The sequence below is a fragment of the Acromyrmex echinatior genome, chromosome 5, assembly GCF_024713525.1.
Source record: "Acromyrmex echinatior isolate Ae372 chromosome 5, ASM2471352v2, whole genome shotgun sequence".
NCBI classification, from domain to species: Eukaryota; Metazoa; Arthropoda; class Insecta; order Hymenoptera; family Formicidae; genus Acromyrmex; species Acromyrmex echinatior.
Genome location: NC_141856.1, coordinates 8,253,509 through 8,541,866, shown reverse-complemented (window position 1 = coordinate 8,541,866; position 288,358 = coordinate 8,253,509). Strand labels below are relative to the sequence as shown.

The window sequence follows — 288,358 nt, the reverse complement described above, 5'->3', positions numbered from 1 at the left end:
TGATGTTATGATTTATTGTTATTTACTACAAATATCAATGTACATTAAATATTTGTGATGAAATATCTACTATACGCCTAGTGGCTAGTACTATATACAAATAATTTATAAATAATAATTTATAAATCATTTATGATGCTAAATAATGGATTAATCCGCCATAAATGACAATTATGTAAAAAGGAATACTGTGAGAGATAAATTTGATCTAAAGCAATGACCTAAATTGTTATGTATTAAACACCACAATAATTATGATAAAAGAGCAACATTTGAACTGTTGGTAAATTATGTGTAATCAAATTATGGTAGAGATAAGCTGTCATTAACATTCATATTTAATATTCGTGATCGTCATTGATTATAGCAGATTGGTCGGTATTAATAATTAACAGCATACAATTTGTAGGGGCACATTAATATTCACACTAAAGTTACATAATCACCATTCTGGTATCGATTTCGGCAGATTATATTCGAGAACCTGTTTGGAATATTGCTAACATATTACTAACGAAATTATTTATAATGTGTCAATAATATATACTATATTATTGCATTAAAATATAGAAATAAATAGAATGAATTTTTCTCATGGATAATTAAAACTACTAATATTGTATAATTCAATCATTAAATGCAAAGACTTTTGTATGTTAATATATATATTCTTAAGATAAACTAGATTATATTAAAAATTTTGAATGTAAGGGAAAAGATATGCTAATAACAATGCTTTTAATATAAACTTTGCTTTAAATTAAATTTGATAGAAATATTACTGTTAAGAGAGAAAAAAATCAGTCTTCCTCAATGAATTAAAATTTTCAGTAACAAACAAAAGAATATTCCAAACTTTTTTAAATGTTCTGAATTTAAAATTGATCTTCCATCGTTTTTCAAAATAATCACATACATATATGTATATCTTGTGTTTAGTCAAGCTTAGCATAGATATTTTTAATATAATCTGCACATCGCAATATTTTATACGCTTGAAAAAAACCTGATAAATGTTGAACGTACGAATTCGTACTTCGACATTTCAATATTACACAACGTATCGGCTGTGTGACTTCGATTCGGTCATTCGCACTACATTATGTGATTTTTATAACCGTGGTACGTTGCAGAAATACTAACACCTCTGACTTCATTGGCAGTTCTTTACGATCGTTACGAATTCCCTCTCGGTATTTCGCCGCATCGCTGCGACCATTAAAGTGCAAAGGTGGTCTCGGCCATCACACATTGTACATGTGCCATCTCCATATTTACAGCATCCTTAATAATACAACATATTATATAACACAATACAACGCATTCTTCTTTGCAATAATAAATAATCACAAAATCGAACTGTGATAGGAAATCATAGAATGTCTACGAGGTTCTATTTTTGATTCTCAAAATTTCTTATTGGCATAATTAGGATGCATAATACATGTTTACTGAGAGACTGGGTTATCCACTTGGAATTCTTGAGAACGACAACGCAATTATTATGAAACATATATACATAGCAGCTATACTTCTGCAAAATATATATGAGGTGCAACTTTCGGTGCATCTTGTATATTTTGATAATTCGCCAGGTTATTAAGTTAGACAAAATTTCGCAATAATGGTATTATAATAATAAATTCAAACTTATCGGATGTGACATGCAAATATTTTTTTCATTATTATTTTCATTAAAGGATTTTTTAAATATGCATTTCATAAATATTATAGTATATATTAAAGTAAAGAAAATTTATAAAAATCGCACAAATCTAAGCATATATTGCTTTTACATAAGCAGAGTATTTAAGAAAAGTGATTATCGCAACTGAGAGAGAATTTTGCATATTCTACTTGTTTCGTAGAACTTAATGAATCTTTTCGGATCTTAAACGCTACGCTAATTAAAGTTTGTTCAAATTAACATTGCCGGTAATTAACACCGTTGGTAGCTAATGTTTATGTAAATTATTTGTCTTAACTGCAAAATGATCTCCATGTTAATGTAATAGACACTAAACTCAGAGTTATATATGAATACACATAAATTAAATTTTAATTAATTTATTTTAATTAATAATTTCAATTAATGTTTAATGACTAATTAAGAAATTAAAAACTATAAGATAATTCTCAAAAAAAAAATTTTTAATTCTTTTTAAAAATAGTATCCTAATGTTTATAAGAGCCATTTTTTTCATTTTCATTTCACCATCATAATTATAACATACTTTTGGGTCCGCTATAAACTTATTATTATTTATATTTATTTTTACAACGTTATTACTGCAATAATTTTTTTTTTTTAAGCAATTCACTTTATTATTATTATTTGTTGTTCCAATATCTGCGTATGGCATATATGTCGTATACATCTTTCACTTACATATTTAGCTGTTTATAAAATATTTATTCAAGAGCATGATAAATATTGACTTTCACTCCGTCAATGTCAACGCTACCAAATTTCGTCGCTGTTCTCTCGTTGCTCTTTCGCCGATCCGTCTGGTGTGTACGATGAGGCAAGGTGGAACGCGAAGGACGCGAAAAATCGAGTGTAACCTGCTGGGAATGCAAATAAAGCGCAATAAATAGAGCGCCGTCGCGATTGCACGGGAGCGGCCCGACACGACGGAGTTGCATTACCGCTGCATTCCCTTTCCGCTCGAACCTCGCAGCGTATACGCTCTCCTGTGCCACGAAACGTTGGCACGAACTCGTCGTTACTCGTGCACGATGGCTTCGCTTAAGCTCGGTCTATCCTCCCTAAACGAAACAGCAATCGTACGTGACGATCAGTGGCACGCTATTGGCTTTTCGGTTCCGAATACTGTTTCAGGACATACCGCGTAACGAAAGAAAATAAAGATTAAAGAGAAAGTAATTAAAAAATAGAAACATTTCTCTAAATGGGCACACATTTATTTTTTTCTGACAAGATAAATAAGGAAGATTGGGCACTGATGTTAAGCTTGTAAAAGTAATAATTATATGATTATATTAAAAATATATAGATTGCAAAAAAGCAGCGTTTATTGAATGTTCTCGTTTATTAAATAAAGGTGACCTTATATGGTCAATAATAGTGTCAGTATCAACAAACATTGACAATATTATTGATGCGCGGTTAATATTGATGGATTGACGTAGAATACTGACGACGATCTGAATTTTGATTTTCGAGTATTGGTATCGCTTTACTAGGATTCATGTCAGAGTATGTCACAATAGATAACGTACATAAAACTAAAATAAAATATATTGTCAATAATACCATGTAAAGTTATAGAAATACTAAAAATATTGATGCATACTGTCAGTATTACTAATTCAATATTATAGTGTTATTGACCGTGTAGGGTCACCTTAAGAATCACTATTATATTAGGTGTTGGAATTAATTCGTAGCGTTTTTTAATGAAAGAATGTTATTTATTTCACATGAGCATTAAAAAATACATTAATGAAAGTACTTCCCATCACTTGTAAAACGCTACGAATTAATTCCAACACCTAATATATTTAAAAAAAAGTAGTAGAACCACTCTAATTCTTTATTATAAAAATAGAAGACATTATTAAATGTAAAATATTTTATCATTTAAAATCGTTTAGAATTCAAAAATTAGTGGAGATATTAACATATAGAATCACAAATAAATATAGAATCCCTTTAATGGATCAATTAATGACCCATTTATAATTCAGTAGGATCGATACACTTTAGTCCATCAAAGACATGCATGAAGGATACTTATCTCGCCACAAGTCAAACAGACGGATTAATTGGAGCAGCAAGAGAACAAGTGGTATGTTTGCAATCTAGAACTTGACTTTCACCCCCAACCGTCTCCTTTCCTAACTTAAATAAGTTCTTCACTGAAGAGAGAGGCAAACATTCTCTGTCATCAGGAGAACCACAAAATTTAGTCGAAAAGTCGGTCATTGCCCGGCAATGAGCAAAGTTGTTTTGCAAGGTCTCGATTAATGGAGCACCGTTCATTATTTGCTTGCGAAACAAAGAGGACTCGTCTTTGATGATCCGATTAAAGGAAGGATCAAAAGAGAAGGAGCGAATTTCCACTTCTTTCCTCTTCACGCTTTTGTTGCGAAAAGCCCGATTAAACGAACGCCTTTACGTCACTACCATCCATCTCTAGCGAGGTCGCTCCGGCCGGATCCGCAGCAGCGATGGAATTACGAAATCCATGTTAATAGCACGTGAGTCAATAAAAGCGCCTAGACTATCCGGGAAGCCGTAATAAGGGCGTCTCTAATCGATACGATTGTGTTCGCGTGCGGACACGCGTTTACACACGTCAGAACCAGGAATGGCGCTCTCGAAAGACCCGCATTAGATCAGCACTACCTGCAAAATTCTCGAGATAGAAAATACGCATTCAACTTCAAATTGTCATAAATTTCATAAAAGAATCTATTTCATAAAAGAATATTATTTTTGACGAATTTATCGTAGAAAATAGTTCTCTCTCTCTTGTATTTGATATTTATATAAATAATTAATTAAAATGGATACATACAATATGTTATTTCTTTCTCTCTTGTGTTAGTATCATTTAACATTTGTAATTAAAACAAACAAGAACTTTGCGTTAAATATCAGATGAAATTTTAATAAGAAAACGTCGCTATTATTTAAACATATCGATATATATATAGATATAATTAGAAAATTTTGATTTTTTGCTCATATAATTTACATTATTTATAATAATAAATTTAATATTTACAATTTGAAATCACTTTTGCTTGGAACTCTTTCAATTTTCCTTTACGTGCCAAATGTTTCGTTTCTTTTCTATGTGTTTCACTTCTTTCATCACGCGAGATTCTCTGCTGCAACCAATACAGGGTCACTGTTATCCGAAAAGACCCTTATTACTATCCTGGTTCCCGGCATTCGATGCACCGTAAAACCGTCCGTGACAGCAAAGCCGGAAAGTTACGAGCTCGGAAATAATTTGATAAAGTCCAAGACCCGAGTCGGGTCGACGGTTCGGTCAGATAAATCAGCGTAACTGGCAGGAACGATACCTTGAAGAAGATCCCCAGGTAGTATCTCTTCTCGCCCAGCTTCAGTAAAGGCATCGTCCATCTTGAAGCCGCCAAGCTGCTACTATGTTCGTCCACGCAGTTTGGACAGTCGTCTGCAAAGAAAATGGAAAGGCTATTAATATCGATATTTAAGTCGAATAGATGATAAAAGAAATAAAGTACACAAATTTTCTCTTGCAATTTTAATAAAGAAAGCAATTGAAATAAAGATTTAAAGGAAAATTTGTAAAAAAGTATATATGTACATCTTCTTATCAAATAAACAATGGTTTCATTTAACGACGAATGACTTAAGAAAGCTATTCGCAAATTCGAAATTAGTTAAAAAAATATCAAAATGTAACAGTAATTTAACTTTAGTAATAATCAATTAATAATACCTTCACATATATATAATCCTTTATAAATTTTTAAGCTTTCAAAATTTTTCAAAATAATACATTACATTTTTCAGTAATAACATTTAATAATCTAGATAACATTTGTGTTGTATAAGATGTTTAAAAGACGTCTTTAGATATTTTATGCAATGTGTATGTTATTTGGAAAATTAAATGACATATTTTGTCTTAATATTTACATAACTTCTAGCATTAATTTATGAATTAAAATCATTACAATGCATGATTTTGATTCATAATGCAGCTTCCTGAAAAAAAGCTGATGCGCTATGAATTGCTGAGTTCTTATTGCATAATAATTAATTGCGTAAAAATTAATTATTAATAATCTTGATTTATTATTACAGTAGTCTTCTTTAAAAAATTTCTCTAAATATACTTTATCTTTCTCACAAATATTCACTACCAACAAAGTATATTGACGAGATATCTTTCTCTTTGAAAGAAACATTTATTATCTTATGTTATGTCAACTGCTATGACTTCTCAAAAGAAACTATACAAAGAAATTATACAAAAAAGTATTATATAAAGAAATTTAACAAATCAAATAAATCAATAATGCAAATCGAATATATTACCAAAGATGAATAGTACTAATAATAAAATTATATAGTTAATAGTAAAATCATATAATTTTTAATTTTATTTATTAATATTATTAATATTATTTAATTAAATTATTAAATTTTTAAAATATATTAAAAATAGCAAGAGAACGTAATTATTTTTCATTTACATTTAAAAAGCATTTTAAAAACATAAATTTTAATTATGAAATTTTGAAACTCTATACATATATATATAATATATATATAATATATATATATATATATATATATATATATATATTATATATATACATTTACAAAAATGTATTTTATAAAAATAAAAGCGTTTCTGTGTGTGTGCGTGTATGTGCGAGTAATATATAAATTTCCGTAGTATTTTCATAATCTGTTACAGAGTTAAATATTCACAATAAATTTATTTTAAAAATCATATTAAGCATTCTACCACAATGTAAATCGAATTAATTCGCGTCAATCTAACTTACGTCTAATTAGAGAGGAACAGATGGTAAAGTAAAATTTCATAACGGCTTTTCCTTCGACTGCCGTTAACATCTTTTTAATCAACAATGCATTCGATTTCTCCTACTATTCGACTATATTAGGAGAATGCAGCAATTGAAGACTTCAGCAATTGAGGACTTCAGCACTTGCAATTATGTAACACGGAAGAGATTACACATATACGTATACGCACGTATTGTGTGGTTGTCTCGTTTACGTCTTTACGCACATCAAATGTTAAAGTTAAATATTATTTTTAAGCTATTGGATAGAAGTATAAAAACGAAAATCTACTGGAACAAAGTATGATTTATTTATCTTCAGTGGTATGATGATTATGTTGCCATGCGAGAATAATTGCACTATCTTTTCTGGGAAAGTATAAATCACGTAAATGTCGTGGATATGAATAATGACAATAAGATTGTTGCAATATCGTAACGTTAAAAAAAATTTAATGCTATCTATATAAATAAATATTTAATTCTTATCACTTAATTAGCAAAATAATGTGCATATAAATTATAATCAGAAGTATTTTGAAATAATATTTAAAATATATAAAGTTCGGCAATTTTTAAAGACTTAAATATTTTTACATAAATATCGTTGTAAATATATAATATATGTATACGCTGTGTAACAGTGTGTAACAGTACATAACGCTGCATTTTTTCTAATTTGCTATTGCAATATTGGCAGATGCCATGAATAAATGTATAAAAAATATAAAAGAATAATTCATGGAAACAAGAGATAAGCTGTCTACTTCGATAAAGTTACAGTTGAATAAATTATGTGAAATAACAAAATCCCACAGTTGCAGTATTGAATTTCAAGCATTCCTGTACTTAACCTTGATCAAACAAATGCGAATTATGAAGATACAAACCATGCTTTGTGTCGCCCACATGACGCTTTCACCGGCTCACGCACTTCTCGGTCTGATGCGATCTCATTCGAAAGTTGTCTTGCAAGTTGCCAAGAGATGGGTCGATATAAAATGCAAAATGGCATTTTTGCAACGACAGCGGGCGATGATCAAAAATGATTAATAATGTTCGCGCAGCGAACGTAGCTGCCACGTCGGAGAATAATGCGCGCGGCGCGACACGGCGATATCGCGTTTTACGAGAATCACGGAAGTCTGTCGCCGGAGGTTGTGTGCGACGCATAAGTGTGCGTCTACTTTATCGCGTTCTATGCAGTAAGGCTGAATTACAATGGTTACACCAACGATTGCGTAAACTGCGAATTTCGCTGTACGTCTCGTCGACGAGATGTGGCGCGACGTGAAATTTTGGTAACGATTCAGTCTGTTCTGCTTACGGCACGACGACAGAATTTCTCTGACGAGGCTCATTCGTTATAACGAGCGTGTCATGCGTGCATGCGTGCCTACGTCGACGCTCCGTTAATTGTCGCGACAAATAAAGCGCATAAGTAGCCGGGAATAGCTTTTTTCGCACTTTCGCGCGTGCGAGTCACTTTTTCTCATTCACTCTTTTAACTCGCTGCATTAATCTCACTGTTGTTAACAAAAATTCGTTGCTATTCTTCCCATTGCACTTCATGCGTTATACATAAAACGTGAGATTATTGTAGCATTACCGCTACGTTATAAGGCAAAATAGATTAGCAGTTACGTTTTTTATCATTTATGTTATCGACAAGTTGATAAAATGAAAAAAAACTAACAGCTTTTTTTTTATGTAATAGATGGTTGTAAAATATTGTAAGACTGGAAAACAGAGATTACTTATAAGTAAGCTATATTGATTAATAATATAATAAAATACGTAACAACTACATGCATTGTTAATAATGCAACAAATCGTCTCTCTCTCTCTCTCTCTCTCTCTCTCTTCCCTTCCCTCTCTCTCTATGACTGAGAAAATTTTATAGTATACTAATTTTTTTTGTAATACGTATCTAAGACATAAATCTTGAGATTTGAATTCTCTTTTCTGGCACCTCATAAAATTTTTTAATTCCCTATATTTCCTGGAATGTTTTATTCTCACTAAAATTTTATATTCTGAATACAAAATGATCTCTTAAATTCTTGTCGTTAAGTCTTTTAATGTAAAAAATATTATCATAAAAGTAAATCTATGAAAAACAACCATAAAACAGCACTTGAGTTAGCTTGACTTGTCACGTAAATTGAGCAAGGTAATACGGCAAAATTGCGTCGTGCTAAAGTTCGCGACCTTTGTAAAACTAAAGAAGATAGCAAGCAGAGTAGATGACTTCTTGGTTTCATTGGCGGGCTAATTAGGCCGGCGTACTGCATATTTTAATAATCGCCTCGTTAATCTCCGCGCCGCGGCGTCAGAAAACATTTCATCGCGTTAATATTCAGCGGACTTCTTAATAGACACCTCCGACTTTTGCTTCCTGTTCCACTTTTTGGTTCCACAACATCGCTTCTCGTCACACAGATTACAAGATGGAAAAAGGATAAATTGCTTCCATTAAAGGAGCCATTAACGGATCTTGAGCTACCGCAACTTTTATTATTCAAGTTTTGGTATGATTATAGCTTAAATTCTCCGATATCATTGATCAGATGATGGTATTTATATTTATTATTCTTAGTTATATGTATATATATTATGCAGAATTATTGTAATAACAGAAAAAATTGTTGATTTTAATTGTCGTAAATAACATTAAAAACTAATCGTTAAAAAGCAGTAAAAACTATTTTTAATTTTTCAACTGTTACAAAATTCTCGGCAAAAACATTATAATATTAATTTATAAAATTCGTATAAATTTAAATAATATTAAAAGAAAGTATTATATGCATCGCAAAATATAATAATGGGTAATCCACTGTAACACAACAATATATATATATAAGAACTGTTTTTTTAATAATGTGAGAGAAAGCATAATTGTGGCGTAATTAAGTGTGCCCTGCGGTACTATAAAAAATTCGCAAAATTCGGATTTAGGTGACACTGTCCACGCCATTGTTTATTCTACAATGTGCGCATTCTGCTAAATCCGTTGCTCGAATTTACAAATCCACCAGCGGCCATTACTGAACTTAATATATATCACAATGTACAAACTGTTATACTTGTGAAAGAATAAAATATTGTAAATTCCGACAAATAAACTTTAAAATAGTGGATTTATTTATTGTAAAAGTAAAACAAATTAATCTTTTTAAATGTCAAGTTTTTATATTTTGTTAAATAATTGACAGAAAACATAAATTTTTAATACTTATTATGAGCAATCAATAATTAGTACAAATCTCAATATTTCACGCAATAAAATTGTTAAAGAGTTAGTCAACCCTATAAATGCATTATCAGCATTTTCAATAAATTATTAATCATTTATATTGTAAATTAGTCAAATAATTAATATAAAGAATAATATTGAAGAATATTGAACGTTTAAGCGCAATACAATGATTCAATAGCGCATAGATCAATCAATTAAAATTTGTTGAAAATGTAACATCCGATTATGATTATTTTGAGCTCACTATCAAGAAAATAAATGGTCCTTCGACTTTTAAAATGTCAGATTTTACCGATGGGCAAAGCCCGCACTCGTGTAGAAGAAATGACATCGTAAAATTGAATTTTACGAGTGCGATCTTATTCGCGTACAATCTCGAAAATCGCGTGAATTAAGACGACGCTATCTGCAAATTTAATTATCGTCCACAAGCTCGCAAAATCGTTCGATAGTCCATTGAATTATAATCAAGGGACAAATTCTAAAAAGGTACGATAATAAAATTGCTGACAGAAACGATGACAGAATTTCGCTGATGCACAGAAAGAACGATTTTGCTGAAGTAAAAATTTAGGTAGCTACAAATCTAAAAATAATTTTGTTAGACCATCAAAATAATTATATAGAAAACTCAAGCAAAAGACATTCTAATTTGAGTATTCTACATAATTATCTTAATAGTCCAACAAATTATTTTCAGATTTGTGCCTAGCTAAATTTTTAAATACTTCAGCAAAATCGTTCTTTCTGTGTAGATAAACTGTACGTAGATATACAAACATGAATGTTATTTTTGTATTTCTATATTAGCAATAACTTAAAACATAAAACATTATATAAGACTTGATGCTCATCTTTAAGAAAATATGATAATATGATCTTGATTAGTTTTCACGTTGTTAATTCTGTAGATCAAGGAAAGAATATCAGAAAACCGCTTTTCAATAAATGCGATTGCGCTTAATTAATTGCATCCAATCGATCCGAGTTATGCGCAGTTTTTAACTAATGATTAATGTGCTCTGAAGCAACAATACGCATGTACTAAAACGATTGGAGTTCTTTCGAACATCGCTCAACGGTTATTTTATTATGCTCAGTCATTTCAAATCATATTAAAGTGACTAATGAATGAGTACTTTAATTAAGGAAACGATATCTTAAGTACATTCTAAATGAATATCAAGCATAAATCAATTTCTCCTCAGAAAATGAAATTAATTATTTATCGGAGTATATGAGTTTAATTACGTTTAATTACGTTTTATCTTCTGTCTATTCGACATTGAGTATCATGTCTTGAAAATAGACATTTTAAGCGTCTTCAGATCTTGAAACGCTTAAAGAGACGAGCATCATTCACAGTTCTAAGTATGAATAAAAGCCATTATAAAGCTTTGAATACATATACATAATCATTGAGTACATACACATCTTAAGTGTTTATATAATTATAAAGCAAAACTATTCTTGCAATTTTTTATTCAACAACGTATATTCGAGTATTAAAAATTAAAATATTGAGATCAATAAAAAGTCAAAAAAAATGAAACAGGTAATAAACAGTTTATTAACATAAAAAATTATTTTATGTTAAAATAATTTTTTCCTGTAAGTCTAGAATTGCTAAATGTATGTCTCTAAAAAAGAGCTAATAAGAAATGGCTATTGCAATAAAAAAAAGATGATTGTCTTCAATAAAATGATCCCGCCGAACGGATCAAACATTAAGAATAACGGTGTCTTTGATCGAACTGTCACTTTTAATCGGACGTTAAGAGGACGCTTAATAGTCAGCCAATCAGATGACCGACTAAACTTCATGAGAGCGACCGACCTTCGTTCAGCGTATCCTTGACACGCTTTCGAAAAGGCAGCCGTCGCCGCCAACGCGAATCACGTTTGGCGTTTGTATTCGCCGAGGAAGATTTTGTCGAGGATGACAGACATGCCGCATGTGGGCAAAATCACGGGGGCCACGTTACGTAAATGTCCGTTATGGCGCAATGCATACTGATGGGGTGATCAAAGCGAGCAGTCACGGCCCACCGACATGCAACTGCACCCTAGAGCTGTCAATGCACAGCGGCAATACATAGTGACGCACGAGCTAAATGGCAACATATAGTGTCCAGAAAGACTATGACAGTGCGTATGATGACAATCTTCTCTACTCTTTCCACGCAAAATATTAAACGAACAATGCACACACATATGATTCGACAATTATTAATTACATCTTTTATATTTTTATCATGTCGTGATTAAATTTTAGAAAACATCTTTTACTATCAATCATGGATAGAATAAAAAGAAGAAAAGATATTCACAATATATTTTAGTGAGAAATTCTTTGATAAAATTCGAGTTTGTTCCTTCATAGGAAAAACGGACGCTTTATCCTAAACAGGGATAGTGTTACGCAAAGTATCGGCTTCGATAGTAGAAATATCTTTGAGACTATCGAAGTGGGTTGTCCTTTCAGTGCACTCGCGTGACTCCCAGTTCTATTATGGATCGCATACTGGTATTGCACACCGTCGAAATGGTCGTGTAGGTAGATCCAATACGATACGATCCTCCAGAATTGGTGGCCACGTTGGGAGTGACGGAGAGGACAGAAAGAAAAAGCGATGGTTTGGGTATCGTTTTCGGCAAATGGAAGAGGCAGGTTCCCACATTCGGCGATGGAAAACGGCTGCCATCGGCTGAAATTGACTCGCGAATCGTGATGTGGAAAAGCGGATGCGGTCTCGACGCGCGTCGTGATCTCGTCAAGCGTACAATTGGTATGGACAAACGTTTCGGATTTAAAAGAATCTACGTTTTTCTCTCTATATCTTACAAGTGTAATTCCCTCCGGCAAATCCTTCGAAGGAGACGGACATGTCCCTCTGGCACAACGTGAATAAATTTGAATAAATTCTGAATTTATTCGTGTTTTGAAATTTGCAATTTGTTTTAAAATTTCATGATATTCTCTCGTGTCTTTCTATTATTGTTTTTATTTTTTGCGAACGATTTCTTATTTAATTGTAATTTAATAAAAGATTAGTTAATTAAACATATTTATATCAGTATTATATAATAATTAAAAGCATTACAGTATTTAATGTAAACATAATTAATAAAAAATATAATATTAACATTAAACGTATAAAATTATATAATTTAATATTTATAATAAATATATTTCTTAATTATACATTTTTCTCATTTTTATTATGTTATATTTCATTATATTATGTTATAAAAAATGATATAAATTTTATAAATTTTGTTTACTATTAATATTAATATCTAGTAATTTAAAAATATAAGAAATCATTAATAAGAGTTAGAATTAAGTAAACTATTTTCCCTTATAATTAGAGAATAAAATATACAATAATTTTTTATTGAATATATATTATTCATATATAACAATACAACACTTTAATATCTTCTATAATTTTCTAATATTGGATGAGAGAGAGAGAGAGAGAGAGAAAGAGAGAGAAAGAGAGAGGGAGGGAGGGAGAGAGAGAGGGAGAGAGAGAGAGATTAACAGAATTCTTGTTAAAACTCATTATCAGTTAACAAAATTTAAATAAATGGTCAAATCAATTGTTCATCTCAATTTTTGTCTAAATTAGAACATAATGTACAATATTAATAAAAAAATCACAGAAATACATAATGTACAATATTAATAAAAAAATCATAGAAATAAAAAATTAATTTAATAATCTGACTGCAAAGTTTCCAATGAAGATATATAAATACAATGAAAGAACGAAACATTTTCATAAATCGTAATAGCTTCTGCTAATATAATAATTAGATTTAAGAAATATGTTTTCACGTAATTTAAAATCAATATATATATAATACTTAATTTAACTTTGTAACATAATCGTTTATTAGTAATAACAATAATATGATTTAAAATCATATGTTTAATATTTGAAGAGTTCTTTTAACTATTCAAGTAAACCATTTCTGTACAACAAATAATTTAATAGTTTTCGACCTTTAGATAGATTCAAAAAATTGCATTAAGACTAAAAGAATAGCATGCAAAAGATATTTTAAATTTAAAGTCAAAATTATATTATAAAACTTTTTAGAATATTTTTAACTCAAAAATTTTCATTAGTAATGATCATAAATCAGATCTTAGAACTCAACGCATCAAGTGTCATAAAATCATAAGAAATAGAAGAAGAAAAAGTATCATCAGTGTGTAATGACGACTTAAAAACGCCACCATTGGAAAGGTACTCTCCAAGTACTTCACCCCAAATAGCGAGCTCCGTTATTACTGCTCCCGCCCATCGCCATATTTCCTTACAAGCCTTCTCTCTCAAGAGAACGGGCATCCTGGCGCTCGCGCGCCCGGAAAATGGAGTTTACGTAATTTCATCAACGACCGAGGTGAGAGGGAAGTCGGGTGAATGCGGGGTAGAAGAAAATGCGGCGGGGAGAGAAATGCACATTGTCCCGGGAGGCGGTCGCTGGCGGTGTAGTCAGAGAAAGAGAGAAAGAGAGAAAGAGGCAACTTCGGTTCCTTTTATTACTTCGCTCGATGGAGAATCATCGCGTCAACGGAGAAATGAAGCCAATCAGCTTCATCGAAACTTTCTCTCCGGTATGTTTGCGTGGAAGTGGCACTTACGTGTTCTTTCGTCCGTCGCGCGCGGCGGAAAAGCTGACCTTTCGCGGACGCCACGCCAGGCTAATTAAACTCCATCGGAGAAAAAGCACGCGCGCGGTGGAAAAGCTCGACCCAGCTTCGTCGTCACCATCGAGCTTTGTCGACGAATTCTTTTTGTACAGGGCGCGATAATAAATGATGCGAGAAGAGAAGCCGCACGTCCGGCGTAACCTCGGTGACGTGAGTGGTGCAATGAGAAATTGCATCGCCAACTTGGCATCGTTCGGTTACACCTCCAGTTAACGATCTCAATGACTCTCGAGCGTCGAGCGAGAATAACATGAATCTCCGGTGTTGCAAAAAAAGATAAAGGATCATATTACGTATTTCGAAGGTAGATGATGACAAAATATTTGAACTTTTCTTCAAAGTTCTTTTTATAATTGTGTTTAATTTGCACCATACAAAATTTCGTAAGTGTCTTGTGCTAATAACTTTTAAATTAAAGCTAATAACCATTATGTCATAAATAGCGATAAGCATTTTATAAAGAAGAAAATAGCCGGTACTTAACATAGAAAGAATAATCGAGAATATTATGTCTAAAATAAACCTCCAATATTTGTTCTATAAATTAACATTTATATATATATATATATATATATATATATATATAATAGAACAATAAATATAATGAATAATATAAATACAATGAATAATAAATTTCTGCAACCTATTTTCAAGTTTATTTTTCTTTTTTCTTCGTGCAGGTTATTTCTGAAAATTTATTTTTTGAAAATATATTTTTCAACTGTTCTTTAGCATAGCTACAAAGTTAAAAAATGTGAATAGGGTATTGTTACCTTCCATATCATACACCATGTTAAAACATTACATTCTACATTTCTTTGTGGATATGTTTTTCAGCACAAGTATAGTTAGTTTAAAGTTTTGTATATATATTCAATCCATCAGAAATTCATTCTTGCAAACCGAGTTATTTCCGACTAGTTCTCGATAACGATTGCAACGCAGTTACTTCATCTTCCATCTTTCTCCCGGTTATGTCACAAATTCGATATCATTTTACGGTCGTCGCCCACGTCCCACGGGACTTTAATGTTTCATTTTGCTCAAGGCTGCCTTTATGTGCGGCTATTCAGACGTTTCGTCTTTATAGATTTTAAATAAGAATTATAAATAAAATGAATAATTATTTATAAAATTAAAATTATCTACACGGAAAGAATGTTCTGGTTTTACGAAAGTATCTAAAAATTAGCTATAAATATAGATATGAAAATAATTCTGATCATAAAAATAATTATGTATCTTCAAACTGATTGTTAAAATGTTAAAATTTTTTTTAGCACTTTATTATATTTAAGATTCTTACTCAGTTATTTTAATGCTCAACAAAATTATTTTCAAATCTGTATCTAGCTAAATTTTTAAATACACTAGCAAAATCATTCTTTCCGTATACAAACATATTATTACGCAAATAAGCGATGACTTTGAAAAAAATAATAGTTTATTTAACTACATGTTATTTAAATTTGTTTGCATAAAGTAAATTTTCTTTACAACTTTATCCATTTTCAAGACTTAGTAATATATATTTTATAAAATATCGTTAGAATATCAAGATATTTAATTAGATACCTAATTTTTTGGAAATAATTTATTTCTTTTATTCATTTTGTTAAATTTGATTGAAAACATTTTCTTTTTCTAAACGAAGAGCCACAATGTGACAACCCTATTCTTGCTGCAATACAGCAATATTTTGTCATGTACTTTTTTCAGACGTACATCTATGTGTATTTATGTTAGAATAACGCGATCGCGAGATGTGTTCGAAATAGCATCTGAACGTGATGAGAACACGTGGATAGCCACGTGAAATCGATGCAGAATGTCAAGCAGATCGATAAGAGGCGCGGTGAAACGTGAGTAGACGTTCTTCACTGCATTCTCTTTCCATTTGAACTTTTTTCTCGCGCAATTCTACGCGATATAACCTTTCCTTTTTATTGCTCATCTTAAGTAAAAAGGTCACAATAACAATTTCATAAGTACTCAATAATAAAAAAAAACTATCTTATTAATATATGACCATATAACATAAGCCATGTTCATTAAAATACAATAAATTATTTCTTGCTATTCGTGTCATAAGAATTATCAGATAATAAATAATAATAGTTAATTAATTTATCTAAAAGCAGAATTTATTTAAATTATTATCTATATTATTGCGTGGTTAGTTTAAATTAAATAATAAATATGTTAATTTAAATTACATTGTATATGTAAAAATATATCTGCCACTTGGGTAAAATAGAGTTTATAATTAAACCATTGCATTTGCGCAATTTTTTCCAAGCTTTTAAATTTATTAAATAATACATAGTTTCTGTTCCAATAAAATATGTAAGTATTTACTAAATACACAAGTTGAAATATTTCTTTCAACATTTCTTTTCAAATTAATAGTACGAATATAATAATGAATAATGATTACGAGATGCATATAGTAGCATCAACAAAATGCAGCACATTCTGGCGCACATAAAATAACACATGACTAGGATGACGCTCGCACAACGCCATTAAGAGCATATTTCGGCTGTTGTAAGCGGTCGGAAGCAGATTATGTTATCCTATTGTCAGATGTATAATCATATTTCACGTGGCAAAGCGCACACTGTTGACGGCGTAATTAAACTGTGATAAATTCAACGTACGCCATTAGATAATGAGTGCGCCAGCTGGACGTAACGTGGGGCCGTTTAGGCACGTTCGTTTCGTAATTAATCCAGTAAACGCAATAACGCGTTCCGCGGTGAATTTTCCCATAATGGATCCACCACTGCAAGATTATCTGCCGGAGCAAATAATGTTATTGCAAAACGATTGCTAGTAATTGATAGATGCGAAGTACCTGCTTTGATATACGCGCCGCGCGTCTCTCGATTACGAAAAATGAGAGGATGGCCAATCGCTAATAATTCAACTGGAATAGATGCATATGAATCGATTCTGATTAGCATGAAAACAATACACATATATAAACTGAGAAACTATGACATTATATTTTACTTCTAATCTTAATTTCTCGCAAGATGACATCTATGAGAAACAATTTCAGACTAGCAATATTTCGAAACCTTCAGTATTTATATATATTTAATCAATTTAATATTTAATATTATAATTAACAGAATTAAAGTTTAGAAGAAATATTTTAATTTTAATAGATATATTGTAACACATATTTAGTGAGGTACAAATTTAATTTTACCAATTATTTTATTTTCAATCATTTGTAAGTCAAAAATTATTTAACAATAATGTAATTAGAAAAAATGATCTAAAAATTTCGTTCGTAATGCTTTATTTAGAAAACCAAAATTCATTAAAACATCAGTAAAGATTGTCATTGAAGGTACATAACGTTGCTAAAATTACGCCTCATTTGCATCTGCATTTTAATGCACGCTACAATTTGCATTTTCGCAAGCGGCAAGGTGCGACGATTTCACAGTGGTCTGTTCAATACGGTCGGGCGACGTTATCTAATTTCGGTTTTGTTTTATCGTGGCCGACCGCAGACCGATGCGTCCGGCGGCATTGCAGCAAAGATCGAGCTTTCCTCTTGAAACCGCAATCAGGAGCACGTACACTTGTGCAAGTGCCCCGTAATACTCTCACCATCTGGAATTCCATGCGATAAAACAAAAAGCATCGTTTGAACATCTAACGGCACTGGCTCCGTTAACAGCGTCGCAAGTTAATGCAATTGACAGATAAAGCTATGAGCTTATTTGGAATTTAGTTTTTAAGATAGGTAGTGAGTTCTGTTATATTGATTTCTGTTATATTGATTTCTCTTCTTGATAAAAAAATAGCTATTCATTTTGATATTACTTTTGTATTGTATACCTAATGTTTAATAACATTCTTTATTTATGCAAATAGTTGCAGTATAAATCTCTTTAAAATCAATATTTGATGTAATTATTTTAAAACTTTGAAAAACAACTAAAGTGAAGAAATGTCAGCTGTAAAGAATTTTAATTGTTCAGTCATAAGAAATGTTAAGTCATACATAGATAGATTGCAATATGTCATATGTATTAGATCGTAAACTGCTAAGTAAACATAATTGCATTGATATAAGATTTCTTGCTATTTCAATAATTTTTTTTAAATACAAATAGAATGTTGCTTTCAGTCGCAATAATTTAATGCTCGTTAAAAAATTGAATTCCTTTAAGCGTGACGATGTAGTAGTAAAGAGTAAGAGTATTTGAGATAATGTGCCGGAATATAAGTCATTAGTTTAAATTCCAGTAAAGAAATATTGTTAAGAGATAACGTATGAGAAACAGGAGGGTTGAGTGAATCTTCTTTATGAGCATAATAATTAGAAATTCCTTTCGCATTACGGTATAAAGCGCAGTATAAAACTTCATATACCTAACTTCTTGATGATAAAAGTGAAATTTAAAACATTTATTTAAATAAACATAATTTTTTTTTAGAACTAAATTAAATAAAGTATCCGTATAAAAATATCTTTTTAAGCTTTGTAACGCACTCATTTTTCATTTTACTTGCAAAAACATGATCTTATTTTTTCACATTTGACTAAAAAAGTTACGTCCTCAATCGAGTATATAAATAATGTGAAGAAATATAAGATTCTCATCATATTACTGACTTTTAATCAAACTCATTGGGAAATTAGTCTTTTCAAGCGTGACGCGGACGTGTGGCAACTCTCGAGCCTTTCGTGAGATAAGGCTCCAGGATATGCGTCGTTAGCCCGGGAGCCAGTAGAGGAAGAAATATTCGCAGGAAGAATATTGCGGTATAGAGGTGAGGGAGACAGAAAGAACGGCATACCGAGCTCCGCACAAGTGCAACGCCTCGCACAGAGCGAGCGGAGAGAGTATCTCGTGTCGTGCTGCACTTCCGCTCCGTGAAGTAAATCGTGTGCATTGCAGTGCAACGGACCAACGGCGGCTGAGCGTAACGCGAGGCGAACCACCGGCACGTAAGATTATGAAATTCGATAGAATAACGTCATTGTGTTAGCTTCTTAATTGCCGCAGCGTAAATTTCGCAGCGAGAACATTTGTAATGGGAAATGGGCATTCCCATGACACGAATAGTCTCGATAAAACACGTCAACGGTCCACAAAAAAGCAAGATTAATTTGTATTAGTAATAGTAATAATGTTATTAAAGGAACAATGGCCTAATCCTTTGAGTTAAATTACATTTTGTTATTTTTAACTTTCGTATGTGTCACAATATAAATTAATCATTTATTTCATGTAATTTTATATATATATATATATATATATATAAATATAATTACTTTCAAAGTAAATAACATTCATATCAACGTATGCATTTAGTAAATAATATTAGGTGTTGGAATTAATTCGTAGCGTTTTACAAGTGATGGGAAGTACTTTCATTAATGTATTTTTTAATGCTCATGTGAAATAAATAACATTCTTTCATTAAAAAACGCTACGAATTAATTCCAACACCTAATAAATTAAATTTTAGTTGAATTTAATACATTGAATTTTTTAAATTAAATCATTTAACTCCATTATTTTACTTAAATTAACGATATATTGAGTAAGAACAGTGGCGATCTATAGAAATGATAAAAAATAACTCAAATTGGATGTTATTTGATATTATTAATGTAGTAATATGATAATAGAGCAAAGTACATGCTTTGTTAAGAATTTAAAAGTTTTAAGGTAATTGTTAAAATAGCTGTTAGGTAAAAGATGGTGTATATTTGTATATTGCTACAGTTGTACGTTGCTATCGTAGCATTGATCTACAAGATACTGAAAGAAAATGAGACTGAAGAAAAAGAATGATCATACCGTCTTGAAGCGATATTGATCATTGACTACGTTTTCAAGAATAGTAAACTAATTGTGATCACGGTCAGCAGAAAGATGGAACAAGTTTATGAAAGTGAAGAGGTCACTTTCGAAATTCAAGCGGAAATTCAATAAAGAGAGTGGGCGACCTACATATACATTTCCGAATTCCTATTTACTAACCAAGACATTTCATCAACTCTGAATTAAATCTGCTTTTTATCGTAATATCAATCATAAATCAAACGAATATATAAATAGTATATAAAATTTTATAAAATTATAACTAAAACATATGTTACAAAAAATACGAATATTAAAATTATTATCCAATTTTAAAATATATTAATGTTATTTATATTGTGCACTATCTGAAGCTACATAATGAATATTTAAGAGTTTTTAGTTAAAGTTTTAAAAAAATTATTTTAGATCATTAAAATATTAGATGGTTTAACTTTTTTTCTATGCGCTTATATATTACGTATGTTATATATCTCATATTTTATTGCTATTCTTCTACACAATCACGGATAGCTTATTATTCATATTTTGCCTAAAATATATAAAAATATAATTAATATGTTCCATACAAATACAGTCGATATTTGAGAGAAAACAAGTTTTATGAAATTAAAAGTAAATTATTCGAGATTAAGCGAAAGTGCTACGGAAATGACAGAAGAAACGAGTTCTAGAATCGGTGAAAGTGAACCGAAGAAAAAGTTAAGAGTTAAAAAGGAGTTAATTGAGAGACCGGATGTGAGCATAGTTTAGTCTGACGAAATATATCATACATATGCGTAACGATAATGTAATAGCTTCATTGATCGGGCTAGAGTTTGATAGTACGTTGTAATTATACGAAAAAGACTGACTAATATCATTACAATAACAACATCATTGTAGCATGTACATAATTTACACTGTTATTATAAACAAACGAGTGCTTCATGAAGACGTAAGTATATGTATTTAATTCTAAAGAGATTGCATTAAATAATTCTTTAAAAAGTATAAAAAATACTATAAATATATTACTGTTTTATTTGCAACAAGCAAAAAGCATGTGTCTATTTTTAAATCATTCTAAATTCATATTTTGTAAATATAGAGATTATGTGTTACAATATTATGTAAAATTATGCAAAACTTTGCAGTATTCAATCTTTATTTTTTGCATATACTATAGTAGTAACATAATGAATCTTGATCGGACAGCAGCAGTACATAATGAATGCATGACGTAAAAACATTTTGCCATACCCCTGTTTTGACATTTCAAAAAGCGCGAGGTAAAACATGAATTCTCATCGTTGAATCACAGAGAGATCGATTCATTCCCAGGATTACAATTACGGCGCAGAACCACTCGCCGAAATCATCGACAAGCCGTCGAAACCAGATCACACCGCGTCATATCCACCACACACTACTCCATCCTCCACTCGGCGAAGCCGTAACAACACCGGATGCCAATCGAGAAAAACAAGTAGTCCACATACCGCTGAGTCTGCCAGGAATGGCGTGCAACGATCCCACGAAGAGGATCGACGATAAGAGTAACCATATCCTCGTGGCCATGTCGTCTTGGATGTTGTCACCGCAAAATTGTTCTAACAGTTGTGTCCGATCCGTAGAATCTTCTCTCGTCTGAGGACAAGACCTCATGTAATCCTGGTCGATCAATCGACGTCCTTGACGCGCGCGTCGAAATCGAGAGATCAACGATGTTGGACCTCCAGCAGCTAGCAGGAGAATGTCGTCTGACCACGTGTACTCGCGAATTTCTCGAGGATCGCGAAAAAGAGTTACGGCACATCGGTTATATCGGTAGAATGTCACGCAGATCGACTCCTGACCGAGAAGCCAAGTTCTCTTTTACTGTAAATCCTGTCCTTGTGTAGTGCGGTCGCGTATTGGTATACGAGTTTGATGAAATCTCGCTAGGGTCGCCATCGAGAATTCGGGTCGAGATCAAATACCACCTGATACTCATTGTGTCAGTGAAAGGTAAAGATATATAGATTTTAGACGCAAAGTTCTTAACAGTAACTCCTTTGCGACAGAGAAAACAATTTAAATTTGAACTATTTATTTTACAATTCTATTAATTCTAATAATTTATTTGCATAATCAAACGTTGCCTAGCTACAATAGTTTTTGATATTCAAAGTACTTTGAGAAAAGAGAAATACTTTGAGAAGTCTGCAGCAATATTGCATGCATAATTTGAAATTAGTTATTAAATCTACTTTCGAAAAATAATTAAGCAAAATATTTATAAAATTGCAAACACGAGTATTCATTATTTACGTAATTAGATTATGAAGTCACTCTTTTATAAATAGATTATAAAAAATCAAGAAATTTAAAATGTTTCTGAAGCCTATATAAATATAAAATTAAATAATAAAATAATAATAAAATTAAAATGTCTAGAATACATTTCTTTCTATTATTCTTCGCGAACTTTTAATTGAATTTGTACAATCTGATGGAAATTTATGCTGTGTCAAAGAACGAAGAATAGAATTTATCCTACATTTTCTATCAACAAGCAAATTTTCTTACAAATTATTAATTTGCTTTATCAGACACGAACTGACATAGCGTGGGTTCATTGCAAGGTAGCCAAGTGCATCGTCAATTATGTATTGTGTAAAATGTATATCTAAGTTCAACCTTCCCCTACTTTCCACATATCAACACTGATGCGTCGTCCTTCTTCCGGTATGCACTCATACATATACAATATATAGCGCGTGTCTAGGGGTGTGTCTATGCTTAATAGAGTATGTCGACTAGAGAGTTGCAAACAAAAGTTGCATACACACGCAAATAGATCAGTGTGCTTTCTCGTAAAATGATGAAAGTTAAGCGAAGCTAAATTTTGTAAAATATTTCTACGCGCACGTGTAAATATTTTTCTTAATGTTTTGTCTTATTAATTTTAACATACTTTTAACATCACGTTTTAAACCAAATTATTTCAATAGTCAATTAAAAACAATTAATAACAATAACATTTTTATAAATATAAATTTTAGTATGCGGCAAAAAAGAATAAAACTTGTTTTATTCCTGTTAATTACATTCAGTATTTGTTTTATTAATAATTTTCTTTCTTTTTCTTATCTATTGTGTTATATTACGTACAGATTTACACGTACATGTATTCATTAGTAAATTCCTATCAACTACGACGTGCTCTAATTTCTATTCTCTGCTATTCTCAAAGATGAGCGAAGCTATAAGATTAAGAGATTAATTATCGTAATTTAACGTTTATTTTATTTTTTCGACTACTTTGACCAGTGTAGGAAGGAATTTCCCTGAAAAATCTTCCGAAGCAAATAACGATAGATTGATAGACCCTAACATTCGCTTTTTCAATTAAATTCCATACTGGCCGACCTTCATCGGTTACTCATACTCCATTCGATCGCGAGATGAATATCCTCGATCGGTATATTTTGTCTGCATGCTCGAGAAAGGTACGTGTCGCCAACAAAGGTCGCCAGAACTTGTCGACTGAAATTTTAATACCAGTAAACATTCGCGAGAAGATTTGTTTCGTGATGCATTGATTTAGAAAATATCATAATATTCTGATAAATTTATATACGATTATCTATAGCTTGAGATAATTCAATGATTTTGTCATATCTGTTGTTATAAATTTTCAATTACAATATGTTTAGAGTTAGCATCCTTCGACAACAAATATACTCGTATATTTCAATAATATTTAATTGTAGCTAAAAAAAATTTTTATTCTTTTGAATTCGTGAATTATTTAACATACACAATTAAAAAATTTTAATAAATTAAGTATCGATGATATCTATCTATAAAAAAATAATAAAACTTTAATGTTATTTTACTTTAATAGAGTAATAAGTGTCTTTTAAGTCTCTAATTCAATAGAGTAATAAATCTTTTAAGTCTCATTGAAAGTCATGAATTTGAAAAATACATTTTAAGTTTATTATAAAACCTATTAACGAAAGAAGAGTAGATAGCCATTCAGATAGTCATTTGAATTTATCATATATAGACAGAGTTTATAGAATTTCACGAAATAGATATTTGTTTATGAATATAACTTTTTAATATTTATTATATTACACGAATGAATAATCTCAGATAATTAAAAAGATGTAACTATGTGAATTGATTAGAATTTGAGAAATGTTGCAAATTGATTCTTTTAAAAGAAGATTCGTCGATTTAATTTTCTTTTCACAAACGAGTCGCCTTTCACTAAATTATACATCAAATTTCTCAACTTGTCCAACCAATACACGATGCATGATGTCGCTTTCAATTTCTTAATCTCTAAAAAATTTCTTCCTTTTTCTTTCTTGTTTTCCAGATTTTCGAAAGTACTTTACTCGAGTAAAAGTGTTTAAAATGTTTCAAGAAAGTGTTTAAGGGAATCCCAATCTAAAGTATATTTTTCCGGCCATTTAGGAAAGAGAATTTTATACTATATACGTTGTATACTATATATACATAACTAACTATAAGTTTTGTATATATTCAAATATATACAACTAAATATACAAAAAACTAATTTTTTTTTAAATCAAACGATCAAAAATATTTTCTTGTTTAAATATAGATTCAGATGTAATACTTTGGTTTTTTCTGGTGGACGTGACAGCATTAATCTGTACATATCGGAGCACGTATACGTTGCTGTACAATCTCAATCCTCAATATAATACGTGACCAATTTCCTATTCTGAATAAAAATTCACATTGTAAATCTTTGAATTTCAAATTCCTCTGATAAATTGCAACTTATTTTACATTTTCTAAAAAAAATATAAAAATAAAAATAATTAATTTCGAAGAATGAATATTAATTCATAAGAAAATATCTACTCTATTTTTCTAATTTCTCAAGAGAAACTTTATTTTAAGCCATTATCATCTTCTCTACAAATACTTCTATTCATCATACGCATAGTTAACTCTTAATCAAACGTTAGACGCAAAATTGCTAGAGTACAGTATTATCTTTTAACGCAGAACGCCGTGAAATGTGTGCTTTATGAGTCTTCAGTACACGAGAGTGTCGACGATATTTTCAACCCGATTATTGCAAAGACTGTAACGGCGACATTGTCATTGGGTGTGGCGTTGCGAATTTCTTCCAGCTGAAATGACGGAAAGCGGAGATCCTGTCGGACTGAATTCTTGTCACAGAGGGGCCATAATTTCTTCGTCATAAAAGAGATGGCAGGCAGTTTTTTGCGAGGAAAACTTACAGAAATACGGAAATATTCCTTCGACGCAATTCTTCTCTTTCCGAGTTTTATTTCTTCTCTCACTTTCTCTCGTTTATTTCATGTTATATAAAGTTTTTTATTCTTGCAAATTTAAAAATAAGATTTGTGTGTGTGTGTGTGTGTGTGTATGTATTAACGGTGGAGTATCAACATAGTGTTCTAAACTAAAAAGGATGTCAATTTAATGGTTGAATAGTTAAAGTGCAAGTTCAGAACATCAATTTACAATAGAAAATTAAAGAACATTTACAAGTAAATTGTAATCAAAATGTCGACTGTCATTTCTACATTATTCTATTAAATAGTTTTTTCCTTAGAAAAGAATTATTTTATCTTTTGAAAATTCAGTTATCCAAATAATTATCTATCAGTTTCAATAATCATATCAGACATAAAATAGCGTTAAATCGTACTTATGATAACGATTTAGACTGAAGATCTCCAAGTTGCAATAAATCTAGCGTAAAATCAAGTGCTTCGATCTCTAATCCGTGAAGTGCAATTCACTATCCTTCGGGAGCTCATCGTAGCCGCAATCAGGACATCGCATTGCCCCGATCGAAAAACGACATCACTGAGCGACATTTACACATGTGATCGGTGCCGATCACGTTTCGTATCACATATACGAACAGATATAACATCATCGAAATCTACGAGGATTGACAGGAAATATACGCGGGGATCGACGCTTCGACGAATTATTCATGAGAAGAGATTTGTACTGAGATTATTCCACGACATCTGCGCGACACCGTGCTATTGAGAATCCTATTTCTGTACTTTCGATCGAGAAAGGGGCATCAGTCGAGGAATAAATCACGCCTGCGGGAATAACGGTAAATCATTCGTGTAAGGTGTACCTAGCAAAAGAAGTCATTGATTGAATGAGTCAACTGGAGAGAAGCTATTTAATGATGACGATTTAATGATAACGATTTAATAATTTCAGTGAAAATGTGAATGTTAAAGTTATAAGTCGTTGACGCGTTAAGAAGATCATATTAACTATCGGCATGCAAAGCTATAAACATGCTAATAACTATGTTGCAACCGCAGGGATTATCCGACTTGGACATAAATTGCGGAGCAAATCTAGCTTCTAGTATTAAATTTACATTTATTATTATTATTATGTACTATTACGTACTAATACGTACTAGGGTAACTTCGACAAATACGCCGCGCTGGGATTTACGCTGCAGAAGTCAGAAAAAAAAATAGAAAAAATAGAAGGAGTGGGGTAATTTTCTCGCAACTACTCTCTCTATTACATGCCTTTATGTTATATTAGCATAACGTTACAATTTCAGTTTCTTACTGTTAATATTAATAAAATTATTGTGAGTTGAATCGATTTGTCACTGTGTTAAGTAGCACCATCATAAATTATCATCTACATAAAATGATTACTGTAGAAATTACGTGCAAAAGACTTAGTGATTATTTAGTAATACATGAGTACAGAGAACTAGTAAAGCATGTTGTATAACAAAATATAAGTACTTTGTTCTTGTATTCTTTGTTTTGTATATCCTATTTGTTTAGAATATACGACATTTTTAGCGGGCGGGATTTATGCTCAAAGCATACAAAGTGCGCAGATTCAATTCAGTGCACTAAATGCATTACATAAAATATATACCTCATGTCATAACATTTGCAATACTTGTAGGAAGATTGTAATTATTATTTATTACTTTATATACATATTTATTCATTCTTATTCCTTAATGAAACTTTATAAACGCATTTTATAAGTTATTGTGTCATTTTACGTCTTATTTATATGCATTATTTGTAAATTTTTCATGAGCCGTACATATCTCCCTTCCCCTATGAATAGCCATATATCCCATCTTTATGGGATATGCGGCAAAAATGCAAGGGTTTAAAAAAGTTCATTTTTTAATACGAAATATAAATATTTCAGATTTCTAATATTTTTTTCATAATAGTAGACAATACAAAGTTTTTACTGATATAATTCGTTTACTTTAAATATAGTAAATAATACTTAATAAATTAAATTTTCGATAGACATGGTGTATATACCGAAGTTACCCTATGTTGTCTACATTTGAACGTTATTATTACTATATATTTGCGAATATTATATTGTATATATATATGAAATACAAGTTTAACATTTTTTTATTTTTTTAGACATATATATATGTATATATATTAGGTGTTGGAATTAATTCGTAGCGTTTTACAAGTGATGGGAAGTACTTTCATTAATGTATTTTTTAATGCTCATGTGAAATAAATAACATTCTTTCATTAAAAAACGCTACGAATTAATTCCAACACCTAATATATATATATATATATATTGCTTTGTTATCTCTATTTTCAAAAATATGTTTTATGTCATAGTTGGGAAACCAAAATTAATTGATTTATTATAAATTTACATTAATAATTAAAAATTTTAATTAAAAATTTTTTTGCAGCACTGCTGATTAAAAAGATTTAAGTTGTGCAAATTTAGAATCTCTGAAGTTACCCATTACAAATTATTTTTAATTATATATTTGAATAAAACTTGACACTAATTGTTCTTGACACCAATGTTCTTTCATAATAAATGGCTCTCTACATCATCCTTTCTATACAGTAGTTTTAGTAACGTCATTATCCTAAAAAAAAATTAAGAAAAGTGTTTCTTAAAGCCTCGAACAAAGTTTGCGAAATGGTAGGATACTTTAACGATCTGCTGTTTCTTGAATTTTCACTATTCAATACTTTAATGCCGTCACGTAATCAATCGTTTACAGTGCGAGACGAAAGAGCCCGCGGGATACTTTCGCAATGTGTTTTGAGTGAACATATGTAGAAATGTAGGCCTCGGTCACGTTATCAGAATCAGATCAACAAGATCTGAAATAAATTTTAAGGATGGCAAACTCGTAGGACTTTTTTTATTTTTCTCTTAGATAGAATAAACACATTTGATTTTTTAAATCTAGATCGTGATAACTTTTTATAACTTTTAATCTACGTTATTTTCGAAATATATTCGATACATAAAGGTGCATCAAGCTCCTTAAATAATTTACATTTAAGACATTAGATCATTAAAGTATTTTCTCGACACTTCAATTAAAAAAGTCACTTATTAATTGATAAAATATCGTTTATCATAATAACAGTAAATAAAACACAAATATACCCTTAGTATAAATGACGTAATATTTCAAGCAAAAAAATAAAAGTGATAGTTTAACCAAAACGTACGTATTAATAATATCTATATAAATAAATCTGCGAAGAAACTTGTAAGTACAGTAAGACAAAGTACTATTTATTTTATTAGAAAATTTACACATGAAGAATTCAAGATTACTTTTCCGGTGCATTGTCAGCTTTAAATGCAAATTTGTCGCGTAACAGACTCTCGTTACACGCCAGCCGCAACGATTGCAATGCGGGCTTTATGCACTTGCTGGACCACGCGCGCACACACGTGCAACCGCATGCACACGCAGCGTCACGTGCAGAAGCATGCGCGAGGCATGTCCGTCTGTACATGAGGCAAAGAGGTACGACTGCAGAAAATGAAAGTTGAGATTCCACGGCGTGTTGTTTCGTAACCAGGGTCACGCTTAGAAAGGCGACGCTTAGTATTTAAGCTCCTAATATTATATGTTTGTGTGTGTGTGTGTGTGTGTCGCGACTTCGAACAAATCTGTATTAGACGCAAACAACCCCTTATTATAGAATCTTCAAGGCAAATACTTTTCGAAAATTTTTCTGTTCATCGCGTCTGTTCATCGTTTGTGCATTAATAATTATTGAAAAAAAATTACGATTTGAAGTTTAGCGACAGTGATAATATTGAAGCGAATAATTTTAAAAGCGTGACATTTCCAACAAACTTTAAATGTTAAAGCGAAGTTTACGTGACATTAATTAATATATTTTTGTACATATTTATTCTTATCTTAAAATATTGACTTTACTTCACACTATTCTATACAGAATATAAATTTCTAAAGTGCTCTTTTTCTAATTGAAAATCAATAACTTAAAATTATTACAGATAAATGTGATAGAAAGAAGTTATTAATAATATTAAAAAATTTATAATAAAGTTTATATTTTATGAAGTAAAGTAAAGTATTAATGTTCAAGGTATATATGTATTCGAAAATTTTTACTCAAATTAAATTTATTTAAATTAAACTTGAAAATAATTCATTAAAATAAACGATTTTTACAAGGTTGAAAGAAAAAGTGTGAAAAAGGAAAGAGACGTTTCTCAATTTAAAACTCACATATTGTACGTTTATCCGTTCAAGGTTGACTAAGTCGATTGGACAATTTTATTGGATATCGTAGAAATTTTATTGCTTAAATCAATATTAAAAAGTGTTTCAAAGTTCAAGGTTATCATATGAGCGTACATTCGTATTATATAGAGCATATATTCGTATTATATAGCGTGATAACGATCAGAAAAAACAGAACGACTACATCATGCTAACTTGGGAATGATATTCGGCAGATATAAATAATTTACTTTTTCTGACTTATTTAACAGAGACCGCTTTTTAGAAATTTTAAGAGACAATCAAAATTCCTTATTCCGTATTTAAATTTACATTAAAAGTATTCACTATGATAATTAATTTTCCAGAATTTACAATTAAGAATGAAAAAAGTATTATTTATTTTAAATATATCTGATCAAAAAATATACATATATAAAAGTTAAAGATAGCATTTTTTTAGAGTAATATTATTCCAATATATTAGGTGTTGGAATTAATTCGTAGCGTTTTACAAGTGATGGGAAGTACTTTCATTAATGTATTTTTTAATGCTCATGTGAAATAAATAACATTCTTTCATTAAAAACGCTACGAATTAATTCCAACACCTAATATTTCAGTTCTTTAATGTAGAAATTTAGCATTCCTCCAATCTTATAATTAATTGAAGCGTATCTCATAATTTAAATATATTTAAGTAGGATTTTTAAGAAGTATTACGTCTGTTTCGAAAATTTGAATAAGAAAATTTTTATCGCTTTTCTTGTTATTTCTTCATCGGAAATCTGCTTAATTAGCGCATAATAATATTCGAGATTAGTTTGAGGAGGCAGTAATCTGTCAGTCCGAACGCCAACCTGTCATCCGCAAGCTGCCCTCTTGCACTCAAAGCACCGGTTTCCTAACGACCGCTTCGAATGATATAAAATCGGAGATCAATCCCCGTGCCGTTTCCAGCATAGGAACGATGGTGTTCTCAACATTATCGGCATTTTCGAGAGAGAAACCGCACGCTATTGGACCAGCTAATTACCTGTCGTCTATCGTGAACGCCTTTGAGAGACTTTATGTGCCTTATTTCACTTAATAAACCAAAAATTGATACATGTTGCATGAAATTATATGGATATATGTATATATTTTCTATTGATATCAGCAGCTGCTTGTAATTTATTTCAGAGAAGTTATTCTTTCTTTTTTTGTAACGTTACAATATCAAAAAGTATGACACTGATTCGTACTTTCATGTTTTTTAAATAATTTATTATTTAAAAAATATAAAAATTGCAAAGCTGAAATTTTGAAAAATTTAAAATTGGACACGTTTCTAACATAAGTTTAAAAGTTAATTAAAAATAAATTAAAAGAAATTAAAAGAATTTAAAAAACCTTAGATATTATTTTGTATACCGAAAGGACAAAACTGATGATAAGTATTGTATAAATAAAAAAAAAGATATTCTTATAAATAAATAACTTAATTATGTTTCGATATTAAAATTCAATTATTAATTCATGTATCAAGAAATCAAGAAATACTAACAGCAATTTCTCATTTAATAAAATGATATTATACTACTTTCTCCAGAGCGGCCTTGGCAAAGTAAACTGGATTCGTTTCACGATACATTTCTCTCGTCTTACTCTCGCTTTATCACGGCCGGTGATCAGTCAGTTATAGAATTAAGTCCTACTTTATATATACTGTCGACATTATACGATCACGCGTATTTGGCAGACATAGAGAGAATTTAATGTTAAAACGTTCTAATGATGTTCATTAAATCTAAACTTTATTTCACATAATATAAATATGCCATTTAAGCATATAAAAACGAAAATCAAGTGTATTAATAATTCGTGCATTAATTCGTGCATATTAATTGCCTGTATGGACACTATTTGCATAACAAAATCTGTTGCTGAAACGATACTTTTGCAAAGCTTAATTTTTCCCAATATTAAAATATTTCCAATATACCTTCAATGAATATTACAAATAGTTAGAAAAGAGAAATTTAAATGCTCTACACAAGACTTATTCATTCAATTATAACGTGCAAATTTATCAAAGCTAAATTAATCTGTTTGATTAAGCAAAATTTACTTCGTGATAAAATGTGTAATCAACTTAACGGATTTAACCACAAATAAATTGGTTGAATAGTTGATAAAATTTTCTTTAAATTAAATCGATTACATGGTTTACCGCATCGCACTGCTCCGCAACTACAATTTAATTCCGATCCTTTACTGCTCTATCGATCGTTTGTTTAGTCAGAATTGATTTACAAACATACAAAAAAATCATAACAGGCGTGATACTTCTATGAATAAAAAAAATTTGCTATTTTTTGAATTGTCATATAAATATCGTTTGCAATATTTATTCAATTATCGCTTACAATTGTAAAAAATTTAATAGTTATTTTTATAAATAACTGATTTTTATAAATCACATGTGATGGAATAATCAAATAGTAATTTCTTATTTATTATTTTCCCACAATAAATAATTGCAAAAGCGCGTTCTATCGGATTTGGCAATACTTTCAAACGACGTGGCATTTACAATCTGTTTTATAATTTCTCAGTGAAACATTTAATTTTACACGTACATTCGTGTAATTAACAGCCGTAATCGATTTACGATCATGTGTTTTAATGCAATCCAATCTATTTTTGGGGCAATTTTAATTTACCAAGCGCGTTGGCGCGCGAAATCATTTCCAATAAATCACGTAACCGATTTACACTTTAAAATTCCACGCGAATCGGTGAATCGATCGAATTTCGGTGGTGGTATTAAATTGATTACATGCTCTGCAGCAGCACCATGGCTGTTTCATAGGGGCGGACAGGTGCGAAGTATCCCCCGGCATCTTCCTCGCACAAAGCGAGGATAATTCTGGCCTTTCCAGCGCGTACATACAGCGTACAGACTGAATGGGAAAACGAGCCGACTGAATCTTCGGTCGGTGAGTCGGGAAGACTTGATCGCACTTAGGCGGGCCTTCGAGTCGCACAGCCGGAAACGATCGCGTAATAATGCCCGTTTTGTCTCCAAGTGCTTATCAGCCTCGGCCAGATCTCCAACTTGGAATTCATTCTGAAAGCACTCACGGTGCATTGCCTTGACGAGTATGTAATAACGACTCAACTGCCGTTAACTGCGACGTATGAGCGATTTCTCTCCAACAAAGAGAAAGAAGAGGAAGCAAACAAGCACATTTCTCATTTAGATAAAAGAGGTAAAAAGAAACTAACAAAATATTGATTAAAACATGTATGTTATACGAAAACAGTTTTGTAAAATACGTCAATTTGTTAAGACACAATCGATCTCTATGAATGACGATCATTAGGTATAATTAGGTATAATTTAAATATTTTGTGTAATTACATTATATGTATATATTTTGTATTATATATCATTTTCATCAATTTTTAACGTAAGTTTTTTTTGTGATTTTTCAATAAAACTTGAATCAATTTTAATTATTTGGTAGAATCACTATTAATTATTTCCTTGTGTCGAGACAATTTACAGGAAGGGCTTCTGGTAAAGACGGTCGGCCTGAGATCAGAATGCTAATGCGAGTCCCGCGAGCCCTACGTGTGCCGACATTCACGCTAGATTATCGTCTACGAGCACTCCTCGCCTCTGTCGAGTAGACTGTATAACAGTCGCATTATGTTGTGCAGGAGACGGCCAGTGAGAGTGTATGCGGTAGATACTTGGCGTATTCGCGCAAGAAGCGTAATTAAGACCAGGCCCGAGTTCTCCTGTCTCCATTTTGCTGTCTGTCTCGACGGCGAAATCGGACTCGAGGCTGAAGGCATGCTAGTTAATGCGACAAGTTGTAAGTTACATCGTCTAATACGCTGTTGGATCTACTCGTAAATCCTGTCTGCGCTTGCTTAATTAAGTTGGATGCTCCGATTATCCATTACCAATGTCTCGAAGCAAACCGCGTAAAATTATTTCGTATGCCTCTATCTATCTGAAATTCATATATATATATTGCAAGAATATCTTATTATAATAATAATTAATAAAATAAACAAATCGTTTTTTAAATATTTAATTAGTACTTTAGTTATTCTCGAATAAGTAAAATATTTTACTTATCATGCTTTAAATTTATAAGAAGAGTTGTTAAATAGTATAAATCATTTTAAAAAATAATGCACATATCAAACTTGGAAAAATTTATTTTATAAATATGATTTTTTGTGTCTTAAGTAACAAAAGAGTTTAAATGACGAGATTCGCGCGAACATTCGTACCGTTACTTGCATCTTCAGCTACTCGATTACGCAAATGCATATTCTGTTACAAACTGCGCATCATGCAAAACCGCACAGCTGCCTAACTTGATTAATTAGTGTTTATACGAACGAACTTCTATTTCAGGAAATTGTATAAACTGATTAAAAGTTTGAAATAGCTACAGTCAGGAAACAAACGAATGCCTCGTTGAAGCATCGAAAAAACGAATCATCTGTTTTTTATTTAATTCTTATATTTTAAAATCAATTTTTTTAGTACAGTTTAATATTACAATTTTTCCTTACTGATTTCTTTCACATTAATTTAATCTGACTTTTATTGCACCTTTTTAATTAACGTTATTGTATGATAACAAAAATCCTATTTTTGTTTATTTATAAATTGTTAAGTTTGTATTACAAAAATTTCAGGATGAGTTGATATTCACAGAAGAGAAATAGAAAGGATAAATAGAAGTGAAAGTCAATTTAACTTGATACCATCTGATTGCAGCTTCGGCTGCTCGTCGAAGTGTAAATGTAGAGTGATAGAAGATGTTTGCAGAATCGAAATTCTATTTGCGAAGTGAAATGGTCTGATTACAAATCTATTCTACTGCACGCAACATGTAACGCAAGACACTATCGTATTTACTGTCACTAAACTTCCGGAAGAGAATGCACGCAATTCAATTTCACTTTGACTCTTCTTCGTCATTTAATATACACACATGTCAACAATAATTCATTTATCTGCACTACAATTTATTACTGTTGATATAAAAATTCTATTGAAAAGCAAGCGTTTTAGAATTGCTATATTCAAAAATTATTATCATATTTTTTTAAGTTAAAAACTGAAATAATAACATGTTATTATTTTCGAATATAATGCAATATTTTTCTTCCATTCATTCATACTATTATTATTGTATCTATTTTGATTTTCCAATATTTTGATTCATTTCTCTCTACATTTCATGTTTTAAGCACGGATCTATAATCAACCAAAAATAAACAGCATTAGAGAAACAGTTTGGAAGCAATGCTCTCTACAGGATTTTAAATATTTGCTGGTCAAATTTATACGAAATGTGCAATGCTTGCCATCACAAAATTGAATGCAAATTGCATCGCTGTAAAATGAAGTACAGTAATTGCGCAAAGTGCTTCGTCGATTCACACAAACTTCTCGATATATAGTCAAGTAATTTCTAATATGCTAATAACTGTATAAATGCTTTGCAAATTAACTAAAAATAAGCAACTGATATGCACAAGCAAATGCGACTACAAATGAACCAAGTTAAACAGAAAGCTTGAATAAGGAAAGCAAGCAGTTGTCAGATAGAAATGTGTAGCGTTTACAGAATTAAAGTTTGTTTAAATATTAGATAAATATTAGACAAATTATAGATAAAAGAAAACTAGGTCATATTTCTATAAACTATGTGGAATTATGGTGAATAGTGCTAAACTTAAACATTTTTAGACTTTAGCATTTCTCAAAAACTTTTTATATATAATCTATCTTTTGTAAAAAATTGTAAATAAACAAAAATTTTATATATTATATAAATATAATTTTTATATAACAATTTAAATAGTAAAGGTAAAACATAATTTAACATAAAAAGTTTTAAATCTAAAAATTTACATGATTATTTTTAATGAACAAAAAAGATAGAATGTCTATTTTCAAAGTATGCGTAAAATTTTTGTGAATAACATTAAGCAAATAATTTAAATATAATTTTATGTAAATGTAATTTCTACAAAGATTTGCTAATAAACTTAAAAATATCTAAAAAATTTTTGATTATTTTTCAAGAAATATTTCCAAAATTTTAATTAAATAATGTAAAATACATAAGTTAAAGTAAAAACGTGCTTCCTATTGCAAAATCTTAAAATTTGTATCAATATTAAGTATTAAGTGTTTAAAATATTAGAGATGATTAAAATATGTTGACTGTCAATATTCTTTAATAAATTAGCATCAACACGTAATGTTATACAAAAGATATCTAGTTTTAAACTTCTTACGAAGATCAAGATTAAAGGACTTGCAACCTTTGAAAATAATGCAGTTTAATAATATAAAGTTACAGAGAAAATTGCATGTTGAATTAAAAAATATTCACCCGGTTATATTCAAGTTACAATATCTACAGGACCATCTTTACACGCTAACACATCTCACGTTATTTTTTACGCATGACGTGACTAATGCGCTCTTCCTACGATCAAAAGAACTCACAAAGAGCAATGTAAAAGATATAAAAAATTAAAGTGATGCATATATTATATCATGAGAATGTTATACATTGCTGTTAAGATGAAAGATTATTTAACCCTTTTCCTGTTTCATTTTTATTCTTGATAAATAAGAAAGAGATAAAGCTCTTATGTACTTATACACATAACGATATTATAAGAATTAAACAGAGATCCAAGATACAAAATACCCTCTTTTTCCAAATTATCTTTGATATGTCCGTAAAACGTTGCAAGTCTCATTCTCTCTACAGCGTATGAAATAAATATTGAATCTAAATGCGCGCGTATGTAAAATGAATATTGAAACGACGTACTTTGAGCAAACAGTTATTTGCAGTGCGGACTGGAAAAAACACCATCACGTTTTAACGGTTAAATTAATTTTCCTCTCTTTTTTATTGAAATTTATTCAATATTGATTTCTTCCACAATTTTAATACAGCATTCGTAAAAGAAAACTTATAAGATTTATTTCTACTATAAAAGAAAATTATTTTTATTGCTTGATTTATAAAAAAAGGTTAAGATATTCAATTTTAAATAGTTTATGCTTGTTAAAATATTCATGAAGCAAAATAATGGAGAAATAATTTTATTATTTATCCGCCTTTGTGATTTAATTTGCTAAATAATTTGCATAAGCGTTCTGCACGATAATTAATGATATCGATAATTAATAATATCAGTAAAATATTTATTCTCTAAAACAGGATAATCAACCTTTTTTATCTAGCGTGTTATTATAAAGATTTAAAATCTTTAATGTGCCACTCTGTTATAATTAAACAGAAAAAGAGACCATAATTTTATTTATATTATACTTTCTTCTCTTGCATTGAAAGCAAAAAACTTTCTACAGTTTAACAAAGTTTATTTCTTTCACTGTGTTGTGTTTTACATTCGTTTAAAAAAAAAATTATATTACAAATGAAAGACATACAGAGTAAGTAAAAAATTAAAATATTAACTCTTAAGTACTAAAATAAAAAATAATAACACTTTTACTGAGATTGGTTCCTGGGACATAGATTTAAAAAAATTGGAATAAAAACACAGAAGTTTGATAAATCTATTTTTTTAATCATACTGTTATAATCAGTCTTTACGAAAGTACTTTATGAAAATACAGATTTAGCGTGTTTTTTACATGGTCCCACTTGAGGGTTAATCAAAGGTTATATGTGTTTTATATATTCGTTTTCGAGCTTAACATATTATTCTATTTTTGTTATTTGATTAGCTATCGAATAAAATTTCTGAGAAAGTTATCCTACAGGCAATCAATGACAAAATCTTTATCATATGACAAAAACGTAGCAATAAAATATCAGTCTAAAGCTTTTAGCACGAAAATAGAACAAACGTATCCGCAAGTATAAAAAATAGATTTTAGAGTACGGTTGTTATCATTTTTAAAAAAATTTTTCTCTAACAGCAAATGCTTCTTTAAGCGTGCCACTGGTGGCACGCGCTTATCGTAAGTTGGATATCTCTGTTCTAAAAACATAAAATAAATCGTGTGTATGAAATACATTGAACATCGTAAAATTGAAAATGTAATTTTTGAAATAAGGTTTTATTAAAATATTGGGTCATCTAAAAAGTATCCGCGGTTTTTTGTCACTAGATGTGTGTTGATGGTCATATATCTAGTGACAAAGTACCGCGGATACTTTTTAGATGACCCAATATATTTTCATTTGTTTTACGATTCCTGGTACTCAGCGATGTAATTAAAGACCGAATATTATCATTTACAATTTATAAAAATAAGAAAAAAATTACTTTAGTGCATATAAAAAAATTATTAAAACAATTCCAAATTTAGAAGAGTTTTAATTTATAATTTTATACAATACTATATATACTTTCTATAATATTTTTATTTATCCTTCTTTATTTATCTTTCATTGAAGAGCTAAATCTTTTTAAGCGCTATTATAAGCGCTAAAATAACAAAGAAGTAATTAACTAAATTGCATCGTTATTACACCGCACTTTTAGATATATTCCATAAGCTAAAAAAACCGCAAATCCATCACTGTATACAATAACGTATAGTTTTAATTTAATGCGTGGTGATTGCTCTCGCGATTGCGATAAAAGCGTGCACACGATGGAGATATTGATCGCTATATGTTACGCGAAAGACTCGATAATTTTTGTCGACTGTCAACGTTGCTGGTGAACAATAACGCAAGGGTAGACAATCGTCGGACAGATATCGGAACGCGCACGTTTGCAATTTCACCGCGATTTCTCGCAATCGTACGCGCGTTTGTTCGGCGCGCAAATGCAGTACAACGCTTACGCCCTCGTTTTATATGGGCGACGAATTGACCTGTCTGGACTTCTGGAAAAATCTAGACAACTCGAAAAGCGCTGGCAATGCGGCTGACGAGATTGTTCGCACGCACAACAATAGAGTGATGAATTGCTCACTTTTGCAATTGGAAGATGTTCTCTCTGTCGAGTTGAAGACAGATATATAATTTATTTTGAATGCTGTTTGGATGACTTGAGTAATTTTTCAACCATGGAGAATGAACAAAACACTTATTAAGTAAAAAAAAGAGAGATTATACTTAAAATTTTTTAAACAATTAAAAAAAAATCAATTAATAGGGAAAAAATTAAATTCAATTTTTAAATAATGTTTGTAAGTAATGATAGAAGTTTTTAAGTAATGATAGAAGATTAAGCACACATACCACGTGCCTCTTCTAATAAATATTTAACAATTTCTCATGTTTTGCATCTTTTCTCTGAAAAAAAAACTCATCTTTTATTTCTTAAAAACATAATTAAAAGGAGAAGAAAAAAATAAATCAAACGCTTTGATAAAAAAATCAGATCTCAATTAAAAAATCGAGGATTCGAGGATATTTGTGATTCTTTATTTTTCATTCTTAATAAAAGAATGAGAAACTTGCAGTTGATATTTTTCTATTGAAAGTGCAACGTTTCGAATCAGTCCATATATTCCGTTCCTCCATTCTTTATTTAACTGCAAAATGTACCGAATAAATCATCAATCTTAATTATTGCAGTATATGCATGCGAATATTCATGACAACAAACATGCATCTGTACTCTCTTTGATGTAAAATTCCACTCGAAAAATGGAATAATTACATAATCATTCAAATTAGACTTTTTGTTCATATGCAGTGAATTTTTCCACTCGATGTTATGGAGAGTAAATATTTTCGCTTCTAATTAAAGAGTGAACTAAAAACAGTATATAGCAAGCAAGAAGAAATTCGATAAATGAGCTATATTAATCGTCATATTAATGATATATTTTGTTGAGTCGATATTACATAGAAACGTCGACTTATTTAAAAGATAAAATGCTAATAAGATAAAATGCTACTTACACAGAATTAAATTTTTTTTTTCTTAGGTTCAGACCTAATTTTATATTAAAGTCATCTTGACTGATGTTTCACTTCAAACGAATAAAATATTAACTATGATTGATCACTGCATCTCGAGTGACAGTATTTTCACTATCGATTGAGAAGTGAATTTTCATTCATTTTAAGTGAGATTTTATTTTGAAAAATTTAAAAAGTCTATGCACATGCACAGTAAACTTATGACGGAGACAAATGGTGTTTTCGAAAATGTTTCAGGTGGTGTTTGTGACTACGCATAATCGTTTAAGCGGCATCGGATTAGTGTAGCATATCGGTACTTCAAGGGCAAATCCTGCTTAAACTTCGCGCGTATAGTATATCGCGCCCACCTCATGAAAATTTCATAAAAATTTGCATGAATGGGACGTACCTGCGAAAACCGTGCATTATTTGTCTTTGTCAAGCCGTTCTACAGCGACTTCGGGAGTACTCGTTTGTGCGGCCCACGCGCAAATGCATTTCCCTCTGAGAGACAGCCGGTCCATTGCAGTGATATCTTAAGTACCGTCGACAATTCTTTTCATCTCGACCATATCTGTCTCTGCTCTTACGCCCGTTTCCTAAGTATCGTCGGAAAATCTCTCGAACTAAAAATTCAGTGAGAAAAAAATGCGAGAAAAAAATTAATGAAAATTACACAAAGCAGATTTTTCCACATTTCTGACATTCCGTATATCAAGAAAAAAATTACAATATTTGTAATTATGTGCATTAATTGAAGCAGTAATGAATTGTGAAAAATGAATGCAATCTTAAATTAACAATGTATAATAATACGCTTGGATAATCATATAACTGACTATATAATTGTTCATGTTATATAATCTTTTTTACTGTTTTTATATAATTTGAGTATTGTATCATTTCTTATTTAGTTCTATATATTTCATGTAATTTAAATAAGTAATATGTAAAAAGACTGATTCTCAGTATATGATTTGTAATCCGCCAATTAAACTAAACATTAATTTTGATAATGTTATATTAAATAATTATTCATTTTTATTAATCCATAATTGGAACATATGAATTCTAGTAACTAGAACTTTTTCTAATTTTTAAATAGTAACCATTTAGTATGATTTTATGTTTCACGATCTTATTTTTTACAATTTTGTTCTTGAATAGTTCTTTAAAAAATTAAAACTATTAACGAAACTTTTGTCAATCCTAAGAACTTCCTCTAGCATCCTTTAGTATCGAAAAATGTTTTCCCGTTATGAGTAAAATTTATATAATTTGTAGAAATTTTGGAAAATATTTACGAAAACATTTATCTTAGACAAGATTAAATAATACTGTATAAAACTCAAGTACAAAATTCAAGATTTACGATGCAATATTAAATTTAAGAGCATACGATAATGCGAAAAAACTCACAATGCAAGAATGAAGGAGCAGCGAGTAAAACTTATCAGAGTCTGTCGCCGGACATCGGAGTGCAGCCGACAGCGTACGAGGATTTGATTGGATAGGTCGCTCGATTGCATATTGCATTCGACGAATATCGAAACCCCTTGTGCTCAATTAAATCCACGACAGCGCGGCCGATGGAATATCGAATTCGTAGAGTTAAATCGCTGGGCGGTAAAAAAGGAATTGCGTTTGCAAAATCATTTCACTAAAAAAAAAGTATGGATAAAGAACAAGGGAAAGGAGAAGAAAAATATTGACACTATGCAGAGTGTATCGATAATTTCGGCTTCTTTCTACAGTGTTCCCATTATGTCGCACATCTTTTGAACTATTGTAAATGATTCTTTGTCAACACCCATTATAACAAATACTATATTTTGCCCGTCATTCTATCAGCATTTTTCGATAAACGAACAAAAATAACATTATACATGTTGATTAGAATGTAGTATTAAATTCATATTGATATATCGATATTATCAATTATATATATTACTTTTATCGGAATCATAATAAAATTATATATGCTCTTATAGGATATTCCTTGGAAAAGTTGATTCTATTCAGAAACCTTTCTACCACCATATACGTTCCATTGAATTTTAAAGTTTCCATGACTATGTAACAAAGTTTCTCTTGCAGAAATTCAATGTACGCTCGTAAACTAAAGAAAATGTTTTAATAGTAAAAAAGGTAAATCTCTTTTTATTCTCAAGTTATTAAATCGAATCATATTATTTTTTTCGCTGAATAAAAATGGAGTTGAATTAAATGTTTTTTAATATTATTAATTGCGCTTACAAATATGAGTCGCACTTTCATTAAATTCATTCGATCATAATACAAATATATATAAAGCTTTTATTGTATCTATTTTCTCAAAATATATACTATTCCTAAATAAATGTGAAGTTTAATTATTATATAAATAACAATAAACAATGTAAATTATACAAGAACGTTAAATTGATAACAATACAGAAATAATATTACATTTTCATACAATATAACGCTTCAATTTGGTAATGCTCGAAATAAAATTTGTAAAATTTATCGAAACATGCATTATAGTTCGACGTTAATGTAACGTCAAAAATATATAAATCATTGTTTGTTGATTTCGTCGATTTCTATATAATATCGACCAACCGCGTCATAGAAATTTGAAAGTGTGGGAATTATTTGATATGTGCGAAATGCCAGACTTTTACTAGGAACAAAGAGAAATTAAATTATCGCCCAATTCTGTGCAAAACGAATCGCTAGAACAGGTATTACTCAGGTTGAAAAATCCATCCGTGCGTCACGACTGTAAAAGCCGCGTCAAAGCTTTGAAACAGAAAACCGATAGGAACAACGTGAAACTATCCTATGTTGATCCCGTTCGATTTTACGTACTTGCCCAACTTTCATCACCATTTTCTCTGTATTGCTTATTTCTCGTCGAATCTCACCCGGATTTTCCAGTACTGTATTCTTTTATCTAACAATTCCCGACATACATCAAAGTAAATGTTGTTTCGAGTTCCTTTAAACGTTCCGTTTCGTAATATCTTTTTTTTGTGTTAAAAATATATTTTAATATTTCACATGAAAGATTCATCAAAATAGATTTTCCATGTATTTAGAATGTTATTTTTATCAAGATGAGAGATAACAAATTTAATACATGTTTTTAATTGTTTTTTATTTATCTTTTAATTACCATCTAATTTTTAATCGCGATTTCATCTTATATTATTTCACGATATTCACATTATTCTTATAATTATTGATTATATATAAGAGTTACGCTAATTCATTAAAAAGTCAAAATCGACGGTATTAAGTTAATGTTGACAATCATAAAACCATGTGTCGTGATAACACGTACTATTTAGAGCGTGTTGTTGATGTAGTCCCATGTATGTCCGATCCTGAACGATTCACTACGGTTCAGTGCAACTCAAGCTCGGAACAGAAGCAGGGCATCGTGACGTCAATGCATGCTTCCCTAAACCTTTGTCATCGCATTACAGACGATCAATGATAATTTTGTTGCTGTTGAGAAAACAAAATCTACGTGAATGTGATTTTTGATGTGTCTTTTTCCATCTGCACCATTTGCATAAAATATTGCAAAATTTATGTTTGTTTTTCGCAAAGAAAAGTATTAATTTTTTATAAATTTTTATAAGCTATTATAATTAAATTATTAAGCTGAATGCGTTTTAAATAATTATGTTAATTTTTAATAATAAGAAGCAATATATTTTATTATTCAGAGAATTTTTTTCAATATTAACTTTACTTCTAAAAAAAAATTAGTACCGTTTATCCTAGAAATTATGCATAAGTATTGCATAATTTCTCCCCTATTTTTCTATTCTGATCGCAATCTATAAAAAACAACTTATCACCGATATTACGATATACGACCATTTTAGCATAAAAGCATTCTTTCTTTCTCGTTTTTTTTTCTCTGTACTCGCATTCCATCACATACGCATACGAATAAAATCTATTTTTCCTATTCGAGAAAGAAAACGAGATAATGGACGCCACAGAAAAACGTTGATTTCCAATTAAAGAATCTCATAAACGACAAGCCTTTCCCTACCGGTTACAGATATTGTTCAAGGTGAATCGCGATTTACCCGCCAAGAGATCGAATCTGGTTCTGCTTTTCTCGCTGTCCTCGTAGCCTTCGAGGTCATCCTCATAATCTTCGTAATCCTCAAGGACAAGACGGTGGTCCCCATCATTGCCACTGACATTTCGCGAGACAAGATTGTTGCTGGGTGGACCTCTCTGAGTGGCCTGTCGGATGTGGGCCCGATGATTGTTACTGAAGAGGACCGACGGAGGTGGTGGTGTTGACAGCTGAGAGCCTTGAAGACGACGCTGAAGGTAACGGGCCAAAAGTGCTTGTACCGCGTCTGTCTCCGCCGTGCCTGGAAGACAGAAAGAGAGACTCGCTCTCGTGATCAGTCGACAACATCTTCCCGATTTTACGATATCCCGCTGAGTCCTTACATCCGCATTCTTACATTTCATTCTTCTCCTCTCGTCTTATCTCGATTTTTCGCCATCCATTTTTCTTTTCTTTTCTTTTATTCTTTTTTTTTTCTTATCGTCAGCTTTCTCTCAGTTTTCTGCGACGTAACAGTGCTCGCATTTCGCGAGATTGGAGATAAAAGAATTCGAGGCTCAATTCGAGGTCGTTGCCTGTCGAGGAGTCCTTCTTCTTGTACCATGTACGAAATGCATCGCGTGTGCATCCTCGTGCAAGCGTTAAGATATGTGCGATCCACGTTTTGATGAGAAAAGTTCGACGATGGGTATAATCCCTCCTGCACGGTGGTGGATCAATAGAGAGATGCGGACTCGTTAGTTATTTTTTCAGAAAAATAATTGTGCGAGCAGAAAGACAGAAAAAGATATTCGCAGCCACCAGAAAGATCAAAATAACATAGAAAGGCACAAGACTTTCTAGTAGAGATAAATAATTTAAATTATTTTAAATGTCATTGCGAATAATAATCATGATGTGTCAAGAGTATTTCAGCACATGAAGCAAATGTCATTATCATTATTAAATTGTACAAAATATATGATCAATGATAGCAATGATAGATGACACTAAATGATACAGTGATTAAAGATGTATGGGAGAAATGATTAAAGATGATCCTTGCTTTCAAAGTGTATGAACCAACGTAAACACAAGCGAGCGTGCTTATAATGCGGAGACAATATGCGGTAGAATACTCGAGTCTGCAGGATGCTTCATTAGGATCCCTGCCTCGTTTGCGTTTGATGTTCCAAGAGCTTTCAGGAATCATTGTTTAGCTTCAATGTATATACCATTTGTAGTTACATCAAGGAGATAGAACAAGATGAATGGAATTACAAATCATTCGACATTGCGAATCGAAGATGTGACACTGATTAGTCAACATCATAATACTATATGTTACGCACAAGAAAATGAGGAAATCGCTAATTTAACTTCATTATTACATTTATTACTATAATTCAATTACGCAAACCATTACCACACACTCATAAAGTTTTTTAAAGAAATATCTATCAAAATCTGTATCGAATTCTGTATAGTATAAATTATTTATTAGGATAAACTAATTGTTTACATCGTATCATAAGTGTAATTTCAATTTGAAGATGTTTACAACGTTTTTGACAGTGAAATGTAAATAATAATCGGTATAAAATGTTAAATATTTACATTTTACATAGTCCAAAGTGTTATAAGCACCTTTAAAAAAAATCACAGCCATAATATGATTTAAATACAAGGTTTTTTAAACAAATTTACTTTACCATTTTTTAAACAAAAATTTTTTTAGTTTAAAGGATACTTATATAATAACTTTTATTATGTTTCTATTAAGATACAAATATAAACAGATTGTTATTACCTATATAACTTCTGCTAAATTTAATTTTGTTGAATTAAAATTATAAATAGTTAATATAATTCTGCTAAATTTTATTTATGTGCAAACGTGTTGCTAATTATAAATGTTACAGAAGTTCAAAGAAGTAACGGATAATTATAGATGCGGTGGACTAAACGACGATGTCGTGAGAGTTGTTGGAGGATTTGCGGCGACAAGAAATCCAATTTTCGGTAAAGTCCAGCACGAAGGACGAGTGCAATTACATCGATTTCTACCAGTAAGCTTGTGCGCCAACACTGCCGTAATTGAATTGGATCAATTGTATCGCACGAATCCTATCATTTCTTCCCTCGATCCCGTTTCTACTTTTTTATCTGAATTCTTTTTTGTTGAATGAAGACGTCCGTCAAATTGTTATTCTGAGCAGCAGCTTCATATAATTAAATCCTACAAGTAAACGTTGATCCCATTATGAAAAAGCATCTGACAAACTGGCGGAAAACGAGCGATGCCGTGCATTCTGTTTTCTTGTTATATTTCGCGCAAGTTGGAAAATGCACGCTCGGATTGACCGCAAAGGATCAACCTTCCGGCATGGAGGTGATGCCCCGACAAGGATTTTCAGAGTCACCTCCGGAAACCTTTTGCTTGGTGCGAATCTTGTTAGCCTTGCTTTCGCGCGTGGACTAATTTGACAAACGTACATTAAAGTAATTGACAATTTACTTGTACCACGCAGTTTATATTTATCTATCAAGTTCTCAATAATATTATTTTTAACTTTAATGTTACATGTTTCATTCTAACTGATTGATAAAATATTTTGATTAATCTGAATTCATAAAATATATCATATATATTTTTATTTGTCAAAAGCGCATGATTTTATGCAAAATAACAAATTTTTAATGTAAATGGTATTAACGAATGTAAAGTAAATTAATAAAAATACTGATTGAATGCTGAAACGAACATTCAAAAAATATTAAACAAAACCACATGAGATAATAACATACTCGTACTATCCAAATTTTTCATGTTCTCGCGGTTTGACGTGTGTGAAAAGTAAATACAACCAAAACTAATATTTGGCGGAGTTACGGCAATTAGAAAAATTCTCGTACATGTTTCCGCAAGACAACACGTAAAGCGTTACTCGATATCGGAAAAATAATAAAACGTCACATCCCGAAATATTCCACGACTGTTCCTATCTATTTTTTTGTGGGGAAAAAATCCAGAAGTAATCGCGCGAATAGTTGGAAAAACGTTCAGCCAGACGAATATTTGTTCTTTATGACAAAAATTCTTCAGTTTTGCTTCATTTGGAACTTTATCGACTTCTTCAACTTTATCAAATAATTACACATCTAAGGTCTATTAAAAATTATTGCAACTTAAGAATTGTTTCTTGAACAACAAGTTAACCGAAGAAATTGGAGCAAGTGAAACGTAAAATAATTTAAAGACATAAGACACAGACTTTCATCGAGTTATACGAGACAGACACGAGAGGGAAGAAAATCTTGATTTTGCTTGTGAGAAAGAGTATAAAATAAATCGTGGAAAGTCATAGGTTACGCCATGCAACAGATTGAATGGATTTCTTCGCGGATTCAACGCGAGATTCGTCCTAAGAGGAATTTAGCGTTCTCGACCGAAAGATGCAAATCCGTAGAAAACCGCCGCCAATGTGAAAATTTCTCTAAACCGGAATCCGAGATATCTTCTCGAACAAGGCAAATTCATGCCAAAGAAATCACAGAAGATTGGTGTCAAAGAATTTGCAAAAATGCAGTCAAATGCTGCTCCTCCTCTTCGAGAAGAAATTTCTGCCAATCTGCTGTGAATAAATGAAGCATTTCCAAAAGAAGATTTCTTACTTTCTTTTAGCTAAGAACAAAAATCGAAGTGATTTCGAAAAAAAATAAAGTAATACAAAACGGACAGAAAATCTGACATATTTTCTTTGAAAATGGAAAATTATTTTGATCGAATATCGTAATATTGCAAGAAGTAAAACATTCAAAAAGAAAAATTCGCTATATCTTTGCACATGAACAAAAGCGCAAAAGTGTACAAAATTTGGAAGCGTTACAAGCGGAAACATAGTACACTCCATTCGTTTTCTTTTAAAAGTTTGTAAACTTTAAATTATATAAGATTCTTGCATTAATTAAATAAACTGCATTAATTAAATAAAAACAATTACGCATCTATGCAATAAGTTGATAATTAAAATATCAATATTTATTACTTGCATTATTTGCAATAAATTTATTTAATATTATTTTTAACAATCCTTTTTTTTTGAAAATATGTAGATATTTGCACTTTTTTAAAGCAAATTGCTTTTCCTGGAGTACTTTAAAATCATAAAAACTGCGGAAACTGCGCATCCCAAAATGACCAACGTGATTAAATTCAGGATCAACCACGCGATTCGACGGGGAAAAATCTCAAAGTTCGAGTGAAACTTTTCTGAAATTGGACGGAGAATTGCTCGTGAGGACTTCTCAGGCTGGAATCCTAATTTGGACTGAAAATTCGATAGAATTCCGCTGTGTTGAGTATTCTGCTCGGATGCAAGATCGACTCATTATCATTGTCTACAATGTCTACTGACGTTTCGCGGTTGAAGAAATCATTTCGGTTGACTGGAGAAACGTAAGTGTCCTTTGGAGTGATTTAAGCTTCGCTCGCGCGTTCTCGAGTGCATGAGAGAAGGTACGCATTAAAACGGAATGTCCCGCCTGAACTGATTTGCAAGTTTCGCGTCTCTCATCCGGCCCGCAGCCGGCGCGGAAACCAACCTTCTCCTGTAATCCATTGTCCCCACTTCATAATTCAATGACTTTCGGAACTACGTTTCCTGGACTATTTCCTCGACAGGTCTTCTGAATGTTTTATGCGATTTTAAGATTACCATGGTGGTAGCGGCTGACGATAGTGCGCGATACGCTTTTACCATAATTGGATCTAAATTCTGGAACGGACGAACAAAGTCTAATAATAGCTTCATTTCTCGAACGCAGGCTATTATTATATTGGAGTCAATGTTATCCTATTATAGAGAGAGTTATAAAGGCACTATCGACAGGAACGCCAGCAATGGTACGAAATAATTTATAACGTCATAACACACGATAATATATCCTCTGAAATGGTATTATAATAATATGAAAAGATAATATTTATAATAAAGGTAATTGTAATAAAGATATTTGTTAGGAAAAAGAATTATTTATAAAAATGTAATACAAGTACAAAAATTACGGGATTCAGTTAAATAGAATATTCAATATATAATATCATGATTATCAATTCCTTTTTTGAGATGACACAATTTATTAAATACAAAACATTCATTCGTGACTAAAAGAAGTAATATGAGCAGTTCGTGCGAAGCAAAGGCGACGCTTGACTTGCAAAGAAGGAAATCAAGCAGTTCGATTACTTACGTCAACGAACCATGTTTGTATGAATTTCGTTTCAACTGCCAGTGCGAACTTCAGAACAATCGACTTTGCGAGACTTTTGATATTAAAAAGGCATAAAATTTAATACGTGAAAGATATTATCCAATAGAGATACTTTTACACATTATATTAATTCTGCAATATTTATTAATAATTGTTTGATTAATTTTTATTATAGAATTTTTACCACAATTATCATAATTTTTGTATAATCACAATTATTTGTATTATAATTTTACGCATAATTTGAGATAAAAGTATATTTTATATACTACGAAATACACTGCAAAATAAATAAAGCTCATTTAAACGAATTATTTATAATAGTTATTGGGTTGGCAAGGAAGTAATTGTGTTTTTTTAGCTCAAAGTTGTATATACAATATCTTCATCAATAATGAATGAAATTTAAATTAAAACAAAAAGTTTTAAAGCTTGAAATCTCTATTTTTAAAAGCCACATTTTTTAAGTTTATATGAATTTGATAATTTTTACATATCAAAATCTACAAGCTGAAAAAGACGGAAAAATTTTCTTCTCACTTTGTGGGCTTGTAACGTGCCCAAAACAAATTTGAGAAAATTTTCGACTACCTATCATGAAAGCTTGATTGAAACTTTCCCTACAAAATCGTTTTTTTTTTATTAATATTCCTATGATTTTTGATTACTGAGTTATGGCATATTAAATAAAAGGATCATTTTTACTTTAATTGCTCATAACTCCGTTAAAAATTGTCGCACCGCAATTTAAAAAAGAGATTCTTAAAGCTGAAACTTTACTCTATCAAGATATAATTATATTGGTTGGTAAGAAAACAAATTGCGATTTTTACTGATAGATGCCTTTTAAAAAAACGCAATTACTTTCTTGCCAACCTAATAATATAATGAATTAATTTACATTCTGATAAAACAATTAAAATAAAATGTGAAATAAAATGTATATTAAAAATATTTCTTTCTCTTCTTGTAATTTAATTATTAATATTATATCTCTCTGTGTAAATTAAATTAATTGATGGAGGTTAATGGGATATAATTTTACTTACACTGAAAAAAAATATCTTAAATTTCAACAAATATTTATTTTAATAGTACCAATTAAATATTTATTAAATATAAAAATATATTTATTTGATACAAAAAAACATTAATTTTATTTAACAATCACTTCTTCTTATTAAGTAAATATTTATTTATTGTAAGTAAATGTTTAATTGGCAGTATTCAAATAAATATATATTCATAGTTAGGATATTTTTTTCTAAGTATAGATTATTTAGGAATCTTCGCAAATTTTTTTCGAATAAAATAAATTTAAATGCACTCTAGAACCAAATGAAGCACGCCATTTGATTTCGGAAACAAGGAGAAGTCAAACGTATCCAAACGCTGATGGCATGTTTGGATACTTTCGGTTCCCAGCCAAGAAAAGCACAATGTTTCGAGATTTATATGGCGTAAATAGCGAAAGATCCTGTGTAAACGCCGATGTTTCGTATATACGCGAGTTTTCGTACGTGACAAGTGCCTTAAGTAATAGTAAACAGAGACGGTGGGCATTGTACGCGGGGTTCGGCTTGAAGGCACGTTTTCACCATCAATAGCGACGCTGCTCATAAATGTCTTTTTAAATCTTCTGCGTGAAAGAGCGACAAGCTAATCCACTCGTGTTAACTGATATAATGAGGACTACAAAATAATTATATTTTGTGTCACTAATTTTTGATTGATTAGTTTTATGATTTCATCATCACCGCGTTGATAAATGTCTGACACAATATTTAATTTCTAATATTTTACTTTGACGAAAGTTAGAGAGAGAAAGGGAAAAATTGTGTAAAATATTATATAAATTTAACAAGCACAGAATGTTAAAAGTCAAAGCATATATAAATAAGATTTACTATATCGGTGAAAAAAAATAAATATTATTTATACGATTCTTTGTAACGGTTGTAGCGTTTATCACCTACTGTATTTCTCTCTCTAATCTTCGTCAAAGTAAATTATTAGAAATTAAATATTAATTATTAAATATTAATATTAAATTTGCGATTTTAGCATTGCGAAATTGATAACGATATGAACATATACGCAATAACATTCACACTTCAAGTGGCCCGTTTTATATTTTTTATATTTGTTTTGCAAATTTAAAATTATTATCCTATTCTTAATTATATACGCTTTTATAATATATAACGCACGCCATATAAATACTTATCCTATATTAAATATAAGCTGCATACTTATCTGAATTACACATATGAACACGCTGTATATTATTTAATTCACCTCTTCCTTAAATCTCTTCATTATTTTTCTTATTTGATATTATTTGATGATCACCTATTATATTTTGAGATCTAGCAGCGCCAAGTTTTTTTACATAAAAAATTTTATTTTAATAAAATTTTCTTATTTTGTGATGCTTTGTCTTTAATTTTTTGAGATTAAATGTTGTATTCCATTGCAAATATAAAAGACTCTTGAACAGAAAGATAAAGATACTTATCACTTTTTCTCGTAATTCTCTTAATTAAATGTTATATGTTGCAATAAAATATATATTCTTTTCACAATTTACAAAGTATATGTAATAATATATGTTGCAAGAAAATATATATTCTTTTTGCATTTGGCGCAATTTAAAGATTTTATTTCATTTTTTTTAAACATATGCATACTGAGGAGTAATTTATAACAAAAAAATTAATAATATTACCATTTAAATTATATTATTTATGTAACGATTTTTTTTTGAGTTTATGTAACAATTTTTTATGGGTTTATGGGAGGCACACGCATACTTGGCGCCTTTTTTTACCTTTTTTTAAAAAGATAACTTTGTTGTATAAATAATGAGATAAAACGTGTTTTGCTTGTTACTTCATTGCATTACTTGACAAGTTAAACGATAGGTTATATAAATAATTTATTAAACAGGATTGCTACAGAAATAATTAGTTGGCTTATATACTGCATTATTTGTCAATGAAAATTTCATATCGCGAACTTCCGTAGACGAAAGACCGAAGCATCATAACTGCTAAAATGGCAAGTTCGCCAATATTTCAGTACGATGGCGTTTCCGAGAGAAAGTGTCTGTCTGCTAGTGCGCCCGTTCTTCTGATATACGTCCCCATTTCGCAGTTTGACGGGAAAGAAGCGGCAGAGTGGCTCGAATGCGACTGACAATAATTTGTCAAGTCGGCCACTCACGACTTCTTACATCGTTCCTTCGGACAAAGGGAATTTCGTTGGAAGAGCAGAGATTTCCCGTCTGAGCTTCTTGCTCGTCGCGTTTCCGCACAAGACTCGAGATTTCATAATTGCGCGAGTGCATTAGAGGAGCATTTCCGTCTCGCAAAATTGCGCGCCACTTGGAGAACATCGAGAAAAATCCGCATAAAATATATCAAGGGATTTCATGACGATTTTTTTAACACAGTGCATTTGGCAACGAACAACACATGCATTTAGACTTGTTATTTATAATATCTTCATAAATTTATTGGAAAAGCATTATCATTATTGTTAAATACGAAATAATATACGTATAAATGGTCATATCAGTTAAAACAGATATTATTATTATCATATTATTTATAATAAATTAAAAAAAAAAGATAATTAGTCATGTAAATATATTTGAAACTTCAAACGTTGTTTATGTTACATTATATCTAATATTCTTATGCACAAAATTTATCACTTTTACAGATTATCCTGTTTTTATCAGCAAAGATATTTATAATATATTATATATAATTGTATATTCAATCAAACTTCTTATGTAATGGATTTATTTAAAATGCAATATTAATCAATCACATTAAATATATTTTCAATTATTAAACGGTTGCAATTGATGTACATGTTTTTTTTTAATTCCACACAAAGTATCTTTCTATTCTAGACAATTGGAAGTTATAATGATGACATGATGTATGATATGACATATATTATTGACATGTATTATTGAATTGTAATAATCGACTTTTAATGGATGACGACTCAAGAAGCTCAACGGAATTTTTTTAGTTTAATTAATAGAATTTAAACGAGGTTACACAAGCGGAAGGCGTCACTGCGAGAACTTAAGTTTCGTCCCTTTCTTATACGTATTCATGTTCTCGGAAGAACGGCTTATAACTCTGATGTATAATACAAAAGATCAAAGTTGAAACTCGAGAGGAAATCTCGATCTCAATTTACAAAAATTAAAAAATATATACTTTTCTTCTATTATTGTAGATAATATTTTAAATTCATCCATGCCTTCTAAGAAATTTTCGTTAATAGAGATATAATGATAATTGACAAATAATTAAAATCTTTGTTAAAAATTTAAAGAAGCTCTCTAAATTTATAAATTATATTAAAAAGCTTTGTAATTTATACCAAATTAATTTTAAGATATTTTATTAGCAAGATAGCTATAATCTAAAAACGTTATATTCATAAATACGGGGATTTATATGTAATTATATCTATATAATTATGAAAGATAACATATGTAAACAGATATTATATATTAATTGTGTTATTGCATTAATCACATAATTGGAAAATAGAAATCATATTGAAACAGAATCTCTGTAAAATCTAACTGTTTGTTTTGTTGTATACACTAAATGGAGACTCGATAAGTTTTTAACGTTTTACATTTTCCCATCAATCGGAAGGCAACATTTTACTCATCGTATTCTTTGACTATAAATATGGAACACCATTTTGTTTCCATTTTGCTTTTATCATCACGCTTTATGTCGTTCGTGCGATGCTTTATTTCAAATATCAGATAGTCATTTTATTTCTTTCAGCGCGAAGCCGATTTTCAGCGTAAAATCGAGACGGATGTAGCGGATATAAAATGCGTCATCGAGATACAGAAATTTTCCATTGTACGATAAATAATTTCTCAATAATTGATGCCGTAAATGTCACGTTTATAGCACATCAATATTCATTTATCACCAATTGTCAAGTAATATTACGCGTCGCACAATAAAGTGAACGTTATGGTAGGAAAAATCTATCAATAATTTTACTTTTTCAATAATATTATTAACTTTTTAATAATATTAAAAATTTTTGAAATGTTGTTTCAAATATTATTAAATTTGTGTAATTTAAAATAAAAAAATAAAAACATGATTATCTAACGACAAATATTTAGACAAAATAAGAATATATTTCATTTTACATTATTCTTTCAAACACGATCTTTATAAATAATCAAGAATCATCATAGTCAATTAATTAATTTCTATAACTTCCGAGCTATTAACGATTTAATAAGCAATAAATATTACAGTGCAAAAGTATTTGTACGGAGAAAATATTTTTTAAAAAAACTTTATTTTTTAAATATAGATATTATATATTTTTAAATATAAATATATTTTTTAAATATAAATATAGATATTATCCAGCGAGAAATTAGTCATCGAATTGATGTCAAATCGATATCGATACGATGATTTCAACACCAATTCGACGTCGATTCGACGTTTAATTTACGATCATTTCTTGCTGGGTAGTTACAACAATTTATTTATAGATAATAAAATAGACTGTATGTTTCTTAACATTATAAAAATATATCATCTGAAAAATAAGCGAAAATTAAAAATTCCATTGTGTTTGGATGCTCAAAAAATATTCGTACAGTCGAGAAATTTAGCTTCTAAAATCAGAAACATGCGAAGCTCGTTTGTTTATGTTAGGACAGAATATATATTATGAAACAGATATTTCATGTAATTTTTTTGTTTAAAATAGAAGAGATATAACAAATGGGAATTGCGAAAACTATTCTTTCATATTCAAGCGATAATTATCTTTTTAGCAACAAATAATGACAAATAAATTACTCACCTATGATATTCCATGCCTTTCAAGCTTTCTGCTCCTGACAGATTCCTTCATTATGCGCACACGTGTAGATATTCACACACATTCACAGCACTCGCGAAACTCGATTATCATTACGATTAGACGTGAAACTAATTAATTATCAGAACATGACAATTACACGATATTCTCATTAATCGCAAATTACAATGATCTTATTACATGTATCACATTTACGTATCACATTTCGAATAATAAAGTAAAATAACACAAAAGAATTCAAATCACACGAAGTTAAAACTTGTTAAACATTTGCTATTGTAAATTATTGTAAATTATTGTGAACAGCAAATCTTAATAAATATTCAAATATATCTTGCTTGAGTCTTTCTCTTATATTTTAATCCTTTTATCAATTATGAGTATTCAATTTTGAACAATAAAAATTTTTATCTTTTTGTACAAATTTTATTATTATGTTTCAAAAGCCTCATTTCGAATAATAAAAGATAATTTTGCACGATTTTGATCTCATTTTTACTTTTACACTTTTAAAACTCAAATCATATAAAAACACAGTAATGAAAAGGTGAATTACGTATTGACAATAAAATTAAATTCTTCCGTTTTATGCTTTCATAAAATAACATACAGATCACTGGAGTGAATTGCAATAATGAGCAATGCGCGGAATCTCATGGTAAATTGCACATTTGTCAACGATTATTTTGAAAAGTAAAAAACAGATGCTTGCTTACAATGGGTGCATTCAGAACGACAATCGCTTACTGAGCGCTCAGTGAGTTTTTCCATCTGGCTGGAATATTTCATTATATCCTAAAATATAGACTAATCAGATAAAAGAGCTCACTGAGTGCTCAGTGAGCGATTGTCGTATTCTGAATGCACCCAATCAGTGTTATCAGAAAAATTTTGATTATCTCTTTCATTAATTTGCTTGCTGTCTTTGTACGATACTAGGATACGCTAATATAATATGTAGTTTATAGAAATGGATCCATTAGTTACAAACGTAGGTACAAATCTGTTTACAATTGACGCGCCGACCGTTAACTTGTGACGCGTACGGCGCCGCGGGCGCGCTATTGTTTATAGTTTACGTCACTGCTACGTCACTGCGTGCGACGAAGTTCGAGTGAGCAAGCAGCGGCGCGAGCTGTTGTGTGTATTATGTCTCAAGACACGACCGCGACAGTTATTAGAACACGTCAAGTGAGATTGTTAGTTTAGTACTTACTGATAACTACACGTCTCACACGGTTAGTTAAAGACTTGTATAAGCGACTGTTATTTATCGAAGCATTTGAAAAATTGTGAAACGAATTCATTTATCGTTCCTTACAATTTAACCCTAATTATACACATTTCTTTTCTCTCTCGATATACTCTCGGATCTCATCTATATATTTGTACCGTAACTTCCATAAAAATAGACATATTTCAATTAATTTTTGTTTCAATTGATGAAAAAATGATTAAGGAACAAGTCCATAATGTGTAAAGTCGATAGAATTAAGGAGCTTCGAAATATATATAATAGGCTCAAAGAAAAAGGAAAGTTCCAAAACGCAAAAAAAATCTTAATTTAGCAAATTACTCTGAGACCTGTATGTATAGCTAGAGTTAATATTAAAGGTATTAATTTACTTTAAACATTGTTAATTAATTGTAAAAGCAGCAGTCGATCGCTCTTATCTTGGCTACGTTCGGAAGCTTCACTCGAATATCCGAATGTATCAATTTATCTTTATTTTACGTCTAATGAATGATAAAGATAGAATGATGATTAGGGCATTCGGGTAACGTTTTCAAATGTAGCTCTTCGGATCCAATCACATTCAACTATTAATTAAAACACTCAGGAAATATACAATGTAATACTGAACGCACTGTCTTTTCGTGAGATTTACGGGCAATAATTCTATTAATGGTATTTCTATTAATTCGATACGCGAATATGTCTATTACTAAACTTTATCCCGTGTTCGCTGTGAAGCATAGAGTAATATACAAACTGTTAGACCTGATTCAAGTAATGTGAAACTTGCGCATAATATATCAAGCGTACCGATAACGATTTATAATAGATTTTTAAGCTTTAAGCCATAAGGAATGGAAAAATCACAATCAATTATTCTCTTCGCATTCGACTGTAGTTGACAGTAGTCAATTTCTTCCTGCTTAAGGTTTAAAACATCTATTGTAGATCCGAACTAATCAACTTCAAGTCACTTCAAGCGTAAGGAACATTCGGTCTATATAGTTACCTTGTATTTGCGGCGGAATTTTCTCGCACGTATCGTGACGTACAACGCGCGTTATTGTTTACATCAAAAGTTTTTTTCCTGTTATTCACATGTCGACATTTAAACAAAGTAGGTAGTATTACGCTTCATATTATTATTCGAAATACGCACGATCGGATAGTGGAAGACGAATCTATGAGACATACTTAATCTCTCGCGTACGATTTTCCTGAATTGACGAAGCAAATGAATAATTTATAAGCGCGGCAAAACAAACATTCATTATTTAGCGAGAAAATCTGTTATTATTTGGAACAGTTTATTGCTCTAAAATAAGGATAGACGGAAATTATATAAATTATTACAATATGGATCTCGTATTTTACTCGATAACGCGTGGAGTATTTTTATAATTCAATAAAACTTTCTGTTGTTTAACATTTGTCCATTACGTTAATTTGCGAGATACGTCGAGCGAATTACAGCTTCGTATGATCAATGTAATTTTTGTTGCGTTATTTCGTTGTAATATAATAAAATAGCATCGCTTTCGCGGGAGTGTCATAAAAAGTCGCACGATGGTTATAATTAATACCGTGATATTAATATCGCACGTAATCGTAATTAATCGTGTTTTCGCGAGTGTTTTATATGTATATGTGCGTGCAACGAAGATCTTCTGAGAGGAGAACACCTGATAGGCACGTGTGACGACGAAGCAACCATGACGTGAGTAATTTATTTATTACATTCTTTATTGCAAAATTAATTGCTCATATTCAATTACTTTACGTGCGCGCAGTAACTATTTTATGAAAGTATTAATTATTTTAGAGACGTTGCTACTAATAGAATATACTTACTTGATATATTTTACAGATCGTCATATTTCAATGTAGTTTAATTCCACCGATGTGCATCGTATCGGTGAATAAATCGTATCGGTGATAAATCATACTTTATTTTAATTTTAAGTAATGGATCCGTGAAAATTGTATGTGATATACAAAATATAATACATTATCTGTAAAATATATGTTTACATACAAAGTATATATATTGTATGTACGCACGTATCCAATTTTAATAATAGCATAAAGATAATACATGTAACATTTCATAGATTTATCACTTTAAAGTGAACGTGTAGACAGATTAAAGTTAATATATAATTTCAGAATGGATTTGCAATATTCAATACATAGAATATCAGGCTGTACACAACGGTTGAAATGTTCATAAAATATTTAGTATGATTTAGCAAGTAAAGCAAACTCGATGATAAGTATTTCATTGAAACATCTATCAAAATTAATATTTTTTGAGATCTGTGTTAGGGTTTTTTTATCATATTTAAATTGCAGAAAAGCGAATCTTAAATATTTTTAATATATTTGTGTAATTATTATAAAAAGACATTTTAAATAGCTTATTCCAATTTAATTTTTAATTAATTTATTTATTTAATGAAAAAGAGAAATGAATTAATTAAATTATTTATTTTATTTTATTCTTGTAATGTGCTAACTTCACTCTAATGCTTCATAGTTTATCATTTATATTTGTTGATAAATAATTTGTTGTTAATAATTTTATTTATTTAAATTTACGTGCGACATCAAAATTTTTTTATTTCCTAATCAACTAATTACAATATCAGCTTATCGCTAAAATATAATGTATAAAAAATTAAATAAAATTAATGTTATAATAAATATAATGATATTATAATAAAGTTAGTAGCTTCAAAAATTGAAGAAGGATCACAAATTGACATAAATATAACTTCGAAGTGCATAAACTCTATGCAATGATATTATTCAATTTTTATCGTTATAATTATTGCAATCCCGATATCCGATTGTATTTAATTTCGGAATAACGCGAATTTTTTCGTGTTTCCCATATTTATATAGATTTAGCTCGACAAATGAATCGTTCGAACAACACAAAATACTCGATTCTATTATTAATGTTATTTTGCCCAATAATTTCTACATTTTGTACTTTAATTTTATCTTTTAGTTTATCTTTTAAAAGCAAAGCGTTCCCAATAAATAAGAAACAATTAATAAAAGAATGAGAAGAAGCCACAAAGAAATTTATACGAGTTCTGATTATTCTGTCAACCGATCGGCTTTGTAGAAAAAGTATAGTTGGTGAAAAGGTAGAACGAAATGTCAGACATGAATAGAGAAAATGAATAAGGCATATTAAAGGCGGTCATTCAAACGCAAATTACTCCCGCCTTCATTTTCATTTTGCAAATAAAGCGTAGCGAATCTTACCGGAAATAAGAATTTTCGTGCGCTTGCGAGTGTGTATATATTCTCTCTTGCTTTATTTAACCACGTGCATAAAATTGACTTTTTCTATCGGATTTTCCGCTCTTACGTTACCTTTCATTTTTATATTTCTTAAAAACTTAATAAATGAAAAGAATTTATATGTGCAAAGTATTAAAAGACCTAAATCGTATTAATAGATAAAATTTTGTAATAAGCAATAGCTTGTTAATTATTTTTAGAGACATAATTAAGCAAAATTTTCAAAATCTCAAATATCAAAATAATGATTCATTTTTTAATGTCTTTACATAAAAATAGGCACTTAAAAAGGAAATTGATTGAAATTTATTTTTTCAAAATTACAAATTTTTGTTCTTCTCAATTCTTTTAAATAGAAGAAATTAATTTTCTATTATTATTTCTTTTGTTCCTTCATCTTCTTATAAAATTTTACTGATAATTATTTGTTTTATAAGATTTTGCTTGAGAAGTGAAGACAAAAATTATATTATAGAATGGTTTATTAGTGTTCTATTAAATTGATTTCTTTACTGAATATCCAATATTGTTGCGTAATGTGATACTCGATAGACGCAACCATTCGAACACGTTTCCTAATTGACAGCTTTTTTCCACAGTAATTAGAAACGGTTGAGGAGCTTCTCCGTGAAGAGATTTCAAATTGGAAAGACACGGAACGAGGAATAAAAAGAAAACGATAACGAAACGGAAATTATCCCTATATAGTTAGAAGCGAAATGAAAAAAATTGAACTTTACGAAATATATATGCGGCATAAGTTATTATCGTATACGAGGTAGTTTATCACTTTTGACAGATGAAATTGCGTTGTTTGGCAAAAAAGCGTTTTCGCAACTTCTAGTGCCAACTATACTTTATTTTTTGTCGATTAAAATGTATAGAATTTACTTTTTAATTTTATATAGCACATAATTTTTATCTTATATATCACATATACGATCCTATTATATTGTTTATTTCTGTCGCCTAAAGAAACGTTGTTCCTTCATATGTCAATTATTACGAAGAATATTATTAAGGCCTCAGTAGTCTAAAGATTTAGAACGCTCGCACGGAATGCAAGAGATCTGAATTCGAGGTAATATTTTTTGCAATAAGAATTAATTATTTACAGATTTTAATATGTTATTCAACATTATTAAGATTGTTTCAAAGATGCGAATAAGCATCAAAAATTTGTTAAATTGCTAATCAATTTAACTCGTGATATTACTGCGGTAGTTTAGTAGAATTAACGTTTTCAAGACCGAAAAAGCATTTCGGCGCGCGTTTCTAGGGATTACATAGGAACCATGTAGTATATAAATTTACATAAGAATCATAGAAGCATTTTAGCTAGACTGTTTAAGGCTTTGATTTCTATAGTTTATGTTATTACATATATACGGTTCTATAATATATTATATTGTCTTATAATTATGTATAAATGAACTTACTTTACATATTTTGCATATATTCTTATAAACAATTTGTATTTGTTTATACTACGTGTACACACTTAAATAAATGAAAATAATATAATTTAAATAAATAGATAATAATATTATAAATTGATATTTGTAGGAAATTTCAATGCTTGTGATTTGATAAAAAACTATATAAACATTTTGTCTAAAACAACGTGTAAAATGCAAAAGAAAAGTATAGTGAGAAAGCAAAGAAGTAAAAATAAAGATATCTCTGCAGAATTTTATTCTACAATCTCGATATATGTATACAGCTTGTCTTTTCATTTTAGAACTATCAGATTTGAAAGAATAATAAATTTTTATTAATTAACAAGGAAGCAATATTTCTTTTTTTATTTATTTCTTTTATCTTGGATTTAATTTTAATAGCCATTAGGAAATAATCAGTTACATAGATATTAATTTTTTGTAACAAAATTGAAATAAATGTTTTAAATTATCCTAACATTACTATTAACTAAATAGTATCTATTTTAAAAGGAACGAAGCAATATATCATTCCTTTTTTTTACATAATTTTTAATTATGTTTTTAAATAAATTATTCATTTCACAACAAATTAGGTAAAAGTTTTTAAGAATTTTATTATTTGTTAACATTAGAAGAATCAATATTTTATTAGAAATGTCAAAGGTGCCAATTAAATAATTTTCTTTGTTTTTGATTAAGAAAGAGTTATTTTGATACTTATTTGTATTATTTGAATTATTTATATTTACATATTTTTAATCCTGTACTGTATTTCCTATATTGTTTAATACAAGATTTAATACAAGAAAGAAAAAAGTTGAAATGATTAGTGGAATCAATAAAACGGCACTATCAGTCGTTTTAATGTTCATATCATTGTAAACATTTTTGCAAGAAAATAAAAGAAATAAAAGAGTATTATGCAGTATTTTCACTAGGAATAAAAATTCATGATATTCGAAATTAACTGACCATATATCGCGTTATATCTGCCAAATGATTACAAAGAGTATTACAAGAGTATTAACGACACACCAGAGATATTTTTATACGCATTTGGATGCTATCTTCTATTCGTAAAGCTCGACATAAAGAAAAAAAATTTTGGTCCAAGTTATATTAGCATCGGGTCTACTTTTGCGTCTGTAAATTTATGTATATGTATAAACGCTTATGTAATGGAAGTCGTTTCCATTTAACAAGCCATTTTTGAAATGTTGTGGAGTGAAGTAGCGAGGCTTTCTTCGTATTTATATCGAGTTTCGCTTGAATTTAATGAGCTCGACAGTCATGAAAAGTTCATTCCCTGCATCGTATGTTCAATTTTAAAGACATGTATGATAATAGACAAACTATACCTCCGAAACTTTATTATAATAATTCAATGAAAACTACTGTTTTCGCAGTGCGCGCGCGGCAATTAGGAAACTAAGTTTTATCAAATGTATTATGTAATTAGAATGAAGATAATATGTATACGTCCTTACGATTATTACTAATTATTATAAATAGAAGAGAATATTAATTTAAATAACCCAATAATTTTTAAACTAAGTAAGTATCAAACGGTTTAAGAGTAATAATTTATTTATATAATTTTATTTTTATATTTAAACACTGCTAAATAATATATTTGTATAAAATTGTTGTAAAATTTTTGAACCCATGCATCAGAAATTATTTGTCTTTTAAGCCGTTTAAACTATTATTTCAAAATTTTCAATTTTAATATAAATAAAAATGAAAAATGTTTATAATCGTTGCAACGTTTTATCAACGAGTAACGTTTTTAACTAGTAAGCTTGTAATCCGAGATATTTTTAGTACGGTTAAATAAATCTCTTGATGGTGCAATATCGCATATGAATGCACGAGATCAAATAAAACATGCATCACATTCGACGACGTGTTTGATGATTTCAGAAATATTCACTTTCATAAAATCTCCATGAAACATTAATGGCGATCACGAGTCCGGTAGATGATTTATTCATGTGAGATGTTGGCGCGTTCCGGGCACGTCAAATGTTTAGCTTCCTGTAAAAATTCCATTTTCAATCTTCAAGGAAGTAACGCGATACCACATGACTGCAACCGTCGGTCGCCATTCTTAAAGTCTGCAAACCTCGCAGCGAATTACGATAGTGTTCGCAATGTAAATGTTTGAACTGTGGGCGGAGTACATGCTATGCGTGTGCACTCGTGAGATGTGAGACGTTGTTCTAATGGCTCCGAAATTGTATAGAAAGTTATGGCGCCTTGCAGAGATCTCTTGAAAGTTTCACAAGATGAAGCTCACGTCTCCGAAAGTTCCATCAAACAAGTTTATAAATGCCCGTAATTATTTTATAACTTGCATTACTAAATAAGATATAGAAATAGAACAAAATAAATCAATAACATTTAATATTTAATTTAATTTATTCGCAGAATATCAAATAAGTAATAGTCTATTAAAACACAGTTAAATTTGAGTTTATTTTATCAATAATAAATTTATCATATTTATTTTTATCGAATGTGAAAATATTGATTAAATTAAAAAATGAGGAACATGAAAAAATTAATTAAAAATTAATTCTTAATTTGTTATATGAGATGTTAAAATGGCACAATAAAATAAGGAATTAGAGTATAGTAATTGCTATATTAATTACTGAATTGATCTTTAATTAATATGACATGATGTTCACTGCTCGATAAATATGAATAAAGAACTTGACAAAAATAATATCGAAACACAGAAGTCACATAATTTTGTTTGAAAGCTTCGTGACGAGATAATCCTCACGGGTAACTTCGTGGTTTCAAACTAAAATACGAAGCGTCTCCCAAGACTATGTGTAATCCACGTCACTTCATGTAATGTAGCGTCATATTATGCGCGAAATATGTTACCACACGGGACGAAGCTATGACTATCATGGAACGTTTCAAAGGACTGCTTGTCAGTAACGCTAGATTGCAACATGAATATTATCACACTGTAATGCAAAACACACATTCACACATCTGAATATTTTTATTATTCTTCGAAAATTGTTCTATTTTAGTGAATTTTATTTGATACATTAAAAATATTCTATAAATTTCTACTATTGTTTTGCAAAACATATTTTTGTGACATTTCATGATAAAATCTATTAATTAAACCGTTAAAATCTATTAATTACGCGCAGTGATATTAAAAAAAAGTAATATTACGTATCGCTATGTATTTTAGTCTAGTAATAATAACACATATTTCCAATATTTTCTATTTACCATGTAGAAAATATGGGAATATTTTATAAAATTCTGATTATCGCTTTTACGCAGTACATCTCGATATGCTTGACGCGTACATCGAATTTACAGACAATACGGTATCTTAGTAGTAATAAAGCTACTGCAATGCGCTGTATTGTGAAGGTAGGTTATAGTTGAGCAGAAAGAATTGCAAAAACGTGCGCTCCATATTTCGATATTACCCCCTATATCCAACTAGTTAAATAATTAAATGCAGTGCGAAGATTGTAAAAGAGAGATCTCTATATAGTCAAAAAGCATTTTGTATTTGTGTTAAAATCAGTTCTTGTTAAAATTTTTGTATTAAATTCTTAACATATTTAAGTGTGATTATGATTGCTACTTACATATTTTGTATTAAATTAATGTTTCACATTTTTTAATATTAATAATTTATAAATAAATGAATATGAACAATAAAAACAATATATTTAAAAACATAAATTCTAATATAAATGTACATTAATAAATGTACATTAATAATAAAATATACATATTAATTTAACATATTAAATGTTAATTTTACTGAAGAAAAATATATTTTCTGAATTCGCTTCTCCAAATTGTCGCTTCCAAATTTTATGGTTTTTATGTTAATTTTTTATTTAATATTTATGTTGCTTTTTAATATCTTTAGCTGATTTTAAATTAACAGAAAAATTTTGGTGGACGATTTAGGATATGAAATATGTTAAGTTTAACACAAATTTTTTAACGAGAAAAATACTTCACACAAGCGATTAAATTAACGCTTTTATTAAGTGCAACAGACAATGTCTAAATATTAGAAAACAGATGAATGGTGAGCGGAACATTGATTAATAATCTGAAAAAGAATAAAGTCACTTCGAAAAATCACGCGTTATTTCCGGCTTACAATAATAAATATAAATCAATATGCTGATCGTAAATCAACTACTCCTGTTTTTATATCTACCTGCTTTTGCTTTTTATATATCGTATCACATTGCGAACATCGTTCTGTTATGGCGGATGTAGCTTGTACGGCAATAATTTTTCGTTAATGCACACCGATGTGTTGATGCGGATTGCTATGAAAAAATACGCTATTGTGTAATGTATGATAGTGTTGTTACGTTTCGCTAACTCAAATGTAGCTGAATTGTATACATTATTCGGATTTTTTAAAAATAGATAAAAACTACAAGGATTTTGTTATCCAAATATGATAACAGTGTTTAACAATACTTTGAAATTAAATATTTTTGAAATAAATTATAAATTTTTATATCTCAATATTTTGCTGTATTAATGAATATTAAAAAGTTTTTAATTATGAGGTAAAATTGCTAAAGCCAAAACTAAAGTAGTTTCCTATATTGATTTCCCTGTATTAACTATTGCTACTCTTGCATCACAAACAAAGCACATAATACGAACCACAAAGATCGCGTAGATCACGGGAAATGAACATGTCTAATCATTTCGAGAAAATCAGCAAACTTTCCTTCAACCCCAATACCGACGCAATTATCCGAAGTTCCGGTTTCCAATTGGCCCGTTTGGCTCCCGGATATTTCGTAGGTTGAACTTTTCCGCGTAGACCGATCCGGGTGACCTCCTTCCGCTTTTATTGCCCGCATTGCAAATTGGTGGTGTACAGAAAAAGTATACATATGCGAAAGTTTCATTTAAATCGCTGTGCTCGTTCAAATAAACCCATCATGATCTATGTAAAGGTTTGTGCGTCGCTCATTGTGATTTCCTGCAACTCGCCGCTCTGGAAATTGTTAGTTATCTGAATAGCATGCAATTTCAATATTATATTATGAGAGTAATGAGTTCTCTCTTGGTTCGGTTCGCCTTTCATTCATACATTACTATTATTATCAAATTGTATAAGAAAAATACTGCGAAGCCTTATTAATTTCAGCAATAGAAACTTATTGTTAATTGCACATTGGTTGCTTCATTCTAATGTATAATATATATTACCTGTGTGTGAATCATTTTATGCAACATTTAAAATGTAATACGTATTTATCACAATTTTGAACTGAAGGTGGGATGAATATCTCCAATAATTTATCTTTTCATTTCAAAATATCTTCTAAAATTATTAATTGAAAGAATCATTCTTTACCAAATCGAAATATTTGTGTTTAATTTAAGAGAATATCCGCTCCCCCTCCCCCCCCCCTTTCTCTCTCTCTCTCTCTCTCTCTCTCTCTCTTATTTCAATTGTAAGTTTGTCATTTTTAGCCATGATTTTTTATGATTTCTTTCTCGTTAAAATATAAAGTCAAGGATCTTTGAAAACGCGAATAGTGACAATCTAACCGACAGACAATGCGGAACGAATACAGGCGAGGTTCGGCGACTAAAGCGCGGAGTGCAAAATCGAGGTATCGCGGCTACGCGATATTCGCATACAATACAGCAGGCACTGCATCGGGAGGACAATGGTCCTTTTTTCGTTCAAATGGGAACAAGGGTGAAGGGAGAGCAACGTGGCGTGCGGCGTTAAAGGGAGGACGGACGGCGCGCGTGTACGAGGTACGTGGTAACGTAAATCATACCTCGAAATAGATTCGAACGGTCGATCGTGGATTGCGATGTTGGCGTGCCATAAACGCTCGAGCACAAATCCGATTCGCTCTGAAATCTTATCTAAAGCTGAGCGTTATGCTAAGCCTGGCTCACGATTACGTGCGGATTAGTACTTTCAGCGTTGTTAACGGCAACAGCAACGTTTACGAACAATCTTCACAAATACTACAATAATCTGCAGCTTTTCACATAATAAGTAATCTAAAATCTCTCATATACATTTACACATACTTTACAACAGAAGAAATTTGATATTAATTTTTTCGGAAATCGGAGATTTTAAGTATATTTATTAATTTAATCTTCCACGTGATTGTATTCCGAAAATGTTTTATTATATATTTCCGCAGATATAAATCAAACGCAGTGATTTTATTTCATTTTATTTTATTGTTATTGCACGTACAAGGTGACCAACAACGATGGCGATTTTCCAGATGATACGACCTTCGTTTAAACAAAACGCTTAATCGACGAGCGAGAACGGCGCGATGAAATCGTGATCAGTACGCGCAATGCACCAACAATCATTGCGCTCGCGATTCGTTTACTAAACGAATTTGGAAAGAGGACAGACATGAGTATTGTCCGACGTTGCTCACGTTAAATACGTCGGTTTAATTACCTATTGAACGCTGTAAACGAAGTTTGGTCGTACATATGTTGACAATGGATTCGTTTACTCGAGCGCGTACATAAATCACAGCGATGTCCGGATTATATCCATTACGATTATGAAATTTTATCACTTTTACGTTATTAACGGACCTTATTAACGGGGCGGAAACTATAGTTCAATGATATTACCATCACATGTTAGTAGATAAAATTTCGATTTTCATTAAGTGTCACTGGTTTCAATTAAAATAGGATTTTCAATTTCCTGATGGAATATCAATTAGGTACCAATTTTCCAACGACAACGTCCTACTCCCGTTTCGCTAAGGGAAAATCCTGATTTCGATTCCGCTTTAATTACATCTGCCCAACACTGATTGCCTATTATGTGCTTCTAGACGAGTCTAACAAGCTTCGAAGCTCTCTTCGCGAAGAAAGCTTTTTAGCTGCAGTATTCTCGATCTCCAATCACTATATTTAGCATCACTGTATGTTTTACAATATCTTGCAATTTAATAAGTTACAGTACAGAAACTATAATTTCAATTATAATTTTTTAAGATTCAATATTTATTTATTTATTTTTAATTTGGTTTTTTAAATTAAAATTTATTAGCAAAATTATGAGAATATTCTTTGCAATTTAAGCTTTTTCCAAAATAATATTATTAATATTTATTCTAAAATCATATAATTGAAACTTGTTAAATCAATTCATGAAAATCAATTTTTTTAGTTTAGAGAAAGAGAATTATTTTAACTTTAAAGGTCAAAAAATTTTTAATGGAAATCTATGAATATAAAATAATATATTCCTAACTTGATAAGGAAACGTTTTACTTTTTAATCGTTAATGTTAAAGCAAGTCAGGTATCTTATAAGAGATTTCCATAATTCGATGAATGAATAAAATATTGGCCGCGAGGAATCTTCCAAGGATTTTTCACAGTAAAGATATTCATCCTAAAATCTCTTGCGCGCGATATTCTCATTTAATTCGATCTTTTAACCATCTTCTTCGTCAGATCTAACGGATTAGTAACGACCCGAAATTCCTTATATCACGGCTGTTATATCTCGGATCTCGGTTTCCAATCTGCTTCCCAATCTCGCGGAACATCATTCGTTGGTACTCACTCGAATTCCAAGGCTTCTCGATTTCGTTGCCTTTGAGTTTATCGAGCAGATAGAATGTCTGTGTATGCGCTGTATCTATTTCGCAATCGCTCGAGCTGCAAAAATTTTATGTGGAAACCACCCACGAGACATGATATTCTAGTCTCTATAATAGGAATCCCGTTTTGGAGATGAACTTTGCAGCTGGTGAGAGGCGAACAAGTCTAAGAATCGATCGCGTCTCAATGCCAATAGTGATTTTCTCGTCTTACATATCTTGATAATTATATTTAACGTACACATAGTTTTTATTGCAATAATATTATATTTAATTTTATAATATTATTACTGCAATAATATTATAAAATTTTAATTAATGCTGTAGTACAATAATCAATAAAATTAAGATGAAAAATGACAATTGTTAAAATAAAATATTTAAAGAAATTCAATTCACATTTTATTCATAACTTACTTGTAATTTATTTCTTTTATATTATTTCTCAGAGATTGCTTTTCTAATAATATGTTATGAAACTATTATTATTTTTTAACGAATAATTACTTTTTTAAAAATTTGTTATTTGCTTTTAAAAATATTTTAAAAATATCCTTAGTTTACATTTTATACAATTAGCTGTTATAATTAATTCTTTTATATAAATAAACTACTTGATAAATATATAATCATATATAAGTACATTCTAAAAATTGGATAAAAAATTAGAATATAATTTTAGAGACTTATCTTTCATTTTGGTCATAGATATAAATCGCAAAGGAGGCAAAGAGAAAGACAAAAGGAAGTGAGTAAGAGAAGAAGAGAATGTTGCAGTCCTTATCAGTGAGGGGCAACACGTAGGTCTAATTAACTTCGCGTCGGTTCCAAGGATTTAATCCTGTGGAAAACTGTGCGCACCGGAAAGAGAAAACGTTAAGACTCTGCATCTTTCGCAATTCCGTGAAATCGTTCCCAGACAAATTGAAGATTTTCAAAGAACAGGCGAAGTGAAGATGTAGATTTGATTTTTCCGCTATCATCGTTACTCTGTCGCAATAAACAGTAAATTTTTCTAGTTAGGAAATAAGATTAGATATCATGAAACACAATCGAGATTTTCAACAAAGATGCGCTCTGTCTATTTATAGCTTCTGCGCAAAGTGCAGGAAAACAAGATTAAATTAACTGCAAGATTAAAATTAGACTAATTACCAAGACGTTGATATCTTATTCTACATAATTTAAAAAGAGAATTGGAGTATAATTAATCGTGAAAAACGAATCTCTTTATTAGAAACAGACTACGTTTTACTATAATTATACTGTTTATTCTATTTAATTATCGAAAAATAGATAAAAAGAATCTAATTATAAAGTTGGTGTAGTAATGTCTCATGTAATTTTGATAAATACAATACTTTCAAAAATGAGAGAAATGTATTGCAAAATTTATATTCATGATGGCTGAAAAATTTTTGTATATTTTAACAATTCCGCTAAATTTAGATCGAGTATTACAACGATAACAGAAAGTTATCGTTGTAATATTATCTTCTTCTGCTATTGCAAGTACCTATTTTATTTTGTAGAATGGGATATCAAAAATATTTTATAAAATGAATTACTTTTATATATTGAATTATAGTTGGAACTTAATTAGTTTGAAATAGTAAATTGTCTCGAGAGTAATTGGCCTTTCAACATGCGTGTTTGGCGCAACAACTTTGGCGTCAACAACTGCGAAATGCGACTAAATCATGAAACGACACTTGCTATTCGTTGACAAGTTGTTGAATCAAAGTTCAAAAAATAATTACGCGATACATACGTGGATTTCACGAATTTAATATTCACAGATTTGTCCAATGTCGGTTTAAACGCAAACGTGTTATTTTCGGGTGGTATGCGTTTATCAAGCCGCATAATTGCCGTTCTCATCGCTCTTCTCTACAATTAACCATTTAATTTATTGCGACAACGAGTGAAACGTTTGAGCATGGCTATTCCGATGATGGTTACGTAAAACGGATGGACATGTTAAAGCCCGAGCAAAGGTAATTTATCGAGCACTTAGTCCCTACAGTGACGTCATTTCTCGGAGCGTGAAAGATAATCTATCATTGTGTAGCCAGACAATCGTGGATCAGGATTTGCTTTCACGATTAAAACAGTTCATTAAGGTTGAAGTAAGACGAATTACTAGTCTATAGCACATGATCAATATATTCGTCTAAAAAGATACGATGTGACGATTAATTGGATCACGGAATATTTTTTCTGCAGATTTTCCACAGATTTTTTGTGAGAATATTATAAAATATGTAAAGAGTTTCCAACATTTCAAGAAATGTAAGCTTTAACATTAAAAAACTTTTTTTCAATATTTTAAGAATAGCGTTTACGATATTGCAATATTTCGAAAAATAGACTTCAAATATTTCGATGTGAATACTTACTTATATTTTTGTCCCTGTATTGCGGCCGTGCATCTCCGATAAAACAGACGAACAGCATCCACACTATGAACCAGCACGTTCCCATTTGGACCTGAAATAAGAAGCGATTCTGAATAGATTTAATTAAGAATTCAATGGTGCAGCATACAGCGCTTTAGTTTCTTTACGACTGCAATGTTACCACAGCTTTGTTCGCGATCTTTTATTCTTAAGTAAGGCTATTCCGATGCTACGCAGTAATAACATAAAATAAATATTATAATGAAACAAATTTAATTATGTATATGAAATTAACAGTTTTTGAATCCTTTTTTACTTAATATAAAATTCTTTAATTAGTTGCATCAAGGTCTTGGAAATATCTACTTTAATTTTCAATTAAAGTAGAATAAAATAGAACAGATCGATATATATGTGTATATATATATATATATATATATAAAGCATGAATGTATATAAAGCAAGTTTGTGTTCACAATAAATTTTGGTCGCTTTTGCTTGCTCGGAAGGAGTGTCGTCGTTTCCTTATACGAAAACTTATCGTTTCCTCATTGCATTTCTTCCGATTCATTATTGTTCTTGCAGCGAAGTTCTTCCGTCCAAAAGGATAACCATTTTAATTTATAAAAGTTCTATTACAATTTGAAGTAATTGAAATATACGAGATGTCTTTGACGCAACAATATCGCTCAATTGTTTCGCTACTTTTAACACAATAAATCTTTGGTAATTGTATATCTTTGACAATTTTTCTATACGATTGTCATTGTGCAATTTCATGCAATTTTAATTTTACCATTACCTACAGCAAATATATTCGTTTGCGTTCTGTAGTTCGAGGAGAAGATCGATGGTTGCATTCGCACGTTTCTATAACTACGTCGGATCATCGATCCACCTCGTAATCGCTGAAGGGATAATGCTCCTCAACCGTCGAGACCGGAGACGATCCTTTGTGGCAATTGCGCGGATAATCGAAAACCGAGAGAAAGAGACACGAAGTATAGGATTCGCTGCGGTGGAGCACGGTTGAATATTTCCGGGTTTCCGGCGGGCGTGCACGGAGATGTTATAAAATATTTCTTTGAGGATTTCGACTGTGAAGATATATATTTTATTCGACAAGCGTTTCTGCGCAGCACGTATTCGGATCTCTACGTCAATTTCCGCGAATATTATTCGCGAACCGAGCATGAAAAAGTTCCCTCCGCGTGAAATGACGACAACGACGACGATTGCCATGAAATTAACGAGATTTCGTTGTCACGATAATACCAGCGTGCCTCTGCGTGTGCATTTTATTGTTATTTTCGAAAGAATGCGCGCTGAACGTTCTCTTCTCATTTCGCGACGTAATACCGGAACGTCAACTCGAAAATGTCAATCGTTTCCAGACGGCTAAAATCGCTCAGCAAATTGCTGAGATAAAGATCCGAAGATATAAAAACTATCACTGACATTGGATCACGTTGGATTTAATAAAAATTTTCTCTATGTCTTGCCTCTCATTTATATTAAGATATTTGTCAGAACATATTTTCATTTATGAAGAAGTACGTTCGATTAATTAAAAAATGTATAACGTTAACTTTTTATTTAAATTTATCTGCATTCTGTATATTTAATTTGAATAAGGATTAGCGTATAACTTTCTTTAAAAATACAATAAGATCAAAGACATACGTATTGTTATTGGCGTTTTCGGAAAACGTGCAGTCATTCTCGCGTTTCATCCACTCACATACATTTCATGAAGGAGCGAGCCAGAGTGTGTCCGAAGGCTAGACATCTCCTTGCTCGAACAGTGGTGGGTATGTATCCTTTCCGAAGGCTTATCTATGGAAAGAGATGCCCTTTCCGGGGAAATCCCCGGAGGAACATAAAAGTTCCTATATTCCCTCGAAAAGAAAACATCGTCTAGTACTCGGGGAGTGCAGGTCCTCTTCTCGACCCCAGGATCATCTCGACCAAGAGAGTACACGAATACACGTGATCTCGCGTACGCACGTACAGTCACACGCACCCAACGACAAAATGACACTTACGCGCGAAGTGGTAACTTCCACCTTCGAGGACCCATCCTTCGAACCTTCATCGATCACTATATACCTGCCGGGGTCAACTTCTTCACGTATCTCGTTTCATGGTTAGCCAGCTCGAAAATATTTCCCATCCCTTTTCATTACGACGGAAAAGAGTGATTTTAGTGCCGTCGCCAGGACGCGAAATTTAGAATCCGTTCTACGGAGATAAATAAAACGTATTCTCGGGTTGCTGCGGTCGCAAAAATCGAAGATATAATTTGCATAATTAATAACATAATTTTGCAATTTTAAATGCTTCAGGAATGAAAAATTTATTTGCTCCAAGGGAAATGCCATAAGTTGAAATGCAAAAATCGAAATTGCTTGGAAATAGTAGCGCATAAATCAAAGGTATATTTTGCAAAATTAAATAGCATAATTTTGCTATTTTAAACAATCAAGGGATGAATATGTTTGTTTATACCAAGAGGAAAATCCTTCAAGGGTTGCATCGCAACCGGTCTCACGCTTAAATCATCATAAATAAATTATACAATAATGCGCTATTTATGCGCTCTTAAAATCCGAAAAAAAAATTTATGTGTTCATTTTGTTTAGCTGAAAAAAATTTTTTTGTGGGGAGAAGGTGTGTGGGATGTCAAATCAGTACTTCCTCCCCCACGTTAAGGAAAATCCGACTTCGGATCCTACCTCAGACCTAACCCCGGCCTAACCGTCAACACTTCCCTCTTGGAGCAAACAGTCATATTCATCCCTATATCGTTTAATACAAATTCGATTTATGTCCTACCGTTTCCAAGCAATTTCAATTTTTGCGCTGGAAAATACGCTTATGACACTTCCCTCTTGGAATAAATAGACCTATTTATTTCTGAGTCGCTCAAAATTGCAAAATTATGCTACCTAATTATACAAAATATATCTTCGATTTATGCGCTACTATTTCCAAGCAATTTTTGCGCTGCAATTCTTATCGTTCTTCCCTCTTGAAGCAAGCAGATCTAGGGTAAGATCGCCCAAGAGTGCGCATTGCTCAAAAGTCCGTATTAAGCTTTACGATGAAACTATTAGATTGTAAGAGCTGTAATTTACACAGAATATTTAGTTTGCCAATAGTCTGTGTATAAAAAATCGTTGTGATCGTTACAGTAATAAAAAGGGTATTTCAAATTTTATGATTTTGACTATTTTCTTTCCATATTTTTTATGGATAAATCTATATTAAATTGCTTTGTGAATCTGTACTATTTATATTGTGTACATGCATGTCTCTGCTTCATATTTAATGATATATTTATTTAAGATCTATAATAATTTTTATATAGTTATATTAAATAAAAAATGACACGTTGACTCAAGAGTTTGCACTTGAAAACAGTTCAAAAGTTTACACATGAGCAGCATTGGCAAACATCGATCGTGAGTAACAATATCTTGTAATGGTCTCGATTCAAGTTCTAATTTCGGGGAAAATTGGATCCAGTGCCAGAGCTTTACAATGATCATTTAAGAATAAAAAAGCATCTTGATAATAGAAAAGCATTAAATAATAATAATAATATTTCTTCGTATAGATAATTAAACATTTTCTGACCAATTTTTTAATTAGAAGTTCTATATATACATATATATAATTTTAAAAATATTTGGTGTTAATTAAAAATAATAAGCTTAATTGCAAACAATAAAAGTCTTCAGAGAATAAAAACTCAAAGGTGCTTGAATCATATAAGTCTCGAATAAAAACAATTGACAAAGTATAAAGAAACTGAAGCGCTGCCAATAAAATCGACGAAAGTATAATAGAAAGATTTGCGAAACGAATTTAGCGATCTTATTATGTCCAACTGAGTAATAATTAGAATTCTTCATCGCTGAGGATGACAATAAGTCTTCCAATCAGTACTTCCACAAGAAGATCTTTCGATCGAATAATTCCTTCGCTAAGCAACTCTCTAGAGATTAAACCAGATCCACACATTTCAAAGAAATATACTTTCTTGAGGAGTCAGAAATGATGATATACACAACGTATACATACATATTTATATTTATCCTTCGCCAGTTAAAAGCAATATTATATTAAGTTTAAGCATATTATATTAAGTTTATCTAAATACTATATAGACAGTGTTTCGCATCATGTCTTAACGCAGCATGTCTTAACAAACACACTACCGCGTCTCCAGTAAAGATATTTATCTATAAATACGATTGAAATATGTACATATATACGATATATTAGGTGTTGGAATTAATTCGTAGCGTTTTTTAATGAAAGAATGTTATTTATTTCACATGAGCATTAAAAAATACATTAATGAAAGTACTTCCCATCACTTGTAAAACGCTACGAATTAATTCCAACACCTAATATATTTAAAATATTAAAAAATAATTATGAAAATTTGAAATAGAAATATTTAAAATCCTATTTTAATAACAATATTGATGTATTAATACTTTCGATTCATTAAAATCTTAACACAACGTTAATCGTAAAATATAGATTACTTAACCCGATTTTAATTCAATTATGAATATCGATTTTTTAATGTGAAATTACTAAAAAGTCTATAATTAATATAACATTTGATATTAATTATTCTTAAATCCAAATCACAATGAAAATGAAAATTTTGCAAAGCTTAGTAACTTTGGTTAATTTGGATAAGACTAGAGTAAATGCGATACGTGTGAAACAATAGCTGCGAAATAAGTAGAAAGATAAGAAACAAAGCAAAACAAGAATACGATAAGACACATCTGGTACGTTTTTAAGCTGGGCAATATTTCACAAAGGAAATAAAATTATGAGAATTATGATTTTTTTACAATTATTAAAACAATTTTATTTGCCTAATATAATATATCAAATATTAACAGTGAATAGATCTTAATTTATTTTTATAATTTTACTAAAATTAATAAAATTAATAAAATTGTTCATACCCATTTATTTTCATTTTGCTACTCTCTAAAATTTAACTTGAAATTTCGCAATGTAGCGAAACGCGACGAGATGTTATTTTGCGAAATAAACCGTAAAGTAAACAATTTGCTCGTTAATCGTAGGATTAGAAGATTATTAACAATAGCATGGCAGCAATAATCATAATAAATAGCGCTAGCTAACCCAGTGATAGTAGAACAAATATCCGGGAATGACTTTCCCAAGCTGCAAACGATATTAAAAGTTATTAATGATGGTCACGGCAACCTTCATTTCGCCTTATTCCTGAGGAGAGGCGAGAATTAAAGGAGGTGTGAACAGACGGAAGGATAAAACTAGAAAAAGAAAAGACCATACCAAGAAAAAGTTCAGTTTTCTTCTCTCGTAAAAAGTTCTTGCGTCTTCTCTCTCGCGGTAGCATTTCTTTGAGAACATCCGTATACTTACTACGCTACACTATACTGCAGTTCTCGTTATTATCTCACTGCTGCCATAACGTCATTCTTAAGCTTCGCTATCGTCTGCTTTGTCGTTATTGCGCGCCGGAAGCAACGTTAAGCGCAGAGTATAAATATAAACGATTGTCGGAAAGAAAGAGAAAAAAAGGCGAAAATAGCCAGCTACATTTTTGCACCGTAATCGTTGCGAACTAGAAAGCTTGCAGGACGACAATGAACGCGAAACTGTTTATGAACGATGGCATCGTTACCCTTCACTTTCTAACGGAAAATTGTGTAGAGGAAGGCAAACAGAAGAGGTTCTCAAGGGATCGATATGTGATGAAACATTAAGATTAGCTCTTATGACATAGAAGTACATTAGTTACGGACAGTCTGGTATCTTTACATAGATACACTATATGGCAGTGACGAGATAGTCATTTTTTTCAGCTCTTTAGATATACATATATCAAATAATACATAAAAAATTTACTAAATTTTAATAAATATTTGTTTAAATAGTACTAATTAAACATTTACTTATAGTAAACAAATATTTACTTAACAAAAAATGATACTTGAATCAAATTAATAGTTATTGTATCAAATAAATATTTACATTCAGTAAGTATTTAATCAAAAAAATATTTCGTAAAATTTAATAACTTTCTTTCAGTATATACAATTATAATGATTATAGAGCGTATAAATATTGAAACGCGTTTAATTTTAAGAAATTCTGATTTTAATGTATATAGCTATGCAATCTTCATTTATTACGTTTGACATTGAATATATAATAGTGACAAAGTTTAAGTACACTTTAAAATTATATTGTATATAATTATATTAAAATTATACTTCTCTATTCTAAAGATGCATTAGAACTAAGTCAAGTTTCATTTTCAATTCTATCGCAAGTGCTACTTCAATGCACAGCTTCCCTATCACTGACCAAAGGTTATTGTGAAAAATTGGTTGGGGTCGTTCAGACATTGGGATTCGGGTTAGGGATCAAATCGTAACGAACCTTCGATCCCGACCTCGCTGGGTAGTTACCAGAAATAAGTCTAAGAAATGGGATGGGAACAGAAGCGAATAATCCGTCCTGGCACAAATGATGGCAAAATCGATCCACAAGCGACACAAAGCCGTTTTATGCCCGACCAATATCGGGACGTAAACCAGAGCCGTTCTCTTCGCGATGTTCCAGGGAAAAAGCTTTAGCGACGATACGCCCGGATATCTGTGGTCGCGCTTCTTCTCTCCCTATTTATTCGCACGAAGGGGAGAGATTTTCTTCTGTAGATGGAGATGGCAGGAGGAAATAGAAAATACGAGGCGCCGAGTAGAAGAATGCCGTAACCACCCTCAAGCAAACTCCATCGAATCGATTCTATGCTTGCCTCACATATATGATCGTTCTTTAGGCCACGTCTTTTCAGACAATATTCCTTATTTGTACCAGATGCCTTTCAAACTTGATCTCCTATCTGCCCACGCGCTTGTATGTCGGCATATACTTAAGACTGGCGAAGCAAAGTAATCAAAGAGGGATGGAAAAGAACGAGGTCAAAAGGAAAATAAATAGCAGTTTGAATAATATGAAATGAAAAACTTGATCGCTGAGATCTTGGCTACGATGTAATATATACTATAATATTGCGCGCAATAATCGTATATTAGTTACCGATGAGCTATGCCAAATATTCTCTGAGTTTATAACGGTACAACAAATTATATAGAAATTTTTTAACAAGAGCCGATATACATATTTAAAACAAATGAAACGAATCTTTTTCTTATATAATAATTATATAAAAAAAACCATAAAATATAATAAACAATTTTTACTAAAAATTGAATTTTTTTTATTAAAAAAATGATACAACAATTTCACGTAATAATGTTACGTTACATAAATTGTTGAAAAGATAATAATGCTATTTGATTGTCTGTTATTTATTTATTAGCTAGAATATATACAGCTCAAGAAACACACGAGAGATATTTTTAGCACCCATTTCGAAGGAGGATAGGATCGAAACAAGCAATAAAGAAATACGACAAATATTTCGTCCTCTGTTTCCTTTTGTCACGATCGCGATGGACTATCTCGAGACGCGCCCTACGTAGCACCAGTTTATTTCCGGTCGAAGTGGAGAACGTATTATAGTGAGTCGCGGTGTAGAGAAGTACAGGAGAGTGATAAAATAGTGCACCTAGTCAGACACATTGAAGGATTCGTCTTATTCCTTTTTTTGTTATTTTGTTCTGCACCCTATCTCAGGAACCGCCCTTTTTCCATTACATCACTCTACCACCGCACTGATTTTAGATACATGTCGATACAAGTTTGAGAGAGAATGATTTCGAAGACAACATTTCGTACAACAAAGAATACCACTAGAGAAGATACTGTAACAATGAAAACTTTTCGATGTAATTTAAGAAAAACAGATTCTGCAAAATCATTTAGCTACGACAATTGTCTCGATTTAGTCAAGAGAATTAGATGTATCTCATCGCATGCAAAAAAATATTTTGCTGCTCCAGCTAGAATTATTGCTGTTTTTTTGTATCTGATAGAAAATTATGTATCATACTATAATTTATAGCACAAATCTAAATTCTATCTTCGTCATCTACATGATTAGATGCAATACATATCCAATATCATAATACTTAGAAATTTGTCTATTTTAGCTAATTTTTCATACTTACTTAGATCATTTTCGCTAACTGCAAGATCACTTTTTTGAGTGCGTAATTACTTAAATTGACAATTTTATCAGTTGAAAATATGTTAACGTTTGATTTGGTATTATTGCAAAGATATATTCAATATAATTTAATAATAGAATAATAATTTGATGTGTGAAAACATTATTGAAGATATTATTATATTATTAAGTTTACTATTTGACATATGAAGAACAAGAAAGATGTGCTGTTGCCACAAGGTACCATAATTTTTCGCGCATCACAGTAACATCCTGACGCGTGTTGACGTGCGCGTTTCTCTCGCACGAGCTCACTGAGACGCGTGTAATAATCCGGAATAACCGAGAAAGTGGAAAATGCATTTACAGGCGCTGCTCTTTGGTCCCATGGGAGCCGTTTCCAAGAGTTCGCATTTTCCTTTGATCTACTTCAAAGTGTATACGCCTTTAACCCTTCCCTCTCTTTCCTTTTGCCCATGGGTTATCGTGGCGGTTTAAGAGTATCTTGGGCCTAAAAGTAGATTCAGTGTACAATGCCCCAAAGGTATCGTTTATGCCAGAATGGCGAGCGAAAATCCAACTTTAATCCAATTATAACGCACCTTCCCTCGAGCGTCTGATAGTGCGCTGAATACAGTTTAACCATTTAGTCTGTCTTTCTGCCCTACTTAATGAAAATTATTTCCCGACATATTAACAAAGTTAAATAGCAATTTACATGCAATTGTTGTCTAATAATAACATGATTAAGATAACTCGTGGAATTTATTAAAGAAAGAGTAAACTCACTAACTGCAAGAAAAACAGATGTATAAAAATAAAAAATAAAATTCTTAGAAATGAATTGCTTAGAAAAGTGCACTCTCAGGATCAATATAACATTTAACTTAACTTAAGAATTACTCGGTTATCAACAGTTTAAAATGAGCATGAGGGAAAACGCACTGCGAGCAGACGTAATAATTATAAATAAATGACTATTTTGAAATGTAAATTAATAAGTCTACCGCAAAGCGTCTACGTGAACGGATTATGTTTTCCACACGACACATGCATGTCGTTGACAATTAATTGTATGTTAGGTACGCAATTCTCACAAACAACAAACCGAGAAACAATTAACCGATTTCACGAATGAATTTTCGCTTAGTGTAAAGCGGTCTTCGATAAAAAATAATGCAAGATGCACGTTTGTAATGTGAAAATGTTTACAAGTTGGATATGTCAAGCAGTTACAATTAATTGCATCTTTATTCTGAAAAGGAAAAGTATGGTGTTATTTAATATTTTATGCAGATATCTTAATATTATTTCATATTTTTTGCAGATATCTATTTTATTGTGCTTTCAAAATTTGTGTTAAATTTATTTTTTAAAAATCTAGTAAGAGAAAATCTAATAAAATCTAGTAAATTTTTTTTAATATATATGACAGGAATTTGTATCTTAAAAATAGTAATTAATTAGATTTTGAACAACTTGTCAAAATGCCATTGTCGCAGTGAGATTAATAATATCCATCACAGATTGCAATTAGCTCTTAACTCTGATAACAAGAAAATCATATTATCTCTAACAATTATTATCGACAGGTGAGTTTGATATCCCCGTAGCCTTATAGCATCTTTTTCATAAATTGATAACTTCGCAAAATCCTGCATTCTAATTATCGCTCGTAATCCAAAGGCGATCGAATACTTTCATGATGTAAAATTAACTATCGAGAAGTGCCGTACTCGGCCTCACGATAATAACCGATCAGCGTCACACACCAGCGAGTGGAGTTCGAATTTAATTTTCAGAAGCTCACAATCAGAAAGATCCTTCGTTACAGATTCTCCTCCCCCCCCCCCTCCTCCTTCTTGCTACCCGCGGATGTAAAGCGATGAAAAGCCACCTGTTGATTGGCGGAAATACCGATTCTCTTCTCTTCGTTCGGCGACAGGTTTTAGTTTGCTTTGAGAACTGTAAGCAGCCGCGCGTTTTCAGAAGTAGCAGGACTGCAGAACCTGAGATTGGAAGTCGCATGAATGGAGAAGGAGAGATATACGGCGTTTAATTAACTACCTGATCGATACACCTGTCCCGGGAGCTCACCTGAGCCTGGATTTCTCCAGGGGCAGCTTTATGGTGCCTACCAGCGAGTCACAGTGCGATTGCTCGAGATTGCTGACGTCATCTCTTTCAAACTTTTCTAATTAATCCGTTACCTGCCACAATCTTCTAGATTCTAGAACCAATAATTCTTATATTTATCTATATATAAATAATCGTTTTATTTAACGCGTTTATTTCTTTTTTTCTTTAAAAATAATAACATAGTCTAATTTTCTTATCAGTTACATCCAATGAATTTTGATATCAAGTTCGCAATAATTGTTGCAATAATTTACTTAAAAATATTTGTGTATATATATATATATATATATATAATTATAAAAAGAATATAGAATATAGAATATTGTAAGTACAAAAAAATATACGAGAGTACAGTATAATTATAGATAGATTATACATTGAATTTCTAGACAGTCTTTATTAATAAATCAAAATCTTTGATTATTGATTTCATCAAGATTAAATCAATAAAAGAATTTTTACACTATCCGATTAAAATATCCAACAATTTTAAATAAAAAAAAGCTACAATATTGTTATTACTAGTAAGCACTGCAAAATAAGAGAAGAAATCGAATATAAATAAAAATATTATTTTTTTTTATAGAACGTGGAAAGATATAAAATGCATTTAACATATATGTGACGCATGTATAGTTTTAGTATTCATACATTCATTTTTATTCCACCTTTGAATGCGTGTCTGTGCATATACATCGCGTTACGTCGAGAATTTTAGCAACAAGTAATAAATGATAAATGTTATTCTTTGAGTTTAATAAAGCAAATAGAAATATCAATGGCTATTTTAATACTAATATATTCTATAGATAGTTTAATTAAATTACGTTATGCAGTTTTCTTTTTTATCTTCGTATTTTTTAAATCCGTGAAGTTCTATCCAAGCGTTCTTAGATGAGGTACTGGTATTCGCTTAGCACACTAAAGTTTCGAAGTTACTCAACATGGTCTTATTTTGTTGTATCGCCGAGTTGTGCTGGATTGCTGAACAGAACATTGCTTTAGTTCCACTGAGATGTACAAAAAAGATCCGCCCGTCGTAACTTTGAAACGCGATACAAGTACGAACAGCCATAATCTCGAAAATCATCTTTCTACATCACTTTCATTATTCACATCTCCTTTGCATTGCAAAGAAGAATTAATAGAAAAATTAGGCCGAGCTTAAAATAAATTTTTATTTAAATAATATTATGAACATGTTTTAATAATTACATCAAATTTAATTTAATGTTAAATATATATTTTAAGTAAAAATCAGATATTTTATCGTTTATTTGTATGTTAACTGATAAAAATTGGCATTCTTCTTAATTATTAATTTGATGAGTAATTAAAATTTTATATTAAGTAATAAAAGATTTTATTACTTAATTTACAGCCAACAGATTTAAAATCATATAACAAGAATATAAGACTCTCAATTTAAAAATTGTTGCTTTTACCAGAATATCAAAAAATTCCTAATCGGTCGTTAAACTGTTTGTAAGCAATTTTCAATTCTCTGCAAAGCATTTATCTGGTCAATATAATCCATGTACGCTTTTCATTTGTGTTACTATATTATACTATGCTCTACTTAGGTAATAACTTTACTGTTTTATTCGATTATCTGAAGATAGCTTAATCGGGAAACCGAAACATGTAATAATTGTTATTTATTTTCGAATCTATATATAATAATATAATATTTTATCTTGACTTTTTACATTCATGATTGTTTAAATTGACTCTTATATGCCCTTTACTATCGTTATTATTTATTACTTGATATAAAATTTTAATTATTCATCGAATTATTATAATTATACCGACATCTGTTAGCTGCGTTTTACACACTATTTATCCATTGAAGTAATGCTATTTGCTTACAATAGATATTAAATATTAAAATAATTATAATGCACAAGATGCACAAATAAAAGCAATGACTGATAGCAATATAATTAAATAGCTATCTGTCTCTCTCTCTCTCACACATACACGCACGCACACACACACGCACACACACACGCACACACACACGCACACACAAAAAAGTTTTTTTAAAAATAATTATTACTAAATATTTTAAAAATATCCTTTCTTTGTCATATTTATGATGTTTATTGCATCATGGTGAAGATACTATGTAGATACTCGGTACGAATACAATGGGCAGGGCATCTTTTGTATAAGGAACGATGGCTTTCTCGAGTAACAGTTCTCGCGACAGTCGCGACAATGCGAAAGCAGGACTCATCGGGCACAAGAGTATACCTACAAGTGTTTCCTGACCTCCTGATACATCGATACCAATAACCAGCGACTCTGCGCATCGGTCGTGTGGATAACGTGCCGCATTTTGCACCTGCATGCATACGCGTGATGCGAGAGCGAAGATCGACTTGTAAGATGCAGACTTTCAATGATATGAATGAATTTAAAATAACGAGTAGCGATAAGAATTCCGAGAAAGCTTTAAAATTATACAGGAGAATATTTCACACTTATTCTTGTTTTGAGATAAAAAAATGCTTAACTGATTAAGCGTTCCTTAAATAATTTCTTTTTCTTGCATAATAATTTATAAAAACTTTTCTTTCCATGAAATTATAAATAATAAATCATAAATTACATTGTTTTATCGCTAGTTAAAACTGTATTATCACATAAGATTTTAATTTCAAGAAATATCTTATAATAAATGTCTGATTTCTTTTTCCTCAAATAACTTAGATATTTTTTATAGTAAAGCATAACAATAAAGTTTCGTCCTTCTTGTCAACAAGTATAAATTTTTCATTTTGTACTATTTAAACGAAAATGATGAAAATCAAGTGATAAAGTCAACATTTATTTCTCTCGAGCTGACAGTAATATTCTTATAATTATTCACGAAATGAAGATACTCAATATTTCGAATTTCATGCAACGGTAACCAAGGCATAGCAACTTTGTATGGTTCTCTCAAGAACAAAAGTTATTATCCTACAACGTCTAATTACTCAGGGTAGTGACTAATGAGGGACACCGGAAACTAGTCTCGTGTTTCCTTACGGCGATTCAAAATTCACTCAGGCATCGATACATGCACAACCTGCGCCTGCCTTCGAGCTGATTCCTCGATCGCCTGTTTGCCTGGGACTCAGAGGTGCAGCATTTTACCTGACTCAACGCCCACACCTCCCATCTTTATAGATATCTGCAGTCTACCCACTGTTTTCCTCTCTCCTATCGTTATTCAAAGATCAAATTGATTGCTTTCCTTTCTTTTTTTTCTTTGTTCGATTTTTACTTTCCATCGAGCTCTTGGCGTAAAGGAAGTTTTAATTAAGATTCGCGAACGCGCCAATAGGAACAGTCAGGTATCTTGCGTTTGAGTAAACTTCGTAATAAGCGTCAATTGATTTTGCAGTGCGCAAAGTTAGCGACTGCCTTAAGAAATATTTGCTGAAGAAATTATTGTTTGTCTTCGAGCGAAATATTGCAGGAAATTTATGTTTAACACGGACAAAACGATGTATGGAAGTATCGCGGATTATCCTAAAATTTCGATAATTCATAATCATGGAATTATAAGGCTTGATTAATATGCATTAATAAGAAAGCGTGCACATAATATATGTTCCAATATTTAAAGTCTTTGATCTATGTGTTTGGATTATAATAGAATTTTATAAATTTTTAATGTTATTAAATTTAATTAAATTTATATTTTAATACGTAAAAAATATATTATAAAATATATTATAAAAATAATTCATATATATAGAGAAAAAAAAGAGAGAGAGAGAGAGAGTTTTTTTCTGAAATATTTTATAATATAAAATAAATTATTATAAAAGGGAACAATTTTGTAAATATTAAATATTATTTAAATTACCAATTATAAATAAATTACATAAACAAAGATAACAAATATTAAACCAAAAAAGCTTAATATAATTACATAAATAAAATACAAAAACATTTTGTAAATTTTCTAATTGTTAGAACGTTAACATTACATATTCATTCGATTTTAATAAAAAATATTAAACTAAGTTACGATAAAAATTTTTATATGAAGCTTCATTTTTTAAATATAATTTCAATTTCGTAATTACCCGAAAATAATAAAATAATAAAAGTTTATAACAATTTACTATTTAATTAAAAGAAATATACATTATAATTTTTTATATTTTTAACATTTATTTCTGTACAATTATTTATAAAATATGTAATTAAGAAATTTAATTTTTTTAAATTCAGTTTTATATTAATATAAATTTGTTTTTCTTTAATTATATTGTAACGTAATCGTAATATTATAAATTTTTTTCTACTATCTTTATACTTAAAAATATTGCAATAACAGAAATAAATTAGAGATAATTGGAAGTAATAATAGTTTAGAGTTATAAGAATATATTTTTGTAACACATGTACTATAGTTATCCATATATTTTAAATAATATCAATTTAGCTATGTAATTATGTTGTGTAACGTATCGTAGTATACAAAAGAACTGTGATAGCAATTATAATTAGTATAATACAATTTTATTTTTGACAAACTACGTCGCATATCATCTGACTGATGACTGACGTACGTGGAAGTAGAAAATTGTCTGTATACCTATATACTACACTACGTTGTGCAAAATAGTCTGAATGATTTCGACGGCTAACTGGTATCAGGAAAGCAGGCAAGCGACTGTAGCTGCCAAAGGAAGACCGCTACAAGGTGACGCTCAAGCCACGCTATTGCACTGACATTGTCGTCGTCGGCAATAGCGAGACGACGATAACGACTCGTCTCGCGCGCATTACGAACAGGTGGAACGCGCGACGGCTCGCCATCGAGGGAGATTTCCTTTTCAGGTGAATTCCGCGAGCGTGGGCGAGCAGGGTAGCAGAGACGGCAGGATGTTTCACCTGCACGAAGGTGGAAGGTCACAGTTTACCATCTATCCCCACCTTCCACCTGCGTTCTCCTTCCTCTACATTACCTTCCCCGTTTCTCTTCGTTTAATCGCGCCTCGCGTTTCGCAGCTAGAGTAACATATGTTCACGGTAGGGATAAGGCGATCGTGAAGGTAACAGGTAAACAACAAAGCATAAGCGAATCCATCTGCTGAATTCGCTTACACTTTACTTTCAACAAAATAAATCAATCGAGATTACTGTCAGAGTGCGGAAGACTCGTCGATTATATTCACATACTATTGTAGATATTAATAATATCTACAATATTGTAGATATTATCGATTTTTTATGAACGAAATATCGCAAGGAAATTATTTGCAGCGGCAATATTTGCAGCGAAATTCAAGACAAAATTTTGTTTATACGTCATATTTAATTTTGATTTTTAAAAATATTTTTTGTATTACACAAAAGTATAGATAGAATCTTGTTCTGAATTCTGTGGCAAATTATAGATTGTTTAATATCAGTTTGAAATTGAAAGTTCTAAGACATCTTGCATAAAATATTTTACACGAATCCTTGAACTGATTGAAACTAGATGTCCTAGATCGAGATTATAGATAACATTGCAAGATTGGAAACAGCGGCAACAGTTACTACATTATCATTTGATAGATTTAAATTTAAATGTTAATATATGTATGAGCTATATATTGAAGAATAAATTTTGTCTAATTGGCCACTTGTTGTGGCTTGCAACACTTAAATGCTAATAATAAACAGTTATTATTTTATTATTATAACATGTTTATCAAGTATCAAGGCTTGGAAATTTACAACAAAACGAAACTAATTATACTACTAAAACACGCGAGAAACCGAAATATTTTACATATTAGATATAAAATTGAGATGTCCTTTTAATGATTTATTTAAAATCAGTTTTAAATAGACAAAAATGTGCTTCCACTATGTTTGTTGCGTATCAGGCTTTACAATATATCTAAATTGAGAATTGGAAATTTTAAAATTAAATGGGCTTAATAATTCTGATGATATTATTCTGATGAATATCAGCAGCATTTTTTAAATTAATTCAAGATTAAAGTATCTATTCGATGAAATCAGTTTTTTTTTTCGATGAAAATTAATACATATAAAAAGAAAAGCATAAGAAACCACAGTTATTCATCGTTAATTTTTTTGCTGTAAAACAGAATCTGGAAATTCTTGTTTTATACTTTTCATGATATGACATTTGGTGTAACATTATTGTATGAAGCATCTTCACATAGAAAAGAACACGTTTATATAATTATAACACATGACGGTTGAATTTAATGTCAACTAGATATAACTCTGCGTTTTAAGAATATTATTGAATTACTGAAGATGGTCAGATTGTGCCTGAAACGTTTTATGTTTTAATTAATGTAATATTATAATAATTAAATATCACAAACTATAACTTGTTATTTTCATAACAACACATAATGTCACGACAAATTTCTAATTGTGCAAAGAATGTAGAGATTCATCGTTAATTTTTTTGCTGTAAAACAGAATCTGGAAATTCTTGTTTTACTTTTCATGATATGCCATTTGGCGTTGTAACATTATTGTATGAAACATTCTTCATATAGAAAAGAACACGTTTATATAATTACAACACACGACGGTTAAATTTAATGTCAACTAGATGTAACTCTGCGTTTTAAGAATATTATTGAATTACTGAAGATGTGGCCGAAACGTTTAATGTTTTAATTAATGTAATAATAATTAAATATCACAAACTATAACTTGTGCTGTGGTTTCTTATGCTCTTCTTTTTATACGTTTTAAAATTATAACCACGTTCGTTTTTATGATGTAAAATTAATACATCTTAGATGTGTACTGAATGACATCGAACGATGAATCGTTGACGCATATGTTGCCCTACTACATGCTCTCACTACCACACCATTGACGTTATCAGTTATACGAAGACGCAATACAGCGACATATTCCTCAGTGCATTCACCTTAGAACTGCATTGACCTATCGCGCTTACGCTCGTGCTGTTCTCCTGACCTGGGGAAATGTTCGATTTGCTTCAACTCCGTTGTTCGCTCGAAGATATTGTATAGTTTGATACGAAAGTTTTAGTATTATGGTACATTACATAACAGATTAGTAAAGTATCGAGATAGAGAGAGAGAGAGAGAGAGAGAGAGAGAGAGAGAGAAACAAAAAGGAAAAGAAAAGAAATATGAGAACAAAGCATATACTTGAATATCAATTTTTTTTTATTCTTATGCTTTGACTTTTTACATTTATTAATTTATATAATGTAATTAAACGGACTATAGAGAAAATATCAGAGAGTAAGTTACTAAGAAGTTGATATTCTTGTGAATAGATAACGGCACGAACTTCACATTTAATTTAATAATAAATTTTCTAACAAACCACGTGAGTTCTGACGTGCGTCAATTAATAATTTACTTAGCATTCAGGTTGGTAAAAAATACGGTTTTCTTAATTACGTCATAAATTAAGAAGTATTCCAAAAACATATTTTCCAGAGTCTCGTTGAGAATATGTGATGGGATTAATTTGATCACTTTTCAAAGGAATAGTCGTAAAATCTTTAGGAATTCTCATAAAATTCATCCGCGAGCAAGATTTCTCGATTAGGGAAAGTCGTTGTGCAAGCAAACTTAAAACGGACAAACTTAAAACTTACAAAAGATTCATGCCTTTTTATTGCATTTTACTTATAAACATAGAATTCTATGTGCTTTAGGAAATACTATTAAAAAAGATTAAAATAGTGATGATAGAAATTAATCGATAATCCTCAACAGAATTACTCAATGAGACAACGTTATTCCATTTCAATAAAACTTATAATTTGTAAAAATATGTAATACAGTTTAGAATATGTAAATTCTATTTTCTTTTAGAAATCTGTAATCTTATTTTGTAACATTTACTTATTAATGTTTTGATAAGAAAATATTACCCGAATAGTTTACGACAGATTGAGAAAGTTAAAGTCGAAAGAGCAATCCGATATACGTTCATTATGCTCGGATCTTGATCTCATATGCTTAGAAAGGGAAGACATAGGTTTAGGAAGCGTTAAAATAAAACGAATCTCCTTCTATCAGAGCGGTAAAGACTATAAGGAGGACTCACAGTCTCCATGCGCAGATAAATTTAAGATTCAGGTGCGCGACCAGATACTCACTACCAGGATATCAGATGACAAGAAAGTTATGTAGTCATTTCCAACACTTTTCCACAGTCATTAATGACTTGGATTTAATACGCTAAACATAAATGATCCGAGTTAATAATCCGAGGTAATTCGAAAAATATATCAATTAATTATACGTAGATACATTAGATATAATTTATATGATACCTTAACACGTGAATACTTAATTTTATTTAACTCATAAATAAATGTAAATATAGATAAATAATCCGATTTAATAAAAAAAATCGTATTAGTTTGCGTACAAATCTGACATTGTGTACATTTTTCTTCAATCTATTCTGCAACTAGTTCACTTGTAAAACGTTCATCAAAGCGAGCGAGCACGAGCGGCCATTGTCCACCTGAGTTCCCTGAGCGTGAAACCGGTTGGTAATGCTAGCTAACCGATCTCTCGCGCAACCTGATCCCCTGGTCGAATGCACCTGTTTGCTCACCTGAAGTCAGGACTTGCTTTTCTAGAATGCGATGCCATTTGGAAAATCCGATCGCGCTATCTATTGGAAATAAAGAATAAAGATTTTCGAAAACACGTGCATCGGGATAATCGTTACATAATGTCATTCCCTGATATTACTGGAAACCTAATTGGTTCAAAAATTGCCAGCTTAATTTTTCAAACGATCAATCATTCCATGTCTTAAATGTAAAATCGCTGATTGATATTCGTTGCATCGAATAGAAATGACGTGTGAACAAATCATAAAATTCTTGCATGATGTGTAATAATTGCTGTTTTTACATTTACGTTATATTGATTTAAATACGTAGAGTGTTTAAATAGAAAACACATAAAACATATTTTTAATTACTTTAAACTTAAGAACAAAATGTGTCCAGTGAACTTTTCGTTACTTCTTGTTAACAAAATTTACTGCTGTTAATAATTTCTAAATATAATTTTCTGTATTTAAATACTTTGGCGAAATAATATTATTCGTCCAATGTAACAGGACAATAGGATTAGACAATGAGATGAAACTGTTTAATTAATTATTCAGAAAATGTGGTGACCTATAGATATTTAATTTCTCCGATAATCCCTTCGTCGCACGTCGTTCAAGCGAATTTCCTGTCATTCCATTCAACGTAACATAAATTTGTTACGCTAATGTCCTCGCTGCAAATTAGCTGCATTAATTTTGATCTCCAGAGAGTGCGCAATCGGATCACCCCTGATGTTATTAGTGTAATAAATCGTGCTGCTACCGAATGCAAAGTAGATGCAAACAAAACAATTAATGAGCGCCTCAGTTATGCATAAAAACCGCGAGTTTCATCGGGGAAGCTACCGTAAAATTTGTTTATCATTCATGTGGATCTATTTGTTTTTCTATCCGAATCCACTGGATTCATCTCGATCCTTTTATCTTCTGTGCAACGAAATTGTGAAATTAAAAATTTTTGTGTCTTTTACGTACGATAATTCACCACTGTGTAGCGAATGGTGATTTAAAAAACAGAAGCTTTCTACGTAAAAATTTCATAAATTTTCATTTGCTCAATGTTTTTCTCCAACGAACAAATTTTAAAGTCAGATTCGCAATCAACGGTGAAAAAAAATAGGTAAAGCGGAAATATGTTCATCAGGAAACAAAGTTCTTTCCCAACCGTTGGTAGTTTATGCAAAATTTGAACGATGAAAACATTACTTTCTTCAACTACAAAAAAGAAATTCAGCAAATGTAGGCGGCGTTTAAATTCTGCTGTTTTTCCAAAAGACTTATGTATGATATAATGGAATTAAAATTAAAATTATTTTACATAGAAATTTTTTAATAAAATTTTTAATTAAAATTTTTAAATTAAAGTATTTTAAAAAATAATATAAGAAAAGAGGTCAAAAAATTTATAAAATTAATAATAAAAATAGGACTACAATCCAAACAAGTTCTTAATGTTGTGTTATTATGAAATAAAAGTTTATTATAACATACATACGTTTCGACCCTAATTGGGTCATTCTCAATGTTGAAACTAATATAATTTAAAAAAAAACAACGATTTATTTGAAAGACACTAACATGACAAATACATGAAATAATTTAGATGATAATTATAATAATATATAAACTCATCGCAGTGTATGTAAAAATTTCCATTATGTATGATATTGAGCGCTATTCAGTGTATAAACGTGAGAAATTAAATGTCAAAAAATTTGGAGTACTTGAATATGTAGATACATTACGGCGTATGTGGTCATTAACAGCTATCTTATAAAATGACCTTTAAAACGCAATCGCAAAGGTTCGGAATTGCATTCTCAAATTTATTTACTTATTTTAGCAACTTAAATATTGAACATTGCATACAACAACCACGATATTCAGAGATGTATTATAAATAACTCGCGTTAGTGCATCTGTTTTTCTATATCTATTTTTTATTTTTTTTATTGTTCGGAAGCGACATCGATCTATGCTATTCTCGTTATAGCAACATGTAGGATGCAAGGAAAAACGCCTTTTCCTCGTTCCAATAGCGGCAGAATTAACCTGCTGCTTGGCTGCACTCATTGCCACACGTTGACCTTACGTAATTGTTTCGTAATAGCACATAAACAAAGATATATACATAAGCGCGCTCAGTATCGACATCATGTAGGATATCAGAACAAAATATATTGTGCACATAGAAAGACACGTGTTTCACGTTAACAATAATTTATTGCAATCGTGAACTTTATATATTGTGCTCGTAAATTGTATAGTTGGAATCAGAAAGGAAGAAGAAATTACCGATTTGGTTGTATTGCATAATAGATGTTTTTACAAAAAAAGAAGCAGAATTCTGCTTAAAATTTAATAAAATTTAATAACTTAAAAAATAAATCAGTAAATCATAAAAATTTCAATACCTAATTTCTTACATTGAATTAAAATTTTTAAATTGATAAAGTACTTAGTCTTAATATAACAAATTGTTAAATTTTTTAATAATTAATTCTTGTACCTATATGACAACGTATATTTATATATTCTAAAACGTGCGATATAATAAACGTCATCTATACTAATTCTTAATTCTTTCAATTTAGTTTTTTTACGTGATAATTAAAAAGAAAGATCCCTTCATTACTTTTAGAAAGAAAATATTGTGATGTGAAAATAATTTATCAGTAATACAGTCATAAGTAATTAAATAAGACATCTTTTATTTTATATACATATGTAGAGGAAAGGCCCTTATTATGAGATACCAAGTATCTCATTTTGGATAAATGGTAGAATTAAAAAAAATAATAAGCCATTTTGAAGGGAATTTAATAAGCTTTAAGATAACGTTATATAAAATTTAATTCAAATTCCATTTTTTTTTAAATTAAAAAAATGTAAAAAGTGAGCAAATCACAAAATCAAAAAATTGTGCTCCTAATATGAGATGTCCCAAGAAATCGATAGTAAAACGCAAAGTATCAGTATTGCAATTAAAAAACTTTATTTCATGTTTCTAAAATGCAAACAAACACAGCCAGCGTGAAAAATGAGCATGCGATTATACCCAGAATTTATCTTTAGATAGTTGGAATCAAACATCGCAAAAATAAGTACTCGACATTCATTCCGGTTGTCCTTTTTATTATTGTACAATAACATTTATTCTTTTATAACGCAACGATTATAACATAGGAGCATATTATTATTATTTCATATTAGAAATATTATAATACCCTGGGTATCTCATATTACGATTTCTACATCTTAAGGTTTTACGATCATCAAATCTAATTGCTATAATTAAACAATCCCGTATTTTTCTATTAGTATGACTTTACTCTATCACATGAAGAATTTATTGCCAAATATTTATTTAATAAATAATAAACAAGATTTAAAAACTCATCTCAATGAAGCTTGAAGACATCCAAATTCTAAAATCTTTTTTTACAATGATTACAGGCATGATCTAATGATGAATTTTCTACTAAATAGTTTTCAATTCAAGAGCAATAAATTCATGATGGAGCTAATAAATAATGTTTATTAGTTTAGCAGAAACGCCGCTATTTCATATTAAGCGCCTATTTCATAATAGGGAGCTTTCCTCTATATAAGTATATGTGTGTATGTGTGTGTGTGTGTGTGTGTAGATTTCATCGTGAAATAAATCGTCCTAACTCGCAAAATGATAACGCTTATATACGGGTCTTATCTTTCCAAAGTGATCTTGCGTTAATTTAAACTTTGCTTCGTTTATGAAACGTTCGCCGTCACTGACGAACGATGATAGAACGCTGCGAGATCGCGGATAGCTTAACAGAAATTGTCGAGAGCGTGACAATTTCAACGCAGCGATCTCTGCAACAAAAGAGCGACACATTCGCGTGTCTCGCGTCATCATAGAGCATTAGAAAGCATCGGTAGATACATGTTCTTGACGCAGGCGCAATTAAGTCTCGTCCGCGGGGCGCAATGCATACAGCTATTGCACCAGTTACCGCCTCGATTGCGGAGCAATTACCACGGTACTCGTTACACGCTCAACAAACAGGCACGACGCTTCCTCCACTAGCAGTTCCGTTTCTCTTCTCTTACCGCACGAGTGCGAAATTCGTGCTGCGTGTCGAAACTTCCGACCGACGACGATACTACTAACGATAAGACGTTCCGTTGCAAATGAAATTATTTGTATGTACGTCGATGTATCGCGATGCAAATAGAAATGGGTTATCTTTAGCACAAGACGAAATTTCTCCGTTACACATGTATAATAAAATTAAATTTTTGAATAGAAATAAATCTTTCTTTGCTGTGAAAGAGATGAGAGATAAATCTCGAGAAAGGTATTTTTATTAACAAACGGAATGAAATATAATTAATTCAATAATTTTTGTCAATAACTATAATAATTTAAACTGCTTCTTTATTACACAAATGATTTTCAATATATTTCATCTATAAACATTTATGATATACACACAAAATGAAATCGATATGTAATTTTGACTTTTTGTTTCTTAAAAACTTAATAACTTTTTGAATCTATGCAATATCTGCAGATAAACCAAAAATTACATTATACAAAATGGGAAGAGATATTTTACGAGAACAGAGTTGATATTACTTTTTATAGAAAGTTTATTTAAGTTGCTTATAGTCAATTAACTTTATCTTTGTATTATCAGTAATATCGCAGTAGAAAACAATAATCATTGATGTGATTTAATCTCAATGAGGACGGAAGAGAAAGAGAGAGGAATAGTGTCGAGAAAATGGCATAATCAAAGTTAGCCGCAAACAATATGGAGAGAAAAAGAGAAGCCAAAGTAATGACAGGTTACTGACAAACGATACCACTGCGGCAATTATACCGGCGGGCTTTGCGGGCTCGATATTCCGCGAAATACCTACGAAACCGTTGTGATACGGCCGTCCATCGATATTAATTGATAAAACGGATTTCGAATTACTCCCACGGCATTCGATGATATTTTACAATTCGCGGAAATCCAGCTTGACGAAGTATGACAGCGGACAGCTCGATCGCGATCGGCCGTTTGGCATGAAATAAAACGGTTTTGTTAAAATCGATATATATATATATATATATATATATATATATATATATATAGAGGCTATTCCAAATCCCATTTCCTGCGACCCTTTAATTTCACTAACAAATCCTTTAGACAATTTAGAGTTGAAATTACGATCCGATTTGGCACATTTTGTATATGTTGGTGAATCAGCAAACTCGCGTATCGAGTAAGTGGTACAATCAAGTTTAAAAAATACTCTCGTTATGCTAAGTTATAACAATAAATATTAAGTACTAAATAGTTTTTGGAATTCTTTAAACTCGATTTGGTCAGATAGATATATAAATTCTTTTAACGAACATTATAATATTAATTTAAATGTTACAAGTCAATTTGAAATATCTATATTTTTCCACTTGTTTGAAAATTTTGTGTATCTATATGCTTCAATAATACTTTCATTAATATTATTTTTATTTTTAGTTATATATTTATGAGAAGACAAAGAAGCTATTTAAAGCTAACTCTTGGATTATAACGTTATGCTATCTATTTATGTTGTCTATTTACTTATATTCTTATATTAGAATATGGAAAAATAATCCTACTTCATCTTTAACTTGAATAAATTTTTATGTATATTTAATAATAGAAATAAAAGAAGGAATATATGAGTGCATAATAAAAGACATAATTAATAATTAATAAATATTAAAATCATTAAACTAGCGTACATATTATAGCTATAATTGCTTGAAATGAAAGTTATCATAAATATCCTCCCCCCTCTCTTCCACTGTTATCATAAATAAACAATGCATGCCGCGTAGACGCTCAGAATTCAAGGAAGACTCAGTTTAATTTCCAGTCGCGTGAAAATTGAGTTCGTCGAGGCGGAAGAACGATCGTTCATTAAGACGACGACGCTGCAAAGCGTCCGTTTCCGGACGATACACCGGACAATTTGCTCATCACTGTAATCGCGACGCATTCGCGCGTTACTGTGTACTCAATAATGCTAACGAGATTGCCGTAGATTCACGCACGTTGTGTCTAAGCAAATTGGTGGGCAAACGTTTGGCGAGATCCGCCGACAAATCGGCCAATTCAATTGCAACACACGTATGAAGCAATTTGAAGTTCCAGAAAACCAAATATCGACTGAACAACTTGATATGAAATTAGTTCAGCACGATTTAATAAATAAATGAATTTAATCATACATTTCTCTATTTTTAATTTTTGTTGTCATTCGTAAAAAGAATAATTCAAGTTTTTTTCTAATATATTGTAAAAAAATTAATAATATGGTATTAATACTACAAAAGAAAACTTTTTTCTGACAAGTATTTTTTGATACCTAAGTTGATTCAAATTATGAAGATATCAGAAACAAACAGATCAAAATTTAAAGGCATAACGCTCGAAAATAGAATAATAAGAGTCTACATCAACAATCTCTTCAGAAAATTTGAAAATAATATCCAAAAATTTAATCAATCAAGAACTGAATTCTGAAAATATTAAAACAAAAGAATTATTTGTAAAATTGCGATATTATAATCGATCAAATGAGATTGCATTAAGAAAATATGTTTGAGGGTTGCGAATACATTTATTCTAACTGAAAATGATTGATTTAGTCCGATTGTAAACTAAGAACTGAAACTGAGATCACATACACGGGCTGCTGAAATTGTAAGCACTGTGTGACTGAGGTCATACTGAATAGGATTTACGTGTCAAAGGGTTATACTGTTGTATGAAGGGACACGTAGGGCGTGACAATCGTATTTCCTGTAACCACAGATCAATAGAATTGCACGCGACTGTGCTATATACATAATACTATAAAATACAGTTACCAGTACATCATTAAATTCAATTATAAGTAAACATGATTAGAAGATTCAATTAGGCGTAAAAAATTTCAAGAATATTAAGAAAATAAAGGCTAAATAGCTAATTGATATTCTAAATAATTGATTGATATTTGACAGCATTAAACTCTTACGATTAACAAAAGTTCGATAACAAACAAAAATTTAAAATGTGTATATTAAAAAATAGCTAAGTAAAATAAATTAAGTTTTCAGTACATAAGGATATTGTTCCTAAATTTATATGCATTCTTTTTTATGTTATTCATTTTTTCAGCAATTAAATTTTTAAATACTTTTAAAATTACTATTAAAAAATGGCTTAGAATTTAAAATTAATAATTGTCTATTTAAATAAAAATAATTGTCTATATAATAAAATAAAAAAAATGTCAGAATTTACAATATATAAAACTTCAATAAGTGCTTTAATTCATAGCCAAAAAAGCAATTATCGCATTTTTGAAAAAAAATTTAATTGTATTGTTCTGTATAATACTCAATTATTATAGATATATATTTAATTATAATTAATTATCAATTGATGAGTGCATTTATTTTCGTGCTTCTTTTTAATTCATTGTTTAACATTCATATGCGTTTTCTTATGAAGACATTTATGCGAAAACCGACATCACATAGTACTACATATTAGCTACACAGCTGAGTATCCGCGCATTCCTGCGGTACTAGCGACGTAACCGGATTATGTGGCATGCATAGGTGAATTAGCAGGCAAATGTTCGGTAAATTCGTTTGTTAGCCGATCGATATGTCGTGGTATCGGTATCCAGCAAATTCGATTGTCCAAATAGCGACCGGGATGCTTGATTCAGTGAGATAACAATACTGTGGATAGTAGAACAATATTATAATTTTCTAATCGAGGAATTTTATATATAAATTTAATTAAAAAACAAATATCTTAAAAATTTTATAATAATTTACAGTAAGTTTAATTTAAATTTATAATTTTCTCTTTTTTTTTTAATTGAAACGTTAGACATTAAGAAATAATACGATATCAAGTCAATTTATATATTTTTATTAATAAAAATGTTATAAGTAATGAGAAAAGTATTGAAAAAACATTGGAAAAGGAAAAGCCACGTCTCAAGAAACGTTTAAAAGTTAAAATTGCAATATAAAAAATTTAATTTAATTAAAAATTTATTAAACTTGAAAAAGTTTATAATTTCTATTTATTCCAATCAATTACATTATATTTTGCAACTTGTAATTTATTGTTTTTAAACTAAAAGTGTTTTATGTCGTTTAAATAACATTTATCTCGTTCTACTTTGCTTGAGATAAAGTGAAACAACGTCGCAAACCAGCACATTTCCTCGCAGGCACGACAGATAGACGTAAGAAATGATCAGGCGCAGAAGCGTTTTAACGCGAGCACTGTTCAAAGTTACGATGAAGCTCACGTACTGCTTGAATGCGTTCTCTCGTTCGTCCGTACATCAAAAGTTCGACCCCGAAGATCCATTAAACTTTATCTCGCTACTTGACTCACCGTTTCGCAAAGTTGGCTAAAGAAATTCCACCGAGGGTCCCTCACTTCTTTTTTTTCCGCCGTCTTCGTTTTTAGCTCAGCACACCATGTAACACATGAGACTATTTTGCACCTACAGCACGTCCACTAGCGCACTATAAACCCTGAGAGTTCGACAAAAAGAATATAATCCCATATAACAACCGGTTTTAGGTTCGCGGCCAACTTTATTGGCAGATTCGCATTATAATTTTGATCGTCCCGAACGCCGGGCGGCTTGCCGAGATCCAGATAGATCGAGTATCGCCACACCACAATACCGGTTTCGTGAAAGTGGATTACACACGTGGAAGTGAAATTACAACTACCTCAAAAAGAGGAAGGTTTGTGACATTTAATGCATGTTACAGGAGTAGACAGACTCTTGACACGAATTTGAAAAATATTAACGGGAGCTAGTCGCTTTAAAACACGTAATTACTTTAGGCTGCTTTCTAATTTTATAATACTGTTTCTAAATAAAACGCTTTACAACTGGAAAGAAATATTTCCTTATTTGATTTTTGTTGATTATTAAAAAAAATTCAACTTGTGTATAGCATTAGATTTATTGCTAAGCGCCGTGTTGAATCGTTGCATATGTTATATCGAGTGACTGTAATATGCTAATAGAAATGTTTGATTCATATTTCATATAGAAGCGTAAAGTAGGCGATTGAATTTCCAAACCTTGCATATACATGTATAATTTTTTTAGTAGCTGATTGAAATTAATAGCTACCTTTGTTAAAATAGAGATTAAAATTTAACAGAATTAAAAAATCATAAATTTATTTAAAACTTTAAAAATTGTAATACTGACATAATGATTTTTTTTTTATGAAATACTGGCAATTTATCCGATTTATAATTACAAAATTAAAGCAGATTACAAAATTCTGCAAAGCAGTTTAAATAATTATTGAAAAAAATGAATATAATAAAATTTAATAGTTCTTTCTCTTTGATAATAGAATAATTTACTCCTGCCTTTAAAAACGCAAATTTAAAATGCAAATCACAAATTAAATACTATTTAAATATATTAAGTAAATAGTAAATATCGTACTTAACGTGGAACTTTCGCGACGATATCATTTGATGAACATTTTGCGAGTGACGTTCTAAAGGTAAACGTTAGAACTGGTAGTGGAACGCAAATTAGAAACGGAATGCAATAGCAACAGCTTCAAATACGCTTGTTATGAAACAGTCAATTTATCGGTCAAAAACCTCTCGTTAGATTTGTTGACTTTATTTACGTAAAACAAACTCTATATGAAACACTACATCGCAATGCTGTGCTCCAAATTCACACGGTTATAATAATAATTATTATTATTATTATATATTATTAATAATATAATGTGTTTGATACAACGGAACAGAATAGTGAAGCTCATGTTTTAATTATATTGTCTAATTTTTTAAAAATTCGGAATTAAAGAAAGCATAAATACGTCTGTGAAACTATGAAATTTTTATGAATTTCACAAAATATATATTTTTCAAGCTACCTAAATATGTCATTAGTCTCTAATTTCTTTTATATATATTAGCTGTCTAAATACTAAGATTCATTAACAACAAATAAAAATTATATTAATATATTTTATATACTCGGAAATTTAATCTTCTTGAATTTGATAAAAGCCAAATATTAAAAAAAGAGAGTTCTATGCTATGCAGTGCAGTCTAGTCAAGAATAAAAAACATATCTCTTAAAGAAACAAAAGATTGTTTTTAAAACAATATTTGATATCCAAAATTTTATCAGAACATCAAGAAAACGCACAAATAGCGATTTCATAATATGTAACTACACGTTCATTTAATATTATAAATGAAATATTATTATAATATAGGTATTATATAATATAGGTATAAATTATTCATTAAAATATATTACTTGTACAATTATTTAGTATCTAACAATGACTACATACAACTATTTAAATTTTGAAGCGATAATGGATTATTCTCTAACTACTATAACAAAATGATAAAATAATTTATTGCATTGATCTTGAATTTTCACAAAATTTTTGCATACTCATTTATTTTGTAATGAGTTTGTAATTTAATTTAATTTCTCGAAGATTGTTCTATTTTATATCTTTGTAAATTGATATTTTATCGAATAAGTCATCAAAAAAAGTTTCTTTGTAATGCTCACACTCTACCACTCAACGACAATGATAACATATAGGTAGTCTCTAATTCCCGCTTTACATACGGTAACACGATTCAATATACAACGATCGATCATCTACAGCCAATCAGATCCTATGTATGACCCCCGGGTGCGGCCAAACAAATTATTTCCTCCCGATTAGATCAACGATGCAGTAGCATAATACAGACAAGCCTAATACAGTCGGTCATCGAATTAAATTGCGCGATCACGCGATGTATCGGCGCGGTGTTTTGTATATCTTACATTCACATTTTCACTTAATTTTTGCTTAACCACAATATTCATCGTCGAGAGAGTATTTATTAGAGAATGAATTTTTTTCTTATTGAAGCAACAACCTTTTTTGATGTTTACGATATTGTACATATATGTACATTGAAAATATAATACATTATAGATTCTACTGATATTTATATCACAGTATAAAATGTATAACAAATAGTTAGGATTACTAAAGCGCAAATTGTAAAGATATTCTACATTTTGTGCTTATATAGCAAATATTGTTTAATTAATATGTAATAAAAAATTAAGTAAATTTTTTTTGTAATGTTTAATATTAGTAACGTTCACAACAATCAGTTTATTGTATCCTGAAATTTGATTTGTTACATATAAAATTTATTTAAAATAAATTGTATAAAATTAAATCCGATACAATTTATTTAAAATAAATTAGTAAGTTTTATTTTTATTTTTTCGTTATTTTTTTAATTAAAAAGTTATTGGTGTCTAAATTAACTTTACGTTTCCAAAACAAAACTCCCATTACAGGGAATAAATACGAAGTACAAAGATAATAAATAAATTCATTAAGAGTTTCAATCTTTCAGACAATTTTTACTGTTCAGTTATCTATATGTTTACCATTTTTTATCGACTTGACTATAATGAAGAATACATTGTTATAATGTTATTTCCAATTCTATTACCGAGAGTAATTTGAGGTAATTGTCATCAATTTCACTTCACGTAATATCGATCAGGCGTACGGAGCAAGTATCAAAGCCGGCACGCGACTGCCCGCGGCGCGAATGAAGGAGCCGATATGAGTTGGTCGCACTAAAAACTCGGAAATTCTCGTTGGCGGTCTTGCTGAAATCGACACGCGCCAAGACTGATCTCGAACGTGCCACAAAGAAACGTCTACGTACTCGATACTATTTATTCCGGTTCACACGCTCCCGTTCCCACGAGTATCGAGCTAAGGCGAAGGGAGAAAAAAGAAAAATTATGAGACGAAGAATCTGGCACCACGATTTGCCAGGTGGCACGCGAGCAACTGGAATGGACAGACGGATGAACGGACGGTATCCGAAGAAGCTCAGCCCGCTGTACCAGATGGAGGTCTACCGAGACACTGGCGACTTCTCTCGTTACCAGGACATTCGCCAAGTCTCTCGCAAGAAACCAGAGAAAGAAACAAGAAGAGAAAGAGAGAAGAGAATGGTCTTCTCATTCTCTTTTTCTCACATGCACTATGGTTGAACTCACTCTCACTCGCTCACACTTACTTTTCATGATTTTCTCTTGTCTCCCCGCCGCGAAGGCTCGTACTCTGGCGAGCACGTGGGGAGAGTGAGAGGTCTCCGTGAATGATTTCGCGGAGGCTTGGCCCGAATGGCAGCATATATGTCACGGTAGCGATCGAAGTTGTCTCTCTTCCCATGAGAAAAATGCACTACATCGTTGACAACGATTAGATGAAACTGATGGCGTAGGAGGCGGATTGAGTAATTTGTTTACATTTCTTTGACTTAAGATGTGTATCTGATCGTGAATGGATCAAATATTATACTTCTATTTATAAGATATAACAAGCAGAAACTTTGATGTTATCTGAAATCATGCTATTATATGAAACCATTGCATGAAGTCATTATACTATCATAAGAAACCATCATAGAAGATAATATCATATTTCAAATGAAAGATGGATGGAACTGGTATAGGTATATTTTAATTGAAGTTGTCATAAGAATTTTCAGTTCATTTTTCTAATCAGATGGTATTATAATTAGTTTTCAGTTTTGTTGAATATTTCTCTGTTTCTTCAAGTCATTTTGTTATTTAATTTAATCGTTTTTATTAAAAGTCTGATACAAAACTAGTTTTATGTAAATAACGCTTTTGCCATCAGGGAGAGCGAGAAAGTTATGACTTTAAATCTTTAGTCACGGTAGTGTTGCGTGATCGTTGCAGATATGAAGTAGAACGCAGGTTCATCTTCCATAATTCCATCTTATGCGAACGATAAATCGTTCATCATCGAGTCGGCGTGGATTAACAAAACGTATAATCACGATCAACCTTTAACAATATATTTTCACTCGCATAATATCGCGATGTAAAGAGAGTGGATTTCTTCGGGATGCCGCATTCTTAGTTCAATCAAGAATTTTGTACCTTCACTAAGACTTTGTAACGCTGCCAATAGTGTCAATGCGACGTTACCTTCAACCGTCATAAGATATCGGTGCTATCGCGATACGAAAACTATGATACGTTTCGATTTCACTGACCTGAAACAATCTCTTATTGTTAGTTTATTTTTGCAACTGTTGCTATTACAATCTTCCCAACTCACCAAATTTGGTTAATATTAATTTTATATAAGACAACAATTATATATTACAACAATTTATAACTGACACGTATATAAAATATTTTACAATTATTTTCATAAATATAATTTTATTTAGATATATTTTAAATATATCTAAATTTATATTTTAAATTATTAAATTATTTAGATATATTTTTATGTAAAACTGTGTTATAGATCTTTAGATCTGAGAATCTTAAGTGATATCTTTAAAATAATTTTATAAATTAATCTGATTACACATTTCTTTTACTTCATTCTCCTCGAAATGCTATGCTATTATTATGCTATTCGATTAGTTGTAAGCCTCTCTCCAAATCTATTCTGTAACGTAGGTATTCTGTAACATATTAATTTATTCGCTGCTTAAAAATTAAAAATTTATCACAGAAGGATACGCAAATAAAAATTCTCATTTACGGTCTAATAAACACAAGATGGTATGTTATATCTGATCAAATCAGATATATAGAAATCTTAGACATATATAACTATGTTGATATCAGATTGATATCAGATGTTGATCTGACAATGAACTGAATCGAATGCATGCTGGTGAAGTGCCTTAGTAACAGACCGATAGAGTGAAACTACTCTTGGCGTCTCGTTGGGTTAATTGTTGCGGTAGCTTTGTAATTTGTAGTTACGGTTGCGGCCAGTGATCCGTCATACAGTAACCGACACATGACAAATTACATTGATATTGCCGAGACGACACTATTTTTGACAAAAATCTATTCGATATTTAATTGGTTTATGAGTTAATTTTAATAACGATTTTTATATCTGATATATGTGAAATATTTCTCCGCATTTGTTTTGAATTCTAATGTAGAAGTTTCAGATCTTTAAATTTTTTTTCACATATGATTTGAAAATATTTTTGAGATGAGGATGTCCTTTTTTAAGATTTGTATTATTCAGTTTTTTTTTTACATTAAAGAATTTATTTATTTTTAATAATTTACATACTGTTTTAATCATGTTTTAATGATTATAACATTACACTTTTTCCAAAAACAAAAGAATTATTAAGAACTTTTTACGTATATATAAAATAATGAACTGTATAACTTCTTCCAATATTATAGATGTATTTATTTGAAGAAAGAAATTTCTGATGTGCGAAAAAGATTTACGAAATTACAACTAAATGTATTATAAATTACATTATTATTAAGAGATTAAAAAGAATATGACTGTTATATAAATCCAATTATTTAAAACGGTCCATTTAAATTTTATTAAATAGTGCATTTGCGCAGATTACGTCAAACTTTTATTTTATGTATGTATATATATATATATATATATATATAAAATTAATGAATATAATACTTCCTAAAGTCTATATCTATAGATACAATTATTTGGAATTTCATATATGTTACGAAAGTTTCATAAAAAAGTCCAATCATTTAAATTGTATTAAATAACACATTATCATGGATTATGTTAAAATTTTAATTTTGCCAGAGGAATTGAGAATGGATTTAATGTTAACACGTAGTTCACATTTTTAGCATTCCGTATAATAATAACACTCTTTTATTATGTATGCAAGTGTGTGTGTGTGTGTGTGTGTGTGTGTGTGTGTGTGTGTGTGTGTGTGTGTGTGTGTGTACAGCTTTGGAAATCAATGAGAAGCGCCGATAACACCAATAAAACTTTCCGATTGTCTTGAAGCCAAATAAATTAAGATAAATTGAAAAACTGGGTCGCTTCGCGATTCGAAAATTGCGGACGATGTGGCGACGTTGCGAATAACGAAGGTAATAATTTATATTGCACCACCGCAATATAATCGTTTGCTTTTAGCAATGAGAAAGTTTCCAATAATTGACAGAGATGACAATCACGCGCGTTTTGTGAAGATAGGAAATCATAGACACAGCGTTATTTATACAATGATTGTAATATTCGTTATTGTTAATTATTATTAATTATTGAAATTGTAAACTTAAATGAATATAGATTATTTCATTTCAATTGCCATACTTTTATTTAATAAATAATTTAATTCTATAATTATGATTTTTAAATAAAAGTGTATTATTAATTTATATAAATCACATAAATATAGTATATTCTGTAACTCAGAATTAGATAAAATATAAATTAAAATATAATGGTTACAAATACATCTGTAGAAAAATTTAGGAAAGAACGTAGTTTTTTTACAAAATAAAATTTATTTTTTTTCATGAAGAATATTTGTTTTAATTTGTTAATATTTGTTAATATTTGTTTTTTTTCTGTCATAAAATCTTTGATCAGCACGTCTGCCCTTCATTAAGCTTTTGTATAGCAGACTAATGAATGTGTACGTAACTCTCAGTATTTCCGCTTTAAATCACTAATGGCTGCTGCGCGTTTTAATGCACTATTTTAATAAATTTATTGTGTCTGACTTAATCACTGTAAAGTTATATTAAAAAAAAAATGAAATTGATACTGCTTTTTTAAATCTACCTTTCGTGAAAATCTAATAAAATGCAATTAGCATTTCAGTGATTTTGTTAATATACTTTATAAACAAGTCTCGAAAAATTAATTATATATTTTTACGCGACAAATTATTTGCAGTACTTTAGAATAAACACACAAATTTAATATCCAGGCTTATTAATGCAGACAGGAGTTTTACGTAAATTAAATAGTAGCGTATACAGAATACGTTGTAAATTAGAATCAAATTTTCTAGAATATATGCGCGATTGTGATAGCATGTAATCGAATAATCGATGGGTTAATCATATCACAGACAGTAATTCCGACAGTCTGCTAAAATTTTCTCTTGATCGTCCGTCCTGTTACACGTCAATTAAATACGAATGATTACATTGAATATAAAATTAATCATTTATCCCATTTGGTTTAAACAGCTTTTCTTTCAATGCGTCTGATGCAAATTACGAACGATAATACAAATTAATATCTCTAATGCGCACGCGAATCAACGTGCGTATCTAATATATCTAAAAATAACGTTTCTTCATTTTCGCGTGCGTTTTCTCTTCGTGTTTAATGCTTTCCAGAATATAACTTCATTATTCAAAATCCGTGCTTTATCTAGCAATGTAATTTTTATTAGTTTTCATAAACCGGAGACGCGGGTGCCGAGTCTGCCGCAAATTTGCGCAACGCGAGCGCAATAGCACGCAAGAACAGTGCATTGATACTGCCTCTCACTTGCACGTTGAAATACTGACTTCTATAATTCTAATGGAATAAATAAGTAAGCGGAAGTACCCGTCTCTTCATGGCAACTTGGCATTTTAATTTCTCCCTCAAGATATTTCATTTCGTTGCGTATCTTCTCTTCTTCGCTCCTTCTTATCGCGCGAATTTCTCTTACAACTCACAATTATTTTTCCTATTTATTTGTGTATATCGCGTTTAAATTTCATGACAATTATTATTGTAGACGCAATTGTACGCATGCATGAATCCTATTTGTTACGTATTGCAAACATTTTATAAAAATCCAGAAATATTCATGTGAAATGGAACAATGTTACTCAAATCAACATTTAAATCATCTTTACGTAACGTTCTTTATCTCATTACTTCGCAAACAATGTAATTGCATTGCAATTATCCTAGATATTGGAAATTTATTTTTTTTTATTAAGGAAAATAATTTTTCTGTCTTTTTCTCGTACAATTAATAATATGGAAGAAACAAAATCATATTTTTAATAAAATAATGCATAGGTTTTTTGTACAATAATAGTTTTTGCAGTATAATTTCGAGAAGATTATTAATTATTTAATTTTATATATTGTATATATATATATATATATATATACTATCTGATTTAAAATTTAAAACATATTTTTAATTTTATATATATTCTGTTACAAATTTTATTATTTTTTTAACTTTTTTTAATTTTTTAAAAATTGAGATGTAAAAAATGTATATTTTTGGCGAAAAAATATCTGTTATTTTTTAACGTTAAATTCTGATTATTATGAGACTTTATGTAATTGTCATGTACGTTATTCTGACAAACAATATTTTATAAATTTTATAATAAAATTTTATAACAAAATAGAACTAGCATGGATGCAATTGACATCATTTGTGTGTATATGCGTGTGTGTGTATGTGCGTCCGCGCGCGCTATTTTTATTAAAATAATATTTTTCAAGAGTAAATGTCCTATAATCCTTTTTCTGTGACCTTATTTTTAAATGAACCACCCTTTATCGACGCTGAATCGCTCCGCAAGAATAATTCAAATCTTTTTAAGCGCTAGTTGGAAGATGTCGGAACATGGTTAAAAGGTAAAAAGAAAGAGGAAAGGCAATTTATTCAAATTTCATCTGACTCTTTTGTGATGATTTGCTAATGTCAATAAGTCCTGCAATGCCATAATTTTACAATGTATAGCATGGAAAAGAGCATGCTTTTATCGTATATTCTTACCACAATATTATCTCACATTATCATACAGGAACTGTAAATATTAGGTGGTAATCACTCTCTATAGACGTATCTCGAGCGAGTGCATAACGAGTATTGGGAAAGTGTTTTTGCAAATCACTAAAGCAGACATTGAATTCTATTTCCCGACACGGCTATATGCTTGCTCTCCACCCATTTTCCACTCTACAAACGCTCTTATCCTCCCTCGAGATGTCATCCATTCCTCCCTTTTATACGCAACATTCTCGTTTTCGAGAATGGCTGTAACGTTTCTGTCTAGCGCCCCAACCATTTCCGTGTTTTTGCTAGACGATAAACGGCTATCACAGTAAGTGCAGAAAATGCGTCTTTTCTGTTAGTTTCAATACGGTATTGTCGCGGAGAAATATCTTTGGTAGTCATTTTTTTGAGCAAAACAATAACAAAATAGATTATATGTATCCTTTTGTATTTTGAAAATTAAATAATTTTATAACAATCTATTTGCATCGCTTTCCTCAACGTAAAATTTTTTTAATTACAAAGCAGTATATTTTACAAAATTAAATTTTGTTTTTTTTTTTTTAGTTAAAATGTGGTTTAAACATACATTTTATTTGAAATTAAAATAATTTGTTAAATTCACAACATTGCAATTTTTCTGTAAAAGAAAATTGTTTTAATTTTTATTAAAAATATCACTTTATGTGTATAATGATTAATATTTACATATTTATATTACATTATTCGTATAAAGAAGGCAAAAGAGAGGTCTTGTGTTAATAAAACATATCTTTAATTTTAAACTGTAGATAGCTTTATGTAGACTTTGCTTGAAAATGGAATAAATGTTTTATTAGCCTTCCTTTATTCCTAGAATATGTTACGAGAGGATGATGTGCAGTCAATTGGCTAACGGCAATCCGATTTTAGCGACGAGAGTATATACAAGTAAGAAACAAATTTCACGTTTCCATACTGTCTTGCTATTTCTATACAACGCACTTCTATTAACGATAATCGCCGCTTTCGCTAATTACATGCTCTTGCGTTAATATCTGACTAATGATCGCCGACTTGTCGCACTGATTTAATACGCATACGCATCTCGAACGCTCGACTTACTTTGTTGCGAGTAACATCGCGCTAGAATACTGGAGTTCTAATAGAGATAAGTTCACGCATTGTCTTATACAGAGTCGAGCTTATCTAACTTACTGACCCCTATTCTAGAATGTCTCTTGACGACCGCAGAAGTGACCAAGAACCACACTGATCTCTCTCGTGCAAATTGCTTTGTCGTGGCCGATGAACCTCCGGGTTCTTCGTCGATCGTTCATGAACGCAAACCAAGTTTCGCTCATATCGGACCGCAAAACTCTCAAACTTCTCTTTGTGACCGATGGAATTCGCTCAGTCTTAGGCTTATCGGTCAATTTGCAAAGCAGTCGGAGTCTATGTTTACGGGATCCTAGCTGGGCTAATTGTTCTCTCGTGACTGAATTAACGATTATATAGACGAGACGGATCTCCCTGCTATCTGTGGCTTAGGGCAATGTGTATTGGCACGAATAGGACTCGAGCCAATCTCGATGAGTGATTATGTGGTTATTTAATCGAATTTCTCACAACGTTTGGCAAATGCGTTTCTTCTTTAATCTAATCATGTAGTCAAATAAAATAAGTCTAATATTGAAATTACTATATTTTCTATTTTAATTAAAGCTGCATGGAAAAAAGTTTTTATCGCTTATTGTTTTTACATAATTATTGTGTATCTGTTAAAATGTTACATTGTTTTTAAACTAAAGTAGTAAATTCATTAATATATTTTTAATGCATTTTATTACAAGTAGCAAATAACTTTTCTTTTATTACGAGACAGGTAATAAAAAGAACGTCAAAAATAATTATTAATATTAATGTGGCTAACAAGTATCTATAGAGAAATGTAAAAACATATATTAATGGTTATAGAAACTTCCATTTCTTTTATTGAAGATTATTATTTGTTTTCAAATTCCGTGAAATTTTTAACTGTTGAAAAACATGTATGTAATTCTTCAGAAATTTATTCACTCAATCAACGTCACATATTTGTTCTGAAATAAGCAGTTTCTCTCCATAAATCGCTCTGATCGATATTTCAGAAGATAAAATAATTCCACGATAATGGTACGTGTCATATCTTTTTATCTGTGCAATCTCAGAAAAATAGAGTGAGAAAAACGTACATAAAAGGAAACGAACTTCTTCCTCCTTGATCGTCAATTCCTGTCTATTGCTATTATTTTGCGTATTCCTATAAACATCCCTATCCATCAATCGTTGTGGCACGGCGTAATATCCACGAGTGCATACATGTTCCTCATGTATACGCACATATACTTACATCCTATAAAGGACTGAGCGGTGAAGTTACAGCTTTTCGATCAGATTTTGAAGCACTATATATAAAGTTATCGGCGAATAGTAATTCTCAAGCAATCATCCACGACGGATTTTCTTGCGAGGTTCTTCAAAAAGAAATGCAACAGGATAAACACAATAAAGCGTATTCCATTTACTGTTAACACAAGTAAACATTGTAACGTTTTTTTAAATTGCTCTTTTTTAACTTTTCTTTCTTTCTTTCAAAACCATTAAGATTTGTTATTCTATTTTGTTTATCGATAAGAATAATTAAAATTTTATTAATTAGAAGAATTATAATTTTCTAAACTACGGTATTGTGTTTAATATAATTGTTAATAGATAACATGAATCACTATTGGGCGCAGTTCCTTTAGCCCACAGCCAATTACAATATTTCATTTAATAAATTATGACCACTATATGTGCATTGTTTAGAACGTCAATGATTAACGACCATGGACGACGCCTTCGTATTGTACGCTGCTAATTATAAGTCATAGAACATACAAATAAAACGCAAATATTATACATATGAACAATAAAATTAATAGATATTTGATTGGTTATTAGTAATAATATAATTACATAGCAGACTTTCCAACATCGTTCAATAATGCAATAATATTTTCTTCAATATGGTATTATTATTTTTCCTACAGTGAAATGTCAATCAATAAACAAAACAAATTTAGATGTGCCCGCAAATATTGACAGATACAACATTTATTATCTATATTTTTATATAAAGATTTATAAAGATTTATTTATTTCTGTATATTTCTTATATCTGTATATTATGAAAAGAGTTTATCTTTTTTGAATTGTCACCAAACTATTATTAAAAAGTTGCTGAAAAATATTTTTATAAATACTTATGATTATGAAAACGTTAGATATATTTACACACACACACACATATTATGTATGTATGTACATATTGTATATCGATGATTTATTTAATATGAGTTTTTGTGCTCTTTTTACTCAGATTTTAATTGTTCGACTTTTATTTGTATTTTTTTTTTAAAAGTAACTGAATAGCCGGAAAATATTGACTTAGTATTATTGAACTGTTGATAATTAATATTGACAAGGACATGTGCAAAGTTTATGAAACACGCATTTTTATCGTGCGTACGAGATACGTCATTTGAATTGGTCACTACGGAATAAAATCGTTGACCTAGCGAGCGAATCTGCGTATATTTGGTATACAGAATTCAATGTACAGGATCGAATTTATTTTACAGAATTTTTTCATGCCTGGAGGTATTTTGGGGTCGTCTAGATGAATTTTTATCTGAATCGGACGTGTCGATGAAGCGTATAGTGCTACAGTTTCAATCTTTGTTAGAACAAAGTAAATTAAATGGCGACGTAGTAAATCTGTCCGGAAAACAAACATGTACACTCTCCTAGATACGTTCACGTTTTTACGAATTTATTCTTTTTTATTCTCAAACTATCGCGTCTCCGATTAGTGTAGAATCACTGATTTATCAATATTTCTCGTACGAAAGAATATGAAAAGATAAATAGAAAAAGTAAAACAACGGAAAAGAGAAAAATAAAAATAGCAAAATATTGCCAAAAATAATATGATCTCAACTGAAAATAAGAGAACAGTGATTTCTACAAATAGAAGTGGCAAACATTTTTTGTTAAAATCAACTACCTACACGTTTTATGAGCTTCGTAACGATATAAAATTTTATATTTGCTCACACAGCAAAACATTCCCTCAACAATCAATGATTCCTTGCTTTCTGTCTCTTCCTGGCGATAGCTGAATTTCTGCTTGTTATTCCAATATTTACGTGGAATTACGGATTTCTCCTCAAAATGAAATACAATTCATTGCAACCGGAAATCCTTGGCAACCGTACAAGTTGGCAGGCGGAAGACTTCTTTAATCTTCAGATACTCTAGGCGCGCAGACAGAAATTGATTAGAAAACGCGCCTACAAATCCTGAAACTTTCTCTCTGAAACAAAAAATACACATTTACGCACAAAGTTTTATTACAAAAACATTACATTTTTAATATATAAGTAGTATATTATAGTTGCATCATATATAAGAAAAACGTCATTTCTAAAAAAAATTATTTTTTGTATGAATGTTGACAATGTCCAGCAAATATAAATCGTAATGTAGTGACGAATGAATACAAGATATAAATTAGGTAATACATAAATAGAAATATCTCCGCCACATGACCAATATAGAGTATTAATCAAGTTTCAAATTTCATGAAAAAAAATTTATTTTTATTAAAATTAATCACATTAAAATTGTATATAATATATAATAATTATGTATCAAAGTTTCTTATTATGGCTGTATTCCAAAATTTACTGCAAATACTGAAAATCTACAGTTTACGTCACGTGCATAGATTTTCAGTACTAGCAGTAAAATTTGGAACACAGTCTATATTATTTATTTTCCATAATAACTTTACTTTATCTTTTATAAAAACATTAAATATAATCTGAGATATTTGATAATTTTCTCCATACTGTTATATAATATGTTTTTACAGATTCTTGAATAAAAAAATTTATAGACATTTGATGGTAATTTTACTTTAGTGTTGGAGAAATTTTACGGTAAGAGAGGCATTTATTTTTTAAATTTATAGCTACTAACAAATTTTATAATATTGTTAAACAGCAAAGACTTTATTCACAAATCAAATCATATCTCCAATATTATTTCGCGCGAGTCGCAACTAGTTATTACGGATTACCTGATTAATTAATGACTCCTCTATATTCACGGGGATGACATTTCGTTATGCGAGCACGCTTTGTTGCGCCGCGGCGTCCGACGCCGTTATTGCCGTGCTAATTCATCTGATCGGCCGTTTATTAGCATTACACTCCTAGAATGTAATTCCGTGTACGCGTCGTCCATTAGTGACCGCGTAAACCTATTCAGACATCGAGACAACATTACATTCGAACCACACCTCACGCGACTATTACAATCTACGTCATATGAAGAACTTAACAGTAATCTCGTACTTGCAGAAGCGAAATTAATTTTAGAAAAAGAAATAATTTTGTTTATATAAACTAATCGAAGAGAAGAAATAGAAATATTTTCATTTATACTCTTTTATACAATTTTATATCTTTAGATTTTTTTTATGTTTTATTTTTAAATACATGTGAGTAGTAATAGACAAAGGGATTTCTTAAAATAACATAAAAGAAAGAGGATAAGTATATGATACTTAGAAAAAGTACATGATAATACATTATAGGAAGGAGAGATAAATCAATGAGTAATCAATACCTATCTCACTTCTTTGAAATTAATTGCGCGTCAGTAGCGAGTAAACTAGCAACGAACTTCGAAATTTTCTTCGCCTTCTGGATTTATGTTCGGCCAATCACCATGCACTTCATACTGTCAGTCTATCAAGAAAAAGACACCGTGAAGAAATAAGCTCGACAATCCAACCCTCTCCTTTTCTCGCTGTTCACCCATCCGAAGAGAAAACGAGCGTCATTAATCGCGTCGCGGAAAAAGGCTAGAAAGGACTTCCGCGACTGGCTTTTACCTCTCGCCAAAGACAAAGAAGGAGAAAACGGGAAGCGAAAGGGAATGGAGGATGAAGGAGACAGGAAGATCCTGAAAAATGTCAAAAAAGGAGGCGGCAGCTAGGAAAATGCTGCGGCGTGTTGTCAGGATGGCTGGGGTCACCGCAGACAAATAGACCGTGTCAGTTTTAAAGCGTCCTTCCGGTGTGCAAAGGCATGCGCCGGTATTCCTGGAACGTGCGTTCTCTGAGAGGATATTTTCCTTATCTAAGGATAATTTGGTAACCAACAGCGCGATTCGACAATCGGTATTTGAAAACGTTTGATGATCACAAAATACGTAGCGCATTTCAAACATTTAACAAGGATTATATTTAATAAAATCGTACATAAAAATTATAAAATAAAAAAATAATTATAAAACAACAAAAAATATGGCAAATCCTATTTATAATTATATTAAATCCTTTTTATAATTATATTAATCCTATTTATAATTACTAATTAAAATTATAACGTAGACTGTAGATTAAAAGAAATTTTAATTTCTTTATCGTAAATTAATATTGTATTTGCAAGATTTCGACATATATTGATCAGTATATCATTGTTGTTCTGAAAAATTAAATAAACAAGATAAAATTTTACATGTTACAAATAAATTATCAAGCTCTCTAAATTCAAGTCAAGTTATAATTATAATTAAATTAGAAACATTGCTTAAAAATTTTTATATAAATGAAGCCGACTAACTGCAACGTATTTTTATAAGAATATCGCTGAGAACGTTGAAAGAAAAATTTGCCTGTGAGATAAATGAGAACATACGGTAGTTATTGAAAAGGAAAATCGTTCGTCCCTCTTTAGAGATTTTCTGACATTTTTCCCTTTCGCACCTCACATGTTGATGTTCCATAGAGTTTTGAATTTATCGGTCTCCTACATTCTGGCGCTATCTTTTTCTAGTTTTCTCCCAAGATTTTACGCCTAACCCGCGGGATCTGAAACATGTTAATGGAGTTTCATGTCTCTCCATAGTGGACGATCGAATAGAAGAAGTCGAGCTTCTTCGGTGAATGAGATTGCAGAAACTCGCAGCATTTTCGCTACGAGCGAAGTTCCGTGTACACGTTAAAGATATACAACAAAGAATGATAAAAAATAAGCACTCCTTGGCAGAGTTCACAACGCGATCCCCTAGGATTCTAACTCGGTAGTTCTACCAGTGTTACGTGACCTAAATCTCAATTTAATTCGTCGTACACTCCGTTTCAAATTTCCTTCACCACAAAATTGCTCCGCATTTCTGTCTAAAAATTCTCTTAATCAACGTAATCAAGATCAAGCGCTATATTTTTCTTTATTTTTCTTCTAGAATTAAATTGGAGACTAGCCAAAGTTATTTTGGTGTAAAAATAAAACAGTTCGACTTGAACATTTTGTTGTACCACATACAGAGAGTACGCATAATATTTATTCTATTTTAAAATAAAAGAAGTAAATTATTTCTTAAGTGTTCTGCGGAAATTTAATTCGAGAAAACGCCACATCATTCTTGACACGATTGTTTCTTGATTATTACGGAGAACTGCAAATTTATTGCCGCGCGACACGTGATCGCGTCACGGATTCCTCCTGAGAGTTCCTTTCCTAGAGCCCTATATCCTAAACAGTCAAACAAATGGCCGCGAAACGGATGCTCGTGAATCTTCTTGATTACCCGTCCTGAAACTACCGTTCTGATGGCGGATCACATGGCCGATCTGCAATGATGCAGGATGTAGCAAGAAGAATAGAGCTCATGGAATGCGTTATACGAATTACGAACAATAGGGCCTTGTATAGCGACAAGCTGTTTGCGATGGGACTACGTCCATTTAGCGTTACGGAATTTTAATGATAATTTAACTTGTTCTATATCGAACGAGGAAAGCGCCTGTTGCTGCTCTGACGTTATTACCACGTTGTAATATTTGCGTTTATTCAAGATAAAAATACCTACAATAGTTCCTAGTTGGTTATCTACCAAATACCTATAACAGTTCTTAGTTGATTATCGTATCGTTATGTGCGTTAGTGCAAGTTCCAATAATAATACTAATGCAATATGGTATATCATATAAATAACATGGAAGTAATTCACAAACTGTATTTGTTGGTTTGATATACATCTAAAAATATCGCAGATGCAAATTCAAAAATATTTCCACGCAATTTAGGCATTAAATTGAATTACACCATACTTTTGTGACATAATTACGACACTAAATAATATTTGTAAAAGCAGAGATATGTGTGTGAGGAAGAAAAGTTTTGCTGAAATAACTATTTGAATAAAAATTTAGTTGGATGTCGTCCAGAGACCTGCATGTAATTACGCGTGCACGCACAAAATGCAAAAGAACTAGTCTAGGTCTTTCCCGCGATTTTTTTCCGTAGTCTCATCTGCATTCGAATGTCGCAATTTGAATATTTAAGTTGTATCGTCGAGGCTGATTATTTTTTCGTATTTTTGATGATGCAATTTATTTCGTTATTTCATTCTTACGGATTCATAAATTAATACGCGGGGCGAATATTCTGTGTTTATTACTCATTTCCTTAGCCACGAAGTTCTAGCTATTATGAAAGTTAAAACGTATGGAAAAAAAAGAGATTTCATCTTGAGAATTTGTGATTAACTTGTTGTGCTACTTGTCAATCTGTAGGACTACACAATAGAAGACATTGTTAAGAATTGTCATGTCTGGAAGATCTGGAATTTATCTAAGATTGATAAATTAATGGATGTCGAAAGACTGATAGTCCTGAGAAGAAACATCAATGAACTTATAAATTACCTCTTGGTTTCTTGAAACTCGCTCGGATAATTAATTATGGCTTTATAATTAATTAAAAAAATCAGGATACCAATTAACGTGGTGACTTGATTGTGTTGAAATAACTACGCTAAAAGAATTTCGGATCCGACAATGAATGTTCAGTAATTATTGCTTTATTTTTTATTTTAAAATGCAAATTGCAATTTAAGTTAAATGTAAAACAACTTTTTCACATTGTTAAACTGTACGTACTTTGATGATTCCGGAGGCTTACAAAATGCATTTAATAGTTAACGAACATTGACACACTTTTATTGCGATTAAGAGTTTAACTGTTGAAATTTTAAGCTTGATCTTTAATAAAGTGATTTCGTAAAGAATAATAATACACGAAATATATATATATATATATATATATATATATATATATACATATATATATATATATATAATAATAATAATAATATTTTTTTAAAATGACAAATACATCTAATCAATGTATCTAAGAGTTAAAACTAGAGTATGTGACTGAAAGTAGAAATACTGAAAAGAAGAAATATTTTAAGATGCAATAAATTAAGATTATACAATATCAAGAAATATAAGAAATAATAGAATAATAATTATTTAAAAAATACGTTTTTTTTTATAGTTCTCCTTTAGGTCCATTTATAGATTATATGTATTGAAGATTGAAATATATATTTAAAACTAAAAATATATGAAAAAAGTCAACTTATGTGATGATTTATAATATTTGCGATAATAATTTGATTCATATATGAATCTTTATACTTTTTTTATTAAACAAATGTTCATGTATGTAAAAAGAGATATACATAACCATTATAATAATTATGACAGGCATCTCGTTTCAATGATTAAATGAGGCGTCGTTGATTTACGTGAAGATAGAAATAGAGAGAAAGAAAGAAAGAGAAAGAAGAGACAGAGAAATATAACGCGTATAACGACATTTACCTCAGGTCGCGTAAATTGGCGGGATAATATATGTCCAAGGCACACAGGAAGCGAACGGTAAAGGGTTATCGTGGAAGCAACGCAAGCGAAATTACAATGCCGCGCATTCGGTAAGCCGACGAGCCTTCGTAATAAAACACGCGCGAAAGGAGCTGTTTTACATTTGCGTTTTAATTAAAAGTGCACCGTGCTTTTTGTCGATTCACGCACACGCACAAGTTACATGACTTTACGCGAGACCATTCGTTCGATCGGTCGTTATATTTTGCATTACTTTATTTGATAATTAAACAATTCGGAGCCTTCTATATTTATTTATTGAAATATCCATGTGCTGTCAAAAATTTCAAAATATATGTATTATAAATTCTCACATTATTTTTAAACGTCGAATTATGGATTTGTGAAGTTAGTACATTTTATTAATATAAAAAAGTAATGACAGTTTCAAGTACTTTTCATAGTTCTACTGTTAGTTTTCTACTGCAATTCCTTATATAAAAAGTCCCGCATTTTTTATAATAAAATATCAAAATTGAAAAAAGTAGCAGCCGAAACTCTGTATAAATATGATTTTAGGGCATAAAACTCTGCTAGAATTACCGAGAAATATCGTTGGAATTGCAATAAATTTTCAAAATGACATTTTTCTTCAAGTGTCGTGCTGCCTTCTGTATTTAAGATGTATTAAAATTAGTAATTGTTAAAATTTTTGTTTTTAAATTCCCTTTATTGATACAATTCGAATAATACTAACGGGATCTGTAGCTGAAAATGAAAATATTTATCTTTTTTTTGTATTTTAGAGGAAAAAAGTCACCTTAGATTCTTGAAATTAGTATATTAAGTATGTTACGGTTTTTTATTATGAAAAATGCTTTCAAAAATAAAAGAGTTTCTTTTATCTTTGAAAGATACTTTTAAACTATGAAAAGTGCTGTCAGAATTGTCATTATTTTTTTTACATGATGAATGTCATGCTAACTTTATAGATTCTTGAATTACTCTATTGATTGCTGCACCGATGATGAATTTTATTTATTTTTATGGTTAAGGTTAAATCTCACATGCTACATAATTGGAATATTATTAATATGCATTCCTGAATGCACTAAAGAAATTTTAATAATAAATTTTAATAATATATAGACCTTTATTTAATAAAAATTTGATAGAAACTTTACTACAATTTTACAGTGTTTATTATATAATAGAATATACAAAAAAATATATTTTTATTATTAAATATGTAACTTAAAGTTAAATTTTATATATATATTAAATTATTTTCTAAATAAAATTTGTTAAATATTAAGACAAAGAAGACAACGTTTTTAAAATAATAATATCTATTTAATGAACTTCTCTTTAGAACAAAATTTTCAACGTTATTGTCTGTAAAGAATTTTAGCACACACAATGTTAAAAAAATGGGAAAATATTTATTTTAGGAATATCATATTTACACAAATCTCATGTTATGTTTGTTGCGCAAGTAAAATTTAAACAAAATATAAATATTTCGTTGTATCTGCAATAAGGTACGTATTATTTAACATTTTACATATAATATATCTGACATAAAATGCTATTAAATCTTGGTTGAGAAAGAGAGAGAGAGAGAGAGAGAGAGAGAGAGAGAGAGAATTGGCTGATAGTTGTTATCTTAAATAATACTTGTCAAATTTTTTTGATAAGAAAGTTATATGAAAATTCACGAGTATTCATAAAGTATTCTTGTAGGTAATTGTTGCATGCGTTGACATTCTTGGAATTCGTTTTTACATGCGGAATTAATTAAAATGTGCAAAGTAAAAGTGATGTCCGAACCTCTTTCTTCTCCATATGAACCGACTTGCCACTGCTTCGCATTCGCGCTATCAAAGCACTTTGTGGTCAGCCACAATGCCACAATTGTGTTCGTGCCGGCCGCAAACACGCGCTTCACGTATCTGTACGACTTCGTAAGGTTTTTGTTGGTTCGTCAAGAATAATTAATGAAAATTTATCAGCTCTCTTTCCTTGCACCACAACCTCGTTCACCGGATCACATTTCCCTTGCTAACGTGATTGACGATAAAGCTTTTTACGTTTGTAAATCTTTTGCCACAAATGCCTTTGCGAAATACATTAGCGCATGTTGTGAGAGATAGTTTAATAGGCTAGGCTAATTCTTAATTTTTACGACAAATTCTTTGTAAGCTTGCGAGCTCATGTTTTTAATTTGATGCATATTATGGTATTGAAAAAGATAACATTTTTTGCAAATTAATTTTTCACAAATAATTAAATAGAAAGAAGAATATTATTATTAATATTATTATGTATTATAATAACATTTATGTACTTGCTCCCTAAATAGAAAGGAGAATATTATTATTAATATTATTATGTATTACAATACATTTACATACTTGTTTCCGAAATTCAAATACATTTTGCTTTTTTAAGATTTTAATTTGAATTTTAATAAAGTATAATTAAATTTTGTGATAAAAATATTTAACGTTGAATATTAAAATATTTAAATGTTATAATAGCTTTATTCTAAAATTTCCTCAATAATCTGCAAAATCGATTCCAAATTTATAGGAAATTTTGTGAAAAGTGTTCGGAGATTCCAGAATATACATTATATTATATCTTATTATATCTTATATTATATCTTATTACTGTGATTAACTTATCGTAACTTATTAGTACATAATTACTATCTTTGATTGAATTAAAGAGTTTAATTATGAAGAGTTATAATATGCACCTGTTTCTTTTTAAAGAATCTATAAAGAATTTATTCGGTATCTATTATTTTAACTCCATTTTCTATAAAGATCGAATGATGCATTCTCTTATGCATGAAGTTATTAAATATTCATGTAAGATATTATATATAGATCAAAATAATTCATTTTCATTCAGCGTTATTAAAAGAAATGGTGCATAAAATCGACTAATACGCCTTGCAGCCGGAAGTGGCGCGATAATTCATTATCGATTAATCATTGAAACACCGACGAATGTAGCATTATATCCGTACTGCCATTAATATCGATATCAGCTTTCACGATTAACGCCGATTCGCGACGGATTAAACTCGATTCACATCCGCGCGGAATCGACATTTCATGGGACTGTAATTTACTCTATAAGAGCACATTATAGAAAAAACTTAGAAAAAATTATTTGTTTTTTCTGAATTTCTTCTTTTTAAACATAAAAAAAAAATGTCCTCATATGATTTGCTGAAAATCAAAGCCTAATGTATCATAAATTAGGATCGTTATAATTTTGATATTTAATTTAATTTTTTTGTATAAATATATATAACATATATTTTGTATCAATAATTATCAATTATATCGACCATTGTGAGAAAAAATAAAAATTTACATCTGCAGTATTGAAATCTATTTCCATGAGATTGGTTTCAAAGAAGCTTCCATTTGTGTACGTCATGCATCAATTTCACGCAAACGACAGAAATCGAATGCACCCTGTGCAGCTTTAAGGTTCCGCAAGCTGCCAAATATCAGGCAGCGTTTTCCTCGGCGACACGAGTCGCCAGAAGAAACCCTCTCTCTCGGAGGGTTGGGCGACGCGGCGGTGTGTTCGCTTGGGTGTTTCGAGGCCGCGTAGTAGGGAGCTTGCGCCTAGCCAGGCCGACTGGCTCGAGCTTGCGAGCTTTCTAGCAGCAGCCAGTCGCCGGCTGCCGGGCCACGACCTCACATCAACCCGGCTGCTCGTTCGGTTAGTTCGATACTGCGCGAGAGAGCTTTCACAGCCACGTTTCTGCTAATCTCTTGAGTACGCATCTGAGCTTTTAATAGACTACATCTTCTGCTGCAATCTTCATCTACCCATAAAAATGTTACGAAAAGGGACAAGCTCCGCGAAGTTCCAAAAAGACTATGTTAAAATTCTTAATCGTCCGCAATCTTCCTTGTACAGAGTGTCCAATTATTGTAAGCTTTTACTGTCATACTCGTTACATTAACCGTGAAATTGTTCGATTGACCTGTTTTGACTTTCTCTTTATATTATTTGCAACAAGTATATTACGCGAGGTGTCAAGTGAAAATTTCCGTAGTGCGCGGACTTGGTCGGAAAACAGATACAAGTTTTAAGCGCGGAATTTGGACGTGTAAGAATTTGTGTCAGAGATTGTGGTATCGAGGATTGAAGGTCGAGGTCGAGGGTGTGAGAATTACATCGTGTGAAGCAAGTGACGCCCATCAGTTGTTTTTCCGAAGAACAGCGGAGTATGGCGGATGGGTGACAGACGCGGATCCACTGTAGGCTGAAGGTGTTTTTCAGCGTCGGTGGGACCATGTGAGGCTTCGACCATGAGGGTGAGCATGTGATTATAAAGCTTTTTTTATAAACTTCAATGGTTAGAGGGTTTCTCGAGTTTCTTTTTCATTGTAATACTTTTATGTGACTAGATAATCTAAGACAAATGCGATTTAAGAAATTCGACTCTACAAAAGCATTGTTATCTAAATCGAATGTTAGAAATCGTGATGCTAATCAGTCAATATTATATAAAAAAACTGTGAATTATATTATATTAGAATGATTTGTGTTGGGATTTAAATTTCAAATTTACTTTCGCCAAATGTTTCCAAACTTACAAAAAGCATCAAAATTACATAAATTTAAACTGACTTTATCTAATTATAATAATGATAACATTACAAATTATAACATATAAGAAATTTTGTTTATGTTGCAAACATAAAATTTTTAAATATATTTAAACCGAACAATATTCAACAAATATTTATTTTAACTATTTACTTGTAAAAAATATTTTACAATAGTGATTTTTGTTAGTATTTAAAATGACATATAAACATTATTTTTATAAAATGATTAATAAATGTGACTTTTTATCAAAATACATTACATAATCATTTTTATTTCAATTATTGTGTTTATGTAGCAGTTACTGAATAATTGGGTTATTAAAATTACTTTTAACTTAATATTTATAAATATTTTTTTCTAAACAAAAAATATATAAACAGTACATTGAATATATTATACATTAAATATATTATACAAATATAAAATTATTTATTGTTTAATGTATTGAAAAAAGAACAAATAAACTAAATTAAACACGTTAATTGATTTTTATTTTATTTAAATAGAATTTTATGAAATGAATTAATATAATTATTTACTCTTAATTTAATATTAATTTAATATTAAAAGGAACATGAAAAATTTTTACGGAATATACAGAGAGAATTATCGGAAGTTATAATCACGATTTCCATTGAACGAACATATGGGATACCTAATATAGCTTTTCACCTCTTTGAAACAGCACCAATTATTTCATGCTAACTAATCTCTGTAATTGATTAACTGAAAGCAATTCAGTAGCAAATTATTTCTCTTGAAATGTACATTAGTATGGGTGCCGACATGCTTGGATATGTACTTGCTACGTGTTACTCAATTTCAGTTTGCATGTTACAGACCATTTGCGAAGGGAAAAAAATACACGTAGAAACTACTTCAAACTTTATTTTATGAAATATATCTTTAAAAAATATAACTTGTTAATGAACTTTTATTTGTTTAAAAGATTTTATAGCCATTTATTTAGGAACTTATATTAAGAATTTAAATCTTGATCTAAATAATATCAGTCTGTAATTGTCTTTATGAGATAATTTAACGCCAAATAAAACGCAGTTGAATGCGACAAAACGTAGTAAAGAATGATTCAAGTGACAACAGATTAAAGTCATCTGGGGAATTACAGTGGGTTAGTTCTCCGTTGCCGTCGACCCCGTAACACCAACGCCATAATACCCCTAGGCGAATTTTCATCCATGATAGTTGGAGCGCAACGTGGCATAACTTCTGCAAACTTAGCTGAGTCAAATTGGGAAGTATCCTGGACTGCGGTACTTCGAAATGACTTAATCGATGATTTTGTATCATCTTAACTATCTACTAAAATAATTATCTCTTCTAATTTAAATTATATGCACAATAAGGTGTTTAATATTACAAATATAAATTTTTATCTTATCTTTTAAATTCAGTAAAATATCCAAATATTTTCTTCGTATTCCATGCAGGATAAAAGTAGATATAAAATGTGCATTTAATAAGATGTGCATTTAATAAGAGATTTAAAAAAAGTTATATTTAATTTAATTTATGTGTTATGTAAACTTGGAAATTAAAAGTTAAAACTTATTTTTTTGAATATAACAAAATTTAATTAATATTTAATATTATACTGTCTGAAAGATGATAACAAATTATTCCTAAATTCAGAGAGGTTCCTAACTACGTCGCCTCCGAGATGCTGAACCACTATTCGAGCCTATTAAAAGATGCATAATGTGATAAACTCGGAAACTCGTCGCCATACTAGGCAAGTTCGGTCGCAAACTTGGGTGGTAAATTTTATTTGCACGGCTAACACGTCGGTACTTGCCGAAGATTTTCCCCTTGATAGTTTCGGGCACAGGTTGAAAAAAAAATTGCTCGAGAGACACTCACGACGTACTTCACTTTAAGCTCCAGTTGGCGCGAGAAATTTCGAAAAGTTCGAGACAGGTGTCGACTGAACATCCTCCAAGATAAATTGCACGTCTCGTCTGACAAAAAAAATCCTGTTTTAAAATTTCAAGCGAATTAAACTTGCAAGTATCTGGTTTTGTGTTGTAAACATCATCTTGGCAAAGTAATTTTACTGTAATTACAATCTTACTTTAATTGGAAATATTCAAAATTAAAATTAGAGAGAGCAAAGTCTCATATTTCCAATGATCCGGTGAATACAGAAATGATATAAAAATGGAAGATGTGCTAGTAAGAAACCGCCAATTAAGAACATAATCAGCAACTGCTCTCAGACTTCTATAAATAAATGCTGGAATCTGCGAGCCTTCCTTGTATTTCAAGCTTGATATTTATATTAGCAATGCAAATTGGAGTTGGAGTTGCGGCTACCGCTGCAACAACATTCAACGCAGCACGACTACATAACATTCTGTGAACGTTTACATAAAAGTGAAATTAGTAGATATAAATAGTTTACATGTGTACATCTCTCTTCTTTTTAAATGTAATGAAGTTGCAATTTTATAGAAGTAATTTCGGTGTAGAATTAAATGGAACTCAGGCTTTAAACACACGAGTGAGAATTATGGTTCTTTGACATCAAGTGGAATACAGTTTTCATTTATGCTTTTTTCCAAAGTAATTTACTTGTCAACATAAAATATAGAAAATATTTCAAGCCGTTGAAAAATACAAACAATATGCATTTACAGCAAAGTACGTATATCGTTGTGCAATGCTATGCTATTTGTGTTGTGGAATTTTAAAAACTTCTCGTTAACCATAAGTGAAATAACATGTTTACCTCTCTAAAATAGTTAGAAAATTTTATAACGATGTTATGTTTTTTCATATTCTGAAAAATTCTAGATTCAGATTTATTTTTCTGCGAGCAAATAATTATTTTAGGCATAAATTTAATACACGTGGATTATAAATAATAAATTTTATATCTTTATAACATGTTTTATTAGACATAAAAATATTTATGTTTTTTATCGAGAAAAAATTATTTATCTTTTCATAATCAAAGTTGATTAGATAAAATTTAGATTATACAATTTTAATTTAAAACTATGCTTTTAATTAAATCAACATTTAAATAGTTTAAAAGTGCTAAGTTTAAGTACGAAGAAGTTGTTGGAAGAGACGCAATGTCAGACCGTAATATAGTCAGATTCTCATTAAAGTGAAATTGAAAATGTTCAAATTAAATTAATTACGCCACTTCCAATATAAATAATCCATTTTAATCTTAATTTATATTTTCTATAATTAATTTTGATACAGAAATATGTGATATATTTAGCGTACATTGATATATAATTATGTATATAAAACCAAACTCGTCAAAATTTTCATTCGACACAACTGTTTTCATATAGAAATTTGTTACAAAATTGTGTAGTAAATGTAATGAATACTACAGTAATTGAATTAATGGGATTTCGATTCTCGATCGATTCTATGAAATCCGTTTACAATTGATATAAAATGATTTTATTGTAATAATATATCGCAGTGTGTTAAAAACAAGTTTGCGTTATTGAAGAAAGATGTAAATATTTTTGATGAATATAAATTTGAATATAAATTAGATATAGCTTGATTAATTAATTAATTATCATGTAACATATAGGAGAAACATAATCGATTAATTGAACAAAAATATAATACGAGATTTGATATTGGGTATGGCATATATATATATACGTGCATATTATGTTGTATTATTGTATACATATTATGTTACCATACCTATATGAACATGCGGTAATTGAGCAAAAGCAAAATAGAAAATAGCTGCGCATGTTAGCCGGTATATAATACAAGATTATTATTGAATTATTTTTATATTTAAATTGTCTTTATTAACAGTAGTCTTTATATCTGATATAAAAAGAAGTTAAGATTGAGATTAAAAATCTCATAATACGTGCAATATGAAATAATTTCGATCTAAAAAATTTTTTAAAGTAATATTTGGTTTTTGAAAATTTTTCATTATATATATATATACACAAGGAATTTATATTAATATTATTCCAATAAAAGCACACCAGAGCAAATGATTAAAAAATTTTTATTTCGTGATATCATTTAATCACGTTTTTATCGCAACTATTGCTACATGATTCATTATCTATAGATCTAATTCTGTATTTAATTATTGATGAAAATTTTAATAACGAATAAATATAAAATTTATAACATGTAGAGTATGCAATCAGTACACACAATAATAATTTGCATAATCGATATATTATAATATTGTATAATAGATATTCTTCCACATACATAACATTTTTAATAATTTTTAATGTTAGTTGGAATTTTCAATATTATTGGAAATCTCAAAAACAAACGAATAAAATAATTTGTGAAAATGACAAGGTAATTAATACAAAAATTTCTCTTAATCAAAAAATGATAATTATTTCTTTTTTTATAATAAAGAGTTATATACGAAATATGAACAATGTAAATACATATAAATATAAAAGTTCTTGATGACCTAACCAACAGGAGGGAATCACAATATGCCTGGATCATCGAGAATACAGCTGAGTGAGGGCTCGATTCGCAACCGTCTAATTATGTATTCCCTCGTTGATCGAAATCCCCGTTTTCCATCCGAGCGACCATACTCGCGCCGCCAACCAACGAGACACACTTCGATGGTATCCGCGCCAGTTCAAGCGGAACATCTTGTATCGCTCGTCCATAAATCGCCAACGGGCGCGCAGCGATATCGTTAGCATATGTATTGCATTTTACTCGTTCTGGTATTACCGCCACCGAGGGGATTGGGCAGTTTTACGTCAGATACATAATAGAAGGAGATATTGTACGCGCCGAATATGCTATAAAAGGGACGTGAGGTGCATCATACACTTATAACTGAAGAACGTCGTTAAGAATCAGAAAGAATTGTTTTCAGCTCACTGAAGTCAACTTTGTCACAAATATAATACATTCAAGAAGAGCAATGCAGAAGGAAAGATCTAGAGATATCTAATATTGACAAGATTATAATCAATCGTTTTCGATGCGAAGATTTACTTTTAGTTCTTGCTATTATATTATTAAATAATATTTCAGAATTGACTGAGCTCCAAAAAGATACACAATTAAATTGAATCACATTTGTTTACAAATTACTAAAGTTTATCGTTGTTTGAGTAAATCGATCTTTGATCTTTCCCGCATAAGCGAAGAGAACCAAGATGCTGGGTGATTATATATGGTATTTACAGGAACTTTAGCCTAGAGCAACTATAAGGGCAAGCTGTAGATTGAGAAACTTCGAAATTCCTAGTGTCACCGTGTATGTTGCTCCACGCAAGTTGCGCTGACATCAAAGTGTTCTTTCATGCGATTCGAAACGTCAAAGTAGTAATCCATGAAAACTATGCCGCGGAGTACTTCATAAAATATGTCTCAACAAACTATCTATAATTTTGCAAAACTATTCCTAAGTGAAAGTTTAAACTTGCTTGTAATTTTAAAGTATTTATTCTTATCCCCCTTCTATCTTATCTATAAAATAACAATAGCGTAGAAATTGTTTGCAACATAGTTAAAAGAATTTTAAAGTATAAAATGTGCAAGAAGAAAACTTACATAACATTTCGAGAATTATTTTAGTCCCAATTATACAATAAAACTATTACAAAAATTGCATCCTGCCAATGTCAACACCATTTAATATCTGCAATCTCATATGATTTACTTTTCTAATTACATCGCTAACATTTAAACGGAACGACGTCTTCAGAGCCTAAGTTACTGGCGAATCCGTGACGTGGATTCGTAATACTGTAATAACTCACAAATCCTACTTACAACACAATCCAACCTAGCATCCAATCGTTCGGCGCGGCATAGCGCAGTGTTCCAACTAGAACCGCAAGTAATTTATTTGGGTTCGCCAGCACGAATACGAATAATCATTCAGATTCTCGCGAACGCGCCGTTTTCATAATCCTCTTACATTTTCGGCGAATTGGGTCGCCGGAAATTATATGTTGTTATATTCGCAGTCGGCTGTTCTGCCGGTACATTTCCGTTTTGAATATACTATGTACAATTCAGAAATAGAACTGATATATGCACAAAATTTTATTTAAATTTTTTATTAAACGTAATGATTATAATTATGTATATAATCTTTATCAATAGTCAATTAGTCAAAATTAAAAAGTGAAGATAATCGAAAAGGAAGAAAATATGAGATGATGTTGTGGATAGAAAACATTAAAGTAAAGAAAAACGATTATGAAAGATAGTTTAACTTATAGAGATTCTCAAGTAAGAGGACATTTAGACAATTTATGATTGATTCGCCATATTTTTCAGGACCTGTTTAAAACAGAACAAGGTAAATAAAAAAAAGAAATGCATGAATATCTTATTTTTACATATAATCAATCTCATTCTATCTTAAACAGATCCTGAAAAATATGGCGAACTAAATGTATGCTATCCAATCTCTTATTTAAGAATCTTTAGTTTATCATTGTTTATAATTTTTTATTTATATTCGTTTCATCCCAATCAATTAATTTTTTTTTTCAGGATTTTAATTTGAATTATTTAATAAGAAACATCCTCTAAAATTGAAACGAGGTCTAAGCAAACTCTTGTTTAGATTCTCATTTAAATTTTAGTGGATGTTTCTTATTAAATAATTCAATTTTGTATTCATCTTTGTATAAACAGTAAAATATTTACGTTAAGAACAAAATTTGCTCTTTTGATTTTAATATTTATGGTTGCTTTCTTCTTACGAGATCGTTATCTTTTTCACCTGCATAATGTATAAAAATATTTCGACCGAAGTGCTGACTGGAGTCGTTTTTTCCTTTCCGTTTATCTTTTCGGTTATTTTATATTTATATAAAAAGTCTTACTGGCGATAAAAAAAAGTGTGGGAAATTGGTTGTCAGCCCGAAAAGCTACTGTCGAAAGTTTCAATCGTCGCGGCGGATTTGCATGTTTAATGTAATTACGTTAATCGACTAAAAAGATTCGGGCGTGCGAACGCGACGCGTGGGTGGAAACAGGTGGAAAAGGATTAAGAGATTCTCGTTGCTTCTTGCAAAGTATCCATAAGCAGCCTGTAACAAACTCAGGCGCAGTAAAAGTTTTCACAGCGCCTTATAAGCGCGCTGCTACGCTTGAACGAACGCTCCATTACCATTCATGGCGATCAGGGAGCTGATTGAAAAGTTATTATAAGCACTGCTACGCTCTCGGAGCGTTGAGAAAATGAGGAAAACTTACGGGATGATATAATGTTTCATTATGATCACTTTTATCTCTCACGTAAAACGATTAAATATTTTTTATTCTATACTTATAATATTAATTATAATTATTTCAGTATCATCTCTAGGTGTAATTTAAGCGTTAAATAAACATACACGAAAGTATGCTATCACGACTATCAGCACGTGTGACATAAAACTTTGATGAAACCGGAAACGTAAATATTACATGTGCAACGTTATGTATAACGTTGAAGCCAGCCAAGTTTCCCAGCATATTAATGGCTGCAGTAATCTAAATAATTTATTATTCCCGAACGGAAATGTCCATCTCTGCCATTCTCGTGAAAAAGTGACAACATTATTTCCATCCGCCTGTAAATGGAAAGAATAAACAGATGTACGTATATAACGAGAAATGGTATCATTGTGTGCTGGTGCTACTTTTAAACTTAGAGCTATAACCCAGTTTCTCTTTTCGTTCTCGTGCATCTTGCTATATGTGAAGCTTATATGTGAAGTTTAATATATAAATATACTCTTACTCTAATTTAATGGAATGCTACTCATTTTTAAAAGTATCAAATATTTACAAATTTGTATAATCACTCATATCTCTGATATTAGTGAAAAAATAAAAAATAAATTAAATAATTTCTTTTTATTGAACTTCTGCATACTTTCTTAATGATGTATTTTTAATAATGTTATTGTTATTAATTGACATCTTAATAGCTTAATTGTTGAAATATATTATAAGTATGTTTCTTTTAGATATATTATTTCTGTCTTCTCCAAAATATATGTTTGTTGTAATTAAAATATATACGTAAAAAGCACTAAAACACAGACATTTTATTTATTTATGTTTTTTTTTTATAATTAGACAAGCAATTTAAGAATTCTACATATGTGTGTTCAGTATTTTATAAAATACAGTTGTTTACAAGTTTATGTTTTCTCACGGAGATACATTATTGTAAAATTTAATTCCACGTATTATCACATAGTTCCTCACATTTCATTTATAATAGCCTGACTGAAAAATAATTTCTAAGGTAGAAATTAGATCCAATGTTTTATTTCTTCCTTTAATAAAAAGACTTTTTTTATAAATTATACTTTATGCTTTATGAAACAGTAAATATCTTAATTAATTATATTATTGAAATTAAAAACTAATTGTCTTGACTAATTGTCAAAATCATCATTTTAAATATCTTTCAGATACATATGTTCTCTAGGCTTCAAAAAAATATGATTCAATTACATAGTGTTTCTATTCCACGATTGCAAAAACGTTATGGTGGAAAAGTTAGATCCGTTCCGCAATGAAATATAAATTTCTGATCGCGTCAGTGAATTATGGACGTGCTTGGAAAAACGGCTGACCGGTACTTTTTCCATTAAAATGCTTAAATGATTTAGCGGACGCGCGCGTACACGCTACAACCGCGAAATATTTCCTCGTGGCTGAGAAAGGAAAAGAAAGTGCCAGGCAAGAACGAAATTAATAACAAATGCAACACTAAATGGAAAAATGATATCGGGGCGTGCAGTACCATTTTTAATTTTACGCTACGAAAGCTTGATTGAAAAATATAAAGACCGCGGCTTAGACAAAAAGTAAGAGGAATCCCGCATCTCATCGACGAGGAAAACGAGATAATAAATAAACGAGGAACATTTCGAAGTGAATTATATACTTGAATCGGCGACCGAGGTTATATCGGAGAAAGTTACGGTCGAGTTTGCTAACAAATACGGATAAGGATTTAAATGTAGCTAGCGTCCCTCGTCGTATTCGCGGAAATTGATTTCCTTGGAAAAAGATGAGTACGACTCGAGTAATGCGACTTTATTGGAATAACGAGATTTCGTGTTAGGTTAGCGGTTTCCGAGATATTTGAGAATGTCTAAGAATAAAAAGATATTGGTACAAGCTAATGCTTAATCGCATGAATATTGTCAGCATATTTAACAATATTTTGATCCCTGTCATAAATTATTTTAGAAAAACCATGTAAATTTCTAATTATGAAGAATTTATCAATATTGGATGTTCTCAAAATTTTTAATAATAATTTTGAACTGAAATATTACCAATATTAGAAGCATTGTTTCTCGTAAAAAGAATGAAACGTACTGTTGATCATTTTAAATTATATAATCTAGTAAGAAAGATCGTATTTTAAGATAATAAAAATTTCTAGTAAAAAAACGCATATTCAAGAGAAAATTTTAGACTCTAAGTCTAAATTTCAAGCAGAATTGAAGATTTCTACCTTTTTTTAAATTTTGATAAGATCGAATTTTAATTTTTTTTGCGTAAGAACATATTTTTACATACATATAAGTATATATCTCACAAGAATTTTTTATTTTGAAGCAAGAATATAAATATGATTATTACAATTTACTTTAAGGTAAACGTAATAGTTTGTATAACAAATTGGCGCAATACTACAAGAAGATTTGAATGAAGTATTGCAACTAATATAAGTGATGCAATGAGAAATGAAACAATGAGGAGTAGATGAATGAATAAATGGAAATAAAAAGATATCGTGCCAAAGAGAACGATGTTTGCATAATATATGAAAATTTCGAAGCTATCCTCTTGGGGAATCATGAGCGGGCGAGCCTAGCCAAGAGATGAAGGTACTAGGCGGAAAGGTCAGAGTGGGTGCACTCCGGTAGAAGAAAGTCAGAAAATAAGAAGAACCTGCGGGTCACATAGGAAGCAAGGCAGCAACAAGAGTCGCTGGATTTCCGGGATTCTTTCACCCTTACTGCATCGTCATCGCCGTCGTCGTCGTCATCCTCCGTGCGCCTTTCAGTCAGCTTGTTTCAAAAGTTGTTTCTTATTTATTCATGAATTACGCGACGCGCGCTCTGCCGCATCAAAGGCAGACGCTCTGCGCAAAATATACCGATGAAGAAACTTTCCATCCGCCGTGCCACCACGAAAATCCGATGTTATCCTGGACTAGAAGCTGGCAGGATTAATGGATCGATAGACCCTCGATCGCCCGACGTAGTCTGAAATGCTAGATCGATGAGAAACTTTTAAGCGCGGTTTTAATTGGACGACATAGTATCCCACCTGCCGCAGTGCAGATAACGCCGCAATAAAATGTTAAATATTTTATAATAAATTAAATATTTGCGCCTGTCCATCCGTCAAGATATTAAAAGCTAACATTAACAACATCATTCGCGTTGTCAATTTTCATAGCAAAATAAGTCCAATTTACTTACTCTTTTGACAAAATCAATAAATCACATCGGTTTATATAGGTATCTTGTTGAAATTCATAGAGAAGAAAATAAACATACGAGAGAGATACTTTATATCTTTTTTTATTATATTTTTAAAGTATCTCTAAAACTGAACATTTATGGTTTGTATCTATGAGGTTTTTAAAATTTTTAATTTTATACATTCCAGAGTAAATATGCGTGTGCATATATAAATGCAAATTACGTAAATTATTACGCATTTGAAATTTTTACATGTTTTATCAACATTTTAAATTACACATTTTATTTACTTCTCGTTTATATTTTTGATGAAATAAGATATGCACATATCGAGAACAATCCTATTTCGTTATCGCGCACTTACTCATTCGAGATAATCAAAAAGTGGAAATAAAACTTTGATTTCCGTCTTAAGACTTTTCTTGACCCGCTATTTTTCAAGATCAAATGGCACCGTAATCTTAGCGTGATGTGAGCTCGGGCAGCTTCGAGATTCACGGCACGTCGAAGGACTTAATTCGCGAAACGTCCAGAAAGGTGGTAAGCATGAATAATCGCTATGCCATGTTCCTCGACTTTTGCAGACTCGGCCGCTCGAAAGCGGGGAAACCATCTATTACGCATCATTATCGAGTCTCGATTTATAATCCTCGCGAGCGTGCAAGCTCCTGGACTGACTTCTAATACTTTATTGAGTGATCGTTCGGTTCCTCAAACCGTATCACCATTGAATCAATATACTTAAGTGCTAATATTAATAAACTTTTTAAAAAAATATGTAAATCTTTTTAAATTTTTAAGCTAGATAGACTGTACGTACTATTGTTTTGATTTTTTTATTTTGTTTGGTTGAGCATCTCAGAAAAATATTGAATCTAAAACATAACTTGTAATGTTAACTCAGTAGCTTTTTATTTAGTTTTATTGGAAAAATAAAATTCAGTAACGTTTTATTTAAATTTAATTTTAAAAACTTTGAAAATTAAATAAAAAAATAGAAAAAAATGAAATAGTCTAAATTCATTACTCAATGTAATATATTTTTTAATCTACAAATATTAACTTTTTGTATATGATTAAATACACAACGTTATAAATCTCAATAACCGACAGTCCAGGAGTTTATATTATATGTAAAAGTAATTTATAAAGATAATTCAGATCGTTTCTTTCTTCAATGATTAAGCCATTAAGATATTTTTTTTCTCTTTTCATTGCTCTCTCTTACTTTTCTGTCCTTTTTAAATAAAGATCTGAATAATCAAGATTGACAGTAAAAGAATTACATGCCTCAATACTATAGTAATTTTTTAAATACCCTTGGTATTTGATATTAGCTATATATTATTATAGCGGAATCAAAATCCAATTATTTACAACTATCGATTGCTATTGACATATTTCCATGTTAAAGTTTCAGCTAATCTAATTAAACTACATATAAGGATCTCTCGCATCGAAATCCTTCATATAATGTTATCGTCTAACCGTGATAACGAGCTTCTCATTCTCGCACAGTGTTCGCCGAACGCAGAGAGAGAAGCCGAAAAATTTAATACCACTCTTCGACAACACTTAAGATCTGCTCGGATACAAACTGTAAATTAACGTGCTTCTTCAAATACAAGTGCATGACGGTTCTAATGTTACGAAACCATCCATTATGATTCATTGCTTAAATTTGCAACCGACAACGAGATACAACAAGTGGATGTATTAACGATAGCCTAATGAAATCTGATCAATATATACGTTTTAAGATCTTTAATTTGCAATGCGAAGAAAATGGCGACAAATGCAATGACACTGTTACTTTTGACAATTTACTTAAATATACAACTAATAAAAATCTTTATGCATTCAATATATATATATATATATATTAGGTGTTGGAATTAATTCGTAGCGTTTTTAATGAAAGAATGTTATTTATTTCACATGAGCATTAAAAAATACATTAATGAAAGTACTTCCCATCTCTTGTAAAACGCTACGAATTAATTCCAACACCTAATATATATATATATATATATATATATATATATATATGTTAGCGGTAATAATAAATAATTATTAATTTATATTATTATAAAATACCAGATAATAATATCTTGATAACATTGATGATTGATTAAACTATCTCAAATATATATTATATGAAGCGTAACTAAGCGTAAATATCTTTCTATTACTAATCGCTATCGAATTATCTGTAGATCAAGAATGCACAAAATTCAGAAAAACAAATCAATATTTTGATTTGCTCGAAGAATAATTCATGAATTGCGAGCGTGAGTGATGATGCATTAATCGGTAACTATATCGTTTTTCAGTTCGTATCAGAAAACTAGTGTGCACGATGCAACGTCATCTGATTTACGATCTGTTGAAAGTTTGAAGGGAAAAGGGGGACATATGTTATTTTGATATAACATTTCGTCAGTGTCGTTTAAACCAGTGTCATAAATTGATCTCGCATATGCATATTGCGATTTGTGCGACACAATGAGATCCTACGCTTGGAAATATATACCAAAGTCAAAATAACGATACTATGCGAAAATAATAAATTCACCGCAGGGTAAGACAATTCAGAAAGTGGGAAAGGGACTGAGGATTTCTTTTACTTTTACAAATTTCCGATGCACTCAAAGTTCTTTTATATCGCGAACATTTTCATGAACGTCTTTCCATTCCCTAAATGCATCTCAATGTACGTGCAAGATTGCTCGATTTCTTGTCCTAGCGCGAACAATGTCTTTGATCTGTTGCCTCGAACAAAATCACGAATCATCGATGATAGAAAACGATAATAAAAAGACCCTTCTATTTTATTATTTTACAATTTTTTTTATTTATTAAGTTTAATTTTACTTCCTAAACATAAATAAACTTTAATATTTTAATTGAAAATTTTTAAAGATTTTCTAATCCTCTTAAGTGAAATGATCAACTGTATACATTTTTATTAAAACAATTTTTATTAAATAATTAGTGCGTAATATAAAAAATTTGTTACTAACTGTCTACTTATCAATAGTAACTGGTTATTATACTGTACATTGTGTTTATGCACATAAGAAATTAAAAGATATAAATTATAATATTTGATCGATTATTAATTAAAATCAATATTAAACTTATAAATTAGTCTTAGTTGATAATACATGACAAATCAGTGTGCATGTAAGTAGTACAGTTACCAGTAATAAAAATCAATTAAGTATAATCAATTGAATATATAAATTATATCAATATAACTAATTTTCACACAATTCTGATTATTGACAATTCTGAGTTGCTAAACTATTTAAGATATTGATATTTTCGTCAATCAGCTTCTAATTTCAGTTAATCTTCAAAATATATGCTATTGTAAATATTATTGTAATAGCAAAATTATGTATAATAATAAATGTGCGCGGATAATATTTTACTACAGTTAATTTATCTCCTGTTTTTTACATTATTCTCTAAAATTTATCTCTACAGACAAATTGATACAATATGATTTATAAGAGAGGAAATATGTAGGATACAAATAAAAAATATAAATCTTTCTTTTTTTTTATCGGATTTCTTTCTCTTGAAATTATTAAAAAATAATCACAGTAAAAGATTCAAACATTTTTATACATTTTTATTTCTCCGAAGTTATTTTAACTTCCTCTTTCAATAAATTCTATTTTTAAGCGTTGATAGCAATTTCAATATAAATTTTATAATTTAACTCTCTCTTTGTATCGCGTGAGAAAGATTTCCATTTACGATTTTTATTTTATTTTACTTTATTTGTGCTTTTATCTGTATTTATCCTATCATGATCCATTATAAAATGGAATACTAAATCTCATTTCAACGAATAGAAATTACTGTGTAACAAACATTGTATTACAAATTTCTGAAACAAAATATCTAAAGGATATTTCGAAGGTAAATTTTGATATTATTGATATTATTTAATGACATGGCTTTAATACAAGTTTGCAATTCTCCGACGTGCGTCTTAACTGTGCCCGGCTGTTCGGCTTACGAATATCTGCAGGAAACGCCTTAGGCATGCCACTGTATACCTTAGTGCTCCAAACGTTTACAGAATGTCCCCGAGATGTACCATTGTCTGTCCAAATATTCAGAATGTCCGCACGATGCTTCACAGACACTATTATGCTAGTTAGGTTCTGTACATTGTATGCTGTTTATTACGTAATCGCCAGATATGCCAGCTCATTTAAATACGCACTAATGTGCAGCTGCACGCATCGTGTGTATGCATATGAGATGCAAATCACGACATATAATTATATATCGTTTATGTGTTTTAAGATTTGAGTGCCAGCGACGTAATGAATTGACGGATTATACCGTACAACAGAATTAAATTTAAATTAAGGATTTTCATCACAAGACAAAAGGTCTCTCTATTCCAGAACGTATTTAAAGTTGAGTTTCAATTAACTAAATATTATTCAACCATGTAATTATTTGCGTCGCTAATGTATTTTAAAATTAAATTTTATATTGAACTTTTGTTAAAATTTTAATATTCAGTTTCATTTAGTTAATTAACTGTACATTTTTGCTAGCTACACACAAACTCCAAAACTTGATTTGTCAAAATCAAAATCTCTCTCTCTCTCTCTCTCTCTCTCTCTCTCTCTCTCTCTCTCTCTCTCTCTCTCTTTCTATATATATATATATATAATATATATATATATATAGACTATATATTGTATATATATAGACTTCCTATATATTGAACAAACTACTATAGAAATCTCGGTATTCAATAAGAGTTTTGCTTTTATAGTTTCTTTTGAATATTTGCGAAAGAATATCTTGTGTTTTTGATATATTATTTACAGTATAAATCAATCATAATGCAACTATCACACATTCGTGTATGATTTGCGAAAAAGTTAGTAAAAAACTCTTGCAAAAACTGAAGTAGTCGAAAAAGAAGTACAGCATTCTATAAAACCAGACACGTAGGTCCGGCTAACGCCTTGTATTTCTTCGCTTATCGATTTAACTTTTGTATTTTCATTTCGTGAAATATTCACATGGGTATGAGATTTTCCGTTCTTCTCTATATCCGTCGTGAGTATTCTTCTGAACTTGCAGTCAGATTTCAAGTCGAGCATAAAGTCGGCAAGCACATTCGTTGAGCATGTGATTTTCAGCTCTTTTTGCTCTCCTGCACTTCTCTTCACTCATTCCTCCTCTGCTGCGTCTTGTCTCTTTTTTCTTATTCAATTCCTCTTACCTTTTCCTTACTCTCTCTCCCCCCTTCTCTCTCTTTCTCTCATTTTCTATGATATAAAACTGACAAGCAAAATCGTCGAGCACGCGATTTCGCCGGTTTTCTGCCTCTATTATGCATTCCACTTTTTGTTGTTTTCTCTCTCTATTTATTTCCTTTTTTTCTCCCCTCTTTCTCTTTTTCTCAGCTCTTGCATTACTCATCCTCCGTCTTATTTTTTATTTCTTGTCCTTCGTTTCACTCCTATTCTTCACTAATTTCTCTTTTACTCTTGCTTAAAATAAAAGAAACACTCACATTCTCTCGTCGAGCACGTAACTCTCTTTATTCCACCTCTCTTTCTTCTTTCTCAAGTACCTTCATCAAGTCTCCATAATCCATTTCTTCATGATTCCTTTGTTTCATCGTTTCCTTTTTTTAAATATCATATTTTATTTTTTATTTTTATCCTTTTTATTATTATATTCTCTTTCCTTTCCTCTTCTGCATTTTACATCATTCTCTTCAATCCTTTTTGTTTACTTCTTCTACTGTACAATTTTTTTTATAGTTTTTCTTGTTTTGTTGTCATCGACTTCCCTCTTCCCTTCATATTTTTTTGTTCTCTCTCTTATCTTTTTTCACGCTTCCTTGCTTCTTCTCTTTCTACGTTTTATGTTCTTATTTTTTCTGTTTTTTTTTGTTTATTCTTAACTATGAAGTTGTCCCCGTTTTTTTCACTATCTTCTTCGCTTCTATCATACTTTAATCTCTTTTTTTATCTCTATTTTCCGCTTTTCTTTTTTTATTTCTATCTTTACTTCTTCTCTTTTATGCATTTTACACCCTTTTCCTCCGTTCTTTCCTTCCGTTCTTTTGTTATTCTATGCTAACTTTTCTCTGTCCGCCATCGCAATTTCACCTTGGGGTGTGTTTGCGTTTATACTGACGAAAGCTTTTGTTCGCGAATTGAAATGCCCTGCAATTACGAGGCTCGCGGGAAGTATCACCTGTCGCGTGACGCAATTTCTTCGTGGCTCATTGTTATCGCTCTCTCTTACTATTCGTGGGATGGCTAACGAGCTGGTCCCGCATCGATTTTACGCGAGATTTTGTCGTGCCTCTACAATACATCGGATACGGTGATATACAAAAAGCAGAAGGCCCGACCGGCCGTCGAGAGCCCGGCAAGTCCACTTTTTCAAAGCTGTTACACGAAAGCCGGAAAACAGTTTGACTGTATTTTACTGGAATGCCAAGTAATGAACGCGCTGCAGTTTTGTGACTAAATGCGCAATGCATTTCAAATGTTGTTAAAACCGAACGTTGTCCAACGTTTAATTGATTTTTACAATTAAACGTGGATTCAATCAATCTGTTTTATTCCATTCTCTGAAACGTGTTCTAGTAGACGTATTTTATTGTCGTACCAATTAAACAGCTTATTATAGAAGACTTCTCTCTCTCTCTCTCTCTCTCTCTCTCTCTCTCTCTCTCTCTCTCTCTCTCTGTAGATTTAATTTCAAAATTTTATTAATTGCGATGAAATAAGCAAGAGACTGGGTTTACACATTTTCATAATAAACGACTCAGTTAATAGTTCTGACAATAATTTCATTTAAAACAATTTAGTATAATAATATGCTAAATAATAATATCTTTTAAATAATAAATGAAATATTTTTTAATATAATATGTAATTAGTTTAATAATAAAAGCAAGCATTGACCTTTTTTTAGGTATTTAATTATTCTACTAATATGCTTAAGTAGATTAACTATTTATTTCTCGTAATGACTTTGTTATTATTATACTAGCGTTTGAATTATAAAAAATATGTCTAATTACTGTTGTAATTAATTATAAAATAATTGAAAACATTTGTATTACGTTGAAATATTTAAGAAATAATTTTGCTAAATCGGAAGCAATTACTGATATATCTCTGTGCGAGCAAGCGCCAAATGCGCTTTTGTTGATTAATATCTAGATTGTCGTCTATTCAACTCGATGCTGGTTTGCGATTTTGCGTCCTGTTCACAGCGTAAGTACATCAAACACGATTACATAGCCGATGGGACTTGTAATATGTCGGAGTTACACGCGGTATTTCGGACGGTAATATCGGCGCAATTTGTCTTTGATACACACGAATTTCGCTGATAACGTTACGGTTATTATTTTGCAACTTTATTACCGCCGCACGCGGCTGCTTCTCGTTTCACTGCTATTAATGCTATGTTTATGCAACGAATGATGGTTTCGACATTTGTCATTCACGCACTTATATACACACACATACAATATTTAACGCTCGATCGTATTATATTCAACAGATCTGATCCGCTTTCATTGCATTTCATTTACATTGATATTTTAACGCACATTTTTTTCTTGTATTTAAAGATGTAATGTTATTCAAGAAAAAATACATTTCTATATAGTTATTGATTTTATATTTATTTTTCATTTTAATGTAATTTTTACTATTATAATTATAATTTATAATATTTTTTTGAAAAATAAAACAAATATTTTTTGTCACGATGTAATTAAAATTAATTTTCTTCTGTTTCGTTGAAGAATGATTATTTATTAATTATTTTAAGATAAAATTGATTGGATTTGAATAAATATTTTTTTCCGATAATATATAAAAATAAATCATTCGTGATTAAGTAATAGTTAAAGAATGGCGAACTAAACTTTTATTTCAAAATATAGACATAAAAATTTGATCGAATCTTTAATTCAAAAAACATCGAGTTAATTTACAATTATGACCTAAAATTTAAGCGAATCTACATAACGTTCGATGAGCAGGCACTCTAAATTCAAAGCAGTTACCAATGGAAGAAATCAGCGCCGTGAGATTTCAACGAGATTCCCAGATGGCAAGAACGACCCACATTACATCAGTTCCCACGCACTTGAATGCCGAAGAAGTCGTCCATTGCGCCGTTGGCAATGCTTTTCCAGCTGTATGTTTCGCGTAATTGCGGAGAATTTCAATGACATATGAGGCGAACGTTCTCTCATGTAAGTCAGCTCGATCTCACCAAATCGTTGTGAATGCGTTTTTCGGCACCTCGATCGCTCTTCTTTTCAACAAAAGCGCCGAACGGTGAAACTTCACTTTGTAATTTCAGAAAATTCTTTAACCATTTTCTCCCATCGAAGAAGAGAATATAAGTTTGATTAATAGTTCGCTAAAATGTTCTTCGCTATCGGAGAGGAGAAAAAGATTCGAAGGAATGCGTTTTTCGTTACTAACTGCATTCTATAGTTTAAAAAGAAATAATGGAATTCGGGACTGCAATTTTAAGAGACGCGCTGAGATAGATTAAGAGAACTGCTAATCCTTTTAGTTAATGATACGTAATGAAATAGAACTATCTGTTCGTAGAAGTATTCGTGCTATGTAGTATCTTGTCGGAAAATTCCAAACATTTTATATTTAATACAAAGAGAGAATTCTTTTAATACCTTTATAAATCTTTTTATAAATTAATGAACAACTTATGAAGTTGAATAATACATCTGTGTAGACAAAAGTTTTCTTTAGATAGTAAATCAATTTCTTGAAGTGTCACAAATTAAATCATGATGGAATTAATATCATTAATAATCCCTTAATGAAAACCTGACGCTTTTACGAGCGGACAACGTCATATTACACAATGTCTTCTCTTACACGATGTAGTAATTAGTTGAAAATGCATACAGTAGTGCAAGCAGTTGGTTACATTTTACTTAATTGAAGAGTATTTAAATGATGAAAGAGAAACAATTGCAATTTTCAACCGTGTAAATTCAATTCCTCTTCCTTAGTATTACTTCCGTCGATTAACTTGTCATTCGACCAAAAAAAGAACGCACTGCGAATTAATTATACTGTCAGGTGAACGCTATGTTCTCATCAGGTTATACAGTCTCGTTAAAAGGACTTGTATCCATGTATTTTTAATCTTGCGCAGTGCGAAATTCTGCAAGAAAAGAACTCGTTCAATGTCGCTTGTATTTTCATACCGCTGTGGAACGCTTTGACCTCCTCCGATTCCTTTGTTGTACGAAATCCGATATTGCGCTATTCCAGTTTCGCCTCTGTGTGGAATGAGAGGAACACTTTTCATTTATCGATATTCTTAACCCTTTGTTCCTTGTGGAGTGTTGGATAACGCCAGAAGTTCTCTCTTCCTTATGTTACCGCCTTTACAGCAAACGATAATTGAAACTCTTAATCCCGTAGAAGCTTATACCGAAGAGTAAACTTTATTAATTTTAGCAGTTATTGTTAAATAATATATAACCATGTATTACTCTGCCATATAATGTTTTTTTAACTTATATAGTTGCATAAAATATTTTAAAACGAAGAATCATTGCAGTCGTAATTTCAGTTCTCTTCTGTTCAATTCTTATTGCTTTTCCATATCTAGTGATGCTAGTGACATATATTTACCTAAAATTATTTACGTGATATTTAATATTTTGTTGATATTATACAACCAATATTTTCCAGCATTACGCAATTTTATTGTATTACATTTCTCTGACACATATATTAAAATGAATTGGAAGGATTAAACAATAAGTTGAAATAATTAGAGCGTTAAGAAATGCAGAAACCTCGTAATCATTTCCTAACAGGCTCGTGGTTTATGTAAATATCGGGTAATAATGGTAGAAAGAAATTTCATAGGATATTAAACCGACTCGAATGTGCTCGTACACCGAAGAAGTTCACGCGGCGACAGTAATTTCGTGTAATTACTGAGAATTTCAATGGCGGAACAAATATAAACCGTTACCCGCGTGTAAACTGAACCAGTTTTATTTAACACTTTTATTCAAGCCATTGGAATAGCATCATACCGGAAACCACTCTGTGGAACGGCATTTATTTGTGCGTATTTTTAAACGTGCTCCGAGGTAACTTCTAAGGATGCCATTTACGCTACAAACAGTTATCAAATGCGAATTTTTATTTTAGTTCTTAACTTGTTGTGAAGCATTTTATAATTTTCTATACATATTACTTTATTAAAAAATTGAAAGCTTGTATAACTGAATAAACGAGATATATTCAACTCAAATATGACTTTAAATTGAAATATGTACATTTTATTTTCTGTCTTTTTTTTTTTGGCAAATTTAATGAATAAGACTTATCTTCTAGAGAATATTTCTCTCCGTGAAATATAATTAAATGTAGACATTGTTTAGTATATTTGTTTGACAAATGGATATATAGAATTAATTTTTTGAGAAGCATATATTTAATAGCAATTATGTAAAATTTCTATACTAAGAATAGATGTTATATTTGAAATTACTCGGTCATATTGTATGAATAGCTTTTGTATATTTGAATAGTTTGCGGTGGCACTGCTTATTCTACGTAATTGCAAATGACTTTGTCGTTATGAATGCCTAACAAAGGACCACCTGTACAAACTCACATATATATCTTATTTAATTCGTTGAAATTACACTTTATACTTTTCATCGTAAATAGATCCGATTAGCGATAATCTTTTCTACTTCCAACGTTAAGCACAAAACTATGACAATTTAAGATAATTTTATCATAAATAGTTTTAAAATTTTGCACATTCGTTACTTTTCCAAATGATCAAAAATAATAGAAACATTTTTTTTTAAGTAATAACAGAATAAATCATTTGGCTTTAAAATCGAAGAAAATAATAAACAAAAATTCGAAAGAAACAATTACGCAATTGATTAAGTTACTATTTTAAATATACCTACACAGGATAAAACTTTAAAAGGTCTACGAATATAAATTCAATAATGTAACAAGTATAAATGATCAACATTAAATGTAACTTCTCTTGAATATTTGCAGATTTTAAAATTAACGACGGTTTATCTGAGTAAAGTGACGCAGACTCTATAATGCACTTAATATAATGCACTCTAAAGTAAACACGCGACAGTCTCACAAAATACAGACTGAAGCTATTTCTCACTTTTTCCTCGTTTATAGTAGCTCGCCGCAATTAATGCTAATCTACGCATAGAATAAATGAGAGAAGAAAATTGAGAATACAGCGAGAAGACGACGGGAGCTATATTTTGAGGCTGTGTCGTGCAGCTCTTAAATATTCGAGTGCATTTGCTCGTCCGTTGTTCATGCTCTCTAACCATCAACCAACGCGGAAATAGCTTTTCCTTCGCTCCGATGTAATATACCCAAATCCACCATCGATCGCGCCTTCCTTAAGACCGTCTCGAAATGCATATCGTACTGCAGTATCAAGTTTAGTAGTATCGAGCGACTGGCTTAAGTTTTCACATTTATAAGGTAAAAGATATAATATGAGATATTTTTCGAAGAATTTAATCCCTTTCTTTTTAACTATTATACTGGTACCTTGAGTTTCGCAGATAGGTATGGACAATAAATGGCGTTTTAGAAATAAATAAATAACTTATGCCATATACAGAATATTTCTGCACATGTAAATGCAATTCCTGCATTTGTACTGCATTAAATTGCTGAGAATTACTTTGAATATTTATCATATTGAAAAAGATATATATATATATATGTCCTCAAAAGTGCGTTAAAGTACACCACTCGCTTTATTTAATGTATATAAATAATTTCTTTGTGTGTGTGTGTGTGTGTGTGTGTGTGTGTGTGTGAGAGAGAGAGAGTGTGTGTGTGTGTGTGTGTGTGACATCAAACATTTAGTTCACCCTGTGCAACGATAATTAATTACGCTAATTAATTTTGACATGTACGAGTTCGTAAGGTTAAAAAGAATAATAATATACTTTATGCTGCATTAAAGCTTTTACAAACTGTTTCTTATAACAGAAAGCATTATACATGGAAGCACGAGAAAAAGAGAGAGTTAAATAACATAAAGGACGCGGTTTTATTTATCATACCAGCTGCTGTAGGGACTTCGCCTTTACAAAAGAAATATATACATAACTACTTTCAGCTGTAACTGCCTTCGTAAACTAATTTAATTTAATTTACCGTACTAATTTGACCAACGCGAGCGCGTCATAAACGAATTCTTCATAATTCATCCTTCATAACGTATATGAACAATCATTGCGTTAAATATGAGTTCTACTAGACTTTCTACTTACCTACAACGAATTATAATTAAACAGAATATTCCAGTGTTTCATGCTCGGCGGCAATATTGTGAGAATTAGAATAGGATGTAACTCTGCGTCAATTCTTTCCCCTTTCCTCTTTCTTCCAATCTGTTATGAGCAACGAGAGAAGAACGCGAGGGCGTATAGCTCAAGTAATTTCTCTAACTCCGTCGTCGAATACTAGTAATAAATTTTAACTCTGCGCGGCCAATTGGAAAACGAGTAAAACGAGAAGCGTAAAACCAAAAGGAAATAATCGTGAAATGGAAAGAAGAAAACAGGATAGAAAAACCATTTTCTTAGTTTGTAAATTTTTAAGACAAGAAAAACACGGAGAGAAAAAGTGTTGGATTAATAAAATTGCAGAAGACGCGAAATCGGAGCCTTTATGTGCCTGATTTACACGAACCAGTATCCAAAGCAACGATTTTTCGCTCTCTCATCGCAAGGATTTATTTGTTTAAGCGCGATAATGAGTCGCTTTATTTTCTCCGCACCAGCTTCAGACGTCATAAGGATTACTTTATTTTCAACATTACTGTTTTCATTCACGTAGAAAGAAAATATTACCTTGCAATTAAGTAACAAAATTTTATTGCTAAACTTTTCACGCTCAGATATGTATACTACATAATCATTGAAAATAATTTTCTAATCGGCGTTTTTACAATATAATTGCTGACATTTTAAAATTATATACAAAATTTTCTTGCACAAGTTTTCTGACATAGACATTAAAAAGCTATTTCTCATCTTTGGAATTAAAATTTTTTATTTATTCTAGTAAATTTTTTTCTAGTAAAATTTTTTATTTATTCTAGTAAATTTTTTTAATTTGTGTGAATCTGCTATGTATAAATAATTTAACATTATTAATCTATACAAATATTATTAAAAACAAAACTATAAGAATACCATATTTTTTATATAAATTACATCTTACATTTTTAAATAATTTAACGCAATTTATGAATTTTTAAATATAAATTTATATAGTATTTTTATATTTTCGTAATTTAATTAAAAATAAATATAATTAACAATAAATATAAAATACAAGAATAAAATTTGCTTTGAAGTTTATATATTAATAAATTAAAATTTAATTTTTTGATCGTATAAAAGATTAAAATTATTGCAGTTACAATTTGAAAATTGTTAGTTAACAATTGAATTTTCTAACAATTTAAAAAAACTCATTTTTTAATTAAGTAAAAGCATTGTCAGATATTATTACATTCATTGTTGTCCTTTTACATAGCATAAAATTGATTACGACTTATCCTGCTCAAGGACCGTATGCAGTTTTGAACATGACGGTTTATGGTGGGATTTTATGGAACGCGCCAATGTACATGATCAATTTCACCGTCCGGAAAAAAGATGTATTTTCTCAAACGAGAAGCATTGCACCACGGCAAGTGGAAACTCCTTGACATAATGAAAAATAACAGCCGTGCGCGAGCGAGAGCGATACGAAGCTCGCGACGGATGCAAAAAGCGGGAAATTTTTTTCCGGCCTCTTTTCCTGACAAGTGCGAGAGGGGAAAACGAGCTCTGGGTGCAAACCGGAAGCGAATGTTTCACTTTTTGCTACGTTGATAAAACGAACGTTGTATCGTGTGGGCTGTCTGGAAATGTGTTTGACAATTATTTTAATATTTCCGCAAACTTGCGTCACCGCAACTTGATTAAAGTTTCTTTTTTATCGGTGTAGCAATTGAGCGTACATCGGAATGCTCAAAAACGCAAAATAAGGAAATGTTAGAGAATTTTATGTACGATATTTTGGCGAAAGTTACATCTATTTTATTTCTTTATATATTACTTTATATTTTTAATCATAAAACTAACGATTTTGTAAAGATAATAAATCGTATGATCTTAAAAGCTTGAAATATTATGCGTCTTCTATAAATTTTAAATCTTTTATTATTTAATTTATATTTTACGGAGATAAGAGTGCAATGAAAGAAAATAACTTTATTTAGCGCTGTGGAAACGATTATGATTTGTAGTGATAACATAAAGCTAATGATACATTTAAGTGAGCGTAAAATTTATGTGGCAAGCGAGAGTAATATAATATATATTTATATATACACATATATATATTTATATATATAAAATACCACCTATATATTTAAATTTCTCGAATTCGGCGAGGAAAGAAAGCGTTCGATGAGAGAAGAGACATTGTACATAGACCTAGCATTGAATAGCAATGAGCGAATAAATGCAAATTATTCCGTGGTCTGTTCGAAAAATTTAATTAGAGAGAACTTCGCGGCAGTCGCGAAAGTACCTGATGAATCTTAAAAAGCGATAGTATCCGGGTCTCCGTTGAATTTCATAATTACGAAGTTTCCAAATTTCATTATTATGCGAAGGACAGAAGAATTGAAAAAGGGAAAAGAAAGAGGAGAGAGAGAGAGAGAGAGAAAGAGAGAGAAAGAGAAAGAGAGAGAGAGAGAGATACATGGGATATAGTTTATTTCGTCGTATAAGTAGCGAGTCATATATAACAAATGCATCACATAAATATTTGCGTTATTATGCATCAAATTATACTCTATATATGTAAAATTACTAGAACATTTTACATATAAAATTTAATTTATATTAATTTTAAAATGATTTACTAGATATTAAATGATAGAGTTGGATATAAATATTATATTTATCTGATTATTCTTTATCTTAATTATTTCACAATTAGTTGTATAATAGTTGTTATAGATGTATTTTAGAAATGTTTAATAAATAATTACATATATTTGAATTAATGACGTTTAGTTATTCAAATAATATCTGAATAACTCTTGCGTAGAACATTATTATTATTTAACTAAATTATTTAAATGAAAATAATTAATAATTAATTAGTTAATAGTGTAGTTAATTTTTACATATTGATAGATAAAATTATTTAAAAAGCAATTAGATTGTTTTAAAAGTATTATTGAATAGCATTTTTTTCATTTTGTCTTATATAAAAATAAATGTTTTAATTTTGATTGAATATTAATAAAAAAAATATAACATAAAGAATTTAATTTTGAACATCGATTTTAAAAATTATTTGGAACATACCTGTGCTCCTTTTCGTCATGAAAGAAAAGCAGCACTTACATTTTTCGTTGAGAACATATCGCACAAAATCCAACAACGCCTTGGCACTTTAAACATTACGAAACTGTCAAATTCTAGCAAAAACGAATGACATTTTCGTACTCTTTTTTGACGCATCGTGATATTTTGGCAAAATAGCGAATCGCTGATCGTGCAATATAAACAGTCGCTTTACTTGCGGCTTTTATGAATAGAACTATTGTGGAAAAACTGGAGATATAGTCGAGAGCTATCCGAGGCTCGAGAAATGCATTGCATCGATCCGTTGTTTATCCGAAGCTATGACAGTGTTTCCGAGACCTGAACAAAATTTTCAGAGGAATTCCGGATGATCTCATCGAAAGATTCTGCACAGTTCAGACTTTTGGACAATCCGATGTGTTTTCGCTGAAAACGATTCACAATTTCTATTTTCTCTCTCTCTCTCTCTCTCTCTCTCTCTCTCTCGCACTCTTCTGTGCATGAAACTATCCTCTATATTTCTTCTCACAATCAAGAAAAATATTTTTATATTATGTGTGATGTAGCCAAACCTACATTTTATGAACTATAAACACGCAAGACATTCCAAATATTAATGCTTATTTTAACAATATTTATGCAATAATAATAATATTATATAAATAATATTAATATTATATAAATATTTATGCCACGTTGCTATATACAGTTTTGAGTAAAATAAAATATTTTATTCTTTTTATTATTGCAATTAAGAAAATTAGAAATATAAAAAACTCACAAACACTACTTTTTCTTTCACTCTCATGTCATAAAGAATGAGAAAAGAGAAGCAAATAGGGAAAAAATAATTAGGAATGTCCCAAGGAGCCAACTACAATAGAAAAGGTCGTGTAATATTATTCTGTACTAAGTCCGAGATTATATTTTTCAGTTTTTGTTTTTAGTTATATTGTTTTCCGTATTATGTCTGTGCTATCATGTCCTGTGTATACATTTACTCAGCAACAGTAATATTTTTCATGCTGCGAAATATCAGCCGACATTTTCCTCTCGGATTACAACGAATTATTTTATTGAACGCTTTGTTAACGGTAAATAATGATTCGGATATGCCATATTTTATCCATGTTTATCGCTTGGGCGCAGCAGCACGCTCTTCCTCTATGTCCGCCACATTCTCGGAGCATGCATGTGCAGGACATGTTCAACACGTAGCACGTATCGTGCAGCAGGCGAAAGACCCCCTTCGGAGTATTAAGTCGTCCTAACCGGCGAGGGTAGCACCCCGAGCTAGCATGAAAAGTAAGTTCACCAACAATAAAATGCTCTCACACGACGTGTAATTTCTTATTGATACTTACTATGGCTTTTTCGAGTGAATATGCTCTTTCGGAGTATATTACTGTGGCTACAATAATTTATACTGTATTAAAAATTTATTAATAATTTATGCATATCTTAGAATAGTAGAAGGAACAAGTCTAGATATCTTTTAACTCACATTTACTAATCTAAAATATATATTAGTAATTCATTATTTTATATAAAATTATCTATAATTAAGTATATAAACATATACTATGTAATTTTTTAAAGCGAGTAACAATAAAAATTTATTGATCATTTACGAATTCTTTGAATTGTATACTTGAGAGTCCATTGTATAATTAGCCGATAATGGAAATTAAATGTAACCCATTTGCAAAGTGGTAAACAGGTGCAATGAAAAGGCAATTGCGTTCGATAAAAACGAGTAGCTTTTAATGCGGCAATTGTAATTACCGGGCAAGGTAAATGAGGGAGTAACACAGCTGGAGACATCGCGTTGCTAATCTGAACGGAATTAGAAGACGTCCGTGGCCAGATACTCTTGAAATTATACCGAGTGAAACAATTCCCTCAAATCAGCGAGTAAACGAGGTATATCGTGCCCGCGTTCTATCTACTCTTATCTTATCGCGCAACGATAAACGAGTAATAACATCAGTAGTTGTTCGTACTAATGCCAAGCTATATCTGTCGCGACCATCTCCACACGTACACCTGTACCCGTGAAATTTTCCTCGTATCATTATGTGGGAAGGTATCTTTCTGTTCCGTTTAGAAATTACCTCTGTAGAGAGATTACTGAAGATACGGAGAAGGAAGTTACCTCTCTAGAATTTAAAAGGAAGGTGTAACATACAAAGTAGCCTTTAACGATAATTCCATTCTTTTTTCTTTTTAGGAAGATTACACTTGCTTATTTTTATATCTGATCTAAATGTAGAAATCTAAAAATCTTAGAATTCTGAAGTTCTCGGATATTTTCAAAGAGAGAGAGAGAGAGAGAGAGAGAGAGAGATTAGTTTACAAAAGTTTATTAAAGAAATGAGATAGTACGTAAATCTCATTACATTATGTATGAGTTTGAATACGAAAGTATAAAAAAATATGAAAATACTAACATATCTAAATTATATGTTAAAGTAATTAATATTTAATATATTTTATAATTGTCATTTTATTGAGATTTTAAAAAATTACTTAACTGGAGATCTGTATTTTCAATGATAAGCGAATTAGGTAATTGCAATGGACATAAATGGCAAATTTTAAGGAAATTATCGAAATCCATATTAAAATTAACGTATAGAACATGGCAAACAAATGACAAACGCAGCAGGGGCTTTAATTTGATTCTTATCAGTCGGTGATACATTACGTAATGGCCGACAATTCGCACGGGACATTAGTAATTTTCGGTACAGCTTTCTTTGTTTTAGTGCACATTGCTCGTACACAAATGCGACCGCGCACAATTGCAATCGTGCAATGCATGAGTCACGTGCGGTCCATTGCGCATTTCCATCACTGCAAAAGCCAGGGTGTAACCCCACAGAGCCGCAACGTTATCGTGTCTGGACCGTGGCGCATTCTCAGCCACAAATTAAGCTAATCAAACAAAATAATAATGGCCGCACAAAACAGGGTGCTGGAATATCCCGCAGTTGTGCAGAATGTTTTGGCCGCATAAATACAAAGGTGATTATAGTGAGTGATAAACATACACTATTGCAGCGTGGGAAATCTGTTCATTGTAGTTCTCAATATCAAAAAATAAAACGTGATGTATAAAATGAACGTTTTATTAATAATCTTCGGTAATAAGTAAATTAATGTGAGAAATTCTTAATAAGCTAGAAACAATGTTCTGTTAATAGAGTGTTTTATATATATATATAGTATTACTGATATTACTTATAAATCTATATAACTTCAAAAATGTTTTAATGTAGATAATATTATCTCTGCATCGTATATTAATTCATTTTAAGTTACGATAACATATTCCCTTGGCCAGAGTTTGAACATCCGTTCGATATTCCACGTAGGATCATGGCAGGAGAGAGGTGCGATTATATACTCTATATACCGTAGAACAGCAAATTCGGTGGTCATTAATTTATTCTGTAACTAGGTATCCGCGAAAACCTATATCCGGGGCCTGATGGATTGTGTATACCCAATGGTGTGCATCCTTCCCTTCGATCTATAGATTACCCTTGCGCCACAATTAATGTTTGTTGATAATAATTAACAAAGGTTAATACATAACACTAAAATTAGCATTTTTAAATTTATTGATATCACTTTCAAGCAATATCAGATTATTTTGAAAAATATTACATAATTAAAATTTTATAATACAAAAGTAAGTTTTATTTACATAAAAAAATATTTAACATTATTTTGCTAGAAAATAAAAGAGAATATTTAGAGAATCTTTAAAATTATATTAAAAATTTTTTCTTCAAAGAATAAAAGAAGATAATATTTTTTTATATTACTCGTACTTATATTTAATTACCAATTTTATAATTCAATTGGTAACATTTTTTTAAATAACTATAGTCTTTTCGAGGATACGAATATTTAAATGAAAGCTTCTCTCTGATTGTTAATTAGTTTGCCTCGCTATTTAGTTTATATTGTTATAATAGTTTATAATACGTAAATTGAACAATGTATATGTATGTTATGTAAGCGGTGAAAATTTGACGGCAAAATTGTGCATGCGATAGCCTATACCAATGGTGCAAATGTAATTGCACAGCTATCGCAGCCGCAAGATAGGAAACCATAAACATCGCTCGCGCTTCCGCCGAGGCGTCGACCATTTTGGAACCGCAGCAATATAATTTTCCAGGAAGCGAAATGGACTATGCATCATGATTGAATAAATACAAAATGTACATAATTCCAAGCCGCTTTTATTTTGAAATGAAAATAATTTTATGAATAATTCTTAATTTGCGCATCGGCATCATCGAACGTTGCATTTCCCTGATATTTCTGATTAAATACTGATTGCGTAACGTGCCGCGATATAAAATAAATATGAATGAGATTGGATCTAAGCTTATATCGTATTACATTACTTAAAATGTTTTTCGAATAAATTAATAAGTTCGTTACGTTTCGTTTATCGCGAATAATAATATTATATTTTCCTCTCGCTATTTCATTGATAAAAGAACATTAACATTTAATATTTAAAACGCTGAGTGATACAATATACAGAAGCAAAAAGTGTGTATAAAGTCTATATAATATTATTTAGGTAACAGTATAATTTAAACAAAAATATGATAAAGAACGCCAATGAACGATCAAAGATTTTAGATAACATTGTTTATTGAATCGAAATATTTAAGATATATTTTGTTAATTTTAATATAATTTAATTTTTCGTCATATCATTATATTATCGCGTCATATACAAGTATATTCCATTATATTATGATGTGTTAATCTAAATACGAAAAGATATTAACGATTCTGCCATTTCGAAAGAAACTTTACCAGAAAATACACTTGAGATATCTTCGCCTTCCCGTGAAGTTATCAGCCGGAACCAAACGACTCTCTTGAACAAGCAGCAAATACTCGTAGCTTGCGAAAGTGTTTCTTGAGATCAAACTATGGCCCTTCACGTTTATGATTTAATCGATAAAATGGCAAAAAGTCAACTGATCTTGAGCGTTATATAACTGGGTATTAGAGATAGCTTTCTTTTTGATGAAAAATTTTGAAAAGGTTTTTTTTATATTTTAATTTATATTTTATTATGCCAATTGTATATATCATTTATATTATTAATTATAACGTATATTCTATTTGTATTCAGATTATTATAATTTACCGAAATTCTCTGATATAATGTGACAGGGTTTCCTTTGACAACATATGTCATAGCGGTTTTGCGATATAGCTATCGAATCGCATATTATACTATATTCATATTACGCATAAAATATGTTATAATCTCTATTTGCGTGATAAACATCACAAAAGTTACGCATTCCACATTTTCTTACATGAATTAGAATTTTCCGACTCATGAATTAGAATTCAACGCATTCACAACGATTAACTTCATCCTCTTTCAGTCCAGTGATTTGAACCACGCGAGTTTCCGCCGCCAAAAATATAAATCGCAAAGTTATCGAACTTCGCGAAACCGCGACTTTTTTGTTTCATTTTTCATTCTACACTGAGAGTTACGTGGACTCGCACGCTCGATTCGCGCGCGGGCATCGAACTCGCGGGATGTAGCGGAAGAGCTCATTTTTAACTTTCGCGAATAGTGGAGGAGAATAGAGTATATTTTTGGGCAGGGCAAAGTTTCAGGAATTTCTACTTCGGCAAACTCGATAGGGGCGGAAGTTCTGGAATTGAACTTCGCACTAAAGCTTAAGTCGCGGATGTTCTCTTTTCGCTAATGCTGCACTTTTGGATACAAAGAAGCAGTAGAATACAATACCGCGAAACAAAAATTAAACTTCGGCGAAATAGGGATTAAGTTTCATATTACGTTTGAAACTAATTTCCAAGTGTAATATCGTCTGCTTATCACATTTATAATTTCTTTATATATTATTATTTTTTTATTAATTTAAATATATGCTACATATTATAATGATTATTATTATGCATTTTAGTTAATATAAAGTATTTATATAGTTTATTTGTTATTCTCTCAGAAAAAAGAACTGATTAGCTCTATCAATAACTGATGATAGTGCATCAGTAATTGATAAAATCAGTTACTGTATAATTAAACAGTTTATTGGACGCTCAGTTTTTTTTCTTAAGTATTTTTACAGCACAATATGATTCCTATAAGATAAATCTACATATATATATATATATATATATATATATATATATATACGCTAAAAGATAAATATATTATTAGAATTGTATATTTTCTTCTTAATAGCTCCTCCGAGAAGCATTATATCAAAAAGCTAATGTCTTTTTGATATAATCTATATCTGATATAATATATATCTTTTTACATTTACATAATATTATTTATTTCTACTTTTCCATTTGGAAATCGAAGCTTGTAGATTCGCTTCTAGTGAGCAAGCGGAATTCTGAAAATCGAAGCACCCGGAATCGAAAGGAGTAGCGATTTTGCATAGTATTCGCAAGGATTCTGTGATATACAGATAGTTCGTTCGTATGCCTCGCACGTTTGCTCATATTACATATGTATGACGTGCATTTTATCCATGCTGTAGTACACGAGCGTGTATACATGTATGTAATGTTGCTGTCACATGATCGAATATTCGATGGTATTCTCGGTAAATCAGGGTCAAAATGAGGAAATATGCATCAACGGATAGCAATTCGTCGATATCCGACTGAATAATTTCCGGTAAAATCTGACTAACAAAATGTAAACTATCATGTTCGCATACTCCAGAATGACGATAATAATTTTTAGTAAAATAACATTGACAAACCTTTTTTTCCTTTCTTCATAAACGTTGTATTAGTAATTCATATTTCCGGGCAGCAATTTTAAAATGTCTTCTTTCTTATATATGAGAAAAAGATTATACAACAAAAAAATGAGTATATTTGCACAAGTATATTTTCGCATAAGCTCGAAATATTATTTGCAAGATGCAGTGTTAGTTCCTTTCTGAGAATTATATTACAGAAGATACCTTGTCTTTGTAGAGTTTCAATTTGATTACATGGTAATCAGAAAAGGCGGTTACAATGCGGAAAAGGTACATTTTATTGGTTATTTATGTTAAAAATTCTCTATCTCAGAATTGTCTAATATATTTACATAACTTAGAAATATGATAATAAATAAAATAAAGTTATTACTATATATCTCAATTGTGTATATTAAAATAAAGAAAATGATATAAAGTAATCAATCATAAAATAGAATAAAGTTAATTAAAGCGTAAAATTATCCTATGTCTATGGAATTAAAACCAGGAATTATTTTTTTATTCGGTTTCAAAAATAAAATGTATTAATACAGATATATTTTTATAACTAACTTTAATTTTTTGTAATAAACATATAGAAGGGATATCCAACAAATAGCATGTTTCCTCTACCACAGACAAATCTATTTCTGCGTATCTGCAGCGCTGCAAAATCTGTGCTCGTTGAAATTATATGGCTTTCAATCCCAGCTTTTATTCGTACCGAGTTGTTGATGAAATTTTTCACATTCCCGTAAAGTCAACGCGACAGGAAGTAAATCAAGAGAGAAAACTGCGAGCAAGGTAAGTGCTCCTCCGGACACGCCAGAAATATGGGTTTCTGGTAGCGACGAGAGAGTGGGTGGCTAACGTCCCTCGGGTACATGGACAGCAAGAATTCTTTACGGATACTCCCGATAGGAAACAAGTCGCAGAAACGCGTGAATTCCCACGCGTAACATTGCCTGTATTACATATGTACGTACGACTCTCGGCGTTGGCCTCCCGATGGAGCTACATCCTTATAAAGGATATTATCCGTGGAAAGTTCGTACGACTCGACATTATAAGCAAAGTAATTTATTATTATTAAATTATTTGTTGTAAAAGCGTGTTAAAAATCGTCGTTAAAAATCGCAAAATAAAAATAACGGTCAAACAAAATTTATTAGCTCATAGTTAACAATTTTTTATTGAAAATCTGTTTATCTCAAATATGTAGAATTTTTTTCATTAAAGTCACAACTTTTGTTTCCTGTAAATCATCAGTTTGTCACAATTTTTCAGAACTGTACTAAAGCCGCAAAATGAGTAACGAATTATTTAATTAATTTTTAATGTAAAACATAAAATTATATTTGTCCTGTATTATTAATATTGTGGCGAGAATTACGAAGAAATATGATTTTTTTAGTATTTTCAAAATGATAACTCGGCACTGGAGAGAGATATATATAGCTGCAACATTGTCACAAGTACTACCAAAGATACGAAGTTTTGGTCGTTAAACTTCAATCATTCTTCCAAGCGAGATCGGAAGAAGAAGGAAGACACGGTTCTGTTCTTTTCACGAGTTTCTTGTATAGTCATCATGACCCCAAGGTACATATAGTCGCAATACGTTGATGCTTTAGAGATTTGAAACGACACAATATATAATCGATAGCTTACACGGTAAAAGAAGTTTCTCGATCTTATTACTTTGTTGATCTTCTTCTTTCTTTCACACGTTTACACGAGACTCAAGACTACAATTTATCGAATTGGAAGCAGCCGGTTCACCACAATCGACTCACATCTGCCATCTTCCGACTAGAAAACATCATTTAATCTCATTTATTTTATATATATATACATGTATATATATATATATATATATATATAAAATAATTATAATTTAATTATACATTTCGAAAAATTAAATATTATATAATTTATTATATATTTTATTTATATACGTTTGTTTTTTTTATTATAAAATTAAACAAATTTAAAAAATTTATACGCTTTTTTTATACGCATGCGTATAAATACAGCTGTTCTAAAATACTTCTAAAATATTTGTTAATGAATCTGCGAAACAATGTAAGTGATTGTATTATTACAATATTATTATATGAATATTATTATATGAAAATCATATCAAAATAACTGCACTACATAAAATTCTTCATGGAAATTTTTAACACAAAAAAAATGTTTACATGTAATCGACATTTTCCTCTAAATGATGCATTCGCTTAGGTATATAACAATTGCAAAATTAATTTCCGGTATATGAACTTTCGATTAACTCTGGCGTACCAGAGATTTCGCTATGGTCGCGTTGTAAACCATTATTACGGATTTAGCTGACCCATGAAGCTATACGAACGCGAACAATATGCCGTGTTGTTGATAATACTGTAAAAATATTTTTATAACGCATGCAGCGTTGTAGACTTGAAATTGAAAGTTATGAATATTAGATGTTGCACATTAACTATGATTCGTTGCATTATCTTTATTAAATATTTTATAAAAAATCTTTTACATTATGTTTATATGAAAAATTAATTTATATAAAAGATATTATATATATATATATATATTTATATATACATCTAAGGCATAAAATAAAAATATAAAATAACATTATAAAGAAAAAGATAAAGATATTGAATAAAAGATACATAATATTTCCGTGTATCTATCTCTTTTACACATTATTTAATATGTGTGCTTATAAACGTTATTTTATTTCTATTATATATAGAGATATATTATGTAACTGCAATTATTAACGTTGGATAATTAAATTCTGTATCTTGATACTTATCGGAAAAGAAACATTAGTATCAAAGTATTATTTACAAAATGGCATATTTAATTTCTTGTTACATTATCATATTAATATTTAAAGTTTATACATCTATTTTTAGAGATGAATTAAAATATCAAATATCATATTAAATATATCAAAACAAGCAATCATTTTATTATGAATAAAGTTTATCTCAAATATTTCACATATGTATGTAAATCAATCAAGTGTTAGTATTAATATCAGAATCTAAAAGACATCTATCAGCTGTATTATTTGGAAATATTAAAGTGGTCCATAAGGAACTGTAAATTTAGTGATACACCAATATCTGTAAACGAGTTCTCAAATATACACTCACGTACAATAGGTTTCTGTAATATACATGCTGTCTCTTCTGATCGATATCTACTACTATTAATCTACGAGAGCAACGATAATCGATCACTATTCGACGGGGTGTAACGATTTATCGCGGGCATTTTTCACCAAACGTTTATTTCAATGTCTGGTGTCCGCACACAACATGCCAACCAATTCTTGCAATTCGAAATACAATTTTCGCTTATTGCAACATTTTTGTTAGTTTTTTTTCATTTTTGATGTTTATTAGAAATTTGATAACAAAATATGAGAACTTTTGATTTAATGCAAATCGAAGAGCTGAATAATAATTTAAGACATAAATATGAACTATAAAGAAAGAAAGAGAGAATTGTAAAAAAGTAATAAGAATAATAAAAAGTCATAATAATTAATAAAACTTTACTTAAAAACAATAGATTTAAACAAATGAGAGATCCATTGTCTAAGACAATCTCATTTCATTATATAGTGGTGCCTTCGCATCTTAACTAGTAATTGCGGTATGTACTGCAGTTGTAGTTTCAGGATAACGCGTCACCTGCATTGCCGCAGTGAGTGCTTCGGCATTGACTGCCGGTTACTAAAGGAAGATTACTGCGTCTCGACGATAAAGACGTTCAGATCGTAAATATGCGGGATACGCAGTAAAATTTAACGATTCAAGTTCCTAGCCTTCTCTTGAGCGCACAGGTACCATTTATTATTCTTTGGTGCAGCAGACAAACTAGTGTCAGCAAGGGGTAACAGATGTCAAAAGTGACACAACCCTTGATCGCATACACTCACATTTTCAAGTAGAAGTCAATAAATCCCTCTTTTACATTTCACAAAACGACACATTCTGAGATTAATTTTGTTCCGAGATTAAACCGGCACACACATTTCAGCCGAATTCCCCTTGCGCGAGATATGTGTTGCGAAAAGGACGCTTGGAGAAGTTGCGATCGAAAGTCGAGTGGCAATTTATTGCAGCTACGTACATTTTATTACAGCTATCGTCGAGAGAACAGATCGGAAATGAATAAGTTATCGGATATTGCATAGATTTCCGGAGTTTACCCCGGAGTTTATGATACAGTCTTACGAACCTACTACATTTGAACGTAAGCGCAATAACGTTTTTACAACGTGTTTGATTTGTAACCGGGTTATTCTAAATTTATTAGATATATAAAACTAAAACATATTAAATATTTTTAAATTAACAAAAAATGTTAAAAATGTTAAATATTTTAAAATGATAAAGAATACATTAAATATTTTAAAGTAATTGTACTTTATATCTTAAAATTAAATTATTTTGTTTTTACATCCAAGGGTTTATTTTTCTAAAATTCATAAAAAAAAAGGAATTTTTAAAAAGTATTTTTAAAAAATCAAAGATGAGGACTGATGTTTTTGAAAAAGTTGCGACCAATAGTATCTAGTAGCATCTTACCGCGATGAACCTTCTAATACAGCTGAACCCCATGGTGCCATTCACGTAAGATCAATAAAGCACCTTACCTCTCGCCATCACACGGTTCCTAGGATGCGAGTTGTGGTCGCATCCTCGAGAGAATTATGTTGAAAATGCTTTGTACGGAGATTCACGAGGCTTAAGCTCCACATAAAACATGTGCTCGACGTTAATTAAAAGCTTCCGTATTTACACATAGCTTTTTTGGCACCATTTAAAAAAAATACTTTTTTTTATACTTCTATTATTTTATACATGTTTAATTGATTTATCTTTTTTATACAAAAACAAATAAATTAGTTAAATTGTTTTATGTAATTTAATTTTACTTTTAATATAATTACTGCTTAATATATATGTATCTTTTTTATCGTTAAAAATAATGAATGAATAAATTGCTATATATAATTAATCATATATTTAATGTAATTATATTTAATATAATTATATTATACGGGGTAATTATAATGTAATTGTATACCAATTTATCGATCAATAATATGTAACATGATGCAAGATGAGAAATTAAATAGAAAATAATTAATATCGAATGAACTATTGCTTGTGTTATTAATTAATAGCGTGTTTGACGATAATGCGGTAAAACTTTAATTTATGCGTCATTGACAAGTCACCGACATTTGTGTTCGCATTACATGTGCTGATAACAGCATATTATCTTTTAACGCTACCTCGATAATCCGACGCATAACCTATCTCCAATTATTTGAGCTAAACTAATTGAACCGGGGCCACTGCATGCCCCTCGTGAGCGTTTTCACATAGAAAATCGATCATAATGGGATACAACAAGAAATTGAGAAAATGAGAAAGAAAACAAAACTTTGGGTACGTAATTTTATTCTTTCATGAGAGCAGAGGTCTTTTTTCTCGCTTATTTAGACTAAATCTTGAGATACATTTTGGGATCAATGTGAGATCAAAGCGAACGTTCACAAATCCGTTTGCAATACAAGTTCCAATCGATTTACATCACGACGTTTTATTGACTCATAGAAATGACTTGTGTTTTCTTTGATGCAGCAAATAGCTTTTTTTTAAAAAAGTCTTGCAGACTACCATGGTTAATTCATATTTACGTGGACAATGACCTCGACGGAGGCGGTTTCCACTCCATTGCACCAGGTTCTTTAATACCTTCCAAGAGAGATGTTCAGAATCTTCATAAAGGAAATCCGCGGTCGCAACTATGATCCTCTCGCAAGCAGTAGCCGGTGTCCTTTAATCTCGACATGGAAAATCCCCCAAATAAAACAAGTCTCCCGACAAAGATTTGCCTTATCTCCGCCTCTTTGCTTTCATTTGTAATATTTATGCCATGCGGACAGTGTACAGGCAGAACCGGCGGATTCGTCGAGAACAGTCACCCCCTCTGACTAAAGTAGATCCTTTAAATCCGATGGCAGATCCTTGACGCAAAATATTCAGGCGTCGCTGTTGACTGACCGCTCCCACTCATCATAATTACGCTATCATGAATTATTCAAGCATTACAGAGAGTTCCTTCATCCAAATATTTTTATTTTTTCAACAGAAAGCTGCTACAGTTAAATACACAACAGTTTTATGCTTCAATTTTTGACATTGTAAAATAATAATGTAAATATAATTTTAAAATAATAAATAAAATAAATTATGGAAACTTATTTTGGGAATTAAACAATTATTGTTTACGTTTATAAAATTGCAATTTTGGATAATTTCTTTGCGGTTCCTATATTCGCTTGATTATAATTATAATACAAAGAAGGATTAAATTTAGAGAGCGCAGCGAACTCTGGAAACTGTGTGGATCATTGAAAACACATGCGCATCCCTTACTGCAACGCTTGCGCTCATCTTTACCGCGACCACAGCAATGCCGCAACAACGACGCGTTCTCTCTTCTCCCTGTACAAAACGGATGTTTCATTTGCGGACGCCATTATTGCAAGTGAATAAATGCCGCCACTACCAACTCTCGCCGCTGGGGTACCGACCATTAATAACTCCTTGTAGGACAAATAACCAGCTCAAAGTGTCGAAGAAAAACATATCGCATTGTCACCACTCTAATTAATATCGCGTGATTGTCGAACACCTTTCTCCTTGGATTTGCTATGTGTGATTTTCCCGACTTAAGCGAGTAAAATTGAATTATCATAAAAATAAAATCGCTTTAAAATCTTAATTAGGATTTTATTTTTTTTAGTAACACATAAATTTGACATTGCTATCATTACTTCATTATACCGAGAAAAAAGTTTTTGGTATTTGTGATTATAATTACATGTTACCATAATTATAATTATTACTGCTGTAATATTATTATAATATAATAAAATACCAAAAACTTTTCTCTCAATGTAGAAGGAAATTTTGATGAATAAATTAATATTACTTTGATAAAAGTAAATAATTAATATTGCAGAATAATTGAGTTATTCTGTGCACTAAAATATAATCTGAAAATAACGTTAAATTTATCAGTGTTACACATAGTTAAGCAGAATGTAAAAAATTAAATTTATATTACACGAATTAATATAATTTATTCGCACAGCTGACGAAGCATTCTACGGATATTTAAATTATATGCTTGAATGGTGCTCGATTTACGTTCAGTATGAGCGAATAATATCCTGTTTCAGATCAAAACGACACCGCACTTGATCCAACCAAGTTCAATCAGATCACATGCATCACCTGTGAATTAGATTCGAGCGCGTAGATCAGGTTCGAAATTCCGATGTGCGCGAATTTACATTGCACACGTTCGATGTAGCTCGACTTAGCCACACCGTAACTCGGACCTAATTTATATTTGATCCGTACGAGAATCCATCTCTGATGTATGATAAACCGGTGATCCCGGGATTTAAACTAAGATCACAGACTTCGTGATCAGGGTTTCTATCTGAGATTAAAATCACTTGCAGGCAGTTTCCGATTCTCGAGTCTCTTTATGAACACCTTATCTGTACTTATTAATGCAGACCGCCTTTTAGAACCTACTTATTAGCATTAATAATAAATTTTTTATTAAACGTGAAAGGACCCTTCACAAAACTAGTAAAAATTAGCTTTCGGTGGAATCGATTGAATTTTTAGCATATTGAAGATGTTGATACTTTGAACAAAAGTCTCCATGGGCACAATTTTCAAAAATGACCAGTTCTGACGAGTTATATCTCAAAAAGTAGTTATTTTTAGAAATTGTGTCCATGGAGACTTTTATTATCTGCATTAATAAGTACAGATAATTAAGTGTTCATAAAGAGACTCGAGAATCGGGAATTGCCTGCAAGTGATTTTAATCTCAGATAGAAATCCCTGATCACGAAGTCTATGATTTTAGCTTAGATCCCGGTTGTTTAGGGTGTCAACATTTTCAATATGTTAAAAATTTAGCTAATTTTATCGAAATTTCCACTAGTTTTGTCAGAGATCTTTTTATTTTAATGTAATCTATTGTACACGGCAGCTTTATGAGCATGCCTAAATTCAAAGTGTACAATGAATGATAAACTTATATACAATTTGTTGAAACAAATTGTAGTTTTATTTCACTGCAGTTATAAATGTAAATGCAGAGGATATTCAAATAATATTTGCAAATTCAAATAATATTTAAACAATTTAAACAATTAACCGTATGTTAAATTATTTAAATTTAAATTAGCGTACATACGATACGAAACTCAAAAACTCAATAGCAACAGTATAGTTAATAATAAATAACTTTACCGCAACGTAAATTAGAAACATGATTACATTCCAATAATGATCTGGTGCTCGTTTAAGTTACACAAGTCATTAATCAAACACGAATAATATATGAGGCTGGTAGTATGACTGCGCTGGTTATGTTACGAATCCGCAAGAGTGTATCTAGTTGCGTTTTAATATTTCACTTTGGGAAAAATTCATGCCGTCATTAATTTGGCATAAAAAACGCATATCCGTGAGCACGAGTTGTCGTAAATCTGCCAGGTAGGTCTGTGCCATGCAAAACCATTCCGCCGCGGGACTGATGATGTTTTCGAGCACACGAACAATGAAACTTCGTAAAACACAGCACATATATACGCGTGCACGCATCACGCATCGCGACGCACCGACGAACGCGCGATTTATGCGAACGTATAATGCGATTTCGGCTGCCAGCACACGTACACGCTGTCTAAATGCCGAACCGCATGTCGAACAGCAATGTCAAACTCGATCAAGTTTCCATCGTACCTCGAAGCAAATATTTTCACTGCACGCTTCGCAACGTTCACCAAATTTGTTAGACGACTTACAAATGAGCAATCTATGTAGATAGAGTTATTCCGTTTTTCTAAGTCAGTTCTGACTAATGTTTTGGAAAACGATTATTTCAGTGGTATAAAAAGTAAAATAACAGTTATAAAATCAAAGTCATATAATGTTCGGCAGTGATTAATATCTAATTAAATTTATAGGAAAGATTTACCTTTTTTATTTAATTATTGTAATTTTATTCAAATATACACACACACATATATATATATATATATATATATATATATATACATATACAATATGATTTTTGACGAATTCATTGACGAATGATTCTTTTAAAAATATTACAACTGTTCAAAACATTATTATTCAATTTAGTATATAATTCGAATTTCTATTTTCAACGTATTTGTATATAAATAATATGTCTTGTTACATTCAAATTTGTATTGAAAAATAGGAATGTAAAATCTAATTTTGGCATTTAAATATTTCAACTGATTATGAATTAACTGTAATAGATATTTTATCAAATAGATTGAACAAATAAATTACATAGCAAAATGTAAGAGCTTTATATGTACAAGTTGCAAATGTTATTTTTCTTCAGATTTTCAGAGGACAAATTAAAGGAATATAAAGCGTACAAAGATGAACACAGATCAGAATTATTTCTCTATGTCGATATCAAAAGAAATAGTTCTAATCTGTAATAGGATTGTTATAATAGGGTAGTTGTAATAGAGTAGTAACGACGAGACGAGTGCGTAACTGAATAAGAGGATGTACAATGAGGCTTTCAATGATCCGTGGAAACAGTCTTAATTCTCGCATGTGCATTGATCTTTTACTTTTTTCCTTAACGGAAGGAAAGTTTTTTGTTCTTGTCTCGCCAGTTATCTCGGCTTTCAGCCGAAAGTATGTATAATTACACAAGCACGGTCTTGAAAAACGTCCAAAGGGAGCGTACTAGTAGTTAACAACAATGGAAGTAATGAGAGGGGAAGATACTTTATCTGTGCGAAATACAGACATTCGTTATTTCATGAATGAAACTTTAAACGCATGAAAAAAAAACATTTTCGAAACTGTAATAGTCATGAAATTTTTTTATCTGAATCGTCTTAAATGCGCTTAAAGTTGTAATTAGATAATAATAGTTAATACTAAAAAAATGTTACAAATTATTACAAAATTTTATTAAATTATTTTTTTTCCTGTTATTAATAATTTACATCTTGTAATTAACAATACAAATTGCCAATATTAACTTTTTAATGAAAAATATAATATTTGGCCCATTAATTTCACTTTATTAATTTTTTTTACACTCCTGAGTTGAATTAATCGATTAAATTTTATCATTGTTACAAAATATTAACTAAGAACTCTTTAAACAATTGCTTATCTCATTCTTTACATATTCATATGCTTGGTAAGCACAATTGAGAAACATCAAGAATTTTTGTGACTTTAATTCGACCATTGGATCTACCTCAGTCGACGATGTAATGGCGTAATAACGACAAACGTGACTCTGAGAGTTGGGATAAAAGCTTTCAATGGTGTATGAAAGCAGCCTCTCCTACTTTCTGCGCGTCTCTTATTTCACTCGAGCAAAGAGAAGTTGGGTCGTTTCATTCTCTCCCGACTCCATTCTAAGACCGCTGCTGTATATAATTACACGCAAGGAACATGAAAAAACTTCCCGCAGCACTTTGCCGAATATATAGTATATATCTATCTCCACGTAGAATCTCCACGTAGAATTATGTCGTCTTTTGCATTGATAAAACCTCTTTAAGAAATGGATTGTGTCGGAAATTAAGACAAGTTCGAGAATGTTATGCAAACTTTATGGAATCATGTTTAATCTTTCTACTTAACTTGGCTAGGCGATTCCAATAAGAAAGTTGTGCATAAGCATCACGGAGTACCCTAAGGAATTTTTTTTGTATAATTGCGTTACACGAGAAAGAGCACAGAATTGCACAGCAAAAGTCAACTTTCATTTTCTACCTAAAAGAGATTACGTAATATCCTGAGATTTATCTGTATTCCTCGGTGCTGAAACTTTACCACAAAGGGTATTACGAAAGTTTTGCCAACTTATATATTAATTGAAGTACATTATAAAGTTAAATGTAACGATTTTTACTTTACTGCTTGATAAAGCATATCTAAGACAATTTCACGATTGAAATAAAATGTTGTGTTTGGTAATCTTGTGTACTGTCAATTTTTTTACATTATTTTTAATTACAAGCTAAATTTGCTAAAATTATATCGTTTAAGAAAACATAATGTAATTTATTTGCTCAAGTTATTTGGTAAAATATCTGTCACAGTTAATTCATAATTAGTTAAAATATTTGAATACCAGAATTTGATTTTACATTCTTATTTTTCAATAAAAATATTAGGTGTTGGAATTAATTCGTAGCGTTTTACAAGTGATGGGAAGTACTTTCATTAATGTATTTTTTAATGCTCATGTGAAATAAATAACATTCTTTCATTAAAAAACGCTACGAATTAATTCCAACACCTAATACAAACATAACAAGATATATTGTTTGTACACAAATACGTTGAAAATATAAATTCAAATTATATACTAAATTAAATAATAATGGACAGTTGTAATATTTTAAGAAAACATATTTATAATAAAGAACATGTGAGAAGTGATAAAACAAGATATATGACAATTGACTCTTTATTTATTAATCTAATTGTAAATCTTATAAACTGAAGATAAAAAGAATAATTAATACGTATAAAAATATATATATTCACTAACTTAAGGAATCGGTTACTGTACTACATTGTTTTATGATAAAAATATATATTTAATTGAAAAATGAAAAAAAAGCTCTTTAAATTTCTTTATTATTTTTCAACGGAGCTTAAGTGCTTAGTGGTATATATCGGGTTAAGAAGAATTATACATAATTCGTTGGTAAATTGTTAGATAAATATTTCTTTTATAATACTCTTCAACGCAATTATATAAAAGAATTTATAATAATAATGCAGATTTTCTAAAATTTATATCTTTGGAATTAGAATAATAAAAATCGGAATATTCACAATATTGCCACAGCAATTAACTCACCGGTTCCACAATTTGACTATATTGTAGGTGCTCTTGCTTTTTATTTGCACCAAAGTTGCCGCGTTTACACTGCCGTCAAGCATACCAGTAAACGCGACCATGCGATTCGTAAAAATTCGGATAAAAAAAGAAGCGCCCGTCGTCTGCCATCATCCAGTCGCCATAAAGTCCGCTAGAAATTTTGAAAAAGCTTCACACCGCGTTTCGCTCGCATGCGCGCGTCATCGCAAAGCTGCATGAGTTCGCTCGCGCGAATATTTCCGCGGATGCATTCGAAAGCGTTCTCGCGGCATCGTTGCTTCGGCGGCGCGGTATTAAATTACACGCCGTACTGTGTGGATGGTTGACGTCAGCATGTAACGATATTACATTGAGTTTTGCACACGCACAGCGCCCCTCGAGTATATTAAATGCGAACCGTAAATGATGTAGATTTTGCATGCGCAATGCCGACAGTTATCGCCAAGAACGTTATAATGCACGTGTGAGTCATCGCATAATAATATCGCGAATATGATCAACTGTTACAACGAGGTCGTTACCGTTAACTGTCGAATGCACTTGCAAGTTGTATTTTACGAATCAAGGTGAAAACAATAAACCGTGATCTTTATTATCCTACAATCCAATATATGACGAACTCAAGAATCCGAAAATCCAGAAAAGCCAAGCGTCTTAGGATTTGAAGACTTAAAGGACAGACTCTAAGTACTTTATAGATATAGGGATCTATGATTACGAGAAGTTTAGAAACTGGAAGTTTTTTAAGATTTAAGAGTTTCAATATCTATCAAAAAATAAAAGTGTTTAAAAAACGAAAGATCTTATATTACAAATCTAGCAATGTGGGAGAAGAGAATAAAATCTCCTTTGAGAATAAAATCACTTAATGATAAAATAATATATAAAAACATATCAAAGTTTATTCTTTTTAAATAAAATTAACTTAAAAAATGACAAAGATATAAGTATATTCTACACTTCGAACAAAACAATTTCTCAGATATGATTATCTTTATAATAAAAAGCATGGCCGATCGATACTGAACTGCACGAAATTAATTTCGGAACATGGCTCGATGTATCTGTAACAGCTGGTTATAGAACGCAACTTGTTACAATTTGCGAGTCATTAATATTATAATAAGAAGGACCGAAAATGGAGGTAAAATCATTGAAGAGAGGAAGAAAAGAAGAAAGGTTTACATGTTAAAATATTTATACAAAATATATGGTAGCATCATCTTCGATTTTAGCATGAAAATAATTAATTTTTGAAATACGATTTTATTTTTTGAGAAGCACAACTGTTGTATTTAATAAATATTAAATCATAATAGAATTGTGTGTGCCACTAATATAAATTATATTGTTGTTAGTTAAGAAGAAATTAATTGATTAAACGAAGTTTGTTTCTTTAGTGTGTTTCTTATTATTTTGTAAAATTAATTACTTTTTTCTGGTTTTTATAAATTATTTCTATACTGAAAATATATTCTAATTGAATTCAGTAGAAAAGGTATAACTAACTCAGACATAATCAGTAGAAAAGATGTAACTATAGTGGAGTGAGTGAAAAAGATGTCACGTAATCAGACATAAGTAGCATAAATATATATAGAACGCAACTTACAATTTGCGAGTCATTAGTATTATAATAACGAGGACCCAAAATGGAGGTAAAGTCATTGAAAAGAGGAAGAAAGAAAGAAAAGTTTACATGTTAAAATATTTACACAAAATATATGGTGGCATTATCTTCGGTTTTAGCATTAAAATAATTAATTTTTGAAATACGATTTTATTGAGAAACACAATTGTTGTATTTAATAAATATTAAATCATAATAGAATTGTGTATGCCACTAATATAAATTATATTATTGTTAGTTAAGAAGAAATTAATTGATTAAACGAAGTTTGTTTCTTATTGTTTTGTAAAATTAATTACTTTTTTCTGGTTTTTATAAATTATTTCTATACTGAAAATATATTCTAATTGAATTCAGTAGAAAAGGTATAACTAGCTCAGACATAATCAGTAGAAAAGGTGTAACTATAATGGAGTGAGTGAAAAAGATGTCACGTAGTCAGACATAAGTAGAATAAATATATATAGAACGCAACTTGTTACAATTTGCGAGTCATTAATATTATAATAACGAGGACCCAAAATGGAAGTAAAGTCATTGAAAAGAGGAAGAAAGGAAGAAAGGTTTACATGTTAAAATATTTACATAAAATATATCGTGGCATTATCTTCGGTTTTAGCATGAAAATAATTAATTTTTGAAATACGATTTTATTGAGAAGCACAACTGTTGTATTTAATAAATATTAAATCATAATAGAATTGTGTGTGCCACTAATATAAATTATATTGTTGTTAGTTAAGAAGAAATTAATTGATTAAACGAAGTTTGTTTCTTTTGGTGTATTTCTTATTATTTTGTAAAATTAATTACTTTTTTCTGGTTTTTATAAATTATTTCTATACTGAAAATATATTCTAATTGAATTCAGTAGAAAAGGTATAACTAGCTCAGACATAATCAGTAGAAAAGGTGTAACTATAGTGGAGTGAGTGAAAAAGATGTCACGTAGTCAGACATAAGTAGAATAAATATATTTCAATTATACAGCAACAAGAAATTATTAAAAAGAATAAATTATTCAAATATATAAATTTTTATATAATTCATATTTAATAATATTATGTAAAATTTCATTTAAATTTAATATCAAATATTTATTATCTTTCAAACATTTTTTATCAATTATTTATATGCAACTATAATTTGAAAAAGTGATTATATATCATATTGATATGTTAACAATTATTTTATCTTCTTTAAAATTTAATTACAAATCTAATTATCAAATATAACGTAAAATAAGCATTTTTTGATAATTTAATAATACGTAATCATAATATGTAATCTGCACACAGTAGTAAAGCAAATGATTAGTCATCCAAAAAGTCTCATAACAATACCGAAAAAAAAATGCATATAGCTTTATAATCCTCCCTTCTTTCCTATTTTCTGGCTTACTCATCTCTCTAATATTAAAACTCTGTATTTTCTTCGTTTTTTCCTTCTCTTTATATCTTCGCTTTAAGCGTCGGTTGCATCGAAGAAATTTTTGCGGTACGTAAAGTCCACGCTCGAGACGTAACTGGCTTGCTCGCGATATTGAAGGGGAAAGAAGGAAAGAAAAGTAATAGATAAGATGGCTTCGAGGAACGGGGAGATGGAGTCACATAATCTGCATGGCACCGTCAATGGGATCAGCGTCACGGCGCGAGCATCTTCGAGGGGTTCTTTGAATTTTAACATTTCACTTCCATGACTCGTTATCGATGATATCTGCCGAGATCCTCGACCGCTTTACGTCGCAGAGCTGTTTTTCCAGAATAATATCAATTTGATTTTGACAACAAATACGGAGAAACTTTTGAAAAAATTCAGTGCTGCTAAAGGAAATATGAGAGATGCTGCTATTATTTTCTTTTCTTGAATCTTCGTTCGTTTGTTTTAAGACTAAAGAAGTACTTAAACCAATCAAATAGTGTCAATTTATTCCTTAGAAGCTTCATATTGCAAAAATATAATACAAAGTTATATTGAAGGAAACAATAACGAAAGAGAGGAAAACGAGATAGAGGAAAATAACAATGTCGCTCATCTAAAATATTATTTCAGCATTTATCTGCGCTACTTTTAAATTTATAAAATAATGAAGTATGTATGCGAGTAACTTTTGTGAGCGATAATGAATATCTTTATATATTTAATATATAGTAGTATGTATAAAATTTTTTAAAATAAATATCGGACGTAATTTTTTGTAATAAAAATAAGACATAGTAAAACGGATCATGTATTTTCTCTCGTTTTGGAAGAAAATATAAACTATAGGAACTACAGTGAATGTAGCTAAATCTGGCAAAAATAAGCGACACACGAGGGATATATTTTCGAATTGCCGCTAGCAGACATTATCAACGCGAGACTCGCGTTGTCGGAAACAGTCCACGGCATCTCTTGCTCGCAGAGATTTAATGATATACGCGTAATTTCCTCTCGTGACATATGCTCGAACTTGACTAGCAACATGCCTCTCGTATCCGCGTGAGATACCGTTTCTGCTCTTTTTGCGCGTCGCTTATCAAGCCGCTCGTTTCGCGCACTTTCCTCCTGGTGTACCCGTGATTTAACCTTCGTAGGTACAATTTACTTTTCGCAGTATTTCTCCCTGAATTTCTCCTCTTCTATCTGATGAGGATACACAGGAGAGACAAAAATCATGATGTAGAATGGACGAAGAAAAAAAGAATTTAGAAAAAAGATATCAAAATTATTGTCATATTTCTTATAAGCGGCTATGCAAATATTAATTTATCAGAACGATATTGTATAATGAAAATTATAATACATAGTTTATTATACAGTTTATAAATGCAAACAATTTACAATTTCTATTTTAATTAATTATATTAATGAATTTTTTTTTATTTTAAAGTAATTTATTTTCAACTTGTTGTAGTAGAATGTATAGTAAAAATATACTTTAATTAAAATGAAATGACAAAACGACAAATTCCATTTCAAACTTATCAGACTCTTGTAAAAAGTACAAAGATAAGTCGACTTTTTCGTTATTCGTAGTTTATGATCAGTTAAAATATGAAATGCGAGATTGCATTATTATCTTTTATTTTGTTTCATTCGTAAAACGTACTTTTGATAGAATTTTGTACTTTAATATCCTGTTGCTCACTGTTTCTGCTCTCAGACTCTCCGTCAGCGTAGGACACAGCTCTCACGGGAAACCTTCAGGCAGCCGTTCGCTTGCTCGTTCATTCGTTCGTTCGTTGCCCGTACGCAATTTATTTTCTCGGCTCTGCTCGTGATTTCTGCCTTATACGCCGCCAAGTCGTATCTTCCGTAACTATCATATTTACCGTATCTTGTTTACAGAGCGCTGGCGAAACGATAGAAATTATTTTTTGCGCAACATTTGCAAAGCGTTCATCATTTATGATCGAAAGTTTAATGATCAAAAACGCCAATCAATTTATGTGACAATCGGTTTATTAAAAACAGTTATTTATAACGTAATATTCAAGATAAATATATTTAATGAAAGGTAGTATTATTTTTTCATATTTTATATCATATCGTTACTTCATATCGTATTTCAAGAAACGATAGACAACGACTATTATAGACAACAAATACATTTTTAAATATTTCAATTTAATTTTCGTTGACGTGCAAAATCATATTTAATAATGTAATATTATTTGAAAGTGAGGATGAATTAAAACATTGAAAAGGGAAAAATACATCGGATTTATTACATATATTGTCAAATCTATATACGAGATAAATTTTATTATAAAGAAATGCTTATTTGAGCTGTAATAAAAATCAATTGTGATAGAAACGGAGATAAAATATATGTATAATTTATTCCATCGTGAGACCAAAGAAGAATTATATATATTTCGTAAATAATCACGCACGTTTCATGAGACAACACGATAAAGTTATCTCGACTGAACAAATATTTTTAAATGTATGAGACAAAGAGGGTGCCATAATCCTTTCCGGACAACAGAACCTTATGTACAATAGAAGACAAATGAAACGCTGCTGTTTGTTCGGGCATACATAGGTCTCGTAATAAATGTGCAGGGGATCGTCGAGGCCTCTAAAAAATTAACGAACCCGACGTCGAGTTAATGGCCGCTGCAATATTCATCGGCCGAATGAAGTAGGAGCCTTTTCAGCGAGCTCGTCAGACAGTTCTTGCAATCGCGAGGCTGTCGTCCACCGTAGTTGACTTAAAAGTCACCCTCACATCGCTCCTAACAAATTCAAGGCAACAAGAAGCAACGCTTGTGAAAAGTTTGCTCTAATTTTTAAATATAAGCATAAATTACGTACAAACAATTTTTTTCTATAAAAATTTGGTTGTAAAATTAATTTCAATTAATTCTATGAAAATGTTACTTTTAAAGAAATATATTATTGAAATAATTGAAAAGTATTTTAAATTATTATTAAGTTATTTTGAAAAACAATGAAAACATACTCCAATCTAATTTTATTTCAAAAGATATCATGAATAGGAAAACTACTATTTCGCACGTATCATCTCGAAAATGAATATCTTCCACGTGATATAAATGAAATTGAAAGTATCGCATAATTTAGGATGTTCGTTGCTCGTTTCTGTACGACGACAGGACAAGTTCCTCATGGACGAGATATTCTTTTCTGAAACGTCCTCGTAAGGGAGATGTACGGGATAAAAGTGTCAAGAGCGCCCTCTCTCGAGACATTTTCAAGAGAATGCAATAGAACGGGTGAACTATCAAGTATAGAGAAAGGGAAAAGAAAGAGAGAGAAAGAGAGGGAAAGAGCGCAACGAGCGAAAAGCATATATCGTCTGCTCTAATATAAACCTTATCTCGTGAATTTCCCGTCATCGTGCCTTCTGTACGAAACGCAACGACTCTGCGACAAAGTTACTTGTCATTTTTACATACTTGTTCAGCATTCACGCTATGCTGTGCATGAAGTGCATTGGATTATGTTATTAAAATAAATTTTGCAATCTCATTTGTGTAAAAGAAATGAGATAAATTTTATCTTTATGCATACATATGCGCATGTAATTTATATTCACTTCCTCCATGTCTTTCGCATCCTACGAAGAAACTGCTTTGTCGGAGTGATAGCTTCATTGATCATAAAAAAGCACGTAGGCTCCGATAAAATCCTGCAAACACGTATATGTAGATAGAAGTATTTTTGTTCGCGACACGTTTCGTGTTTGTCGATTATTCTTTAACGTATTTCTTCGCACACCTCCATCGCTATATCGTCGCATTACGTTGCTGCATACTAGTGATCGTAAAGCACAAAACAACTTTGGAAAATATTATCACCCATTCGACCTGACGCAAGTCGTAAATGCTATTCAGAAAGTGTCATGAATCTTGCGTTCTGTTCTATAAGAAGGAAAACAGAATCGAGACATCTTTTATCCACGATACTCTTTTACACGGTTATTTCTTCTTCATGATGCACGCAGTGTCAGATATTCCGAATACCTGCTACTTTATGAAGAAATATATTTATTGTCAATGTAGCATTTTTGTTATATATATATATAAGGCAGCTGTATTGTTGTACACTAGAATATATACTTCGATTTCGAGGCAAGAATGTAAATTTCTTTCTGATTATAAAGATTATTAGTCTTTTACGATATTAACAATCTATATTATTTTAAAATTTGTATTACTCTTTAGATATAATGATGATTACGTCATTTTTGAAATCACGTAATTATATTTTTAATATAATATTAAACATAAGTATGATATACATAGAAATGTTTATATAATATACATTTTTATATAAAATATTAAAATATATATTATTAATAATGTATTAAAAATAATATGTATGTTATATACGTCAAAAATGATTTACATACTTTGTCTGTCAATACGAATTGCATGAGTAAACAAATCGATCCAAGTTTCAAAATACGCTATCGTCAATGTATATTTTATGTGATCTTATCTTCATACGCGCAATTTATATTGGAAATTGGACTGTGACACACGTTTCGATGTCTATCGCACTCACATTTTGCGTAGTATAAACGTGATTTATATAGAAACTCAGATGTTTTACTCGTCATGACATATGAGATTGATACTTCTTCATTACAGTGTTGGATTACTGCGTTTTCAGTTTATGTCGCTACCAGAGCGACGTATCGTGCATAAAGAGTGCATGTTGTTGCACGTTCGAGACGCATGATGGATAGTCGGATGTAATGAGGAAAATACGCCGCAACGTCAAGAGTTGCTGTGAGTTCGACTAAAACCACAATAAAAACAAAAGGTTAAAACAACAAAAAGGAGAGCAAATACTCGCCTTCCATTGAAAAATCTAATGCATCTGTTGTTATTGTAGAAATAGTAGAAATTCTAATTGTGTGTCTAACATTTATCGTATCACGAAACCTTTTTAATTTCGAATTTTAATTACGAGAAACACAAACTATTATACATAAATTATTAATCATTAATTACCTTTAAGTAAACAACGATAAATAAAGAGTCTTCTGTGATTCTAAAAATATTAAAATATTAAATATAATGTAAAGAAATGGAAGCTTTGCTATTTCTTAATGACTTTAATATACAATAGTATAGATAATATAAGATAATAATATATGTGCAAAAATAAAAAATTGGATAATAATAGCAAATTTATTTAAATTAATAATGAAATATTCGTTATTATTATTTAATATAATATTATTATTAATGCTACTAACTTTGAATATTTATGAATATTTACTGAAAATCTGTTTAAATAAAATTTTCCATTTTTTTCGTCTAACTAACAATCCATTTCAAAATATTTTCGCACCGGAAGAGATCAGATAAAGAAACAAAGAAATGTAGCTTGATAAAACAAGGCCAAATAATACGGTGAACGAACAGTAGTAGAGTCGGATAAAAGGCCGGACGGAGAGAGAAGAACCGTTCATAAATAGGACAGATGGATATAGTATGTGTATTTCGCACAACTTGAGCGTGTCTCATCGCTTTCATTTCTGTATCACGTCTTCCTTCCGGTGCTCAGTTCTGTGATTTCTTTGCGACGATCATACTTTGACAGAGCGTGCGAGAAAGAGATGGACGACCTGCCTCGTCGCGAACATTAAAAAAAGACAATGAGTTTCTTTGCGTTAGCAATGTGAAAACACGCGTCCGTGTAATCTCGGCGAGATGGGTGCGATATGTGTTTTTCTCGTTTCTTCCCAAGCGACACGGTGCATTTCGGATGCGTAAAGCAACGGCCGCGGGTTGTTTGTGGCACCATATGACGAGTCGTGGTGTCGAGCAAGCTTGCAAGCGCGGTACCTTCCGGTTAACGCGCATAGCAAGATTAGAAATGGTAGTAAAAATAGTACTGCATTAATAAATATAAATAGATTAAGCGTCTAAAGCACACATCTATTTACAAAACGGAGGTACTATTAAAAGAAAAAGCTTTGATTTACATATTTCATTAAAAAATCTTGACACGTTTTACCATCTTAATTTAAATTTTTTTCTTATTATTTTAATTTTTTAATTCTGTATTCTGGGGAAAAAAAACATCTTTTACGTCTTAAAAGTATTCAAAAATTTTATTTTCGCTTTGATTATAACAATTTCTTTAGATTAGAATTATTATCATTTTTTTAAGTACCATGATTTAAGCTGTTAGCTGTTGATTGTATTAATCATATTTGTTTGATGCAAAACAAACGCTTTTAAAATTTCTATAAATTCGTAACACACATTTAAACAAAATGAATGTAAATATGATAATTACAAACTTTAATATTGACATTAAGCAAAGTTTAACACAAGCTATTTTCCATTTGTATGCAAATTTCTCTTCTCGGAGAATGTGACGTTAATCAAATTTGCGTAATTAAAACTTGTTTAAATGAACCTTGTAAAGCAAAACTTTGAAGACAATACGCCAAGAAACAGAGATATTTGTTCATTAGAGAATTACAAAGCTCCGAATTCAGAGTATGAAAGAAGTATAGCTCATGAAGTAGAAAGTAGCAGAAAATTCAATAGTTAGAAAGTCGAAGAATCTCTGAAAACTTCGTTTATCTAATACTCCTTTCGAAATTACATAAAACATAACATTCCGTTTCGAATCATAAGAGAAAGATATTTCCTAGATAGTCAAATCAAATGCATCAGCGTATACATACGTATGCATTTTATGAAATAACACATCGCGTTGAGAGGCATTCGGAAGAAAGGTATTCATTCTTGTTTTCTTTATGCAACTGGCGCAAAACGTAGACCGGTGTAGTTTCAGTTTGAAAATAATAGTATTTCTTTTCAGCCGACTGTAACTAACTGCCAAGTGCAAATTTCGCCAAAAGTTCGTTCACAGTTTGCCACACGTGGTCACCGGCGAATACATTCAACACCGTTTCGTAACGACGTTATTTATGAGGATATAGTTTGTAGTCCGCGATTGCGGCAGAAATAGCCAGTATACGTTCACTTTGGTATTTTGTCCTTCTTCCAGCTTAAGACCGCGAGCTAATCCTTTTACTGGTTTGACCGAATCCGCTAAAACGGATCGCCGTCTCCTGTTAGCGTTTAGTTTTTATCGACGACCCTTTTCTTTTCATTAGATACCATTTCGCCTGAGCGCTTCTTCTAAGACGACGGATGACGTTGTGACACCAAGAAGTATTGAACCTTTTTTAACAAACCAGAATTTGAAAATAAAATAAAACTTACAAGAATATGATCGATTTAAAGACTTGACTTAAAGAACAAATTACATAATAAAATAATAAAAAATCTTTAATATATATTAATAGATGTTCTATTATAGCAAATGTTAATACTTGATATTAAAAACATTAGCACTGTAGGTATATATTTTGAAAGAGAATTGAAAAAGTAAGATTTCTGATCTTTTTTCTTCAAAAATTAATTTTAATAATAAATATTTACTTTGAAAACTGACTTTTGTTTTGTTGCAAGAAACGTGTTATAGAAAGTATTTAATGAAAATTTTAATATTTCTATAAATAATAATTAGTGCATTGATTGTAAATCCACATACGAGCTAAATAAGAGCAGCTATATATCAAAAGCGTATGTCAGTATACGAAACTAGTGATAAATGCAGCAGCGATCACGCGCATCTCCATTGAGAGATGTGCATTCATCATTATTCTATTCAATGCTCCGTATTCATTTTGACTTTTTTCCATCTCTTTTCACAGGAAGCATTGCACTGCCGATCTATAATGTCGGATTCGAGACGAGCACTTTGAGACAAGTGATTGAAATCTTGAGATATTTATAGTTTGCCAAATATTTAAATCTTTATTTTATTTTAAATCTTTATTACAATAAATTTGTTTTACAATGAAAAGACTATTTCATTTTACATAATTATTGGTTATTAGAATAAGTTACTACGAGTTACGTGAAATATTACACAACGTATTTTAGAAATACTAACACAATTTTTAATTGGATAATATTATAACAATTACAAAAGCCGCTCATAAATTCTCGATTTTAAAATCCTCCCTCGTTTTCAATTATTATTTAAAATAGAGACAAACGAAATCACATTATTATTTGGATGACAAAAAATCCGACGTGCTGAAATATTTTTAAACAAACCAACTTTAATTGTTGTTATTGATATTTTCGATTACAGAAAGATATTGTAGCCATGATCAAGCGAATTATTATCATCAGGAGATATCTGCAATGCCAACAACACCCGCCGGAGAGATGATAAATGTTTGTCCCTCTTTAGCCTCATTACCAGCGATTTGTTATGTCGCATATGGTTCCGTCGCTTTGTTGAAATAAATTTTTAGTCGTAAAAAAAGTGTTACTTTCTAGATACTTTTCTACTCTCTGATAATTCTATTATCATGTTATACTTAAAAATCATCAAATTACGTAATTTGGTCTTATATAAAATTGAAATAGACTAGTAAATGATGAATTAAGAATTACAACTCAATTTCTAATTTTTTATTAAAGAAAAACGCTCTTAAGCAAAAAATATATCACGTAAAATTAAGAATAAAATAAGAAAATGGATGTTATAATGGTTATAATAATTACTATATACTTAATAAGCACAATCTATTTCAACGAAAGCAATCTATTTACTTTTATGTATAATTATTAATAATAAGAAATTAATTGTACCATATCTTCCTGAAAAAATACAATTATATGTCTATAATTGCAAAGATGAAAATATAATTGATCGGTCACTCATAGTGCACGTATATACTTTACGTAATTTTATCTTAGCTTTATGAGAGATCCAATGATCCTTTTTAATTTCGCCGATTTCGTATGTGTATAATCTTCTCTTGGATATTAAGCTTTGCTAGAAAGCCATTAATATCGAACACGACTGACGGATGGCATATAGAGCTTGCCAAATGACGAAGTCAGTACACACACAAGCTGCATCTAGCCTTGGCCAGTTGATCCGAGATTATATTGTATGGTATGCGTTCTGATATCGGATTAAAATGTAATGTGCAGCAATGCTAGTTCATAGAAGCCATCCTTGCGTATACGCCTGTGCGTATAATTATTAAAACGCGATTATGCAATAGTTAATTATCTATAATGGAAATATACACTTATATAGGTATAAATATTATACCTATATTGCAGAGTTCTTATTTTGGGAAGAATTAAGTGCTCATAACAAAAAAAGATTGGATTTGTATTTTAAAAATAGTGAAATAATATAAATACCCTCGAAAAGTGCTGATTGCCTTTCTCAGTGATATAAATTGTGATACAAATGTTAAACAAAAAAAGTATTTTATTTCAACGAAAATAAAATTTTATTCTTCATCTGATTGTCTTTCGTGAAAATTAAAATCAAACAAATTGATAAAGAATATAGAAACAATTATAATACTTATCTTTAATTTTGTAATTTAGGAATTGAAACGAATTTTTATTAATTCTTTATTTCTCCATTTCTACATTTCCATGATTTACATGCCAGTCGTCACTTCTCATTAATAACATTTTCCTAAGATACACCGCATTTAAATCGTTGAACGTGTTCGCAATTGAATCCTCTGATATGCAGACACACAGAATGTAATTAACGTACAGAATTACGCGCTGCGCCTGAGCGCTGTATGCCATTTAATTCGCTCAAAAATTCCGTTCCGTGAGGAACGAGGGTTCAATTACGACGCGTTCAACGATTCAAGCGGGCGCGGCATTACTGGATGTGATTATCGCGACGCGGAACGATGGAACTGTCGCACGGATTCGCCCGCGTCATCCGGCCGTTTTACGACGAGGAAATCGTGCCAACCATGGTGAGCCATGAATATTTATCAGCTTGGAGGACAGCTCGGTGGTGGTCTCGCAAGAGTGCCTGGCATTGATTCGACCGGCTCTGCAAGTTCGGCATTGTATACGGTGTTATTAGCGGCTTCCGAGTAATCAGCGTGACAATGTCGAGCTTATGTATTGTTTGAAAGGGGAGGTAACAAGATAATGAATGGAGGATATATGAACGCATGTAGTTAACTCTGACATTGCGAGTGTTTAAACCCCTTTGGGCGTAGCCCTCGGATATTTTCCTTCCTTGTTAATGAAATATGATGATGCGCGATGAGCACTTTAGAATTTTTATCTTAGCTAAATATGTGATGATTATAAAATTTGAAGTTTACTTTTGAAATATTTACATTATTTTTATAATCTTTTTGCTCTATATTTAAATGCGTAATTAAAAAAGATTTTAAAACGTCGAATTTTATTGACATATCGTCAATAGTACATTTATTTTCATGAAACTGTGACCCATGCATTAATTTAAATCTCGTAAATACTTTACATAAAATAATCCCTAGTAAAATAAAAACTCATCTCTATATATTTTTAGGTCTATAAAATATCTATTAAAAATAATCTTTATTGAACGAAAATTATTCTGCTATACGTTGCTCACATCTACCAACGTTGCTGCCAACAACGTTAACAGAATTTAAATTTATTTGCTGTTCACAATACATGAATAATTCATGATAACGTATACGTCGGATCGTTAATTACCACTCGATAATCATATTTTAGTTCTTAACGGGATGCAGTAACCCGAGGCTTTTAAGCAATTAATGGGCGCCGCGTTAAAGGAGGGATATCGAAAGTGCCGGTGACGCAAATGCGATTTCCGCGACACGGAAAATTGAAGATCTCCGTCATTGTACTCGATAGAAAAAAGTCTTCACGGTTTGGCTTTCGGCGACTACAATTGAAAAATATTGATCATAAAAGCATCATTAATCTTCTGAGTGCTTGTTCTCAGTATTTTACCTTCGTATTAGGAATTGTTTTAGTTCTATTTTGACAATATAACAGTATTCATTACTTAAACATCAAATGTTATAGGTATCTGTAATTAGTTTTCAAATTAAACTGTAAACATAAGCAAATGACACAATAATTCTTCTTTCTTGAACAGAGATAATAAAAATTAATAATTATAATGTGAAAATTTTAAAACGAATTTATCTGCGCGAACATTTCAGATTACTTATATTTTTAATTCATCTTGAATAAAATTAGTAGGGACCTCCCGACAGCTCCACCTCTCCACGCGTTTCTACTTTGGACACATAATTCGCACATCCTGCGAGAGAAAAGCTGCCGTTTTGCCGCCGTCATGACTAAAGACAAGACTGAAGGCTGGTAGATGTTACGAAGAGGAAGAGAAAGGCGTGGCACTTCCGCATGTGCTCCATCCTCTCGAGGAAGCTGACGTAATTTCCACGCTGAATCAGCAGTCGGCGCGAGCAGTCGGCGAGACGCCGCGAGGCGAAAAGTCCATTAAATGTCCAACGAATGGCGTTGCTTTTCTTCTTCTTTATTCTTCAAGTTACGTCCACGATATTCGCCATCGTGGCCAGTTTATATTCCTTTCAAGGAACAGCCTCAGGTGTACTTCCTGATTCTGGTGCATCGATTCTTGTATATAAAGGACTTTAAACCCTTTGTAGAAGAGTCCGAGCACACCTGACAACCTTCGATTGTCATGATAATGCAGTATTGACTACATTTTTCTGCGCGATCGAACGATAATATAGACATGAATATTATGCGCATCGAAAATGTCTGTATAATTTTTTTATACGATGTATTTCAACGAAATTGGCCGACAACTTTATACGCTAATAATTTTATTTCATTATTCCCACAAAGAGATTTTTGGTGAAAACAGCCGTTTATAATATTAATAATATAATTAATATTACTGAATTAATTTCGTTGAATTAATTAACTGTCGTACGATCGTCTGACTAACGAGTTCCGTGGATTGAAATTGCGGATCATAAAAATTTCATCGTCGCGCGGAAGGTGGCCGACCGACGTGAATTATTGCGAGACTCGCGACGAAATTTCCCCAGTTGCAAAATATTTATAGCTTCTTAAAGCTGAATCGCAATATAGTGACAATTAATTAAAGCCATATTTCTTAGAGTACTTGTTTGTGTAGGATTCTCTCGTCTAGTTCCACATAAATTCCACAAAGAATTATATTTTATATAAGCTTTATTACAACTTTATTATAACAGGAATTTTGATCGGAAGTTTTCATATATTTTAAAATAATAAAAAAGTTACAAAAATTAAAAATTTATTTTACAAAAGAATATAGAGGAAATATGAAATTCTCTTTACAATTTAATTATACAATTGCATTTTTTCTATCTCTTATATTTCAACTTAATTTCTCTTACAGACTGAATTTATTCAGATTATATTTTCTCTTATCTCCATTTTCTAATTACTTTCATGAGTCTTTTCAGAATAAATTCTGCGATAATTTTTTGTCTCGAGTCGCAATATGTTAAAGTAACTGCATTCTGAAGTGTTAAGTAAAATACGATTCTTTATTTTTAGTTATCCTACTCATAATTGATTTCCTTAAATAGGTACTTATTTTCGTTTAAGGCAGGATTTCTTTTAAGTCATATAATCCTGATTTAGCATCTTTCGGAAGTGAGAACACGTAACATCCGGTATATAGATTGATTTCACATATTGAGACGAGTTCGATAACTTCTCTTCGATTCGTTCTCTCACGTTAGGATAAAATTTAACGACGCTCGTCTGATGTGCCGGACTGACCAGCGTCCATGGCAAACTACGATGCAAATGGATCGAGACGTGCGGATCGAAGTTTGGACGATGCACTTCGAAGAGAGTTCTACGGAGTTTCGAAGAGACGACCACTTCGTGGCTTATCGAACACTCTGACGAATTTGATGAATATTCAAGCTTACAAATAATATATTATCGCGTATATTAATTGCAAGAAGTTCTGTGTATAACGTTTTAGTGTTAATGAGTATATAATAGTTAAGTGTGTTTTCAAGTCACAGTTTCCCGATACTTTCTAACGCTAATGCGCCCCATTTCTAACTTGGTCTCTATAGTTACGATCAATTGCGATGTTACACACATAACAAATTACAATATATAATAAAGCCTTAATTCACTATTTTAACAAACACAAATATGCATACATTAACTGTTTTAACAAAACATAAGTATGCATACATATTTGTTAAATGTTTAAATAGGACTGTACTTTAATTTTGTAAATATTGTTACATGGTAGTTTTTGTTGGAAATTATAATTTTTATTAAAAAATTGCAAAAGTAAAAACATGAAACGTAATGTATTTAAATTATAATTTTGTGATAAAAATAGATGAGTGTTAAATTAGAAACAATTTCAATTCTAGAATAATAAGTAATAAAATAATAAATATTTTTAAAAATTAAGAAACTTATACGTTACTATACGTACCGTTGTTGTCAAGTAATTCAAATTCAGTGAACATAATGCGTTCTTGCTCACTCAGCATAGACGGATCTAAAATTTGTAAATGAACTAATGTCCAATTAATGGCCATATCGATAAAAGTATAAGCATCAATTCCTGTATCTGTGTCAGCCATTGCCAAAATCACGTTTTCACACATTGCATGTAGCACTAGTGTGCAAATAATCAAATCCAAATCGACATCCGCATTCCAAACTTGTTTTGCGCTCTGCAAAATTCGATCCTTAAATTCCCACAAATACCTTCGAGTTTTAGCGATGCTTCGTCGCTTTAATAACTCTTTGGTACTAGTATGCAGATCAAATCTCCCGGGTAAAATGTGTCTATAAAAAAAATCCGAATTTTATTAAAACTTCACGAAAAGGATGATTTTGCTGAAATATAAAAGTTTAACTGAATATAGATTTGAAAATAATTTTATTAAACTATCAAAATCACTAGGTATGTTCAAATTAATTGCTAGAGTCAACACTTTTTGACATATTGCTCATCATGCTTGAAATTTCTATTATATTTTATTTTGATATATAGTCCAACAAAATTATTTTTGGATCTGTTTTTAGCTAAATTTTTAGGTATACAAGTTGTACATAACTTCAGCAAAATCGTTATTTCCGTGTCGCAAATCGTTTTTATAAAACTGATGCAATCCAATATTATATTTATAGTTTTAATTTTAAACATCTTAGTTATTATCTATATTAAAATAAACACTATTGTATTCGTATCACAAACCTAATGGGCGATGGAAATCTTTTTGGTAATACAGTAGCACACTCAGCATCTTCATCATTAGCGCAGAAAAGCCTCGGTCTTGGCATACAATTGTATGGTAGGAATCTAAAGAATTTGAACAAAGCGGTCATGAAGAAGGGAAAACACGCGATCAGATCTTCGTGATTTCTCCTAGTCTGACCGGAGATGAATCGACGGAAATCACAGAGAAGAAATAAGAATTGCTGGAAAGCGGTCGTAGCTTCTCGAGCTTCAAGCTCGAGTTTTTTTTCTGGCAAAATAAAAGCACAAGAAGAGAGGAACAATAAGCGAACGTACTGATTGACGATCGGATAGTACTATATTTAAAATGAAATTTTAAATAAAAAAGAAAAAGAAAGAAGTAATGTATAATTTTATATAAATTACGTATGTATATGTATCCTATTTTATATCTAACATTCAAGTTTTTACTGCGAAATTATATTATATTTTAAAACATTAAAAATTTACAAGTATAGATATATGACACTAAACAATATTAAGAATTTTTATTTTATATAGATATACGTATATGTGAGAATACAATATAGACATTTTAATTTCTAATATTGATATATGATACTAATACAATAATTTTCATTTAATAATTTATCAAAATAAAATAAAAATCGTAAAAGTTAATAGGCTCAAATAATTTATAAAATAAAAAATAAAACAAGGGCTACGAGCCCTTGCTACTGTCATGTTATGGTAGTTCAAATAAACAATTAATTTTAAATTATATTTAGCATAACATTGAAAATGACCCAATTAGGATTGAAACGTTTGTTTAATAAATTTATGTTTTCGTAGTTAATCCAACATTAAGATCTAGCTTGGGCTATTATCGTAGTTCAAATGAACAGTTAATTTTAAATTGTATTTAGCATAACATTGGAAATGAAAGTTGAAACGTTTGTTTTAATAAACTTATGTTTTTGTTTATGTTTGTAATTAAAATAATATTAAATATTAAGATCTAGCTTGGCTCGTAGCTTTTGTTTTATTTTTAATTTTAGAAATAAAATAATTTATCGACATAATTTGAGATAGTTTGACATAAGAAATTAAATCCGTAAAAATAGTAACAAGCAAATGAAAATGATGAAGAAAGTTATCCTCTCTCAATTAGTTAGATTACTCCAATTTTTTGCTACTGCACTTTATAATATTGTTGGTATCTTTTTGACAAGGTAGCGATTAAATGGAAATTGAGAGATGGTTACTGCAATTGATTCACTTAATTACGACAATATCATGTGTGGATGATTACGAATTTACTTATTCTGTAGTTTTTTAGTGAGCTTCTGATGAGGTGATGATTGAACGGAAATTTGCGAAAAATAACTGCCCGATAATAATTAGACAGGCTGATTTTGAATGAGATTATTTTTTAACAATATATATGAGGCATTTTTGAGAAGTACAATTACGAAACTTTTTTTCACGAATAAATAATATAAAAATATTTTTACAATAAAATTTCCTCATTAAACGCGAGAATTATATTTTATTACTAAATATGATTTTTTTATGAGATTAGATTTTTATTTGTAAAATGTGAAACATATGTAAATAGGAATAAAGTACGTTCCTGAAAAGATAGTTAATATTAATGTATACAGTAGTCAGTTATCAAGTATTCGCAGCAGATAAATTCTGAGATCCATGCATTTAACGAATACGAAGTAGCACGAGCAAGATAAGGTAATAATAGGATAAAGCTCTCGCGCAATAACCTGCAAATTGTGTTAAGTGACTGTGAATTACGCACGATCGATGGAGTATTATTTCGGTTCTACCGAACGCCAACAATCTCGCGAGAACTTATGGTCGGTTTCGATAATGTCTTTTCATTCTAAAGCGATGCAATTCAAATGCTCAATAAAGAAATTTGAGTAAAATCAAAATATTTATTTAATCAAACTTTTATTGACAACATACTGCGATAATTTTTTTTTTTAAATTGTTCTAAAATATTATTTTAATTAATTCTTATATTCCGTGTCGTTATTTATTTATTTGTACAACGAACTAATAGTAAATACACACACACACACACACACATACACAACACACACATACAACACTCACACACACACGATAATAATGAAACTATAAATATGATATAAATAATTATAATATAAACTTTACTTTTATGAAATTTATAAAATATATTGTATATAATACATTAACGGAAATATAAATAAATTACAAAAATTATAGTCATACATCATCTTAATATTATAATGTATACTTGCATATTACGAATTCTACTTCTATCTTATCACGAGGTTTTACGTGGAAATTATTATCGTTTATGTTGAGGCATAAACCTGAAAATTACATACAAACCCCTGTATGAATTAGGCATCGTTACACATAACTTTTCTCATTTAGTAGTAAACTCTGAAAGGTAACCACTTTTAACGCCGTATTATATCTGTAAGTTTATCTTTGCAGCACTCTTCATACATAAACGATAAATCGGAGAGTTCTGCTGATTACACTTAATTATACCTAAATATCTTGTTTCAAAAAGGCATGACAAGTTAAATATGTTTTTACTATTACGAGCAAAATGATTTTAAATAAGATAAATTGACTCTTCATCACTTACAATTCATGAGCTAAAAGAGGATCTGTGATGTTAAAATCTTGATATTCGTGGTCATTCCTATTCGACAACAGACTGTTACAATGTGACGACTCTCTATCCTTTTCCACATTATGGCACTCTCGATAATCCGTTTCGTTCTTTCGAAAATCCTCCATTCCACTCGTGATGATCTCCTGAATCGCGAGATTCAAGATAGTCGTGCTATTCGCTCAACTTCAGGGTACTCTGCAACCGGAAATGAAATCCGTGCACGTACATACATTGAATGCCGTACTATGAAGTCACCTTCTTGATCAGAAGTTCCGTTCGATAAAATAATCTACGAATAAAAATACGCAGTTGAAATGCTCCCAACAACATATAGCAAACACTGTATCATTCTTTTCATAAAGGCTTTTATAAAGGTCGAATGTTGTAATAAAACGTTTTATAAAATATTATTACCATATAAAACATTTTAATATAAACTACAATTTTTAATGTCATGCAGTTGTAATACAATTATAAACTAATATGAACATTGTTTTTACTAAAATATTTTTTCTATGCTTTTCATAACCTGAGAAATTTTTATAATTGAGATTGTAGAACGACAATTTATATTTATATATAATGACTTTGCATGTTTAAAAAATATTTATTTGTAATCAAAGAATTTCAAATTACCACAAATCAAAAACTTCAAATATTTACAAATATTTACAAATATTTAAATAATTACAAATATTTTCGTAAATATTGTAGTATTGAAATAAAATTCGGGACGCACATAATTAATCGAAAATTACTGATTTAAAATCGCAAAAAGAATGTCATAGAATTAGACAGCTTAAATTCAACTATCGTCAGTTACGGAATTTGGAAAAGTTATTCGTGAGTTTATCAATGAGAAATATCGTGCAAAACCTGTAGCGAAATGTCAAATCGACAACGATTGATAGAGAGGCCATTTATGGATGGATGCACGCATCATGTATACGCGCTGCAGCTATATACATTTGTATGTAGAATCTACAATTCTCGGTGCAACGGATCTTCCCAGGATCGCGTTAGCATCAGTATTTGCATCAAAAAATCACGTCGACGTTCTGTGCGCAGATGATGATTGATAAAACGCACAACTTGTATAAAATAAACATTGAAATGATATTTATCATCGAATTGTTCAAATATTTGTTTCTGGATATCACGTCACGATGAGAGGGAACTGAATCGACTAATTTTAATAATCAAATTATGTGTAATTACGATAACATTCTTATTATCAAAAATTTATAAGGGTGGTATTCATAGTCGATTCTTATATTTAAGACCGTCTTAAGTACAGTCTTAAGATGTCACGACCCAATCAGAGAGCTGTATTAGCATCTCAAGATATTACTTAAGATGATCTTGAAATAAGATTATAAATATCGGCCAGAATCATTTGTGTAGTATTATTACAATATTAATCATCAAGTTTTAGTTTATTTTTTTTGAAGATATTTTTGAATATTTTTCACGTATATCTTTTAATGTAAATTATTCATTTTTCTTTTCATTAAAAAATATTCAGTACAATTAATTAATTTAATTTAGCTAAAGATTAGTACTTTCATAAATTACCTTTGTGCATTTGATGTGTTGTGTGTGTGTGTATGTGTATGTGTGTGTGTGGATGAAATTTTTAAATATACTATATTTAAATGGCAGCAAATTGTAATTAGCTGCAAAAATTTTACAGGACCTCATTTTCTAGTACGGATAGTAAATCGAACTCACCTACCTCGCAGCAGTCCAATCTTTGCAAAGCTTCGCAGATTGCTTCGCTCGTTACTTTCGTATCTTTGCAGGAAACATCGGATTTGCTGGCAACTTTCTTCTATCGATTCAACATCAAACTTTTTCTCTCGCCCGTGGCTCTTTCTAAAATTCGAACCGAGAAAATACGTGGCACCTCCCTTGAGAAAGGTAATCTTTTTCACACGCCTCAAATATCACATGCTAAGTTATATCATGATTGACAGTTCCTCTTAACTTAATAGGAGATTCTTTTTGACTGGCAAAAGTTTCTGATGCTTGCATGAATAGGAAGAAACTAAGTGAATTTGAAAGAAATCTTTCAAGACAAATCCTAACCTTCTTCTGTATTTATATCGAACTACAAAACAGAACTTTTCAAATGTGACGTAATATTGGCAGAATCCATCATTTTATATATTCGAACATATTCTGTAATCACATCAATAATTTATTCGTTTAAGCTGGAAAGCATTGGTATTTGGATATTTAGGTTAAATGAAACGAATTACGAAAAAACAGTTGCAAATCAATTCTACTTTTATTAACGACGAATTTTTTGATCATTAATATTGATATCAACAGTTTAAAACAAATTAAAATTTAAATTTTATTAAAATGTAAATTTGCTCATTTAAAAATATGTTACAAAAATTATGTCTCAGAGAGTTTCTATATTTTTACAATCTTTTTGCAGATAGATTAAATTTTGCTTAAATAAAGTAACGTGAATAAGGTAATTCAATGTTATTAATGAAATACAAATGTAAAGCCATATAATAATATTACTTCGTAATATAATAAGTTTTTATACATTAAATATATGATTTATAATTAATACATTGGAAAAATAATTATCTGTAAAAATCGGGAATATTAATTAATATTTTTGGAATTGAAATTTTTATTTCAAAAAACAATAAAAAAGAACAAAAAATAGATTAATAACTTTATTTTTTTTTTATTAAAATACATATAGGTAATAAAAGTTATAATAATCTTTTAAAACGAAGCATTTTTAAATACATTTCAAATAGAAATTTTTATTAAGATAATTTAATTTATTTATTTATTTATCAATCTAGCTGATTACATTCTTGTTAGGTATCATTTATTTTTATATTTTTATTATAATTTTATTATTAATAAAATAAGATAAAGAAATGTGAATTTTCAAAAGGATAAATACAGCTTTTTTTATCAGTGCCTCTGTGTCGGTAGGAGCGTAAACAGGGATAGTTATTAAATCAGATTAGACGAAATAGCAGGAACAGACACTGTTACGATCGGATAAGAGAACGTAAATCGTAATCAGTGACATTGATCACACTGCTACAAAATCGTCGCAATAACATATTGTAATCGTAATAACATATTGTCCACATGTGTGATACATATATGTGCATGTATACATATATGTATATAAAAATAAAGTTTTGCGAATATTTAAAATATCTGTTGCATTCACTTTTTTTGCGAATGTTTAAAATATCTGTCGACTACTCATTCACTCTTTTTCATGTCTGTTAATTTCTTGGGAAAATACTTGAGCGAAACAGTATTAATTATAAGCTCTCGTTTGAAGTAATTACGTGTAGCCGGCTTATAGCGTTCCATTGTTGGAAATTTTATTTCCAATAACCGTGTGAAAAGAGCCACCTGCACAATACTCTTAAATGCAATGGAACATTATATTACGAAAGTACCATTTATATAAAAATGGATTCTTTAAAATTTATTTTGAAGATTATTAGACACTTAGAAATAGCGTGGTTAGTTTTTTTTTTTAATAAAAAAAGTAATATCTCGTAAAAAATAAAAATCTACGGTCATGATATATACGCGTATAATGTTATCAAAAGCTATTTTACAAGCTGCAGAAGCTTTTCACATCTTCTTCCTCGTGCACTTTCACTACGATTTGCATTTTACTGGTGAGAATAACTCAATCTTTAAGCAACGAGAGAGATTCAAAATACCGGAAAATCATGAAGGGGAGATAAGAGATTCATAAAGGGAAGGTGTCAACGGAAAATCGATAAGAGAGTACCTCATGCAACAAAGTGCGTCGGTTTACCGAATCATAATCGCGTTAAAGTCTGACTCATCTGCCTGGAAAATATTTGCAGCAGCTCCGCTTACATCGTATATATAAAAGGATATGTGTGCGTAAACTCACCTCCGTTTCTTTTGCAAAATTGAAACATGTTACATGAGAGTTAATGTTGTTCTAGAGCGTAGAATTTAATTCAATTGTTGAAAACAACTATGCAACAATCATTTTTATATTTTACATGGTAATTGAAAATTATAATTTATCGAACTAAACATATAATAAAATTCTATTTTATCACAAAAACAAATATGTTATAAAAATTATGTACGTATATGTACACATCTGTATATGTACGTACATGTTAAATCTTATTTGAAAATCTAAATATCTAGATTTGCAAGGTGTAATAGTTTGTAATAGTATATAAAGCATATAAAAACGTACAAACAATTTTAAATTTTAATAATAATTTTTTCAGTAAAATTCAACATAATGCGTTTATATTTGTAAATAAATCTATATCTACAAAGCGGCAAGATATTATGAACTTATCGGGGTTTCTCATTAATAAAAGCCGTCTACGTGCCGCCGCTTTGTGCGCAGACTTTTTCGTACTTTGTCTACTACGATTGCGTAGCACTCTTTTGCACTGCTCGCCGTTATTAAACCGTACAATACTTTGTCTGCGTGAAAATGAACCCTTGCTCACTTCGTCCGCCTATTTCTGGTTCTGGCATACCTACCAAATGCTGAAAACGCGCGAAAACCAGCCGAATTTACGGCAAGAACCAACGCACGAAAGTCAAAGTAAATGGTTCTTTAAAAGTGTACGCCGCTCTGTTGATGAATACAAAACATACAAATATAGTTCTACTATATATACACACACACACACACACACACACACACACACACACACACAGAAATACATTTATTAACATATTAAAATTCCAATTTAAGTTTATAGAAAAAAAAACAATTTTTAAGATCAATTGCAAAAACATAAAAAGTAATGTTATATGGAAAATGTAATCAAACTGTAATGTCAAAATATAAAGTAAAAATTATATTAATATGGGTATACAAGGGCTTAAAGATTATTATAGCAATTATTTGTCAAATAAATTATTTAATAAAATTATTGAAATTATAAAGCAAAAATATACATTCATGTATTATATATATATATGTGTGAAATAACTATATAAAATATTTGTAATGATAATGTAATATGCGTAATATTTCTAATAATGTTGAATATTAATTGTTAAAGAAAACACCATGTAAAATATTATTGTACCACCATTTAAAAAATATTTTATATGAAGACTTTATAATGATATGTGAAATAAGAGAGTTACGATTCAGCAGTGGAACATAAGGTATAAAAGGGCTTTCTCGTCAAGCAATGTGGAAGCTTTTAATCGCGACTCGTACTTACACAAAAGAATTCAAGAGGCTCGCGCTCATGTAATCCTTGTTGAATCTCGCTGCGGGCTCTCGAAAAATTCTTCTATTATTTTAATATCTTCACAAAGGTAACCGCGATTTATTCGCGTAAGTTAATGGCAAAAAGTCAACAAAAATCTCAGCAGAAAAATATTTCTCCTATGCACACGCGTGAAATAAGAGAGTTGATCGAACCTGTCTCCGTCTCAAAACCTATTCCAAATTCTCGAAAGATATTCTTCATCGATCGCAGAGATATTATAGGTACATACATTCTTTTCACATTTTATCTCATGTCATATATTTTTACCATAGGATTGCATATAGCGAGCTTGCATTTTCCATAAAGTTTATTTATTTTAGAAAGCCATAACCTTAAGCTACTCTTTTACAGAGAATAAGCTTGTCTCCATTTCTTTTTTTTAATGGAAAATGAGATGAGTGCATATCAGCATTTTTTACGCTCACTATCGAAAAAAATTTCCCTGTTATCTTTTTATACTTTCTCGCCGCCCTTCTTCGGTATTGCAAGCTCGCAAAGGATCGATAATGGAAATACTCGAAGAGCATAGATGAAATTCCTGCTCTGAATCCGATAGTGACGAATATCCCGTATTTAAGGTCATCGAAAATGTAGTCGATTGGTATTTAATGAAATCTCTATTGAGCGAAAAGAATGCCTACATGGATGAGTTGAAGCTATCTTTTTGCTAGTTTATTAACGATGCGATGGAATGCCATTATTTATCGCTCAAGAGCACTCGTCAGATTAATAATGCAATGTACTAATTCTTATTTAACATAATTTTAATTTTATGTAATCTTTTAATGATATAATATTTGTCAAATATAAACTAAATTGTACTTTGTTTTTGTCAATTATAATTGTTATGTATATGAATTTTATGATTTAATTTAAATTAAAGTTTTTTGCTACATTACTGGCTTTTTGACCTTCTTTTGACTATATTGTTCTAAATTGTACTGTTTGTTAGACATTTTCTCTTAACAATTTAAATGTTCTTTGAAATTTATAATTTAATGATATTAAACTTCAGAATTAATTGGTTTCAATAACAAAGAGTAATCTATTTGTGCATTCCAGTCGCATTTTGCTGATAGTCGTAATATTGAAAGATTCTGAAGCATTACAATCATTATCTTGGAAATAATGGATCCAAAATGAATTATTTTGGAAATAATCGATCCAAAATGAGTTAGTAACTACAAATTACAATATCAAGTTTGATATCCAAAATGTTAAAAATTTGAAGCACGTTTATGCATCTAACGGATTTGTAAAGCGTATTATGTGTCAATTAAATGTCATTTTGGATCAATTATATCCAAACTAACAGTTGAGATGCTCCAAGATCTTCCAATGTTACATCTGCCAGTGAGACCCGAACTGAATGCACAAATATATTGCACATAGGTATGTCGAACATAGAACACAGTCGAATCAGGATCCTTTGTTAAGGACAAATCTACCAGCGCGTTGTGCAGTGGTCCATCCCGAGAATCAATTGAATCAAGACCATTTGTGATGGACGGAACGCAGACAAGGAATTCTCTTTGGGACCAAGTCGACTACCAGAAAACAACTTATGACTATAACTATAAGTGTAAATAATAAATAATAATGAAATGTATTATAAGAAATCGTAATATAAACGAAAATCTTTTTGATGCATAAAAATCTTATCTTAGCTTCGCACATTCGTTTGAAATTAAAATAAAATTCCAACCGAATTTACGAAAATTAATTTTACACCATTCTGATTTCAATATTTTATGTAAATTTACGTCTTTAATAACAACATCTTTTCACCAAATTTAGCTTATGATATTTTATCTGCTGTATTTTTTTCCTTTAATAATTTTCTAAAGATTCTCATAAAAACGTCATCACGTAGTTATAAAGTCAATTACACAAATTAAAATATTTTACTAACAATAAAAAAAAATAGTATAAAATAACATTAAGAGAAATTTATTTTTTGGCATACAATACTAATATAAAATTTATAAATGCAAGAATTTAAGCACATTTAACGATGAGGTATCGATACATCAGATTTAAGATTAAAGATCATAAATTATATAAACTTAAAGTTTCTTAATGAGCTTTTGAGTATGCTCTACTTCATAGGTTTCTTAAATCATTCGCTGGTTTCGCGCAACTTTTATACACTCTAATGACTCGCTTCCTCTGAAATCTATAGATGCGTAAGACGAAATTAATCGCAAATCTTATTTAGAGTTTCCTGCGTTCGCTCGTCGGTGTTAAAATTCGCACCGAGAAGCTGTACTGACGACGAGTCACATTGAGTTGGTGAAGCAGGAGCGAACATTAGCGCTCAACTTCGCCATGAGATGAGGCACCGTGAATCGCCGTCTCGCGGGCGACTAATTCAGCCGACATCGGGAGATGAAAGCAAACTAATCCAAGTTTTAGCATCGCCACGGCATATGAGGAAAGGTCGTGACGCTTCGCAAACTCGTAAACAAAGATTCGTATATAAGTGAAGCGAGCCCTTCAGCCGAGCCAAGCGAAAGCGACAAATTGCATCCGGAGCAATTGACTGGAGCGCTTAAGTTCCCCAACGTCGGGGCTCTTCGAGATCATGAAGTGCGACGAAACCGATTATCGAGTGCACCTGCTACGCAACGATCGATCTTGCTCCGGCTCAAGAAGAGTAAGCGCGTTGGGCTGGCGTTCTAAATTCCCTCGGAAAATATTTATTAGACTCGGTGGGAACGACCGTCGAAAGTCCCTCCGAAAGGTTGAACCTGCGAATGACGTAGACTTGAATCCGCCTGTCTTCATAAAATTAATCAAAAAATGCTTGTTCCGTGGCGCGCCACCTGCTATCCGAAGTTACTGTCAAAGCACTTCAGCGAAATTAAATTTTTCAGTGAAATTACTGTCGCCTGCGTAATATGATGCAAAATCGGAATTACGCTTCCTTTTACATTTTTATAGTAGTATCATGAAAGCATTCATAAATGCAAAATCCATACATATTTTCAATACATTTTATCCTTACGTATAATATGACTCAACACAGATTGATATTAGACAGTTACAGATTGCATTAAAATACACCAAAAATACAAACCGTTGCGTTGAAATAACATTAGTAATATTGGCACGTTAAAAAATAAAATTATACCACAAAGTTAGTTCATGAAAAAGTTTTCTTATTCAGTTAATAAAGTTTTCTTATACGTTTCTAAACTTGAGTTGCATAAAATTCTTGCGTAAAGAAAACTTTGTTTTTTACTTAATGCCAATATCATTTTGCTTCAAGAGGAATTACGTCTCTCAGACTTGCAACAAGAAATTCAACTTTGAAAGATGAAAAATTGCGAATAATAACTTTTCTTTTATTTATTTAAAAAAAATTGATTCTAAATTCACTTGATGTTTGTCCCTAAAATAATTTTGACTTGGACATCCTGCGTGTAATGGATGGATTTAATATGTTAATCTATATCCATTTTTTCACAAAAAAATACTTGTAGAGTCGCGTTGAACGTATGTCACTTCGTTCAAAATTCGAACATCCGCCATTTAGCATCCTTCGTTAAGTAAGCGACACTGGTTGTCGCCGTCATCGGCGTCGTCGTCGACAGAATTTAATTACTCGACGGTAAATTACTAGGTAATCGAATTGTCGGTGTCTAGGTCGCTTATGAAAAAGCAATAATCAGTGCGGATGAAGTCGGCGCAACTGCAATGCGGTGCGAAAATTTTCAATAAGTTTACTCAAATTAAGATAATTTCACGAAAATTCATAATAAGATGATTAAATTTCACTTATTTCAATATTAATCGTGCATATTTATTTACATATAATAATAATAAACAGCAAAATTCATCATACAATATTTACAGAAATAAAATGTTTGGTATTATCACATATTTTTATAATTATATTATTGATTATTACGATACTATAAATATTTATTATCTTATATTTTTATATTAATTATTAACTATTATCATTAAGTATATTATCATCGAATTACAAAATTATCTTTATGTTGAAATGATATTCTGTATATTAGCACCATTAATATTTTCTTTTTCTTATTTTTTCTTACTTTTCTCATGTGCTCTACAAATAATTTCCAATTTTGCTTGACATTACGAATATCAAGGGATTCAGTTGTCGCAAATAATCCACGCAGCATGTCTGGATTTACGACTCGGTCCCTTAAATTCTCGTTAACGTGATTAGGAACGTAATTATGCGACCGCGACATCCTCTCCGGCAATCAACGCCGATGGGCAAATATGGCAACGATGATGTAACCGGTGGGAGGCTTGAAGGTAATCAGACATGTAAATGACACGTTTACCTCTGAGATTTGCATTAATTCCGCTAATCGTTTCTATCAACATCGAACGTGGTTTCCTGAGGAAGTTAAACATCATAGACTGTCTCTCTCACAAAAAAAAGTGGATTTTCCACAACAAATAACAAAAGATTAGGTATAAATTTTATTTCATTACTGTCATTTTATTGTTTGTTATTCTTTGAACTTTTTTTATTATGAAATACATAATTCTCTCTCTCTCTTTCTCTCTCTCTCTCTCTCTCTCTCTCTCCCCCCTCTCTTTCTTTGTATGAAAGGAGATTATATTAATAAAGATTTGAAGAATCTACTAATTTTTCACTTATTACATCCGCAATTGTTATTTTACAAGCTTTTTTAATAGCTGAAGGAATATTTAATCATGAAAATCATATGAAGTGAGTTCTGTCTTAAACAATATTTTTTTATTCTCTAAAATAATTATAAAAAAATCTCATAATATATCGAAATTTATATTCACACGGTATCACTTGTTAATATCAAACAATATTTAAAAAATATCCCAGAAGTAAAATAACTACTAACTTGAAACTAGATCCTGTTTAGATATACGCAAATCATAATGTTTGCGTCATGAATAAGTTCGAAGCTCGATAGTAGCGTTAAACGTAAATACACGTAACGCAAAGAGCATAGACGAAACAAACACTGAAGTCGTGAACAAGTTTGAAACCGAAAGCTCGTTGCCGAAGAGGATTTCGCTGCTCGCGCGCGTCTGTCCATCGGATGTTTCCAAGCGTGTACGAGAGGTTTACGAGCAAACACAGCGGCGTCCCCTATGGTTTGCGTACCTCCGTGTAGCGTAAACCGAGACCACCGTGCGCGCAGACGGTAACAGGAAGGCAGAGACTTCCAACGACTTGGCCAAAGTTGCAAACTGCAGATTGCACCGGACCGACGGTCATATAACGTCTCGATCTAATTGCAAGCAATGTTTCGCTATCCTCCGGCATACCAAGATTTAATACTAATATCGCACCGTAGTTATGTAGATATCTTCCGCTACCAGGCAATACGGGCAAATGCTTTAAAGTGAACCGTACGCAATGCAATAATCACACTATAGTAATCTTATAGACAATGCACTCCATAGGAATCGAAAAGATAAAGATAGTAGATTTATGATTATTACGATCGATAGGTAACATTTTTAAATAATAGAAACAAATTCAAGAAAACTGAATGATACTTTTTCTGTGTTCTTCTTTTTAGAATTTTTTTGTTTTATATCAAATGTGCATATTATGTTGTATGTGTATAATCCATAATGCATTTTATTTTACGGTACAAAATCGTTTTATTATAATTTATTTTTATATATGATTAATCTTAATCTTTAGATGAGAAAGTTTTTTAAAACTTGTGAAATTTACATTTTTACATATTTCTTCGCAATAGTTTCAATTACATTTTTTCCTCTCTTCTTCTAATTTTTAGAAGAATTTTCAATCTAAATAAGTGCTATCTTTCTTTTATAATAATTATCGAAATAATTTTTCTGTTATTCGAGCTTTGAAAAATTCATTCAGGAAATCCAAGTGTAAAATAAATTCATCACATATATAAAAAAATCTTCGGTACAGACTGACCCAGTTGTACTCGACCGCTCTCGCGTTATTCATAGAATAGGGTCTGGCCGGTTTTCGATTACCCATCTCGAGACCACCGATATACACCAGTCATGCATTCTATTACCCTGTAACTATACGGTAGCGACCCACGTAAACCCGCTAATGGTAGGTCTGTTTGTATCTTTGTATGCGTATACGTGCATATCTAGACCCGGAATGTAAACTACCGCATAAAGCTGATTTCTGGATTCGCTATCCTGCAGCAAGCGGTATTGCCTAACTGTATTCCGGAACTCGCACAACTTAGGCAAGGCCAGTTGGAGCGTCTACTTAGATATTGACAAATATGATCTATGGTAGCACATACTTTGTAATATATGCACAACTGTTGTCTCGCGGTATGCGTATTTCTCTTGAATTGCGAAACGGTAAATTGTTAGGAAGTTAATCCAAAGATAGTGACAATATTGATAAATAAGTGAATTGCATAATTTTACGATTTAATTAGAAAACTGATCTTTTTTGTATTGATTTACTATTTTTGTATATTATTATTATTATTTTACTTATGATTTTTATTATGAATCTAGTAAATTTCTCAATCTTTGCCCGGAGACAATATTTAATTTTATCTTAAATTTGATTAATAATAAGTTTACAATTAATTTACTCTTAACTCTTACAATTAGTTCAATATGTTATTAATCTGTTATGATTTAATCTGTTAGAATTAATTATCAAGCGACACTATAGCATCGCATTCTTGTAAATTTGTTATCTATAATGTTTCTATATCTAAATATTATCAATATTAGAAGACATATTATAGTAGACATTATTCCTTCATAATTTATATCATGTTTATTATTTATAGTATATTTTTATGTCCCACAAACTATATATTTTAATTTATAATGCAAATACTGTGTTGAAATAATACCTATATTTACAAAAGTACAATAATGCTATCCGGGCACGCCAAGTTTCTTCTTCACTATAATCCATTGACAGTTTTATATTAATATGTTGACAATTTTAATCACTTTCAGTCTATCTATGTATCTTGCATAATGAAATATTTATTATTCCATTTTACATTGCTAATTACATTTATTTCATATTCGTTTTTGATTAAGAAGAATATATTCAATATTTTTTTTATGCACTTGGCGTATATTTTTTCTTTTTTTAAAAGGTTTTTTAGGGATTATTATTTCTAAAATAATCAACTATTTAATTGCAGTGAATTGCAGTTTTAACTATAATTTTATGCGAAATTATTGTTTAAGATGGCTGACTTGTATTTTCACTGTCGTTATTTATATTTTTTTTATGATTACTTATTTTCACCTTTCATTAAAATTTACGCGCGCATGAATATACGTCCAGATTTACGGAAGTAGCAGATTTTTAAGAGAATTACCTTTTGCCAGGTGGTGCAGCGCGAGGAAAAAAGTATTTCTTTTAAAAGATCTCGATACTGAGGAAAGCAGAGAGAAGCTTCCGACAAACGCCCTAAAAAGGATTTCCTACGTCCTCTTACTTCTAAGAGCGCGATACAAAACTGCACCGTTAAGCTGGACGCTTAAATCGACGTACTCTACCTGATAAACGATACTTTTCTTCACCTTATATATTTTGTACGTAACATACCGAAAATCGTGTAAAGATCGTACGTAAAGTATAGTATAGAAAATGTGTCTGCAAAAGATTTGCCATAAGATATTAATGATTGTCTAGTTTGAATCATTAGTATCATCAATTCTGTGAACTTTAAATTTTAAAAAATAATTCAATGGCAATTAATAGAATTTTTAATTTTCAAATGTTGATGCTATTAAATATTTTAGTATATTATATAGCATTAGCATTAAAGTATTTAACATTTTATACAGTCACTAAAAAAAAAGAATGCTTAAATCTTATGTTACTTCTAAACATAAATTTTAATTGTTATAAATAATAAATTGTTAAATATTTTCAAAGTCTCTCAAATTTTACATTTAGAATTAGAATTCTGTTTAGATTAGAATTATGTGTTTCTTAAATGCTTCTTAAATAATTATTATTTTATAGAGTAAACATTTTAATAAATTATTTAATTCTATATAATATATGATATACAATACTTGTATATAATTCATATACAATGTATATTATAAAATCGATATAGAATATTAAGAAAACACATATTGGCATTTTGATTTCTGCACTTATTATTTTAAGGTAGAAACTCGGATCTAATAACAATGTCATATAAACTTTAAGTCTTTTCTTTCTCTACTATTACAATAATCATGGAAATAGTAGAGCAAGAATCTTCTGCCTCAGACGTCTGTCCCGAACTTTCTATCCCGAACAAGAGGCATGCCTTTCATCTTGAAGAAAGCATCGTTGTGAGTACGGAGGTTGAACTTCGCTTGATTACGAATTGAAAGTATACCGCGCAATTCTCACTCGCGAGAAGACATGAAAGCGAAGTAAAGGGACGTCTGTCGGTCTTATAAGCTTCAATATAGCTACAAGAAGCAAAATAGAAAAGAACAATTTTATCCGGCGAACAGTCACGTGTCGATTAAATATGTATGACCACTGTGTGGCACCAGACGAAAAGTAGAGAATTGTAAATCAGAACCGGGATTGAGAATTTCAGAAAAGTCGTCGACAAATAGTGAAAACTTGAATGTATGTACGTTACGTGTCAAGAATGTTTATATATATGTTTCTTGTATATATCTAAAAGACGACTTTGGCAAAACTTCGTGACCGAATACTGTTATTTTTATCGATGTATAAAATTATAATTTAATCAATCGGAAATGCAATGGATTCATCTGTTAGTATCGAATATAAATGTTTCGTGCTACTATACTTTCGCCTTTCTCATGAAATATTCTCGAACAAAGGAAAACGTGATTTTCGGAAATTTTTTTAATATTAAATTCATCATATTGACAAATAATGAATAAACTTCATATACATATAATACAAAATTTTTTTATCGGCTAATTATTGAAAGTTGTGTTTTAATTTGAGAATTTAAATTATTTAATATTGTTTTTATATTAATAGAGTTTTTTAAATAAATGTTTAAAGCACATTATATACAAATATATCAAACTTTTAAGTTTTATTTATGAAACTAATTTTTAATTTTTCTTGTTAAACTTAATTATGTGTTATAAAAGAGCACTTATAAATTATAGTGCTAATTAAATAGAAAAAAAGAAAGTTTCCATTTCTTTGCTGGAAGAATATAATAAATCTAACATATTTGAATGGTTTAAGACCATTTATTAATTTTTATTCTTTTCTCTCATACCTTTGATGTTGAAGAAACTTTCTAATGAGCAGGGATAAGATCTGTGTCTTCAAAACTTCAAAACTTCAAGTCTTCTTACAATGAATTTCATCATAGGATCCGCAGAAATTAATAACATTTTTAACAATGACAAAGAAAAAGTAAATATTATAATTAAACTAATCTATTGTATTTGTTTAATCTACACTTTCTGTTACGTGTAAAATTTTAATAAACTAGCATTCATTTTATATTACATTTAATAATAATATTATTATTATTTGTTTATAAAAGCGTGAATAAGCTGTTCAAAAAGAAAAGAAAAAAATTGTTGAAAGAAATGTTTGTTAAAAAATTAAATTAATCTGCAAAAAGAAGTAAGTCTAGAATACATGATAGTTTAATGTCCGCAAGAAAAGCCTCTTGTACAGCCTCTTGTCGACTATATCTTTGATACAACCTCAGCAAGAATATTAAATTAGTGATCGATACTTCCTATATATCTTGCGGCTATGTATCTAATATACCGGCGAAACATGGAAGATGCATATAAAATAAATGTGACATCGTCGTGACGAGATTGGGACTGATTCCATATCGACGAACAAAAAAGCTATTACAGCGACATCAATTTCTGCTAGGTGTCTATTCATGCGAGACAATATCACGGCGGTGGAAACGTTGTTTAAATATTGGGACACGCTATCTGGGTTATTGAGGTTTCCGCAGATCTTTTTTTATCGAAATCGAGAGAGGAAAAAAGGAGTTTTCTTGTCATATCACGCTTGTGGGCGTAGCTTTCGCGAACGACTTTTTGAACAAGACCTCCTGACCCGTTTAAAAGTTTCGTGGCTTTTCCTTTTCTTTCTCACTACCCTTCCTCTCCAAACCATTCTCTTTGGTCGTTTTTTCACATCCTTGTCACAAGTGTCTAACTTTCGCGAAATGTTTCCCTTTTTCTTCCGCTTGGTTTTTCCAGGGAAATTATTATTGGAACGGACAATTTAAGGCGGTTTCGTTGCACATTGTGATTACGTCTAAGTTTAATCGTGTATGAAATCCTCATAATTTTACAGAATTAATAATTTTATCAGCTTGATAAATATCGATGATATTTCTGTTTGTTTTAAACGTGACGAAATAGGTAATTATATCAATAATTTATTAATCAGATAACTGTGTTGCTGACAGGCAAACAAATATCTCACACGCAAATAAACATTGAAAATATTCACATATTATTATCAAATATTATTATAGAAATACAAAAATATCTCTATATTCGCATTATTTGAATATATCGCTATTTGCGATGCAATTAAGTATTATACCACACTAAATATTCAAAGAAAAAATAATTTTAAATGTTTCCTCAATGTTCATAAAAATATATAATGAATTTAAGGAAAAAATTTTACACTTAAGAAGCAGAAAAATCCGGACAATGAAATATTAAAGTAATAATATTTGAATTTCGAATTTTATTTGATGAATATATTTCAAATCAAACATTCTGTTCATTAAATATTTAAATATTAAAAAGTACATGAAAATACGTGACAAAGTAAAAAAGGTTTTTTTTTTGCTTTGTTTCAGAATTTTAGAATTTTATTACTATTAAATTTTGAAACTATTTATTGTTGTTTTTTTATTCTAAAGCTTGAAAATATTGAATTCATATATCTTTAACTCTTCAGTATAAAGTTTTTTGCAAGAGAAACTCTTCAGACGCGCAGGAACTCGAAAACACCATTATCGCATCCGGGCCTCATTATCATAAGCGCACGATTCGCGAGGCTGTGCACGGCAACTGTTAATCGTCACGTTCCCGATTCCCTTCTCAATCGCATTTTCCTGCTGGCTATTAAATAATTAAGTGCCGGCACTTAATTCGGCCGGAGCGAGGCCTGGAACGCGGAAGAAGATCGATCCATCGTAACTACGGAATACTTCTAGGGAGAGACGCGGTGAGACTATGTTGTGCTCGATAATGAGAAGTGCTCAGCGAGAGCGATGTGTAATTAGAGACGATGGCGTGCACCGAATGGTTGAACGTAGTCGACAGCTCCGTGAAATGCCGCGTACATTTTAGTGACGAAAAGAATAGTTCCGATAATGAGCGACACTTCGGTGGTGTATTCCTAGTTAGATGTTAACAAGTGATTTGGAGAATAATGAACAGTTGCTCTGAGAGCATTACAATGGAAATTGATTTACGAATAGATATTAATTTACAAATAGAATATTAATAAATTTCTCGTTAATATAAACTTGAGTATCTTTTCAATTTTTGTAATCAGAACTGGTAGAAAAATAGCTAGATAGAGAAAGAAAGAAAAAAAAGAAAAAAAGGAGAAAGACGATTTATATTAAAAACTATTTTATATATGAAAAAAACTATTTTATATACATGAAAGTTTCATTTTACGGTAAAATTAATTTTTTGTAAATGCTCACATATCAATCGTAATATTATTTAACATATTTAACATGTTAACTTTTTAAAAATAATATTGTAGTTATGTTGTATGTTTGTTGTATAGTTCTATCTTATTGTGTGTATATATATATATATATAAAATATCTATTAGATATTATTATGACAGAATTTTCAGAATTGGGATAATCATCTTTCTAAAAGATTTTTCTCATTTCGCTGAAGTAACGTTAAAATAACGTTAATATACTACATAGTATAATATAAATTCTCGTTTAAGAGAAACTTCGTAAAAATTTATAATTAATCTAGATTAACTTTTATTAACCATGATAACTAACCTAACTCGCCCAACAGCCATTTTTACGAATATAGTTAGGTTTTGATTTTTATAGAGTTATCTACAAAACATTTAAATTTTGTGCAAATAATGTAGTAAATATAGTAGATTGCAAGAAACAGTGGTACATTGAATTCACTAAAGTGCACCGCATCCAGTTTCTGCTATTGTGTTTCGTTGCCGCAAGGATTACAAGTACGGTTCATTAAAAACGGTTGTTACAGCAGGGAGAAGCGTGCCATATGTACCTCGCTAACAACAGCAGAAAAAGGAATGCTAGAGAATAAACTTCTACCTCTACAATGTAAGAATTTCCGATAAACGAGTTACACGTGCGCCATTATTTCTCGTCCCGCGTAACAAACTTCACTTTTTTAACTATCGACTTGCAATCGGTCGAATTGTGTACTTGCATGTGATTCGTTTGTTTCATTTACGTAATATTGTTCACCAGTGGAATGTAAAAATTACAACAAATACTTCGGCATTCGGTTCGGCTTTTTTTTGTCGAGTCGAAATAGTGATAACGAATGACGATCGGTGATCTATTCATTTGATCAAGCACATGATCGGATCAAGTGACTAGTAATTTTACATATCGCATGGATCTGTGAATGGATGAGTAGACGGATTAAAAAGCATTTAATTTTAACCCTTTCCGCAGGTTGAATTATTGAATCTGTCCGCAATGAAATTTCCACGAATTGTCCGGATCATGAATGCCATATCACGAACTTCTAATTGATTATTCGAGTCGCACATAATTTTTGATATAAAATTCTCGCTTGTTCGCACGTGCATCGCAAATCGCTATATATTACTTTAAAACATAAATATGTATTGAGTTGTTAATCTTTTTATTGTGCATTGTTAAATTTTACGCTAATGTGCATCAATTTGTTTACAATTATTTTGCTACACAATTTAAATTTTTTAAAATTTTTTATGAGAAATAAAGAATTGTTATTATTCTCAATAATTTTATGTGTATTGATCTTTAAATTATTTAAATTTTTTAATAATAATAATGATTAGAAAATGTGCATAATTTCATCAAATTTTATTTTTATAAATTTTTAAAAACTTATTGAATTATTTGGAATTGAAAGCAGGGGGATCCCGTTTGCCTACGAATCTATTGCCCACAGTATCGTTTGCCTACATCACTTTTGCCTACAATATCGTTTGCCTACATCACTTTTGCCTACAATATCGTTTGCCTACATCACTTTTGCCTACATCACTTTTGCCTACAATATCGTTTGCCTACAATATCATTTGCCTACATCACTTTTGCCTACAGTTCGATTATCTACAACATTTTATTTGCCATTAAATACTATTTTATATATTCCCCTGTTTCTACGCAAAGCGACTCTCACCCCAACACTCACCCTATAAAGAAGCGCACAACTTCCATAATTGTACTGTTGCACATGTATTGGTACTCGAGAGTACCATTGTGAACATTCATTTTTATGAACAGAGCTGCTTCCGTTGTGGTCAATAATAATTAATATAAATTATCTTCTTATTTAACTTAATTTTATTTAAAACTTTGGGGGTAGAGTCGTGATTAGGTCGTGGTTAGGTCGTGGTTAGGGTTAGGGTTAGAATTAGGGTTGGGGTCGTGATTTGGTCGGAGATAGGGTCGTTGTTAGGCCGGAAGTTGGGTCGTGGTTAGATCGGGAGTAGGGTTGTGGTTAGGTCGTGGGTAGGGTCGTGGGTAAGGTTGTGGGTAGGATCGTTGTTAGGTCGGGGGTAAGGTCATGGTTATGTGGATAGGGTCGTGGTTAGGTTGTAACCGGAACATCTGTTGATCACGGTCAAAATGTAAGGTATCATGTTGTTGTCATTATTGACAAAAGTAACTCCGTTTCTAAAATTGTTATTTGTGCAAAAGTACTTTTAGATAATCGAGCTGTAGGCAATAATACTTATAGGCAATAATATATGTAGGCGAAAGTAATTCTGTTTCTATAATTTTTATTTGTTCGCAAAAGTGCTTGTAGACAATGGAGCTGTAGGCAATAATACATGTAGGCAATCGATTTGTAGACAAATGCAACCATCTTATTGGAAACTTATAAATTAATATATAATTTATAAAGAAATTATAATCTTTTTTAATTTAAAAAATTGTGCAATATTTTTCTATAATTCTTATTAATTAATATAACATATTGCTGAGAACTGAGTAATAATTTGTGAAAGTTCGCCAATTCTGACTCATAGTGTACATAATGAGAAAAATATTATACGTTGTTAATTTAAATTGAAAAACGTATAGTAAACTTTCTGAAAGACATAAAAATATTAAAATTATCATATTTGTAAAAACATTTAACATTTTTGAATATCTCAGAAAGTCCACTATACGTTTTTATGTTAAAATTAATATTTTATTTTATTAGTACAAATTTAGTTTTTTTCGAAAAATACAATTTTTTCAAAACCTCGATACAACATCATACATCAAGAGTATTGCATACAACCCAATATTTATCATGCTCACTTTCGCTGACCAATTTTTAACAGAACTCGATTACTCCGCATCGTGTAGTAGCACGTACACGCGGTGCCAGGTTAAGGCATAGACGTAATATTCAGGCAAATCCTGTATGAATGGTCTCTTTCTACTCTTCGCGAAATACATCAAATGTTTTTCGCGTGCTCCGAATTTGAAGACGCGCTATGCGGAGTGAGTCTCCGAATTTACAAAATGTATATTTCAATATATGCCCCTCAATATCAATAGTCTGGGAAATATATGTAAATCTCTACTTAGAGAAATATTGCTATTCAGAATGAAAAAGCACTAACATCTTTATAAGTGGCATACGACATTTCTTCGAGAATTTTCTAGATTTAAAATTAGATTTTTATTTTATATACACTTGTAACTTTTAATAAATTATAAAAATGGAATTAGATTTATAATACTCTTTTATTAATGAAAAATGACAGAAATATTATTTTACTGAAATAAAAGTGCAATGACAAATGCACTTTTATTACAATGTTATCAATAATAATTTCTGTCTCTTTCTCTATATCCAAGCTGTTAATAAAAAACTATCGATTTTTGTAATGTTCTTTTTAGTAAAATTTTTATAATATATGAATAAAAATCTCCAATAAAAATTTTATGATACACATATATATGTATGTATATGTGAATAATATAATAAAATCTACGCATAACATATATATATATATATATATCATGAGATGTTTAATTAAAAAATTTGAGAATATAATTTTACACAATAAATCTCAAATCGACAAATAATTTCTTATTTGTATATTTCACAATCTTTTATCTGCAATATAAATAAAAAAATTCTTGGAAACACTTAACAGGCTCAGTTTAAATCGAATTCAGCATCTATTTCTGGCGCTTCCCAGTTGTAACATGGGTGGCTTGTTATTTTAGCGCGGAAGGGACGCCAACGCTGCTCTCTGCCAACTTTGCGCACGGAGTTATGTCCTCGCGGGCAAATACTACGCATAACTTCGCCACGAGTATCTGGCCTTACTCGCAACTACTACTCGAATGCTGCGGCATATCCTGCGGTGCGGATAATATTGAGTTATACTTGACAATGCATACAGCTTCCTCTGTTATCAATAAGCGAAAATTGTTACGTTAACGCGTTTGAAGGAACAATAGTTGGTTCTGTATTAATATTTTTAAAATACAGCTACTTACTTTTGTAACTATTTATGAAAGTTACTGTTAATATGTATAGATAGAGATTATAATTTAATAAAGAACTTAATAAATAACGTAATAAAAAATAACTTAATTAAGAAAACGTATAGAGAATACAAAAGACTAATGAATGAAGGAATACTAAAAGAAATATGTAAAAAATTACTAAATATTATAATATTATACATATTATATATGTAATAAAAAATATATATTAAGAAAAAAATATTTGACTACCGACAAAATTAGGAATTAATGGATATGTAACAAAAATGATTAATTAACTAATATATAAAAAATATTAATGAATTTGCGTCTTAGAGAGAGTAATTATATATAATTATTCTGATAAGATATTTATACATATATTCTTAACATCTATCTTTTATAAATTTTCTATATAACACAAATGAGTGAAGACAGCTATTATATCAAAGTATTGATATCTAACAATATCTTCGTGTAAATTTTTTACAATTTTTTCAAACAAACATTTGTATTGATCATTTCTCGATCTATTTTTAATATAGCTTTCAATATAAATTTTAATGAAATCCTGCATCACAAAAAATTTGCAATCAAGTTGTTCTCATAAATAATCTTTTATACCAGTATAAAATAATGATGCTCTTCTTTTCTTCCAGGTATAACTATTCCGTAATAATAATACTAAAATTGGGTGCACAAATTCGTGCTGAGCGAATCCATGCAATAATATTTCACGTTTGAAAGCACCGTATGCTTTTCCGATACCTGGCTGGTTTGTTTTCCTGTTTGCCTACACAAAGCTCAGCGCTATTTTCACATTTCAATCTATTCGACTGTAGAAAAGTCGTTACACGAGTGCAATCGACTGTTCTCGTAAGCAAAACATTTTTGTGTTTTCGCGTTTTACCCGCGAAGAAGCATGTTCCTCATACTTCATGTGTGTGGCATTTGCGGAGTTAGACATTTCCGCATAGATTCCTAAAAAAAACTAAAGCCGAAAATTTTGTTCATGTATCAACGCAATATACGTCAATTCGTTAGTTTTATCTGTCAAACAATATTTAACTAAAAACAAGTTAAATGCGAATGAAAATAAGTTGAGTATAGGTAAGGCTTTGAATAACTGAGATTTGAATAACCGAAAAAAATAAAACAAATCCCGTTTTTAAATATTATGATCGATTATAAAAATGTAGTTTTATTATTTAATAAAATAAAGTTTTTGATTGTGCAAATTTAAGTATTACTTTGCTATATAAAATTATTTCAATTATAATATATTAAATGTCAATCATCGTTTATATTTTCGTTCATTAAAGCAAAGCATCTAATAAATTTTAAACTAACTGTTTAAATATTATATGTGTTAGTATCTTGTGGTATTACGTGTGTTTGTGTGTGTGTGTGTGTGTGTGTGTATGTGTGTGTGTGTGTGATTAGCTGATAATCTAAGCAATTTGCAAGGCGTTACTTAGCGCCAGCAGCGATGCGAGTAATGCGACGATCGATCGACAAAAGTTTTCCGAAAAGATCGTATCACACTTGTTTTGCCCGGTCTCTACTGTATACCGCAAATTTATTGGAAATCAAGTTCCCTTTAGACCTCAGGCGTTTGGCGAACTTTAGATCGTGCGATTCGTGCGTCGAAGATGCGGTTTACCACCATCGATTCGAAACTCGCGCACAACTGTGGTACCGTATCAAAGTGGTTTTCGAGCCCGTCAATCCGTTACCCTTCCTTCGACATAATGGTGTTAAATATCAAACGAATGTTGTATCAAAGTTAACGTTCTGTATGTGAATTTCGTTATTGCGATGTGAGCACTTTTTTGCGGATTTCAAGTGAAAAAAGTATCTACGCGCTGTATCGACATTTTTAGACAGAATTTTATGGCGCCCGTATGAATATTGATTACAGAACTGTATCACTACGCAAATTGAATTCAATCGTTGCGGATAACAGATTTGAATTTTGATGTTTTTTATGAAAAAAAAAACTGTCCAAAGAAACACATATGTAGTCAAAAACTCGTTGGACGTCACGCAAAAATACACAAAGAGATTTTATTTCGCCGTATCTGAAAAGACTCGGTGAAATGTGTGTGTGTATGTGTGTAAAGGGTGTACCCCGCCATTGCACGTTATGGAAAACAGATCGACTTCCCGTCAATAAACCGCCGCATTCTAATCTACTTTCAATACCAGTACTTGCGCAAAATTTGGATTTATTTTAATTAACGTCAATTTCCAGTCAATCACATGTAAAAAGCAAATTATTATGCATATCAACTAGAACGGTGTGTACGGCTAAAAATATTTTAATTAGCGCACGTTAATACTCCGAAACAGGTTCGATTATCGGCTATTGCTGCTGATTGTTAGAATGGAAAGAGAAAAATCGCATAGAAACGACCGACCGATTCGAAACGGAATAAATTCGTGGCCGTAATTCGGTAATCGTTTGACTGGAAAGCGATTAAAGCTAACGCTATAGGGTTTATAACGATCGTTCGGTAATGCACGTATCTAACGTAATACAGTCCTGATTGTGAACTGCAGACACTTGTTAGCGATTAATTAGCAGCGGCAAACGAGATTGGATTATCAAAAAAAAAAAAAAATTACACAGATACGCATACAATACGAAATATAAAAAAAATACGAGAAAGAAACAGAAAAAACGGAGGAAGAGATATAAAGTGAGAGATAGAAAAAGAAAGGGGAAAAGAGAAAGAAATTATGATCACGCCTTTGTATCATATCGCGCGTGACAGCACGCAGTAAAACGTAGTGAGATTAGTATTAAACTGGAGCTTATGGTAGAATACAGCCGAAAGAAAAAAAACAGCATCTACGAATCCACCGCTAACCACATGACTTTATTGAACCGTGAGGTAGGATTATTAACGTTTCTCATTGTGGAAGCTTCTATGAATATTCATTAGTAACTGTGTTGCGGGAGATATGATAAAATTATTTTACGAATACAAATTAATTTTTTAAATAATTTTTATTTAATATATTTTTCTGTATTATTTAAGAATAAATGAATAAAGTAAATGTAGTATATTTATACAAATAACGTACTATAATTATAAAAAAATATCATTAATAATATATAAAATAAACATATATTTTTATAGTAATATCGAAGAAAGAATATTTATTTTGAATGAAACACATCCCTTATCGATTAATGTGTTTCATTAATCATTTTAAAAAGAATATTATCAACATTAAACTTTTACTGGAATTGTTAAATTATTGCATCGCAATGAAATTGTATTTCAATACAAACGCTAAACATAAAATATGCGGTTTCACTATATAAATACTCCCATGTTAGAATAACACCGAAATTATGAAAGGAACGAACGATACTCACAATCAGCGAAAAAGTTTTGATCTGTTGATTTACGTAGATTCTGGTGAAGGTATCGAAAGTGCAAAGTGCTTCAAACTCTAGAATGGAGAAATAGCAACGCGAAATATTTCCAATCTCGAAGCTTGAAGTTTCATGCTCGAAGTTCTCGCATTGAGTTATCTTGCCCCCAATGTCTGATCCTTTCCTATGTCCACCATCCTTTACACTCGCGTACAAATTGCACTCTTCGCAGTCACGCTGTGCTCGTATGTATGAATCCTCTGCCAGGGAAATAACAAACTTCCCGGACAAGAGACTGAAAAGTTTGCCACATTTTTTATTCTTTTTTTGTTCCCGGATCTCTTTGTTTCTTGATCACATGTCTCACTCCTCTGACCGCTTCATTCTTTGTCTATCGCGTAATTTCATGAGCTATAAAAAATTATCTTTCGTAAAAAACTTGATATCGATATAACCTTCAATAATACAGAACTATTGTACAGATATGAACAATGGAATATTTAATTAGACAACAGTAAAACTAAGCTTTACATCAATTTGTGGTATACCGTGATATCAGATATCAAATTTCACAAATAAATGTATTCATAAGAAAGAACTTTTTAATTAAGTAGATTACGATATAAAAATTCTAGCAATAAAACTATTTATTTATTATCAAGTTATTAAAATTGATTGAATTGTTTTTATGTAACATGTTATCTCTTATTTCCTTAGGCAATTATGATTAAATACATTATTAATTATAAATTATCTCAATAGACTATAAAACAATTTATAATTAATAATAATAATAATGTTATTATTTTTATAGTGCTGAAAAATATAATACGTTTTCTTTCATCATCATATATGATAAACATAATAAAGAAGAATGAGAAAGCGTGATAATAACTTTGAAAAAAATATTAAAATCTTTCATAACAATTCACAGCTCTGTTTTCTGGGTCATATCCAGAGAGTACCTCAAATCTCTTTGCCCGCATGCCAGATTCCTATCTCCAGCATGTGAGTTTCATACATAATTTACTCCGTATCATACCAGTGATCTGCAAAATTAACTTAACACTGCGCCAACTCGGAAATGTGCGAGAAATATTTACGGATCCGAGGCGAGAGTATTCGCCGAAACGACCGTATCGATTACGAATGCCACAATCTAGGGAGCTGTAATTCGGCGCGCATACCCAGGAATCAAAACACGTCGTGGTAAAAGGAAGAGAAAAAAAAAAGAGGAGGCGGAGCAGACTAAAAGGAAGGTTCTATGCGGATGAATTTCCTCCATCCTTTTGTCTCGATGTTTTCTCGCAGGACTATCGCGCTGCACGAGAATTTCCGCGGTCGATGCTTTTCCGGATTGCGTCTGAACCCCCATCCATTTGCGCCGGTCGTCGATTTTCCTCCGCGACAGGAATAGCGCGAAAATCACATCCGCTTTTTTCCCAGGGAGCTAAAGATCGCTCTTACGAAAATACATGCCGTTGGTCGCCGTTAATCCACTCACCAATTTCATTGTATTATCACGAGCGCTGCGTCGAGTAATTTATTCGCGGAGTTGCACGCGTGCGCTGACATTTTTCTATCATATCGGAATCGTATAACATCCGCGTGACGGATCAGTGTGACATATCCTCGTGACAAGTGTCGCAGTTTTGACGGGAATATTGCCACTGACGCGCCTTGCTTACATGTGTAATGCTTGACCGTCGCAAATCACGCTAGCAACGCTCACTTGGACGCGTCGAAAAATTGCAATTGTGACGAGAACCCATCGCGCTCTAAAATATGCACCAGCGGCATTTTTGACAGCGAAAGAGAAACGTGTGGAAATTATAGCATAATTTTTGCTTATTTAAATTGTCATATGAATATTGGAACTGGATTCAAAATTTGTACAATTATCTTTTATAATTTACATAATAAATTTTTATAATTATATAACAATGCAATTATAATTTAGGACATGAAAGTTCATGAAGATTCAATAATTTATGCATAATAGTATAAATAAATTACACATGATGTTACAAACAATATATATTACGTAATTATGTAAGTATGTAAATTTAATTTAAATATTATTTATTAAGTGATGTATCCATATTAAATAAATTTTTTTCCTATGACGAATAATGACGACGCTTAAAGAATATATTTCCGCCACTTTACATACTTCACTAAGGTTTTACACCTAATCGCCGATGCTCTCTGGCGAGATTCAACGCTCCAAAAGCATACGAATCATTTCTCTGACCATTGGCCGCCATCTTCACCTCGCTTCTATCCCTAGAGAAATTTCCATGAAATATTGCGCTCAGTCACGTAACATGAATTGCGACCGTGGAATTTTCGATTCACTTGCCTTATGTTCGCACATTTGCCCCTGAATTTCCACTTACATGCATCCGCTCAATCTGAAAAATCGTGATTGAAAAATCTGAAAAAATCAAATATCATTTTGAAGAGAAAGATTTCTTCAAGCATCACGAAGATACGATATTTAATATATGTCTTATGCGTGCTGTACACATCGAGTGTATCAAATACATTTTTAAAAGTACTTTCACTAAACGGACCTCAGTCTCGCACAAACGTAATACATAATTCTATAAGGGAGACACATGGCAGAAATTTTGCAAATTTCCGTTTCTTCCATGCCGTATAAATTCTCGACGCGTTAAAATGCATGCCGCCGTTCGGGCGGAACGACGTCTTTGGAAGAACATCTCGAAGTAATTTTTCTTTCCAACAGCGAGTCCCAACGAAATGGCTCTGGCGAAGCTGGTTGTGGGAAGATCGAGAGTCTCCGATTGTTTTTTTAGAATTTTTTGAGTTCACCCGTAGTGGCAGACAAAGAGAGAGGGAGAGAGAGAGAGAGAGAGAGAGAGAGAGAGAGCCGTGCGCCGCTACCGTGCAATTTCAAACGTTACGATGTCCCCCGGGAAGTGAAGCTACAAAGTAATTTTTCCCTTGCTTCTCTCTCTCTCTCTCTCGCTCGCTCGTAGGATATTCCTGGTGAAACTTAAAAGTGCCGCGAAACCCAGTTTGCCTCGCATGACCCCTTTTGAAGCTCGCCTATGTAGTTCAAGCACTTGAATAACGAATGTAACGATGTTCCCCGTTCATAACGTACAGCGTTCTACGACGTTGTGCATAGATACTCGTGTAACCTAAACCTAAACCACGCTTTCAATATCATATCGTACATTACGCAATTGTTCTGAGAAATTCATGTGCGAACATCAGTGCGCATTGGAAAGCTAAAAATCTTCTTTACATCAGGAAGATCATTAGAATTCGGGTTACAACTTAAATCGCATGCGGCACGTTGCTTTTTTATGGGCAAACGGTCGATCGCCAAATTGACGCGTTAATTATGAAACGAGCAATATCGCGGCTCCCAATACGAGCACGGAATATCGAATCGACCACCCAATTTAACCCTTTGCAGTCCCTCATTCGGTGGGTTAGATAGGATCAAATTATCAATTCATACGAAATAGCGGAACATGAGCGACAAATGAATTTTTAAAATAATTTTTATATCATCAAAATATTAATCGAGTAGAAATAATTACGATAAATAATAATGTTCAATTCTAATTCACAGACAGATATATTTATCTATTCATCGATACACGTAAAAGTAACAAAAATCGTCAAAATAACAAAATACTATCTTTTTAATAAAATTCAGTGATTTGTACCGTGATAGCAATAAACAAAATCGACTGACCTAGTAAATAACTCCATAGATTAAATCTTCGAAAATATCGATGCATGCACTGAGCACATTCAATGACCTCGACTGTACTCTTTTAATACGGTCTTTTATTACAGTTGACATTTTGGATGCAAGCCAGTTTAAGACTTTCTCTAGTATTCTTGCCGCCTCTTTTTCCAACTTCTTTCTGCACTTCCGCTTCCATACTCAAGAATATTAACGGTAGACTATAAGCTCACATGCAAAATGTATATATTTTCCAATTTTTTAAATAAAAATGCAGTTGTGATAAGTACTGCTTAATGCAGAATTTTAATGGTCTTCTGATTTTGATAATAGCTATTCAAGTTCCTCTCGAATAATAATTCTCAATGATAAATATTTCAGTACTGTTTTGCATTTATACATATTATAAATCGTATATTATTATCTCTTCAAATGCCTATCATATTGTTATTTAAAAAAGATACACTTCTAGGAAAAAAGTAAAATAATCTAAAGTTTTTTTAAATAATTTCAATAATCTTAAAAAGCTTTATATTGTTACATTCTAATCTTCTCATCGTCTATACATATATACTTTGAAGTAACATTAATTGAACTCAACGATATAATCTAAAAAGTAAAGACCGGATGAAATTATTTATACTAATTATTCATCATAGAAGAAGCCGGATTGAGCACGAGATTATGAAAATTTATTTCAAAAGCGAAAACCAATATCGACTCGTAGTTAATGGTGAAAGCTAAGCGTGACGCATGCGACGAATGTAACGTTACTATTCAGTGCAACTGAATAGATTCGGTTCAATATCAATCGTCTATAGAAGCGAACGATCGTATAATCGTCGTTCGAACCGGTAGGTGTAGGGTTTCAACAATATCGTTCACATGGCACTAAATCACTTCCTATTCATTAATCATCAAGCGGTACGTTACGTCAGTGAATTTATATCTCATTTCGGTATATTTTGCCTGCTCTATTAAATACATGTAATGTACGAAAATAAAAATTCCTCATTTCAAATAATGACATTATATTATTATTTTACACGGGTAATCAATTGATATTTAAACGAAATTTTTAGAGCAAAATTGGAATTCTGGAAATGTCTTCTTGTAAAAAAATGTTTTAATAACAAAAAAAATTTTTTTAAATAAATAAACTATAATTTGCATATAAATTTTCGATCTATCTAAAAATCAAGTTATTTTTCTATAAAAAAAAACAAAAATTTTGTTTCAATTTATTTTCTTGCAAAAATTCTTGATAATTATCGATTGGGAAAATAATATTGTTTACATAATACGGTTCACTTTGATGAAACTATTCAGTTATTTAATAATGTCATAAAATATTTTAAAAATACGACGTGATGAGCCGCAAATTCCGTAATGATTATTGCCAACTAAAGTTAGCTTCGTGCAAATATTTCTGTAAGACCATCGGAAGTTCAAACAACGCCGAGGCTTTCAGAACCCCAGCCTGTGCAGAAAGCGACGTGTATGGCCAGCCGAGTATGAACGAACCGCATTCCCGCGGTCAACGAGTAGTGCGGGTCGTCGTTTGGTCGGGCAGTGGATATAGTTAAACGACATTGCTCAGCACTCAAGTAATTCTCGTTCTTTTGTACACGACTAGCACCGAGCTGAGCTAATCCCTCTTGTACACGAATCTCTTGGTTCTTGGCAGTGGATATTTTCCGGTACAATTGAACCTTTTATGTATGTACTTTTGATTTGAGCTATTCAATCCCGTTGCGTAAAATTCAGAAATATAAAAGTAGAAATGAGCAGAAAAGCTTATAATATGTTTATTCTTTTTAAAAATTGACGAATTCCATTCAGCCAAGTGATGATTTTATCAAAAATGTAATGTTTCATGACAGATTATACATATAAATTCTCAATGTAAATGTTGCATGATAAATAAATTGTTTCCATAATCAATCATCAGTTGAGAAAGAAAAAATCATCAATCATTTTTCCAAAGAATTTACGTCAGAGGCGAGCGTGTTTTCTCTTTCGCTCAACAATCTCGTAAACAGAATAATGCACGGAACAAAGGATATGCTTTATCTACATGACTCTTTCATATAATCATACAATATGGGAAAGTACCATGGTTCGTTCTATACTGGTAGAGATTATTTGCGGCAAAGATTAAACTCCGACCATCGTATACGATTTTCCTCCATATTCGCAAGTTACCTTGCTGGCAAAGGCGAAGGCCTTAGAAAATGAGCAGCTTTGATACCTTACTTGAGAAATAATTCACTGTTTCATTCTCGTAAATTTCAAATCTCGGCGACAAGCAAACATCCACCGGCATCGCTTGGATGAGCAAGGCTTAATAATTTATAATCTCTCTGTCAAAGCTGCACATCTCTTTCTCGAAAATACCACTCGTTTCTGAGGTCATCGACCTCAAAGAGTACAAGGTGCGGAAACAATGGGCGAGCTATGTACACTACTATTACTATCTTCTTCTCGTGTTGCTTCCCTTTCGGTCTATCTTCATTATGCGAGGTAATCCCGCGAGAATAACACTCTCGCGTATGCTATATTAAATACATGTATAAAAAAAACTTCTATAGCTTAGTGTTAAATCGTTTTGTGTCATCATTGAAGTCATTTATTTTTCCGCTGAACAATTCATTTGACAAACTGCTCCAAAAAAGTCTCTTTGACTCTGATAACATACACACACACACACACACACACACACGTGGCTATATGTAGGATTTACATTCCAAAAGCTTTTATACAATGTCCAAAGTCGATGCTACATAATAGTTGTGAAAATAATAAAAATGCAATATTTATATACTTCGTTACAATTAACTAATTAATAATTAGTATTACGTCATATTTTCTAATAAGCAATTGCATTTCTGATTAATTGTATTTTAACTAAAGTAAAATTTGTATATTGTACATTTTATTGATAAAAAAAGCTTATCCATACCTTACATTTAATCTTTCTATAAATTATTACCTTTATCTTCTAAACAATTAGAATATGTAAGGAAGATTATCTATTGCAGAGTGGCGGCCAGAGTGGTGTATGGATAGTAAGCGTGATTATACTGTCGATTGGCACCTGGGTGGGCAGAGTCGGGCCACGTCCAGCAGATGGAGAGCTCGCGCTTCTGACATCGCCACGTGAGCGATTGGAAACCGTTCGACAGGTTCTTTCTGAGGTGCCTTTGATCGACGGCCACAATGACTTACCGTGGAACATCCGCAATTTCCTTCACAACCAGTTGGCGGAGTTCGATTTCGACAGGGATCTACGTCAAGTCGCGCCTTGGAGCAAAAGCGCTTGGAGTCAGACCGATCTGGTCAGATTGCGACAAGGCATGGTCGGCGGTCAGGTAATTGCAAAAGGATATCAAAACCAAATAATATATAATAATTAAATTTAGTCTTGATAATATTCTTCGATAGAAATTTTGGAGTCAACATTTTTTAGACAAAACTTTAAATAGATTATTAATCTTTATTCATAATTATTTACCCCTCCCCCTCCTCCTCCAAAAAATATTCTGCCGATAAGCAGATAAGGGAATTTCTCTTAGTATTTTCTCTAAACAGAAAATCTTACATAAATCAAGCGTGTGTATTGGTAATACGTATTCATCTATAAAAATGAGCCATGATCAAAAATAAATTCCTCTATACAGAAATTTCTATTATAATAACCTTTTCTTCTATTTAACCTTTTTTTCTATTATAATATTCGAATAACCTTTTAAAGAGGATATACAAGATATTAGCGGCACGCTTATTTGTTAGAAGTTTGTCATTTACGTGCTATCGTAGTACACGTGCATGCCAGTACATGCAAGATATTCTAGCATTAAGAGGATTGCAATCTTAAATCCAGTACTTTATGGTTATATGAAATTCCTTTACTTTGTAGAATATCTTCTTGAGGTCGTATATAAATAGAAAATCCTCTGATATTAACACAGCAGCACTAAATGGCAGAATATTTTTTTTCTGGATGTTATAATCAGAATTGAAATGTATAATTAAGTGTATTTTTAACTTGACGTCCGAGACATTACCGTGTCTCCTGATATGTAATCTTTCTTGATATTTAACCTGCACAAAAAACACGTTCAAAAACCAAATTGCATTATTATGCAATGTAATAAGCAATCTAGACTCGGATATTTCACGGAAACCGTACTGGAGATGACTAGACGAGTTTCAGGTGTCGGCGATATTATGAGCGTGACGGATTGAATGCATCGATTATCGTCGCATGCAAGCACTCAGGAGCTCGTTAGGTCTGAATGATGCGAGCATTAAGCGCGTATCATGCTTGCGCGCACACATATATTGTAGAAATGATCTAAAGGAAAATAGATATTGTATACCAAGAATAATGAATAAGATTTATAATAATCTTGTTGAATCTTTTTGCTTGTCATGTCAGTGAAATTCAAAATAAAAACACTATGTTTGTTCTAGCTCAAGAATAATGAGGAAAAAATGTCATTTTAATAAAATGCAACAATTATACGAGGAGTTATATGAATTCATAAGATAAAACAATGTTTTTAAATACAAACAACATTGCGAATTCCAGCATTCTTTTTTGTAAAGAGAAAAATTGCATAACTGCAACCGGAAATTACATTCTTTTGCATATTTATGACATTATTGTGTATAGATATGCAACATATATTGCAAAATATTATATTATTATAATATAGAAATATTTTGTCACCTTAAGTAATCTGTGATCTTTTCGGTAAATGTAAATTGAAATATATGTTTCAATTAAAAATATATTTTTCTCTAAGAAAATAAAAAGGACATAAAAAGTATGCCACATTTTTCACGCTTTTCTTGGGATTTTTTCGTATTTCTCTTTAAATATACGAGAGAAATATAATCGTTCCCAACTACCTGCGCAATCTTTTCCGACAATTATATATAATAATTTTTTTTTCTAGTTTTGGGCTGCTTACGTACCGTGTGAATCTCAACATCTTAACGCGGTTCAGTTGACTCTGGAACAGGTGGACCTCATTAAGAGGCTCATAGAAAAATATTCCCAGCATTTGCAGTTCGCTGCATCGTCGAGGGGTAAGTGCAGCTAACCATAATGCGAGACGTAGAATGCTCGAAAATAATATACTGCGATCGACAGAGTGACAATATTCTGCATTCAATTATATTTCTAACTTCTAGAGATTTTGGAGGCTCACGGGAGAGGCAGAATAGCTTCTCTGATTGGAGTGGAGGGTGGGCATAGTCTAGGAAGTAGTTTAGCCGTTTTAAGAACACTTTACCAGCTGGGTGTACGGTACCTTACACTAACACACACTTGCAACACTCCATGGGCGAAAAGTTCGTCGGTGGAAGACGACGATGAAGATGGTAAATTAGATGCAAGTTTGGAATAAACATCTTCTTCAGAATGAACAGAACTGAAAGTTGCGAACTTAATCTCATAAAGATTCATGAATCCATAAGTATAGTTAAAAAATTAAATTGCAATAAAAATTATTATAAATAAAATATCTTTGATCAATTTTTTTTCTGAAACTGTAGTCATATTTAAAAAAAATTATATATGTATAATATTAAAATATCATATTAAAATTTGTTTCTACATACAGTTTATCGTAGCATTTTGCTATTTAAATCAGAAGATGTTATCAAAGATTAATATAGAATAATATAAAAATCAAATAATTTATATATATATATATATTATATATACAGATATATATATTATAGATATATATACCCGGGGACAAAAAAAAATAATCTTTTAAAAGATTTATGTCATAATCTTTTTAATGTAGATTCCATAAAAATATAAACAATAAAATAATATTGATTTCAATATTATATTTTTAGGCGGGGGCCTGACAGCATTCGGCGAGACGGTAGTTAAAGAAATGAATAGGCTCGGAATGCTGATAGATCTCAGTCATACTGCAAGAGCAACTATGAGGGATGCTCTAAGAGTCAGTAAAGCGCCGCTCATTTTTTCACACTCTTCTGCGTTCGCTATTTGTAATTCCTCCAGAAATGTGCCCGACGATATTCTTAAACAACTGGTAAGTATACAGAAGTTTCTATAGACTGTAAAATCCATCTAATATTGTTTCTTATTTTCCATTAATTATCTCCATTAGAAGATAAAAAAGGATATTTTTTAATTACATATATATAATTATATATATGTATACATATATTAATTATATATATATATATATAATTTATATATAATATATATATATATATATATATATATATATATATATGTGTATATAATAATAATAACATATATAATTTTCAAGAAATTAAAAATTTTTTCTTTTGCAGAAATTATTTCAATAATTACAACATTGACAATTATCAGAATATCGTTGCGAGTTAAATGATTTTCTTCCAGTAGAATTCGCGCTTTGTAAACAATTGGCGATACAAAAGACCAACACGATGTCGAAGATAAAATCCTTTTTCTTTTTTACTGTCTGCCTTCTCAGATCTTCTTTCAGCGGGCAAATAATTATCCCAGAACGGCGCCAGGAATTCCAATAGCAGCTCGAAACATTTACTAGCGGTGATTCCTTTCTATTGTCGAGTTTTGTGCTCTATTAAGAAACTCTTGGTTCACTCTAGCTCGTTAAGAAGCGAATTATCAAGGCCGAATATTAACAGCACCGAGTCGACGGTGAATGTGATACCGCGATAACGAGGTCTCCCTTTCCGGCGCTCGTCGATTCTATCGATCCCTCTGTCGCTCCGGGGGTTGTACGTTTCGTTTTCGAAAGGCGCGGCTAGGGTATAGTTTTCCCCGTGCACCAGCGGAAAATTACGCGTTACACCTTTCATTGAGCTGGCTTGAAATTCCCGGTGCGACGGTGCGAGGCACGTTCAAATAGCGCAACTATAGAATTACTCGCTCCATTCTCACATGCTTGTTTCCAGGCTGATAACGGCGGACTAGTGATGGTCACGTTTTACAATTATTTTGTAAAATGCGGACCTCAAGCCAGCGTTTCGGATGTGGCCGAACACATCTACTATATTAGAAATCTGATTGGTGTGGACTATATCGGAGTCGGCGGAGATTTCGACGGCATCAACAAGTACGTTGAAGATGAGATAAGTCAGTCTGAAATTAATTAATAATATCTTCGAAAATATCAGACGCAAGGACTATACCTTGATCCTTCAAATAATTTGCATGCGCGATGTTCCTTCGGCTTAAACCGAATTTCAATTTTAGTGATAACTTAATCGCTATTTTAGTGATAGCTTAAGCTGAAATTCAATTATCACAATCTCTACAACGTTAACTATCGCAGAAGAATTGATTCTTTACCTGGACAAATTAATTAATTTTTAGTAAATTATATATATATATATATATATATATATATATATATATATTACGTAATTTTTTACAACAAACAAAACATGAAAATTGCGTTTCTAATTATGTGTAAAATCTTCTTTTCTCTCCGTAGAACTCCTCGTGGTCTGGAAGATGTTTCGAAGTATCCCGAACTATTCGCCGAACTTCTCCGGAGTGGCAAGTGGGACGTGCTCGAGCTAAAGAAAGTCGCCGGCTTGAATTTACTGCGAGTCCTCACACAGGTTAGAGTCAATTAAGGTTTAAGATATAGTTGTATATGTACCTTATACGGCGCTCCTGCGGGTCTTAATATCGTCATATTTCTACTGTAGCAATGCGTAATGCTAGACTCGCTACATTACACGACTATGTAACTATAGCTTTTCTTAGTCGTACACATAAATCGTCGCTTTTATTTAACAAGCGTGAAAAGAGATGATAAATTTTTATTATACAATGATTGATATTATTATAATATTTACTAGCAGTTCATAAGCTTATAATAATCCATAAAAATGGTGCAAAAAAGTATTATCGAAATATTTTCTTAAAATCATAAATACGAGTAGTATAATAATTTTACAAAATATTAACATTCTATAAGATATTATAAATATTATTAATAAGGTAGTACATATTATATAACCAAACGTCAATATTAATAATTTTGCATTAGGTAGAGCGTGTAAGGGATGATCTGAGGACAGCGGGGATTACACCGCTTGAGGAATATCTTCCAGACTCACCGGACACGATTGGCAACTGTGCACTGGATATTAACTCCGTGCAAAGGGTCACGGAAGTCTGATCGATCGACTGTATGCATTGCCCGACGACACGCAAATTAATCTTATGCCAGCACGACCGTTCCACGCAGATGAGTATGGCCGGAAGACAACCAGTCATGTCGAGAACATGGATTCAAGGCGAAAATTCGATTATCTCGTTTACTACAATCTGTACGCTTGCGAAAGTTCTTCGAACCTCGTGTGAAAGCTCAATTGAACGTCGACATTTGCAAAAGCTCAAAATAAACCTACCTCGATACCTGTTTCACAAAGGCGACGAGCAGCGGATATCGATTATGCTTTATTTAGAGGAAGATATATTCGCACATTATATTAAAAAGTAATTATAAATTATGTGTTATCAATAAGTAACCATAAAAATATCAAATGTTTAACTTAAACTGTAACAATCTTTTGTACTTAGAAAAATCAAACATTAGTAATAGTAAAAAATTTATTTGAAAATAATTTTTTATGATATGAGTCTGAATCAGACTCTTCTTCTTCTTCTACTTCTTTAATAACAATTTTGTTTGTAAAAATTATAGATTTATAAATTATAATATAATTATATCTGTTTGTCGCTGTTAATTAATATCCATAATACACAAACTTTTCTACTTGATAAAATTAGCGAATCGTAACAGGCTGGTTACTTTAAGATCTATATTATCTTACTGCAAATATCTTCACGATTCATGTAAATATCTAAATGATAAGCGATGCGCCATCCAATATTCGCGTGAAGATAAATTCGTCATTTCGTCGATGCACGAGACTGTTTCTAAACTTCGATGTCTTCCTCTCTTGGAAACGATCGTAATATGTGTGTGAAACTGTGAACCCCGGCTGTATATCTTTGAACGTCTTCCTTTCCCTCATAGCACCGACGAAAACACGTGCTCTACGAATGTCTGTAGAAAGAAGAATCGATATCGTGTTTCTACGAGGAACATACATGACACTCGTAATTCGCAGAATTCTGAAATCTCTTTCTTGCATTTATAAACACTTTTTTATTTATTTGAGCTTGAGTCCTGATTCTATTCTGTTGTTCACATTATAATGTTTCAAATTTATATTTTTACATAGAAAGAATTTTTAATAATATCATCGTTTCAAAATATTTCGTTGTAGTTTACAGAATTGTTATTTATGGGCCATATATACATATATATGATTTTCTAATTAGATTTTAGAATATGAAAATTATTTTTTAATATTAAAATATTTCTTACAGTTGCTTTTTTATTATATATTTCAAGAATGTGATTTAAAATATGTATGTATAATCAATGAATAGCATAAAATATCAGAACCTTAACATTATTTTTTTAACAATTATTTGAAATTACTAAAAACTCTTAAATTACAGTAATTCTAAATATTTAAAAATATTAATAAAGGAATTATTCATCTCTGGTCTTTCCAGTCAAAACTCAAACTTACACATATCAAAGTGAAATATTTAAATTATTCATATTTTATATAGCAAAAAACATTCTAGTTTTGCACCAATTTCCCACAATAAAGCTTGGAGTTATGGAGTTTATCAGAATATCAACTCGAGAGTCACGTACAATTCGAATATGTTGCTCGCAGTGACAGATGTCGATGTTGCAGGACATAGTTGATAACAGACGTACGTGTTTTTCGACGTATGCCGGATTGCAATCTATCGTTACAACGCACCCGGCAGTCTCTTTGATCAAAGCATCATCTAAAGTCTAAAGACGGGACATTTGAAATTGCCTGGAATAATCAATCGATTACGGACAGGCTTTTGTGTCAGTTTTGTTCCTGGTAATTTTCACATATCGCCGTCCACCTATCTGTGTCTCGTGTGCACTTATTATATAATTCGCGCAGGATGAAATCCTCGATCAAAAAGTGAGACTGTGTGTGAGTTGAGTCGACTCGGACAAGAAATTAATCAGTTTGCGCGAATTATACCTCACTCCGCCGTGTTGGGAGTAGGTGATAAATTCTAGGATATCAAAAGTTTCGTTGTATCTCTCGAACGAATTCTATAAATAAATGTTTCTATTGTAACTTTGCTATGTTCTTTCCTCTCCGATATACGTATACACATGTTATAGCCTTTATTTAATAACATTATATATACTTAAGTTTAAAGCGTTTGCTTAAATTGATAATTTAATGCTCTTCAATTTTAAATAGCTTGGTTTTCAATCTTAATATTTCATACAATTAAAAAAAAATTACGTTATTTATATTTATTTGAAAAAACTCTTAGTTTATCAAACCTGATTAGATATGTGTATATCAAAATCTAATGAAAGATAAGCAAGAACTATGCAAAATAAACTTAACTTTATTATCCAGTGCGATATTCTTATACAAACAACGTATTATACATAATTTCTTAATCATAATATGTAATAATTACATAACGGAATGATGATCAGTGATAATGTAAAAGACAATGATATTATTTTACAAAGTGTAATAGATGGGCACTAATCGTTAATATGGCTAAAACTTATATCTAATGTCATGAAATGGAGAAAATGTTATTTACAGGCAATTCACAAGGTACATGATTTACGCTGACTGACATTTTTAACACATCAGAGACGATCTCAGCCACTGTAAAAAGAATTCGCGATTTAGTATAATTTCTAATAACTTATAATTCATAATCATAACAATAAATATATTGATAGATTAATCTAACAATAGGATATAATAATTTAATAATATTTTTATATACCTCCGACAAGCTTAACTTTATCGTCCCATTTTGCAAAGGATCTTTGCTCTCGAATATTCCTAAATAAATGTAAAACACTCAATTAATACAAAATATTTAAGAGCTTAAATAAATCAAATTATATAAGCTAATTGAACGTCTCATAATAAACGTACCAAATGCGTCACTCAAGTGTAAGATTGCCGAAACAAAATCGCCAAATCGAAGAGTACCATCTTTCCTCATGTATCGAAGGATCAAAATAGATAATACATCCGTATTTAATTGAAAACCTGAGATAGAAGCTTTTATTACATGACAATGAAATAAAATATTTATTTTAAGCATTGTATTACATTTTCTTTTTACGTACCAACTTCCAGTAGAGCATCTCGCAATCTTTCCGCCTTGAGTATACCCGTTTTTTCCTTTGTGTGATTCTTAAAAGCAGCTTGCCAGTATTTTAAACTGCACATAAGATCTTTGAAATCATTAAACTTTAACCGACCACTCCCAGAACTCTATTTAGAGATGCAAGAAATGTATATAAGGAAACTAATTGTTTATCATATAAATTATATCACATAAATGATATCTCATAAATTATCAGAGAGAATATACAGACGATTTTATTTAAAATTCTAATGAAATAATTGATGTATATAATCAATTAAATAAATTAAACACGAGGCTAAAGTCCTAAATTTGCAAACAATTATCAAATAAAAGCTGTGGTCTGAGGTTAGACCGCACAGTTATAGCGATTGAAAAAAATCATTATATTTAAAAAAAAAACAAAGTTTTTATTGTAAAAGGATACATCCATAGTGAGCACTACTTGTCGACAGACCTCCATGCAGGCACAACTTTTAATATAATCTAGAAATAAAAAAAATACATTTATCTAAATTAACATTACATAATATTTTAATGCATTTTACTTTTAGCAAAATGTTCTATGTATTTTACGACGGAGAGAAAAGTGTCGTACCATTCGGTAAACAGGCTTCTAAAAGCTCCTGCAGTTCGAAAGCGTTTACGGTTCTGTGCTCGTCGGCGAGCTGCAGAAATACAGCCTCGTATTGAGAGAAGCCTTTTCCTTCGAGGGGAGGCGCCTTAACAATTGCCGATTTCATTAACGACGGCGGAGTGTCTAACAATCTGAAACATTAATGATACAATGTGTAGAAAATGAAATTTTACCTCTCACTCTTTTATTCCAAGATACAAAACATATTAATGTGCAATAAATCAAAAATGTAAATAACATTTTACGTATTTAAAATTTTAAACAAAGCAATTTTAATAATAAAATAATATATTACTAATAAATTACATATACGCGCAAAAAGGAGACTAATATCAATGATAAACAAAGGCAATAAATCATTTAACTGAAAAAAAAATATTCAATGTATTGCGTTTCCATAACAAAAGAGTATATGCTCAGGAAAGGCAATTACTTGATGCATTGAAATATGGCTAAGAAAGAATTTTAAAACTGTAGTTGAAGGCGGGCGTATACATATCCTCACGTAAGTTAATATATGCTGCACATTAAATGCACCGAGACGACCATTCGATCCTTTGTACTGCCTCGTGCAAGCGTGACATCAGTAAATGCATATACTTACTTGAGTTTTAGAGGCTTACTGCTGTAGACCCGTAATGTGAAACTCGTTTCTTGAGTCGGCTCGAAGGTCGTAGGTACCAACAGGTAACCGCCCTGCTCGAGCTGACACCTGTGGCTCACCTGCCGACTATTCGTATACTGAGAATTAACTAAAGACTTGTTCTTCTTGAAAAACTGTTTGTTTATCGATTCGGTGCTGTTCTTCGGCAGTGTATATGCTGTGAATCCAATCACCTGAAGACAGCGAAAGTTTGATAAGCCAATTTAACAAAAGACACGTTGAATGTTAAGATATTTTGGAAACACTTCTTACTTTCGGCTCCATAATTGAATGCTGATTTAATGAAACAATGACTTCTTCCATCTCACTTAAAATCAGATGTAACTGTGGATTTATGTGAAAGGTTTCTATACGAGAAAGAAAACATTCGTTAGATTATTTATATAACTTGAATAAGTAATATAAAATATGCACTAATTTTTAAATCAACTATTTACACAATCGCTTTAATATAATTGTAATCTCAATGACAATGTTAAGATATATATATATATATATATATATATATATGTATGTATATATGTATATATATAAAATGATTTATGAGTGATAGACTAATCAAACCTTGATTATTTCGACATCCTCCTGCGGTAACGCCTCTCCTCCAGCTGCCTTGATATAATTTCATTTGCCAAGTATGTTTACTGTGTAACGACGGTTCATCTCTCGAAGTTTCAGCATCCAGATGCACAACTTCCAGGTGAGTAAACGTCTTAACGAAATCTGAGTATGATATCCTGCTCGTAACAATACATAGTTGAAACATTTCGTAACTTCACCGAAGTTTGGAAAGCTATCTTACAATTAACTGCGGGATCTACTCAACAACATTTGATTCCAAATTGTCCCAATTTATATTTAGTAATAAATTACACAATTTTTTTTCATCTTAACTAATTTAATATATTTTTCTGACGTTATTTTTATTTGTGTTACATTATAAATTATACTTTACTATTTTGTGAACTTACCAAAATTCTCCTTCGGCCATATTTCTCACAGCTAACCGTTCCCTTTCCATTGCTGGTACTTCCTCCCATTCAAGCCCACCTCTCGCCCATGCACCAACATATTCCCCGCCAGGCCCAAGAGGATTCCTTAATTTTACTAATTGCACTGCTTCCCCTCCAAAAGTTTCCACCTGCAACACGAAAATCGATATCGTTCTTTCAAATATCTTTTATTACTTCCACTGTTATTATAAATTACATAAAAATGCTGGTGACTGATATACTAACCCTTTCAATTGCATACAATCTGTAATTGATTCCCATTTGTATCCCATTAGCGAGTTTTTCTGTGCTGGCACGTATCTAAGATAGAAAATACGCATGTGAACAAAATGTTTGAAAGAATCAAATGCTCTTTTAAATATTCTGTACCTGTTGTTGTTGATTATTATTTACTGTACAAGTAATAAGAGACGTCATGTCCAAAAGTTTTGACAACGCTCGTCCACAAGCTGTGGGATCCTGACGAATTGCGATGCTTTCAGTAATGCCACCCGTGAGATCAGACAAGCCATCCAATAATGTACCATATTTAAGTGCCTCGTAAGAACCGTGAAGTCTGAAAACAAAACGGCATTTAAATTATTTTATATTTATATAGACATATATACTATATCTCTCTTACTTGTTAGAGCAGTCACAATATTATCTTTCTAATAATCAGTAAAAATATGGATAATGTTATTTATTCCAAAAAGCATCAAACACTTTAAATAAATTTGTGTAAATAATTCAGTATATATATTTCAGTAAATATATTTTAACAAGCTTTATATATGTAAAAATCTTATAATAAATAACATAACAAGATATTTAATGACAATAATTGGATTAAAATTTCGCTAGGGTTAATCCATGCTTAATATTCTCCATCTTTTCACTCATGCTAATTTTATTAGACCTCCTGAGATGTGGGAGTAATAAATGATTGAACAAATAAATACGTAGAAAAAATAATTCTCGATCTTGAAGTAATAAATTACGTGCATTAATCATAAGAAAATTGCCATCACTCATTAGCCATGAGTTTATCGTGACAGCAAACATCGATCAGTGATTTCTCATACTATTACATTGATACCTTGATAGACACAGAGAAAACATGGTATGGACTTTCTTATCGCTAAGTACTTGGCCGGATGAGGGAAAGCGGATGAGAGTCGTATTTTTTCCCCTTACGACCTCTTAGCTGACACTACATTACACTATACGTCATTACAAACAACACAAGAATTACTTTCATCAAATCAATTTGCGAAGAATCAATGTCTAACATCGCAATCGCAGACATGACCAGAAATATTATATAGGATTGTTAATTGAATGTTATTTCCTCTTAAGTATAATGAAATTCTCAATATTTTCATGTCACTATTATAAGCAATTTCATTCAAATAAATCTAATTTGATTAATCTGGTGTCTCATGTAACAATACCTTATGATTAATAGTATCCATGTTCGAGAAATGTAATGCATATATAAATATTATTATTAATGCATATATTCAAATATTATTTAGTATCAAATTAATATTTAAAAAATTCTTATTTAACATTTTTTTAGCAATAATTCCCCATATTTATATTTTATTGTTACATATTTATATTCTATTTATATTTATTAGCTGTATAGATTTCATGATTTTATACGGGTAATTATAAATCTAGTCCAATATTTACATATCAAAAGGTATATTTCTTTTAGTAAATAGCCAAGAAAGCTTGTAGACTTTATCTCTAAAAATAAATATCGATATGTAGATATAATGAAACCAAAGCGTAAATACTTTCAGGCTAATCTTGCACATGGAATCCAACCAAAGAGAGAACATAATTTCATTAACATTCCATGATCATTGATATTGCAACAATTTCTGATAACGCTTTCAATATTGAATCCAACGGAAATGTAATTGGTGTTTTGTGCGGAACCATTCCTGACCTATGCGACGCATGAGTAAAAGGAAAGGATGATGGTAGAGAGAAGTAGAAGAAGAAGGTCACGAAGATGCTCGACGAACTTGAGAGTAAGATCAAGGGAGTATACGTGTATGTGTAAACGATATTATCTTCCTTGCATATGCCGTTCCTGCGAGAATTAACATTCCGAGGAGATAACGGAGCTCGCACAGTTCGCTTCGTTTCAAACGCCTTTTCTTTGTTATCGCGCGTGCGGTTTGCGCGTGTTCGAGTCAATCTAGAAACCGTAACCATTCACACGCACGATTGCGGGTGTTACCTGGGTATTTTCTCAAGGAAAACATACGTAATATCCAGAGAGAAAGATTCCGAACGTACAAATAGATCGTTGTTGCAGTCAACTTGCGTTTCTTTCTGTTTCCCTCCCTCCTCACCTTTTTTCGCAAGGCCATAAAGAGCAATATGCGAAGTTTGTTATCCACGTGATTAATTAACACCACTAATAATTCAGAGGAAACGATTATTGCGTGGTTAATTGAAGTAACAGAGAACAAAATCGTTAATCTTTCATAGGAATGATTAATTGAAAGAAATAAATTGGAAGATGAAGCATAATAAAAATAATCATTATGTAATCTTCCTATAAATATTATGAATTTTTATTTACAAATATTATGAATAAATAAAGTTTTATGAAATACATTCAACAAATAATAAAATAAAATAATAATGAACTTCAATTTTGATAGACGTCAATAACATGGAGCAGCACATAAGAGTTCAAGTAACGAGGTCACCGCACTTTCGACCGAAGGTGCAACCGCTGTGGCTGTATGTAATTCTATCTTTGTCACTTTGTGACTCAACGGTTAACAGCACGCTTGCCTGTTGATGCACTTCCGTTTCGCGTTTGTCTAACGGAGCGATGCAGTCGCACGCATATATGCAACGTCATTGTCACGTTGCCTCGCTCTATTACCAATCATCTATGTCATCATTGTCAATCGCTTTCCGCTATTACTACGTACTCGTTATTACATCCTACTCATAGTAGCATCCTTGAGATCATTGCATGACTAAATGTGATGTATAATCACAAAATTACTCTCCTTTCGTTCGTAGTGGAGAGTCTAGAGGATAATCTCCTAGGCTCAATTTATTCTGTTTGTTCAACAATTTAGTATTTATATTTTTTACTTTTACTCATTTCTTTTTAACGCATTATATGATCATTTTCATAAATGGATAATTTTATACAAAAGTTATATTCTTCAAAGCGACATTATAAAAATTTAGAAAATCGTATACGTTTACCATCACGTATTAGTAAATAATATAAAACAGGTTAAAAGCAGTGTTTCATAATAATCGTATTACCATTTGAATGTGAAAAATAATATTACAAAACAACGAAATATTAAAAAATGTTAAAAATGTAACAGCAAAATATTAATATGTATATACGCATAAATGAGAAACAGGAATTAGAAATTCAAGGCTTTAGTTATTAAAAATAATAGCAAAAAATATATTCACCGACCGATCATATAAACACTGTTATTTCCGGCCTGTGCTGAATCATTAATAAATTCTTACACGCTTTGCGACATGGACAAGACTTTTTACTTGCGTTTCGTTTTTTCAATCGACAACTTTTCATACACGCGCACGTCACGCGATTTGATCTGTCAGATCTCGCTACATTTTTTTCTTACGTAAACGATTGGCATATCTTTCTCGCGCGTATAGAAAGCGGCGATCGAAAAGTAATTCGATCGCTTAGCGAATCTAGCGTGCATGATGACTCGCATGATCTTACGAACATGCGAACAGCGAGATCTTAGTGATATCGAAGAGCCGAACGGGGCAAGATCGACTTGCTGTCCGCATCAGCGAGCATCCACCTTCGAGGGATTATCGGCATGCTTTCGCGGCCGTTTTTGCGCTGGCGGATACGAACGTGGACTGTGGTCACCAGTGCACTGACCTCCGATCCATTGCTGGCAAGCAGCGATACCGACTACTTGCCGAGTGAAAGTATCGGGGCCCTGTGTACCCTCACCAAGCACACTCTCGCGTCAAGCGTGTGCGTGCACGCGAATCACGCACGTTCAACGTACGATCGGGCAGACGAAATATCTCGGAACTGCCTGATTTCTTTTCGATTCGAAACTTTTCGTCTTCGTTGCGAAGTTAAAATGGAGAAAACACGTGTTGAGAACTGTCATGGAGATCCGCTGTTACATGTATCGCGTTTGCAAGCATATTAGTATTGAAATAAATTACTTCTTACATAAAAACATTTCTTAGTAATATACCTTCACGAGAAAGTAATTCTATATAAGAAAGATAAACTCAGAATTTGCGTAAGAAGTTCATTCTCAACGGAATTTAATAACTGTTCATTTTTACGCAAGGAATGTATAAATTTTGTGTATTAAATCGAACTTCAATTCTTACTTTAATCGCTGAATAAGTAGAGCATTCCGCTTAATTGTGAAGCTACAATGAAATTACACAATTTTATTTTATGTATAATTTATAAAGTAAATACTTTTTTATTTCGAAATTTTAATTTCGTATATCGTACGTAATTACTTTCCATTCCACGGGCAACATCGCGCAATTTGTGATATTTTCCAATACGACTTTCTATAAAACGAATGAAATATACGAACAACGATAGGGGTCTGTTTAGCTGAGCGAGATCCGAGGGGAACCTAGCGATGTTTTCTAATGGAAATCGACGGAGAAGCATGTTGCGCATATATTCTTGCACATATTGGCACGCGAAAGAGCGCATGGGCTTTCTAACCGATTCTCGATTTCTGCCGCTACTAGTTTAATAAAGCTGGCCAATCGTTCCGGATCGGCCAGATTTACAGGGTCGCGGTGAAAGAGGAAAGGTCGACGAACGAGTCTGTTTCTCTCTTTGTTTCTCTCTTTCTTTCTCTCTCATTCATTCTTTACGATTCTCCGACCGATACCGGCATGGATGTGTGCCGTCGTTGAGATATTTACCAGCTCACGTATACAACGTGACACTATTGCAGGATTAATTCATCGTCGACATTTCATCGCCACGATTCCATCTATAGAATATATGGCACTGATGCGAAAGTGTGTCGATGATATGTCTAAAGTTGGACAATCCATTGATACTATGATATTAATCCATATTTGTTTTGCGCTTACAATTTGCTATGCATGCAGCATAATCACACTTGATATGACACTGATACATAGCGATCTTGCAACGTTTGCACAGCAATAATTTCGCAAAAACCAACATAGTTTGCAAATATACATATCAAAATGTAGGTATATGCTTCAATCAATTAATATAATCTTCTCTAATGGTTTAACACATATCATTATGAGACACAAAATAGGGACTACATTATGATTAAATTATTCAACTAATCGCTTGCACGATGCATCGCGCGATTATTTTATATATAATAGTAATAACTGAAATTACGTTGTAGAATTTTTCACCGTGAAAACCACCAGACATATGCGTGATATGGTATTTCCTGACACGGAATCATAAACATCATCGCGCTAAACTTATTACGCGTGCATAACTTGCAACATACAAGTATTACACCACTTGTGCAGGGTCACTTATAATGTTTTCATCATCGCGCAATCATTATTGTAATCGTAATTATGATCGACATTTGCAGTAAGAAATTATTTTTTCGTGAGTAAAGTCGTGTTAGCAGTTTCAAATTGCTTTTTAAATCGAAGCTGCGGCATCAATTAACAGCACTGCATATTTCAACGTTGACGAGCGGAAGCTGCTGAGAATCTGAAACGTGCGATCAATTATTAACGATCCATGACCTCGATGTGATGTTTCATAACTGACGCAATATAATGCGTACATATAAAAGTGAAATACGTATATCAATCGTGTAATTTATATTATATGTAATTCCAAAATTATACTTGACTCGTGAACATACTACTCGTAATAATGTGTCATCAAGAATTTATGAAATTCTTATTTTCATTTTGTAAAATTGAAAAAAGACAGTTATTAATCATAAATGTAAATATTAATCATAATATTTAACTTTTAAATTCCATATAAATTTAATATAAAATAATAATAATACAGTGTATTTTTTTGTTCGCATAAATATAACTTCAAATAAAAATGTTTATACAATTGCAACATATATTACTACGCACACACCTCTTGAAAAGATAACGCAATTTTTCTCGCTTGAAACCCGTCATCATCCTGTTCTGCTTTCACCACAAGAGCCAAGGCGCAGCCACGCTCTCTCATTACGCACGTGTATGCAGTATTGTGACGTAAAAGTGGTGCGTTTGATGATGAAATTATAGCAAAATACATTCACGGTTGTTAGCTGAAAACATATCACTATTTGTCAGCACGGTGTTTTCTTAGACACCGAGATTTATGCGAATTAATATTATTTAGGCAAATGATGCATCCTTAGCACAAGAAAAACTAAGTCTTTCTTTTATTTTAAGCATCCATGTACGTGAATCTCCTCAAGCATAACGAATGTACACATATTCATGAAACTCATCATTATTTAAATAGATATAGTTAAACAGTGTGAAAACCTTGCTATTACTGAATGAACCTCATTTAGAACTTCTTAACAACTTCTTTAACTTATTAATATTTAGCAGCGATATGTATAAGCTTCTAGTATAATTTAAATCTATTAAATATAAAATTTGAGATATTTCTTTTTAAATATAGATTTCCTATTCTCTATACAAAATGCCACTTTGATTTAATATTGTTTCCTGTAATTTTAAATAAATATTATAATCAATATTTTGTATTATTACAAAATTACAATCAAAATTTAATGAAACATTAAATAAAAAATTTATTGAGAAAGAAAATAATACTTGAATAATTATATACGTACATAAATGATAAGAATGTTATTTCTGAAAGATAAATTATATAATACTCTGAGGATAGTTCATTCCCACTGTGGAGATGAGAAAACTATCACTCTTTATTTCAAAGTAATTGTTTCTCTATTGTCTAAAGATAATAGGTAAATAAAGACATATACTGGAGAAATACACGCGAAACGAAATTTCTCGCAAGGATCGTTAAATAATTGTTTCTCGATCGTCGTTTATTTTCTCAGATCTCTTTTGTCTGGTGAGGGACTAGATCGTTTTTCTTTTTGATAGCATCACCTTGCAGTTTCGAGAGCAACGCCCAGGCGAGGGTTTACACTCACGATGGGGCAAGAAATCGAGAAGAAGAAGAAAAGAGAAAGAAAAGAAAAGAAAGAGAGATGTGCAAGATGAGGATAACGAGGGAAAGGAAATGGTAGAGAGGATGGTACGTACGGTCATCAGACGAAGATTAAGAAGAGGAGCAAGGACCTCCGACAGAACCGGTCATCGTCGTCCATCCGTCCACGTAAACTCATCTTCTATCTCGTGGCGAGAGATCGCGCGCCTTGATTACTCGCGCCATGGATCCCAACGGATCACGGAGATGATGTTGTGGGATGAAATTTCTATCCGTCACCCCACAAACGGTTCAATATCATCGTCTCTCTTCGCTCCGCTTGTCAAAATACACGACAAGCCAAATCACAATACATTTATATAATATACATTTATATAATATACATTAATTACATTGTATATTAATTATATATTTGATACATGCAAAATTCCGTTTCTCTGTAATTATATAAAATCTTTTCGAACGAAATTATGCAAACTCATGCAATGACAAGTTTCAATCTTTGATTCAATTCATTTGATTTTATTCCGAACTATATTCTTTTTGAAGATTATTTTGTAATTTTATTTAATTCTACATGATTAATAATAATAATTTTACAGAAATTACGGAATTGTGATATAAAGTTATCTTGTTAGTTTGAAAAAAGATTGCTTATTACCAGTTAATTTCCTTATGATCCCATTTAATGTGATTAGTCAAATTTAGAATAAATCTTAGAGCCCGATCGAGGCACTCGCAATCACGCACACAACATCCACAGCGATCCATGGCGATCGAGGTTCATCGATCGAACGCACCGAGGTTGATCTTCGCGCGTTCACCTTGAACAGCCACCTGGTGAACGCCTACGCCGCCCACGGCAATTCGCCGTTTGTTTCAAACTGGCTCGAAAACTACCTCCGTAGTAAGAAACATAATGTCTCGTCTTTCTACTTCTATGGTCTTATGCGAAGCTCAAAGATTACGAATGTGAAAGTGCTTGTTAAATTAGATAGATAAAAAGTTCCTCATGTATTAATAAAATTTATATCCTCTTGTCATCAATATTTTTTATCATTTAAAAATCTCACTTATTCCACAAATATATTGTAATTCATTATTTATATTTTGTCGCTATAGTTTATTTTAAAAATTCGCTAATAATAATAAAATAGTTTCATCAAGAAGATTGAAGTCAAAACCACATAATCGCTTAACTCACCAATAAATAACTTTCTCAATTACTTGTATTATCTGGGTCAACAAAATATTATGTTTATTGTAGATGAGATTTTTCTAGTTTATCTACCTGCGGATTCATTTGCCCGTGAAGATTTAACATAAAAAAAAAATTACCGAAGAAAACTTACTTGGCGTACGCTTTCTCCAGCAGCGCCGGCCAGAACTGATCACTATGGCGACTTTGCACGAAAGCTAGTCTTCCGTGAACTGCTGGTAATCTGTCGTCGACCAGAACTTCCACCCACGCACCACACCACCACAATCGAAACCTAAACACCCCGGCGTATTCTGCGGTCGGTGAGCCTGGTGGTTCTCCACCGCTGCCGAAACCCTGATCGGCTGGTACCACCCTGTAGAATAGACCCTTGCTAAGGTGCAGTACTCCCAGACATGACACCAGCCATTTATCACCTGTCAATAAAACAACAATATTTTACAAAATGTCCTGTGTTTGTAAAATTTAAATGTTCCATAAAGCAAGAACTAAAAAATTTTTAAAACATTTTATTTTAAACTATTCTTAGTATAAAATTCCAAACATAACTTCTCAGTAGACTTTTTGTAGCTTTTTTTATTATATTGTCTCTGTTCAATAATTTTAATTATAAGAAACATTTTGCCTAAAAATAATTGACGTAAAAATCTGTAAATTAAATACGTGTAATTAAAAAAGATTGAGAAAGTTAAAAAAATTGTCGATATAATGTAATTATTTCTGTTATATCTGTTTTTATTATAGTTGTACTTCAAAATTATTGTGTTCTAAATTGTATCTAAATGGATTGCGATAAATTAAAGAATGGAATTTTAATCTATCGTTCAACATTCTTTAAAACATTGACAAATTGAGTAAGTAATAGAAATTAATTTTTTTTTTAAATCATTAAAGATGCTGAAAAATGGAACGATTTAGTAATGTTCGTCGAACGTGTCTTAATGTCGTGAGAAAATTGTCTATTTAGGATCCAAGAACGACACTGCACTTTATCTTACTGCATTCACTCACTTTACTTTCGTTTTCGAAGGTCTAATCGCTGATCGAGCGTTCGGTTTTACCAGGTTTTTGTCATTTGACGGAAGGAAAATGGGAACAAATTACTTACGGATTTACATTGTCCACTTTCGATAATGATCCTTGTGTTACATTTGGATTAGCTGTAGAGAACCATTAAAGATCCTAAAATCGTCTGTATTACCGACTAAATCATATTAATTTTTGTATAATAAATACTTTTTTCTCTTTCACAGATTCGAAAATCCTTTTCCAGGATTAAAATATATGCATTAATACGTGAGGTGGAGTTTATGTCGAGAACGATCAAAAAAAAATTTCGAAATTAATATATTTTTTATCATTTCTTAGTGTAATATGGCGTCTGCAGCAGTCAAGTCGTGGCAACATTTGCTTGATACGAAAGTTTCGCAATCTGTACTTACGAAATAATAATCCACAGAAACGTTCGCATTGGAGTCCTATATTATCAGAGAAGTGCAAATGGATTTCGTTTACAGTATGTGAATAATAATAATTTAATTTAAAGTTTTAAATAATAATCCAAGATAATCTATTATATCAGTTATATCTGTTATATCAGTTTCTCTTATTTCCATTCATTGTCATTTTAATCTTAACTATTTAATTCAGTTTCTTATCATTTAATTTACAGATATAAGATATGACATAATAGATTTTTTTCTCAATATTAAGCAAAATAATTTTATTTTGATATATATAACTTTTTATAATATTTTATTCTCCGTATGCTACGTTTAAGTTGAGATATGTTGAAATACCTGTCTACTTCGATTAAGATTTATTATAATCAATCGAAAGACAGATGTATCGACACATCAAACCGCAAAAGTTAATCGCCAAATTTTGCCATACTGCTATATGTAGGTCGGTATAAATTATTACATGTCGTCATCTTGCTTAACTGTGCGTGCTGTTGCATACACGTTAACGGGACACGCGCTTTGCAGTGAACGCAGTTATATCTTCAGGAATGCGCCCGCATGGCTTACTCGAGGGCGCTCGACTTCCGGCGGTTCAGTGCAACACTCGTGAATTATATCTGAGCCGCGGAAGAGATTACGTCGCAGAACGTTCCATGGTGCATTAGCTCGCGTCCGAGGTAAAGTCGTATTCCGTTTTAATTTCCTGAATAGGTTGTAGTCATGAGCATTCGCAGGCAGAACGAAATCCGACAAAAGCAAGATTATTGTTGCAGTGTATTATAATAAGCAACAGGAATTGTGCATCTCACTGTATGATGAAATTTAAAATTAAGCTGGTAAAAAATTGAAGTTTTCAATAAAAATAATGACATATAATATTTATATAATAAAATAAATAAAATGAATAAGTTGCATAATAAATTATATTTTATACATATTTTTATATTTGTAATTTAATGTAATTTAAAATAGAAAGCGTAAATCATAATTATAATTATTGCACTTAATAACATTTGATCTAACTTACATCTTCATTATTTAAAAAGAAAATAAAAAATAAAGTTTTCTTTTCAAGAATGTGAAATTTAATTATAATAGTCTTGGCGTATAATAAAAAAGTGATTATGATTACTATCTGTCAATCTGTACTAGTAGTAAACTGAAAACTAGTTCAGTTTCCTTTGATTGAATTGATTTCCCTTTCTCGACAAAAATCGAAAATTTCAAGTGCAATGTTTTATCTGTTTAACCGATAAACAAGTTTATTTAACATAATTATTTACATTTTATTTGGTGATATATTTTCGTGCGTTCATATATATATATATATATATATATATATATATATATATATTATACAGCAAGAAAACAAATGTAATGTTTGATATAATATACGTAACATTTAACAAGTATTACCATCTTTATGATTTAGTAATTAACAGAATAAATTCTCGGGTGAGTTGCACATTCAAGTACTCGGCACAGATTCATAACTTTCTAATTTATTTAATATATTGTATATCGTATTCTAAATATATATATATATATATATATATATATATATATATATATATATTGCCAATGTTTTTACATCATTACAATTGAAATTCAGCTCTTGCTTTTCTAGTTACAAAAACTACACTTATAACATCTAAGAATAACTAAATAGAGTGTTTAAGTTTTTTTTTGCAACATATATTGCAGCAACATATATTACGTGTACAGAAAAAAACAACTTTCAAATTATTGCGTATATAGTTAAGAAACAAAATATCTCTGGCATTTAATAAACAATACATTTTTAAAAACTATCCATTTCTTGAATAACTTTTTTCTTGATCAATTAACATATTATAAAACAGTCCCTTATATAAACAATTATAAGGTAATTCTCTCAAATTGTAAGTAATACTGGCAACTGCGAAGGTTTAATATTCGATTACAAACTTACAGTGAACTCGCATAACCTTTCGTCGCAAAAGAAAAGAAATTAAATAGGAGCCAAGGTTTTCAAACACGTGTAAGAACACAATTACACAACATATCATTATGTCTATCGAGGGAATTCCGTAGTGGATAAGGAGGAAAGGCAAGAGCGGAACGACCAGTTTTATCATATACGGATGTGCCTTTCTTACATCTATTTATGCACGTTTTACTTCGGTAATGATTTTAAATCTATTCCTCTGTATCCTACTCTTCTTTCAAATTCTCGTACTAGTTCAATTATCTCTTATAAATAACATCTGACACTTACCCATCTTACCAGGAATAACATCGAACTGAGCCGGTGCATCGCTGACGAAAATAGGACGATTGCACAATTCCTGTAGGAAAAGAAATTATCTTTATTCTTTTTCTACCTAATTGATGTTAATAATTATTAAAATTTTAAGTGATTAATAAATATAAATTATTTAAATAATGTAAAAAAGAAATTAGAGATATACATCAGCAAAAGTAAAATGTTAAAATAATAAACATAATAACAAAAGTTGAGAATGCATATAAGCACGTGTGCACGCACTTATATAAAATATTATTATAATTAAAAAATATAAATTAGAACGCTCGATATAATCTAATGTTATAATTACATAAAATTATACTATTGTATTACATTATGCATTATATTGCATTACGTATGTTACATGTACTAGGTACTTATTGAGACGCAACACATTACTTGTCATTGCATGAAAATTCCGTTGTACATTTTCATTTTCTCAATATAATAGAGTAACGCAATGTGAAATAGGTTCTATTAAATACATATTAAATGAATTACGAAGAATAGTGATTCTCGTTGCATATTTTTCTATTGATTCATGTTCATGATTCACGAGTTGTGCTATTAATTCAAGATGAACATTTCCGGTAAAATTCCTTCAAACTACACGAGTTACTTTAGTTACAATTCATTATATTTTAATTATGATTAATTATCATTAACTTACTCTAAATATCACTGTTTATTATTCCATTATCGCAATTCTTTTTATTACTTCCATTATCGCAATTGTTTTATCGTGCGTTAGTTTTCGTTAAAAAAAATCGTATTCATTAAAAAGAATGTTTATATAAGGCAACTTCATTTATTTAATAATAATTCAGACAATTATATTTTAAAAGTAATAATGAAATATTCATAAAATTATGAAATTAAAAAGTACTGAATCATAATACTATTATCTATTAATATTGTTACTAACAATAATAATAAATAAGTACTTAAAAATATTGTAGCGATAAGCATTAAAATTTAGCATACTATGTCCAGCATGTATGTAACGTACAAATACAGTGCAAGCTAAATCTATTAAAATCGAAGTAAAAAAAAATCTCATCTGCCAAGCGCTTAGACATTAATCCTTAATATCATAGTTTTATCAATTTTTTATTTATAAACTTGTAGCCATTAATAAGACATTGCAGGATTATCCACGCAATAATTTACCAATGTAATTTACGTCTAGTAAAAAGTTTTTATAAAGCATTTACATTCTATTAGCATTGCTAAAATATATATCACAATTATATAGCCCAAAGAAATAATTATCCATTAAATTATCCATTAAAATGATCACTTACACGGTACGATTATGTTACCTTGTGCCAAATGGAGAAGTGCTAGGTACTAACGATGAGAAGCACTGTATAGCAATAATCGGGTCATATTAAATAACTGTTCTCCAACTGTTGCATTCCGCGTGCTGGCGTAATACCATCCTCTTTTGGTTCATATTTCCGGCCGGTGACATGATCGTGACGAGAATTACAATTCGCGAGGACGATCTTTCAATAACTGTGTTAAAAGTAAGACGCACACCACGCACGTATTCTTCACGCAATTGTTGACCTTGTCGTAGAAATGTGTGGCTGTCAGTGACTTTTATTGTGATCATTATACCCGACGCGACGATGCACGCAATATCTTGTTCGATAAGTAGAAAAGACCCTGGCTACGCGTCGATGACTTCACCTGCCGCCCGCTCATTTCCCGTCTCATCGTGCAGATTGCGTAACTAACACCGAGGATCATTGATCTCGCTAACTGATCGTTGCTGTAATATTCTAGAATTACTTCTAGATCGTTTTGATTGAATTTCGAAAAACCTCGTTGTACTTAAGAAAAATGAAATTCGAGAAATTCAAAATAAATTCCAAACTTTGAATTTATTCTAACAATTAACACAGATCAAGCCAAAGGATCTAAATATTTTTATTAATTTTCATAAACTTTTATTAATTTTTATTAATTTATTATTAACAAACTTATATACAATATAAAGATACACTGAAAAAAAAATTGATTGTGCTGCAATAATTTAGATAGTATGACGTAGCATTTTTATATAGTTGCAGCAACCAATTAACCTATCCGCAATGTCAGTATATGATTTCGATAGGCTAAGGCAACTATAAATTTGTTGCTACAACCAAAAACTGGTTGCTACAGCCATATAAAAATGCCATGCCATATTTTATTATCTAAATTATTGCGCAGCAACCAATTTCTTTTTTCAATATATTAGAAAATAATTAGAAAAAGGCTAATCAAGAGAAGTTATATATAAGAAGAGTTATATATTTCAGATATCTTAAATATATTTATAAAAACAAAATATAATTATTTTTACAAAAAACGTGCAGTAATATGTTGTAAGATAATTGTAAAAATATCAAGAGCTTGTCTGAATGATTCCGTTAGTTTTGCTCTAACTAAAAGACATGCTGTTCCATGATTATAAACACGCAGGCGACGTGTCAAGGTTGCGAACTGTTTTCGTTACGGTTCCTAAGTTCCATGTTGCACATCTTTCCGTTCTTTAGGAACTGGAGCGAACCAAAGAAGCTAATTTAACTCCAAGTTGCTCCCGAAAGAACAATTTCGTTACTAACAGAAAATCAACTATCAGAAGATTAAATGTTTTAATGTTCATGTCCTGATTGCAAAAAAATATTATGTCATTTTTTTACATATTTTTAATTGATGAAAAGAAACTTTGAATACATACAGACATCAAAGTTAATTAATATTTAAATTTTAATTTTTGTAAAGTAGATAGTGAGATATTAATAAAATTAAATTGTATGCAGTAAATAATAATATAATTATATATACGTATGTAAATAATTAAAGGGTACAGTTAAAAGAGCAATAAAAACTATGTTAATAAAAAGAAAAAAAATAGAATCTTGCCTTTGGCCTTTTCCATTGAAATTGGAATGGCGGTGTCTGGTGATAAAAAACTGATGCTTGGGTTGCTGGAAATTCTGGATCCTCCCAGAGCTCACCTCGTTTCAAGCACGAACGCTTGATTCGTTCGTACTCGCTCATTACGTCCTGAAAAACAACATGAATAGACAATTTTAATACAATTAGAAGTTAACAGCACTATTATAATTTAAGTGACTGAATATTTTTTATATTATTGGAATTAAAATCATCTTGTAATTAATGATGTATAAAAAATATGATTTAATGTTTAGATCTTATATAAAAATATTATAATAAATTAACCTTAATAATAAATTTATATTACAATAATTAAAGTATAAAGTAATATAAGATAATAATAAATTTTGTTTTGATTAATATATTTAATAATAAATTAAGGTATATTATAATAATGATAATAATATATATATATATACCTTAATTTATTATTAATTATATTAATCAAAACAAAAGTCACATGTACATACTACATATATGATATTATATGATAGCTATTCCCTAATTTCAACTGAAACTGTTTGGAATTTTTGTAAAATTAATTTTAGCTATTTATAAGTACGTACAAAAACATGATATACTCTTGACAGAAAACTTTCTACTTAAGTTAAATTAAAAGATTACGCAATCTAATTAATATTAATGGCTCATTACTAATAGAGGGTGAGAATTTAACAGTACCTTTAACCGCATCGTATCCTCATTCTTCTTTTCATCTCATCTCGTAATTAAGGCACATCTTACACATAAAGTATAGGGTAAAAGAAGCTCAAAAACTTCTCTGAAACACCGCAGTACGGTTTTTACGGCGATTAATAATACGCATTAGCAAACGTCGACGTATAAATTGCGCAAATGTATGATTAACTTCCTACATTCTCACGGAAAATAATACAATACATTTATTCAAAATAAAACTCGCTAGAAATAAAAAAAAGTGTAAATCTGTGGATATCATAAATACACAATATCTTTATTCCGAAATATTTAAAAAATTATATCCTGTATCCCTATGATCTCAAAAAACATCAAGCACATAGAATATTAATCAGAGAATATTAATCATAGCGTTCTTAAGAAATTTTTCGCCTCAGGTATCTGGTTTGACACTTTTCGGGAAATATTTAAAATTCTTTTACATATCCTTTCCCACGCCATGAGTGTATCTCGTTGACCTCCATAGATCCCTCGATAGCGATCTCAATGATCTGCAAAATTTTGCCTCTTATAAAGTAGACGCGTTATTACTCCTAAAAATCTCATAATAACACCCTTGTCAACCAAGCAAGAACAACAAATCATCACTTTCACAGATATCCATTCGCGCATTTGCTAATCGATGGCGCGTTTGTGACCTCGATGTGCTCGTCGATAAAGGTTTCAGCTCATCGAACATTGTATTCAGGTCGACACTCTCTCTCTTCGTTGAGTTTTTACCACTGTGATTCATCGCTGAATAATTCCTTTTCTTTTTCTTTACACGGTATTTGGCAAGAAATAGAAGTCATTGACACTTCTACACGAGTGAATGCTTTCAAAATGAATTACGGCGATTAGCCTCGCCTGCCATGTCCATAACACATGACTTTATGCACACTTTTTCCAGACGATGTAACCGGCAGCTCGTATCGATGGTTTACACCAAGCTTGGCGATGATGCTTGCTTATCTAATCAACTTTAATGATACGGCGTTAACACAAATGCGAAATTAAGAAATATCCTGTCAGCGCAGCGATGCCAGAATATTCGCGCTGAATATTTGCCTGCAAAACACGTGCGCTATACATCGTAACCTGAGAATTCATTAATATTAATGCTCTCGTGATTATTAACACGTTCGATATTAACACATTCTATCAATATCTCGTGCTTAATGTGATAAATCAACATAGGAACAAGGAAGTTCCTATTATTTCTTATAAGAAAAGAAACGTTTTATTTATGCATACGTAGAGTATTTGTTCTTTTACTTTTAAGTTACTGTGATATGACATCAGTTATATTTTAAAATAAAATTGCATAAAAATATGTTAATATAATGTCTGTAAAATTTTTTTTTTATTAATGTTTTCGTAACGTTTATTTTTCAAGAGTAATGAGATAAAAAAAGATATTTATAATTACTAAATTATTGATAAGAACTTAATATTACTGATGGTAATGAGTATCTTTAAAACACTATCGAGAGTTTATTATTAAGAAAATTAATTTATTTAAAAAAATAATTTGTGATATTATGTACTCCAGCTTCAGTTTAAGATTATTTCATGACCGACAAATGATCAGCGCACAGTTTGCTTGAACTGGAAATTGTAAAATTCATACAACAATATTATAATAAGTGGCCTTCTTCATTTAATTGTATTTAAAATTTCTCTGCTAATTTTCACTTAAATATTAAATTAATCCTTTTGTTTCTATTCTTTTTGAAATTTTACTTTACAAAATTTATTGTTTGCAAATTCTTTACTCAATCGCCTCTTGAAAAAATCAAATGCACATTTATTAAAAGAATTTTGCTTTACAAAGCGTCGACACTAACATTGTATTAACACATTGTATATTCGAAATATCAATCCATTCAAAACAGACATCCACGCTCATTCTATCCTCGCCTCTTCTTGTTGCGAGATAAATGTCACCATCAGACAGTGATTGGTCATTGAATCGTTTCTGTGACGGGGGAGATGTCCTCCACGCCTCAGTGACTCGTAACACCGTCATTATATGTATTTTGCAACGGCCGTTGATAACATATTTTCACCGCGTAGGCGATAATGCGAGAGAAGGTGTGTGCGCGCGGTCGTGAAAGCGTCACGATTGCGAAATACTCAATTACACTCATCGAGGCGCCGTGTTCCGGTTTCGAGCATTGTTCCGAGGTCAGCTAATTCCACCGCGCGACATGATGCACCAATTAAAATCGTAATAAAACGGCAGCGGATAATTAACACAGGCCAGAGGTCCTACTGTCATGCTCATTCTGCACGAAGTCACCGCATTTCTTTCCGTATTTTTTTCTCGGTGTTCCCTCTCCCTCTTATGATACTACGAGTAATTCTGTTTTGTCACATGGAACTGCCTTGGCACATACTAGGTTGAGGCGTGCCATTTTGCATTGTCGTCGCATGACAAAGAACTATACTGAGCTATCTCTTTCGTAACAGATCGATTACCAGACGGTTTAATGTTTTTCGCTGCACCTGCGCTACGATAAACTATTTACGGAAGTTAACAGGAGTGCCTTGCGCTTAAATGTTTTCACAATATTTTACATTTACTTCTTGTAATTAAATTGAAGTCATTTCATTCAGCCGGAGCTATTAAACCGGTATATGATTAATATTAGAAAGCTATAACGAGTCTCTCGCGATAGTGTCAAGATCAGATCTATATTGCTAGAATAAAAAACACAGAAAAGTTAGCACAAAGTTAACATTTTTGCACAAATCTCGAATAAGGAAATGTTCAGTACAAGTGGTCTGTTTTACGCGTTCTTGTTTCGTAAATCTCAAAAATGGCCCTTAATCTACGTTTCCGAGCTCGGAGCTACTTTATCTGTCTAAGAGCAGCACGAAAGGTACGGTTATAATGACTGAAATTGCGGAAGGCCAAGAAGTACTGAGGAGTACTATCGTGGATCCGCAGTCCACGTCGGGTGAGGTAAGCCATAAAGGCTTTCGCGACGACCACCGACACACCGTGTAGTGGTCCGTGCGCCTCAAGGCCGCGAGAGAACCAAGCATGAAACTAGTTCGACCGGTACGAGAGTATATGGTAGCTATTATATACCTAACGTGTACAGTAGATCGTTCAAGTGTTCGCGGAAGGTGGTTGCTCGGGAATTCACCGCGGAAAACGCATCGGCTACGGATATGTCTTCTAGATACTATTCAAGAAATGTAATCTAGACATCAAAACCCATTCATTTTTATACTATGGCCATTAGTAATTCAATTCTTCGATTATCAAAATATTTTAAAACTTTTTACAGGTTCTATTAATTTTAAATATCTTATGGATCACTTTTATACATAAAAATTTCACACTGGATAGCGCTAATTATATTTATTTTAAGTATTAAAAGCACTGAACGGCAATACTAAAAAAAAAGTAAGCAACTTCTAATATTAAATTGAATTTCTGTAAGAGCAGTGAACATAATCTTTCAAACAACTTGTCTGGCCATACATATTATATACATTTTGCTAAATACTATTTTTAAAAGAGGGAGAGAAAGTTTCTTGCATATATTTGTATTTATATGCAAACACACATACATATTTATACAATAAAAATAATTTTCTGTAAAAATAAACAGATACGTATCTGCGCGAGGGATCGTTGATGACTAATCGTGTACTTTCTACTGGTCAGTGAATTTTTTACGCCAGGCTTGCATATGTGGCCTTGAGACTCAGGCGCATCCAAGCGGAGTGCTCGTAGGGCGAAAAGCATGCTCCTTCGTCGTGACTCTGCAAAGTGGCGAATGATCGTGCGGAAATACGAGAGCTTTTGCGTTCTTCCTGTCGCGATTCTTGACACGTCACTCTTTGTAAGAATGTTTTAGACGTACGAGTCTCTCGGACGGAAGAATTTTACGTCGGTCACGTGTTGCAAAGACGTACTATTACATTCACTTTATGCCACAAAATGAGCAAGGCCGACCGTTTGATCGACGTAGACGTTTGATCACCAACAGGTGACCAAGCTGATCGTGCAAAAATGAATTTTTTTACAAAATACAATTTATAAGAAAAGTGAATTCACAGAAATAAATTATAGCGTACCAAGAATATTATTTTATATAATAAGAGTTTCAAAATTCTTCCTTTTTAACTTATATTTTGTACAAATAAAAATTTTAGAAATATAAAATATATGTTAAACATTGTATTCTGTTAATATATTTAATATTAAGTATCTTTTAATTAATCTCTGTCCAATTTTTATATTATGAAAACAAAATTTAGAATTAGTTAATATTTGGCGTTAAATATTATAAGAAATTGTCAAAATATTCTTAAAAAAATATTTTTATTCAAAAAATAGAGTTACATCAAGAAAGAATCTTGCATTATAATTACCTTATTTTTAGCAATAAAAATATTTATTAGCTTTTATTAACGTTATTTCCAAGTTGTGGTGAATAAGCCGAGATGCATGTCTATGCAACGGTACTCAGCAAAGAGCACTCTCCGTAACCTCATGAACTGCGACCCTAATTTCCTCTACTCTATTATAACTCGCTCCATTTTTTCCCTTCACGATTATGCCGCCTCCGTAGATTCCGTTGTCTAGCTCATCAAAACATCAAAGTTCCTTTACTATTACGTAGTGCATTCATGAAGCAATTAATAATCTGCCGTTACACATTAGAGCAATATGACTTTTAATTTCTCATTAATTATAATGATATCTACAATTTTTTTTTAAGTATAAGAATAGTTTTTACCATTCTTGGTAAATATTTAAAAAAATAAATATAACATAAGATAAATACAATAATACAAGATAAATACAATAAATACAAATATTAAATAAATTAGATGGGATTAGATCTCAAACTTATATACGTTTATGTTTTAGGCTTTTTCATATATTATCTGTTTTAATTAAAACTTATTTTTAAAAATTATTTATATATATATATATATTCATATAAAAAGAAAAAGAGAAAGTTGAAATAAAAAATTAATAATTTCATACTTGAGTATGATAAATTATCTTGAGCTTCCAAGTATTTTTCGTTGAACTTTTATTATTCCTTGTGAGAAGGTATTTCAAGGTGCATTTATGACCGCGAATAAAACCAAGTACTCGTGATGGTTTCATACCACCAATACAAAGCAAAATGGGAAAATGACGGTAATTTCGATTACGCATAATTTGTTGGATCTTATCGGTTGTACTGTCTCTCGGCAAAAGCACTTTCTCTCCTCCAAATATTTCTTGCTCTTATAAGACTGTTCACTGCAATTCGAAACGGTGTTCCGCGCGACGCGGTGATATTTTTTAACGTCTCAATTTACCTGGAAGTCAAGCGTAATAGTGTCTCGCTTTAACGTCACCTCGGATAATCAATTCAATCGATTTTCCTTCTTATAAGAAATGATCTTACGAGTAGTTTTGCATAATCGACAAATTCACATATGCGATTTCCCTACCGGAAATCCGAGGCATGACACTTCCGCGGCGCCAGATTCAGCGTTTTCACTCGGTGCGAAACTAGAAACTTAGAAAGTTGCCATCTAACGTATTCAAATGCCTAGTAATATAGAAAATCGGCTGAATACGAGAACGTTTATTAATCTTTTTAAAGCGAAAAATTTTATAGACGAGAAACTTGTTATACAGAAATTAATCATTAAATTAGAAATTTACTGATAAGAAACAAGATTTAGGAAAGCTACTTTATGAAAATAACTAGTTATAGTTTTTTTTCTTAAAAAATATAGTTACCGTTATCAATTTATTGATTCTGAAAAATAAGACGATATAAACTACCAATTCTGAAAGAGATACAGTCGACAAGACATACAGTCAATATTTTGAAGAATAAATTTTATATATATATATATGTGTGTGTGTGTGTATGTGTATATATATATATATATATACACATACACACACACACATATATATATATATATATATATAAAGTACAATACATAAAGAATTATTAAAATTAGTTATTAATTCCCAAAAATGTAACTAACAACAATTTAAATTACAGTTAGATGAGAAGAAAAGAACAAAATTAAGTTATTGATAGTTACAATTATTGAAAAAAGTAATTCTAACTGTAACTTCCTTACAAGTAATGAATTCCTAAGTAATGAATTCTGATAAGCCCTTAGCAAAACATAATTTCTAAATAAAGTATAGCATTATAGTAAATAGACCGTTTCGGAGGAGAATATAAAAATATCTTTCTTGTATTAACATAATTTTTATTACCTTTCAATTTAAAGACTGCAATTATTATTTAAAATTGAGATAAAAAGTATCAAAATTTATAAAATTTGCAGAACTGCTAAATAATCCTTTTTATTTCCAATAATTTATATGCATTCACATATATCTAATTTTGAATTATATAATAATTTAAAAACTAAAAAAAAAGTAAATCTAAAGAAAAAGTAAATATACATATTAAACTGTTAGATTTTTATTATATTATAATTTATATTATATCATAATTGTGGCACATTATCTTGTTTTATAACTAACATCAATGTTTATATAACATTTTGTTTAACATCAGCATTTCTAAATTACCGAATTACATAGACATTAAAAGTGAGTTCACTTGTAAATTTTTCCAAGTAATGTACCGTGACAGTAAAGCAAATAATGCATAGAATGCCTTAAATCTTAGACTTTCATTCATATTTTCAGGTACTATTTCATTAATTAACGAAATAATTTAATTATAAGAGTGATATCGACATAGTCATAATTTTGTTAATTGTAAATAATTAAATAAAAAAGATTTTGCAAACTATATATACAGTTTTTTTGTTTTACATATTCCCTTTAGTGTACTACAGTGTTAATAATATACGTTCAAGCCTTCCTCCTCCCTGCTTGAAGTAGTTTATCCCGTAATTCTTTGCACGGGATTTTTTATTTGTGATCCCTTCGCACGATAATCAGACAATCCGTAAGCAACTGCTCGTGCTCCCACTCCCTTGACAAATGCCGGAAATTTGTGCAAGCGTCTTTATGTTATCACATGGTCGATCGAGGAACGCGACTCTTGATTTTCCACGCGCGTCTACTACCTTGTCACGGTCTGCAGATCTTTGTATATGCACTTCTATTCTGATGTACCAGTGACGAGGCTTTCCTCGACTTATCTCTCTTTGATAAGCTGCATGTATCATCACAGCCTTCGGTAAGTACAAGTATTTCTTAGGAAGTAATAAATAGAACGTCGTGTGCAAGTTATTATTCAATGTTACGCATATTTACTACGCAATAAACACTATTAATTTATAGTATTTATACAATCTGACTAATTTGTTAAATTTTAACATAATTTTGATACAAGAGATAAAAGAATATAAAAGATTCTTACAAAATTAGAACTCGTTATAATTTCAAATAAATATTCTAAATAAAGTTATTTTAATACAACTCAGTTTCATTTAATTATGTGAAACTGAATTTTATTTAATATGAAAATAAAATTTTAATAAATTATAAAATTAAAATTTTATTTTCATATTAAATAAAATTAGATTCAAATATTAAAAGATTTTACAATTTTGTTATTATTTATTTTGTTATTATTTATTTTGATTGAAATTTATTTGCCTGAAAGAATATTTAGAATATCTTTCTTGATAAAATTCGTTGATACTAATAAAATCTTATGAAATATAAATTAACAGTGCTTTTGCATCAGCCTCGTGATTTCATTTAAACCATTTGACATTTCCGCAAACATATATCGATCTTACAGCTTAACTAGTTACATTCAGGTTTCCTTTTTCAGCACGCTTCCAACTTCCATTTGAAATGGTTGGATGAATCAAATGCGAACGATGTAGTTATTTATGAGAAACAAATTACGTTGGTAATGCAAATCGTGGTACTCGTAAGAAGTCATAAATCGTTGTTTATTTTTTAAACGCGTGCTGCTTAATTCTATTTCGCTAGCACTCTCGAATTCACGTTCCCCGGCATCACACAATATCCTTTAGCTGACACTAATTTCATCCCAAACGGATACTGATTTATGGGGACTCGCCCAACGAGTTGAGTTTTCTTGGCAAGGGATCACTTATTGTTAGTCGTTTTTCTGATGTTCTTGGCGGGGTTGCCGCTCCCTTCATGATCGTGCTCGAACACCACGGTTCCTGAATCGTAGAGCTTCGCTGGAGTCTACAATTGACTCCTTCGACCCTGAACGATCCTCATGTTCCGAGAAACACTTTCCTCGAACAGCCTGAGATTGATGACTAATAATTTCCGCAAATTAAAGGATTTATCGATATATCTAAATTGATTCATCGTGTTTCAATTATAAATTTAAGATTCTATCATTTCTCTACGAGTCTTATCTATAATGTTTCGTATAAATCTTACATCGATTTCTTGCATGTCATATACAATAAAATGCATCAAAAAAATGCATTATTATGCAAAATTTCTCAACATAATTAATCATGCACGCTGTTTTCTGTTAGAAAAATCTAAAACAATTCTAGCTGTTTATATTAAACAAACATTTATATTTAGCAGAAATTTAAATTAACTCTTCTTTCATTTTCCTAAATATAGAAAGAAATACTGAAAAATTCTAACTCAAATAATACTGCAAAAATGTATGTAACAAATTATTATCTCAAAAATTAGCTTTTTTTTTATATTTTCCATTAGATTAATAAGGGGAAAGGGCGAGAGTCAGGATCCTTCGATGTCCTTGAGTTTGCTTCGAGTTCATCTCGCATCCCTCTCTACTTTATTCTCCGTCTCTCTCCGTCAAATTGCAATTTCTTCTTCTTCCTCGCATCAAGCAATCCTCTCACTGAATTGTTTTCACACATTGCTTATAAGTTCACAGTGACCATAAACCTAGGATCTCTAAAGATTGAACACATCCCTACAGTTCGAAATGTAATTTTATCCACGTTTATTGTGACTAATAAAGGATAATACGAATTCTCTGAATCTAGCAATTATGATAAATTTTTATAATATACGGAGATAATTACTGCAAATAATATGACGGCACAACTAAGAAAACCGCCTCGCCTACACGAGAATGTAAAACTCGAATCCCGTAACGCAGCATGTGCAAGGGCCGCATGCATTCCATTTAGCAAACACGCTAATATATAGCGGATTAATAATTCTCGAAACAACATAAGACGTTCTCTCATACTTTGCACTTTAGTTTAACTCACAGAGAACGGAGAAGGGTCGCGTCTGAGAGCGGTAAATTTTAAGTGTCAAGTTCTGAGGCTGTAATTCTTTATCCAAAGATATTTTGAATACTTCTCTTCAATAATTTCATAACTTCATCAGTTAAATTACATTGTGCGTAAGTATGTGCACAATATACGCATTAGTATAAGTTAGTATTGGACCTCGGTCTCTCCCATCGATGCTCTCGTATGTGCAACGTCTACGCCGTTCGTAATTTGTGTGTTTCGAGGTCGCGGAGAGAAGAAGACCCGGTTTCGCAGGAGCAGAGAATCTCGTAGCAACAGAGAGGTAGAAATGCACCGGTCGACTTCGAGGTTCCTCGACCATGTCGGGAACGCGAAGGAACAGGTGAACAGGTCGTTTTCTCTCTCTATCCCCCCCTCTCTCTCTCTCTCTCTCTTCTCTTTTTTTCCTTTTTCCTTCTTCTATCTCTTCATTTCTTCGTTTAGCAATCATATTACTTTTTGACACGGATTTTATTGCAGCAAAAGTGAGCTGTTAGTGCAAATTTGTGACGTCAATGCTGATTGCTGGAGTAGTGTGTAATTGATTCAGCCAGTTGCCATAATTATACGGATGAAAATTCATCAAGTAAAACGTGAAACATTATAAGCAAAGAACGTAAACATTATTTTAAGAATATAACTATTACATATAACTGTTACATATAACTGTTTCTTTATGTTACTTTCATAAAGATTTAATATTCAAATAAAGATTCAAAAATGCAAGAAAAATAATCTTGTTGTTTATGACAAAAGAAATAGATGTGATATCTTAATTGTCTTCTTTTTCTTATATAGCATAATATTTTTGGACGGTAGGTAGTACTACAACCTACAGATTATTATATTATGCGGCTATTCACTTATAAGGTAGGGATGACTGACCTAAGCTAATGGACTCGAAACGGAATTTGAAAACGTAGGTAAGAATTTGCGGTTTATGGGTAACGCATTCGAAAGTAAAAATGCTTCAGGGCCATATAGATTCTTTCACAATAGTGATGTCCTTCGTTTGCTGGCAACATTACAGTAATTTAAATTAAGCGCTAAACAAAATTATTGAGTTACATGCACAATTGCTGGGACAGGAAACAGCAGTATCATTCAACAGAAGTATCATTCATGCGATAGTTTGTTTTTTTAGTAGTTACCTATTGGTATAAAAAAAAGTATTCTCTAAATTTTATGCAAATAAATTAAATAATAAAATTAAATAATAAATTATTATCATTATAATAATATAACATAAAATAAGTTGTGAAAAATAGAGATAAAAAATTAACATGTAGGTAAATATTTTTGTCAAACTAAATTTTTTTTGTATTTACTACTTAAAATATTAATATTATTAATTTTACGCGCAATATAAATTTATTAATTTTAGAAATTCTAATACATTGAAATATATTTTTTTGGATAATATAATAGTTGAGCATAAAGATTGAAAATTATTATTCAAAATCGTGTATCTTTCAAGAATATACGAGTATATAATTTAATAATAAATTTAAAAATTATAATAGATAAAGCAAACAGTGTGCGTGTTTAATTTAAGTCATGCACGCCACACAAAGCGTAACGAGTCCATGAAAGCATTTCAATAGAAAATTTTCTATTACTCTTGCAGTTTGAATATACAAAAATCATACATTTTAATTTTTCTCCTATTATAATATTATATTGCAAATAATTTTTCGTGAAAATGATTGATGATATCAATCTATTTTTCTAAAATACGATATAATATTTGATTTTGGAATCATACTGGTGAATAATTTTGTTTTGATTAATAGTCTTACACAAAGTATTTTCTTACCTATGTAAACATCTAGACCGTGATAAAATTAAAATTAATTAGAAAATCAAAATTAATTAGGAATACGTTTTCGTAATTTGACACCAAGATTTCCCATTCGAAAGTAAAGTGAAAACTACTAATGCTTCACTGTATTAATATTTGTCTTCCCACTCGAATTCGCACTCGAATTACCATTCGTATTCATATGCCACGTGGATCCAACAATTTCCATTTCGCTAGTTGAATTTGGTGCAAACAGAGCGGGATGACTTTCTCGTAAAGAAATCATTCCAGTCACATAATATGCCGCACCTTACAAGAAATTCCATAGTAAACTATCATTGAAATGGAGATATGGGCAGATGAAGACTTTCGTAAGAAAAGTTGTAACTATCTTTATATACAAAAAAAATGTAGGTCAGCGTTTTTGAAATGGAAATTACTAAATTTTCATAAACAAGATACCTACATCTCTCGTACATAAGATGCATCATCGTCTCTGAGCCATTAATATTTTACAATTTAAAAATTCTAAGTTGTATTTTATACATTTCTTCTGTATGTGTGATATTGTACGTAATATCAATTTATTATACATTTTACAATTAAAACTGTTCATAAAACAATTAAAACTGTTCATAAAAAACAAAGCAAAATCTATTAAAATGTTCGATATAAATAATGTTCTACATAAACAATTATTTTTGATAAAATATTAGAAATCACATGAAATGCATAGTTATTTTATAATTAAAACATTAGTACAATTATATATATACATCCACCTTTTAAGTATACATTTTTAGTTATTATTTCTATGTTAGTAACTAAACAGAACAGGAGTATGACAGAATGTCTACTTATTAAAGCTTATATGTACTTATCTACTTAAGTATATCTTAATTCAACAAGAGTTAATTTAGCAAAGATAAGATTAGCAAATTTAAGATGAGCAAATGAAATGATTAGAAGTTTAGATGAGTATCAATATAAACCTACTGCATTCTTGCACGTACTCTCACACTTAACACGATACTCACGTTAACCATCCGTAGTCAGGTTTGTGCAACTTCTTCTAGAATATCGCTTCGCGCCAACAAGGACTTGTTCGAGTACCTCTCTCAAACCCTCGCAGTGCAGCCGACACTTTATCACTTATATATCAGAGAAGAACGTCTTCATCTGGCACTCGATATCGAGACACTTCGCGCACTTACTGTTAAGTTCGCGCGCTACCAGCCACTCCGGGGTTTCCCCGAGTCGTACGGACGATCGGGTATCTCGTCGCGGAACGCGAGTCAAGATACCGTACCGTCGAGATTTCCGACAGATAGATGTGGTAAACGGTCAAATCTGTTTTCTGAGCGAACCGAGGCGCGAGAGAGCGCGGCCCCGCGAACGGAGCTGCTCTTCTGGTACCGACTGACTACAACCGACTGGTTGAATTGGTGACTGCGCCGGCTATCCGCGCCATGAACTGCCACTCGTGGTTCCGAAGGCGATCACCACCATCCTGGCCAGCTTTCCTCCTCCTTCTCTTACCGTTGAGCTACCGCCGGCGATCCTCTCTCTTTTTCTCTCCTTCTCCCACTCAGGAGTGACCGCGTCGCCGTTTCCTTCCTCGGCGAGGAAAGAGGCTGAATATCGTTTAAATAGCTCAAACATGATATATTTATAGAGCGGATAATTATTTTGTCTGTGCAATCAGCTGATAGAGATGATTTTGATGCAGCAACACGTTACGCAATCTCGTGTAAAAGAGTTGTGTTTTCTTCTTGCATAAGACATTGAGACAAATACCTATTATATATAAAAACTAGCAGAATTAATGAGTAATTAAATTTACTTCAAGTACTTCGCGTTGTAAATATTGATCATAACAAGAAATATAATTAAAAATGCAAAAAGCATTCTTCATAAAATATCTTTAATCAAAAAGTTAATTTTATTTGATATAAGGCAGAAATGTTATATTTTAATCTACATACAGACATATTCTAATCTTTAAAAAATTTATTCTGCTCTCTTTCATATTTGCAATTTACTTTTATACTAAAAAGTTAAATATCAAAATTACTCCAGGTTTTTATGACAACATGAAAACGTTGATCGATATATTGCTTGCTTTTGCTTTCCTCAACGTCTTATTTCGCGTTTCACGAACGTATAATTTAAAATGTCTATAAACAAATCTACATAGGAAAAGGTCAAGGCGAAGATAAGAGTATGGATCATAATTACGGGAGCCAAATGGCAGGATTCTCAAAGGAGCTCTATGTGATCCAGGAAACAATAGCACATGCAATCAATGACGATATCAAATCGTTCACGATGACAACGTGATTTCCATCTATCGATGCCGTGGAAGCGGGTCGGTTTCGTCTCGGTCGCGAAGTGGAAAGTGTGCGAGAGAGGAGGGTGTTGCTAAAGAAGAGTGGGAGGAGAACGGTTGAAGAACACAAGAACCGATCTCGAAGAGAGCGACGGAGAGACCCGATCATAGCTTGGAGGTATAGCTTGTTCTGGTGAAAGCTTGTACACGTTGACTTTACTCGAAAGGTTCACTTCAGCGTCACGCCAGAAACTGTTCTCTTCATCAAACGTAGCAGCTGATTTCTTTAAAATTCTCTTCATGATATCTACATTGGACGTCTTCATGTTTTCATTATCAACAATACACGGCGTTGAACCTAGCAATATTTCTTCTTTTCTTTACCGATACTTCTTTATCTCTTCACGTATGAATAAGTCTATGTCTTTGTTTTGTTTGATATTTTCTTTCAATTTATTATGTATATACATGAATCCATCTTCTCTTTTCTATAATTTATTTCTGTATTTTCAATGTTGATCGTATCAGAAAAGCTTTCATAATTTAAAAAGTTATTAATTTTTATTTTAATTTATCATACATATAACATACATTATAACATTTAACTTAATTAGGCAAGATCTATTTCTTTTACAAAACTCCTGTCTTATTATAAGATTGTATTATAACAATATTAAAAATAGATATATGTATATTACTGCAATAATATTTAAATTATTTGTCGTATTTTACTGTATAAATATACACACACACACACATACACACACACATACACACACACACACACACACACACACACAAAACAAGTTGAAAACGTTGGAAACTATATTTTCAGAATATGATAAATTGGAAAACTTTAAGCGAGAAGAGAATGGTTAGCTTCAATAAGAATAAGAGTACACAGTTTATATCGACATCTAACGGATGTCTGTGAACTACAGATCGCTTCAATAATCGAGATAAAGATGCTTTTACTCTGGAACATCACCGACAAAGCAATATCAAATAACTACTGTTGATGTTCTTATATATTTAGCAAGAGCTATATAATAAATTTTTAAATTAGTAATTATTTATTACTTTTTATATCCAGAAATTATATCTTTAAAAATGCATCTTCTAATTTGATTTCTTTCATGTTCAGACTAATTATTATTAATGTTTTTATCAATCCTTTATTTTTATATAGTAGTTTTCATAATTATTTTAACTTCAATATAACATGTTTTAAATTTATATTTGACATCTAGATATTTCAATATTCTTCTAAATCTACGTTAATTTATTTATGTTAATAGTAATATAATAATCACAATGATTGATTCCGTTAGCATCTTTCAATTTTTGAATCTACTAGACTCAAAAACTAATCAGACATAAAAGTACATCCACAGCTGAAAAATCAGCGATATGTTCTCGTGAATCACTAAGTATTATGCTGGTAAACCAGAATCAAGTTTCAAGCGTAACTAAAAGATGGCAACTCCGTGACAATTTGAACAAATCCGATCAAAATTTTTAAAAGCAACATTCTACGAAATAATTTTATGGTCTCGAGGACATTTTCTCTCATTTCCGATTATCTTTAAAATTTCTCCTTTACTGTAAACATTTAATCATAGGAAGCTCGTAAAATCATACCATATAAACAAATCGTGGCGGCACTTCTGATGGGTAGCCATCAGTTCGAAAGCCATCCAATTGTAATTTAAAGCGACGGATGCTAACTCGACTAACGGTTTGAGAAACGGCGCTTTTGGCAACGCTTACACCGTGGAATTTCACGACTATCCCACGCGAGATTCCTCGCGATCGTAACGCGCCATCCAGCCCGAACCTTTACGATCGGTAACGCGTTGCCTCTCATTAACGTGTAATTTATTCGAGAGAAATACAGAGAAACGACCGACGGCGTTGCCACCCGCGGGCCTTGATAGCTCGCGGCTTCTTGCTCACTCGCGTCGAGAACTTGTGCTCGTGGGAGAGAAAAAATCACTCATGGAGAAAAAATTCATAAGATTCTGGAGATCGTCGGCGAGATAACAGGCCGCACTGACGGAAATCCACGGAATATGATAATCCGACTTGACATTCGTTATCCCACTGTTCCTCACGACTGTTTGGGCTCCCCATTACAACTTCCACTGAGCGGTTCTCGGTATGCACATATCTAATTAATAATCTTCTAATTCCTAGTCGATCTACTGAAGACCGGGCCTACACTATTCTGTCACTTGGAATTCAATAAATTGTCATGTTAGCGCTCTACAAGGTGTGTGAAGTATATTAATAAACTTTAATGATAGAGAATGTTATAAGTTAATTATAAATGTGTGTTTTCAGATTCTTCGTTTAGATTCTTCGTTATTTGCATACACAGAAATACAAATATATTTTATGATGGCTGCATTCCAAAATTTGCTGCTAGAATTGAAAATTTATTGCTTACATTACGTGCACTATAAATTTTCAGCACTGACAGTGAATTTTGGAATATAGCCATAATACAAAATATTGTACTTTAATATAACACTTCGAACTTAATATAATTTATTATATTATTCATTTGCCATTTCGTTGTAAAGTTATAAGGCAATACTTCCATTTTAGTAAGTATTCTCTTATATTCTAAGATCTCAATTCTTGTGACTAAACATCTTTATTTTTCCGCCAAACTATCATAACTCTTATAAATATATTTTAAAATATATAACGTCCTGCAAATATATAATCCATATAAAGTGATTACAAATCTACTGATTACTAAATCGTTATGACATCCTTATATAGTATCGCCTTTTCTCGATAAATAACTGATAAATAATTTGCATAGATTATGACGTCATAACGCGCGACGAAATGAACTTTTTTTAAGTTAAAATTGCACTCTGCTGTAACGACTTCAGAAGCGCAACTCACATGCAAAAAGAATTCAACGCGTGCTCTCGCGAGACGCACACCACGGGCACGTCCCCATTATCTCCGGGCGTGCCGAAGACGCCTCCGGCGGTTCTCACCAGGCGACGAGAAAGACAAGACAACGGTAAGCGGGGTATACGATGGTGTGTACACACTTCGAGAACAGTTATATTCGCGCACGTACCAACGACCCTTATTTATGTCTCGTCGCTACAACCATCGTCGACGGCGGACTTACACCGGTCGTCCTCCTCGCCCTTTTCTCGCCCTTCTGCCTCCGCCTGTTCTCTCTGTTTCTTCCCTCCTCTCTCTTTCTCTCTCGCTCTCTCTGCGTATTATCGGGCGGCAGTGTACTTTTACAGTCGGTGTATATCAATAGTCGGCCTAAAGGAAGATCCATGGAATGGCGATGCTGGCAGGTAGGGCTCTTTGCAAGATGGTATAGGGCCCGTGACAATGCCCGGGATATAAAAACTTGCGTAAAGCTGTCCCACTTACATAGGACCCTGCGGGACCCACCGCCTGTGCTGAATGGGGCGCAATAACCTTTTATTTATCGACGGCTTAAACAGCGACCTTTCGCGTCGAAATTGAAGCCGCGCGCCGAAGATCGAGAATGTCTTTTGCCGTACGGGACTGTAAGCCGAGTGGAAATCATCTCTTGGTCGATTCAATTAAACGATTTAATAGCGTGCTTGATCGCTTTATGCGATTTCTCCTGTGCCACCATTATCACGCCTTTTTTAATTACATGCTCAATTACGCTAGGTATTCGCTCGGATTCCAAGTAATTCCACAGCGCTGTTCATGTCGAGGAACGTTCATGTGATGGAACGCGAGACGAATGATAACTCCACTTGGCATCACGATCACGCTTGAAACCATTTACTCCGATGTGTTCAAAAATATCTAATGTATATTATTACATGGAAAGAATTTTGCTGAAGTAAAAGTTTAGCTACATATAGATCTGAAAATAATTTTGTTAAACCATGAAAATAATTATGTAGAACGCTTAAGCATTAATGACAATTTATGCTGCAAAATGTTTTAACATTCTAACAATCAGCTTGAGTGTTCTACATAATTTGTTAAAACAAAATTATTTTCAGATCTGTATCTAGTTAAATTTTTAAAAACTTCAGCAAAACCGTTTATTCCGTGTATTTTTCTTTACTCTAAAAAAATCAGTAAAATAATATTGAGCTTTAACGTTCCAAATATTTTTTAAGAAAATCAAAATTTTAATTTTATAACTTTTCCTTCTTTACTAGTTCTTTTCTGCATGATTCTGTATGAAAAGATAATAATTGTAATAATTATATCACCTAAAATTTTTCGCAATCAATCAAGCGACTTGATCGCAATGCCAAGTGCATAAAAATACAAAACGAGCCATTTGACTACTTGATGTATGATTTGTAAACATTATTACGCATAAGTTTATACCGTTGCCAAATTCGCGGCGCTACTATAAGCTTTATCCGAAGTTTTGACATCAACAAACTTTAGATTAAAATTACAGAAACTAAAACCACAATTAAAAATTAAAAACATTTTTATCATACAACATTATGAGTATCTTTTGATTGCGATCGTCCGAACAAAATTGGTGCAGCCGACACCGAGATTTGGAGATCGAAAAGAGACCATTCAGATTTACAGATTTTTTTCAGTGGTACGTGTGACACATACATGTAAAGCGTTTCGTCCATTAAGCTGCTTTTCACAATGTCTTCATTCAATATTATATTAAAATTAGAGAGAAATAGAAGTGAACAGTAATGCACATACATATGTAATAATTATCAATGTACATGAGATAAAATGAGAGAGAGAGAGAGAGAGAGAGAGAGAGAGAGAGAGAGAGAGAGAAAACTGTAAATTCGACCGTGCAATCTCCACGCGATACATCTTGAATAATGCTAATGCTGACGGTATTGTAACTTTCAAATGTCACTCGAAAAGTTCTTATGAAAAAAAGATTTGTAATCGGTGTTCTGGAAACATCATCTGTAACGATATGCTATAAAAAATGGGGAGTCCCGTTTAAAATTTTTTTGTTGATTTATGTTGACTTTGAAAGTACTTTCCAAGATCATTCCAAGATAAAATTAATATCATCAGCTAATAATTTTTTTGTAACCCTATTATTTTTTTTCCAAACATTTTTTAGATAAATCAATATTTTTGATATTAGCCGTTCTAGATCTTTTACCATGTGCTATAACACTAAATTTTTTGGAATCTACGATTTATACGCTCTTACCTTTATCCTTAATTTACATCTTATGCTGTCAATTTTTACTGATATCAAGGATTTTCACTAACTTGTTGTACAAACCAAGGTTCCTTGTCAATGACTAGAAGACATTTTTCGGGACATTCTTTACACTTCCATGACAAAATACGCAGTTACTCTCTTGTCTTAATTACAATAATGATTGATTTTAATCTATTAGTTTTTCATAGAAACCTCACTACAGTGGCTGGAAGACATTTTCTTTCGGGACGTTCTTTACACTTTCATGACAAAGTACGTAGTTACTCCGACCTCTTGTTCTAATCACAATAATGATTGACACGCCGTAAGCCAACCAACGTACTAAATCACGCGTTATTATAACGCGTAATCCCGCGTAATATTTATGATACGCGTGACATGATGCGTATAATGTTGCGTTACACGATGTAGACCACAGCGTGGATTGACTCGCCGACATAGATCCAGTGCAGCTGATGAGCGGCTTCAGACCCTCGCTTTAAAAGCGGATCCTGGGCTAAAGGGTGGGTGTGTACGTCATGGACGATCTTGGAGAGCACCGCGCCAATCTCGGAGGGCCCACCTTTTCCAGGAGGACCGCAGCCCCTGGGCCCCAAATTCCTGCTCGACTATTACATACTGAAGAAAAAGTAAAGAGAGAGAGAGAGAGAGAGAGAGAGAGAGAGAGAGAGAGAGAGAGAGAGAGAGAGAGAGAGAGAGAGAGGGTCGAACAGGCTCCGCCACACGAGCGCGTTCTCTCCATTAGAATTACAAATATACGTGCCACACGGCACGCGCCCTGGGCGCTGAACTTCGTCGTAGCTTAATGTCAGGCATTTCGCGAGAAATTCATCACAAGCCCCGCGGCCTCGAGGCAAGCGAGTCTTCTCTTTACGGCCGTTTCATGGCTCCGAGGAGGCGACCGAGAGTGGTTGCGCTCTCAGGGACGCGAGCCAAGTCGCAGACGCCAGATGGTGGAGCCCGTTTTCGCGCTTTTTTGTAAATTACAGAGCGTTCTGTCGGGTCGCAATGCGCCGCTGCACGGATGTGCCGAATGCATCGAGAAAACGCGGCTAATTCCCAATGCACACGCTAGACTCCCGTACACGAGTTGAGAACTGGCTACAAGGACTACCGTTCGTATACATATAAATGCACGTGATTGCTTCTATTAAAGATCTGAGAAGATTGCGCGATTAATTCCGGTGAAATTACAGGGTTTGACAAGGATGTGTGCGAACTAAAATCGACGATTCATATATGCGGCAACCCGATAATTACGATAGCGAGGCACGCAGCGTCTATTAACGGAGTTTCAGAAAATATATAACGGTATTCCGTACACACAAAATATTCTCTACTTATTCTTATTTCTAAGATGCATTGAAGTGTGTTAAGAACACAAGGTTTAATCGCTGAAAAAATTAATCAATGAATTTTGAGATACCATTGGATTAAGATTTCTCTAGATAGAAATCTTTACGATATTTTCATCCTTAATTAGGGAATAGTCACCTGAGATGTTTTTATACTTCGCCAGTGAGAAAATGTGAATTGTTATAACGTTTTATATGGATATTATTTAGTATATATATTTTTTTTCTTTTTTAATAACTATCCTTAGTAAACTTTTAAATATGCCATTCTATCGTAATAAAAACAAAGTTATATTAACTAAAATCTTTATTTTTTTAAAATATTATCATAGTAATAATGTAATTATTCCATTTAATATTTGTTTGTTTTTTACTTATTTTTTTCAGAAAATTGTGATTAAATATTCATAATGTTCTCAAATAATAAATCGGGAAACAATCAATAATATGCAATACATTATTGCACGAAAAAAAGGGTTTGTTAAAGCAACTAAAAATTTCACTGATTCAGCAAATCTACAGCCATAATATATACGGACATCCAATTTTCTGTTGAATTAGTAAAAATGTACAGCTGAATAAAATTAGCGGTTATAGATAATTATATTTGTTGTAATAGCACAGCAAATTTATTAATACAGCAAAGATAACTTTCTGTGAAAATCAATCCGATATAAATCAAAATTTGTAACAAAGAATTTTTGATGCTGTAATGAAGAAAACTTGTTACATTAGCAATTTTCGGTGTAACAAATAATTAGCTGAATTAACATACTGATAATTGCTTACATACATAATTTCTTTGTTGAATCATCAAATCTTCTTAATAGATATTGAATTCACTCAACAAGCTATAGCTTTGCTGAATCATTCAATCTATATTTTTCCTGATAATCCGTGATAATAATAGTGATTTTAATTGGGGTGTAAAAACAGGCGATCGTTAACGTGAAAAAGAATGGGGTAACAATTCCCGGATTAAAGTTCTAAGGCAATGTTATTTTGAGATGAAATATCGAGTAGGTTCCACGGAAATGGGATGTCGATCCCATCGATGAAAAGCACGTATACACACGTAATCGCGCGGTCAGTGTATCCAGCCGCATTATACTTTCGAATTTGTGTACTTTCCCATGAAGGGGGTAGGAGCACGCGGTGAAAGGAACAGGACAACGCTCTTTATGCATGAACTCCTCTCTGTTCGAAGTATCGCGCGCCGAAATCAGCAAATAACGACGGTATCGGCGGAAAAAAAACGGTAACAACGACGTCGCGTTGTCGATTTACGATGCGATAGATCTCCGCCGCCGGTTACGAAAGCTTCACCGTGGGCATACTACATCGTTCTTATAATCTAACGAGAGAGGGGTGGGGGAACACAAAATTCCAACACGACCCGCAGACCGGTCGACTAGATGTTTCGCGCGATTCCCTTCGGGAACTGCCAGCAGCAAAAAATCGTTATCATTCTTACGTCGACGCGATAAGACCCCTATTTGCGGTTCCCACGCCCGCTCATACACGGCCCCCGTGTACACACATGGATTTTTCGACGCGCTTTCGCGCTATCGCCCGCGCCACACTTATCGCGATAGCCGACGCCGCCGCATACGAGACGCCAGACTGCGTCGACGAGGACGATCGCTAATTCCCCCTTCATCGTCTTACTTGGCTGACGCAGTGGTTCTCAGTGATGCGTAGAAAAAAAAATAAGCAACTATCGTTTACCGAGAACCTTTCCAAGAAAGACTCACCATTAGTCAAAATAAATAGAGTTCTTAAACAGTAAAGAAAAATTTCGTAATTAGAAATAAAAGAAAATTTAATCGCGCGCGATTAAATTCATAATAGACACCATTCGCGATCGATAAGCACTAGAAATTACTTGTTTCTTACCTTACTATCTTACAACATTATATGTAGAAGATGATGAAAGTGACATTTCGCTAATAAATCAATACATATGTTTGACGCGCTCAATTATCGCGCTTATTGCTAGAGTATCAATTTGTGTTTCTCGTCGACATTCGTCTTCTCTCTTCTAATTACAGAATTTTCCTTACCATAGTGTGCAGTCAATGATAAGATGTCGAATTTTCCACAAAGTATTTCAGCAAATTCTAAAAGAAAAGAGGTCAGGAATCGTACATGGGGGGGGGGTTAATGTAAAAGAAGGGATTGCGGTGGAGCACAAATAAGACGAGACGCGTGCGGTGCCTCAATAAAGCCACGGTAAGATTTATGACTTTTTAATAATGTTTTGCAAACCTGGCAAACGCGCCCTGGCAAATCGCCCCGTGTGAATCAACCTTGAAGATGGTAGCGTCCCGAGCCGGTTGCTTCACGGAACGATCGTCAACGAGCAAAAGGAGCACACAAATACGACTAAGACTTAATTAGCCGGGCAGAGGCCGGTCCAGGATATCCCACGTCGTTACGACAAAATCATTTGTGGACGTTGCTCTTCGGCTCTCTCGTCTCTCAAGCGCGTACGATTGGGCCTGATGCGACGATTTAATTACCGGTGTCTTTACGTCCTCTATCCCTCCACACTGGCACGTTCACTCTCGATAATTAATCGATCGCTTAATTGATTAATCGATTAATGGTCGAGTATTACTATCGAGCGTACCTAGATACCGCAGATAAATCGTGCGAGCAATCAGGACTGCCGTGGCTTGAATCTTTTTTTCGAATAATGATGTGACAGAAATACGAACTCGCTGATAACATTCATCGTAAACTACTTATGGACGAACTATTAAAAGTCTATTTGTGTTGTAGTAAAAAGAGATGAATATTTTAATTTAGTTGAATCTAAATGAATTGGCAGTATAAAATATTGATTGAATAAATTAAATGAAATAATATATTTATATGGTCTAAAGCATAAAAAAAATTTTTTAAATAAAGTAAAATAAGACATTATGGAGAGAGAATTAAAAAGAAAAGTTCATATGCAACAAAAAATAATAAAACAAAATGCATTACACTGTTTAACATCTAAATTCTCTCTTCGAAGTGCTCCGAAGTATCACATTCCGAAGATTTTTTCACATTAAATACAATGTCGTCGTCAGAATTAGCATAAGCACATCAGAAATGTTAACTGTGGTGTGATAGCAAATTGAGGTGGTATTAAGGATGTAATGATAAACTATTTAGAATAAAAATACCTTAAAAAAACTATACATATGTCGGGAAAAACTAACTTATATAAAAAAATACTACAGTAAAAAAATCATAAAATAATTGCACAATGTTTACAGAAAGAAGTTTTACGCAATTGTTAACAAAAGGCTCTATATTGTTTAATAAATTAATATTATTTCATATAAATCAAGTCGATAAAATTCTAGGAAAAATATAATTTTATTTATGAAACATATCTTTACGGTGACATTTTATTTTCAGATACATTAACGGAGAGAATTATATTAGTACTCGTAGCAATATCAACTTTGTATCCCATGATGAACTGACTGCCGGGCTGAGTAAGACGTGACATTACATCAGGGATTTTTCACAGCGGCATCCCGCGTAATTAGAACAGCAAACTTTCGGACATTAGTAATTATCGGATTGTTCGGAGACTGTCGTCTACACGCCTCTGTATCCGGAGACGAGACGTGCATTTCCCATTGGTACGATTTCGACCGGGAGAGATCCGATCTCGTGGTTTATGCAGATTTCCCGATTCAAGAGTTTGATTACACCGCGGACCCTTCGGCTCTCGCGGCCGGAACTAGTTTAGCAGTTGGTTTACATCCATTGGAGGATGCGCCAAGTCGGTTACATCCGCGTCGCGCCGAACCAGTTCCGAGGAAACGAAATGCATGCGCGAGAAGAGCGATAACACGAGTCGTAACGTCGTGCTTCAGATTTATCGCGCGTAGTTCATGGCTCGAAAAATCAGGTTCGTTGTTAATCATAACAATAATTAAACGACGCGATAGCATTACGACAACGGCATTCGCCACATATATTTCGCATGCGCAAGAATGCAAACGTGAGTATAAACGATCTGATCCAATGATGGTACTCATCCTATATTTACTATTTGCATGTGACATCCGTTAACTAGAGTAATATTTCATCATATTTATGTAATATATGTGTGTGTGTGTGTGTGTGTGTGTGTGTGTGTGTGTGTGTATCACTATTAATTGCGCGTACCAAGATAGTGTTATTTTTTATTACACTGTATTCTTCATGATCCTTATATGCAATATTCAACTTGAGCTATATCTTGTTTTAATAATTGATAAATTTGAATTTAATTTTCTGCAATCAAAATTTTATTCATAATACATGCTATATTGAACTAAAAATAAGATTTAATTATATATTTATACATGCACTTGCATGAAAGTCAATATAAGAATTATTCTTGATTATTTTTATATTTTGAAAACCGTCTTTTGAGAAAAGTTAATTCCAAATAAAATACTATTATTCTGAATATGACATAGAATATTTTATATGTCATCCACGTTTATGTGTCAAATAGTTTTTTTAATTTTTAAATTACTCATAAGCAATTTTAGGAATGCAAATTTTGTTGGTGCAAAGTTACAGTAACGAATTCATAGTAATTTAAACTCTATCGTCGCGCTGTGATGTGTCCGACTCTTTCCAATGGAAAAAATAATCGGAAATCTCCCCCATGTCAGAGCGAAATCCCCGGGTGAATTCCACGAGTGTCGCAGTAACGAAGTGGAGGATGTAACAAACATCTGAACTAATCTCATTTCCGAGAAGGTTCTGGATACGACGGTATTGACCATGATTGTACTCCTTGTTCCGCGCGTAGGAATTAGTTTCCGAAACAATTCGGAAGCGAGGCACGTGCTGACCGCTGCCTCAATAGCAAGTTTACAATTTCGTGACTTTATATCCGGCAGTTGTGACAAAAAACAATTTCAATAGTTATATTTGCTAATTAATATTATAAAAACATATTATAATTATAACGTGTTTAACATGATCATATTTTATACATGATTATGTTAAAATAGAGATATATTTTGATAAACTTTATATACAAAAAATTTTACAATAAAAATTTCTCTATTATAACTTAATTAAAATGTTACTACGATCAAATAAATTACTGTTGCTCTTCTCTATGTGGTATCTTGGTTTGCTCAGAACGTTACAATGATACCGAGATTTTATCAGTCGGAGGTTAAGTCTAAATCTTTGATCTAGATGAATCACGCGTGAGATTTAGTGTTCTCTCAGTGTTTCTAGTTTCTGCCTTCCCCAAATTCCTAGATTCTCGCTGGTATATTCAACTTAGAACGTTCTAGATCGTGGACGTGACATAACGAGAATATCAGATAAAAGAGACTTTTTTAAATATATAACTCTGTGAAAAATAAACCGTTCCTTCATGCAATTTTTTGAAAAATTAATTTTATGTATAATATAAAAAATTAAATACATTTGTATGTATTTATATTAAATTATATTTTTATATATATGTTAAAATAACTAAGACAAAATAAGTAAAGGATTGCTCATTAATTATCTTGTATATCTCATAATAATATTTAAAAGAATTCCATCTCTAATAAAGAATGAAACTTTTAGTGATCATATAAATAAAATAATGGAAACTAAAATTTATTTCCCCATCGGATTAAATCGAATTATTTGTGTTCGAAAATTACGTCTGATTTTGGTATAATTTATTTCGATAGCTTGGAAAAATTCGTTCATAACGAATCATCGTACGCAAGCGCTGTATTAGGCGATAGATGATTCGCTTCTTAATTAATGTGCAATCGTACATCATAAAAATATAATTTATCGAAGCAAGAAAAGGAAAGATATAAAAAAGAAAAATAAAAAGAGAGAGAACATACAGCGATTGAGAAAACATATATAGGCGTGAGTGAGAAAAGAATTCTTTATAGAATTCGATGAGTGCACGAAGGAAGGCAAAGAACAAACCAACAACAATATGCGGAATTTATTACGACAGTTTAAGAATATAGGTAATTATTTACGTTTATTGTTCGATCCTGATGTTTATGGTTTATGTAAATTATATGCCGTAATGGAGTGCCTACTCGTTGCCTCTTCCTGTACCTCCCTTTCGTCGTGAAAGCTCATCTTTTCGCTCGCCAGAGAGCTTAAGATCGTTTTGCGATATCGTCACGGATCCAATTCGTGCGTAACCAGCAACGATCGATTGTATATCGTTCATTAATCACGCAGGAACGACTTTCAATTCGCGGGTAACCTCGGCGTTATGAAAGCGAACTTTCGTCTTACTTAATAGCATAAATTCTTAATAGTCTATTCGTGGTGATTAGAACAGCAATTAACCCTTTATAACTTCTAAAAATTTTATAATTTTTAAGAATATATCATTTATATCTTTTTTTATATACTTATTATCTATGCTATGCGCATAAATTATGAAATTATTTTAAAAATTTCAAAATAAATAAAAAAATATTTGAAATGCATTTAAAAAGATATAAATTTCATATTTAACATAATTTAAAATTATTCTATAATTAATGCATTCTCAAATACATCAATTAGACAAAGATTGTGAATTGCGGCGATGAATCAAAATAATAAATCAAAATTAATTATTATCAATCTAATTTAATGTCAAAACCAAGAATTTAGATGCGTAATATCGATAATTTAATTTCCAATTTTGAGATACCAAATTAATTTTCAAACATGTGCGCGCGATTCAATATTATTTTCATGATATACGTTACAACGTGGTCACTTTTATACTCGACTGGTCTACCGTAATCTCTCGTTGTGACTGGTATCCGAGATCAGCAATCGAAGACGACGACGACAACAACGATGGCGGTGGTGGTACCGGTGGTTGCCGACATCCAGAGAGCTTTTAACGTCGCGTTTGCAAATTGGAACATAAAATCACGATTGTAACGGGCATCGCTGATTGTTCGTTACCACTGCTGCCTACGCACGCGAGTGTGTGCGCCACGGCGATGCATGTTGCAAAGAACACGCGTGTGAGTGCGTACAACCAACCGACTGGCGGAGGTTAACTACCACGAGACGTTGCATATAAAAGGCCGTTCCGATATTTCATCGAGTGGTATGCGGTAGAGTCATCGGAGCATGTGTATCGAGGGCGAATCGATTTCTCGTCTCGCTCGCGCTCGCTTCGTCTCAATCTCCATTCTAGATCTTCATTCGCAATTTCGACTCGAGATATTCCGGCTATTTATTATCTTACCGTCCGCATCTGCCGGCGGACCGCGAGAATCCGCCGCCTATTACATTTTTAATTAATCCGTAGACACATACGGTATCAAGCGTGGACGATCTCGCACCGTGTTCTTCAATGACTGCATGCGAGAATTCAAAGTATTCAATTTCGTCGATTCTCTTCTTCCTTCGTAAGCTGTCAGTACATTATTACATTAATTATAGGAAAGGTAATAATATTAAAAAGTTTATTATTGAAATCAATTAGTAAACTATCGACATAAATGAATTTATAAAGAATTTTTACGATTAAGTAACGATTGTACTAATGTGATATATTGTAATACATGATATAACATTTAATCTTTTAAAAATGATAAATTAAGAAATCGGATATTTATAAGCTAAAGATACTCACTCGTGTGCAGTTATATGTGTATGCATAAATCCATTGTATAATCAATTGTGCAATAACACAGTTTCAATAAGAAATTGAAGAGAGCGAAATTATTTCTAAATATAATATTCCTTATTATCTCGGCTCTATCAATCTAACATATTGCATGATTCTAAAGCCACACAAGTCTAAACATCAAGTCACTCTTTTTGCGCGATCATCATTACGCGATTATTTCGCATATGGATGCAGAAATGTTAAGAAGGAATCTCGTTGTTGTGTGAACGACGCTGTACTGCGAACAAAGTCGGCGTCTGTCTGGGTAATTACGCGAAATAGATTCGGTATCTCGATGTCTCTCGACGAGGTCTCAACCGATCGGTTGTTTTCCCTCTTAACAAATGTCCATTACGATCGTCCTCGTCGTCTCCTTCGACTCCTCGTGCTCGTGCGTAGTCGGTTGACGTGCTCGGGGGCGGTAAGGGCCGGAAAGAAACGGAAGAACGCTGCCGCTCGTTGCAGTATTAGCTGCTGAAGGGCAGGAAGAGGGGTCGAGAGCCTGGAGGCTTTCCGAGGCACAGAGGGCCCCCGCCGGGTTTGCTAATTGCAATCACGATCAACAATCTGGCGAGGCAAGAGGCCAACGGATGCATCGGCGAAAAGAGTCTGCGTTGGAAAGTACTCTTCTGTCATGCCAATCAAGAATTAAGCTGCGTACACAATTATTGTTGAAACCTGTGACACCTGTTCATGCAAAATTGAAGTTTTTTTGAACACTTCAAATTTGCATTGTTAAATGGAAAGGAACAAGTTTCTTCACGTGAAATGGAAAATAATGATACCCCGTATCACGATGCAGAGTATGTATTTTTATATAGCAAAATGTATTATATTATATATTTTAATATTCACCGATACGTTCATCCAGTTAACGCAAAAAATAATTATTATTAGCGATGATCTCTTACGCGGTATTTTTTTCATATAATAGCTACTTAAACGACTATAAAGCATTTACATAAACACAGAGTTATCAGTTTATTCTCAGATCCCGATTATTTTCTGAAATTTATACAAACAGATCAAAATCTGTTATTAACGGATGATCACGCGTACTAAAGATTAAGATAAAATTTAAGTGTTACATTATTCAGTGATGTAATAATGCAACGAAGCTTTTGCTGATGAATGCATGGCAGTGAAATGTGCCTGGAGCCAGCAGCAGATTGGCCGATAGTTCGTTTGGGGCTAATGGGTACTCGCGATGGTTACTAATTGGGTAGATCGTCGTTCGTCGATATTGCAACCGGCAGCCGGCAGCGGGATCCAAGTTACGGCAGAAGGTCCAATGGAATCTCTCTATCGGAGGAACTGACGTCGGCTTTTGTGACCGCGGCTCCGCGTACCTTGGAAAAACATGCCGCCGAACGGCAGTTCGCTCTTTCGCGAAGTCGAGGGCAGCCCTTTGCTATCCTGCCGATTCGTCGGGGTACAAATGGCTCTCCAGAAATTCCATTCTGGGGGAACATTCGGCTACCGCCGAAGCTCTTGATATGCGATTAATCCTGGTCCCCAACAATTACATATCCACTTCGCGCTTTTTGGGACAATTTGCGGCATAATCTTTTTGAAAGAGATTCTTGAAATTTTTCAACTACTTCATACGTAGGACGAGAAAAATAAAGCTAGATAATATTAAGTTCTATACATAGTTTGTTTTATTATGCTTATCGTGACTTGACATATTTATGATAATGGAAACATGCATCTTTTATTATTATTTGAGGTTTAAGTCTGTTTATTTTGATTAAAGATACTGTCAAATCACTCAAAATATAAAATGTAAACGGGAGGGATGAAATTCATGTTTGATTCAATAATGAATATAATTTGGTATGTACATTTAAGTAAAAAGTGCTTATATTCGGAAAGTAATGGTTCCGTAACTTTCTTAAAAGTTGTTTCGGAAAATCATTCAATGTCTTCTCGAATCTTCCTAAAAATTCCTTTTCCCTTTAAATTTTAAAACTAAAATATATTTTGTCTGGTGGATGTATTTTAAGGTACCACGCGCAACCGGACCAGCGGAAGGATTGTCGGACCCTTTTAGACGAGTAAAATATTTACTGTAAAGCTGCGTCGAGCGATAACACTTTGATACCAATCTAGCATGACGCATGGTGTCCTTCCGAAGAGTTATATTGCCTGTGAGTATTTATTGCCAACAGTACGCACGCGGCGGATCTGAGAAAGTGTTTCTAAAAGAAGAAACGATAGAGGACAAATACTTTTATTTAATCAAATTGTATTAATCCGACAACTGAGCTACGATTAAGGATGATAGAATTTTCAATTGCGCTTTGAGAGCGTATCAACAATCTGATCCATTGCGGAATGACGGTACACGAGAGAAGCCGATCCTTTATACAAACACTAACGCTGAGGTAACCGCTAATCACGACGATACCAGACGGATACTCTGCTCCGCAAGAATATCCTCTTCGATGAGCGGCAACGTCCTTGCGAGTCTCGGCGAACGGCCTCGAGAGAACCTCTTGCCGGGTTTCCGGGCTGTGAGCGATGCACAGCGATGTGTGCCAGACACTCTCGCACACCTAGGAATTCCTGACCCTGCCCACCTTGACTGCCTACCTACGAAGCATCCAGGCAGTTGCTTGGAAGCGCGAGCCTCCGCGCCAGGCTCCGCGCGCGGAAGATAATCGCGGGCGTGAGCAGCGCGCGCGTGCAACATGCCGTGCGCACACGCGAAAACTCGCGACCGGTCTTGCATGGGCACGGCTCTCCGGCTTCCTGGCATCCCTTTGTTGCACCTACTACCAGCCGACTATTTATAGTTCGCGACCTATCGCACGCGCGCATACGAATGTCTATAATATTGATTCTTCTCAGAAACGACTCGAAATTTGCGACAGCGTCAAATCAGTTTGCAACGCAGAATGTTACAGCAGAATAAAGTGATACGAGGGTGGATCAAATATAAACGAAATTTTTTTTTTATTATTTATTGGACGAGAATAAAAATATAAAAGAAACAAATTATTTTTCTACATAGTTCTCTGTTATACTAATATATTTTTGCCAGCGGATAGACAGTTTAGGGATCCCGTTTTCATTAGAAGAATTCCTCTATACTGGAATCGTCCTCGAATCCTCCTAATTCTTTTAGCGACTCAGACAAATGATAATAGCATTGAGACAAATCTTTCCATACGATTATCATTTGTTTGGACCTCTGAAAAAAAAATTAGGAGAACAATACGATTCGTAGACAATACCAGTGGAGAGAAATTCTTGCGCAATTAGCTGCAGATACAATCTACTATTTTTTATGAAAACGGAATCGCCAAACTGCTTATCCGCTGGCAAAAATATATTAATGTAGCAAGGTATTATGTAGAAAAATAATTTGTTTTCTTTATATTTTTATTCTCCCCAATAAATAATAAAAAAAAATTCTCATTTATATTTGATCCACCCTCGTACAATATATGACTACATCATATTTTTGTTTAATTTTAAGACCATATGAAATAATATATTTAGATAGTTAAGAGAAAGAATTACGTGATATTATCTCACATGTTAGCTTCAGTTGAAGTAGCTTCAGAAACGATCATTTACTAAATACAGTTATCATTATTAAGGCTATGACATACAAAGAGGCTGAAGCAATAAACAAATCAACATTTTGAACCTGCCATTGCTTATATTATTGCCCTATGTTTCTATTGTGTGATTAGATTGTTAGATTTATTTACTATTTATATTTTATGTTTATATCTTGCTATTTTACGTTCTTTTATTTTACGTGCCTTATTAAGTTTTTGTTCTTTTTTCATAAGTAATCTTAAATAATGTATTGTATATTTTATGTAAAGAAACAATAGCCCTTGGAAATATGATTAAATAGAATTAAACGATGTGATTTAGAAAAGAAGTTGAATATTTAACAATGTTTTTAAATTGGCCATTTACTGGCCATGTATATTATATCATGAAGAGATAACAAATTGAAAATTGAGAGTGAAAGATTAATTTTTGGCACTCCTTTGATTAGCTTTGTAACTCTGTAAGCGGTGATTTCAATAGATCAATGTGAAAGAAAGCAAGTAATGCGTACCATCCGCCATGTCAACGCACTGTTTACATGTGCATTTTTTGCATCAGAATTATTGCAATCTTAACATGTTGTAGTTACGTCGCGATGTCATTATGTTAATGTGGCGCTCCTGAATGATAGCGATGTCGCAATGTTACAGCGTGATACTAGAAGGAACAGTTATTGAACGTGATCGCGAGGAGTATAAAATTCGCCATTAAGCTAGATAATTATAATTGGTGATATAGTGAAGCATAAAATAATGAGCATATATTACGGGCATTATTACGATAACTATTACATCAGGGGACACGGTAGTATCTCGATGCTAAGACAAGCGCAGCGCCACTACCATTTTTCTTTACTGCACTGCACTGCATTGGACAAACAAATTGTCGCACGCAATAAAAAAAAATCTTGATTTTAATGCCGCTACGTGGAGTGTAAAAAATTTCGAATTATTCAGACAACGTTTATTGTTCTGATTTAGGAAATCAGTGGAGTATGCAAAATTGAGAGGTTTGTTATCATAGGTTTGTGGCAGCACGTTAGAAAAATGTGCTATAAGAACGATTATACTTGCAAGGACAAAAGAGATCGCAAATGAAAACAGAGATATTGGAGAACAAAAACATCGTATACATGAAGCGATGTAAATAATAAAAAATGTTCTTAGTCTATGATTTATGGATTAATGATATTTAATTTTTTTTATCAATATATGATGTCTTGAATTCAAATATGTAACAATTTAGTCTTTTTTTTTCTAAAATAAAATTGCAATTACGCTCATCATATCATAACTAATATAATCCCTACAGCACGAAATATTTTTCGTGAAAATAATTATATTGACGATTACACAAATTTGAACGCCGTTGTCACATGAAGCATCGAATGGTTCATTCGCTTCATCAGGAAGCGATTGTCGTTTTGGTGCGACACGTGGGACGAAAATCGTCGTAGGAGCGATCGTCTGGACAGACTTTCACTGGCATTTTCCTGGCGTAGCTACACCCACCCACGTAGCGTGAATGCAGCAATTGGCGAGGAATTACGTTCTTATCGGCGATATATCTTTGCGATAAATAACGCATAATGTAGATTTCGCAGGGCCGTCCTAAATTTGAGTGAACTGGCATTGCGTCGACTTGTGCTGTCGACAACTGAAACGCTAACCAATAATCCGTTGGCAGAGATCGTCGATTTAATCGTCAATTTTTCATCCCGGAGACTGCTGGCACTTGGACAATCCATGTCGCAAACAGTACGAATAGTACGCGGATGTCGCTTTGATGGCACGCAGCATGACATTAAATATAGGCTTCAAACTTATGTAATATAACAGTTCTATATGAAGAAACTGTTTCGAGTGGTGTAAATCAAGCATGAGAGTTGGACAAGAATTACACACGTACTAGAAAGAGTTTGGCTTTTAATGACTACAGCCGTCTAACTACCAGAACCATTAAAAATATATTTATGATTACTGATCCTAAGATTATACCATTTAATGATGTTATATGTTATATGAACAAAAATACAAAAATAATGTTTTTAATATAAACAACTTAACCATTTAAAGCATTTACAAACAGTTATACGGTATTTACAAACTGATCGATTAGATTAGATCGATTAGATCTAAATAGATTTAATTAAATTAATATCGCGCGCGCGCGCGAAAAATTTATATATAAATATTACTAAGCTTATGATCTTCTTCAACTAAATATAAAATTTTTTTCTCTTATTTGTATTATATTTCTCTTATATGTATCAAATTAATATATTACTGCATTTTAAGTTATCTACAATTTCTATTAAATCTTGATCAAACAAATTAATTATTTTGTTGTTACTGCTTTAAACTTAATGATATAACGTTCTAAGAACAACAAAGCCTTAACGAATTAAAAATACAATTTTCCTTAATACGGCACAAAGCAAAAATTATTATTATGTTTCTATCAACTAAATGACATTTGGCATAATCATATTAAGATAATGACGTGATAGATTTTATTTCGTTGCATGAAAGCGTTGTTGTATATTAACGTTTATTATCGCAACGATTGCATGGTTTATAATATTCTTATAACACAGTGGTATATTAATTCTGGAACGTGTCGTACCTGCAGGTGGTCAACAGATATAAAATATCAAAGGCGAGAGAGAGTATCGCGTATGACGACCTAGCAGGAAGCAGCAATCTCTCGAAAGAGAATCTCATCGTTTACGAAGTTTCTACGAATGAATTTATAATACCCAGCATAATTGAATAATTTATTAAATTATTGAATTTCCCGGCAATTCGAATTTCAGTGCATGTATTATAAATATATAAAGGTATTGTCGGTAGGTCCTAAATATTTGATTTACGATAAGTCATAAATGTAATTATTAAAAGGGAATTTGGAATTTATACCATTCTTGCTGTCTAATTAGCATCGATTGTTACCTGATAATCTTATTCATTCAATGACGAAACCCTAAGTTATCTTCGTTATTCAAAATTATATTCTGCATTGACTATAGAATAAGTTCAAATTTTGCAAGAGATAGAATTTTGTTAACGTACGTCAGCTTATAATTAAAACGTAAAAAGTCATAATATCATATAAAAAATAGTTTAGTAACATACAAAAATGTGTTTGCTAAGATTTTTATTTCATAATTTATTTTAGATTTTTATTTTTCTATATATATATATATATATATATATATATATATATATACTTCTATCCTTCTAAATAAATATATTTACTTCATTATTATTAAAAAATGTATTTTTATAGCTCATGATAAACTCTAATCTCAGCATGTAAATCTCAAGCGTTCATTTGCACTTCCTTCATCATGATAAGCTCTATCTCGATTATAGCGGAAGACATGAACAAGTGGCAGCTGACTTTCCAAACGATAAAACGACTGATGAAACCGACATCTGTCGCGCAACGTGTAATCGATCGATTAATTAGTGTGGATGAATCGGCAATCTTTATTAGCACCCTGTAGTCTTTGTATTTGCAATGATTGTATAATTTATAACATTACAATATTTCAAATCGGATTCAGAATGGACTAATGGATGCTCGACACACGTAAGCATATTCAGAATAAAAAGCCATTGACGTGAGGGTTCGGCCGGAAGTACCAGCGCGATTGTGCGTAAGTTCTCTGCATTTACGAGGTCTGCGCATAGAGGAGTGGCGGTTTAGCGAAATTCATTACTTCGTTCATTACTATCAGCTCTTCTTCCTTTTTGTCCTCCCCTCATCCTTTGCTCTCGGTTACGTGGCTGCGCCTTCGGATCGTCGTAATTTACGAGACTCTCTTCCCTCCACCTCGTCTTCCCATTCGTTTAACATTCGCACTAGCATTAGCGTACATTGCACGCACGATCGGTATATACGCTCGTAGTTAGTATAAAGGCGAACAAACCACACGCAGTTAATATATAAATTTATGTAGAGGGAAAGAAAGAAAGAGAACTGATGTTGAGAGAAGAATAAGAATAATATATCACGTATGACTCAAATCACTGCAGACCACAGACAATCCACATTCCTCTCCTCTCTCACTTTTTCAAAATGAATAAATTTAAATATTTGTACTAAATATTATTACATGTTGGTGGAAGATTATATTACTGAATATATTACTGGATTATATTACTGAATATTAATAAAATTTGGTATGACAGTTAGTTAATAAGACAGTCGACGTAATTAAATATGTGTACTATAATTATATCATGAAAATCAGACTTTCTGTTTCAAGAAAGAGAAAGAAATATCATTATGAGTTCATATCTTTGGAAAATATATCTAAATTAAATTTAAGAAATACAATTGGAGCTTAATTTTATGGATTTTTATGGATTACAAATATATAATATTGACATCCTGCTATTAATACTTGTTTAGACGTGAAAGACAGCTGTTTCAAAATTCTTGAAAGTTACGCCATTGTTCCTAGCAATATTAACAACTCATTTAACTATTTCTTACGTGTTAGCGTTGGCCTAATTTATCTGTTATCTCCTCGATTCCAATTATTGACACACAGTGAATCTGAGAATGCAATGAACCGAGCAAGGTTGTCCTTTTCAAAGACTCGTCGGTGGAACGTCATCGTAAAGAAGAGCAGGAGACCGGTAAGAGGTGCGTCCCTGAAAAAAGGAGTCGCGAGCGTTGGGAAGATCGATCGGCGATCCTTTTCAACGATCCGCCCTTCGTGTCTCCAATGCGGCACTCCTGGCCACCTCGTACCTTGCAATTAGCGACTTACGGCGTACGGATGACCGTTAATTAAATTGAAACAGATAGCTGTAGGAGAACAGCTTATTACTCGCGCCTGAGACGCCACCTTCTCGGAAAATAGCTTCCATTTGCCTCTTTGTTCCAGCTGCTACATCATAAAACTGTCCATTCTGAATGTTGTAAAAAACAAGAACGTGTAACTTACATCTATATTATTATTTCACATATTTCTTATAAAATATTTAGCTGAACACTTAGGGAAAATTAGGTAAAGTTTTAAATAAAAAATAAAGCAAAAAAAAAGTAAAATTATAATGTTAAATATCATGATAATATTATTATAAATTACGTGGCAAACAATTTATATTTTATAATATTTAATTTAATATTATATATATTATATATATTTAATATTATATATATATATATTTAATATTATATATATTTAATTTATAATATTAAATTTTTATAACATTATATATTATTTAAAAATTAGAAAATAGCATATTTATTCAAAATTCTCATTATTTGTATCACTAAACCCGTGTCAATTCAATAGACTACGGTAATTAGGAAGAGTATAAATTATGTAAAGATATCTTCATGATATCTTGAGGAGATCAGTCTTCGATTTATGATGTTTGTATGAAAATTTGTAGCAGCTTTTCATTCATAATTGTCGATATAATAATAAATCTTGATACAAACAGTCTCGATCTCGTTGTACGCCACAAAAGCTTGAATATTCGTTCCCTTTTATCTCGATTAGCGTTCCTGTCGAGATCAATCCATCCTCTATCAACCCATGTGTCTAAGACATACTGCAGAATAACTACACGGCGAGACTAAACGAATTATAACTTACTGATAAACACACTGAGAAATAACAGCAGATTTTCCAAAGGCCCTTCTAAGATCGTGTAAGCGAGAGAGTCATATACTCAAACACGTTAGGTAAATACATATCCGAACCAGACATAACCCGAGACCAGACCCAACAAATATGTACATACAACTGATTACGAGCACACGTCATGCCGATAATTATCAACATCGATACATAGTGTGGTGCTTTCCACATGCTACATATAATACCGCAAACAGATCCAAACAGAGATAATCATTATCCTGTACTTTTTGATATCTAATCGCGGAAACTCGACTGGCTAGCTCGAAGATGCTTACTACCGACCTCATGGTCTTGTAAACAGAGACTTACGAGACACTGGGTACTGAACCTCACAGTCGAGAATAGTTCCAAGTCTCGATTGCAAGCACCTGTATGAATAAGCAATGTCCGAAGGATGCACTTGTCCGTCAAGTATTCTTACTGGCGTCGAATGTCCTATAGTGCATAATGGAGATTGATATGGCGGTAAATTCCGACGTATATCAGAATTTTTTATAACTCCAAAATAAATGTGTTATACTTATTTTCAGCATTTACATTAGATTTAATTTTATATAATATTAATAAGTAGTTCACAATGATGTATTTAAAATATTAGGTGTTGGAATTAATTCGTAGCGTTTTTTAATGAAAGAATGTTATTTATTTCACATGAGCATTAAAAAATACATTAATGAAAGTACTTCCCATCACTTGTAAAACGCTACGAATTAATTCCAACACCTAATAATATATTTAAAAATAATATATTTAAAAATAAGAAGTATTTCATATGCACGAATACCGAAAAGTTTCCCCTAAAATTTCTTTAAAAATTCATACGTACTATTTTCTTCAAAAGTAAATAGTATTTTTATTACAAAATTCAAAAAAGAAGTAAAACTGTATGGTTTTTCATTTTTGCTCTTTCTGTTAAATTTAAATACATTCAAATCAATTGCGCGAACCTACAGTTCTATCTTTCATGAAACCGGCAACGCCCGATTTGCATGCTGAAACAATGAATGCAAAAGTTTCATAAGATCCATTTTCTTTTCTTTCTTCTATTTATGTCCTTGTCGCGTCTGTTCCCCTTCCTCGTTCTCTAGCTATCTTTCTCAAGATAGCTCGAGAGGCTTTTACCTTAGCGCGAGAAATGGCGTCGCGGCCCTACATGGCAGCAAGTCGTTAACGCGGTGTCGACGGTTTTCTCCTCTTGACAGTCTCTCGGCATTGTTGGCGCCTACCTGCCTAGGTTGCAACGACACTCCACCTATCAGAAACCTCACCCTCGCTTCTCACCCTAATAAGGCACTCGTGAACACCAGGAATGTCTTCCGTGAGGTATTTCCTAACGCGTTTACCGATCACCTTTTAACTGCCGATTGTCGGAAAGATCTATTTTATATCTATAATCGTAATAAAGGTACAGCTATAAAATGCCATTCCATTTCAAATCACAGCGTAACTTGATATGTAAATATTTTTTAAAATAATATATTGGATGAATAAAACGGATTCGCAAAAGTACTTACAGAAATACTTCTGTCTTCTATTATATAAATAGTTTATTCTGACACTTTTAGATTCATGCGCGAGCGTTGTAAATTATATCTTACATTTTATATTTTTAAATTCTCTTAGATTAAGAAATAAAAAAAATTTATAAAAATTCAATTTTTATATGTAATTTTATTTTACTTCAAAAACGTGCAATGAGAACTAAATTTATCAACAGTATGGGTGTTCCAATTTGGAACTGCAACGATCTCCACCAAACTCGAGAATGACATACGCTGATTGTATTTTCAATGGAGCTCGTCGACATAAATCCATCCATCCAGGATAGAATACGCCGCTCATCCATATTAACCTAAACGAAACAGCTCTCCTTCCGGGTATAGTATATCTGTCCACGTTAAATGTCAATGGACTACCTTTTTGATATCAATCTCTTACCCAAGATACAGTTCAATCAGTATCTCAACTATGTATTTAATAAATGGGTACAGTTCCATCAATGTAAGCTGCGATTAATGACGCGGAGTGCCACTTCCTCGCCACTGCATTTACTTAAAATGCAGTCTCGTGGACGGAAATCATTAAAGCGATTTTTTTTAACATTATCGTAATTGTATTGCAAGTAATTTTATATAATTTTTTGTCATTTTAATATATTTTACATACATCGATTTACATCATTAATGGTATAAATTGATTTATCGTTTGCTCTATTAAGTCGGTATACTTGCTTCATGAAGAGCTTAGATTATATAGAGGAATATATAAATCATGTCAAAATTAAATACATAGATTTATATGTCACATATGATATTGTATGAACTTGCAAAGTACACACACACACACACACACACACACACAAAGTTTACGCTTTCTTATATATTTTTCCCAATTAATATCTATATATATTAATCATTACTTTACATATTGAGAAAAATAATATAAAATATTTAAACATTTTAAATATTAATTATTTTTTTTTAAATATATAAGATTATACTTCGTAACTTGTCAGTTTTATTAAATTAAAAGCTATCCACATGTAAGTATAGCTCTCGCTACGCTAAAATATTTTCGTATAATTGAAAGATCGAATACGTTAAAATCCATTTAGCTGTGACGTTTCCTAACTATTTATAATACATATATTCGACGTGGATATATCTGTGTCCCGATAAATTTATCGTTCGTTGATATTCAATTAATATAATTATTCGTATATACTTTAGGATACATAAGATCGATCGCTTACATAGAGGATTTTGCTCGGTATCTCCAGATTTCGCCACAGAATCGAGATTTCACTCTCGGCTGCAGAAACGATAATCGCGCGAACAGTTCAAAGGCAGTGGTTTAGTGCGTGCTCACCGATCTTTAAAGCCGTTAATAAGGGGCTTTGGCAAATAACAAGGTCTGTCCGAGTAAACGTGTCTATTTACGAGATACGCGGCTGTGCAAATTCTGCTTCCTCGCTCTCTCTCGTTTTTTATAATTATCGCATTGAGTTTAGGAAACTACTGATTAATTTTTTGGATATATTATCAGTGCACATAAAACAAAAACCTCAAGAAAAGCGTCTTTAATTAATTCTGAACTATCATAGCAATATAATGATAGTTTGAAATGCCTGATATTTTAGAGAATATCTTTAAATTATTATCAACATATAGATAATAGTCATATTTTTATAATACACGTGATTTCGAAGAACTAACTAAAAATGTGAAGAAAAGATCGCTATTAGTGATATATTGGGTTGCAGTTTTCATAAAAAATTGCAACTCAATATATTATTAAAAAATTATTTAAATACAATATATTTCAAGAATTTTGTGATCTATTTTAATAAGAATTTCTTATTTGAGATATGAGGGTATTGGATTCATTGAAATGTAACGATTCAGAAAAAGAAATATATTCAAAATAAGTAAAGAAATATATTCGTTTTCATTCATGTCCCCTTCGTTACTTGTCGAGACGCGAATAAAAGAGTACAAACATGCGATTTTACGTAATGAAAAATGACGACTTGCCGATATTGAGTCGCCGATTTATCATCAATGTAAGAGCCAAATGGCTTCGACGTCGACAATAATTAACCCTCATTGATTGGCTCCATTGTGGATAAATAAGGCTCTGGTCGTTCATCTCTTCGGCATATACTAATCGAGACGACGAGTATCCCCGAAGATGGGACCATCCAGAAAAGCGAACAGTGGAAGATACAAGTGTAAACTTAAAAGCATATTAGTTTCTCAGCAAATCAAAATTTTATTTGTCTTATGTTGACTGCATATTATCATAATATCTAACTAATGTTTCGAAATTTTTGATGTTATTATTTCATATATTTTGCGTACATAAAAACAAAATTCTAAAAAATTATTATAAAATTAATATTATAAAATGATTTTGCTATCAAAATAGTATCGTAGGTAATCCCAAACATCTTCGTTAAATGCGTGCAGCTTCTTCTTAAAACTTCATCAAGTTGTATGATTGAAAAATAAAAATGACAAATATCGTTCGAGAACAAGCTTTTCTCGATCAGTAAATATAGCCGCTGATATTTTAATACTTTATTCAAAAGTGCCGGAAGATCTAGAGGCGTACGTATGTAGTAATGGTTTATCGATGTATCGAGGCGATTTGTCGCGGGTAGAGTCCGGTATATTTTAAACATACACGGAATGGTAAAGTAACGCAAAACGAAGGATAGAAAATGGGAGAAAAAGAGAGGGAAAGCATGAAAGAGAGCGATAACACGCGATTTACTAATCGTGGTATCGCCTCTATCCCCAGGGGTCATGGAGTTGGACGATGAGCAACGGCGATGTACATTATTCGTAGAGAGGCTCCGAAGTGTACGAAATCCCCCTTCCTTGTGTGAGATACGACTGGACGTTTCGACTTCTCGGAACCAGCGAAGCCGACGAGCCTGGTAAACCGCGGGGATCCTCGCCCACGCTTAAACCGGTGCACAAAGCGGAGAAATCAAAACCAAATTCGATCCGGGATCCGACGTCTCATCGGACATGGGCGGATGAAACAGGTGGAGGTTTGACCTCGGCAGGTCAACGGAAATTAATACGATCATCGAGACACGACTTGATTCTTTTATCTACCTTTTGTACATCTAGGAAATATTTCTCTTTATTTAATGTATGTAATTCGTAATAAACATAATAAGTGCTAGGAAAAAGGAAAAAGTTTATCTAGGACACTTGTCTATTTATATAAAACACATTTTCAAATAATATTAATTATCATAATTCACTTATTATGTTACAAAGAAATATATTATTGCATAAATTTCTAAGCTCCTATTATATTTTTAGCACAATTTGATCCAAATATTTTTAATGATGACCATTTGCGGTCTGTTAGAAAGATAGTAGGAAGGAATTCTCTACAGTGCTTCGAAATAGTTTTGTTAAGTACTTCGAGATCATCGTAGAGCACGTCAAAATGGTTTATAGTATCAAATCAGCTCTCGACGAACTACGCTGTCTTTCACGCCAAAATCGGCACCCTTAATACGCCACCGCAAGGCGATGCAACATGTGTATTATCGGCGCGGAAGAATGCCGGCCGATCGCACAACTCGAGAGAATGCAATGTTTCCCTACGTAGTCTTAGGTATTCGCACGAAGGAACCTTGTTCTTCCACGACAAACCATAAATCCTAGTGCAGCGGCTTGCCACTCGACCGGGCTGAGTTCGCCACACAGGTCGTGCCTAACCACTAAAAGGTAATTGGCGAAATGTGGCAATCCCTAATTACCCGAGATACCATATCTAATTCCGCGACAAACTTGCGACGGAACAAAGGTCGACAAACGAAGTATTTTTTTTTCTTTCTCTGAATTAATTAATGGCTACTGCTGTGCTATCCAATGGTATATAATATGTGGTATATATAATGGTATATAATGTGTTTCAAGAATTTGTCCATTATTTTGTGCTTTGTTAGATAAAAGAACGACAATGTCTTTTGTAAGTTATTAATTATTTTATATTTTGCTCAAAATTATGTTAATACTGTAATAATTGCAGCCATACAATAATTATAATTGCAATTTCCTAAAAAATAAAATGTACATAAATTTTTTTAAATCGACAAAAAAAATTTTTTTGAGTATAGTATAAACAACTATTTAACATTTCTTTTTAAATTATTCAATGTCTCAAAGAGTTTATAATAACAATAACTATCTTATATTTACATATATATTATAATATATATAGAATTATCATACAAACTCATATTCGATGTAATTTAATCTGGATCTCAAATAGAATTAATATTTTTATAATTTTCGCGAATATATCTTTCTAACGGGAGAGATGCTAATACTATTTAATTGTTCCATTAATATGGTCATCAACCCTCGTTTGCATCATGAAGTTACATCAGATACATAATTTAAATTTCGAAAAAAGATTTTACTGCTCGTCAATGATCGTAATTCAAGGATGTCACGTCGTTAAAGCGCAAACGTGACTATCAAGAGAGATCGAGATGCTCATCGAAATTTTACGCGGTCGACATTTATACGAGATTACGAATATCTCTCTAACTGTCCTACAGAGCCCCTAATAAAGATGTCTCCACGATTTTATATGACTCTATTTGGTGTGTAGGCAGCGGATTTTACGACGATCTTTACATATTATCGTCGTGAGAGCGTATACGATGTCGATCTCGCTTTGCAGCTCAATTCATAGATTCGCACCCGGTTTTAACACCTCGTAAAATTATGAGCGATCGTCGCCTAATGCTCTCAGGATATCGCGAGTGATGTGTCATCTCATTATACCTAATAGCCTTTTGATGCTGTCGTATCGAGCAGGTGAAATTCGCACACGTTAATATTGAATTTGCCAATGTATTAGCTTATTGTGGGTGTAATAGTTTCTCGGTAAAATATATTTAATATCTCAAGATTATTCAATTCATAAATAAACTATTTAATAATCTAATTAAATATTTACACGAGGAAATAAAAAAATTACTTGTATGAAAATATATTACAAAAAATATATTAATATTGTACAAATAATGGAAACAAAAATATAAAGCACAAAGATCAATGGCAACGCCTTTTAGCGATTTATTTTAAATTTTAATGCTTATCGCAAACAAGAAAATTAATGTCGTCATTAAAATACAAATTGGTCACAAGAAAAAAAAGATTAAATAGCGCTAAACGTGCAAGGCATAATAAAAGATAAGATTTTAAAAGAATTCAATTAAGTGAGAAAATACAACAAATCTAATGTGAAAAAAGAGGTTTTGTATGCATATGTAAATTATCTAACTTTTTAATAGCCACATAAAACCGAAAGAACTTTGTTATTTCACAACTTGTTAACTTGTTAATCTATCAAAGAACTATGAAGCAAAATTATACGTGCGTGAATTAAGTGTCGCCAAGACACAAATAGTGTGTTCGACGAATGCAAACGGTCGTTAGACAAACTCGCGCGACGAATCCGCGATAATTCTAAGCGGAGCTATGGTATTAACGCGCTGTTAATACGAATGAGCGAGCAGGCGACGAACGACATCACGGTGGTTCGTCCTCGACGAACATTCCGGAGAGATCCCGTCAGTGTAGACGAATGACATAAATCAGCGGTACATTAAGTGTCCTCTGTATTAATTAAGATAGTA

General features: G+C 31.5%; 3 protein-coding genes across 5 annotated transcripts in view; 1 reads left to right on the top strand and 2 right to left on the bottom strand.

Annotated features, from left to right (window-relative positions):
• Positions 1 to 99,882, bottom strand: part of LOC105143244 (salivary C-type lectin 2) — a 103,594-nt gene extending 3,712 nt beyond the window's left edge. The window contains exons 1-3 of one of the 2 annotated variants that reach the window (XM_087406440.1): positions 98,532 to 99,882; positions 71,184 to 71,274; positions 5,059 to 5,171 (exon numbers count right to left, since the gene is read on the bottom strand). In XM_087406440.1, the coding sequence (XP_087262566.1) occupies positions 5,059 to 5,171; positions 71,184 to 71,268 (198 nt within the window). In that variant the 5' untranslated portion in view covers positions 71,269 to 71,274; positions 98,532 to 99,882. Of the gene's footprint in view, positions 1 to 5,058; positions 5,172 to 21,885; positions 22,775 to 71,183; positions 71,275 to 98,531 lie in introns of those variants that run through there. The other variant, XM_087406439.1, reaches the window with a different exon arrangement.
• Positions 99,883 to 121,159: 21,277 nt separating this feature from the next.
• LOC105143248 (dipeptidase 1) lies at positions 121,160 to 225,172 on the top strand. 2 transcript variants are annotated; one of them, XM_087406311.1, is made up of 8 exons: positions 121,160 to 121,883; positions 217,987 to 218,316; positions 219,910 to 220,042; positions 220,148 to 220,336; positions 220,823 to 221,025; positions 221,903 to 222,063; positions 222,445 to 222,574; positions 223,013 to 225,172. In XM_087406311.1, exons 1-8 carry the CDS (start codon positions 121,878 to 121,880, stop codon positions 223,019 to 223,021), a joined length of 1,161 nt encoding a protein of 386 aa, XP_087262437.1. In that variant the 5' UTR covers positions 121,160 to 121,877; the 3' UTR covers positions 223,022 to 225,172. The 2 variants fall into 2 exon arrangements, with proteins under 2 accessions (XP_087262437.1, XP_087262436.1); XM_087406310.1 differs by having other exon boundaries at positions 121,163 to 121,883; positions 223,009 to 225,172.
• A 265-nt stretch (positions 225,173 to 225,437) lies between these two features.
• CalpC (calpain C) lies at positions 225,438 to 256,922 on the bottom strand. Its single transcript, XM_011051433.2, has 16 exons — positions 256,428 to 256,922; positions 243,609 to 243,752; positions 240,663 to 240,732; positions 237,076 to 237,358; positions 228,910 to 229,096; positions 228,766 to 228,840; positions 228,499 to 228,668; positions 228,092 to 228,264; positions 227,780 to 227,874; positions 227,468 to 227,700; positions 226,825 to 226,994; positions 226,654 to 226,712; positions 226,207 to 226,354; positions 226,010 to 226,126; positions 225,855 to 225,913; positions 225,438 to 225,730 (listed from the first exon to the last, which is right to left on the bottom strand). The coding sequence occupies exons 1-16, from the start codon at positions 256,434 to 256,436 to the stop codon at positions 225,704 to 225,706; spliced, it is 2,019 nt and encodes a 672-aa protein (XP_011049735.1). The 5' UTR covers positions 256,437 to 256,922; the 3' UTR covers positions 225,438 to 225,703.
• Between the last annotated feature and the right edge of the window lie 31,436 nt (positions 256,923 to 288,358).

What these genes read in the sequence shown, in the direction of transcription:
- LOC105143248 (XM_087406310.1), top strand. An exon ending in GGAAGACGACGATGAAGATG is followed by an intron (nt 220,337 to 220,822) that starts GTAAATTAGATG and finishes TTATATTTTTAG; the next exon opens with GCGGGGGCCTGACAGCATTC. An exon ending in TACTGCGAGTCCTCACACAG is followed by an intron (nt 222,575 to 223,008) that starts GTTAGAGTCAAT and finishes ATTTTGCATTAG; the next exon opens with GTAGAGCGTGTAAGGGATGA.
- CalpC (XM_011051433.2), bottom strand. An exon ending in TGTTATTCCTGGTAAGATGG is followed by an intron (nt 237,359 to 240,662) that starts GTAAGTGTCAGA and finishes TTTTATTGACAG; the next exon opens with GTGATAAATGGCTGGTGTCA. An exon ending in AGATGCTCTACTGGAAGTTG is followed by an intron (nt 226,127 to 226,206) that starts GTACGTAAAAAG and finishes CTTCTATCTCAG; the next exon opens with GTTTTCAATTAAATACGGAT.